This window comes from Zeus faber (assembly GCF_960531495.2).
Source record: "Zeus faber genome assembly, chromosome: 4".
Lineage (NCBI taxonomy): Eukaryota > Metazoa > Chordata > Actinopteri > Zeiformes > Zeidae > Zeus > Zeus faber.
Window position 1 is genome coordinate 35828856 of NC_137191.1, and position 288358 is coordinate 36117213.

A 288358-nucleotide genomic window follows, 5' to 3' on the forward strand; every position below is an offset into this window, starting at 1 on the left:
AAGCTTATTTGATTTTCGCTGAAAAAACATTGCAGTTTCAACCGGGAGTCCTAGGAGGTACGCCAATTTATTTAAGTGTCGAAATTTGATGTGCGAAGAATTAAAAATATATATTTTCGACAAAAAAATTGGACTGAGTAGAGTGCCGATTCGCAGCTTCTGACATTATGGCGCGTCCAAAACCCTCCGGTTTCTCAGTGAAGTTCATAAACCTCTGAATTTTCAGTGACGTTGTGTCTCTGATGGACACAGCTGGTGTCATGGCTGAACTTCCATAAAAAAGTGGCAAATGGTTTGAATTATTGTATTGATGTTACACAGCACGTAAAACCCAAATTCAGATTTGTCAAAACAGAAAAGGGGGGATTTCGCGGCTTGAACCCTGACCTACACAAAATATATATGTCATAAATCGATTCGTCAAAATTGGTGTGGGATCCCACCCAATCCACAATTGGAATATAGAAGAAAACAGAAGGGAATTCACTCTTATATAAATTGGCAATAGCACATCTTTAAAATTCTCAGGCCCTGTCACAGCCTTGGGAGCTTGGCTCATGTGTCCCTGCATCGTGGTTAGTCCTGCTCATGCCGCTGTGGAAGCTACGTAACGCTGGATTTGGTGACAACACGGGCGCAGAGCGACGCTTACCAGAGTGGATGAACATGTGCTTGCTGTAGTTTTTCCGAGAACGCAGCGACTTCCCGCAGTGCGTGCAGTCGAAGGAGGTCTCGGATCCCTGGGAGGAAGGGGAGGGGCCGGCGGAGCACGACGACGTGGAGGGGGGCGGGGCCGGGGTCATGGGCGCCGGGGGCGGAGCCTGTTGACCGGGCTCGGACCCTGCCATGCTGTCCATCCCGCCCATGGGCCCGCCCACAAAATATGGCGTTGGCTGCGATTGGCTCACCGGGTACTGGAAAAGAAGCTGCGGGAAGAGACGCAGCGTTGAAATTTAATGTTGTGTTTTAAAAAAATCTGCATAATTCAGATGTGCTGTCTCCATAGCAACTGTAAGGTCTCTTTAATGCCATTTTAACTTAATTCAAAGACAATTTTGGTTCAGAAAAAAAAACCATAAGAACCAATCCATCAATCCACCCATTGAATATTAACAGGCAGATAGAGAGACTGACAGACAGGCAGAGAAACAGACAGACAGATGGTGGCACTGACCTGGTTGTTGATGGACTGGGTGGTTGGTGGCGGGGTCAGGGGCTTGTTGACTCTCCCTCTGGGGTTAAAGGTCATCGGCTGGGCCGGCTCGCTCTGAGGCCAGAAGCTCTCGGAGAACACGCCCTGCTCGTCGTAGAAATCCTGGAAAGCAAAACCCCAACAACAACGGGAGGGTGAGGAGGCGACCGGCAACAGCTGAAGCTGAAGGAACCGGTTGACAACAGTCCAGGTTGAAGATGTTTGCTCATCTGCTCTCTGGTATTTCCTATCCTCCGTCCCGCGCTCTCCAACCTGTCTGGTGACATGTCTGAGCTGCACGTTCGTACAGGCCTACAAGCACACGACCAACCCTGCGCTAACCTACGCTCAGCGGCTGGAAAGTATCAAACAGACAGACAGATAGACAGACAGATAGACAGATAGAGATATGATAGATGGATGATAGATAAATAGATAGGCAGGCAGGCAGACAGACAGACAAACATAAATCTGTCCCTCCAGGATTTCACGCCGTTTTTTTGTGATTCCTGGTGACCCAAAATGCCAGATTTTGCGTCAGCTTTCCTGAAATTCTGCGAAACATTTTGAATTTGCTCTTCGTGTTGGTTTCATATAAAGCGACTTAAAAGTCACCTGCTTGGGTTTTGAGGACGATTTTAAGCAGAATACAAAATACAATAACAATTCAAAGTGCTCAATTTTGTTTATTTTCCTGAACAAACAGCTCTTTTTCTGACCAAAAAAGAGGAGGGCGCGTAATGAAATGCCTGCCCGTAGAACCCGCAGAGTCTAAAACAACTTCCCCTCACTTTCTTGTCAAACCTTTGTAAGTTGTTTCACACGGCCTTTCGTTGTTTGCAATAAGATTGATTTCTGTTCATCGTTACTGCTTGTCAGCCATCAACAATTCGCCATCATCATCATCATCTTCTTCTTCTTGGCACGTGAACACGCAGACGGTCGCGATGTGTCGGCTCCTTCTAGTGAACGATGAGAAGGACGTCTTTCTGTCCGTCCCCCTTTCTTTGTTTTTTTTTTGTAAATGAACACAAAGACAGAATAATAGGACGATCCTATAACTTATTTTTTAGATATGGCAGAGGAACATCTCACATTGGTAATACCAACCACCAAACATAATAACTAAGGTATTCTGGAAATCAAAAGGTTTAGTTTAATTACGTTGAATAATTTCAGTGATATAGTGTATGTGCAAACATACCAATCATAGGTCAGAACATTGCTAAATTTGGCTGAACTATTAAAGACAGAAGTGGTACTACATGAAGAGCTGTTTGGGAGCCGAAAGAGACGTCTGAGCCAAACGACCTGACTCACTAAAAAAAAAGAGCCGGCATTCCCATCATGAGCCGGCAAGACATGGGAAAAAACATTTGTTGGCGTGTGGTCGGATGGGGCCCTTTTCCATGGTAACAGTGCAGTAATTGGTCAAAATTGCGAAGCCGCTTTTGATTGGAGCATAAAAGTGCAGGGATTGGTCAAAACTGCGAGCGTTCGCGTAATATGCGCTCGTTTATTTTGCATTGAGTTATGCGACCGCAGAAGACATAAGATAGAAATACATATAGTACGACGGTCCGACCGGTTCCTCACGACCCGACGTCTAGATCTGTGTCGGAATGTTTGGGGGAAGATAATTAAGAAGGCGTAACTCCAACTGAAGCTCGGGCGTTCAGGTGCCAGCAAACTCAGCTACTCGCTTATAAACTAAAACACAACAGATATATACACTCGAGTTCCTTCAGTTTTGACAGAAAGCCAAAGCAAAGGGATAAATACAACTGCTGATACTGATTAGGGCAACATCCTTGTAAAATACTACCTGAACACCAACTGTACTCGTTTGTGTTGTTTCCTCAATCGTAATCAGAATCCGCGTGAGCAATGCAGTCGTACTTGTGTCGTGTTATATCGAGTACTCCTACTTTTAACACTTGAAGTACATTTAAGCAGGTGCTTGTATACATTCACTTCTTTCAAGTTCATTTCTGCGTTTTCCCTCCTTTACAGGCTGTTATTCTATTTGTCTGTTCTTTGCACACAGGCCTTGTTGTTTTTAAATGTGCTCTAAAAATTTACTTGACACAACCTTGTTTATCACAGGTTAATTATATATTGACAACTTCTCAATGTCCATTGTTTATTGTTTTGTTTTTTTTAGGTCTACGATATATATTCAAATGTTTTCTATCTCCCAGTTAAATTGTAGATTGATGGTATACTGCCATTTTTTTTTTTTTTTTCTTATTACTACATTATTGTTGAATGTATTTGTATGCGAGCCGCTGCAACACTGCAATTTCCCTCTGGGGAAGAACAATCAATCCATCCAACCATCCAACCATCCACCGTGTATCCAAGTAGAAAAGCTGTTGTGGTGTGGGTGTGGTGTGGTTGAAGCAGCCACATCTGTCTTGGGTCTAGATAATCGGACCAGTGTTTCATCGAGACCCAAGGTGGCTGTACACCTGTTGCTCGTCACAGCAATCAACGAGCAACAGGTAAATCACCCATCCCCACACACACACACACACACACACACACACACACACACACACACACAGACACACACTGGGGTGTGGCAGGCGGGACCGCCACAGTTGTATGTAATTTTGTGTCCAGGTATTTGTGCTCCTAGTACTCGTACTCCTCCTAGTACTCCTTCCACCTCTGCTGTAGCGTCCTCTATTGATACTGTTTTATGCTCATGTTGAGAGCGACACATTTCAGCGATGCTGCTTTTTTGTGCCAGATGTTTCTATTATGGTCTGGCAGCGGCCGGAGGCTGCGGCAGAAACCCCCCCCCCCCCCGGTTGTTTTCTCTCCACCGACGTTGGGCTCCCGGCCTCTCGGCAGAACGCAGGCCTTAGCAACATAAATCCAACTGAGCGATGACAGAATTGTTTCCAACAGTTAAAGGCTTTCTAGAACCAGCAGCCGTTACTCTACCTATCCAAATCATTACCGTGTTGCACGTAACGGCTCAGACTTTTTAAATCTCCTATTCAAACTCAATAATAGTTCGAGCTGATCATTGTTTGCAACACGGGGTGTATTATATTGTTGTAACCGCTCTTAAAAGTATTGATGGAGTACGATTTCTATCACAGACACCCAATTGTGTTTGACATAGCAATTTTTGTTTCATTTTTGAAATAAAATCCCTCCACTCATAATTTCACCCTGGATTATTAGAACCGTCACAATTATTATGTATTGCCCTGATCTAATTGGAGATAACGGCGATCGTTTGGGCAAAATTGTTGGGCTCCATAACCAACGAGGTTTTTAATCCACATTTCAGGGGAATTTCAAGGCACGTCGCAACAAATATAAATCAAATGAAGCCTGATTCCATCAGTTGGTTAAAGGAAAGGATGGATGGATGGGTGGGTGGATGGATAGATGGATGGATGGATGGGTGGGTGGATGGATGGATGGATGGGTGGGTGGATGGATGGATGGGTGGGTGGGTGGATGGATGGATGGGTGGGTGGGTGGGTGGATGGATGGATGGATGGATGGGTGGATGGATGGGTGGGTGGATGGATGGATGGATGGATGGATGGATGGATGGATGGGTGGATGGATGGGTGGGTGGGTGGGTGGGTGGATGGATGGATGGGTGGATGGATGGATGGGTGGATGTTTTGCTGTTCTTGAATGTTAACGAGGCTCTCCTTCATAAGGTGGATGTGTGTGTGGTGTTACACAGCTATCAGCTCAGACTGTGGCAGCGGCAGAATAAAAAAACAGGAGAAACACAAACGTTTGGGGCGGTTTCACGGACCCAGATTTGGCCGAATCCTCGGATCGCACTTTTAATCCGGATGAGCTGGAATGGCCTTTCTGAGTCAGGGCTTAAAATAGTCATAGACGTGTCCTGGTCTTGGTTTAGAAAATATGATTTCCAGAAGGAAGACTGGAGCTGATCTCGGGTCTCAGCCAAGTCCTAAATTCAATCCTTGGATGATGGCGGCCGCACCGGGCATCAGGCGCTGACCCGTCTCAGAAAGGCATTTTTAAATTCGGGATTCATTCCAGTGCGATCATCTCGGTGCCGATTCCGATTAAACCCCGTCTGCGAAACCGCCCCTTAAATCATTAGAAGGTCATGGTCCCAGGGGGCCCACCTGTCCGAAGCCGGCCATGGGCTCCTGGGGGGCGTCCTGCTCGGCGTCCTGCCTCCCGTCCTGCAGCGAGTACACCCCGCCGTCCGCCTCCTGGACGCCCTCGTCCTTCACCACCACGCCCTCCGCCCCCAGCACCTGGAGGGAGCCAAACGCCAACAAACTTAGCGCTGTTTACGCCGCGTGGGTTTCCCACCGTCCCCGGGGGCCCGGCACCAAGACTCAACTTTAAGAAGACTTTGGTTCTTAGACTGATTTTGAGACTGGCGGTTTTACGGGTGACGCTCGATAATTCGTAATAATAGACTTTACTTCCCTGACGTGGTGATGGATGTAGTACAGTACGTTCGGCTCACGCTGCTCCTTCCGGTTTCTGACTCAAATCTAAATTCTTTGGTGGTTTATGACAAAGTAAATCAGTGTCTCAGGATAACTAGTTTCCTGAGCATCAGGAACGCCGCGTTTCCCCTCATTAACATATGAAAAGGGGCCCGGGGCAACAATCTGGTCGCCCGGGGCAACTGGGCAACCGTCGTCGTTGAGCCGACGCCCACACACGCCCCCGCCTCGACGGCGCGTTGGACGAGCCGGCCGCCTGAAGCGCCCAACTTCCTGTCGGGAGGCGGGTTTTAAAACGCAAAAGAAAACTTGGCAGACAGAAGGGAGACAAGCGGCTGAGGTTCAAACGCTGATTTCTATTTGCAGACCCATCGTTTTGGGTTCTTAAGTTTGAAAAAAGGGAAAAAGTTTTCTGAGTGTGACACAGCCCCCGGTGGACACGCATCGCAGTGCACTGAATCCATACGAGTCTGAGAGTAAACAGCCACGCCCGCACCGCAGACGGCCACGCCCGCACCGCGCACGTTGACTACGAGCGTACGGGGAATGAGAGGATCCATCCTGCAGCGACGGACGCGGGGGGGGAAAAAAGCACAAACAGGGACACAGTGAAAGCTGTAACCATGGCAACACCTCACCTGCAGCCGAAGGGGTTGCCGCTGCTTGCGGCTGTGCCCCGTCCCCCGGTCGCGCTCGTTGTCCCTCCCCCGGTCGCGGCCGTCCAGCTCCTCCTCCTCCTCCTCCTCGCCGTAGCGCTCGATGGCTGCCAGCTCATCTGATAGGTCGGTGGCGTTGCCACGGAGACACTCCCTGCCGATGGCGTCGGCGCCGCCCGCTGCACCTCCGGCGCCGTTGGCCGTCTGCGCCAGCAGGTCACGCAGCTTATAGCGCACGTCCTGCGCACAGCCGGGCTTCAGCAGCCCCTCCCCCCCGCACAGGGCCCCAGGGCCCATGTCGCCCAGCGCCAGCAGCCCCACGCCGCCGGCATCCAGCCCCGCTCCCGCGCCGCCCTCACCAGACCCGAGGGCTCCGCCCCCGCCCCCCAGGCTGCCGGCACCGCACTCGGCCATGAAGCTGGAGAAGTTGGGGTAGCCGCCCACGGCCGCGGCCCCGCCAGCCCCGGCCCCGGCCCCGCCGCTCACGGAGCATCCGCCGCCGCCGCCGGCGCTCTCCCTCCCCTTCCCGCCGCCGCCGCGCTCCTCCTGCTTGGGCAGCACGCCGCCCAGCAGCACCCCCCCGGCGGCGGCGGCAGCGGCGGCCTTGCGCTGCGAGATGATCTGCGTGCACTCATCGATCACCGTCTTGATCTGCAGGATGCTGGCAGCCGTCAGGATGCGCAGCGCCTGCGACTGCAGCACCACCAGCGAGCCGCTGTACATGAAGTCCACCAGCTGCTTCACCGTCTCGGCGGGGACCAGCGGCGGCACCGAGATCTCAGAGTGTCCCAGCAGCAGCTTGTCCTGGAAGAAGGGGCTCCCCGCCGCCAGCACGCAGGCGTGCGCGCGCAGCGACGCGTCGTGGATGCGCACGGTGACGTCGCAGAACAGGCCCTGGCGGCGCTGCGAGCGCAGGGCCTCCAGCACCGACTGGCTGGAGTTGTGCAGGTGGATGTAGTGCACGGTCTCGGTGCCGGGCGCCATGGCGGGCGGAGGGGGCGGGGTCGGGTGGGGGTGGGGGGTGGCCAGGTGTCTCGGGTTCTGCGTCAGCTTGAGGGATGGCGAGGGCCGGCCGGGGAACGGGCGCAGACCATGGGCCGCGGTGGGGGGGGGGCGGGTGCGGCCGCCCTTCAAACGGCCATGTGTCCGACCGAGGCTTCGCTACGTCTTGGGCAACCTGCTGGAGGATTGTGGGTGATCTCTGCTCCGCCTTCAGTTCAGCTCTGAAACAGCAGTTAGCACAGACAGTTCAGTTCACCCTCACAGGAGCTAGGCTAGCTGATCCCCTCCGCGGCCATGCACTGGGCTAACGCAGTTAGCATGCAGCCGTTCTCTCCTTCTGCTCTGAATCTCGGCGCAAAGGGAAAATTCCCGCAAAAAAAACGAAACTTTCCCCGAAACCCAAACGTTCGACGACGCGTCGCACGCGCCACCTGCGCGGACAGGTGACAGCACGTGCCCGCGCCCGCGCGCCCGCGGGCTGCGCGGCCAGGCGCGTGCGTGCGAGGCCGTCACTCGCTCTGACGACGCCGCGAGTGACGCGCTAAGCTAACGTTAGCTCGCAGGCTAGCAGGGCGGCCGCTCCCCTCGGACGCCACGACGCCCAACGCCGCGATTCGCGCGTCAGATCCCCCGTCGCGCCCGACGCGTCCGCCGCCTTCCACGGAAGGAGGCGGACGCGTCGCGAAGCTTCCAGCCGCCACGAGAGAGACGTTGAGCCGCGACGCTAAGCTAGGCTAGCCCGGATAGCCGGGGAGCTAACGGTTAGCCTGGCGAGCGAACGCCTTTCCTCCGGCAAACAGCGCCTTCCGCCCGGGCCGCCCCGGCCGGACCCCCGCGCCTCACCTCGGGGCACCGGGCTCCGTCGCGGTGTCGGTGTCGGTTCGGCCGTCGGTGCGGGAGAGGAGCGCGCGTGCATTGTAAACAAAGAGTGACAGCACGAGCGGCGATGCGGGAGGAACCTCCCCGTGCACGCGGCGTGCACGCGCAACGCCGCATCTGGAGCGTGCGCGCGCGCGCACTCACGCACGTGAACTCCCTGAACGAACAAAACATGTTTGAAAATGATACAAATACTTCAAATATCTACCGTGTACTACGTCCGACTTAAAATATCCACCGTGTACTACGTCCGACTTCAAATATCCACCGTGTACTACGTCCAACTTCGAATTTCCACCGTGTACTACGCCCGACTTCAAATATCCACCGTGTACTACGCCCGACTTAAAATATCCACCGTGTACTACGCCCGACTTCAAATATCTACCGTGTACTACGTCCGACTTCGAATTTCCACCGTGTACTACGCCCGACTTCAAATATCCACCGTGTACTACGCCGACTTCAAATTTCCACCGTGTACTACGTCCGACTTCAAATTTCCACCGTGTACTACGTCCGACTTAAAATATCCACCGTGTACTACGCCCGACTTCAAATATCTACCGTGTACTACGTCCGACTTCGAATTTCCACCGTGTACTACGCCCGACTTCAAATATCCACCGTGTACTACGCCGACTTCAAATTTCCACCGTGTACTACGTCCGACTTCAAATTTCCACCGTGTACTACGCCCGACTTCAAATATCCACCGTGTACTACGCCGACTTCAAATTTCCACCGTGTACTACGTCCGACTTCAAATTTCCACCGTGTACTACGTCCGACTTAAAATATCCACCGTGTACTACGCCCGACTTCAAATATCTACCGTGTACTACGTCCGACTTCGAATTTCCACCGTGTACTACGCCCGACTTCAAATATCCACCGTGTACTACGCCGACTTCAAATTTCCACCGTGTACTACGTCCGACTTCAAATTTCCACCGTGTACTACGTCCGACTTAAAATATCCACCGTGTACTACGCCCGACTTCAAATATCTACCGTGTACTACGTCCGACTTCGAATTTCCACCGTGTACTACGCCCGACTTCAAATATCCACCGTGTACTACGCCGACTTCAAATTTCCACCGTGTACTACGTCCGACTTCAAATTTCCACCGTGTACTACGTCCGACTTAAAATATCCACCGTGTACTACGCCCGACTTCAAATATCTACCGTGTACTACGTCCGACTTCGAATTTCCACCGTGTACTACGCCCGACTTCAAATATCCACCGTGTACTACGCCGACTTCAAATTTCCACCGTGTACTACGTCCGACTTAAAATATCCACCGTGTACTACACCCGACTTCAAATATCCACCGTGTACTACGTCCCACTTCAAATATCCACCGTGTACTACGTCCCACTTCAAATATCCACGGTGTACTACGTCCCACTTCAAATTTCCACCGTGTACTACGTCCGACTTCAAATTTCCACCGTGTACTACGTCCGACTTCAAATTTCCACCGTGTACTACGTCCGACTTCGAATTTCCACCGTGTACTACGTCCGACTTCGAATTTCCAACGTGTACTACGCCCGCCTTCGAATATCCACCGTGTACTACATCCCACTTCAAATATCCACCGTGTACTACGTCCGACTTCGAATTTCCACCGTGTACTACGTCCGACTTCGAATTTCCACCGTGTACTACGCCCTACTTCAAATATCCACCGTGTACTACGTCCCACTTCAAATATCCACCGTGTACTACGTCCCACTTCAAATATCCACGGTGTACTACGTCCCACTTCAAATTTCCACCGTGTACTACGTCCGACTTCAAATTTCCACCGTGTACTACGTCCGACTTCAAATTTCCACCGTGTACTACGTCCGACTTCGAATTTCCACCGTGTACTACGTCCGACTTCGAATTTCCAACGTGTACTACGCCCGCCTTCGAATATCCACCGTGTACTACATCCCACTTCAAATATCCACCGTGTACTACGTCCGACTTCGAATTTCCACCGTGTACTACGTCCGACTTCGAATTTCCACCGTGTACTACGCCCGACTTCAAATATCCACCGTGTACTACGCCCGACTTAAAATATCCACCGTGTACTACGCCCGACTTCAAATATCTACCGTGTACTACGTCCGACTTCGAATTTCCACCGTGTACTACGCCCGACTTCAAATATCCACCGTGTACTACGCCGACTTCAAATTTCCACCGTGTACTACGTCCGACTTCAAATTTCCACCGTGTACTACGTCCGACTTAAAATATCCACCGTGTACTACGCCCGACTTCAAATATCTACCGTGTACTACGTCCGACTTCGAATTTCCACCGTGTACTACGCCCGACTTCAAATATCCACCGTGTACTACGCCGACTTCAAATTTCCACCGTGTACTACGTCCGACTTCAAATTTCCACCGTGTACTACGTCCGACTTAAAATATCCACCGTGTACTACGCCCGACTTCAAATATCTACCGTGTACTACGTCCGACTTCGAATTTCCACCGTGTACTACGCCCGACTTCAAATATCCACCGTGTACTACGCCGACTTCAAATTTCCACCGTGTACTACGTCCGACTTCAAATTTCCACCGTGTACTACGCCCGACTTCAAATATCCACCGTGTACTACGCCGACTTCAAATTTCCACCGTGTACTACGTCCGACTTCAAATTTCCACCGTGTACTACGTCCGACTTAAAATATCCACCGTGTACTACGCCCGACTTCAAATATCTACCGTGTACTACGTCCGACTTCGAATTTCCACCGTGTACTACGCCCGACTTCAAATATCCACCGTGTACTACGCCGACTTCAAATTTCCACCGTGTACTACGTCCGACTTCAAATTTCCACCGTGTACTACGTCCGACTTAAAATATCCACCGTGTACTACACCCGACTTCAAATATCCACCGTGTACTACGTCCCACTTCAAATATCCACCGTGTACTACGTCCCACTTCAAATATCCACGGTGTACTACGTCCCACTTCAAATTTCCACCGTGTACTACGTCCGACTTCAAATTTCCACCGTGTACTACGTCCGACTTCAAATTTCCACCGTGTACTACGTCCGACTTCGAATTTCCACCGTGTACTACGTCCGACTTCGAATTTCCAACGTGTACTACGCCCGCCTTCGAATATCCACCGTGTACTACATCCCACTTCAAATATCCACCGTGTACTACGTCCGACTTCGAATTTCCACCGTGTACTACGTCCGACTTCGAATTTCCACCGTGTACTACGCCCTACTTCAAATATCCACCGTGTACTACGTCCCACTTCAAATATCCACCGTGTACTACGTCCCACTTCAAATATCCACGGTGTACTACGTCCCACTTCAAATTTCCACCGTGTACTACGTCCGACTTCAAATTTCCACCGTGTACTACGTCCGACTTCAAATTTCCACCGTGTACTACGTCCGACTTCGAATTTCCACCGTGTACTACGTCCGACTTCGAATTTCCAACGTGTACTACGCCCGCCTTCGAATATCCACCGTGTACTACATCCCACTTCAAATATCCACCGTGTACTACGTCCGACTTCGAATTTCCACCGTGTACTACGTCCGACTTCGAATTTCCACCGTGTACTACGCCCTACTTCAAATATCCACCGTGTACTACGTCCGACTTCAAATATCCACCGTGTACTACTTCCGACTTCAAATATCCACCGTGTACTACGCCCGACTTCAAATATCCACCGTGTACTACGTCCGACTTCGAATATCCACCGTGTACTACGTCCGACTTCGAATTTCCACCGTGTACTACGCCCGACTTCAAATATCCACCATGTACTACGCCCGACTTCGAATATCCACCGTGTACTACGCCCGACTTCGAATTTCCACCGTGTACTACGTCCGACTTTGAATATCCACCGTGTACTACGCCCGACTTCAAATATCCACCGTGTACTACTTCCGACTTCAAATATCCACCGTGTTCTACGCCCGACTTCAAATATCCACCGTGTACTACTTCCGACTTCAAATATCCACCGTGTACTATGCCCGACTTCAAATATCCACCGTGTACTACGCCCAAATTCAAATATCCACCGTGTACTACGTCCCACTTCAAATTTCCACCGTGTACTACGTCCGACTTCGAATTTCCACCGTGTACTACGTCCGACTTCGAATTTCCAACGTGTACTACGCCCGCCTTCGAATATCCACCGTGTACTACGTCCGACTTCAAATATCCACCGTGTACTACGCCCGACTTCGAATATCCACCGTGTACTACGTCCGACTTCGAATTTCCACCGTGTACTAAGCCTGACTTCAAATATCCACCGTGTACTACGTCCGACTTCGAATTTCCACCGTGTACTACGTCCCACTTCAAATATCCACCGTGTACTACGTCCCACTTCAAATTTCCACCGTGTACTACGTCCGACTTCAAATTTCCACCGTGTACTACGTCCGACTTCAAATTTCCACCGTGTACTACGTCCGACTTCGAATTTCCACCGTGTACTACGTCCGACTTCGAATTTCCAACGTGTACTACGCCCGCCTTCGAATATCCACCGTGTACTACATCCCACTTCAAATATCCACCGTGTACTACGTCCGACTTCGGATTTCCACCGTGTACTACGTCCGACTTCGAATTTCCACCGTGTACTACGCCCTACTTCAAATATCCACCGTGTACTACGTCCGACTTCAAATATCCACCGTGTACTACTTCCGACTTCAAATATCCACCGTGTACTACGCCCGACTTCAAATATCCACCGTGTACTACGTCCGACTTCGAATATCCACCGTGTACTACGTCCGACTTCGAATTTCCACCGTGTACTACGCCCGACTTCAAATATCCACCATGTACTACGCCCGACTTCGAATATCCACCGTGTACTACGCCCGACTTCGAATTTCCACCGTGTACTACGTCCGACTTTGAATATCCACCGTGTACTACGCCCGACTTCAAATATCCACCGTGTACTACTTCCGACTTCAAATATCCACCGTGTTCTACGCCCGACTTCAAATATCCACCGTGTACTACTTCCGACTTCAAATATCCACCGTGTACTATGCCCGACTTCAAATATCCACCGTGTACTACGCCCAAATTCAAATATCCACCGTGTACTACGTCCCACTTCAAATTTCCACCGTGTACTACGTCCGACTTCGAATTTCCACCGTGTACTACGTCCGACTTCGAATTTCCAACGTGTACTACGCCCGCCTTCGAATATCCACCGTGTACTACGTCCGACTTCAAATATCCACCGTGTACTACGCCCGACTTCGAATATCCACCGTGTACTACGTCCGACTTCGAATTTCCACCGTGTACTAAGCCTGACTTCAAATATCCACCGTGTACTACGTCCGACTTCGAATTTCCACCGTGTACTACGTCCCACTTCAAATATCCACCGTGTACTACGTCCCACTTCAAATATCCACCGTGTACTACGTCCCACTTCAAATTTCCACCGTGTACTACGTCCGACTTCAAATTTCCACCGTGTACTACGTCCGACTTCAAATTTCCACCGTGTACTACGTCCGACTTCGAATTTCCACCGTGTACTACGTCCGACTTCGAATTTCCAGCGTGTACTACGCCCGCCTTCGAATATCCACCGTGTACTACATCCCACTTCAAATATCCACCGTGTACTACGTCCGACTTCGAATTTCCACCGTGTACTACGTCCGACTTCGAATTTCCACCGTGTACTACGCCCTACTTCAAATATCCACCGTGTACTACGTCCGACTTCAAATATCCACCGTGTACTACTTCCGACTTCAAATATCCACCGTGTACTACGCCCGACTTCAAATATCCACCGTGTACTACGTCCGACTTCGAATATCCACCGTGTACTACGTCCGACTTCGAATTTCCACCGTGTACTACGCCCGACTTCAAATATCCACCATGTACTACGCCCGACTTCGAATATCCACCGTGTACTACGCCCGACTTCGAATTTCCACCGTGTACTACGTCCGACTTTGAATATCCACCGTGTACTACGCCCGACTTCAAATATCCACCGTGTACTACTTCCGACTTCAAATATCCACCGTGTTCTACGCCCGACTTCAAATATCCACCGTGTACTACTTCCGACTTCAAATATCCACCGTGTACTATGCCCGACTTCAAATATCCACCGTGTACTACGCCCAAATTCAAATATCCACCGTGTACTACGTCCCACTTCAAATTTCCACCGTGTACTACGTCCGACTTCGAATTTCCACCGTGTACTACGTCCGACTTCGAATTTCCAACGTGTACTACGCCCGCCTTCGAATATCCACCGTGTACTACGTCCGACTTCAAATATCCACCGTGTACTACGCCCGACTTCGAATATCCACCGTGTACTACGTCCGACTTCGAATTTCCACCGTGTACTAAGCCTGACTTCAAATATCCACCGTGTACCACGTCCGACTTCGAATTTCCACCGTGTACTACGTCCCACTTCAAATATCCACCGTGTACTACGTCCCACTTCAAATATCCACCGTGTACTACGTCCCACTTCAAATTTCCACCGTGTACTACGTCCGACTTCAAATTTCCACCGTGTACTACGTCCGACTTCAAATTTCCACCGTGTACTACGTCCGACTTCGAATTTCCACCGTGTACTACGTCCGACTTCGAATTTCCAACGTGTACTACGCCCGCCTTCGAATATCCACCGTGTACTACATCCCACTTCAAATATCCACCGTGTACTACGTCCGACTTCGGATTTCCACCGTGTACTACGTCCGACTTCGAATTTCCACCGTGTACTACTCCCTACTTCAAATATCCACCGTGTACTACGTCCGACTTCAAATATCCACCGTGTACTACTTCCGACTTCAAATATCCACCGTGTACTACGCCCGACTTCAAATATCCACCGTGTACTACGTCCGACTTCGAATATCCACCGTGTACTACGTCCGACTTCGAATTTCCACCGTGTACTACGCCCGACTTCAAATATCCACCATGTACTACGCCCGACTTCGAATATCCACCGTGTTCTACGCCCGACTTCAAATATCCACCGTGTACTACTTCCGACTTCAAATATCCACCGTGTACTACGCCCGACTTAGAATATCCACCGTGTACTACGTCCGACTTCGAATTTCCACCGTGTACTAAGCCTGACTTCAAATATCCACCGTGTACTACGTCCGACTTCGAATTTCCACCGTGTACTACGTCCCACTTCAAATATCCACCGTGTACTACGTCCCACTTCAAATATCCACCGTGTACTACGTCTCACTTCAAATTTCCACCGTGTACTACGTCCGACTTCAAATTTCCACCGTGTACTACGTCCGACTTCGAATTTCCACCGTGTACTACGTCCGACTTCGAATTTCCAACGTGTACTACGCCCGCCTTCGAATATCCACCGTGTACTACATCCCACTTCAAATATCCACCGTGTACTACGTCCGACTTCGGATTTCCACCGTGTACTACGTCCGACTTCGAATTTCCACCGTGTACTACGCCCTACTTCAAATATCCACCGTGTACTACGTCCGACTTCAAATATCCACCGTGTACTACTTCCGACTTCAAATATCCACCGTGTACTACGCCCGACTTCAAATATCCACCGTGTACTACGTCCGACTTCGAATATCCACCGTGTACTACGTCCGACTTCGAATTTCCACCGTGTACTACGCCCGACTTCAAATTTCCACCATGTACTACGCCCGACTTCGAATATCCACCGTGTACTACGCCCGACTTCGAATTTCCACCGTGTACTACGTCCGACTTTGAATATCCACCGTGTACTACGCCCGACTTCAAATATCCACCGTGTACTACTTCCGACTTCAAATATCCACCGTGTTCTACGCCCGACTTCAAATATCCACCGTGTACTACTTCCGACTTCAAATATCCACCGTGTACTATGCCCGACTTCAAATATCCACCGTGTACTACGCCCAAATTCAAATATCCACCGTGTACTACGTCCCACTTCAAATTTCCACCGTGTACTACGTCCGACTTCGAATTTCCACCGTGTACTACGTCCGACTTCGAATTTCCAACGTGTACTACGCCCGCCTTCGAATATCCACCGTGTACTACGTCCGACTTCAAATATCCACCGTGTACTACGCCCGACTTCGAATATCCACCGTGTACTACGTCCGACTTCGAATTTCCACCGTGTACTAAGCCTGACTTCAAATATCCACCGTGTACTACGTCCGACTTCGAATTTCCACCGTGTACTACGCCCGACTTCAAATATCCACCGTGTACTACGCCGACTTCAAATATCCACCGTGTACTACGCCCGACTTCAAATATCCACCGTGTACTACTTCCGACTTCAAATATCCACCGTGTACCACGCCCGACTTCAAATATCCACCGTGTACTACATCCCACTTCAAATATCCACCGTGTACTACGTCCGACTTCGAATTTCCACCGTGTACTACGTCCGACTTCGAATTTCCACCGTGTACTACGCCCTACTTCAAATATCCACCGTGTACTACGTCCGACTTCAAATATCCACCGTGTACTACTTCCGACTTCAAATATCCACCGTGTACTACGCCCGACTTCAAATATCCACCGTGTACTACGTCCGACTTCGAATATCCACCGTGTACTACTTCCGACTTCAAATATCCACCGTGTACTACGTCCGACTTCGAATTTCCACCGTGTACTACGCCCGACTTCAAATATCCACCGTGTACTACGCCGACTTCAAATATCCACCGTGTACTACGCCCGACTTCAAATATCCACCGTGTACTACGTCCGACTACGAATATCCACCGTGTACTACGTCCGACTTCGAATTTCCACCGTGTACTACGCCCTACTTCAAATATCCACCGTGTACTACGTCCGACTTCAAATATCCACCGTGTACTACTTCCGACTTCAAATATCCACCGTGTTCTACGTCCGACTTCAAATTTCCACTGTGTACTACTTCCGACTTCAAATATTCACCGTATACTACGTCCGACTTCAAATTTCCACCGTGTACTACGTCCGACTTAAAATATCCACCGTGTACTACGCCCGACTTCAAATATCTACCGTGTACTACGTCCGACTTCGAATTTCCACCGTGTACTACGCCCGACTTCAAATATCCACCGTGTACTACGCCGACTTCAAATTTCCACCGTGTACTACGTCCGACTTCAAATTTCCACCGTGTACTACGTCCGACTTAAAATATCCACCGTGTACTACGCCCGACTTCAAATATCTACCGTGTACTACGTCCGACTTCGAATTTCCACCGTGTACTACGCCCGACTTCAAATATCCACCGTGTACTACGCCGACTTCAAATTTCCACCGTGTACTACGTCCGACTTAAAATATCCACCGTGTACTACACCCGACTTCAAATATCCACCGTGTACTACGTCCCACTTCAAATATCCACCGTGTACTACGTCCCACTTCAAATATCCACGGTGTACTACGTCCCACTTCAAATTTCCACCGTGTACTACGTCCGACTTCGAATTTCCACCGTGTACTAAGCCTGACTTCAAATATCCACCGTGTACTACGTCCGACTTCGAATTTCCACCGTGTACTACGTCCCACTTCAAATATCCACCGTGTACTACGTCCCACTTCAAATATCCACCGTGTACTACGTCCCACTTCAAATTTCCACCGTGTACTACGTCCGACTTCAAATTTCCACCGTGTACTACGTCCGACTTCAAATTTCCACCGTGTACTACGTCCGACTTCGAATTTCCACCGTGTACTACGTCCGACTTCGAATTTCCAACGTGTACTACGCCCGCCTTCGAATATCCACCGTGTACTACATCCCACTTCAAATATCCACCGTGTACTACGTCCGACTTCGGATTTCCACCGTGTACTACGTCCGACTTCGAATTTCCACCGTGTACTACGCCCTACTTCAAATATCCACCGTGTACTACTCCGACTTCAAATATCCACCGTGTACTATGCCCGACTTCAAATATCCACCGTGTACTACGCCCAAATTCAAATATCCACCGTGTACTACGTCCCACTTCAAATTTCCACCGTGTACTACGTCCGACTTCGAATTTCCACCGTGTACTACGTCCGACTTCGAATTTCCAACGTGTACTACGCCCGCCTTCGAATATCCACCGTGTACTACGTCCGACTTCAAATATCCACCGTGTACTACGCCCGACTTCGAATATCCACCGTGTACTACGTCCGACTTCGAATTTCCACCGTGTACTAAGCCTGACTTCAAATATCCACCGTGTACTACGTCCGACTTCGAATTTCCACCGTGTACTACGCCCGACTTCAAATATCCACCGTGTACTACGCCGACTTCAAATATCCACCGTGTACTACGCCCGACTTCAAATATCCACCGTGTACTACTTCCGACTTCAAATATCCACCGTGTACCACGCCCGACTTCAAATATCCACCGTGTACTACATCCCACTTCAAATATCCACCGTGTACTACGTCCGACTTCGAATTTCCACCGTGTACTACGTCCGACTTCGAATTTCCACCGTGTACTACGCCCGACTTCGAATTTCCACCGTGTACTACGCCCGACTTCAAATATCCACCGTGTACTACGTCCCACTTCAAATATCCACCGTGTACTACGTCCGACTTCGAATTTCCACCGTGTACTACGCCCGACCTCAAATATCCACCGTGTACTACGCCCGACTTCAAATATCCACCGTGTACTACGTCCGACTTCGAATTTCCACCGTGTACTACGCCCGACTTCAAATATCCACCGTGTACTACCCCCGACTTCAAATATCCACCGTGTACTACGTACGACTTCAAATATCCAACGTGTACTACGTACGACTTCAAATATCCACCGTGTACTACGTCCGACTTCGAATTTCCAACGTATACTACGCCCGACTTCAAATATCCACCGTGTACTACGTCCGACTTCAAATATCCACCGTGTACTACTTCCGACTTCAAATATCCACCGTGTACTACGTCCGACTTCAAATATCCACCGTGTACTACGTCCCACTTCGAATTTCCACCGTGTACTACGCCCGACTTCAAATATCCACCGTGTACTACGCCCGACTTCAAATATCCACCGTGTACTACGTCCGACTTCGAATTTCCACCGTGTACTACGTCCGACTTCGAATTTCCAACGTGTACTACGCCCGCCTTCGAATATCCACCGTGTACTACGTCCGACTTCAAATATCCACCGTGTACTACGCCCGACTTCGAATATCCACCGTGTACTACGTCCGACTTCGAATTTCCACCGTGTACTAAGCCTGACTTCAAATATCCACCGTGTACTACGTCCGACTTCGAATTTCCACCGTGTACTACGCCCGACTTCAAATATCCACCGTGTACTACGCCGACTTCAAATATCCACCGTGTACTACGCCCGACTTCAAATATCCACCGTGTACTACTTCCGACTTCAAATATCCACCGTGTACCACGCCCGACTTCAAATATCCACCGTGTACTACATCCCACTTCAAATATCCACCGTGTACTACGTCCGACTTCGAATTTCCACCGTGTACTACGTCCGACTTCGAATTTCCACCGTGTACTACGCCCTACTTCAAATATCCACCGTGTACTACGTCCGACTTCAAATATCCACCGTGTACTACTTCCGACTTCAAATATCCACCGTGTACTACGCCCGACTTCAAATATCCACCGTGTACTACGTCCGACTTCGAATATCCACCGTGTACTACTTCCGACTTCAAATATCCACCGTGTACTACGTCCGACTTCGAATTTCCACCGTGTACTACGCCCGACTTCAAATATCCACCGTGTACTACGCCGACTTCAAATATCCACCGTGTACTACGCCCGACTTCAAATATCCACCGTGTACTACGTCCGACTTCGAATATCCACCGTGTACTACGTCCGACTTCGAATTTCCACCGTGTACTACGCCCTACTTCAAATATCCACCGTGTACTACGTCCGACTTCAAATATCCACCGTGTACTACTTCCGACTTCAAATATCCACCGTGTTCTACGTCCGACTTCAAATTTCCACTGTGTACTACTTCCGACTTCAAATATTCACCGTATACTACGTCCGACTTCAAATATCCACCGTGTACTACGTCCGACTTCAAATATCCACCGTGTACTACGTCCAACTTCAAATTTTCACTGTGTACTACGTCCGACTTCAAATTTCCACTGTGTACTACGTCCAACTTCAAATACCTACCGTGTACTACGCCCGACTTCAAATATCCACCGTGTACTACGCCCGACTTCGAATTTCCACCGTGTACTACGCCCGACTTCGAATTTCCACCGTGTACTACGCCCGACTTCAAATATCCACCGTGTACTACGTCCCACTTCAAATATCCACCGTGTACTACGTCCGACTTCGAATTTCCACCGTGTACTACGCCCGACTTCAAATATCCACCGTGTACTACGCCCGACTTCAAATATCCACCGTGTACTACGTCCGACTTCGAATTTCCACCGTGTACTACGCCCGACTTCAAATATCCACCGTGTACTACCCCCGACTTCAAATATCCACCGTGTACTACGTACGACTTCAAATATCCAACGTGTACTACGTACGACTTCAAATATCCACCGTGTACTACGTCCGACTTCGAATTTCCAACGTATACTACGCCCGACTTCAAATATCCACCGTGTACTACGTCCGACTTCAAATATCCACCGTGTACTACTTCCGACTTCAAATATCCACCGTGTACTACGTCCGACTTCAAATATCCACCGTGTACTACGTCCCACTTCGAATTTCCACCGTGTACTACGCCCGACTTCAAATATCCACCGTGTACTACGCCCGACTTCAAATATCCACCGTGTACTAAGCCCGACTTCAAATATCCACCGTGTACTACGTCCGACTTCGAATTTCCACCGTGTACTACGCCCTACTTCAAATATCCACCGTGTACTACGTCCAACTTCAAATATCCACCGTGTACTACTTCCGACTTCAAATATCCACCGTGTTCTACGTCCGACTTCAAATTTCCACCGTGTACTACGTCCGACTTCGAATATCCACCGTGTACTACGTCCGACTTTGAATTTCCACCGTGTACTACGCCCTACTTCAAATATCCACCGTGTACTACGTCCAACTTCAAATATCCACCGTGTACTACGTCCGACTTCAAATATCCACCGTGTTCTACGTCCGACTTCAAATTTCCACCGTGTACTACTTCCGACTTCAAATATCCACCGTGTACTACGTCCGACTTCAAATATCCACCGTGTACTACGTCCGACTTTGAATATCCACCGTGTACTACGCCCGACTTCAAATATCCACCGTGTACTACTTCCGACTTCAAATATCCACCGTGTTCTACGCCCGACTTCAAATATCCACCGTGTACTACTTCCGACTTCAAATATCCACCGTGTACTATGCCCGACTTCAAATATCCACCGTGTACTACGCCCAAATTCAAATATCCACCGTGTACTACGTCCCACTTCAAATTTCCACAGTGTACTACGTCCGACTTCGAATTTCCACCGTGTACTACGTCCGACTTCGAATTTCCAACGTGTACTACGCCCGCCTTCGAATATCCACCGTGTACTACGTCCGACTTCAAATATCCACCGTGTACTACGCCCGACTTCGAATATCCACCGTGTACTACGTCCGACTTCGAATTTCCACCGTGTACTAAGCCTGACTTCAAATATCCACCGTGTACTACGTCCGACTTCGAATTTCCACCGTGTACTACGCCCGACTTCAAATATCCACCGTGTACTACGCCGACTTCAAATATCCACCGTGTACTACGCCCGACTTCAAATATCCACCGTGTACTACTTCCGACTTCAAATATCCACCGTGTACCACGCCCGACTTCAAATATCCACCGTGTACTACATCCCACTTCAAATATCCACCGTGTACTACGTCCGACTTCGAATTTCCACCGTGTACTACGTCCGACTTCGAATTTCCACCGTGTACTACGCCCTACTTCAAATATCCACCGTGTACTACGTCCGACTTCAAATATCCACCGTGTACTACTTCCGACTTCAAATATCCACCGTGTACTACGCCCGACTTCAAATATCCACCGTGTACTACGTCCGACTTCGAATATCCACCGTGTACTACTTCCGACTTCAAATATCCACCGTGTACTACGTCCGACTTCGAATTTCCACCGTGTGCTACGCCCTACTTCAAATATCCACCGTGTACTACGTCCGACTTCAAATATCCACCGTGTACTACTTCCGACTTCAAATATCCACCGTGTTCTACGTCCGACTTCAAATTTCCACTGTGTACTACTTCCGACTTCAAATATTCACCGTATACTACGTCCGACTTCAAATATCCACCGTGTACTACGTCCGACTTCAAATATCCACCGTGTACTACGTCCAACTTCAAATTTTCACTGTGTACTACGTCCGACTTCAAATTTCCACTGTGTACTACGTCCAACTTCAAATACCTACCGTGTACTACGCCCGACTTCAAATATCCACCGTGTACTACGCCCGACTATGAATTTCCACCGTGTACTACGCCCGACTTCAAATATCCACCGTGTACTACCCCCGACTTCAAATATCCACCGTGTACTACGTACGACTTCAAATATCCAACGTGTACTACGTACGACTTCAAATATCCACCGTGTACTACGTCCGACTTCGAATTTCCAACGTATACTACGCCCGACTTCAAATATCCACCGTGTACTACGTCCGACTTCAAATATCCACCGTGTACTACTTCCGACTTCAAATATCCACCGTGTACTACGTCCGACTTCAAATATCCACCGTGTACTACGTCCCACTTCGAATTTCCACCGTGTACTACGCCCGACTTCAAATATCCACCGTGTACTACGCCCGACTTCAAATATCCACCGTGTACTAAGCCCGACTTCAAATATCCACCGTGTACTACGTCCGACTTCGAATTTCCACCGTGTACTACGCCCTACTTCAAATATCCACCGTGTACTACGTCCAACTTCAAATATCCACCGTGTACTACTTCCGACTTCAAATATCCACCGTGTTCTACGTCCGACTTCAAATTTCCACCGTGTACTACGTCCGACTTCGAATATCCACCGTGTACTACGTCCGACTTTGAATTTCCACCGTGTACTACGCCCTACTTCAAATATCCACCGTGTACTACGTCCAACTTCAAATATCCACCGTGTACTACGTCCGACTTCAAATATCCACCGTGTTCTACGTCCGACTTCAAATTTCCACCGTGTACTACTTCCGACTTCAAATATCCACCGTGTACTACGTCCGACTTCAAATATCCACCGTGTACTACTTCCGACTTCAAATATCCACCGTGTACTACGGCCGACTTCAAATATCCACCGTGTACTACTTCCGACTTCAAATATCCACCGTGTACTACGCCCGACTTCAAATATCCACCGTGTACTACGCCCGACTTCAAATTTCGACCGTGTACTACGTCCGACTTCAAATATCCACCGTGTACTTCGCCCGACTTCAAAAATCCACCGTGTACTACTTCCGACTTCAAATATCCACCGTGTACTACGCCCGACTTCAAATATCCACCGTGTACTACGCCCGACTTCAAATATCCACCGCGTACTACTTCCGACTTCAAATATCCACTGCGTACTACTTCCGACTTCAAATATCCACCGTGTACTACGTCCGACTTCGATTATCCACCGTGTACTACGTCCGACTTAAAATATCTACCGTATACTACGTCCGACTTCGAATTTCCACCGTGTACTACGCCCGACTTCAAATATCCACCGTGTACTACGCCCGACTTCGAATATCCACCGTGTACTACGCCCGACTTCGAATTTCCACCGTGTACTACGCCCGACTTCAAATATCCACTGTGTACTACGTCCAACTTCAAATACCTACCGTGTACTACGCCCGACTTCAAATATCCACCGTGTACTACGTCCGACTTCGAATTTCCACCGTGTACTACGTCCCACTTCAAATATCCACCGTGTACTACGTCCCACTTCAAATATCCACCGTGTACTACGTCCCACTTCAAATTTCCACCGTGTACTACGTCCGACTTCAAATTTCCACCGTGTACTACGTCCGACTTCGAATTTCCACCGTGTACTACGTCCGACTTCGAATTTCCAACGTGTACTACGCCCGCCTTCGAATATCCACCGTGTACTACATCCCACTTCAAATATCCACCGTGTACTACGTCCGACTTCGAATTTCCACCGTGTACTACGTCCGACTTCGAATTTCCACCGTGTACTACGCCCTAGTTCAAATATCCACCGTGTACTACGTCCGACTTCAAATATCCACCGTGTACTACTTCCGACTTCAAATATCCACCGTGTACTACGCCCGACTTCAAATATCCACCGTGTACTACGTCCGACTTCGAATATCCACCGTGTACTACGTCCGACTTCGAATTTCCACCGTGTACTACGCCCGACTTCAAATATCCACCATGTACTACGCCCGACTTCGAATATCCACCGTGTACTACGCCCGACTTCGAATTTCCACCGTGTACTACGTCCGACTTTGAATATCCACCGTGTACTACGCCCGACTTCAAATATCCACCGTGTACTACTTCCGACTTCAAATATCCACCGTGTTCTACGCCCGACTTCAAATATCCACCGTGTACTACTTCCGACTTCAAATATCCACCGTGTACTATGCCCGACTTCAAATATCCACCGTGTACTACGCCCAAATTCAAATATCCACCGTGTACTACGTCCCACTTCAAATTTCCACCGTGTACTACGTCCGACTTCGAATTTCCACCGTGTACTACGTCCGACTTCGAATTTCCAACGTGTACTACGCCCGCCTTCGAATATCCACCGTGTACTACGTCCGACTTCAAATATCCACCGTGTACTACGCCCGACTTCGAATATCCACCGTGTACTACGTCCGACTTCGAATTTCCACCGTGTACTAAGCCTGACTTCAAATATCCACCGTGTACTACGTCCGACTTCGAATTTCCACCGTGTACTACGTCCCACTTCAAATATCCACCGTGTACTACGTCCCACTTCAAATATCCACCGTGTACTACGTCCCACTTCAAATTTCCACCGTGTACTACGTCCGACTTCAAATTTCCACCGTGTACTACGTCCGACTTCAAATTTCCACCGTGTACTACGTCCGACTTCGAATTTCCACCGTGTACTACGTCCGACTTCGAATTTCCAACGTGTACTACGCCCGCCTTCGAATATCCACCGTGTACTACATCCCACTTCAAATATCCACCGTGTACTACGTCCGACTTCGGATTTCCACCGTGTACTACGTCCGACTTCGAATTTCCACCGTGTACTACGCCCTACTTCAAATATCCACCGTGTACTACTTCCGACTTCAAATATCCACCGTGTACTATGCCCGACTTCAAATATCCACCGTGTACTACGCCCAAATTCAAATATCCACCGTGTACTACGTCCCACTTCAAATTTCCACCGTGTACTACGTCCGACTTCGAATTTCCACCGTGTACTACGTCCGACTTCGAATTTCCAACGTGTACTACGCCCGCCTTCGAATATCCACCGTGTACTACGTCCGACTTCAAATATCCACCGTGTACTACGCCCGACTTCGAATATCCACCGTGTACTACGTCCGACTTCGAATTTCCACCGTGTACTAAGCCTGACTTCAAATATCCACCGTGTACTACGCCCGACTTCAAATATCCACCGTGTACTAAGCCTGACTTCAAATATCCACCGTGTACTACGTCCGACTTCGAATTTCCACCGTGTACTACGCCCGACTTCAAATATCCACCGTGTACTACGCCGACTTCAAATATCCACCGTGTACTACGCCCGACTTCAAATATCCACCGTGTACTACTTCCGACTTCAAATATCCACCGTGTACCACGCCCGACTTCAAATATCCACCGTGTACTACATCCCACTTCAAATATCCACCGTGTACTACGTCCGACTTCGAATTTCCACCGTGTACTACGTCCGACTTCGAATTTCCACCGTGTACTACGCCCTACTTCAAATATCCACCGTGTACTACGTCCGACTTCAAATATCCACCGTGTACTACTTCCGACTTCAAATATCCACCGTGTACTACGCCCGACTTCAAATATCCACCGTGTACTACGTCCGACTTCGAATATCCACCGTGTACTACTTCCGACTTCAAATATCCACCGTGTACTACGTCCGACTTCGAATTTCCACCGTGTACTACGCCCGACTTCAAATATCCACCGTGTACTACGCCGACTTCAAATATCCACCGTGTACTACGCCCGACTTCAAATATCCACCGTGTACTACGTCCGACTACGAATATCCACCGTGTACTACGTCCGACTTCGAATTTCCACCGTGTACTACGCCCTACTTCAAATATCCACCGTGTACTACGTCCGACTTCAAATATCCACCGTGTACTACTTCCGACTTCAAATATCCACCGTGTTCTACGTCCGACTTCAAATTTCCACTGTGTACTACTTCCGACTTCAAATATTCACCGTATACTACGTCCGACTTCAAATATCCACCGTGTACTACGTCCGACTTCAAATATCCACCGTGTACTACGTCCAACTTCAAATTTTCACTGTGTACTACGTCCGACTTCAAATTTCCACTGTGTACTACGTCCAACTTCAAATACCTACCGTGTACTACGCCCGACTTCAAATATCCACCGTGTACTACGCCCGACTTCGAATTTCCACCGTGTACTACGCCCGACTTCGAATTTCCACCGTGTACTACGCCCGACTTCAAATATCCACCGTGTACTACGTCCCACTTCAAATATCCACCGTGTACTACGTCCGACTTCGAATTTCCACCGTGTACTACGCCCGACTTCAAATATCCACCGTGTACTACGCCCGACTTCAAATATCCACCGTGTACTACGTCCGACTTCGAATTTCCACCGTGTACTACGCCCGACTTCAAATATCCACCGTGTACTACCCCCGACTTCAAATATCCACCGTGTACTACGTACGACTTCAAATATCCAACGTGTACTACGTACGACTTCAAATATCCACCGTGTACTACGTCCGACTTCGAATTTCCAACGTATACTACGCCCGACTTCAAATATCCACCGTGTACTACGTCCGACTTCAAATATCCACCGTGTACTACTTCCGACTTCAAATATCCACCGTGTACTACGTCCGACTTCAAATATCCACCGTGTACTACGTCCCACTTCGAATTTCCACCGTGTACTACGCCCGACTTCAAATATCCACCGTGTACTACGCCCGACTTCAAATATCCACCGTGTACTAAGCCCGACTTCAAATATCCACCGTGTACTACGTCCGACTTCGAATTTCCACCGTGTACTACGCCCTACTTCAAATATCCACCGTGTACTACGTCCAACTTCAAATATCCACCGTGTACTACTTCCGACTTCAAATATCCACCGTGTTCTACGTCCCACTTCAAATTTCCACCGTGTACTACGTCCGACTTCGTATATCCACCGTGTACTACGTCCGACTTTGAATTTCCACCGTGTACTACGCCCTACTTCAAATATCCACCGTGTACTACGTCCAACTTCAAATATCCACCGTGTTCTACGTCCGACTTCAAATTTCCACCGTGTACTACTTCCGACTTCAAATATCCACCGTGTACTACGTCCGACTTCAAATATCCACCGTGTACTACGTCCGACTTTGAATATCCACCGTGTACTACGCCCGACTTCAAATATCCACCGTGTACTACTTCCGACTTCAAATATCCACCGTGTTCTACGCCCGACTTCAAATATCCACCGTGTACTACTTCCGACTTCAAATATCCACCGTGTACTATGCCCGACTTCAAATATCCACCGTGTACTACGCCCAAATTCAAATATCCACCGTGTACTAAGTCCCACTTCAAATTTCCACCGTGTACTACGTCCGACTTCGAATTTCCACCGTGTACTACGTCCGACTTCGAATTTCCAACGTGTACTACGCCCGCCTTCGAATATCCACCGTGTACTACGTCCGACTTCAAATATCCACCGTGTACTACGCCCGACTTCGAATATCCACCGTGTACTACGTCCGACTTCGAATTTCCACCGTGTACTAAGCCTGACTTCAAATATCCACCGTGTACTACGTCCGACTTCGAATTTCCACCGTGTACTACGCCCGACTTCAAATATCCACCGTGTACTACTTCCGACTTCAAATATCCACCGTGTACCACGCCCGATTTCAAATATCCACCGTGTACTACATCCCACTTCAAATATCCACCGTGTACTACGTCCGACTTCGAATTTCCACCGTGTACTACGTCCGACTTCGAATTTCCACCGTGTACTACGCCCTACTTCAAATATCCACCGTGTACTACGTCCGACTTCAAATATCCACCGTGTACTACTTCCGACTTCAAATATCCACCGTGTACTACGCCCGACTTCAAATATCCACCGTGTACTACGTCCGACTTCGAATATCCACCGTGTACTACTTCCGACTTCAAATATCCACCGTGTACTACGTCCGACTTCGAATTTCCACCGTGTACTACGCCCGACTTCAAATATCCACCGTGTACTACGCCGACTTCAAATATCCACCGTGTACTACGCCCGACTTCAAATATCCACCGTGTACTACGTCCGACTTCGAATATCCACCGTGTACTACGTCCGACTTCGAATTTCCACCGTGTACTACGCCCTACTTCAAATATCCACCGTGTACTACGTCCGACTTCAAATATCCACCGTGTACTACTTCCGACTTCAAATATCCACCGTGTACTACGTCCGACTTCAAATATCCACCGTGTACTACGTCCGACTTCAAATATCCACCGTGTACTACGTCCAACTTCAAATTTTCACTGTGTACTACGTCCGACTTCAAATTTCCACTGTGTACTACGTCCAACTTCAAATACCTACCGTGTACTACGCCCGACTTCAAATATCCACCGTGTACTACGCCCGACTTCGAATTTCCACCGTGTACTACGCCCGACTTCGAATTTCCACCGTGTACTACGCCCGACTTCAAATATCCACCCTGTACTACGTCCCACTTCAAATATCCACCGTGTACTACGTCCGACTTCGAATTTCCACCGTGTACTACGCCCGACTTCAAATATCCACCGTGTACTACGCCCGACTTCAAATATCCACCGTGTACTACGTCCGACTTCGAATTTCCACCGTGTACTACGCCCGACTTCAAATATCCACCGTGTACTACCCCCGACTTCAAATATCCACCGTGTACTACGTACGACTTCAAATATCCAACGTGTACTACGTACGACTTCAAATATCCACCGTGTACTACGTCCGACTTCGAATTTCCAACGTATACTACGCCCGACTTCAAATATCCACCGTGTACTACGTCCGACTTCAAATATCCACCGTGTACTACTTCCGACTTCAAATATCCACCGTGTACTACGTCCGACTTCAAATATCCACCGTGTACTACGTCCCACTTCGAATTTCCACCGTGTACTACGCCCGACTTCAAATATCCACCGTGTACTACGCCCGACTTCAAATATCCACCGTGTACTAAGCCCGACTTCAAATATCCACCGTGTACTACGTCCGACTTCGAATTTCCACCGTGTACTACGCCCTACTTCAAATATCCACCGTGTACTACGTCCAACTTCAAATATCCACCGTGTACTACTTCCGACTTCAAATATCCACCGTGTTCTACGTCCGACTTCAAATTTCCACCGTGTACTACGTCCGACTTCGAATATCCACCGTGTACTACGTCCGACTTTGAATTTCCACCGTGTACTACGCCCTACTTCAAATATCCACCGTGTACTACGTCCAACTTCAAATATCCACCGTGTACTACGTCCGACTTCAAATATCCACCGTGTTCTACGTCCGACTTCAAATTTCCACCGTGTACTACTTCCGACTTCAAATATCCACCGTGTACTACGTCCGACTTCAAATATCCACCGTGTACTACGTCCGACTTTGAATATCCACCATGTACTACGCCCGACTTCAAATATCCACCGTGTACTACTTCCGACTTCAAATATCCACCGTGTTCTACGCCCGACTTCAAATATCCACCGTGTACTACTTCCGACTTCAAATATCCACCGTGTACTATGCCCGACTTCAAATATCCACCGTGTACTACGCCCAAATTCAAATATCCACCGTGTACTACGTCCCACTTCAAATTTCCACCGTGTACTACGTCCGACTTCGAATTTCCACCGTGTACTACGTCCGACTTCGAATTTCCAACGTGTACTACGCCCGCCTTCGAATATCCACCGTGTACTACGTCCGACTTCAAATATCCACCGTGTACTACGCCCGACTTCGAATATCCACCGTGTACTACGTCCGACTTCGAATTTCCACCGTGTACTAAGCCTGACTTCAAATATCCACCGTGTACTACGTCCGACTTCGAATTTCCACCGTGTACTACGCCCGACTTCAAATATCCACCGTGTACTACGCCGACTTCAAATATCCACCGTGTACTACGCCCGACTTCAAATATCCACCGTGTACTACTTCCGACTTCAAATATCCACCGTGTACCACGCCCGACTTCAAATATCCACCGTGTACTACATCCCACTTCAAATATCCACCGTGTACTACGTCCGACTTCGAATTTCCACCGTGTACTACGTCCGACTTCGAATTTCCACCGTGTACTACGCCCTACTTCAAATATCCACCGTGTACTACGTCCGACTTCAAATATCCACCGTGTACTACTTCCGACTTCAAATATCCACCGTGTACTACGCCCGACTTCAAATATCCACCGTGTACTACGTCCGACTTCGAATATCCACCGTGTACTACTTCCGACTTCAAATATCCACCGTGTACTACGTCCGACTTCGAATTTCCACCGTGTACTACGCCCTACTTCAAATATCCACCGTGTACTACGTCCGACTTCAAATATCCACCGTGTACTACTTCCGACTTCAAATATCCACCGTGTTCTACGTCCGACTTCAAATTTCCACTGTGTACTACTTCCGACTTCAAATATTCACCGTATACTACGTCCGACTTCAAATATCCACCGTGTACTACGTCCGACTTCAAATATCCACCGTGTACTACGTCCAACTTCAAATTTTCACTGTGTACTACGTCCGACTTCAAATTTCCACTGTGTACTACGTCCAACTTCAAATACCTACCGTGTACTACGCCCGACTTCAAATATCCACCGTGTACTACGCCCGACTATGAATTTCCACCGTGTACTACGCCCGACTTCAAATATCCACCGTGTACTACCCCCGACTTCAAATATCCACCGTGTACTACGTACGACTTCAAATATCCAACGTGTACTACGTACGACTTCAAATATCCACCGTGTACTACGTCCGACTTCGAATTTCCAACGTATACTACGCCCGACTTCAAATATCCACCGTGTACTACGTCCGACTTCAAATATCCACCGTGTACTACTTCCGACTTCAAATATCCACCGTGTACTACGTCCGACTTCAAATATCCACCGTGTACTACGTCCCACTTCGAATTTCCACCGTGTACTACGCCCGACTTCAAATATCCACCGTGTACTACGCCCGACTTCAAATATCCACCGTGTACTAAGCCCGACTTCAAATATCCACCGTGTACTACGTCCGACTTCGAATTTCCACCGTGTACTACGCCCTACTTCAAATATCCACCGTGTACTACGTCCAACTTCAAATATCCACCGTGTACTACTTCCGACTTCAAATATCCACCGTGTTCTACGTCCGACTTCAAATTTCCACCGTGTACTACGTCCGACTTCGAATATCCACCGTGTACTACGTCCGACTTTGAATTTCCACCGTGTACTACGCCCTACTTCAAATATCCACCGTGTACTACGTCCAACTTCAAATATCCACCGTGTACTACGTCCGACTTCAAATATCCACCGTGTTCTACGTCCGACTTCAAATTTCCACCGTGTACTACTTCCGACTTCAAATATCCACCGTGTACTACGTCCGACTTCAAATATCCACCGTGTACTACTTCCGACTTCAAATATCCACCGTGTACTACGGCCGACTTCATATATCCACCGTGTACTACTTCCGACTTCAAATATCCACCGTGTACTACGCCCGACTTCAAATATCCACCGTGTACTACGCCCGACTTCAAATTTCGACCGTGTACTACGTCCGACTTCAAATATCCACCGTGTACTTCGCCCGACTTCAAATATCCACCGTGTACTACTTCCGACTTCAAATATCCACCGTGTACTACGCCCGACTTCAAATATCCACCGTGTACTACGCCCGACTTCAAATATCCACCGCGTACTACTTCCGACTTCAAATATCCACTGCGTACTACTTCCGACTTCAAATATCCACCGTGTACTACGTCCGACTTCGATTATCCACCGTGTACTACGTCCGACTTAAAATATCTACCGTATACTACGTCCGACTTCGAATTTCCACCGTGTACTACGCCCGACTTCAAATATCCACCGTGTACTACGCCCGACTTCGAATATCCACCGTGTACTACGCCCGACTTCGAATTTCCACCGTGTACTACGCCCGACTTCAAATATCCACTGTGTACTACGTCCAACTTCAAATACCTACCGTGTACTACGCCCGACTTCAAATATCCACCGTGTACTACGTCCGACTTCGAATTTCCACCGTGTACTACGTCCCACTTCAAATATCCACCGTGTACTACGTCCCACTTCAAATATCCACCGTGTACTACGTCCCACTTCAAATATCCACCGTGTACTACGTCCCACTTCAAATTTCCACCGTGTACTACGTCCGACTTCAAATTTCCACCGTGTACTACGTCCGACTTCAAATTTCCACCGTGTACTACGTCCGACTTCGAATTTCCACCGTGTACTACGTCCGACTTCGAATTTCCAACGTGTACTACGCCCGCCTTCGAATATCCACCGTGTACTACATCCCACTTCAAATATCCACCGTGTACTACGTCCGACTTCGAATTTCCACCGTGTACTACGTCCGACTTCGAATTTCCACCGTGTACTACGCCCTAGTTCAAATATCCACCGTGTACTACGTCCGACTTCAAATATCCACCGTGTACTACTTCCGACTTCAAATATCCACCGTGTACTACGGCCGACTTCAAATATCCACCGTGTACTACTTCCGACTTCAAATATCCACCGTGTACTACGCCCGACTTCAAATATCCACCGTGTACTACGCCCGACTTCAAATTTCGACCGTGTACTACGTCCGACTTCAAATATCCACCGTGTACTTCGCCCGACTTCAAATATCCACCGTGTACTACTTCCGACTTCAAATATCCACCGTGTACTACGCCCGACTTCAAATATCCACCGTGTACTACGCCCGACTTCAAATATCCACCGCGTACTACTTCCGACTTCAAATATCCACTGCGTACTACTTCCGACTTCAAATATCCACCGTGTACTACGTCCGACTTCGATTATCCACCGTGTACTACGTCCGACTTAAAATATCCACCGTGTACTACGCCCGACTTCGAATATCCACCGTGTACTACGCCCGACTTCGAATTTCCACCGTGTACTACGCCCGACTTCAAATATCCACTGTGTACTACGTCCAACTTCAAATACCTACCGTGTACTACGCCCGACTTCAAATATCCACCGTGTACTACGTCCGACTTCGAATTTCCACCGTGTACTACGTCCCACTTCAAATATCCACCGTGTACTACGTCCCACTTCAAATATCCACCGTGTACTACGTCCCACTTCAAATTTCCACCGTGTACTACGTCCGACTTCAAATTTCCACCGTGTACTACGTCCGACTTCAAATTTCCACCGTGTACTACGTCCGACTTCGAATTTCCACCGTGTACTACGTCCGACTTCGAATTTCCAACGTGTACTACGCCCGCCTTCGAATATCCACCGTGTACTACATCCCACTTCAAATATCCACCGTGTACTACGTCCGACTTCGAATTTCCACCGTGTACTACGTCCGACTTCGAATTTCCACCGTGTACTACGCCCTAGTTCAAATATCCACCGTGTACTACGTCCGACTTCAAATATCCACCGTGTACTACTTCCGACTTCAAATATCCACCGTGTACTACGCCCGACTTCAAATATCCACCGTGTACTACGTCCGACTTCGAATATCCACCGTGTACTACGTCCGACTTCGAATTTCCACCGTGTACTACGCCCGACTTCAAATATCCACCATGTACTACGCCCGACTTCGAATATCCACCGTGTACTACGCCCGACTTCGAATTTCCACCGTGTACTACGTCCGACTTTGAATATCCACCGTGTACTACGCCCGACTTCAAATATCCACCGTGTACTACTTCCGACTTCAAATATCCACCGTGTTCTACGCCCGACTTCAAATATCCACCGTGTACTACTTCCGACTTCAAATATCCACCGTGTACTATGCCCGACTTCAAAAATCCACCGTGTACTACGCCCAAATTCAAATATCCACCGTGTACTACGTCCCACTTCAAATTTCCACCGTGTACTACGTCCGACTTCGAATTTCCACCGTGTACTACGTCCGACTTCGAATTTCCAACGTGTACTACGCCCGCCTTCGAATATCCACCGTGTACTACGTCCGACTTCAAATATCCACCGTGTACTACGCCCGACTTCGAATATCCACCGTGTACTACGTCCGACTTCGAATTTCCACCGTGTACTAAGCCTGACTTCAAATATCCACCGTGTACTACGTCCGACTTCGAATTTCCACCGTGTACTACGTCCCACTTCAAATATCCACCGTGTACTACGTCCCACTTCAAATATCCACCGTGTACTACGTCCCACTTCAAATTTCCACCGTGTACTACGTCCGACTTCAAATTTCCACCGTGTACTACGTCCGACTTCAAATTTCCACCGTGTACTACGTCCGACTTCGAATTTCCACCGTGTACTACGTCCGACTTCGAATTTCCAACGTGTACTACGCCCGCCTTCGAATATCCACCGTGTACTACATCCCACTTCAAATATCCACCGTGTACTACGTCCGACTTCGGATTTCCACCGTGTACTACGTCCGACTTCGAATTTCCACCGTGTACTACGCCCTACTTCAAATATCCACCGTGTACTACGTCCGACTTCAAATATCCACTGTGTACTACTTCCGACTTCAAATATCCACCGTGTACTACGCCCGACTTCAAATATCCACCGTGTACTACGTCCGACTTCGAATATCCACCGTGTACTACGTCCGACTTCGAATTTCCACCGTGTACTACGCCCGACTTCAAATATCCACCATGTACTACGTCCAACTTCAAATATCCACCGTGTACTACGCCCGACTTCAAATATCCACCGTGTACTACGCCCGACTTCGAATATCCACCGTGTACTACGCCCGACTTCGAATTTCCACCGTGTACTACGTCCGACTTTGAATATCCACCGTGTACTACGCCCGACTTCAAATATCCACCGTGTACTACTTCCGACTTCAAATATCCACCGTGTTCTACGCCCGACTTCAAATATCCACCGTGTACTACTTCCGACTTCAAATATCCACCGTGTACTATGCCCGACTTCAAATATCCACCGTGTACTACGCCCAAATTCAAATATCCACCGTGTACTACGTCCCACTTCAAATTTCCACCGTGTACTACGTCCGACTTCGAATTTCCACCGTGTACTACGTCCGACTTCGAATTTCCAACGTGTACTACGCCCGCCTTCGAATATCCACCGTGTACTACGTCCGACTTCAAATATCCACCGTGTACTACGCCCGACTTCGAATATCCACCGTGTACTACGTCCGACTTCGAATTTCCACCGTGTACTAAGCCTGACTTCAAATATCCACCGTGTACTACGTCCGACTTCGAATTTCCACCGTGTACTACGCCCGACTTCAAATATCCACCGTGTACTACGCCGACTTCAAATATCCACCGTGTACTACGCCCGACTTCAAATATCCACCGTGTACTACTTCCGACTTCAAATATCCACCGTGTACCACGCCCGACTTCAAATATCCACCGTGTACTACATCCCACTTCAAATATCCACCGTGTACTACGTCCGACTTCGAATTTCCACCGTGTACTACGTCCGACTTCGAATTTCCACCGTGTACTACGCCCTACTTCAAATATCCACCGTGTACTACGTCCGACTTCAAATATCCACCGTGTACTACTTCCGACTTCAAATATCCACCGTGTACTACGCCCGACTTCAAATATCCACCGTGTACTACGTCCGACTTCGAATATCCACCGTGTACTACTTCCGACTTCAAATATCCACCGTGTACTACGTCCGACTTCGAATTTCCACCGTGTACTACGCCCGACTTCAAATATCCACCGTGTACTACGCCGACTTCAAATATCCACCGTGTACTACGCCCGACTTCAAATATCCACCGTGTACTACGTCCGACTTCAAATATCCACCGTGTACTACTTCCGACTTCAAATATCCACCGTGTTCTACGTCCGACTTCAAATTTCCACTGTGTACTACTTCCGACTTCAAATATTCACCGTATACTACGTCCGACTTCAAATATCCACCGTGTACTACGTCCGACTTCAAATATCCACCGTGTACTACGTCCAACTTCAAATTTTCACTGTGTACTACGTCCGACTTCAAATTTCCACTGTGTACTACGTCCAACTTCAAATACCTACCGTGTACTACGCCCGACTTCAAATATCCACCGTGTACTACGCCCGACTTCGAATTTCCACCGTGTACTACGCCCGACTTCGAATTTCCACCGTGTACTACGCCCGACTTCAAATATCCACCGTGTACTACGTCCGACTTCAAATATCCACCGTGTACTACGTCCGACTTCGAATTTCCACCGTGTACTACGCCCGACTTCAAATATCCACCGTGTACTACGTCCGACTTCAAATATCCACCGTGTACTACGTCCGACTTCGAATTTCCACCGTGTACTACGCCCGACTTCAAATATCCACCGTGTACTACGCCCGACTTCAAATATCCACCGTGTACTACGTCCGACTTCGAATTTCCACCGTGTACTACGCCCGACTTCAAATATCCACCGTGTACTACCCCCGACTTCAAATATCCACCGTGTACTACGTACGACTTCAAATATCCAACGTGTACTACGTACGACTTCAAATATCCACCGTGTACTACGTCCGACTTCGAATTTCCAACGTATACTACGCCCGACTTCAAATATCCACCGTGTACTACGTCCGACTTCAAATATCCACCGTGTACTACTTCCGACTTCAAATATCCACCGTGTACTACGTCCGACTTCAAATATCCACCGTGTACTACGTCCCACTTCGAATTTCCACCGTGTACTACGCCCGACTTCAAATATCCACCGTGTACTACGCCCGACTTCAAATATCCACCGTGTACTAAGCCCGACTTCAAATATCCACCGTGTACTACGTCCGACTTCGAATTTCCACCGTGTACTACGCCCTACTTCAAATATCCACCGTGTACTACTTCCGACTTCAAATATCCACCGTGTTCTACGTCCGACTTCAAATTTCCACCGTGTACTACGTCCGACTTCGAATATCCACCGTGTACTACGTCCGACTTTGAATTTCCACCGTGTACTACGCCCTACTTCAAATATCCACCGTGTACTACGTCCAACTTCAAATATCCACCGTGTACTACGTCCGACTTCAAATATCCACCGTGTTCTACGTCCGACTTCAAATTTCCACCGTGTACTACTTCCGACTTCAAATATCCACCGTGTACTACGTCCGACTTCAAATATCCACCGTGTACTACGTCCGACTTTGAATATCCACCGTGTACTACGCCCGACTTCAAATATCCACCGTGTACTACTTCCGACTTCAAATATCCACCGTGTTCTACGCCCGACTTCAAATATCCACCGTGTACTACTTCCGACTTCAAATATCCACCGTGTACTATGCCCGACTTCAAATATCCACCGTGTACTACGCCCAAATTCAAATATCCACCGTGTACTACGTCCCACTTCAAATTTCCACCGTGTACTACGTCCGACTTCGAATTTCCACCGTGTACTACGTCCGACTTCGAATTTCCAACGTGTACTACGCCCGCCTTCGAATATCCACCGTGTACTACGTCCGACTTCAAATATCCACCGTGTACTACGCCCGACTTCGAATATCCACCGTGTACTACGTCCGACTTCGAATTTCCACCGTGTACTAAGCCTGACTTCAAATATCCACCGTGTACTACGTCCGACTTCGAATTTCCACCGTGTACTACGCCCGACTTCAAATATCCACCGTGTACTACGCCGACTTCAAATATCCACCGTGTACTACGCCCGACTTCAAATATCCACCTTGTACTACTTCCGACTTCAAATATCCACCGTGTACCACGCCCGACTTCAAATATCCACCGTGTACTACATCCCACTTCAAATATCCACCGTGTACTACGTCCGACTTCGAATTTCCACCGTGTACTACGTCCGACTTCGAATTTCCACCGTGTACTACGCCCTACTTCAAATATCCACCGTGTACTACGTCCGACTTCAAATATCCACCGTGTACTACTTCCGACTTCAAATATCCACCGTGTACTACGCCCGACTTCAAATATCCACCGTGTACTACGTCCGACTTCGAATATCCACCGTGTACTACTTCCGACTTCAAATATCCACCGTGTACTACGTCCGACTTCGAATTTCCACCGTGTACTACGCCCTACTTCAAATATCCACCGTGTACTACGTCCGACTTCAAATATCCACCGTGTACTACTTCCGACTTCGAATTTCCACCTTGTACTACGCCCTACTTCAAATATCCACCGTGTACTACGTCCGACTTCAAATATCCACCGTGTACTACTTCCGACTTCAAATATCCACCGTGTTCTACGTCCGACTTCAAATTTCCACTGTGTACTACTTCCGACTTCAAATATTCACCGTATACTACGTCCGACTTCAAATATCCACCGTGTACTACTTCCGACTTCAAATATTCACCGTATACTACGTCCGACTTCAAATATCCACCGTGTACTACGTCCGACTTCAAATATCCACCGTGTACTACGTCCAACTTCAAATTTTCACTGTGTACTACGTCCGACTTCAAATTTCCACCGTGTACTACGTCCGACTTCGAATATCCACCGTGTACTACGTCCGACTTTGAATTTCCACCGTGTACTACGCCCTACTTCAAATATCCACCGTGTACTACGTCCAACTTCAAATATCCACCGTGTACTACGTCCGACTTCAAATATCCACCGTGTTCTACGTCCGACTTCAAATTTCCACCGTGTACTACTTCCGACTTCAAATATCCACCGTGTACTACGTCCGACTTCAAATATCCACCGTGTACTACTTCCGACTTCAAATATCCACCGTGTACTACGGCCGACTTCAAATATCCACCGTGTACTACTTCCGACTTCAAATATCCACCGTGTACTACGCCCGACTTCAAATATCCACCGTGTACTACGTCCGACTTCAAATATCCACCGTGTACTTCGCCCGACTTCAAATATCCACCGTGTACTACTTCCGACTTCAAATATCCACCGTGTACTACGCCCGACTTCAAATATCCACCGTGTACTACTTCCGACTTCAAATATCCACCGTGTACTACGCCCGACTTCAAATATCCACCGTGTACTACGCCCGACTTCAAATATCCACCGCGTACTACTTCCGACTTCAAATACCTACCGTGTACTACGCCCGACTTCAAATATCCACCGTGTACTACGCCCGACTTCGAATTTCCACCGTGTACTACGCCCGACTTCGAATTTCCACCGTGTACTACGCCCGACTTCAAATATCCACCGTGTACTACGTCCCACTTCAAATATCCACCGTGTACTACGTCCGACTTCGAATTTCCACCGTGTACTACGCCCGACTTCAAATATCCACCGTGTACTACGCCCGACTTCAAATATCCACCGTGTACTACGTCCGACTTCGAATTTCCACCGTGTACTACGCCCGACTTCAAATATCCACCGTGTACTACCCCCGACTTCAAATATCCACCGTGTACTACGTACGACTTCAAATATCCAACGTGTACTACGTACGACTTCAAATATCCACCGTGTACTACGTCCGACTTCGAATTTCCAACGTATACTACGCCCGACTTCAAATATCCACCGTGTACTACGTCCGACTTCAAATATCCACCGTGTACTACTTCCGACTTCAAATATCCACCGTGTACTACGTCCGACTTCAAATATCCACCGTGTACTACGTCCCACTTCGAATTTCCACCGTGTACTACGCCCGACTTCAAATATCCACCGTGTACTACGCCCGACTTCAAATATCCACCGTGTACTAAGCCCGACTTCAAATATCCACCGTGTACTACGTCCAACTTCAAATATCCACCGTGTACTACGTCCGACTTCAAATATCCACCGTGTTCTACGTCCGACTTCAAATTTCCACCGTGTACTACTTCCGACATCAAATATCCACCGTGTACTACGTCCGACTTCAAATATCCACCGTGTACTACTTCCGACTTCAAATATCCACCGTGTACTACGGCCGACTTCAAATATCCACCGTGTACTACTTCCGACTTCAAATATCCACCGTGTACTACGCCCGACTTCAAATATCCACCGTGTACTACGCCCGACTTCAAATTTCGACCGTGTACTACGTCCGACTTCAAATATCCACCGTGTACTTCGCCCGACTTCAAATATCCACCGTGTACTACTTCCGACTTCAAATATCCACCGTGTACTACGCCCGACTTCAAATATCCACCGTGTACTACGCCCGACTTCAAATATCCACCGCGTACTACTTCCGACTTCAAATATCCACTGCGTACTACTTCCGACTTCAAATATCCACCGTGTACTACGTCCGACTTCGATTATCCACCGTGTACTACGTCCGACTTAAAATATCTACCGTATACTACGTCCGACTTCGAATTTCCACCGTGTACTACGCCCGACTTCAAATATCCACCGTGTACTACGCCCGACTTCGAATATCCACCGTGTACTACGCCCGACTTCGAATTTCCACCGTGTACTACGCCCGACTTCAAATAACCACTGTGTACTACGTCCAACTTCAAATACCTACCGTGTACTACGCCCGACTTCAAATATCCACCGTGTACTACGCCCGACTTCGAATTTCCACCGTGTACTACGCCCGACTTCGAATTTCCACCGTGTACTACGCCCGACTTCAAATATCCACCGTGTACTACGTCCCACTTCAAATATCCACCGTGTACTACGTCCGACTTCGAATTTCCACCGTGTACTACGCCCGACTTCAAATATCCACCGTGTACTACGCCCGACTTCAAATATCCACCGTGTACTACGTCCGACTTCGAATTTCCACCGTGTACTACGCCCGACTTCAAATATCCACCGTGTACTACCCCCGACTTCAAATATCCACCGTGTACTACGTACGACTTCAAATATCCAACGTGTACTACGTACGACTTCAAATATCCACCGTGTACTACGTCCGACTTCGAATTTCCAACGTATACTACGCCCGACTTCAAATATCCACCGTGTACTACGTCCGACTTCAAATATCCACCGTGTACTACTTCCGACTTCAAATATCCACCGTGTACTACGTCCGACTTCAAATATCCACCGTGTACTACGTCCCACTTCGAATTTCCACCGTGTACTACGCCCGACTTCAAATATCCACCGTGTACTACGCCCGACTTCAAATATCCACCGTGTACTAAGCCCGACTTCAAATATCCACCGTGTACTACGTCCGACTTCGAATTTCCACCGTGTACTACGCCCTACTTCAAATATCCACCGTGTACTACGTCCAACTTCAAATATCCACCGTGTACTACTTCCGACTTCAAATATCCACCGTGTTCTACGTCCGACTTCAAATTTCCACCGTGTACTACGTCCGACTTCGAATATCCACCGTGTACTACGTCCGACTTTGAATTTCCACCGTGTACTACGCCCTACTTCAAATATCCACCGTGTACTACGTCCAACTTCAAATATCCACCGTGTACTACGTCCGACTTCAAATATCCACCGTGTTCTACGTCCGACTTCAAATTTCCACCGTGTACTACTTCCGACTTCAAATATCCACCGTGTACTACTTCCGACTTCAAATATCCACCGTGTACTACGTCCGACTTCAAATATCCACCGTGTACTACTTCCGACTTCAAATATCCACCGTGTACTACGGCCGACTTCAAATATCCACCGTGTACTACTTCCGACTTCAAATATCCACCGTGTACTACGCCCGACTTTAAATATCCACCGTGTACTACGCCCGACTTCAAATTTCGACCGTGTACTACGTCCAACTTCAAATATCCACCGTGTACTACGCCCGACTTCGAATTTCCACCGTGTACTACGTCCGACTTCGAATTTCCAACATGTACTACGCCCGACTTCAAATATCCACCGTGTACTACGTCCAACTTCAAATATCCACCGTGTACTACTTCCGACTTCAAATATCCACCGTGTTCTACGTCCGACTTCAAATTTCCACCGTGTACTACGTCCGACTTCGAATTTCCACCGTGTACTACGCCCTACTTCAAATATCCACCGTGTACTACGTCCAACTTCAAATATCCACCGTGTACTTCGTCCGACTTCAAATATCCACCGTGTTCTACGTCCGACTTCAAATTTCCACCGTGTACTACTTCCGACTTCAAATATCCACCGTGTACTACGTCCGACTTCAAATATCCACCGTGTACTACTTCCGACTTCGAATTTCCACCGTGTACTACGCCCGACTTCAAATATCCACCGTGTACTACGTCCCACTTCAAATATCCAACGTGTACTACGTACGACTTCAAATATCCACCGTGTACTACGCCCGACTTCAAATATCCACCGTGTACTACGCCCGACTTCAAATATCCACCGTGTACTACGCCCGACTTCAAATATCCACCGTGTACTACGTCCGACTTCAAATAACCACCGTGTACTACGCCCGACTTCAAATATCCACCGTGTACTACGCCCGACTTCAAATAACCACCGTGTACTACGCCCGACTTCAAATATCCACCGTGTACTTCGCCCGACTTCAAATATCCACCGTGTACTACGTCCAACTTCAAATATCCACCGTGTACTACGTCCGACTTCAAATATCCACCGTGTTCTACGTCCGACTTCAAATTTCCACCGTGTACTACTTCCGACTTCAAATATCCACCGTGTACTACGTCCGACTTCAAATATCCACCGTGTACTACTTCCGACTTCAAATATCCACCGTGTAGTACGGCCGACTTCAAATATCCACCGTGTACTACTTCCGACTTCAAATATCCACCGTGTACTACGCCCGACTTCAAATATCCACCGTGTACTACGCCCGACTTCGAATTTCCACCGTGTACTACTTCCGACTTCAAATATCCACCGTGTTCTACGTCCGACTTCAAATTTCCACCGTGTACTACATCCCACTTCAAATATCCACCGTGTACTAAGCCTGACTTCAAATATCCACCGTGTACTACGTCCGACTTCGAATTTCCACCGTGTACTACGCCCGACTTCAAATATCCACCGTGTACTACGCCGACTTCAAATATCCACCGTGTACCATGCCCGACTTCAAATATCCACCGTGTACTACTTCCGACTTCAAATATCCACCGTGTACCACGCCCGACTTCAAATATCCACCGTGTACTACATCCCACTTCAAATATCCACCGTGTACTACGTCCGACTTCGAATTTCCACCGTGTACTACATCCAACTTCGAATTTCCACCGTGTACTACGCCCTACTTCAAATATCCACCGTGTACTACGTCCGACTTCAAATATCCACCGTGTACTACTTCCGACTTCAAATATCCACCGTGTACTACGCCCGACTTCAAATATCCACCGTGTACTACATCCGACTTCGAATTTCCACCGTGTACTACGCCCGACTTCAAATATCCACCGTGTATTACGCCGACTTCAAATATCCACCGTGTACTACGCCCGACTTCAAATATGCACCGTGTACTACGTCCGACTTCGAATATCCACCGTGTACTACGTCCGACTTCGAATTTCCACCGTGTACTACGCCCTACTTCAAATATCCACCGTGTACTACGTCCGACTTCGAATATCCACCGTGTACTACTTCCGACTTCAAATATCCACCGTGTACTACGCCCTACTTCAAATATCCACCGTGTACTACGTCCGACTTCGAATATCCACCGTGTACTACTTCCGACTTCAAATATCCACCGTATACTATGTCCGACTTCAAATTTCCACCGTGTACTACTTCCGACTGCAAATATTCACCGTATACTACGTCCGACTTCAAATATCCACCGTGTACTACGTCCGACTTCAAATATCCACCGTATACTACGTCCAACTTCAAATTTTCACTGTGTACTACGCCCGACTTCAAATATCCACCGTGTACTACGTCCGACTTCAAATTTCCACTGTGTACTACGTCCAACTTCAAATACCTACCGTGTACTACGCCCGACTTCAAATATCCACCATGTACTACGCCCGACTTCGAATTTCCACCGTGTACTACGTCCGACTTCGAATTTCCACCGTGTACTACGCCCGACTTAAAATATCCACCGTGTACTACGCCCGACTTCAAATTTCCACCGTGTACTACGCCCGACTTCGAATTTCCACCGTGTACTACGCCCGACTTCAAATATCCACCGTGTACTACGTCCCACTTCAAATATCCACCGTGTACTACGTCCGACTTCGAATTTCCACCGTGTACTACGCCCGACTTCAAATATCCACAGTGTTCTACGCCCGACTTCAAATATCCACCGTGTACTACGTCCGACTTCAAATATCCACCGTATACTACGTCCAACTTCAAATTTTCACTGTGTACTACGCCCGACTTCAAATATCCACCGTGTACTACGTCCGACTTCAAATTTCCACTGTGTACTACGTCCAACTTCAAATACCTACCGTGTACTACGCCCGACTTCAAATATCCACCATGTACTACCCCCGACTTCGAATTTCCACCGTGTACTACGCCCGACCTGAATTTCCACCGTGTACTACGCCCGACTTCAAATATCCACCGTGTACTACGTCCCACTTCAAATATCCACCGTGTACTACGTCCAACTTCGAATTTCCACCGTGTACTACGCCCGACTTCAAATATCCACCGTGTACTACGCCCGACTTCAAATATCCACCGTGTACTACGTCCGACTTCGAATTTCCACCGTGTACTACGCCCGACTTCAAATATCCACCGTGTACTACCCCCGACTTCAAATATCCACCGTGTACTACGTACGACTTCAAATATCCAACGTGTACTACGTCAGCTTCAAATATCCACCGTGTACTACGTCCGACTTCGAATTTCCAACGTGTACTACGCCCGACTTCAAATATCCACCGTGTACTACGTCCGACTTCGAATATCCACCGTGTACTACTTCCGACTTCAAATATCCACCGTGTACTACTTCCGACTTCAAATATCCACCGTGTACTACGTCCGACTTCAAATATCCACCGTGTACTACTTCCGACTTCAAATATCCACTGTGTACTACGTCCGACTTCAAATATCCACCGTGTACTACTTCCGACTTCAAATATCCACCGTGTACTACGTCCGACTTCAAATATCCACCGTATACTACGTCCAACCTCGAATTTCCACCGTGTACTACGCCCGACTTCAAATATCCACCGTGTACTACGCCCGACTTCGAATATCCACCGTGTACTACTTCCGACTTCAAATATCCACCGTGTACTACGTCCCACTTCAAATATCCACCGTGTACTACGTCCCACTTCGAATTTCCACCGTGTACTACGCCCGACTTCAAATATCCACCGTGTACTACGCCCGACTTCAAATATCCACCGTGTACTACGCCCGACTTCAAATATCCACCGTGTACTACGTCCGACTTCGAATATCCACCGTGTACTACGTCCGACTTCGAATTTCCACCGTGTACTACGTCCGACTTCGAATTTCCAACGTGTACTACGCCCGACTTCAAATATCCACCGTGTACTACGCCCGACTTCGAATATCCACCGTGTACTACTTCCGACTTCAAATATCCACCGTGTACTACGTCCCACTTCAAATATCCACCGTGTACTACGTCCCACTTCGAATTTCCACCGTGTACTACGCCCGACTTCAAATATCCACCGTGTACTACGCCCGACTTCAAATATCCACCGTGTACTACGCCCGACTTCAAATATCCACCGTGTACTACGTCCGACTTCGAATATCCACCGTGTACTACGTCCGACTTCGAATTTCCACCGTGTACTACGCCCTACTTCAAATATCCACCGTGTACTACGTCCGACTTCGAATTTCCAACGTGTACTACGCCCGACTTCAAATATCCACCGTGTACTACGTCCGACTTCAAATATCCACCGTGTACTACTTCCGACTTCAAATATCCACCGTGTACTACTTCCGACTTCAAATATCCACCGTGTACTACGTCCGACTTCAAATATCCACCGTGTACTACTTCCGACTTCAAATATCCACCGTGTACTACGTCCGACTTCAAATATCCACCGTGTACTACGTCCGACTTCAAATATCCACCGTATACTACGTCCAACCTCGAATTTCCACCGTGTACTACGCCCGACTTCAAATATCCACCGTGTACTACGTCCGACTTCGAATATCCACCGTGTACTACGCCCGACTTCAAATATCCACCGTGTACTACGTCCCACTTCAAATATCCACCGTGTACTACGTCCCACTTCGAATTTCCACCGTGTACTACGCCCGACTTCAAATATCCACCGTGTACTACGCCCGACTTCAAATATCCACCGTGTACTACGTCCAACTTCAAATATCCACCGTGTACTACTTCCGACTTCAAATATCCACCGTGTTCTACGTCCGACTTCAAATTTCCACCGTGTACTACTTCCGACTTCAAATATCCACTGTATACTACGTCCGACTTCAAATATCCACCGTGTACTACGTCCGACTTCAAATATCCACCGTGTACTACGTCCAACTTCAAATTTCCACCGTGTACTACGCCCGACTTCAAATATCCACCGTGTACTACGCCCGACTTCAAATATCCACCGTGTACTACGTCCGACTTCGAATTTCCACCGTGTACTACGTCAGACTTCAAATATCCACCGTGTACTACTTCCGACTTCAAATATCCACCGTGTTCTACGTCCGACTTCAAATTTCCACCGTGTACTACGCCCGACTTCAAATATCCACCGTATACTACGTCCGACTTCAAATATCCACCGTGTACTACGTCCGACTTCAAATATCCACCGTGTACTACGTCCAACTTCAAATTTCCACTGTGTACTACGCCCGACTTCAAATATCCACTGTGTACTACGTCCGATTTCAAATTTCCACTGTGTACTACGCCCGACTTCAAATATCCACTGTGTACTACGTCCAACTTCAAATACCTACTGTGTACTACATCCGTTCTTGTGTAAAGACTTGCAGATCTACCTGTGCAAGGCAAACCGGTCGTGTGTGTAACTACCACATTTCTGTCATTGCAACCTGGGTCACCTCAGGTCACCTCAGGTCACCTCAGGTCACCTCAGGTCACGTCAGGTCACGTCAGGTCACCTCAGGTCACCTCAGGTCACGTCAGGTCACCTCAGGTCACCTCAGGTCACGTCAGGTCACGTCAGGTCACGTCAGGTCACCTCAGGTCACCTCAGGTCACGTCAGGTCACGTCAGGTCACCTCAGGTCACCTCAGGTCACGTCAGGTCACCTCAGGTCACCTCAGGTCACCTCAGGTCACCTCAGGTCACCTCAGGTCACGTCAGGTCACCTCAGGTCACCTCAGGTCACCTCAGGTCACGTCAGGTCACCTCAGGTCACCTCAGGTCACCTCAGGTCACGTCAGGTCACCTCAGGTCACCTCAGGTCACCTCAGGTCACCTCAGGTCACCTCAGGTCACCTCAGGTCACGTCAGGTCACCTCAGGTCACCTCAGGTCACCTCAGGTCACGTCAGGTCACGTCAGGTCACCTCAGGTCACGTCAGGTCACGTCAGGTCACGTCAGGTCACCTCAGGTCACCTCAGGTCACGTCAGGTCACCTCAGGTCACCTCAGGTCACGTCAGGTCACCTCAGGTCACCTCAGGTCACGTCAGGTCACGTCAGGTCACGTCAGGTCACCTCAGGTCACCTCAGGTCACGTCAGGTCACCTCAGGTCACGTCAGGTCACCTCAGGTCACGTCAGGTCACGTCAGGTCACGTCAGGTCACGTCAGGTCACCTCAGGTCACCTCAGGTCACGTCAGGTCACGTCAGGTCACCTCAGGTCACCTCAGGTCACGTCAGGTCACCTCAGGTCGCCTCAGGTCACGTCAGGTCACCTCAGGTCGCCTCAGGTCGCCTCAGGTCACCTCAGGTCACGTCAGGTCACGTCAGGTCACCTCAGGTCACCTCAGGTCACCTCAGGTCACGTCAGGTCACCTCAGGTCACCTCAGGTCACCTCAGGTCACGTCAGGTCACCTCAGGTCACCTCAGGTCACGTCAGGTCACCTCAGGTCACGTCAGGTCACCTCAGGTCACCTCAGGTCACCTCAGTTCACGTCAGGTCACCTCAGGTCACCTCAGGTCACGTCAGGTCACCTCAGGTCACGTCAGGTCACCTCAGGTCACGTCAGGTCACCTCAGGTCATCTCAGGTCACCTCAGGTCACCTCAGGTCACCTCAGGTCACGTCAGGTCACCTCAGGTCACCTCAGGTCACGTCAGGTCACGTCAGGTCACGTCAGGTCACCTCAGGTCACCTCAGGTCACGTCAGGTCACCTCAGGTCACCTCAGGTCACCTCAGGTCACCTCAGGTCACGTCAGGTCACCTCAGGTCACGTCAGGTCACCTCAGGTCACGTCAGGTCACCTCAGGTCATCTCAGGTCACCTCAGGTCACCTCAGGTCACCTCAGGTCACGTCAGGTCACCTCAGGTCACCTCAGGTCACGTCAGGTCACGTCAGGTCACGTCAGGTCACCTCAGGTCACCTCAGGTCACCTCAGGTCACGTCAGGTCACCTCAGGTCACGTCAGGTCACCTCAGGTCACGTCAGGTCACCTCAGGTCACCTCAGGTCACCTCAGGTCATGTCAGGTCACCTCAGGTCACCTCAGGTCACCTCAGATCACCTCAGGTCCCTGCATCAAACATCTTGTGCAAAGAGCTTCTTCTCTGTTGTCTTGAACTGTTGATCTGCAGTTAACAAGGCTTCATTTCTGGTGATGCCGACCACGTCTCCTTGGAGCTCCTTGCTCTCACTGAGACGTGGATTAAACCTGAAGATAGATCAACCCCGGCTGCACTCTCCACTATCTACTCATTCTCCCACACGTCCAGACCATCTGGCCGTGGTTGTGGGACTCGCCTGCTAATTTCCAACACATGGAAATTTAATCCACTGCTGCCTTTAAACCACTTTGCCTCCTTTGAATATCACGCCGTCTTGGTGACTGCTCCGGTGAAAGCCTATGTGGTCGTCATCTACCGTCCACCAGGACAACTAGGTGACTTCCTACATGAGCTTGACATCCTGCTGTCATCATGAGTGTCCCACGCTCGTCCTCGGAGACATGAACATCCACTTGGACGGTGCGAGCTCGGTTGACTTCCTGTCTTTGGTTCGCTCGTTCGACCTGAGACAGGTCCCGACTCCACCGACTCACAAGGCTGGCAAAGAGATGGATCCTTGAAAACTGCTGGAGCTGCTGCCAAATCCTCGGTTCTCATTCTGCTAGACTTATCAGCTGCTTTTGACACTGTCAATCATTGCATACTCCTGTCCATACTCTCAAGCATGGGCATAACGGGCAGTGCACTTTCCTGGTTCGAGTCTTACCTCACTGGGCGCTCGTTCAGTGTGACATGGCGAGGCCAGCTGTCTGTGCCTCACAACCTCACCACAGGGGGGCCCCAAGGCTCGGTGCTAGGACCCCTCCTCTTTGCCATATACACCACCTCACTGGGCCCGATCATCCGCTCACATGGCTTTTCATATCACTGCTATGCGGATGATACTCAACTCTATCTGTCCTTCCCGCCCGATGACCCTACTGTCTCGACGCGGATCTCGGATTGTCTCGCTGACATATCCACATGGATGAAGGATTATCATCTTCAACTTAATCTGGCGAAAACGGAACTGCTGGTCTTCCCGGCCAAACAAGGTATTTATCACAACGTTGATATTAAAATTGACTCTCTATCTCTTGTTCCTACCAAGGCTGCAAGGAATCTTGGTGTCATTATTGATGACCAACTGACATTCTCGGACCATGTTGCCGCCGTCTCCCGGTCCTGCCGCTTCGCACTACTCAACATCCGAAAAGTCAGGCCGTACCTGAGCCAATATGCCACTCAACTGCTGCTACAAACCTTGGTGATGTCCCGTCTCGCTACTGCAACGCCCTCTTAACAGGCTTGAGGCGCAACTGGTGCTCAACCAGCCAAAGAGGGCACATGTCACTCCGCTGCTCATCCAGCTCCACTGGTTACCTGTAGCCGCTTGGTTACCTGTAACCGCTTGGTTACCTGTAGCCGCTTGGTTACCTGTAGCCGCTTGGTTACCTGTAACCGCTTGGTTACCTGTAGCCGCTTGGTTACCTGTAGCCGCTTGGTTACCTGTAGCCGCTCGCATCAAGTTCAAGTCTCTGATGCTGGCCTACAGAGTGATTGCTGGGAATGCTCCATCTACTTAAATGCTCTTGTAAAAGCACATGTTACCCCCCGGATGCTGCGCTCGTCAAATGAGCGTGGCCTGGCTCTGCCGGCCGTACAGCCACGGCAATCCAGGCTATTCTCATTGGTAGTTCCACGTTGGTGGAACGAGCTGCCAAAAACGACCAGAGCGGGGACCTCCCTCTCTGTCTTTAAGAAGCACTTGAAGACCCAGCTCTTCAGTGAGTACCTCCTGTCCTAATCTACAAGTACTTAGCACCACCTTGCAGTATTTATTGTTACACCAATGTCTCTGTTGCATTGTAGCTTGAATGTTATTCTCCCTTGTAAGTCGCTTTGGATAAAAGCGTCTGATAAATGACTAAATGTAAATGTAAATGTACTACATTCAAGTTCAAATATCTACTGTGTACTACATTCAAGTTCAAATATCTACTGTGTACTACATTAAAGTTCAAATATTTCAGTGATCCCTCAGATTCCACCTGTTGCACTTTAATTGAACGCAGCATCAGTTTGTGCTGTGGCTCCTCTTTACATCAGCATTACGTCTAAAACAAGCTACAATTTTCCGGGATTTCCCTTAAACGCAGCATCGGCTGATGTAACGACACAGTGAGTCCTGGTGACACAGCTCAGGTCCCTGTCTACTTCCTGTCAGGTCCCTGTTAACTTCCTGTCAGCTCCCTGTCTGCTTCCTGTCAGCTCCCTGTCTACCTCCTGTCAGGTCCCTATCTACTTCCTGTCAGGTCCCTGTTTACTTCCTGTCAGCTCCCTGTCTGCTTCCCGTCAGCTCCCTGTTTACTTCCTGCCAGGTCCCTGTCTACATCCTGTCAGGTCCCTGTCTACTTCCTGTCAGGTCCCTGTCTACTTCCTGTCAGGTTCCCGTCTGCTTCCTGCCAGGTCCCTGTTTACTTCCTGTCAGCTCCCTGTCTACTTCCTGTCAGCTCCCTGTCTACTTCCTGACAGCTCAGGTCCCTGTCTACTTCCTGTCAGGTCCCTGTCTACTTCCTGTCAGCTCCCTGTCTACTTCCTGTCAGCTCAGGTCCCGGTCTACTTCCTGTCAGGTCCCTGTTTACTTCCTGTCAGCTCCCTGTCTGCTTCCTGTCAGCTCCCTGTCTACTTCCTGTCAGCTCAGGTCCCTGTCTACTTCCTGTCAGCTCCCTGTCTACTTCCTGTCAGCTCAGGTCCCTGTCTACTTCCTGTCAGCTCCCTCCCACGCTGCACGTCCCTCACACACGTTTCATTCACTTGTTTAACGTTTGGGACTAAAATAAAAGGGACACAATTGGGGCCGTTGCTCTGGAGGGACACGACACCAGGTTCAATGGAGCGAAACGACTTTATGTTTACAAACAGGGAGAAAGAATCAAACATCCAACCAAACGGCCACGTGGAGCATGTAAGACGATGTCACAAAGCGTCTTACTCCACAAACTCATCGCGCTGCACCACCCGAACGGAAACGGCTCCACCTTGGCGTGTGGGTGACGCACGGACGTTCGGCTTCTTCCCGTCAAACTTCAATTTGGATGAACTTGAGCCACAAGGGATGAAGTCCCGTGTCGGCAGCTGCAGGCGTCGACACTTGTCACCCCAGAAGAGTCGATGAGAAGAAAAAGAACACACATCCAACAACAACAACAATATTGTTGTTGTTGTTGTTGTTGCCCCCCCAATAATAACAGGCAGTACTTTTATTTTAGCAGAAATGTCACCGTGGTTATTTCATGTTTTTCCTGAGTTGTACACGTTACTGTTTGTATTTTTACTTCAGTGAAATGAAAGTTGTTTCTTTTACGAAATGTACAAAATGCGTCTCCTTTGTATTTCTCCAAAGAAGAGACCAAAAGGTTTTTACAGCACGAAAAAATATAGTTTTAATTTTAATGAGCACCAATTGATCAGTTTGATCACAGATTGATCAGGTTGATCAGGTTGATCGCAGATTGATCAGTTTGATCAGGTTGATCACAAATTTATGGGATGTAGAGAAGGCTTCATGCAACACACTCTGCGGCCAAGAAACATTTATTGATTATTGATTACTCTCCATACAATGTGTAGCGGGGGTTCAACACTGAAACACCTAAAATACACGAGCCCCCCCCAACTATGTGAGTTACACATTAGGGTTAGTAGCCTAGCGTAGCTTAGCCTAGCTTAGCCTAGCATAGCGTAGCCTAGCATAGCATGGTGCGCACGTGGAACAACACGACACGAGGAGGAAAAAAAGCACTGAACAGCCATGAAGCTGCAGAGAGCCCTTAGGGGAACCAGCATGGACCAGATCCTGGACCACCGTCCTTCTGGAACCAGCGTGGACCAGATCCTGGACCAGAGTCCTTCTGGACCAGGATCCATTCAAAGTGACCTCTGCTGTATAAACACAGTTATATATTCTCCTCCATATAAAAATAAAATGGGCAATACACAAAAACCTGCGACACCTAAAGCTCAGATTGACATTATGGACGACAAGCTATCAAGGAAAATGGACAAACACTGAAATAATAATAATAATAATAATAATAATAATAATAATAATAATAATAATAATTCCTATGGTGCAATATAAATAAATCTATATCAGAACTCTACGGGTGTTTCGGTGGAGGGTTGGTGTGGAGTGTGGAGGTGACGGTGAAGCAGCGTTTCATTCAGTTGTGCGCTTCCTGCTGGCGCTGGCGGCATCCCACCGCCGTGATCAGGGCCGCGCCCTTTCCGCTGCCGTCCTCCGACAGCAGGAAGTTGACGCTGCAGCGCGGGGCCAGGTCCTTCACCGTCTGGTGGAAGATCCTGGAGAAGCTGCAGAGGACAACACACAGCTTAATGGGGAGGGGGGAAGACCCCTATCCTGGACCCCACCCTGTAACCTCACCCCGGACCCTATCCTGGACCCTATCCTGGATCACATCCTGGACCCCATCCTGACCCACCATCCTGGACCCCTATCCTTGATCCAATCCTGAACCCCCATCCCGGACCCCATCTTGGACCATAACCTGGACCCCATCATGGACCCCATCATGGACCCCACTATCCTGGACCCCTATCCTGGACCCCATTCTGGATCACCATCCTGAACCCCACTATCCTTGGACCCCTATCCTGGACCCCACTATCCTGGACCCCTATCCTGGACCCCATTCTGGATCACCATCCTGGACCCCACTATCCTGGACCCCTATCCTGGACCCCACTATCCTGGACCCCTATCCTGGACCCCACTATCCTGGACCCCTATCCTGGACCCCATTCTGGATCACCATCCTGGACCCCACTATCCTGGACCCCATCCTGGACCCCACTATCCTGGATCCCTATCCTAGACCCCACTATCCTGGACCACTATCCTGGACCCCATCCTGAACTCCTATCCTGGACCCTATCCTGGAGCCCATCCTGGACCCCCATCTTTGACCCCTATCCTTGACCAAATCCTGGATCCCCATCCCGGACCCCATCTTGGACCCAAACCTGGACCCCATCGTGGTCCCCATCATGGACCCCATCCTGGAACACCATCCTGGACCCCACCATCCTGGACCCCACTATCCTGGACCCCATCCTGGACCCTCATCCTGGACCCCACTATCCTGGACCCGTATCCCGGACCCCACTATCCTGGACCACTATGCTGGACTCCATCCATGACCCCATTCTGGACCCCCATCCTGGACCCCATCATGGACCCTCGTCCTGGACACCATCCTGGACCGTATCCTGGACCCTATCCTGGACCCCCCTATCCTGGACCCCCATCCTGGACCCACCATCTCCCAAAACAGGATGCTACCAGTTAGCATAAGGCTAGTCCATGTTGACTTGTGTAATAGATCCATACAGACGTACATGTGTGTAATTTCTCATTTTAACACGCCTGAAATAGTAAAGAGAGTATTTTATTATCTTTTCTTATCTCTACTCTTCTTTTCTTTTATTAACACAACAGTAAATAGAATTTTGCAAGAGGCACCAGCACCAGCACCAGCACCAGCACCAGCACCAGCACCAGCACCGCCCCGTTGCTGTGTTTTATATCAGTGTCCTTACTGCGGGTGGAGCTTGTAGAGTGTCCCGTCCACCCCCACGGTGACGTCCAGGTGATCCAGTCCGCGGTTCTCTCGGATCTTGTCCACCACTGCGGCCATGCCGGCGCCGCAGATCTGCGCGGCGCGGCGTGACACCGTGCCGCACACCTCCTTCACGATGATGCTGTCGTCGCACGTGCTGTCCAGCCCCAGGCCCTGCAGGATGGCACGCACCTGCAGCAGGGCCAGCCGGTCGCTGGGGGTCAGAGGTCAGGGGTCAGACAGGGGTGACTGGATCCCCGGCGGCCCCCCGGGGGCCGGGCAGGCTCGAGCCTGCTTCACACCAAATCCCACAAACGACGGGAGCAAACCGGGAGTCCATTCGTTTCTATGGAACGTCGGGGCTCACGCGACACGCTTCGCAGCCGACACGTCGACAGGATGTGATGTCTGTCAAGAACAGAGCTTCAAACGAATCACGCATATAAAATAATGACGTTAATGTTAATTATTATTGATATTGTATGTCACCGCATTCACTGTCAACAAATCTCTCTTCAGTGAATTGTGCGTATCTTTTATTATTTTTGCTCTTGTTCTGGAAAATTCCCGATCTCCCGCAAAACTCAAGCTGCAGTTCACCCGACGACCACCAGGGGGAGGGTCCGACGTGTGGCGTAAAGCAGGCTTTGGAGCCACAAAACCCGCTTGCGATCAGGATCAAAAGAGACACATTTTTGAGAAGAACCCTCTGTTTGGATCTGGATACGATTCCATTTTCATAAATTTACATTTTATTCTGCCCGGTCGCCTGCTGCAGCAGCTCCTCGCTTTCTTATTTTATTGTTATTATAACTGTTAGTTTGTTGTCATGTTCTCAGATCTCTTTCCTGGTTTGCTTTGTTTTAAGTTTGCTAAGTTGAGTTGGTTTATTGTTTAAATTTAATTTGCGGTACTTTAATAAAGTCTTATCTTATCTTACAATGACAATTACTCCCAACTTTGACCATCCGACGTGAATTACAAAAAACATATCACGGACAAATATCTAGTCCAAAACTTAAAAAAAATGACTTTGATACATTTTTTCTTTAAAATCTGTAAAATAAAATATAAATTTTATTTTTTATTTTATAATTTTTTATTTTTCATACATCTATCCAAAATATAGAACTGAAGTACAATACAAATTGTGTTTAAAGAAGTGCTTTTTTATTTGAGTATTTTGAAATATTAAAATAACTGAAATTAATAATTATGCCCGTAGCTGAGTATTTCATTGAAGTGTTCGATGGCTGCATTACTTCCAAATAAAGTGTTGATATTAGAATTCTCCAATCGATCGAGGAACTGACTTGAGTCGCCTCGTTTTGAAGCCTTTCGGCTCCTCGGTGGAACCTTTCACCGTCATAGAAGCCAAATTGGCTCCAGCTCCTGAACCCGCACACACCTCTCGATCTGGGACAGGAACTTGGTCTCGAAGATGCCGCGGGTCTTGAGCGTCTCGGAGATCTGGCCCCGGAACAGGAAGCCGCGCTTGGTCAGGTCGATCAGGATGTTGCGCACGATCTCGCCCAGGTACATCCCGCTGCACATCTTCTCGTACCTGGAGACGGGAGCGCAGACAAGGGCTTTGAAAACACGCCGTGCCGTGGATCTGCGGGGAAAAACACTGCAATCTGATTGGTCGGTGGCGGTTCTCGATGTTTAGCTGATGTTTCTGTAGGTGATGCGAGATTCACGGACAAACCTTTTCAATGAATCTGGAGCCACTCGTGTGACTGATTTACTCTTTGCGTTCCACCAAAGTGAATCATTTTGAAAAAAACCAAAGGGATGTTGTGAGGATTCCATCCCCGACTCAGGGACGAACCCACGCTTCCTCCTCCCGTCGAGGACCGACTCCTTTCCTCACGACTCATAGTTGTGACTTTCAGAGTGTGACACTGAAACTGCTGTTCCGCTGGAACTGATGAGTTAGCGCAGCCTTGCAGTTTAGATCTTGCAACACAAGAGTGACTCGTGTCCATTCTTTCATGTTTTTAAGTGGAATTTAAAAGATGTTCACGGCGCCACCTGTTCTCTCATCCCACAGCTGTTATAAAACACCGAAGGAAGACCCCAGGTCAGGTGACATAAGGTGACATAAGGTGAGATGAGGTGACATAAGGTGACATAAGGTGAGATGAGGTGACATAAGGTGACATAAGGTGACATAAGGTGAGATGAGGTGACATAAGGTGACATAAGTGACCATAAGGTGACATAAGGTGAGATCAGGTGACATAACGTGAGATACGATGATATAAGGTGAGATAAGGTCCAGGTGAGATAAGGTGACATAAGATGAGATCAGGTGATATAAGGTGAGATAAGGTGATATAAGGTAATATGAGGTGAGATCAGGTGATATAAGGTGATATAAGGTGATATAAGGTAATATGAGGTGAGATCAGGTGATATAAGGTGAGATCAGGTGATATACGGTGAGATCAGGTGATATAAGGTGAGATAAGGTGATATAAGGTAATATGAGGTGAGATCAGTTGATATAAGGTGATATAAGGTGATATAAGGTGAGATCAGGTGAGGTAAGGTGATATAAGGTGATATAAAGTGAGATGAGGTGATATAAGGTGATATAAGGTAAGATCAGGTGATATAAGGTGATATAAGGTAAGATCAGGTGATATAAGGTGATATAAGGTGAGATAAGGTCCAGGTGATATACGGTAATATACGGTGATATAAGGTGAGATAAGGTGAGATCAGGTGATATAAGGTGATATAAGGTAAGATCAGGTGATATAAGGTGAGATAAGGTGAGATAAGGTCCAGGTGATATAAGGTGATATAAGGTGAGATCAGGTGATATACGGTGATATAAGGTGAGATAAGGTGAGATCAGGTGATATAAGGTGATATAAGGTGAGGTAAGGAGATACAAGGTGAAATAACATGAGATCAGGTGAGATCAGGTGATATAAGGTGAGATAAGGTGAGATCAGGTGATATAAGGTGATATAAGGTGATATAAGGTGATATAAGGTGATATAAGGTGATATAACATGAGATCAGGTGATATAAGGTGAGATAAGGTGAGATCAGGTGATATAAGGTAAGATCAGGTGATATAAGGTGAGATAAGGTCCAGGTGATATAAGGTGATATAAGGTGAGATCAGGTGATATACGGTGATATAAGGTAAGATCAGGTGATATAAGGTGAGATAAGGTGAGATAAGGTCCAGGTGATATAAGGTGAGATCAGGTGATATACGGTGATATAAGGTGAGATAAGGTGAGATCAGGTGATATAAGGTGATATAAGGTGAGGTAAGGAGATATAAGGTGATATAACATGAGATCAGGTGATATAAGGTGAGATCAGGTGATATAAGGTGATATAAGGTGAGGTAAGGAGATATAAGGTGATATAACATGAGATCAGGTGAGATCAGGTGATATAAGGTGATATAACATGAGATCAGGTGAGATCAGGTGATATAAGGTGAGATAAGGTGATATAAGGTCCAGTTGATATAAGGTAATATAAGGTGATATAAGGTGATATAAGGTGAGACCAGGTGATGTAAGGTGAGATAAGGTTGATATAAGGTGATATAAGTTGATATACGGTGATATAAGGTGATATAATGTGATATAAGGGGAGATCAGGTGATATAAGGTGATATAAGGTGAGATAAGGTGAGATCAGGTGATATACGGTGATATAAGGTGAGATCAGGTGATATAAGGTGATATAAGGTAAGATCAGGTGAGATAAGGTGAGATAAGGTCCAGGTGATATAAGGTAATATAAGGTGATATAAGGTGAGATCAGGTGATATACGGTGATATAAGGTGAGATAAGGTGAGATCAGGTGATATAAGGTGATATAAGGTGAGATCAGGTGATATAAGGTGATATAAGGTAAGATCAGGTGATATAAGGTGAGATAAGGTGAGATAAGGTCCAGGTGATATAAGGTAATATAAGGTGATATTTACATTTACATTACATTTACATTTACATTTAGTCATTGATCAGACGCTTTTATCCAAAGCGACTTACAATTGTTCAAACACTGACGGACGCAGCCATCAGGAGCAATGAGGGGTTAATTGTCTTGCTCAAGGACACTACAGCATGCTAGCAGGAGGAGCCTGGGATCCAACCAGCAACCTTTAGATCACTAGACCACCAGCTCTACCGCCTGAGCCACCATCCCCAGATATAAGGTGAGATCAGGTGATATACAGTGATATAAGGTGAGATAAGGTGAGATCAGGTGATATAAGGTGATATAAGGTGAGATCAGGTGATATAAGGTGATATAAGGTAAGACCAGGTGATATAAGGTGAGATAAGGTGAGATCAGGTGATATAAGGTGATATAAGGTGAGATCAGGTGATATAAGGTGATATAAGGTAAGATCAGGTGATATAAGGTAATATAAGGTGATATAAGGTGAGATCAGGTGATATACGGTGATATAAGGTGATATAAGGTAATATAAGGTGATATAAGGTGAGATCAGGTGATATAAGGCGATATAAGGTGAGATCAGGTGATATACGGTGATATAAGGTGATATAAGGTGAGATAAGGTGAGATCAGTTGATATAAGGTGATATAAGGTGAGATAAGGTGAGATCAGTTGATATAAGGTGATATAAGGTGAGGTAAGGAGATATAAGGTGATATAACATGAGATCAGGTGAGATCAGGTGATATAAGGGGAGATCAGGTGATATAAGGTGATATAACATGAGATCAGGTGAGATCAGGTGATATAAGGTGATATAAGGTCCAGTTGATATAAGGTAATATAAGGTGATATAAGGTGATATAAGGTGAGATCAGGTGATGTAAGGTGATAAAAGGTGATATAAGTTGATATACGGTGATATAATGTGATATAAGGTGAGATCAGGTGATATAAGGTGATATAAGGTGAGATCAGGTGATATACGGTGATATAAGGTGAGATAAGGTGATATAAGGTGAGCTAAGGTCCAGGTGATATAAGCTAATATAAGGTGATAAAAGGTGATATAAGTTTATATACGGTGATATAAGGTGATATAATGTGATATAAGGTGATATAAGGTGAGATCAGTTGATATACGGTGATATAAGGTGAGATAAGGTCCAGGTGATATAAGGTAATATAAGGTGATATACGGTGATATAAGGTGATATAATGTGATATAAGGTGAGATCAGGTGATATAAGGTGATATAAGGTGAGATCAGTTGATATACGGTGATATAAGGTGAGATCAGGTGATATAAGGTGAGATCAGGTGATATAAGGTGAGATCAGGTGATATAAGGTGAGATCAGGTGATATAAGGTGATATAAGGTGAGATCAGGTGATATAAGGTGATATAAGGTGGGATAAGGTACAGGTGCGATGAGCTACGTCCAGACCTCTGTTTTCCCTCGTTCAGGGAGTTCTCGTCCACGCTGCGGTCGTACTGCGTGCGGATGTCATCCAAGCAGCCGTCGTCCCCAAATGCGCCCCACTCCATGTTGACGCACATGCGGCCGGCGTCGCCCTCCACCGTCTGGATGTTCCTCATCTCCTCCATGTAGCAGGCGTTGCTGCCCGTCCCTGGGGGCATGTGCACGTCAGGACACTCACTTCAATGTACACGGCCCCGTATCACACTAGCTAATGGAGCCACCTGGTGACGCTACGTAGAAACTACAACGGAAGAGATGGAACATTGACATCGTTTATAGATACAACACTGACATCGTTTATAGATAGATCCATGCTCACCTGCGATGAGCCCCACCTCGCAGCTGGGCTCCTCGTACGCGCACGTCATCATGGTTCCCACCGTGTCGTTCACGATGGCGACCACGTCCAGGTCAAACTCCTGCACAGTAACAGGAAGTGCTGTGAGTTTGGGATTGGTTGCCGTGGCAGCGGTCGTTAGGTCGACAACGTTAAACTCCCCTCCGTCAGAACCGTGCGTTCAATTCGGGAACAAATCCAGGAGTGGATCCGGCGTTTGAGGAAGGCGTACTTTGTTATATTATTAGAATGTTGCCATATTAGCTGGTAAATATTTAGAACTGCAGTACTTAGTCATTACGTTTTCGGTTAATTCTGGGATATTAAGTTAATGAGTTAAGACATTCAACATGAGGAAGAGTGCTGTGACTAAAATACCACAACGCTTCGGTGAAAGTGCAGAAACAAAGACAGGAAGCACAACATCTGAAAGCAAGGCCATGTGTCAGGCTGTGGTCGTTGGTTATGGTTTATATTCTCTTTTATTCACGTCCTTCATATCACTCCACCTCCATGCTAATGCTAACACCAGCCAGTGGCGCCATCTGGTGACGCTTCATAAAAACTACAATGGAAGACGTGAAGAGATGGATGTGGACGTCAACATTAAAATCCTCAACATCACAGTCAGTGTTTGAGATTCATGTAAATAGATTATGAATATGGAGAATAGTTTGCTTTGTTGCATTGGTAACAAGACCACTAGTTATAAAATGACGCATACTAGTTATTAAACTACACATACTAGTTATTAAGTAGATATAGTACTTATTAAATGAGACATACTAGTTATGAAACTAGACATTATTAAACGAGACATACTAGTTATTAAACTCAACATTATTAAGCTAGACATACTAGTTATTAAACTAGACATTATTAAACTAGACATACTAGTTATTAAACTAGACACTATTAATCTAGACATACTAGTTATTAAACTAGCCATACTAGTTGTTAAACTAGACATTATTAAACTAGACATACTAGTTATTAAACTAGACATTATTAAACTAGACATTATTAAACTAGACATACTAGCTATTAAACTAGACACTATTAATCTAGACATACTAGTTATTAAACTAGCCATACTAGTTGTTAAACTAGACATTATTCAACTAGACATACTAGTTATTAAACTAGACATTATTAAACTAGACATTATTAAACTAGACATACTAGTTGTTAAACTAGACAGTATTAAACTAGACATACTAGTTGTTAAACTAGACATTATTAAACTAGACATACTAGTTGTTAAACTAGACATTATTAAACTAGAGATACTAGTTATTAAACTAGACATTATTAAACTAGACATTATTAAACTAGACATACTAGTTATTAAACTAGACATACTAGTTGTTAAACTCAACATTATTAAGCTAGACATACTAGTTATTAAACTAGACATTATTAAACTAGACATACTAGTTATTGAACTAGACATTATTAAACTAGACATACTAGTTATTAAACTAGACATTATTAAACTAGACATTATTAAACTAGACATACTAGTTATTAAACTAGACACTATTAATCTAGACATACTAGTTATTAAACTAGCCATACTAGTTGTTAAACTAGACAGTATTAAACTAGACATACTAGTTATTAAACTAGACATTATTAAACTAGACATAATTAAACTAGACATACTAGTTATTAAACTAGACAATATTAAACTAGACATACTAGTTATTAAACTAGACAAAATAAACTAGACATTATTAAACTAGACATACTAGTTCTTAAACTAGACATTTTTAAACTAGACATACTAGTTATTAAACTAGACATTATTAATCTAGACATTATTAAACTAGACTTACTAGTTATTAAACTAGACATTATTAAACTAGACATTATTGAACTAGACTTACTAGTTATTAAACTAGACATTATTAAACTAGACATTATTAAACTAGACATACTAGTTATTAAACTAGACATTATTAAACTAGACATTATTAAACTAGACAAACTAGTTATTAAACTAGACAATATTAAACTCGACATTATTAAACTAGAGATACTAGTTATTAAACTAGACATTATTAAACTAGACATACTATTTATTAAACTAGACAAAATAAACTAGACATTATTAAACTAGACATACTAGTTATTAAACTAGACATTATTAAACTAGACATTATCAAACCAGACATACTAGTAATTAAACTAGACAATATTAAACTAGACATTATTAAACTAGACATACTAGTTATATAAACAATACATTATTAAACTAGGCATACTAGTTATTAAACTAGACATTATTAAACTAGACATACTAGTTGTTAAACTAGACATTATTAAACTAGAGATACTAGTTATTAAACTAGACATTATTAAACTAGACATTATTAAACTAGACATACTAGTTATGAAACTAGACATACTAGTTGTTAAACTAGACATTATTAAACTAGACATTATTAAACTAGACAGTATTAAACTAGACAATATTAAACTCGACATTATTAAACTAGAGATACTAGTTATTGAACTAGACATTATTAAACTAGACATCATTAAACAAGACATACTAGTTATTAAACTAGACATTATTAAACTAGACATTATTAAACTAGACATACTAGTTATTGAACTAGACATTATTAAACTAGACATCATTAAACAAGACATACTAGTTATTAAACTAGACATTATTAAACTAGACATTATTAAACTAGACATACTAGTTATTAAACTAGACATTATAAAACTAGACATACTAGTTATTAAACAATACATTATTGAACTAGGCATACTAGTTATTAAACTACACATTATTAAACTAGACATTATTAAAATAGACATTATTAGACTAGACATAGTAATTATTAAACTAGACATACTAGTTTTTAAACTAGACATTATTAAACTAGACATTATTAAACTAGACACGCTAGTTATTAAACTAGACATTATTAAACTAGACATTATTAAACTAGACATTATTAAACTAGACATTATTAGACTAGACAAAGTAATTATTAAACTAGACATTATTAAACTAGACATTATTAAACTAGACATACTAGTTATTAAACTAGACATTATTAAACTAGACATTATTAGACTAGACATTATTAGACTAGACATAGTAATTATTAAACTAGACATTATTAAACTAGACATTATTAAACTAGACATTATTAAACTAGACATTATTAGACTAGACATTATTAGACTAGACATAGTAATTATTAAACTAGACATTATTAAACTAGACATACTAGTTCCTTCTCAGTAGTATTGTTTACAGTACACAGTGTGTAATCAGCAGGATCATGTGCAGCCAGACGGTCGTTATCACTGAATAACCTCCTTCAGAGCCATACAAAGCTGCTCCTCCTGTGGTGCTTATCCTGGTGATGATGAGCGGCTGGCTGCACGTCATCACCTTTTTATTGATTTTGCAAAGTGTCCCTGAACGGTCCATAACTGATGAAATGAATCCAGTGGAAAGTTATTGGTTATTGGTGTCACGCCGAGCACAATGCAGTTCATCTCCTTACACATGCACCAAACAGCGAACAAATCACAGAGAATCAGTTTCATAATATCCACCAGAATATTATAATATCATATCGTATAAAATATCTCTTTAGCTCCCAGTGCAGACACAACAATCCCACTCCTCCAAATAACAATTCAATCCAATTTGTTTTTGTTCACGTGCATCTACAAACATGTGTTCAGCCCTGAGCTGAGCTTTACCTGCAGATCATTAAATCACATTCACTTAATACTCACAGGGTCCTCCATCTAAAAAGGTGAAATAAATAATAAGAAACTGGCAAATGATTCATTATGAATGGGGGAACTCTGCTTTATTCACACCTCGACTATAAACTGTGTAAGGACCATAAGCCTCATTTCCAACCTGGGCTGCAGGGCTCGTGTGAGGGCCCATCACCACACTGCTTTACTTTGTTGATCAAAAACGCTTCAATTCGGTTCAATATGACGGAAATAAAATGTTATCACCGACGGCAAAGTGAGAAGCGTTAAAAGGTTTGTTTCCTTGCCTCACATTTGCTTGGCGTGAAGCCGTTACAAGCTTTTTGGAGAGGTTTGGTGGGAATCTCTCACCTCCTTCCTCTTGATTCCCTCCCTCAGGAGCTCCACCACGTCCTCGCCCTCGCAGTCCGTCGCCTTGAAGCCCTTCGTCCAGGTCACCAGGATGCCCTGCACAGACACTCAGCATCACTATACTGTATATACATACATACATATGTATACATACATATGTATATATACATATGTATGTATGTATACATACATACATACATACATACGTAAATAAATAAATAAATATATATATATATATTTACATTTACAGATATATTAAACTATATGTATATATATATATGTATATATTATACATATGTATATAAATATAAATACATATATATATATATTTACATACACATATATATAAATACATACATATATAAATACATACATATAAATATATATATATATATATATATATATATATATATATATATATATATATATATATATATATATGGGGGGATGGTAGCTCAGGAGGTAGAGCTGGTGGTCTAGTCATCTAAAGGTTGCTGGTTGGATCCCAGGCTCCTCCTGCTAGCATGCTGTAGTGTCCTTGAGCAAGACACTTAACCCCTAATTGCTCCTGATGGCTGCGTCCGTCGGTGTTTGAACAATTGTAAGTCGCTTTGGATAAAAGCGTCTGATCAATGACTAAATGTAAATGTAAATGTAATATATACATACATATGTATATATACATACAAACATATATATAGGTACATACATACATATGTGTGTATATATATATATACACACATATACATATATACATACATATATTTATATACACATACATATGTATATTAATATAAATACATATATATATATACATACATACATACATATGTATATATATATACATATATACTGTATGTATATAAATCCATACATACAGTATATAGGTAGATACATACAAATGTATATATACTGTATATATACAGTATATAAATATATAGTATATAATATATAATATATATAATATCTATAATATATAGAATATACATTGTATATAGGTACATACAGTATTCTATTCATACAGTAGCAGCAGTATTTTAAACTATATTCTAAGTCAGTGTTTCCAACCTTTTTTCTGCCACAACCCACTTTTTACCATGAAATGATGCCACAGCACCATCCTGTCAAGCACCTACACAAGCACCCCAACATGTAAAGCTGTGTTGATTATCGTGGCCTGCTAGTAGTGAGTGATCAAAGACTGGTAAACCATTCATTTGTATTGAACAAATATTTAAATGATCCATTTGGCATAACTCATATTTGTGGTGGACCAAGGGGCGTGGTTCCTTCCCGTGGCCGCACGGCTGTCCCCGATCGGCCGACCTAGCGCCGCTCGGGCGCCGATCGTCCGAGTGGGGACAGGGAGCTCTCTTAATGTTTGTCTGTCTTGCTGAGGGGGGTCGGCGCACGGGGCCTGTCAGCCAACCCGCAGCGAGGGAGGCGTCGCTCCGCCTGCGCCGGACTGATTGTCCTCGTTATTATTTACAATTGATTGTTTTGCCGGCGAGCCTTGTTGTCCAGCTTTATTAATAAACTCTGGCCACGTGGGCTCCCAGCGCCAGAAAGACTCCGTCTCACTCCCTAAAGCTGCACGAGTGGGATCACTCAACATGGAATGTGACGGATGTGCTCTTTGCATTCCACCAAAACAAAATCATTTTGACAGAATTAAATTATAAAAATCGGCGCAGAAGTGAATTTTGAAAGAACAAATTAAACGAACAAAGAGTCAACAAATCAAACAACATTTTACTGAGCGAGGAGCCTTGTTCTGAGCACAGAGCTCTCCTATTCTAGGTAGTATTCCAGGTAGTATTCTAGGTAGTATTCCAGTAGTACTGTGAGTAAAGTGTGCTCACAGCGTCCAGGCTGGTCTGGTGGCAGGGGAAGGAGAAGGTGAATCCCAGCGGCAGCCGAGCACTCTTCATACCCATGTAGTCCAGGAAGTCAGAGATGCAGTGAACGATGTGGTCAAAGAGCTGGAGGAGAGGAAGAGGAGGAGAAGAGGAGGAAGACAAGAGGAGAGGAAGAGGAGGAAGACAAGAGGAGAGGAAGACAAGAGGAGAGGAAGAGGAGAGGAAGAGGAGGAAGATGAGAGGAGAGGAAGAGGAGGAAGACGAGAGGAGAGGAAGACAAGAGGAGAGGAAGAGGAGGAGAAGAGGAGGAAGACAAGAGGAGAGGAAGAGGAGGAGAAGAAAAGAAAAGGAATTAAGAAAATAAACTTTTCTCCGGTGGAAAGTTTCTGTGTTTTATTGTGAGATTTAGTCGGTGGACTTTCTCCCTCTATCTCTACGACCTCTACCCTACTCTACCTCTACTTTACTTTACCTCTACTCTTTCTCTACTTTACCTCAACTCTACTCTGCCTCTACTCTACCTCTGTTCTACTCTACCTCTACTTTACTTTACCTCTACTCTACCTCGAGTTTACCTCTACTCTACCTCTACTTTACTTTACCTCTACTCTACCTCGAGTTTACCTCTACTCTACCTCTACTTTACTTTACCTCTACTCTACCTCTACTCTACCTCTACCTCTACTCTACCTCTACTTTACTCTACCTCCACTTTACTCTACCTCTACTCTACTCTACCTCTACTCTACCTCTGTTCTACTCTACCTCTACTTTACTTTACCTCTACTCTACTCTACCTCTGTTCAACTCTACCTCTGCCCCCTACTCTACCTCTACTCTACCTCCACCTCTACTCAAACCATACTCTAATGCTAGGGTGACAGTGCCGGTGACGAGGGCCGCAGCATCTTGCCAAGCAGTGCTCCTCTCGCCGCCGGGTCTGTGCACCCGGTGCTGGCGGGCGTGGCGGCTCAACTGGGGGTTGTGGCCAAACATTCCAAACCTCTCTCCCTTTCCATATTTGATGACACGACGGAGCACAAACAGTGAAACATTTTGTCCGTTATCTGAAGTTTCACTGTTTGTCCCCACAGACTGCGGCTGTTTGGGCGGAGCGCGTGCGGCGGCGCATGGCGGGAGGCTCGCGGCGCCGGCCCTACCTCGTCGCCGGTGCCTTGCATGACCTCGATGGGGATGGCGTAGATCTTGTTGTGCATCTCCACCGTTCTCCTCTTCCCGCTGCGGATCTTCACCAGCAGGACCCGGAAGTTGGTTCCGCCGAGGTCCAGGGCCAGGAAGTCGCCGTTTTCTGCAACGACAGAAACACGACCTTTGGTACGACCTTTGAACGGGCCCGTGCTGCAACACCGCAACTGCAAGGCGGCACAGATGCATCGGTTCCAGTTTGACTCTGAAAGTGGGAACTACTAGAGGTGATGAAAGGTTCGATCCCTTTTTGAGGTTTGGTTTCCGACGAACCCCTGGGTAAGAGGAGCGGTGCGGTGCGGCGCTGCGGTTGCGTTTGTTGTAACGCACGCTGAGCGGGGGAGGAATTCCTGAACCGTCAACCAGAGTCTTGGATGGAATTCCCAAAAGAACAATTGAATTCTGTCAAAATGATTTGTTTTGCTGGAATGCAACGTGTGAATCAGTCATACTTGATATGAACTGTGCCAGGCGCCTTCGGGGCAATTTTTCGCCTTGGACTTTAATTTAGCTGGGTGATAACTTTCGGTTGGTGAGTCGAACATTCACTCAATTTCCAGACTCAGAGTCATTTAAAAGATTTTGGTTGCTGCGAAAGTAAAAAAAAAAAATCATTGAAAGCTGCATCACTATTAGTAGACAATAATAATAATAATAATAATAATAATAAGAAGAAGAAGAAGAAGAAGAAGAAGAAGAAGAAGAAGAAGAAGAAGTACAGTTATACTGATTTCTTATATTTTTTGTGGTAAACAAGAAAGTGGTGATGGTGGAATCATTTCAGTGTAAAAAGTGTAAAAAAAACCCCAAAACTCTTGAGTTGAGACGGATTGATTTAAAATTTTGACTCTTTGTATATTCTGTATATTTTCATATATTGGCTCATTTCTGTTCTGCGTTTTCGGCTATTTCCATCTGTTTCTGTACTTTTCATTTCATTTGATTTTGTTATTTCGTCTTTCCGACCGTTCAGGCGTCTCTGCGTTTCAGATGCAGGTTTTCCTAAACCCATGGATGTAAACACGGGAGCCACGTTCTTCCGCACAACGCGGGGAATTTGACCTCAATTTGTTGTCGAGTGAAATTGATAAAGTCCGTCAATCCTGCACCTGTTCCGTCGGGCGTGCTCCTGACGAAGGTGGGCAGCATCTTCACCGTGGCCTCCTGGTGGGACTCCTTCTTCAGGCCCCTCTCCATCTCCACCCTCATCCTCTTCTTCACCTCCATCAGCTGGGCGGTGGTGAGGCAGAACTCGGCCAGCGTCTGCTGGATCTGCCGCGCCTGCTCCGCCAGCCGCGACGCCACCGCCGTCACCATGGCCGCCCCCTTGGCGCTGCCGCTCTCCGACAGCAGGAAGCGGACGTCTGAGTCTGGGACCAGACGCCGCACGGTCTTATGGAGCCGCCGGGCGTACCTGGACGGACGGACGGATAGACAGACAGACAGACAGACAGACACAGACAGACAGGCAGAAAAGGTTTGTCCTTCGTCTTTGCAGTATTTTCAAATTGAACTAGATGTGCAAATCTAATATTAATGTGTAAATCCAATGTTCTTGTTATTATCATGCCTGGCCTGACTGCGGTGTGTGTGTGTGTGTGTGTGCGCGCGCGCACGCCTCTCACTGCGGGTGCATCTTGTACAGCGACCCATCGATGCCCACGGTGGTCCTGAGGCGGGCCACGCCCTTGGAGTCCCGCAGGCGGGCGAGCACGGCTCCCAGCGTGGCCGCCACCAGGTTGGCCGAGCGGAACGACACGATGGTGCAGACGTGCTGCACCGCCAGGGCGTCCTCCTGGGAGGGCTCCACGCCCAGCCGGGTCAGCACCTCCAGGCACCTCCTCAGGCCCTCCTTGCTTCTGCAGGGGGACACAAACACGACGGCGGTTACACTCCGGGACCTCCAGGCACCTCCTGGAGCCCTCACTGCTCCTGCAGAAGGAGGCGAGCATGGCATACTCCATGACCTGAAAGTTGAGCTTGCTGTGGTGAACACAGAGCCGCTGTTCTGCCGGAACCCACCGGTCGGTGCAGCCTTGCAATTTTGATCTGGCAACACAAGCGCTCGTTGCCATTCTTTTATTTCTTCCATGGAACTTCAAAACATGGCCCCACCCGGTGGGCTCTGACGGCGCGTTGCCAGTGGTGAACTCACTTCTCGATGGCGGAGACGTGCTTGGTCTCGATCTTGCCTTTGGTCAGCAGCTCGGGCGTGATGCGGCCCTCGAACAGGAGCCCCTCCTTCGCCATCTTGACCAGGATGAGCCGCACCAGCTCCCCCATGTACATCCCACTGGCCATCTTCTCAAAGCTGCAGCAGCCAGGTCGCAGGACACGAGGCAGGAGAATAGAAATATAATATAATACATAGTCAGCAAACAGGCAGTAGCACTATGCTCACCACTGACACCAGCGGGTGGCGCTACACTGAAGTAGAAAGGTAGATAAACAGACAGACAGACAGACAGATAGACAGACAGACAGACAGACAGACAGATGGATAGATATCGAAGAATCAAACCCAGTCAACAAATAGACAAAACGAATAAAGTAATAGAATAAAAATAGAAAAAGGAAATGGCGTCACATAGAAAGAACCGAATCACAACCATGAAGTAGAATAATAATAATTATAATAATAATACTAATAATAATAAATACATAACAACAGAATAAAGCACTGGGCACAGCGTGGGGTGGTCAGCAGGTTCTCACAGCTGCTTCCCGGGGTTGATGGAGCCGCGGTCGATCTCGCGGTCGAACTCGGTGCGCAGGTCCTCCAGCGAGCCGTCGTCCCCGAACGCCCCCCACTCCGTGTTGATGCACATGCGGCCCTCGTCGCCCTCCACCAGGTCGATGTGCCGCAGCTCCTCCATGTAGCAGGCGTTGGTGCCCGTGCCTCAGGGGAACCACAACAACAACAACGACAACAACAACAACAACAACAACAACTCAGTCCTTCAACGTCCAAATCCAAGGGCCAGAACTGAAAATACGCTTTAATATTTACTTATTTTTATTCAATGTATCTTTCTTTGTAATAATAGTAATAATAATAATAATAATAATAATAATAATAATATTATCATTATTATTATTACTATTATTATCATTATTATTATTATTATTATAACTATTATTATTACTATTATTATTATTATTATTATTATTATTATTATTACTCCTATCTATTTAGTTTAGTTTAGTCCAGTTGGTACCGATGATGATTCCCACTTCACAGCGCTGGTCGTCGAAGCCGCATGTCATCATGGTTCCCACTGTGTCGTTCACCACGGCCATGATGTCTGCCTCGTAGTCCTGGAAACACACAATACTACACAGGTTATACTACACTATACTATAAGATACCACACAGATTATACTACACTATACTATACTATACTATACTATACTACAGTTCACCACACTATATGATACCATACTTCACCACACTGTACTATACTATACTTCACAAAGCTATGCTATATTATACTATACTATACTACACTTCACCACACTATACTATACTTCACCATGCTGTACTATACTTTTCCATACTACACTTCACCACACTACTTCACCATGCTATACTATACTATACTACACTCTACCACACTATACTATACTTCACCTTACTGTACTATACTATACTTCCCCACACCATACTATACTTTACCACACTATATTATATTACTGTTGCAGGCCAGGGGGGCGGGGTCAAGCCGCTGCTGCAGACAGGCGGTGCAGGCTCCATCCCAGAGCCGCTCAGCTGCTGCAGATTCGCCCGATACCAGTTCAGGAAGTGATACAGGGTTTGTTGTCCCCGCAGGGAAGGAGGGCGTGACTGCAGGACATGGTGCTTGCAGGACATGGTGCTTGCAGGACATGGTGCTTGCAGGACATGCTGCTTGCAGGACATGGTGCTTGCAGGACATGGTGCTTGCAGGACATGCTGCTTGCAGGACATGCTGCTTGCAGGACATGCTGCTTGCAGGACATGGTGCTTGCAGGACATTCTGCTTGCAGGACATGCTGCTTGCAGGACATGGTGCTTGCAGGACATGCTGCTTGCAGGACATGCTGCTTGCAGGACATGCTGCTTGCAGGACATGCTGCTTGCAGGACATGCTGCTTGCAGGACATGGTGCTGACCGGGCAAGACGAGCGCTCTACCCAACGCACCGGACACGTCAGGGGGGAGCGCATCTAAGCGCCGATTGAGCAATTTCATTATTTTGTGCGAGCGTATAAGTTGTCCTTCAGGCAGTTGTGGAGGTGTGTTCTGGCCCAGGGCCAGGGAATGAGAAAGAGGAGGCAGGCAAAGGCAAAACAGCGCCGGTAGGGGTGTATTTATTGATAGTTTTTTTTTTCCCTCGCACGCATATAATTACATCACATTACATTACATTGATCAGACGCTTTATCCAAAGCGACTTACAATTATTCAAACCCTGACGGACGCAGCCATCAGGAGCAATTAGGGGTTAAGTGTCTTGCTCAAGGACACTACAGCATGCTAGCAGGAGGAGCCTGGGATCCAACCAGCAACCTTTAGATCACTAGACCACCAGCTCTACCTCCTGAGCTACTGTCCCCTATAATGAAATTGCTCAATCGGCGCTTAGATGCGCTCCCCCCTGACGTGTCCGGTGCGTTGGGTAGAGCGCTCGTCTTGCCCGGTCAGCACCATGTCCTGCAAGCAGCATGTCCTGCAAGCAGCATGTCCTGCAAGCACCATGTCCTGCAAGCACCATGTCCTGCAAGCAGCATGTCCTGCAAGCACCATGTCCTGCAAGCACCATGTCCTGCAAGCACCATGTCCTGCAAGCACCATGTCCTGCAAGCACCATGTCCTGCAGTCACGCCCTCCTTCCCTGCGGGGACAACAAACCCTGTATCACTTCCTGAACTGGTATCGGGCGAATCCACAGCAGCTGAGCGGCTCTGGGATGGAGCCTGCACCGCCTGTCTGCAGCAGCGGCTTGACCCCGCCCCCCTGGCCTGCAACAGTGTACTATCCTATTCTTCACAAAGCTATGCTATACCATACTATACTACACCACACTGTAGGATACTATACTTCATTATACTATTCTATACTCAACATACTATACTATACTTCACCATACTATACCATACTTCACTATACTTCAACATACTATACTATCCTTCACCATGCTATACTATGCTTCATAATACTATATTATGCCATAATATACTAAACTATACTTAACCGTACTGTGTTATACTTCACCATATCATACTATACAATAATTCACCACACTGTACTATACGTTACTTCACCATACTATACTTCACCATACAATACAATATTTCACCATACTAAACTATACTTGACGACACTGTACTATATAACTCTTCACCACACTTTACTATACTATACTTCCTCCCACTATACTATACTGCACTTCACCACACTATGCTATACTATACTTCACCCCACTATACTATACTACACTTCACCACACTGTACTATACTATACTTCACCACACTATACTATACCATACTATACTAAACTTCACCATGCTATAATATACTATACCATACTATACTATACTTTAGCACACTATACTAAACTATACTACTGTATACTATACTAAAGTTTACTGGAATTAATCCATTGATCTGATCGGAGTAAGGTCTCATCTCCTTCCTGTCTCACACCCCCCCAGAGTCGTCTCACCCCTCGTTTCTTGATGGCCTTGTTGAGCAGCTTCACCACGTCAGCTCCTTCCACACCGCTCGCCTTGAACTTCTTAGTCCAGGTCACCAGGACGGCCTGCGAGAAAGAGGGAGCGAGGGAGGGAGGGTGGAGAGAAGGAAGGAAGGAAGGAAGGGAGGAAGGAAGGGAGGAAGGAAGGGAGGAAGGGAGGGAGGGAGGAAGGGAGGAAGGGAGGAGAGAAGGAAGGGAGGAAGGAAGGAAGAAAGGTAGGAAGGGAGGAAGGTAGGAAGGGAGGAAGGGAGGCAGGAAGGAAGGAAGGAAGGAAGGAAGGTAGGAAGGTAGGAAGGGAGGAAGGGAGGAAGGAAGGAATGAAGGAAGGAAGGAAGGAAGGAAGGAAGGAAGGAAGGAAGGAAGGGAGAAAGAAAGGAAGGGAAGAAGGAAGAAAGGAAGGAAGGTAGGAAGGGAAGAAGGAAAGAAGGAAGGAAAGAAGGAAGGAAGGAAGGATGGAAGGAAGGGAGAAAGAAAGGAAGGAAAGAAGGAAGGAAGGAAGGAAGGAAGGAAGGAAGGGAAGAAGGAAAGAAGGAAGGAAAGAAGGAAGGAAGGAAGGATGGAAGGAAGGAAGGAAGGAAGGAAGGAAGGAAGGAAGGAAGGGAAGAAGGAAAGAAGGAAGGAAAGAAGGAAGGAAGGAAGGATGGAAGGAAAGAAGGAAGGAAGGAAGGAAGGATGGAAGGAAGGAAGGAAGGAAGGAAGGATTGAAAATAATTTCAACAAGACAGATGACGACACCTTCTGTTGCCGTCTGCGCTCACATCCTGTTCATCTGCTTCCTGCTGCTGTTGAGTGGCTCAGCTTCATCAAAACACAGAGAGGAAGTGAATATTATTGGATGGCGTGCTGCGTGAGCCCACCTCGTTGAGCTTGCTCTGGGCGCAGGGGAAGGAGAAGGTGAAGCCCACCGGGAGGTTCTTCTCCTTGATCTTCTGCTTCTCCATGAAGTCTCCAAGACAGTCAGCCACGTGGTCGAAGAGCTGCACACACACACACACACACACACACACACACACACACACACAGAACGCACACACACACACACACAGAACGCGCACACACACACACACACACACACACACACACACACACAGAACGCGCACACACACACACACACACACACAGACACACACACACACACACACACACACACACACACACACACACAGAACGCACACACACACACACACACACACCCACACACACACACACACACACAGAACGCACACACACACACACACACACACACACACACACACACACACACTATTGTTATATATAAGCAGTAGTACACGAAGCCACAGGTCCACCAGAGGAACCCAGAGGAACCCAGAGGAACCCAGGGCTTCCAGGACCTGGATCTGTGTGTGGAATGAACCTGAGGATAACTGAACGGGGGTCAGGGGTCAGGGGTCAGGGGTCGGGCGGACCCGCTGTTTGCCTACCTGCGTCCCGCTGCCGTGGATGATGTCGTCGGGCGTGTCGTAGACCTGGCTCTCCATCTGGACCGGCTGCTTCTTGTCCCGCGTCACCTTGACCCGCAGGATCCGGAAGTTGGAGCCCCCCAGGTCCAGCGCGAGGAAGTCGCCCTTCTCTGCGTCCGGACGCAGGGACAACAAGGACACAGACACACGGTGAATTCACCCCGCAGCACAGAACCCACACAACAGATAATACGTAGTGGGTAGAAACACGAGTCGCACTTGACTTCCCTGTTTAAAGGAAGAAGGCACCAGGCCCGTGGGCAAACGTTCCGTTAAGTGTTTTACAGAATAAAGCAAAAGTTACATCCGCCTCGCTCTCTTTTTTATTTTTATTTTGCCGATCTGAAATATGATCCGATCCGTGACTCAACGCCGTGACGAGTTCCCGAGCCGTGAGCGTGGTGATGCGTTTGCGTCCCTCGTCCCGATCCACAGAATATCAAACAATACCACATCATTGATCCTGTCCCATCGCTGCAGGAACGTAGATCTGTGAAAGTTGCCTCCGGTGGGGAGCTCATGTCAATTACATTCAATTTCTACTGAGCGCCGGAAACCCCTCGTGATAAGCCCCGCCTCTCTGCGACAAACCCCACCCCTCTGTGATAAGCCCCGCCCCTCTGCAATAAGCCCCGCCCTTCAGCGAGGCAAAGATTGCTGTATCAGACCAAGGATTCTTGGCCTGGATTCTCATGGTCTGCATTTGGATTCTCTGACGGGGGCGACTGTTGCTACATATGAGGGGTTAGATACTGGAACTGGGCTTAAACAAAGTAAATAAGTAACAAATAAAAACAATACTTATTCACGCTAATGTTGGGTGTCACCACATTCAACATCAATAAATGTCTTTTTATATGAATTAATGTTCTTCATGAATCATCATTTAATTCCTAATCATTCATTCATGGTTAAATATTATTAAATGTGTGCATTTTGTTTTCATTTGTGCACTATTTGTAAGATGATTTTCAACTATTTTCAACTCTCATTTATTCATAAAGGTGAAAAAAAAAACCCAAAAAAAACACTTCTTTCATTAAAATTGTAAATGTGCAGTTGAGATAACGACTCAAAAGTTGCCGACGACCAAGCGCTTCCCCTGACAAATTTTGGGACATGAAATCCAGATATAGGAGCACTACCTGCAATGGCCACCAGGGGGCAGCGAGTCCAACGGTCAGACCGGGAAACGTTGGGTGTGAAGGCCAACGATGTTGTTTGGTGCGACAGCACGTCAGGCTTTGTGGAAGTTTCATTCATTTGGTGAATGTTGGAAGTTCCCAGTGTTGGACAGACGTCTAAGCGCCCAGACGTCTGGACGCCCAGACGTCTGAGTGTCCAGACGTCTGAGTGTCCAGAGGTCATGGTGTCCAGACGTCTAAGCGTCCAGACGTCTGAGTGTCTAGAGGTCATGGTGTCCAGACGTCTGGACGCCCAGACGTCTGAGTGTCCAGAGGTCATGGTGTCCAGACGTCTAAGCGTCCAGACGTCTGAGTGTCTAGAGGTCATGGTGTCCAGAAGTCTGAGCGTCCAGACTTCTGGACACTCAGACGTCTGGACACCCAGAAGTCTGAGTGTTGTGAGACGTCCATCTTGGGTCCACCCTGAGACAATGTCCTCATTCAGCTCTCGGCGGCACAGTGGCCTCCATTCAGCAGCTCCTGGTCGTGCTGGCTGCACTAAGACGACCTCTTCTCTTGACCGCTGTGGAATGAAGATGTGACGTGGGGGGCTCTGTTTGGCCGCAGAGCGCACGGCCACGTCCACTGGAGAGCGTGTCGCGGATATTTTTAGGACGGGGCCAGAATGTTAACAAGCTGAGGGGCCTCTGGCTCCTTCCCCCGCACGGGACCTGAGCTCAGGACGAAGCAGAAACATCCGTGTGGTCGACAGGGAACCAAAAAGGTCATGAAGTGCGCTGTGCAGCCATGTTGGATCCTGAGCCATTAAAATGCCTCCACCATCTTCCTGCGTTGTGCTACAGGACACATTTTCCGTGGCTCTTACACGCATCCAAAGTTGTTTTCTCAGCCAAATCCTAACTCAGTCCGTGATTTGTAAACCAGGAGGGGCCGGACGGGCCCCTCCCTTTTTTGTTTCATTCAGTTGGTAAACGGGAATTAAAATATACATTCTAATACAAAACACACTATTTGTATTTGTTTTGTTTGGAGAAGAAGATATGTAGTGATGCGTCGGTACCGAACGAGTCGGTTCCGGCAGCTCCTTTTAGTGAGCGATGGGAGACGCCTCCCGTCAGAGAGGAGAGACGTCTCCCGCCAGAGAGGGGAGATGCCTCCCGTCCGGGGGGAGAGACACCTCCCACCAGAGAGGGGAGACGCCTCCCGCCAGAGAGAGAGAGACGCCTCCCGTCCGGGGGAAGATACGCCTCCCGTCAGAGAGAGAGACGCCTCCCGCCAGAGAGGGGAGACGCCCCCGTCCGGGGGGAGAGACGCCTCCCACCAGAGAGGGGAGACCCCTCCCGTCAGACAGAGAGACGCCTCCCGCCAGAGAGGGGAGACGCCTCCCATCCGGGGAGAGAGACACCTCCCGTCAGACAGAGAGACGCCTCCCGCCAGAGAGGGGAGACACCTCCCGTCAGAGAGAGAGAAGCCTCCCGCCAGAGAGGGGAGATGCCTCCCATCCGGGGTTAGAGACACCTCCCGTCAGACAGAGAGACGCCTCCCGCCAGAGAGGGGAGACGCCTCCCGCCAGAGAGGGGAGACGCCCCCGTCCGGGGGGAGAGACGCCTCCCACCAGAGAGGGGAGACACCTCCCGTCAGACAGAGAGACGCCTCCCGCCAGAGAGGGGAGACGCCTCCCATCCGGGGAGAGAGACACCTCCCGTCAGACAGAGAGACGCCTCCCGCCAGAGAGGGGAGACGCCTCCCGCCAGAGAGGGGAGACACCTCCCGCCAGAGAGGGGAGACGCCTCCCGCCAGAGAGAGAGAGACACCTCCCGCCAGAGAGAGAGAGACGCCTCCCGCCAGAGAGGGGAGACGCCTCCCGTCCGGGGGAAGAGACGCCTCCCATCAGAGAGAGAGACGCCTCCCGCCAGAGAGGGGAGATGCCTCCCATCCGGGGAGAGAGACACCTCCCATCAGAGAGAGAGACGCCTCCCGCCAGAGAGGGGAGACGCCTCCCGCCAGAGAGGGGAGACGCCCCCGTCCGGGGGGAGAGACGCCTCCCACCAGAGAGGGGAGACGCCTCCCGTCAGAGAGGGAAGACGCCTCCCGTCAGAGAGGGGAGACGCCTCCTGCCAGAGAGGGGATACGCCTCCTGCCAGAGAGAGAGACGCCTCCCGCCAGAGAGACGCCTCCCGCCAGAGAGGGGAGACGCCCCCGTCCGGGGGAAGAGACGCCTCCCGCCAGAGAGGGAGACGCCTCCCGCCAGAGAGGGGAGACGCCTCCCGCCAGAGAGGGGAGACGCCTCCCGTCAGAGAGGGAGACGCTTCCCGCCAGAGAGGGGAGACGCCTCCCGTCAGAGAGGGCAGACGCCTCCCGTCAGAGAGGGAGAGACACCTACCGCCAGAGAGGGGAGACGCCTCCCGTCAGAGAGGGGAGACGCCTCCCGTCAGAGAGAGAGAGACACCTCCCGCCAGAGAGAGAGAGACGCCTCCCGCCAGAGAGGGGAGACGCCTCCCGTCCGGGGGAAGAGACGCCTCCCGTCAGACAGAGAGACGCCTCCCGCCAGAGAGGGGAGACACCTCCCGTCAGAGAGAGAGAAGCCTCCCGCCAGAGAGGGGAGATGCCTCCCATCCGGGGTTAGAGACACCTCCCGTCAGACAGAGAGACGCCTCCCGCCAGAGAGGGGAGACGCCTCCCGCCAGAGAGGGGAGACGCCCCCGTCCGGGGGGAGAGACGCCTCCCACCAGAGAGGGGAGACACCTCCCGTCAGACAGAGAGACGCCTCCCGCCAGAGAGGGGAGACGCCTCCCATCCGGGGAGAGAGACACCTCCCGTCAGACAGAGAGACGCCTCCCGCCAGAGAGGGGAGACGCCTCCCGCCAGAGAGGGGAGACACCTCCCGCCAGAGAGGGGAGACGCCTCCCGCCAGAGAGAGAGAGACACCTCCCGCCAGAGAGAGAGAGACGCCTCCCGCCAGAGAGGGGAGACGCCTCCCGTCCGGGGGAAGAGACGCCTCCCATCAGAGAGAGAGACGCCTCCCGCCAGAGAGGGGAGATGCCTCCCATCCGGGGAGAGAGACACCTCCCATCAGAGAGAGAGACGCCTCCCGCCAGAGAGGGGAGACGCCTCCCGCCAGAGAGGGGAGACGCCCCCGTCCGGGGGGAGAGACGCCTCCCACCAGAGAGGGGAGACGCCTCCCGTCAGAGAGGGAAGACGCCTCCCGTCAGAGAGGGGAGACGCCTCCTGCCAGAGAGGGGATACGCCTCCCGCCAGAGAGAGAGACGCCTCCCGCCAGAGAGACGCCTCCCGCCAGAGAGGGGAGACGCCCCCGTCCGGGGGAAGAGACGCCTCCCGCCAGAGAGGGAGACGCCTCCCGCCAGAGAGGGGAGACGCCTCCCGCCAGAGAGGGGAGACGCCTCCCGTCAGAGAGGGAGACGCTTCCCGCCAGAGAGGGGAGACGCCTCCCGTCAGAGAGGGCAGACGCCTCCCGTCAGAGAGGGAGAGACACCTACCGCCAGAGAGGGGAGACGCCTCCCGTCAGAGAGGGGAGACGCCTCCCGTCAGAGAGAGAGAGACACCTCCCGCCAGAGAGAGAGAGACGCCTCCCGCCAGAGAGGGGAGACGCCTCCCGTCCGGGGGAAGAGACGCCTCCCGTCAGAGAGAGAGACGCCTCCCGCCAGAGAGGGGAGATGCCTCCCATCCGGGGAGAGAGACACCTCCCATCAGAGAGGGGAGACGCCTCCCGCCAGAGAGGGGAGACGCCCCCGTCCGGGGGGAGAGACGCCTCCCGCCAGAGAGACGCCTCCCGCCAGAGAGGGGAGACGCCCCCGTCCGGGGGAAGAGACGCCTCCCGCCAGAGAGGGAGACGCCTCCCGCCAGAGAGGGGAGACGCCTCCCGTCAGAGAGGGAGACGCTTCCCGCCAGAGAGGGGAGACGCCTCCCGTCAGAGAGGGGAGACGCCTCCCGTCAGAGAGGGAGAGACACCTACCGCCAGAGAGGGGAGACGCCTCCCGTCAGAGAGGGAGAGACACCTACCGCCAGAGAGGGGAGACGCCTCCCGTCAGAGAGGGGAGACGCCTCCCGTCCGTGGGGAGAGACACCTCCCGCCAGAGAGGGGAGACGCCTCCCGTCAGAGAGGGAGACGCTTCCCGCCAGAGAGGGGAGACGCCTCCCGTCCGTGGGGAGAGACACTTCCCGCCAGAGAGGGGAGACGCCTCCCGTCAGAGAGGGAGACGCTTCCCGCCAGAGAGGGGAGACGCCTCCCGTCAGAGAGGGGAGACGCCTCCCGTCAGAGAGGGAGAGACACCTACCGCCAGAGAGGGGAGACGCCTCCCGTCAGAGAGGGGAGACGCCTCCCGTCAGAGAGGGGAGACGCCTCCCGTCCGTGGGGAGGGACACCTCCCGCCAGAGAGGGGAGACGCCTCCCGTGGTGCCGGTCGCCCCCTCGGAGCGCAAATCTAAATCGCAGAAAAATGTCTTTTACGGAAGGCGGAGCTGGCAGCTGGAGCTGGAGCCTCTCTTTGTTTTTTAATCAGATTGAAAATGCCTCTGAAAAATGCAAACAAGCGATTCACAGGTAACTTTAATGGGAAACAACATTAAATATTACACAAAATGTATTTACAGATTTTAATAGTGACATCAAACTACGGTATATCGCACCTTCCTTAGAGACACACCCATAAACTAATCATAGAAAACCGTTGGTAGGGTCTTTTAGGTTTTCTTACCTTGTAGGGCGACTTTTTTTTTTAAATAGGGAAATTAGTTTGTTATTCTGTTCAGTCATTTGCAAAATAGTCTTAAAAACCACCATGAAAAGAAATTGTGATATGATGGTCCACCCCCCGCTTCACATTTTCACTTCTTTAACTCCTCTGGACACAAGTCTTTTCTCTCGCAGCTCGACTCTAAACCTAGACACCCTCCCACCAACCGGACTTGAGCCGAGCCGGACGGGCGGCCATGACGGGCCGTGACTCAAACCGGGGGGGGCGCTGCCGCTCCTCCAGACCGGTGCCAACGTTCCCCCCCTGAAGCCCCCTCTGCCCTTTGTGTCCGACCCCTCCTCCCACCCCGGGCGGCTATTTATAACCCCGCCGCAGCAGAAAGGAACCTGCCGTACCCATGCACGGGTCGTGTTGGGTCCAGGGGGGTAACAAACCCGTGAGCGTCACTTTCGGAAATAGAACGTTCTATCACGAGTCAACGGAGGCTCCTTCAGAGCCCCCGACAACGACCTTCAAGCGGCGTAATGATACCTTCATGGCTAACGTGCTTTGGTGTCAGGTTCGCTCTGGGGCCACGGAGACGCAGCGCTCACCAAAAAGCACGAGAAGACACCGACCCCCACGGAGCGGTGCGGGGTCGCGACCCAGCCGCCGGGAACCTCTGGACGACTTTGTCCTCTACTGTGACTGAGTGACCTTCGACATATCAACTCGCTTCCCGCCGGGGAGACCCTGCGCGTGGCTCCTGTGCCATCTGTGACCAGCAGCCGGTCATTGGGACGAGTCACCGTCCACATCCAGGCTGCAAACGCCTCGCCCGTCGCCCGGCAGCGCCTGCGACGATGGAAGTGCGCGGTAAATGCCGCGGCTGAAGTTGGGAGCCGGGGCCAAACTGTTGTGCTGTTTGCAGGGGACAATAGTTGTTTCCAGCCACAAAAAGCTCGGCTCGCAGAGCGGCCGTTGCGGCGTCTCAGCACATTTTTGCGTCGCCGCTCCCAAGCGCTTACAGTAGAAACAACACGCGGCGTTGACGGCGAGGGCTGCAGTGATTAGTCGATTAATCGATTAGTTGCCAACTGTTCAATTAATCGGCAGCTCCTTTGATAATCGATTGGTGGTTTTGAGTCATTTTTTAAGTTTCTGATTCCAGCTTGTTAAGTGTGAATGTTTTCTCATTTCTTTCGTCCCGTGTCACAGCCAACTGAATATTTTTGGGTTGTGGACAAAAGCAGACGTTTGAGGACGTCACCTCGGACGTCGGGAAACAGTGATGGACATTTGTCAGCATTTTATGAACAAAACAACTCATCAAGTAATCAGAGAAAATATAATCAGACAGATTGATCGATGATGAAAATAATCGTTCGTTGCAGCTACCAACCATTACAGGTACTGATACAGGTACTGATACAGGTACTGTTACAGGTACCGATACAGGTACCGATACAGGTACCGATACAGGCACCGATACAGTTACCGATACAGGTACTGTTACAGGTACGGTTACAGGTACTGATACAGGTACTGTTACAGGTACTAATACAGGTACTGATACAGTTACTGATACAGGTACTGTTACAGGTACTGATACAGGTACTGATGCAGGTACTGATACAGGTACTGATACAGATACTCCTCATTTAACAACTTAGTTCCGTTTCTAGGACCAGGTCGTTAAGCCAATTGGTTGATAAGCGAGGACCCGTGTTATTTCACGGTAAAGGGGCGTGGCTGGTTTATAAAGTGTATATAGTATATATATATATAGTATATATAGTATATAGAGTGTATATAGTGTAATTTCAAGGTAAGGGGCCGTGGCCATTGCGAACGCTAGTGTAGTGAATACTGACAAGACTGCGTGAACGAGACTGAGAACGGTGATGAGATGTATACAGTGTATATAGTATAAAGTATATGTAATATATACAGTGTATATAGTGTATATAGTAAATATAATATATACAGTGTATATAGTCTATAGTGTATATATAGTATATATATTGTATATAGTATATATAGTATATAAAGGGTGATGAGATGCTTGGTATATATAATGTATATAGTATATACAGTGTATATAGTATATATAGTGTGTATAGTATATATAGTGTATATAGTTTATACAGTGTATATAGTATATACAGTGTAAATAGTGCATATAGTATATTTAGTATATATAGTATATACACTGTATATAGTGTATACAGTATAAACAGTGTAAATAGCATATATAATATATACAGTGTAAATAGTGTATATGGTATAGTGTATATAGTGAATATAGTATATATAGTGTATATAGTATATATAGTGTATGTAGTATATACAGCTTATATAGTGTATAGTGCATATATAGTATATATATTGTATATAGTATATATAGTATATAAAGGGTGATGAGATGAGATGCTTGGTATATATAGTGTATATAGTATATACAGTATATAGTGTATATAGTATACAGTGTATATAGTGAGTATAGTGTATATAGCATATATACTGAATATATAGTGTATATAGTATATATAGTGTATATAGTATATATAGTGTGCATAGTATATATAGTGTACATAGTGTATATAATATATAAAGTGTATATTGTGTGTATAGTATAGCTAGTGTATATAGTGTGTATAGTATAGATAGTGTATATAGTGTGTATAGTATATATAGTATATATAGTGCATATAGTATTCTGAATGCTCATTAAACAGGTAGGTCGCTAAGTGAGGAGTACCTGTATTTAATATGTGAAGAGACCCATCCAGCTTTAAAAATAACCTTTATTAGTACATAGCACCTTTCATGCGACTAAACGTCAACTCTGATCTTTTATGAATGGATTTTGTTTGTTGATTTTTTTTTTAGGTGACAAAAGATCCAAAAAAGTGTAAATAAAGATTTTGGTGCTATTTTCAAACACTGTACAACGCTTTATTAGCACTCTTCATTCAGTAAACATTGTGGAAATCCCACTGTACGATGTGAAAACCCACTTCATGATCTGTGAATACTATGAGTCGTGGTTCTTCGCTCCAGACCAGTGGTTCTTCGCTCCGGTACAGTGGTTCTTCACTCCGGTACAGTGGTTCTTCACTCCGGAACGATGGTTCTTCACTCTGGTACAGTGGTTCTTCACTCCGTAACAGTGGTTCTTCCCTCTGGTACAGTGGTTCTTCACTCTGGTACAGTGGTTCTTCACTCCGTAACAGTGGTTCTTCCCTCTGGTACAGTGGTTCTTCACTCTGGTACAGTGGTTCTTCACTCCGTAACAGTGGTTCTTCCCTCTGGTACAGTGGTTCTTAGCTCTGGTACAGTGGTTCTTCACTCCGTAACAGTGGTTCTTCCCTCTGGTACAGTGGTTCTTAGCTCTGGTCCAATGGACCCAGTATTACTGGTTTCCCACCCTAGAATCCCAGGTCTAAACCAACCTAAAGTGAAGACGTACTCGGGGCTCTCGGTACCTGATCCGTCGGGGATGGACCTGACGAAGGTGGGCAGCATCTTGACGGTGGCGGTGGGGCTGGTGTCGCGGCCCAATCCGTTCGCCATCTCCCGCCGGAACCGCGCCATGATGTCGTTCAGGGTCTCGTCCGAGAACCGCATGGAGTACAGGTACTTATCGATCTGTGGGACAGAAGGGGAGGCCGTGAGGTTCTGCCGGGGGCCGACTCGCTCGCCTTCCTTTTCACACCTCATTCAACCTCTGCCACTTGTTCATGCCCGAAAAAGTGGAGCATGCGCGGGGGAAAAAAAACACATAAATAAATGCAAAGTATTTATCTTGAAGAGAGAGGACCACAGCCAAATTCACAGATCATCACACGCTTCCCCGTGTTGCGCGTGACGCTTCCAGGCGGTGGATCATCAGCACCTCATCTGGAACTGTTGATTTTAGAGCAGGAAGCGTCGTTCGGTCGGTTTGATTTTGAAAACCCGACACGCTGCCGCCTCATTCCGATGGCGGCTGCGTCTCCAGGCAAACGGGACATTTCTACGGTTGTGTCATTTGGTTTCCTTGGCTCGGAGACGCTCAACCCGCTCCCTGCCGGGGACCCTCGCTTTGATTGGGTTCGATGCGATCTGAGTTCCGCGTTTGAACCGCTCGACCCGATTGGGCGTCTCGACTCCCGGTTCGGGGGGGGGGGGGGGGGGGGGGGACGAGGACCGGGGGACCGGGGACGAGGATCCAAACCGTCTTCGCCGGACGCTACGTTGACGTGGCGACGCCTGGGAAGCCCGGTCGCGGTGACGTCGGACCGTTACCGACCGCTTCGCCGGGACCCCTGGGGGATCCCTGGACCCCGCGTTGAGAACCACTGCGCCAGCCGACCCGACCGGTGGCATGTGCTTGAGCTGCGCGGTGATCACATTGGACTCAATCTCCCATCGGCCACCACCCCCCCCCACACACACACACACAGTGCGTTTGGCCCCAGGGCCCCATTGCCATAGCAACCACCTCCCCCAGCTTGCTGGATCAGACCAGCGGGGAGCCCTGCAAGACGCCAGGTTAGCCGTTAGCTCAGTGCGTGGCTGCAGAGGGGATCAGCTAGCCCAGCTGCCGTGACACCAGGGGAAGCGTCTCAGCAGCTTTCAACGTGACGTCATCTTCATGACGAGGGAAAATAAAAATAAAAATAAAAAAACGTCAAAAGCTCAGTAGTTCAAGAGCTCGGTGTGAGTGCTGTGCGAGGAGAAGCGACGTTGACGTTGTGCACTACGTCACAGATAAACACAGAAAGTAAAAAGCAGCTTTTAAAACGAACATTTTACTGCAAGCAGCGCGCGCCACGCGAGCCGCCTGGTGACGTCACGGTTACACGGTACGGCGTGAGAAGACGGTGGAGGCTGGATGACGTATGACGGAGGAGGAGGAGGAGGAGGAGGAAGCGGGGCCGGCAGATTGGGAGGAGGACCCGGGTCCAGGACCTGGGTCCCTGGTTCCACGACCGGGGAGGCGGCGGAAGAGTGGAGGACCAGAGGACAGCAACACGGCAGGACGCGAGCCGCCATGAAAACACAAGAAGAAGAAGAAGAAGAAGAAGAAGGAGAAGAAGAAGAAGGAGGAGGAGGAGGAGGAGACACCGAGTCACGACTTTCCCTGGAGCTGCTCAGGGCCCAGGGACCTGGACCTGGCCAAGGACCCTGGCTAAGCTGCTCCTGAGCCGTTGGTCCTCCACCGGGAACAGGGATCATCATGGCCTCTGCACCGTCCCCCATCCCCCCCTTCCCTCCATCCCTCCATCCCTCCATCCACCCCGGCATCCTCCCTCCCTCAGCCGGGCTCCGGCGTTACACAACCGGGCGGGACCGTCCCCTCGGCCCGCCGGCGTGACGGCGGACCTCACCACCTCCACGCACCTTTTTGAGCTGGTCATCCTTCAGCTCGGTGAAGTAGTAGGCCAGGAGCTGAGCCGCGATCATCTTGCTGCGGGTCCTGCGGGTCCTGCGGGTGGGTCCTGCGGGTCCTGCGGGAGGCTGCGGCTCGCACCGGGGCTGGGAGCCGCTGGAGAGGAGGCGGAGGAAGGTCACGTCCCCCCGCCGGTGGTCGGTCGGTCGCTCCGCCCCCCGGGCCGGTGTCTGCTGGGCCCCCGGTTACCGGGAAAACACACGGAGAGCCGAGCGGGAGGGAGAGCCGCTGCACCGGGACCCGCACGTCACGCAACACACACGCACGCACGCACGTCACGCGCACTGAGGATGTCCGCGCGCGTCAGGTTCGCGCGCCGTTAGCCCCCCTGCTAGGACAAGCCCCGCCCTCCACGCGTCCTGATTGGCTGAGACGGGGGCTTCCGGGGGGGAGGGAGGAGAGGGAGCCCCGCCCCCTCATCCGTCACGTCTCACACGTTCCAGCGGCAGCGTCATGTGTGACGTCATCTTCCCCCTGCAGCATCATGTACACTCAAGACACACCACACACAGTACATTACACAGTACACAGAACACACAGTACACCACACACAGTACATTACACAGTACACAGAACACACAGTACACCACACACAGTACATTACACAGTACACAGAACACACAGTACACCACACACAACACACAGTACACCACACACAGTACATTACACAGTACACAGAACACACAGTACACCACACACAGTACATTACACAGTACACAGAACACACAGTACACCACACACAGTACATTACACAGTACACAGAACACACAGTACACCACACACAGTACATTACACAGTACACAGAACACACAGTACACCACACACAGTACATTACACAGTACACAGAACACACAGTACACCACACACAGTACATTACACAGTACACCACACACAGTACACCACACACAGTACATTACACAGTACACAGAACACACAGTACACCACACACAGTACATTACACAGTACACAGAACACACAGTACACCACACACAGTACATTACACAGTACACAGAACACACAGTACACCACACACAGTACATTACACAGTACACAGAACACACAGTACACCACACACAGTACATTACACAGTACACAAAACACACAGTACACCACAAACAGTACATTACACACAGTACATTACACAGTACACAAAACACACAGTACACCACACACAGTACATTACACAGTACACAGAACACACAGTACACCACACACAGTACATTACACAGTACACAGAACACACAGTACACCACACACAGTACACAGAACACACAGTACACAGAACACACAGTACATTACACAGTACACAGTACATTACACAGTACACAGAACACACAGTACACTACACACAGTTCATTACACAGTACACACAGTACATTACACTGTACACTAAACAGTACACTACACAGTACAGTACACAGTAGAATACACTGTTTGGGTGACTTCCTGTTTGACGCATGAGGTTCTGCTGAACAGTGGATGAACCTGGGGAAGCGGAGGGTCCATCTTCCAGGGCGTGGTCATCATTACACACCTGCACCGGACTCTATTCAATAATACTGTAGTATTATTATATAATAGTATTATGCTACTACTATTATGCTATGTAATACTACTATACTACATACTGTTATATAATACTACTATACTACACACTGTTTAATATAATACTTGTTGTGATCCCTGAGGTCAGTCCTCGGTACTTCCGATCAGTTTCTGGGTGAACCTCGCCGTCACGCGCAGCCCGGCAGATTGGATATTGCAACGCAAAATCACAATTCAATGGGATGAGATCTCAGACATTCTTCACCAAATCCTTGGGTTGTGTGCTCCCTTGGCTCGGGCTCTCTCTCTCTCTCTCGCGGGACTTGGATCTTTCCTCGTTTTTCTCCAGGTGAGCTGGAGATGAGGAGACGGACACGCCCGGCGTCAGCGGGGCGGGGCCGGGCCTGCAGCGCCCCCTGTGGCTCCGGTGGTTCAGTGCGAGCGTCTCTGGTCCACAAAGGGTTAAACGCCTCCGCCCTCCCCCGTATCGCTCCTCCGTCCGCTCATCTGTGGCGCTCGCAAGTACCCCCTCCACCCTCCTTCCCTACTCCACCCTCCCTCCCTCCCTCTGTCCTTTCTTTCACAGGCTCCAACTCCACACGCATGAATGCAGTGCATGAATGAGGCGCTGCTCCTCCACACACTCACTCTGTCATGGCCGCTGCAAGGTGACCTCTGCTTGTTGTGAGCTGAGAAACCGCTTTGAACACAGTTCATCATGTTTCAGTTTGATCAATAAACTGAAGAAACCTAAAAATATATAGAAGTTTGACCTGATTTAGTTTCAGTTGGTGGCAACACAACAGACTGTGTGTGTGTGTGTGTGTGTGTGTGTGTGTGTGTTATATATTGTAGAGGTGTTTCAATGTAAACAATTTAATGTAAACAAACTTTTATTTCTTCAAATCATGTTTTTCATTCCACTACAAACTGTTTAAAAATATTAATATTTTATATATAATATAAATATTTAACACATTAATGTTATATGTAAATATTTAATATGAAATACATATTTTATACATGAATATTTAATATGCAAATATATAATATTAAACTTATCAATATTTAATATGTAAATATTTAAATTATAAATTATTGATTTTCCTCTTTGTTAAAATCTCAGACAGAGATACACAGACAGACAGAAACATGTTGATTGTTTGTTTGTTCTAACGCCTCTAATAGAAAGTGACAGCGTAGTCAGATGGAAAGTGAAGTCGTTGACACCGCCTTAATGAGATCAGTCTCATAGGGGTCTGCTTGGATAGACTGATAGGATCTGCGATACCACCTCACGAAAGTGCACTTCTAGGGGGCCTGATAGATAGATAACATTATCTACTGACAGACAGACAGATATAGACAGATAGATTCTGAAACATGATTGTTTGATTTTATACTTGAATAATAACCAAGTGGGTGGCGCTATGCACCTGGGGCAGACGCTCACCAACACAACAAGTAGTTGGTGTCAGTCATGGAGTGTGAAGGGCGGGGCCACAGAGACCTGAGATGGGATTGGAACGCACACCCACGAGGCCACCGCGCCCCGCCCCCAGACACTGTTCCATGTCTGCCTTCCGTCACCGACAGGTTTTGGAGAAGTGTTTCACTGCGTCCTCGTGTGCCCTTGAGCAAGATAACAGCGGTGTATGACCCCCTGCCCCGCCCCATGGTGTCCTTAAAGGGATACTCCACATCCTGTCCATCCCACCCTCATTCAGAGCAAAAGGTCAATACCACTTTTCTCCCTGTGCATCCAGTACAGAGCTAGCAATGGTTGTCTTAGCTCAATGCATGGCTGCAGATGGGATCAGCTAGCGTAGCACATGTGAAATTAGGGAAGTTTACTTCCCAGCATCTCATGCTAACTGCGTTAGCTCAATGCATGGCTGCAGATGGCGTCAGCTAGCGTAGCTCATGTGAAATTAGGGAAACAGCACTTCTAGCATTCCAAAAGCCGAGTTGTTCAAGAGATACATCTTTCAAACCATAACAAGATGATGTTTGACATGCAGCTTCATTCTGAAGCGGTTGGTTCCACCGACTGAGCGGTGTGATTTGAAGACAGCGACAGGCAAGATACAGAAATATGATGTTTATTGAAGAAAAACAGGTTATTCTCTCCACCAACAGGAGAAAGGAGCAGAAAGAAAGGTTGCTGCACCTCACATCTGGACCTGCAGGTAATGCTCATAGTTTGCCCGTAAAACAAACTCAAAGTAGGGTTTGGATCCGAGAGCGGAGAGCTCCTCCAGCTCCAGCAGGTCCTTGACCTCCGGGAGGTAGGACTGCAGGGACACACCTGCAGCACAGGGAGAGGGACTTCATATCACACACATGTCGACATGTCATCTACATGTCACACACGTACTACATGTCATCTACACGTCATCTTCATGTCACACATGTACTACATGTCATCTACATATCACATACGCACACGTCACCTACACGTCACCTACACGTCACCTACACGTCATCTTCATGTCACCTTTGTTATCTACGTCATCTACATGTTATTAATAACAGGTTATGGTTATTTTTACATGTTATTGTTATTTTTACAGGTTATGGTTATTTTATGGTTGTTTTTTTTATAGGGTATGGTTATTTTTTCACAGCTTATGGTTATTTTTACAGGTTATGGTTATTTTTTTTACAGGATATTGTTATTTTTAAAGGTTATGGTTATTTTATGGTTATTTTTACTGGTTATGTTTTTTGTTTTTTTTTACAGCCTGTGGTTATTTTGCATCTTATGGTTATTTTTACATTTTATGGTTATTTTTACAGGTTGTTATTTTACAGATCATGGTTATTTTTTTCAGCTTATGGATATGTTACAGATCATGGTTATTTTTTTCAGCTTATGGTTATTTTTACAGGTTATGGTTATTTTTACAGGTTATGGTTATTTGATGGATTATGGTTATTTGAACAATGTTTTGGTATTGGCTCATTTCAATGCACACCTTCCTCGATGAGCTTGAGCAGGATCCTGACCAACACGCTGTCCTTCGCTGCCTCCAGAGGGTCGTCGCTGCCGTCCGTGGAACACCAGCTGCTCAGAGGAGACACAGCGTCAAACTACAGATGCTTTCAACAAACGACCACTTTGAGTACAGCCCCAGCGACCGTGTCATCACCACGGCAACCGGCTCATCACTCCGCTCCGTTCGTTCTGCCGATGAAGCAAGGACCAAAACAAAGATAGATCACGAGCGTTACAGGAAAAGTCCTTTCGACTTAAACCCAGCAGCGTGATATGTTAATTATTTATCATATTTATACGTCAATCTAACAGTGAATACATTTAAAGGTGCAGCGTGTAGAGTCTAGTGGCATCTAGTGGTGAGGTGGCACTTTGCAACCGACTCAACATGGCCACCTCCATGAAGCGTACTATGTTGATAAAAACGGATCACTCTAAGGTAACGAAAACACGATTCTTTTTTTCCATGGGATTCTATGCTAGTTAAAACATACTTCTGATTATTATATTCCATTTCTGCCAAGTCCGTTGCTTAAATACTGCACCTTTAAAATATTAATTCTGACTCTCAATGAACAAGAAATAAGGTTTAGGTAAAAGAAAACAGCAACAACCTCCTCACAGCTGCATTAGTAAAATGGGGAAATAAATAGTTCAAAGTATTGATCAGCCCCGCCCCAGGTGAGGTCTTACTCGTCTTTCTTCAGCGCCTTGGCGAAGATCTCACATTTCAGCGCCTTGATGTCGACGGCGTCGTCCTGTGGAGAGACGCAGCCATTCAAACAAACTCACACCTAAACAATATTGATCATTTAAAGTGCGACAGGTAGTGACCTCATGGATGTACTCCAGCAGATCCAGAGCCTTTTTGAAGTCGTACTCGTTGGCGCGGCGGTTGTCGTCACTGATGTACAACTGTTAAAAAAGAGAGAGAAACCTGCACTACACCGAGGAATTATGATGATGCATCTACTGTGATGAGGTTTGCGGGCCCCGAGGAGAGACCCTGTCAGTGTTGTCTTACTTTAATCATTTACATTACATTTCGTCATTTATCAGACGCTTTTATCCAAAGCGAATTACAAGGGAGAATAACCTTCAAGCTACATTGCGACAGACATTAGTGTAACAATAAATACTGCTAGGTGGTGCTAAGTAATTGTAGGTTAGAACAGGAGGTACTGACTGAAGAGCTGGGTCTTCAGGTGCTTCTTAAAGACAGAGGGAGGTCCCTGCTCTGGTCGTTTTTGGCAGCTCGTTCCACCAACGTGGAACTACAAATGAGAATAGCCTGGATTGCCTTGGTTGTATGGCCGGCAGAGCCAGGCCACGCTCATTTGACGAGCGCAGCATCCGGGGGGTAACATGTGCTTTTACAAGAGCATTTAAGTAGATGGAGCATTCCCAGCAATCACTCTGTAGGCCAGCATCAGAGACTTGAACTTGATGCGGGCGGCTACAGGTAACCAAGCGACTACAGGTAACCAAGCGGCTACAGGTAACCAGTGGAGCTGGATGGTCAGCGGAGTGACATGTGCCCTCTTTGGCTGGTTGAACACCAGTCACGCCGCCGTATTCTGTATCATCTGTAGTGGCTTCACCGCACAGGCCTCAAGCCTGTTAAGAGGGCGTTGCAGTAGTCGAGACGGGACATCACCAAGGTTTGTACCAGCAGTTGAGTGGCATATTGGGTCAGGTACGGCCTGACTTTTCGGATGTTGAGTAGTGCGAAGCGGCAGGACCGGGAGACGGCGGCAATGAGGTTGCGGGCCCCGAGGAGAGGCCCGGTCAGTGTTGTTTTACTTTAATGAGGTTGCGGGCCCCGAGGAGAGGCCCGGTCAGTGTTGTCTTACTTGAATGAGGTTGTGGGCTCCCAGGGGAGGCATGGTGTCTGGGTTGAGCTGCTTCTCCTCCAGCAGCTGCTTGGGCAGAGTCTCTTGGTGCAGCAGGAAACGCTCCTGTTCCACAATGTCTGGAACAACACACCAGAGGTCAGAGGTCAAAGTTCATCCAAACAGAGGTCAGTTCCCATTAAAACAAACTAAAGGTCAAATTTGTCTGTTAATACTTCAGGCTAATTCCTGATGAGGTTTCATATTCAAACCCAAACTGGGATTCAGATCAGGACCAGGTTCCAGACCGGGATGAGGTCCTACCGTCCAGCTCCTTGTTGAGCTCCACCTCCTCCATGTCGGAGGCCAGCGCCGTCAGCTTGCTGAGCGCCAGCAGCGTCTTCTTCTTCCCGAAGTAGCGCGTTTCTGCGTTGGCCTGGCTGGACAGCGTCCTGTGGGCCTGGGGGTCAGAGGTCATCGGGTCAATTATAACCACCTTAATCACCGCCCCGGCCACCGGCGGGGGGGGAGCTGCGTTTCTCCAAAAATAAAAACAAAAATGAGATTAGACCTCAAACTCTAATCCAAGACTAGTGCAGGACACTGAAGGCGTTTTATTCATAGGACTTTAAGGACCTGCCGACACCCTGGTGGTGTGTGTGTGTGTGTGTGTGTGTGTGTGTGTGTGTGTGTGTGTGTGTGTGTGTGCCCCACCCCCTGGTAGTCGTGGACGTGGATGTGGTGCAGCCAGCTGAGGTGGGTGTGTGCGTTGAGGAAGCTGGCCAGCTGCTGGTGCTGTGCTGCCGGCTGCGACAGCAGCTTCCCGCGCTTCCCCTTCTCCATGTACCAGCGGAACACAAAGTCTGCAAAGTCCTGCAGGTAGGGGGTCAGGGTCACTACAAGGCTACTGCCATACTACTACTATACTACAACTATACTACTACAATATAACTACCATATGACTACAATACTACCACTACTACTACAATACAACTACAATATTACTACAATACCACAACTATACTACTACAATACTACGACTACAATACAACTACAATATTAATACAATACAGTACAACACTACTACACTACAACACTATAACAATACTACATTACAACACAACTACAAAATACTACACAATATTCCCATACCATTGAATTCTGTTGGTTCAATTGTCAATGTCAAAACTTTGTTTGGAACTTGTGAAAGGATCTTCCACTCAAATTTAATACTGCAGTGTCCAATGAATTGAAATATTTTGTTTCTGTCTGAGACTGACTTTGGCTTTGCTCCAGAGCAGCCATGCACTTTTGTGTGTTTTCTTTGTAAAAGATAAGGAGCAAGATAAGAATGACACCTACACATCCCTCAGTATTATTCGTGTACCACCAGCAGTAGTACTGGTACAGCAGCAGTCGTACCTGAGCAGCAAACTGCCTCATGTAGCGCTGCAGGCGGCTCTGATTGTCTGTCTGCTCACACATCTGCACCAGGACGTCGAAGTCGCAGAACTTCTCTGCAAGAGCAGCGAGCCACTGGTACTGACCCAGCTCCACTGCAGAACACACACACACACACACACACACACACACACACACACACACACACACACACACACACACACACACACACACACACACACACACACACACACACACACACACACACACACACACACACACGTTAAAGAACAGAACTCAGACTGTGTTGGTAGTGGGGCCCCGGCGCTGGGACCCGGCGCTGGGCCCCGGCGCTGCGTTTTAAAGTAGCATCATAACATTCCTGTGTTTGTTTTTTTTATTCCACGCTGAACTCATTCAGCTCAAACGGCTGAAAACGTTGCAGCTTCTCGTGGAGCTCCGGGACCAACCCAAGTCTGACGAGTCCCTCGACGGTGTCTATCTGATGGTGTCAGCTCATCTCTCCATTCGGTCAACTCCACCTCAACCTCGGAAGCAGGAAGCCCACACCTGCGCTGGAGGGTGACGTCCGCCCCTTTACATTTCATCTCAGTTTCTGAGCTACTCACGCAGCGGGGCCAGCAGCTCCGAGCGCCGCTGGCTGTACTCCATCTCCAGGCTATCGTAGCGCTCCGTCTGGGCCCCCGGGGCCCCCGCGGACCCCGGGGGCCGGGACCGCTGCAGGGAGGTGAGCTGGGCCACGTAGCCGCCCAGGTAGAGGTCCAGCAGCGCCGCCAGCTGCTCGCACAGCGTGCCGCGCAGCTCCGAGTCGGCCTGCGGGTACACCGAGCGGAGGACCAGCTCGTGCTGCCGGGAGATGATGCCGCGAACGCCACCCGCTCCGCCCGAGGCTGGAGGCGGAGGGAGCGAGGGAGGGGGAGGCGGGGAGAGGGACGGAGGGTTGGAGAAAGGAGGAGGGGGACGGAGGGAGAGAGGAGAGGGAGAGTGGGGTGGACGGAGGGAGAGAGACGGAGGAAGGGAGTGAAAGGGATGGAGGAAGGGAAGGGAGGAGCATAAAGGAAGAGAGGGGTGAAGAGAGAAAAGGGATGGAGGGAGGAGGAGAGGGAGATAGAGAGGAAGAGGAAAGGGATGGAAGGAGAAGGAGGAGGAGGAAGAGAGAGATGGAGGGGTTATAATAAATAATGTTTGTATTATTTCTGTTCGTTAACAATTTGTTTTCTTTCTTTCTCTTGTTGTTGTTTCAGTGCTAATACCCCTTCATGCTTCACCTTTTTTCGGGTGGATTTATAAAGTAAAGTCTCCTCTTTAGAAGGAGATGCTGGTCCAGCTCGTCTCAAGGACTGTGAACTGCATTATTCTACTAATAATCACATGGTTATTGTTATTATTATCATCATCGTCATCAAACTGTTTGGTGTTTATCTAATTTAACAGCTTTCCAGTCTCAAAGCGGCCATGCTACTATCAAATATACCACACACACACACACACACACACACACACACACACACACACACACACACACACACACACACACACACACACACACACACACACACACACACACACACACACACACACACACACACACACACACACACACAACACGCTGGTCCCCAGGTCATCACTTCTATACGGTAATGGAATAATTAATAATACAAGGACCAGTGGAAACCAGATGATCAGCCATCCATCAGTGATCAGATCATTGATCACCCCCTGGAGACAGATCCAGGTTGATAGAACTGCAGACAACGTCTCAGACAAAAATGATTGAAATACGCCTTCAGATTTTTTTTTTTTTTTTTAATTTGATTTTAAATAACACTTTAAGAACCTCAACTAGTCATAAGAGAGCCGCATGTTTTAGATAGTGTAACATAAAAAATACTATTTTAAAAACTGAAAAAAAAAAAATATATATATAGATATTTATTTTAATCAAAGCTGCTGCGATTTGAAAATTGCGTTCTATTAAATTGCGATGTCAGTGAATTCCATCAATAATGTGTACAATGAAAACATCAGTATAATGAAAACATGTGTACAATGAAAACATCAGTATAATGAAAACATGTGTACAATGAAAACATCAGTGTGTGTAATGTTTGTGGTACAAGGATGTGCACGCGTGCACTTTTATTTATTTATGTATTTTTACTTGTTTATTCTGTATAGGTCATTAACCCTCAGGGTACTTCCCCCTTCCTGGTATCTGACCGATGCAGAAGCGGGGAGCTGCCACGCCCGGCCCTCTCCTAAAATACAACCAGGCATAGGGCGGCGCAGCCGACAAGCTGCGATTGGTCGCTTGCTCTGTGTCCGTACACATTTCCACGACGTCCTTTCCTCTTTGACTCAGTTTGCGAAATTACAAAGTTTAACTTAAAAATAAATAAAAATAACATTACAGAACGTGATTATAGCACATCCACCGGGATGGAAAAGGTCCTTTTATGGTTTTTGGGGGTTTTGTGTGTGTGGCTCGAGGTCTGGGCCGAGCTGCAAAATTTGGGTGAAACGGTACGAGGCACTTGGGGTAAGAGGGCGGGGCGTCTGCAGTCGGCACAGAACTATGAGTTAAGGCTGAAGCGGGAGGTGGAGGATTTGACAGTTATTTCGGGTGGTACCTGTCCAGGGGACGTACTCCGGGTCGGGCGCCGAGCCCTCAGCTGCCCGGTACATGGACGCCTTGGTCTCCCTGTACTGCCCTGCCGCCTGGAGCATGTCCTGCACACACACACACACACACGGTCAAAACATGCCCCCTTCTGCCACAGGGCGGCCATGTTGGATTGTTCCCGCTGTACCTTGATGATGGTGTTGACCAGCAGCACAGTCTCCGCCCACTGGACTGAGTCTACGGGGTTCTCACTCAGACTCCGCTCCTCCTCCTCCACCAGGCACTCAAACACACAGGAGATCTGGGACACCTGAGGGGCACGCGCACACACACTTTTATTTTGGGTATTTTTAACTTGTTTGAGGTTTAACATTAAAACTTTATGGCCACATCACCGTGGTGGACAGGAAGGAGATGACAAACACCGCCCAGCTGCAGAAATAATAGTAATAATTAAACTGACATTTCTGAGACGTGTTACACATTGATATACATTTGACATATTTTAGCTATTTCTGTTCTTCTGTATTTTTTTTTGGCTATTTCTGTATATTTTTTATATGTTAAGCTTTTCTATGCAAATTGTCTGTATAGAAACACATGGGGGAAACATATAAATAAAATAAATTTAAAATATATATATATATTTACATGCAGGTACTCCTCACTTAACTACCTGTATAACGAGCGTTAGGACTTGGGACCAGCTCTCTGACCAGTCTGTATTGTACACTGTACACAGTACCAAGCATCTCATCACCCTTTATATTCTACATACACTATATGTACAATATACATCCATACACACACACACACACACACACACACACACACATATATATAGACACTATATACACTGTATACCTCTCATCACGTTCTCAGTCTCGTTCCCTCAGTATGTCAGTATTCACTACACTAGCGTTTTCAATGACCATGCCCCCTAACCGTGAAACAACACATATATATTCACACACACCATATATACCTTATATAGTATATATATACTTTATATACATCCACGCCCCCTTACCGTGAAACAACACACACACACACTATTTTCATGGGCAAAAACAAACAAATTAAAAAATTTTTTTACATTTTTTCCTTCCAATTATTGCCCAATCCAGAGCGAGGTGCGTTGGGATGGTGGTGATAAAAGCTGTGATTACTGTTTGACTTCCTGACATTCAGAGCAGCAACAAACACTCCATTGCAGAGTGAAAAACGAAAACACCTCCGAAGGAGGTACCAACGACCCCTTTTGGGCATAAGTCACATCAATATCATGCTACTCAGTGAGCAACATGGCCGCCCACCTCCCGGAAGAAGACGTCCGCGGGCGTGAGGCTGGGCGGCACGGCGGCCCCGCGGCGCTGCAGCGTGGCGGCGATGCTGCGGTTCAGCAGCTCGGGGTGCTTGGAGTGGTGGCTCTTCAGCACCATGGCCGCCTGCAGCTTCTCGGCGTGCTCGCACAGCAGGAGGCGCGTCGCCATGGGAACCGAGCGCACCGTCACCCGGGACAGCCGGTCCAGCAGCCCCACCTGGTGGACAGGGAGGGGACACTGCTCAACGCGAGTCTGACGGTTCCACTTTCCCCAATCCACCTGAACAGTGTGATGTCATGGGTTTCGACTTCGGTCAAACACCAACGCGACGACGAATTAAGATCAGTCGAGGCGGAATCTGCTCTGTGAAATATGTTTGGAATATGTATGTTTGGAATGTACCTCAGACGTGAACTGAAAACGTGGCTGTAATTCTCCTCACGTTTAAAAAAACATCGACGTAGAATCGAGATTGAATTGAACGGTGACCCCGCCTAGTGGACGCCAGGGGGATTACACTGTAACACCACCGACCACCTGAGAGTGTGTGTGTGTGTGTGTGTGTGTGTGTGTGTGGTGCCATCTTCAAAAGCACATACTACACGTGTTGTACTATTGTCCAGTGAACTTCAGAACGCGAGTCATCCCACAGAGAGACTGAAACAGAGTTTTTTTCCCCGCAAGACATAAGAAGTGTCAACGCTGACCTCACCAGGGGTCCTCACTGAGACACACACATAGGCTCCACTACCTTACTACCATACTACTGTATGTAGCATACTGTACCGCATACTGTGTCACTGTTCATGGTTTTTGGTGTTACCGTATTGCTGCGCCGTACTGTTGTATACTGTGCTGTATATCTCACAAACACTACCTCACTTTATTCACATAACACTTTAATGCACATATCTGTATTTACATAAATCGTCTATCCCATATACATAAGCCTATTCCCTCTATCTATTCTATAGTATTCATCTTACTGCATTACGTTTGAGGAATCAGTTTGTTCGTCTAGTAGAAATTCTTAGGTAGCTACTGTGTTCAGTCTAGAACATATTGTGTGTAATCACCGGGTGCGTTGCATTGACATTTCACTGCATGTATGTATGAAAGTATTTATATGTATGAAAGTACGTATATGTATGAAAGTATTTATATGTATGAAAGTACGTATATGTATGTGATGAATAAACCTCTTGAATCAAATCGACGTCTTCTCAGACGCGACAAAACATTCACCGTACGAGGGCGCTTCCCGGGATGGCGTGCGTGCGGTGCTGTTTGGTGGGGGGGGGGACACCAACCTGCAGCAGGAAGTCCATGAAGCAGACGTGGGCCTTCATCTTGTCCTCCAGCTGACGGAGGATGATGAGGGAGGTGAGCGGGAAGCCGACGCTCTCTGCACGCAAACAGACACACGGGGGGGCTCAGCGAGGGCGACGGGGGCGGCGGCCATCTTGTGAGATCAAAGACCCCCCTCCTCTGAGGGCGACCCACACCCCGACCCGAGGCCAAGCTTTACGGAGGCCGGGACGTCGCTGCTGAGCCACACAGGCAACCTGCAGGAGCTTTGTCAGACCAGTGTACCCGGCAAATACTTTCAGCTTTGGGTCTAAGGTCGATGTTGATGTCGAGGTTTGAGTTCAGCCGTCCCCTGGATGGTTCTGAGCCCAAAAAGAATTCAAACTCTGAAAATATCTTACAGCTTTTCCTCTTTAAACTCTTCAATCTTTCACGTCAATCTTTTGATATCTTCAAAGTATTTATTTACTTATTTTAATAATTGAATTAAATATCTTTTTATTATTTACTTTGACTCTACCTGAACTGATTTTATGTTTGTTTGGCCTTCATAAAGCGGAAGCTTCAAACTTTCATACATTCTCATTTTACCGGAAGTGAAGGGTTAATAAATGGTTTCTCAGACTATTACTTCATCTGAACTGATTGTAGAGCCTACGGTTGCAGTATTACAACCGTCACATCTTATTTGATGTTACTTCCCCATTTACATTGTCAATGGGTCTCAATTGTTGGTCCTCGCAGCCGCATTGGACGGATGAGGAGCTCATACATCTGGGAACTTGGTCCTGAATTAACATTTTTACAACTTTCCTCTGAGCTCACTTACTTTAATTGGGTTTTACAGGGTTAGTCTTCGTCTAAATCCCTCGGTTCCCGCCTCCCTCCATCCATCGGACCCCATCCCCCCGCCCCTCCGCCCCCCCCTTACCGTCGGGCACCGCCTCCGCCCAGCGGGGGTCTGAGGCGGGGTAGTCATCCACCAGGTCCAGGTCGATGGAGGTGACCAGGGCGTCGAGCTCGGCGTCGTCCTCCCCGTCCCCGGGGGGGAAGAGCTCGTCCGTCACCGTCTGCGCCCCAACTAGGTCGTTACTGGGGGGACATGCACGTTGTCAGGGTTTTCAGGGTTTCCGGCAACACTCTTTTGGCCACACGCTAATGCTAACATAAGAGACGGGAAACGAGAAGTTGGCAACCTGCCGGAGACGCTGGCTTTACCGGAGCGAGGACAAAAAGTCGTTTTAAATAAAATGTGTTATTACCGTTCCAAAATAACACTGAGGCACATGTGACTATGATGTCAGTTCACGAAAAGGACGCTTAATATTTATTTTACATTCTTCTATTTATCTAAAAAAATATCACAATTTGAAATGATTTAATTTATTAAAAATAAATGTAAGCGTAAGCAGTGAGAAGCGGCAGCAGGCTGTGCCATCAACAGTCTTAAATGACGGAAGCAACCTTTCAACAAGTACTGGGTTGAAAAACAGCCAAGCTGCCTCGACGCCGATGATCACAGCATTACAACCGTTTCATCATGTTCGGCAGAGAAAGCCCCTTCAGCGCCAGCGGAGCCCGTTGGGAGCGTCACTACGGTAAATGCAGTAGGCGGCGAGTGGACGTACCGACAGAACTGCAGGAACGCCGCTTTCAGAACCTTGGTTTTGTCCTCCTGGGCCACGGGCTCCAGCCGACTCGGCGTCTCCATGAGGGAGACCTGAAGGAGGGAGAGGCAAAGCGGAGGGATTCAGGCCGGTTGTGCGTCCCCCCCGACTGAGACGTCAGCCTCAGACATCGCGGTTGGATTTGAAAGATTCACAAGCGGGTGGATAGGAGTTTCCCAACGCAGACGACGGCGGCGGCGCATGGGTGAAAATCCCCCTGATGTCCACCAGGCGGCGCTGGGTGCTGGCAGGGATCTCACCATATAGTGACATAATATGAGCAGCTTTTCAGTGGATCATCTGAGGTGCTTAAAAAATATACTGACACAGAAATTAAATATTTAAATGTATTTCTGAGAATGATGGTATCTCCGCTTTGTATGTGTGTGTGTGTGTGGGGCGGGGGGTTAAAGGGGGCGTGGCTCGTACCTCGAGGGCAGCCGCCAGCGACGAGCACAGCGAGTCCTCCATGGTCTCCGGGAGGAGGGAGGCGCTCTCATGCGCTACCACGGCAACGAGGCCGCTGTTCTGAGAGAAGAAGACGGGCAGGTTGGCACAGCAACCACCACCCCGCACACTGTCTCCTGGAGGGGGGAGAGGAAGGCAGAGCGAGTGGGATAGACAGAAAAACGGACAGAGTAGTAAGAAATCATTAGTAGCTGTAAGTTCATACATATTGCAAAAATATATATGTAAAAAAACGTATATACAGTACATAAAAAATATATATATTAGACATTTTATTATAATCAAAAATAAAAAATTATAAATATAACTAATGAAAAATCTTTTTATTTGTAATAAGTAGTGATCATTAGTGAGGGTGAATTGATATATTTTGCTAGATATATATTAAAAATAATATATTTGTCATTTTCAGATAAAACATTTAAGTAGAAAAAATCATAAATAAAATAAAATAAGAACATTGGAACATGGAACATTTTTTTGTGGCATGCCTGCACTTCCTTCCCCGCCCACCAGGGGGCAGCATGGACCCCCAGGTCTCTCACCGGGGGAGGTGAAGGGGATCTTCTCCTCGGGCGGCCCCACCCGCCCGGTGCCCGTGGAGCAGGCGAACACCATCTCCTGGGTGTAGAGGAAGGCGGAGGAGCTGGAGGGGGACGGGAGGAGGAGGCAGGTGGAGCGCAGCGCCTCCTCACTCTGTGGGACGTAAACACTGAGGTTATATAGTTTATATAGTACGTAGTTTATATATTACACAGTATATAGTAAATTACTGATGCAGTATATAGATAATATACTGTATAGTATATATACAGCAGTTTATATAGTACATAGTTTATACGGTGTGTAGTTTATATAGTGTATAGTTTACATAATATGCATCTATAGTGGATATAGTATATATAATTTACATAGTATATAGTTCTATAGTATATACTTTGCTGTTTGAGCACATAGATGCTACATTAAGGCTAAAATAGGGTCAGAAAGGTACAAATCCATTCATTTTATAATAAAGGAACAAAGACACATTTTGGTAAAGTTCAAAAGGAACAAGTTTGACATTTTGACGACGTGCACATCGTTCAAACTCCGTTTGCCCAATAAATCTACTGTTTGATTGGCTGCGTCAACCAGCCTGTCCCACACGCGGGTCATGGAACAGCTCTTCAAGGGGGGGCTTGGGAGGCACCTGGAAGGGGGGGTTGTACTTGGTGACCTCCACGGTGAAGTGTTCCGCCACGCTGGAGCCGCAGTCCTGCAGGCTGAGCAGGCAGCAGTAGGCCAGGCAGGGCGTGTCGGCGGGGTGCCAGGCGGCGGCCAGGACCACCAGGCCCGAACTGGGGGGACATTATTCAACAAGTCGGACTAAATGTTTTTTTGGGGGTTTTTTTTAATGCAAACTGAATAGGAGGCTTGAATAGTATGAGGGATTCTATTGTTTCTAACCTCGACCCAATCTGATACCACACCCACATCAAACTCAATCAACTGGACTTCAATATTCTATTTAATATATGAAAACAAACTATTCACTCATTGTCCACACACACACACACACACACACACACACACACACACACACACACACACACACACACACACACACACACACACACACACACACACACACACACACACACACACACACACACACACTACTGACGTGCTGGGCTTCATGTCCAGGAATGCGATGTTGACGCCCTCCTTCATCTCCTCGTAGTTGCTCTCTGACCCCTGGAATCGGGGAGACGAACAGACGGGTGTGAGCGGCTCGTGAGATTTTCCCAAATTTGACTTTGTCTGAGAAATGTTGCAACCAGTGAAATGTGAATTTGGGGAGTTCCCGCCCATTTGGTTGAGGCAAATTAACTGCCTAAGCTGGAATTTTGCAATGCTCAACATCTTTTCATCAAGAGGTGGATGTGTGTGATTTAATGTGTATGTACAAGTATTTGTATATTTACAAAAAAAAATAATAATAATTCTACCTACTTCTCCTCATTGTAATACTGCTATCATACTGAACGTTTCATCTCAAATCTCACTTTTCTTAAAATTTTGTCTTTCGAAATGTCTTTTATTCTCAAAACTGTTGTTTATTTATTATATATTTTCCCAAAAATATGACTTATGTCAACATTTTGACTTTAATCTGGTAAATTTGATTCTATTCTTGAAATACAATAAATCTTTAAATGTGGAGCGAAATGTTGGAGCAAGAAGAGGCTCCTGCTCGCACCCAGATGGCGTCGGTGATGCTCTCCGTCAGGGCGCGGCCGGCGTCCCAGCTGAGCAGCTGCTGTTCCGAGGCGGCCTCCACCTCCCACTTGCACAGGGTGGAGCTGCAGAGGGTGTAGAGGGAGCTGCGTTGCTCCACCCACAGCATGCTGTGTAGCTGCAGGGACACAGGGGAAGTCGGCGTCAGCACCGTCACTCTGACGCTGAGGAGTCAAAAACGCCTCCACTTTCTTTTACAGTTAAGATGTGGGAATACAGCAAAAATTAAAAAAAAAAAAATGTTTTGTTTTCATCAGATCTGATCACCTTCTATGATAATACACATCCTTTTATCCCCTCGACATAAAGAACCATGGGCTTCAAGCTACAAAAAAATAAAAAATAAAATACTGCTTCTGTTCGGGTTCCAGTTTTGAGTCTGTTTCATAAACTTTCAATTCCCAATAAGTAAAGCGCCAAAGCTGCCGCTGCAAGTTTCCTCTCTGTTGATTTGGACATTTAAGTTTCACTAAAGACTTTCACTACGTACATAACAAACAGAAAAAGTAAAAAAAAAAAAAAAAAAAGCTAAATTTAAGGAAAATATTTACTTTAAATCATGCACATAAAAAGGAAATAAAAAAAATACATTTAAAATGGGCAACGGGTAAGAAGTATATGCGTGGAGGAAAAGTAATTATTGTGATTGCAATTCAAAAAATTATTTTCAGAATATTCATCAGGGAAACGCTTATCAACCTCCAGACAGGAGGGTGGGTGGAGGATGGTGCTGCCACCATGCTCAAAAGAAAACCTCAAACAAACCCTAAATGCCGATGTTATGGCATACATAAAGCTTGAAAAACCGAAATATTCACCCGGGGACAGATCAGAGATTGCACAAGGTGTGGCAGCCATTTTGGATTTTGAGACCTGGAACCGCAGTCAACAAACTGAGTAAATGAAGCAAAAATCCATGTAATAACCTTTAGTTTCTTCCTTCTCCCTTTTTCGTTTGTCTTTTTCGTCGTGCGTATATGTACGCATCGACAAAAAAACCCCAAAGAAAACATCCTCAGCACCCCTGGGGCCCGCAGCACTGGGCTCTGAAACCCACCGTGTCGGCGGCAGGCGGCGACAGGATCCCGAAGAGGCTGGAGACGCGGCGGCCGATGCCGGACAGCACGCCCTGGCCCTGCTGCAGCGGGCGCAGCTGCAGCTTCCCCGCCCCGTCAGCACCCACCCGCAGCAGCTGGTTCCTGGAGGAGGAGAGGACGAAGCTGCCGCCCTGACGGAGAAGGGCGGAGGGAGGGGAAGACCTGGTCGGCGAGGCGCAGGATTTCAAGGTGGAGAGAGCTGTCTACACGTGCACACTTTCTTTTTTTAAGCTACTTCATGCAATAATTCTAAAATACATATATCGATGGTATTAACCAGTACGCTGAGTGATGCTGTTGTTGATTCTTTGAGTTCAGTTGAAAGTTAAAGAGTTTTGTCACTGGTATTTGCCGCCAAGGAGGTTTTATTTAGTGGCTTTATATCCTGAGACCGGACGGTACATCGGCACAGGTATTTATACCGACACCGTTTGGAAAATACAAACATGCACTAAACGCACCTGCACCTGTAAATATTTAGCAGTTGTCTTCAAAGGTGTGACAGGTTGGGCGCTAGTGTTAGCCTGTCTATGAACCTTTTCATTATATATTAGCATCAAGCTAATCAAACTTATGTTCTACTTTCTAGTGGGCTCCTGAGTTGTTGTAAATGCATATTAATGATTGTAGGCTAATTCCCACATTTATTTCATATATATATATTTTTTTTTTCATGTCAGTTTGCCAGTACTCCCCTTTGGATGAATCAACAGCCCGCTCAGTATCACTACACTCGACGGCCGTGTTTAGGGGGAGCACCGTGGAGCCGGAGGACGTTCGGCGCCACACTCACTTTCACGGCGACCACAAAGTTGCAGAGCTCTGCCACGTCCACGTCCGTCTCCGTGTAGTTCCCCTCGTGAGCGAGACTGGCCCAGAAGCGCACCACTCCCTCCGGTGACGCCGCCATGACGGAGATGGACTGGAGCGAACAGCGGTCCAGGGGGGCGGAGGAGCCCAGGGCCACCAGGTCGGCCGTGTAGGCGTAGTCGCTGCTGGGGAGCTGCAGGTCCTTGCACACAGACAGCTGAGGAAGCCAACATTTAAAACCACAAACCAGCTGATGTCACGAATAGGGATGTTAGCAATTAACCGTAACAGCGTTAACCCACAATAAGAATTGACCAAAAAAATACTAACAGAAAGTTGTTTTTTTTTTTAAAGTAGAAATTAAGTATTATGTTTGTTGCGTGGTTTAAGAAATACACTTTACAATCGATCTCTAAAATAAAACTCACGGGGGCGACACGCTCGACCTCACGTGCCTTTCATTTCAGGCACGTAAGAGGACAGCTTACACAGGTCGGGTCCTTTCCCCAAACCCCGATAGAAATGCTAAATTTATAATCAACTGTTTACAATGAATTATGGGTGTGTGACTTCCCCCCCCCCAAACCTCGTTGTGTGCACCCTCCGGTAAGAACATAAAAATGTGAATACTCACATACAAGTTGAACGAATACTGACGTCCAAATCGAGTACTCACGCCCATCCCCAACGTCGTCAACAAGTCTGAATATTGGCATTATCACAATGCGATTTTTTTTTTTTTTTTTAATTAAGTTCCAAACTGTACCGGTATTCCAGCGAACAATGTGATCCGGCACACCCCTCGTCACGGACAGCGTCCATTCCAAAAAGTATTAACCCTGTCCGATAACGGTAACTGATCTGTCAAGGAGGGTCGGGTTCTACTGAGCAACCCCTGTCACGAAACAACAGAATTCTTCAGTATTTGGGTCAGAAAAGCAGTGTGGCGCTCACGCTCGTGCGCCGAAGTGCATTTCTGCTCTCTTCCATTGAGCTCTGCGCTGGGATTAGCAGCATGGTGCCTTCTCGAGCGGCTGAACGTGTATATTTATGAATTTAGTGGATGTTCTGACTCTGTACTCGGTGTTCCCCACTGAGCGGCTGCAACGGCGGCGTTTCCGCCGGAGCCTCAAACAGCCTACATGTATAGATTCTACACATTCCTAGAGGCAGACGGGTGTTCTGCAGCGTAGCACACGCCAAAAACCGAAACGCACCTTGGCCACGGCCGTCTGGCAAATCTTCCAGATGATTAATCGCTCTCCACAAACCATCCAGGCCCAGCCGCTCTCGTCCACCTTCACTGAGATCTGGTCGTCCGCTGTAGGGCACACGCACGCACACACACACACACACACACACACACACACACACACACACAGAGAGAGAGAGAGAGAGAGAAGCGATGTATCAAGTTTGGCGAAACGTGTTTTACAATGACGAGCAACATTTTTAGTTTTACCTGTAACACTGTATTTATTTTTTTTCTTACCCGTCATGAGAAATGACTCGACAAAACGGCTTGTTGATAGTTTCATTTCAAATGTTACGAGTAAAAGTAAACACGTCGGTAGTAACAGCAAGAAAAGGCACTCGTCACTAACGAATAAGTACGAGTACTCAATTAATAGCGACCAGTAGGGATGCACCTATTTATCGGCCAATACTTGCCTCGCCGCCTGGTCTGCCATCGGCAAATAAGACGACATTCACCGGTGGCAGTGGCTGATGTTTATCCGGTGTTTCCCACACATGCTTTACATGGGCGGGGCCGTCACCACCTGCGATGCATTCTAGCTTTTTTTTGTTGTTTTTAATCCGTCAGAGAACGTCACCGGATTTTATAAGACGCCGACACCGCTCTCTGCAGCGCCACCAGCAGGAAGCGATGCTGCGTTCATGTGACCCCGGAAAACTGAAAGTGATGCTGCGTTCAGGGGAATTCGGAAAATATCAGTATAGGCCATCAGATAAATTGTTATTTTAAACATCGGTATCAGCCCGGAATTTCACAATTGGTGCAGCCCTTGTGACTAGTAACGTTTGAAATAAATACTAGTAACAAAGAGAATAGATACTAGTCTGACGCCAATATTTGATATGTTAAACACGGAGCCACATAGAATTCAATGACAAAATTGTCCAAATTGTTACCAGAAACATTTCGATAGTTACTAGTAACAATTGGAATAGTTACAAGTATCTAATAAATAAGTACGAGTACTGAAGAGGCTTCATTAAAGTTTAGGTTCAAGTTCACGTTATTATTTAAATGTGTTTGGGTTTGTTTTTACATCATACGAAATGTGTAAGCAATCGATTATTAGACATGAAACAATTATTTGATATGAGATGTAGTTTTACACTCTCTCTGCCTCCCTGCTACAGACACATGAGGTAATGTTATGTAATGTTATGTAATATTTAAATCTGCCATCCAAATGAGGTAAAGAGCAGGATCTCAGTCCATCCAACGTATGAAGGACTGGATGCCCAAGAGCGATGCAGAGATGAGACACAAAAGGAACGTAAAGGAAACTCCAATTCGTCCTCTGTGCCTTCTTCCACTCTGTTGCATCCGTTCTATCGTTGCTTTAACTCTTTGAATAAATACTTTTTACGACTCTGAAAAAGTTGTTTGTCCTTTGTATGATTTTGAAGAATTATAGTTCAGTACTATTGGAACAAAACTGCTGTATTATCTTATCTTTGGAAGACCCAACCCACCAAAGAACCCGTTCAGTAATTTAAAGGCTTTTTCCTCCACAGTAACCAATATATTTTCACTAGTAAAACCGAGACAGTTACTAGTGACCATTGGAATATTTACGAGTGTAGACAGGGCTGGCTGAGTCAGCGACTTCTTTTAAATCACTTCTCAAAACCCATTTTTATACTTCTTTGACGTGCTGTTGCCCCCTTTCTTTATCTTTTATTTTGACTTAGCCATTTATTAATTTTCTCCTTTTTATTTCTATTTCTTATTATCACATGGTATCCACTAATTTATTTTTATTGTCTCCTTATCCGCTCTTACAATTTAATGAATGTATTTAATTCCTGTTTACTAATGTTCCTTCGCCTTTTACTTTCATGATCTGAACATCTGAGCTTTTATCTCATCTGTCAAAGCCCTGTGTAGTAAACAGTGTTTTTATAGGCGCCATACAAATAAATCTATTATCATCATCATCATTAATATAATTAGCAGTAGTATTCAATAAATGAGAATTAGAAAAGCAAGTAAAATATAAGTATTAGGAAGTTGTAGAAACAGGCGGTTCGTCCTATGGATGAAACGATCAAATCATAATGTCATATGGACACAAGGTCAAGCCCCGGACGCACTAGTGGGTGGATGGATGGGTGGATGGGTGGATGGATGGGTGGATGGATGGGTTGGTGGGCGGGTTCATGGATGGATGGATGGGGAACGGGACGTGATGAACCTAAAGACTCTAAATGTCAAAGAAGGTAAAGGTGCAAAGCACGGCGCAGCGTCCCACCCTCAGCCAGGGCCAGAGCCTCCATCACCCGGACGGGCAGAGAAGAACCGAAGCCCTGGACGTCGAAGTGGACCGACTCCGCCGCGAGGCTCTGGGTGCGGGTCTGCGCTGACCTGGGCCACAACACATGGATTCATCGGGTTATTATCGTCGATATAAGGGCGCAGGCCCGAGCAACGCGGCTGGCGGACACGTCGTGCTGTCAGCTCACCTGGCCACGGCGCCTCTCCTCGGGGAGAACAGGAGCCCGCTCGGCGTCCCGGCCAGACTCTTCCTACCGGCCGCTCTGGGGGGCTGCCTGCGGCCCGAGCTGGGGGTGGCCCGCGGGGTGAACATGGCTCCTGACGCTCACAAAACGCTGCGGGGTCAAGTCGGTGGCTCCGCGGCGCCGCCTCGACGACAAAAACAAACTGCGCGCTTCAACGCCGCACGCGGGTCGCAGCAAATACACGTCACCACTCGGAAGCGGAAGCTCCACCCCTCCAGCCAATCGCGTGGCGTTTATGTATCATAGTGTTTTATTGAATATAATGTTTTTTTATGAGATTATCGAATTTTATTTAGTTTTTATTTTCATATATTTGTATTTTATTTTATATTTTTTATTATATGTATATGTATATATATATATATATATATATATATATATATATATATATATATATATATATATATATATATATATTTTAATTATATTTTAGTTTGTTAAATGTTTTATTTTACATTTACATTACATTTAGTCATTTATCAGACGCTTTTATCCAAAGCGACTTACAAGGGAGAATAACCTTCAAGCTACATTGCGACAGAGATTAGTGTAACAACAGCATTCGTGTAACAATAAATACTGCAATTTATTATTATTATATTTTATTTTGTTTGATTTCATTGAAATTATTTTCTATTTTTTAATCTTTAAATGTTTGTATTTATTCTATTCATATATATTACTTAAAAATGTTTTAATATATCTTATTTTATTTTTTTATTATATTTATATAATAATATATAATATAATAATATAATATAATAATAATAATATATATATATATATATATATATATATATATATATATATATATAATTTTAAATAATATATATATATAATTCTATAACAAGAGCCCTAATCTATGGAACAATACATTGATCAGACGCTTTCATCCAAAGCCACTTACAATTATTCAAACACCGACAGACGCAGCCATCAGGAGCAATGAGGGGTTAAGTGTCTTGCTCAAGGACACTACAGCATGCTAGCAGGAGGAGCCTGGGATCCAACCAGCAACCTTTACATCACTAGACCACCAGCTCTACCTCCTGAGATACACAAATGACTTCATTCTGTTGAATGAAAAGCAAAGTCTAATTTCTAATAAATATGGAATGAACCATGACAGATGCCAATTACTTTTGTGAGTTTCAAGTTATTTCAGAGAAAATTATTGCTTCTTTTTTCGTCGAAGGGTACCAACAGATTTGTGTGTGTATATGGGTGGGTGTGTGTGTATATACATGTATATGTGTGTGTGTGTGTGTATATATACACACAGAGATATCACAGATATCAGCCACAACATTAAACCAGCGACAGGTGAAATAAATAAGATTGATCATCTGGTTCCAATGCCACCTGTCAAGGGGTGGGATATATTATTATATACTGTATATACTTGCAGTTTATATTATTATAATATATAAACTGTTATATATTATATATATGCTGTTAGATATTATATATATACTGTTATCTAGCATCATTACATATATACTGTTGTATATTATCATTTGTATATACTGATATATATTATATATACAGTGTTCTATATTATTATAATAGTGTTTTATATATTCTCATATGTATACTTTTATATATTATACATATGTTATATATTATTATACATATACTGTTATACATTATATATATACTGTTATATATTATTATTATATTATATATATAGTGTTATATATTATCATTAAATGAGGCAGCAAGTGAACAGTCAGTTGTTGAAGTTGATGTGTTGACCACATTGTGATGCTGGACAACTGGGTCAGAGCATCTCCACAAGCACAGGTCTTTGCAGTGGTTACTACCAAAAGTGCTCCCAGGAAGGACGACCGGTGAACCGGCGACAGGGTCATGGGGCCCAAGGCTCATTGACGCAGGTGTGGAGTGAGGTCGGGCTCGTCCGGTTCGATCCCACAGTAGAACTGTGTCAGGACACAGTGCATGGCAGCTTGCTGCGTATGGGAGCTCACAGTGTCCACGCTGACCCCTGTCCACCCCTGAAAGCACCTACAATGGACACTTGAGCGTCACAACTGGACCATGGAGCCATGGAAGGTGGAGGTCTGATGAATCACCTTTTCTTCTACATCATGTGGATGGGTGGGGTTAGGGTCCGATCCCATGGAGCATCCGTGGGATGTGCTGGAACAACAAGCCCGATCCATGGGGGCCCCACCTCCACCTTCCAGGACTTAGGATCTGCTTCTGACGTCTTGGTGCCAGATACCACAGGACACCTTCAGAGTCTGGTGGAGTCACTGCCTCCACCTCACAGCTGTTTTAGCTGCACGAGGTGGAGCTGCACAGTATTAGTGTTATTAGTGGTGCTTTTAATGACACCAAAGGGTGACAGTACAAAAAAAAAAATGTTCAACACAAAGCCACAAAGGATTTATTTTAAATATTTTAATGAACATAAACAATGGATTTCTATTGTCTCCAGAAAACACACAACGCCGAACGTCTTTGTGAACCTGGAGACGGAGTTGTGTGTGTGTGTGTGTGTTTTAAGTCTCTGCAGTGCTGCAGCCTCAGCAGAGCTTCAGCCCCTGCACGCTGCTCCTCAGGTTCAGGATCTGCTTCTCCTGTCGGACCTTCTCCTGCTTGAACGCCTGCTTGTTGGCCTTCTTCTCCTGCCGCCGCTCCTGTCGCCACGGAAACACAGAGTTTAGCCCAGTAGCTGCACGACGTCACAACTACCATAAAAACCGCCCGAGCAGAGCGATCATTTGGTCAAATATTTCGGCTCCACAATTGTGTTTCAATCCAAATTTAAGGGGAATTTCGAAGCAAGTGTAGAAATGCTGCAATAAATAAAATGGTGGAGGTGGTCTGGTGGCATGTGGCCAAATTATTTTATCAGCGTCGTATCAAAGTCTGGTGGGGAAACGGAGAAAATCTCTCCATTAGAGAAGTGCAGGAAGTATTATGTACAAGTAAAGTATTTACACAAAAACATCCAGTTTTTACTAAGTCCCAAAGCAACAGGGAGACGTGCGCGATGCGGCACGGGACGCGGTACGGGACACAAATGTTTTTTTTACCTTTGTTCAATTAGCAAACGGAGGAAAATAAATACATCTGAAATAAAAACACGCTTTGTTTTTATTCGTTTTGTTCCGGGACGCGGGGGAACGGGGACGGCGGTGGACCGGAGGTGGCTCCCTTTCCACCGCCCCCGTCCACTCCGCTGTTTAAAAATGTTGTTTCACACGAGCAGGAAAGAAAACTAAAATAAATACATGTGAAATAAAAACGCAGGAAATGCGGCGCGGTGTGTACGGCAACGCTGCCTCGAGGTCTGGATGAGGTCTAGTTTAGATTAGATCGTCTAGAATTCTCTTGAGTTACGTTCCCATAACTCTGCTGCGTACAGCACACACACGGCACCAACATTTAACTCCTCTGTATTTTGGTCTTTGCAAAGGGAACCGATGGACCTGTTTATTTGCATGCAGGGCGGGGAAGTGAGACCCGATCGCACGGTGTCACCGAGACAGGCGTGAGGGGACGTACTCAGAGCCGTCCACTTGTGATCGGATCACCCGAGACACCGATCCCATCCCAGGCCTTTGATTAAAATGTTGGACCATTGAGCTGTTGAAACTTACCACTCTGCCACAGCTTCTCACCGAGCTTCAAATGCAACGATGGAGACACAAAAAACATCCCACGACTCTTCTAGCATTTTTTTTTTTTTAATAAAACGGATACCGCATTTGATTTAAAACTACTTTTTGGGCGCAAGTTTTTGGGTTGCCAGCAGAAAGCGACGCAACTGCCTGTTTTTATTCTGTCACTTCCTGTTTCCTGTCTCCCCGTTTACCGCCCCTTTCCAATGCAGATGGAGCCAAAAGAGTTGATTTGTCAAAGTGCAGCAGAGTCAATTAAAACCCCGAAAAGCCTGGTGAAACGGAAGTGACGCAGCATCCCGTTTCTAGTCTCTTCCTTTCTGTTTCTAGTCTCTGACATTAGCAGAGATTGAACCAAAAGAGCTGAATTGTGAAAGTGCAGAAGAGTCAATAAAACCGTGAAAAATAAAGTGCAGGTTATTCAGCCTTTGTCTTCCCCAGCACAACCAAGACCCTTCACGTTGTGTCTTTCCTGTCTCCTCAAAGTACATTTTACAGGTTTTTCTCAGCGTTTTCCCCATCGCACTGCATTCACACACAGTAAGAAGCTGCAGAGAGCAGCACGGAAACCTTCCTTTCAGTGTGTTGCCGTGGCGACGCACCTTGCGCTCCTCCCTGATCACCGTCTTCCGGGCCCTCCGCTCCTCCCCGCTCTCCTCCTTGTTGCGGGGCTGCGTGCAGACGCGCGGCAGGTCCGAGTCGTTGATGCGCTCCATGCGCTCGGCCTGTCGTGCCGTGGGGCCGCGGGGCGGCAGCACGCCCAGCGGGACGCCCGACCGCGCCGACACCCGGATTGTCTTTGGCTGGGGGGAGGGGGGACTGAATCAAAACGCTGAAGCCGAACATTCGGCTTCCTGAGCCATTTAACTCCACGCGCAGACGGAAGACGATGGGAATTCTGAGAGTCTCTGGTAATAATAACAATAATAATAATAATAATAATAATAATAATTATTATTATTATTATTATTATTATTATTATTATTATTATTATCATCATCATTATTATATATACACATATATTTATATCTAAATAATAATAATAATAATAATAATAATAATAATAATTATTATTATTATTATATATACACATATATTTATATCTAAATAATAATAATAATAATAATAATAATAATAATAATAATAATAATAAGTCCCTAGTCATCATGGCACAGTGCTACTGCATGTTAACTTGTGTAGATAGCAGGGTTCATTCTGGGTTTTACAAAATGAAATTCAAGCACTTTCAAGTTCTTTTTAAGCAATTTTTTTTTCTTTTTTCCAGGACTTCACGCAAAACCAATATAAGCCATTTTCAATGTGATCTTTATTAATTTAAATATAATATGATCTTAGTCTTTTTTCTATTTATATAATATCTATCTATTTATATAATAGTATATACATTATATATTTATTATTCATCTCATTGTCATCTACTATTATCCCTGCTATTTCCAAAAAGGTTCTGGAGTAAATTGATCAGCATCATCTACGTCCTATATTCTAGAAAAGTTTTATTATGTTACGATTTGAATACAAAACCAGGGAGAATATTACAGGATCGCAAGGATCATGTTTCTTTCAAGGAATTTCCAGGCATTCAGCACCAAAGGGCCCATTTAAGACATTCCAGATCTTACATTTCAGAGGATAAAATTCAAGCACCCCAAGCACCTCAAGGCTCTGTAAGAACCCAAAGATAGTGTACATACGTGTCATTCCTTATCTCAATTTGTATCGTTTTCTGCTGCTGCAACGCCTGAACTTCCCTCCAGGGATAAATAAAAGTCCTGCTTTATCTCACTGAATCAAATGGTATTTGATGTTGAACCTCAGCAGTCATGGAGGGAAGCGTGGACGGACACGCCCTCCCACACTCGTCACGGTCAGCGAAGTAATAAAATCTTACTGAACCCTCCTTGAATGGACCCAAGAGCGCTGTGACGACGTACCTTTGGTAGATCCTGGATGACTTTGGGTCTGTTGTAGATGTTTGAATAAGTACCTGGAGGGAACAAATTTCATTCGATTATATTTAGACGAGGATAATAAAGCGAAATATGCAAATTAATTCATCACGTCCCCTTAGAAAACAACACAAATACATTCCACCGTACACGTCTCATGAAACTCAAACTGGACTCACTGATGATCGTCTCGCAGTCCCACTTCTCCGCCGGCGTCTCGACAACCAGCGTCTCCATCTCCTGCTCCTCCTCTTGCTCCTGCTCCTCCTTCAGGGAGGGGAGCGCCCGGGGGCCCAGCTCGTCGGGCCTCTGGTACCTGAGTCGGAGAGCGGGGTTCCATTTTGGTTCACCAAGGTCACAGAATTACAAGCTAAATAATTATCCCATTGTGCTCTGAGGGACACATTGCAAATAACACAACTAACAAAAATAACCAGAATAAGAAAAATAACCTGAATAAGAAAAATAACAAGAATTAGAAAAATAACAAGAATAAGAAAAATAACCAGAATGAGGTGAACAACCAGAATAAGGTGAACAACCAGAATAAGTGGATATTTTGAGTAAGGTATTCTCTCACTCACTCCTTCTCCTTCTGTCTGAAGTAGTCGTTGATCACCTCCTGCAGTCGAGCGCTGTCGGGTTCGATGAAACCCTCCAGCTCCGTGTTGTCCAGCGCGCCGATCTCATCGTCGTCAAACTGCTCAAAAAACTAAAAAATATATAAAAAAATGGGAAGAGAGCAACACGGAGATCCAAATGTCAAGGTGATTTTAAGGCGCCGTTAAAAAGGTGAGTTAGCTACGACCTGAACTGAAATGTTCCAATGTTCAACGTCAGTAAATGTCTCTCGGTTTATGCTGCTGTTGTATTACTGTTGTATTACTACAACAGCGGAATAAAATGAACAAAAACAAAATAATCACAGTAAAAGTATTCAAGCAGGGCCCAACACTAACCCACTAAACACACTAAAATGGAAAATTATTCATAAACAAATCGACTTTTTTTTATATTTAACATGTTTTTGGACAGTTTGTCTTGTTTTCAGGTTAAACGATGCAACCGTCAACATCTCTTCACAGTTTGAACTGTTGTTTTTTTTTTACTCTTAATATGTTTATCGAAGATAATTTGTCTGATTATTATATCTTCAGAGTCACAGCGGTCACTGACAACGGGGCAACCAGAGCACACGCCGTGGTCGACAACGACAACGTAAATGAACAGAATCAGGTTCAGCGGCACCTTCTCGAAGCGCTCGTCCAGCAGCGACAGCTGCTCGTTCCTCCTCATCACCGACGACGTCAGAGAGTATTCTGTGAAGCGGCTCTTCGTCTCCTCGTCCATGAAGAGGAATTCGCGTCTGCCGCGCCCCTCACCCTCCTCTTCGTCACCAGAGACGCCGCCATCAGAGTCAAAGTCGTCTTCCTCGTCCGTGTCCTCCCACTCGTCATCGTCACTGAAACGGTTCAAGACAGTTTCAGTGTGAGATCGTAGTGAAAGATTCAAGAGGTTTATTTAGCGAAAGAATGAAAGAGGAAGAAGTGAAAGAATGAAAGAGGAAGAAGTGAAAGAATGAAAGAGTAAAAGAGTGAAAGAATGAAAAAAGGGAAAGAATGAACGAAAAGGTGAAAGAATGAAAAGAATGAAAGGATGAAAGGATGAAAAAGTGAAAGAAAGAGTGAAAGAATGAAAGAGTGAAAGAGTGAAAGGAAGAGTGAAAGAATGAAAGTAAAAGAAAGAGTGAAAGAATGAAAAAGTGAAAGGATGAAAGAGTGAAAGAATGAAAGTAAAATAAAGAGTGAAAGAGTGAAAGAACAAAAGAGTGAAAGGATGAAAGAAAAGGTGAAAGAATGAAAGAGTGAAAGAATGACAGAAAGAATAAAAGAGTGAGAGGATGAAAGAATGACAGAAAGAGTGAAGGAGTGAAAGAGTGAAAGCGTGCAAGTGTAAAACGGCGCTGGAGCCCACAGGGCTCCCTCTCACTGGGCGGCAGCGGGGGCCTCGTTGGCCCTCAGGATGAAGTCGTCCTCCAGGAGGTTTTCCGGATCCTCGAAGTCGAAGTCCTCGTCCAGAGCGGCGACGATGTCCGGGTCCATGTCCAGACGAGGCCCTGCGGCGCACACGGCATCATGTCAAGGTTCCACAAGGTTTGTCAAGCACGGAGCTGCTCATGTGCGAGGAGCACGGAGGGCCCGACACGCACCGGAGACGGGAGCGGCCTTGTTGAGGAGCCCGACCTCTTCCTCAAACTCTGAGGCGAACACCGAGGACGGCAGGTTGATGCTGGCCACCTGCAACACAGTGTGGGGGTTTCCATGGTTACAGCATCCCAAGGAGCAAAAGACGACCGCACAGTGTGATGTTCACGGAGCAACGACGTCACCCGTGCTCACGTCAGCCGCTTATGGAGCTCCACCTGACGGTGCTTCCAGGCTGCGGCTTGGAGTCCCTGCAGAAGGATGGATTCACTGCAGCGTCACAGGAAACCACTCCTCGAAAGGTGTTGACCAACGTTACTTTTACCCGGACCGAGCGCAGCTTCCTGTTTACTCCTGTTTGTCTACAGCCCCGCCCCTTCCAACATGGCGGCGGCGACGAGGATCCCGAGCTCAACGCGGCGTCTGTGTTTCTATGTCTATGGCTGTTCCACCAAAATAAATACAATTCTACTAAAAGGGAGACAAGTTGGGTGGAGCTCTTCAGTCAACACGCTTCCTCCTTCTCTTATCCCCAAAGTGGGTTGATGGTTTCCACCGAGCCATCTGAGCGATCGTAAAGCCATCTGGTTGTCTAAGTTGTCTATTGCTCCTCTAAGAATTTGGATTAATGATGTAAAAAACTGGTACTTTTCACAATCGCATGTCTCCATCCAAATTGAATGGGAATTTAGAAACGCTCATTAAACAAAATGTGAATGAGGTGAGTTTCCAGTTTGGTTGAGGGTGGGGTTGTCCAGGTCATCAAGTTGTTGTAGATGACATTTTTCTATTTAATGAAATTGAGTCTTGCAGTATTTCTACTATCTGCTCCACATTTCCCGTAAATTTATATGCAAACATTTGACATGGAATCCGACGACCTGACAACGCGGTTTGTTCTATTTTATGCCACTATCACACGGTGCCATCAAATGAACAAAAGACAGTTCAATTATTAATCCTCATTATTTCTATTAACAACAACAATTAGTTGTTATTATTTTAAGTTGATGATGATAATGATGATGGTCCTTCTGACTCACAGGGGCGGCCTGGTCCCTTTTGTCCTCTTCCTCATCTTCGTCCCTCGGGAGGTGGACGGGTCGCCTGTGCGCCGGTCCGGCGGCGGCCACCAGCTCGGCGGGCGTGGCCGCCTCCTTCAGGTGCTGCAGGTAGTCGTAGTCATCGTCGAAGAAGACGCCGAACTCCCGCTGCTGCGCTCGCTGCTTCTCCACCGCCGCCTGCGGAGCAGGAAGCGCAGACCCGACGGAGGAAAGTTTTTAACAGACGGATGACAATAACCATGGAAATAAACGATGAAACAGTGAAGCAGAAACTAAAGATAACAAGAAATCGGTAAAGTACAGCATAAGGCTCCCCCCGACTAAATTTCCCTAGTCGACTATTAACCGTCAGTTCAAGCCATTAGTTGACTAATCATCGCACATTTATGATATTCATTTATTAATTTCTTTCGGAGAGCGACTGGATTAGAGAGGGAGCGATTGGAGCGCATTTTGTGAGCCGGCCTCCCTCTCCGACGGTACTGACTGTGTGCGCTAGTGATGGGGTGCCTGCGATCGGCGCCAAAACGGTTTTATTTTATTTTACGTCTCCTTGTGGAAGGGAACCCTGCGGAACGGGGCCAATTTCTCCGTGACTCTCTCCCCCGATCACCCCCCACTCTCCGCCCCGCCCCCACACTGTTATCGATCGGGGAGCACGGAGAACTGTTCCATTCATGATTCCCCTAATTTATAATTCATCATTGAGATGCTATCCCTGTGTATTTTGTAAGATGCTATCTGTTTTATCCTCTTATTGTAATGAACACTGACAGTGGGGAAAAAAAACACTGCTCGACTTGACAGGGTTTCTGGCTTATGATTCCACTTTCTAGGGCAGCCCTACATGAGATGTTGAAGTTTGAGCTTGTTATCGGCTCCTTCAGTACAAGGTGTAGGAGCTGAGCGTGGCCTCCGCCCGTGGCCTCCGCCCGTGGCCTCCGCCCGTGGCCTCCGCCCGTGGCCTCCGCCCGTGGCCTCCGCCCGTGGCCTCCGCCAAGTGGCCTCCGCCAAGTGGCCTCCGCCCGTGGCCTCACCGAGCTGGCGGGCAGCAGGACGTGCTGAGGAGCCTTCTCATCTGCAGCCAGAGGATCCTTCTGGCTCCTGTGCACCAGGTGGAAGGTCACGGCATTCTTCTTCTGGATGAACGACTTCTTCTTCCTGTACGGCTGCAAGAGGCAGGAAACAGGAAACATCAGCATCATCGGGTGTTTGCTGTCAACCTTTTGGTTTATAGGCTTATTGCCAACAATTTGTTATCATATTTAGTGGCAGGTTTACTCTACATCACCATTTCTATCTCAAGTTAATCATCCGCTTTGCGGAAGTTACAAGTTCACAAGTTATTGTATAGGATCGTATATTTACTTTTGGCCATGACCTTTTATTTTTAATCTTTTATTTTCTATTGTTTTTCCTGTTCTTTTATAACGTTATAATCATTGTTTATTGTGAGGTTTGGTGTATATTAAATACTGTCCACTTTTTCCATTTTCTGGTTTATATTTATATTGTGTTGTTTTGTTATTATAACGTAAATCACTGCACTTTGCTTTGGGTGGTGAGAACTATAACTTCTATTTCCAGCTGATTGTGATGTAAACAGAACAGATAGTAAACAGAATATAAAATGATGTACATACAATTATAACAGTGTGATATTTCCAGAACTTCACCCAAGGGATTATTCAAGTGTTGTCTTATGATATCATTTTAAAAAAAACACGTTAGCAAGGATATTTCACCATTTTATTACCTTAATATACTTAACATTCCTCTACTTTATTGTGTGATCGTACTGTTTGATCCAGTTTCAGCTCCTGTTGTTGTTTGTTAGTTGTTGTTTGTTAGCTGTTAGCTGTTAGCTGAGTGAGCATCGTGACACAAAGCGTCGCTTACCATCGTTCAGCAGAAAGTCCGATGGTTTCATTCGATTATTCAGCACAAAAAACGTTGAATTTAAAAGAATACTTTCATATAAAAGTTCCTGTTTGTCGTGACACAAGGTGTAAAAACCCCTAAAGTCGCAGTTTGTTGACGCACGTTGCTCCGTTCACCACGCCGCCATGCGTGGAAGGAACCACTGCAGCCACAGCGGGGGAGTGGGAGCCACCAAGAGGTCGTTTGGTGGGATGTGAACGTGATTATACGACGGGATACGCGACATGAGATCCGTGTTGACATTCTGGAAAATATAAAAATTCATAAACAAGTTCCCAAAATACGGAATGATATTCCTGTTTACAATGGCAGGCAATACCGCGACCCCCCTTTGTTATAGTTGGCATAATCTACAAGACGGCGGTAATCGACTGTCGATAGAGTCGATAAAATAAAATAAAAAATAAAATGTAATTAAATATAAAAAATATAATATAAAAATACAATTAAATACGAAATGAAAATATGATATCATATAATATAAAAATAGACTGGAATAAAATAAAATAAAACACATTGTAAAAATAAAATAACAAAAAATTGAATAAAATAGAAACAGAAGAAGAAGAAACAGTTTTTATTAATCACACAACACACCACACTACAACACATGCTTGCACACACACACATGCTTGATGGTGGCCGGTGAAATGGATTCTCTGCATTGAACCATCCTGGCTTGTCCTTCCTCCGGGGGCACAGCCAGGAGCAGTGGGCAGCGTACGTGGACGCGCCCGGGGACCAGGTGATAAGTGTCCATCGCTGGTCAGACCATGATGGGTGCATGTTTTTGGTGGGGGTCCTTACTGACGTGAGGTGGAGGAAACCCCATGTGAGCACGGGGAGAACATGCAAACTCCACACAGAAAGGCTCCAATTTGGAGATAACCCACCGGAGCACAGTGCCAACAGCCAACCAGGCGGGAATCGAACCCAGGACCTTCTTGCTGTGAGGCAGCAGTGCAATGCACTGCGCCAAATATGAAAATAAAATAAATGGACTCCATGTACGAATGGACGATGTGAGCTTGGCTCTGTGGGAGTTGGATCTACAGGGGAAGGTAACCCTACAGGTGAGGGTTATCCTACAGGTGAGGATTACCCTACAGGTGAGGATTACCCTACAGGTGAGGTAACCCTACAGGTGAGGGTTATCCTACAGGTGAGGATTACCCTACAGGTGAGGTAACCCTACAGGTGAGGGTTATCCTACAGGTGAGGGTTATCCTACTGGTGAGGGTTATCCTACGGGTAAAGTTACCCTACAGGTGAGTGTTATCCTACAGGTGAGGGTTACCCTACAGGTGAGGGTTATCCTACGGGTAAAGTTACCCTACAGGTGAGTGTTATCCTACAGGTGAGTGTTACCCTACAGGTGAGGGTTATCCTACAGGCGAGGGTTACCCTACAGGTGAGGGTTATCCTACTTGTGAGGTAACCCTACAGGTAAAGTTACCCTACAGGTGAGGGTTACCCTACAGGTGAGGGTTATCCTACAGGTGAGGGTTACCCTACGGGTAAGGTTATCCTACAGGTGAGGGTTACCCTACAGGTGAGTGTTACCCTACAGGTGAGGTAACCCTACAGGTGAGGGTTATCCTACAGGTGAGGGTTATCCTACTGGTGAGGTAACCCTACAGGTGAGGGTTAGCCTACAGGTAAGGGTTATCCTACGGGTAAAGTTACCCTACAGGTGAGGGTTATCCTACAGGTGAGGGTTATCCTACGGGTAAAGTTACCCTACAGGTGAGGGTTATCCTACTGGTGAGGTAACCCTTCAGGTGAGGGTTATCCTACTGGTGAGGGTTATCCTACAGGTGAGGGTTATCCTACGGGTAAAGTTACCCTACAGGTGAGTGTTATCCTACAGGTGAGGGTTACCCTACAGGTGAGGGTTATCCTACTGGTGAGGGTTATCCTACAGGTGAGGGTTATCCTACGGGTAAAGTTACCCTACAGGTGAGGGTTACCCTACAGGTGAGGGTTATCCTACTGGGGAGGTAACCCTTCAGGTGAGGGTTATCCTACAGGTGAGGGTTATCCTACAGGTGAGTGTTATCCTACAGGTGAGGGTTATCCTACTGGTGAGGGTTATCCTACGGGTAAAGTTACCCTACAGGTGAGGGTTATCCTACAGGTGAGGGTTATCCTACTGGTGAGGTAACCCTTCAGGTGAGGGTTATCCTACAGGTGAGGGTTATCCTACAGGTGAGTGTTATCCTACAGGTGAGGGTTATCCTACGGCTAAAGTTACCCTACAGGTGAGGGTTATCCTACAGGTGAGGGTTATCCTACTGGTGAGGTAACCCTACAGGTGAGGGTTATCCTACAGGTGAGTGTTACCCTACAGGTGAGGGTTATCCTACAGGCGAGGGTTACCCTACAGGTGAGGGTTATCCTACTTGTGAGGTAACCCTACAGGTGAGGGTTATCCTACTGGTGAGGGTTACCCTACAGGTGAGGGTTACGCTACAGGTGAGGGTTATCCTACGGCTAAGGTTATCCTACAGGTGAGGGTTACCCTACAGGTGAGGGTTACCCTACAGGTGAGGGCTACCCTACAGGTAAGGGTTATCCTAAAGGTGAGGGTTATCCTACTGGTGAGGTAACCCTACAGGTGAGGGGTATCCTACTGGTGAGGGTTATCCTACAGGTGAGGGTTATCCTACTGGTGAGGTAACCCTTCAGGTGAGGGTTATCCTACAGGTGAGGGTTATCCTACAGGTGAGTGTAACCCTACAGGTGAGGGTTATCCTACAGGCGAGGGTTACCCTACAGGTGAGGGTTATCCTACAGGTGAGGGTTATCCTACAGGTGAGGTAACCCTTCAGGTGAGGGTTATCCTACAGGTGAGGGTTATCCTACAGGTGAGTGTTATCTTACAGGTGAGGGTTATCCTACGGGTAAAGTTACCCTACAGGTGAGGGTTATCCTACAGGTTAGGGTTATCCTACTGGTGAGGTAACCCTTCAGGTGAGGGTTATCCTACTGGTGAGGGTTACCCTACAGGTGAGGGTTATCCTACAGGCGAGGGTTATCCTACAGGTGAGGGTTACCCTACGGCTAAGGTTACCCTACAGGTGAGGGTTATCCTACTGGTGAGGGTTACCCTACAGGTGAGGGTTATCCTACAGGCGAGGGTTATCCTACGGATGAGGGTTATCCTACGGGTAAAGTTACCCTACAGGTGAGGGTTATCCTACTGGCCAGGGTTACCCTACAGGTGAGGGGTACCCTACAGGTGAGGGTTATCCTACAGGTGAGGGTTACCCTACAGGTGAGGGTTATCCTACAGGTGAGGGTTACCCTACAGGTGAGGGCTACCCTACAGGTAAGGGTTATCCTACAGGTGAGGGTTATCCTACTGGTGAGGTAACCCTACAGGTGAGGGTTATCCTACAGGTGAGGGTTATCCTACTGGTGAGGGTTATCCTACAGGCGAGGGTTATCCTACGGATGAGGGTTATCCTACGGGTAAAGTTACCCTACAGGTGAGGGTTATCCTACTGGCCAGGGTTACCCTACAGGTGAGGGGTACCCTACAGGTGAGGGTTATCCTACAGGTGAGGGTTACCCTACAGGTGAGGGTTACCCTACAGGTGAGGGCTACCCTACAGGTAAGGGTTATCCTACAGGTGAGGGTTATCCTACTGGTGAGGTAACCCTACAGGTGAGGGTTATCCTACAGGTGAGGGTTATCCTACTGGTGAGGGTTATCCTACAGGCGAGGGTTATCCTACGGATGAGGGTTATCCTACGGGTAAAGTTACCCTACAGGTGAGGGTTATCCTACTGGCCAGGGTTATCCTACGGGTAAAGTTACCCTACAGGTGAGGGTTATCCTACTGGCCAGGGTTACCCTACAAGTGAGGGTTACCCTACAGGTGAGGGTTACCCTACAGGTTTAGGGTTATCCTACAGGCGAGGGTTATCCTACGGGTGAGTACAGTCAGTGCAGGTGAGTATGTTATCGTCCTACCGTACGTCCTACGTTCTTTTGAGTGTTTGGGAAAAGGGCAGGTTGGGGTGTACGTTTTAGAGAGGTGTTAGTTGTAAGGGCAGGAGGGGATAAGAATAGGGGGCTCAGGTTGGTGGGAATTCAAATTCTTCATAACAGAATACTTGCATCCCTCAACTCACCCAGTTGCTCCCAATATCCCTGCTTATAATAACGCAAACCTGTTCTCATGCATAAATGCAGACGCTCTCGTGGAGCTCGGTTTGATTCCATCGCAAATCACAAACGTCAAATGTGACGTCGGTTTCTGGGCCTTTTCTTGAGTCTCTATTTAGGGAAAATAAGGTCATTTCCTGTGTCAGTTTTTCAGCCGTCGCATGGCGAGTCCTCCTCCGTTCTTTGCTCTGACTTGCTGCTACCCGTCTCCAGTAAAGTGTCGCCAGCCAATTTCCATCTTCCGGGCTTTTTCTTAGGGCAAATAAAATAAAATAAAAGATAAAATAACGTAAGATAAGATTAAATATTTAGGAATGTAATAGCTGTTTTTAAAACTCTAAATTAAGAAGAGTGACAGCTTGATAGTTTTTTTTGTTGTATGTGTATGTGAATATCCACTGATGTGTGTTATTAAATAATAACCAGCGTTAACCTAATATATCTAATTTATCTATAGAAATCTAAATATTTTTATGGTTTACTTTGACAATTCGATGGAACAGCATTTCAAATTGTAAAAAAATAGTCAAATAAAGAAAAACAAGTGACAAACCAGTGATGACATTATTCGTTTTTTATTTATTATAAATAAGAAAAATATTTATTATTTTTCTTGCTTTATTTATTAGATAATTCTCGGTAAAAAGCAAAGATAGTGGTTTCCAGCAGGATCCATGAAACCCAAACATTTAAGGATGTAAATGATCGGTTAAACACCAAAAAAAGGTCTAAAAAGTGAGAGATACACCAAAGGCTTGAATGGAATAAAACAGTAAATATTTGTTTCTTATATTTGTACTTTTCTAACACACATTGCACTCCAAGGCCTTTTTTCTGTTACATTTATTTTTTTGTTCTTCTGGCGGCTCCCGTTGGGTTTCCTTTCTCCTCAGACGTTCATGGACATCATCAGGAACTGAGGGATGGAAGACACACAAAAAGTGCTCGTATCTTATATCTATATTCATATCTATGCTCATGTCTATCAGGGTTACACACGGGTGCACTTTACCCATTTATCCACTGTATTTATCCATAAAATGCTGCTTCTGGTACAACATTCATTCTGACAAAACAGTGTGTTCTGAAGCCTTTAAACACCCTCTCAGGGGCTAAAAACTCAATAATATATAATAGTAATATATAATAATACAAATATATAATAATATATAATAATAATATATAATAACAAAAATCAATAATAATAAATAATAATAAAATATAACAATACAAATATATAATAATATATAACAATAATTATAATAATAATAATAATAATAATTCTGAGTTAAAGCTCCTTGTTCTTTAGCTTCTTGCCAATGGACAGAGCCTCAGAAAGTAAACAAATCCAGTATTTTGATTCAACCGTTTCCTTCCTGGACCTACACGGGTTCAACCCTTTGGAGGCTGCGGGTTCCTGCCTGTACAGAGCTACTCTGTAGACTTTACTTTTTCCACGTTTCATTCTGTTTTTTGGGGCGTTACGTGGGTCGGTGTGGTCGAAACGCCATTTACCTGCATGATGTTCATGTTGACCCTCCCCGTCTTGCGTTTGTCCAGCGCTTGGAAGACGCCTGGTTGAGAGACGCACACATAGAGCACAGGTGAAGGGTCCAGGTTGGGGTTTGTAAATACTCACACTTGTCATGTCATCGCTGTTGTCATCACGGGTGGGGCTGCGGAGCGTTTGAAATGAACCACGACACTGATCCTTAAGCCTTGACCTTGTCTACTGACTTGGAGAACCATTCTCCACTAATCCTCTAAAAAGAGAAAAATGATGATGGTTCTAAAAGGTCAGACACCACATCGAAATTTAAACCGGCCTTTGTTTTACTCTGTAATCTGCACCGTATCTGTTTCCTAACTACTTTTATATGTACTGTATATATATTTTTATGTTGGGTAGGTTATGTTATACAGTAGGTGCTGTATAAATGAACATCAACAGAGCTTTGGTTCTATTTTCTACTTAAATGTAACATCTGCTGCAGAACTCCAGATCACTTTTGGTAACGTTTGAAAAATACACTTCATTAATCCCTCAGAGGGACATCAGTGGTCAGCGTTTCACACGTCCTAGTATCTGACGGGTGTTGGAGCAGTGGGATGCCACGTAGCGGCGCCCGGGGGCCGACTCCGGATCCGGACCGATGCCTTGCTCAGGGGCATCGGCAGGAGAGTCCAGCCCTGACACGCGTGCCCTCGAGCTCCCTGAGGAAAACCCATGGGGACACCAGACGCCAGACGCCAGACCGGCCGGGTTCGAACACTGTGGGATCGGAACCCGGAGCCTCGGGAGACACCGGGCCACCGCCGCCCCGACCACGCCCCACCCGCCCTGACCACGCCCCACCCGCCCCTGACCACGCCCCCACGTACGGAACATGTTCTCCAGGCGCACGATGCAGGTCAGGTAGTCGTCGAAGTCGATGTCGTAGTTTGTGTCGGCGAATCTCAAACCCAGAAGCTGCAGCAGCTGGTTGTTCAGCTGCATGCCTGCAGGGGGAGCACAGCGTTCACACTGTCACACGGCGTTCAGCCTGTCACACGGCGTTCAGCCTGTCACACGGCGTTCAGCCTGTCACACGGCGTTCAGCCTGTCACACGGCGTTCAGCCTGTCACACGGCGTTCACACTGTCACACGGCGTTCACCCTGTCACACGGCGTTCACCCTGTCACACGGCGTTCAGCCTGTCACACGGCGTTCAGCCTGTCACACGGCGTTCAGCCTGTCACACGGCGTTCACACTGTCACACGGCGTTCACACTGTCACACGGCGTTCACCCTGTCACACGGCGTTCAGCCTGTCACACGGCGTTCAGCCTGTCACACGGCGTTCAGCCTGTCACACGGCGTTCAGCCTGTCACACGGCGTTCACCCTGTCACACGGCGTTCACACTGTCACACGGCGTTCAGCCTGTCACACGGCGTTCAGCCTGTCACACGGCGTTCAGCCTGTCACACGGCGTTCAGCCTGTCACACGGCGTTCAGCCTGTCACACGGCGTTCAGCCTGTCACACGGCGTTCACACTGTCACACGGCGTTCACACTGTCACACGGCATTCACCCTGTCACACGGCGTTCAGCCTGTCACACGGCGTTCAGCCTGTCACACGGCGTTCAGCCTGTCACACGGCGTTCAGCCTGTCACACGGCGTTCACCCTGTCACACGGCGTTCACCCTGTCACACGGCGTTCACACTGTCGTACGGCGTTCAGCCTGTCACACGGCGTTCAGCCTGTCACACGGCGTTCAGCCTGTCACACGGCGTTCAGCCTGTCACACGGCGTTCACACTGTCACACGGCGTTCACACTGTCACACGGCATTCACCCTGTCACACGGCGTTCACCCTGTCACACGGCGTTCACCCTGTCACACGGCGTTCAGCCTGTCACACGGCGTTCAGCCTGTCACACGGCGTTCAGCCTGTCACACGGCGTTCACCCTGTCACACGGCGTTCACCCTGTCACAAGGCGTTCACCCTGTCACACGGCGTTCACCCTGTCGCACGGCGTTCAGCCTGTCACACGGCGTTCAGCCTGTCACACGGCGTTCAGCCTGTCACACGGCGTTCAGCCTGTCACACGGCGTTCAGCCTGTCACACGGCGTTCACCCTGTCACAAGGCGTTCACACTGTCACACGGCGTTCAGCCTGTCGTACGGCGTTCAGCCTGTCACACGGCGTTCAGCCTGTCACACGGCGTTCAGCCTGTCACACGGCGTTCAGCCTGTCACACGGCGTTCACCCTGTCACACGGCGTTCACCCTGTCGTACGGCGTTCAGCCTGTCACACGGCGTTCAGCCTGTCACACGGCGTTCAGCCTGTCACACGGCGTTCAGCCTGTCACACGGCGTTCAGCCTGTCACACGGCGTTCAGCCTGTCACACGGCGTTCACCCTGTCACACGGCGTTCACCCTGTCACAAGGCGTTCACACTGTCACACGGCGTTCACCCTGTCGTACGGCGTTCAGCCTGTCGTACGGCGTTCAGCCTGTCACACGGCGTTCAGCCTGTCACACGCCGTTCAGCCTGTCACACGGCGTTCAGCCTGTCACACGGCGTTCACCCTGTCACACGGCGTTCACCCTGTCGTACGGCGTTCAGCCTGTCACACGGCGTTCAGCCTGTCACACGGCGTTCAGCCTGTCACACAGCGTTCACCCTGTCACACGGCGTTCACCCTGTCACATGGCGTTCACCCTGTCACACGGCGTTCACCCTGTCACACGGCGTTCACCCTGTCACAAGGCGTTCACCCTGTCACACGGCGTTCACCCTGTCGTACGGCGTTCACCCTGTCGTACGGCGTTCAGCCTGTCACACGGCGTTCAGCCTGTCACACGGCGTTCAGCCTGTCACACGGCGTTCACCCTGTCACACGGCGTTCAGCCTGTCACACGGCGTTCAGCCTGTCACACGGCGTTCAGCCTGTCACACGGCGTTCACCCTGTCACACGGCGTTCACACTGTCACACGGCGTTCACCCTGTCACACGGCGTTCAGCCTGTCACACGGCGTTCAGCCTGTCACACGGCGTTCAGCCTGTCACACGGCGTTCACCCTGTCACACGGCGTTCACCCTGTCACAAGGCGTTCACACTGTCACACGGCGTTCACCCTGTCGTACGGCGTTCAGCCTGTCACACGGCGTTCAGCCTGTCACACGGCGTTCAGCCTGTCACACGGCGTTCAGCCTGTCACACGGCGTTCACCCTGTCACACGGCGTTCACCCTGTCACACGGCGTTCACCCTGTCACAAGGCGTTCACACTGTCACACGGCGTTCACCCTGTCGTACGGCGTTCAGCCTGTCACACGGCGTTCAGCCTGTCACACGGCGTTCAGCCTGTCACACGGCGTTCAGCCTGTCACACGGCGTTCACCCTGTCACACGGCGTTCACCCTATCGTACGGCGTTCAGCCTGTCACACGGCGTTCAGCCTGTCACACGGCGTTCAGCCTGTCACACGGCGTTCAGCCTGTCACACGGCGTTCAGCCTGTCACACGGCGTTCACCCTGTCACACGGCGTTCACCCTGTCACACGGCGTTCACCCTGTCACACGGCGTTCACCCTGTCACAAGGCGTTCACACTGTCACACGGCGTTCACCCTGTCGTACGGCGTTCAGCCTGTCACACGGCGTTCAGCCTGTCACACGGCGTTCAGCCTGTCACACGGCGTTCAGCCTGTCACACGGCGTTCAGCCTGTCACACGGCGTTCAGCCTGTCACATGGCGTTCACCCTGTCACACGGCGTTCACCCTGTCGTACGCCGTTCAGCCTGTCACACGGCGTTCACCCTGTCACACGGCGTTCACCCTGTCACACGGCGTTCACCCTGTCACACGGCGTTCACCCTGTCACACGGCGTTCACCCTGTCACAAGGCGTTCACACTGTCACACGGCGTTCACCCTGTCGTACGGCGTTCACCCTGTCGTACGGCGTTCAGCCTGTCACACGGCGTTCAGCCTGTCACATGGCGTTCACCCTGTCACACGGCGTTCACCCTGTCGTACGGCGTTCAGCCTGTCACACGGCGTTCAGCCTGTCACACGGCGTTCAGCCTGTCACACGGCGTTCAGCCTGTCACACGGCGTTCAGCCTGTCACATGGCGTTCAGCCTGTCACATGGCGTTCACCCTGTCACACGGCGTTCACCCTGTCGTACGCCGTTCAGCCTGTCACACGGCGTTCACCCTGTCACACGGCGTTCACCCTGTCACACGGCGTTCACCCTGTCACACGGCGTTCACCCTGTCACACGGCGTTCACCCTGTCACAAGGCGTTCACACTGTCACACGGCGTTCACCCTGTCGTACGGCGTTCACCCTGTCGTACGGCGTTCAGCCTGTCACACGGCGTTCAGCCTGTCACACGGCGTTCAGCCTGTCACATGGCGTTCACCCTGTCACACGGCGTTCACCCTGTCACACGGCGTTCACCCTGTCACACGGCGTTCACCCTGTCACAAGGCGTTCACACTGTCACACGGCGTTCACCCTGTCGTACGGCGTTCACCCTGTCGTACGGCGTTCAGCCTGTCACACGGCGTTCAGCCTGTCACACGGCGTTCAGCCTGTCACATGGCGTTCACCCTGTCACACGGCGTTCACCCTGTCGTACGGCGTTCAGCCTGTCACACAGCGTTCACCCCGTCACAGTGTTCACCCTCTCAAGCATCATTCATCCTTTCACCCACGCTCCCTCCACCCATGGTGTTTGAAACAGGGATGAGCTCAGACCTGCAGCTTTGAGGGCGATGCGCAGCTCGTAGGAAGACATCTTCCCTGAGCGGTCGGTGTCGAACGACAGGAAGAGCATCTGCAACGAAACACCGTCAGATGGAGACACCTCCACCCAAACTGCCACCTCCATCACCTCAACCTCCTCCACCTCAACCCCCACCACAACCACCTCAAACCCAAGCGCCAGCACAACCGCCACCTGCACCACCTCAAGCTCCGCCTCCACCCCAACCTCGACCTCCAAGTCAAGCCCCACCCCCACCACCTGAACCACCTCAACAACCTGCGCCACCTCCGCCCCAACCTCCACCACCACCTCCAATAAAACCTCTGAGGCAGCGGTCACGAAGCAACACCTCTACCGCAGGGTGGAGGCGGTGGTGGTGGAGTGGATACGTACGATCCACTTCTTCATCTTTTCCCAGAAAACCTTGAACTCCTGGAACTCCAGCTTCCCGGTGTTGTCCACCTGGTTCGCTCCGTTAAGGAGGGAAAAAAACAAAAACACAAAAACACCGACGGAGCCGCGGCCTTCGAGCTCAACGTGAAACCCTGTTCTCCAACGCTAAGACCTCCATCCCTGCTCCGCCCCTCGGGTCGCTGTGGGAAACGGACGGCGGGGGCGCCGAAAGGATACGTCCATCAGGTTGATGATGCTGTGGCAGGTGCTGAGGCTCAGGCCGTCAAATTTGATCTCCCTCCCTGGAAGAGAGAGAGAGAGGGAAGGTAAACATCTCAGAACAAAGGAGCCTCCACCCGCACGGCTGCAGCCTCCAGCCGACGCCCATCGAGGTCCATCGACTTCAGAACGAGAAAGGCGACGGAGCGGGGACGGCGCGCTCACTTACTTCTGCTCAGCACTCCGTTCAGCATCTGCTGGAGCTCCCTGGCGGAGATGGCTTCATCCTGGAGACAAGGAGAACCGGAGGTCAAGGGACGCTCACCCGACTGACTCTCCACCCTCCTGCCACGGGGAGCGGTGGGAGGTCAGGAAGCCTTAACTTGAGGTTCTGAGTCTTACTGATCCTGCCAGCTGCTCAAACAGCCTCCTCAGTCCCTTCTCCTCTGGACTCTCCTCCTCCGGGGTGCTGGGCATCGGGGGCTGAGGGGAGAGAGAGAGAGAGAGAGAGAGACAGGTCAACATGCTCCGTCCGCCGAAGGACTCACAGACAGACAGCGGGGCAGAGAGACAGTTCCTCAGGGATTTACTCACATCCGGTAGGTCGGCGTCCACATTGGTCCCCATCTCCCTGCGAAATAAAAGAGGTTTTTGTTTTTGTTTCCTTATTGATAAAAAGGGGAACGCGTCGAGCGCAGAATCTCAACGCTCACTTTCCCCCCCGTGTGGGTTCTCCGGCGGGTGCCCCCCATCGTCCCGACGGCGCCATTCATCTGAGACCCCAGCGGTCCAAAAAAAAAAAAAGTGGGGCTGGAGACGGTGCAGTTTGGGTGTAAGCTGAAGAGAAGGTGGGGGTTAGGGTGTCGTCCATGTCCAATGGGACCCTTTAGGGACTGTTGGGATTCCAGAATAACCGGGTGTTGGAACGACGGCGTGTCACCGCGCACACACGGTGCTGGGAACTAGACGACAGTGAAGCACAGGGGTTTGTAACCACGACAACGCCTGCTTCCTGGGGCCGGTTTTGGGCGAAAGCCTCAAAAATGCCGAACGACGTGATGCGATGGAATGAACTGTCAATGCACAGAGGACAAGTACTGAGGCCAGGAAATGCATTTCACATCCGCGTAACTGACGTAGCTCCGAGCAGTGGCTGCATGTAGCCACGCCCGGGGTGCGGTTGGGGGGCTTCAGTGTCTTGCTCAAGGACACATCGGCACGCTACCTGGAGGAGCCGGGGATCGAACCGTCTCCATCTGCAGCGCATCTCAACAAAGTTGGTTTCAGGCGTCGTTGCTTTTTGAAATGTGTCATAAGACATAACATAAGACACGCTGCAGGGGCGTGGACCCCAGGGGCCGCTGTCGCAGAGGCAAAAGGAAACTATCGGAGGGCCTCCCGAATATCATATCCCTTATGTGTTTATTCATATTTTCATCTATTGATTGTATCCCTTACATTACTGTCTTTATTCTCTTGTTGCTCAGCAGGCGACATGTTTGGTTTTGTTGTGGACGTCGTCCTACGAATTGGATCAGGTTTGTCCTCTACTGCCCCCTGGTGGAGGTCGGCTTTCCTCACCTCCACAGGAACACTGCAAGCCTTCCAGGTGTTTTCGGCATTTTAGGCATTATCAGCCACAAACTTTGGACTTTCCTCCTTCCTTCACTCAACGGACGGGGCTGCACTCACTCTGATCCAACCTTCTTCTCGGAGAAGATGCGGATGAGGAAGTCGGCCTCGTGGTGCGGCTGGAAGGTGGTGGGCACCAGCAGGTAGCTGCCGGGGGGCAGCGTGAAGCGCTCCGACACCTCCCGCATGTTGACGTAGGTGCGGCTGCGGGCCTTGGACGGGTGGTAGCGGAAGAAGTCCTTCCCCACGTGGTCCGCCTCATCTGGGGCCTGGGGAGGGAGGGGGGTCAGTGGAGCGGGTTGGTGGACGACAGACAGACAGACAGACAGACAGACAGACCTCGTACACAGCAAACCCGGTGGTTGTTAAGTCCAGACCGACCGACAGACAGACAGACAGAGAGAGAGAGAGAGAGAGACAGACAGACAGACAGACCTCGTACACAGCGAACCCGATGGTCTCCAGGTCCAGTCCTTCCTTCCTCATTTTGCGTCGGTTCTTCTGCATCAGAGCGACGACGACGCTGCAGACGTCGTCTTCGTCGTCTGCGTCCTCCAGCTGCAGCTTGAACTGCGGGTTGGTCCAGAAGGTGTCTGTTACACAGGGGTTACAAAAGGGTTACACAGGGGTTACACATTTGTGTATTAGTCTATTGGTTACTTTACTAATCTGGTGAAAAGTAAGAAAAGGTGGCAGCAGAAAGGATGCTTGACATTTTCTTCACTCATTCACAAATCCATATTGTTTCAACATCTCACGCTGAAAGCTGAAATGGTTCAAGCAGGAGAAGCTGTGAGAAAACAGCTTCTCCTGCTTGAACCCCCGACGTTAAGTCGGCTCCATGTTATATCCCTGCACAGTTTGCTCCTTCACCGATGTAGTTCCTGCAGCCTCCAGCGGTGGAGCCACGGATCCAGTTGCCCTCGAACAGGCTGACCTCCCAGTGGCGGCGGGTGGAGTCGCTCAGAGCGTCGGGCGTCAGGTTGCAGATCTCCACCTTGTTGTAGTTCGCCTTGAAGTCCTCAAACTCCATCCTGCCGGAACAGGCGTTTGCATTGAAAAGATGAGAGAAGCGACGGGGGAACGCACTGAGCACCCAGAGGGAAACGCCGGTTCCGCATGCTGTGTTAGCTCAGTACATGGCTGCGGATGGGATCAGCTAGCCTAGCTCCTGTGAAACTCCTGGCAAATACACCTTCCAGGATCACAAAGCTGAGCTATATAAGAGATACATCTTAGGTCTTTATGAGGCGTAAAAAGTAAAACATTAAACAAGATCTTAGTTTAAAATGCAGCTGCAGAGCCGGCCCCTCCATTAGGCAATATATGCAACCGCCTCGGGCCCTGGAATGGTGAGGGGCCTCCGTGGCCACCAGAGGGCCCCGAAGAGCACTTGAAAGGTTTTTTGTTTTTTTTAAAGGAGAGGGAGCGATCTCCACTACGTGTCCCGGTTCCCCGTCACTCCAAACAAAACAAATAAAAACAGTGTGTTTTTATTCTAGACGTACTGATTTCCCCCCGTTTTCTAATTGAACAAAGTGGGAAAAAATGGCCCAGTGCGTCCCCATGAAGGCTCGGGGCAGCCCCGTCTGGAACTATTTAAAAAGGTGACTTTCACCCGAAAAAAACCTGGAGTATCCCCGTGAGGAGAAGAATAAAGTCAACTTTACGAACCTCATCAGAGAGTAGCATTTGTAGGCTGAATGCAACATCCCAGTGTGATACGGTACCAACCTTCTACGCCAAGAGAGAGGAAAAAAAGAAAAAAGAAAAGCACATTTTGAACGGTTTTTGCGTCGGGAGAACTCACCAGAACTCGCCGTCGTCGGTGGAATTCTGCAGGATTCGTTTTTTCTCCAATCGATCGACCAGGTCCCACTCGCTGGAGCTACAGAGAAAAGAGGTGAAAGTCACGACGGTGCACGGGACACGGAGATGCCCTCGACGCGCCCGGCCGGGGCTGCCCCGGAGCAACACTGTTTGCAGGGGAGGGCTGTGCCGCCGGACGGTTGACGGAGCGGGAGGTGCGTGCGTTCGGACCTGTCGCTCCAGGGCCCGTTCCACTCCACCTGGCCCCAGGGATTCCTGATGCGGACCAGACGCACCTTCCTTCCCCGGTAATTCACCTGCGGGAGGAGTAACTCGTCAGAACCGCACGCTCTGCTCGGCTCTACTCCACCGCCCTAACCCCGAGCGGATCTCTGTGCCCCCCCGCCCTCTCACCTCCTCCAGCCCGGTGATGGAGTAGGCGTGGCCCTTCACCAGGCCGCTGGGCGTCTTGGCCTCGGATTCAGCAGAGCTGGTGATCTGGGTGGAGGAATGACCCATGGTGTTATTAACATGCTATGAACATGCTATTCATTTGTTATTAACGTGGGATGAGGACACGGGGGAGGATGAAGGTGAGGATGAGTGCGGGGCTGAAGGTGAAGGCGAGGACGAAGATGAGGGTGAGATGAGGATGACAGCGAGGGTGGGGGCAGCGATGAGGGGGAAAGTGAGGATGTGGAGTGTGAGGAGGGAGGGGGTCCCTCACGTCGATGGAGCACCCCAGCATGGAGCCCCTGTCGTGGGCCTTCTTCATGATGGTGAAGAGCTCGTCCGGTGCCGTCTTGGTGTCGAAGGTCTCGCCCACGCCGCCGGTGAAGTCCTCCATGGCCTCCATGGTGCTGCCGCCCTTCAGGGACTCGTAGCTGCCGTGGAGCCTGAGCGGAAGCCGACAAGATGGACGGTCATGGAAGGAACTACGGAAACGTCTCAAATGTAGACAGGGTTCAGATGAAAATGGATGACTGACCCTCCCCCAGAAAAACTAAATAATAATAATAATTCTATCGCAGAATAAACACTTGCAATGGAAACATCCATGACACCTTGTTTTTGGTTTTTTTTGGCAGGGATGAACCCTTAATGTGAAGCCCCTTTGGGGGCCTCCCCACACGTTATCAGGTTATCTAGCGCTGTAGTACTTGGCGTAGGCCTTCTCCAGCAGCGCGCTCCAGAACTCGTCATTGGAGGCCGAGTGCACCATCACCAGCTGGTTCCTGACGGATGGCAGCCGGTCGTCCACCACCACGTCCAGCCACTTGTTGTGCTGCCAGAACTGGAGGATTGAAAAACACCACCTGTTGAATCCCAGTCGATCGGAGGTTTTGTGGTGATTGATCGCCACACAACAAGTTGTCGGTTTAAAATGAAATCACATTGAAACGTCTGGCCCCCCGGAAGCACATCAGCTTGTTTTCAGTCGACTGAACGTACCTGGAAGTGGAAGATTCCGGCGTAGTTGTGGTCAAAGCTCTGGTCGTGGGGCACCACTCTGGCCAGCGTCTCCTTGTGGAGGGTCAGCGAGGCGATGGCCGCCAGGAGCCAGCAGTCCCCTGGGCGGAGCAAGCAGCTCTACTCACTTTCAGGTTCTAGTCACACATCACCACAACATCCCAACCACTCTGCAGAACCGTTGCAGAACATCAGAAATGTGACGTTGATGCAGAGCAACGAATGATTTTGACTGACATCAATATTTTGGTAAATATAACTAGAAAAATTCATATTTTAAGAAATAAAATTTTGCTTTTCAGGCCCAATACTCAACAGAATTGAAACATTTTGGGATACTTTGAGGACCTGCTCAGGAAAGTGAATATAATCTTATTTTTAATTTATACAGTAAATAAGAGTATATATATACACACACACATATATATATATATATATATATATATATACACACATATATATACACACACACAGTATAGTGTATACAGTATACTGTATATACATTATATATATATACCCAGTTATATATATATACACTGTATGTGTGTTTGTATATATGTATGTACAGTATGCATGTACAGTATGTATATATGTTTGCATACATGTTTGTGTGTGTATATATATATATATATATATATATATACACTGTATATGTTTGACATGGTTCCTATTATTTTACCGAGTTGTCCTTGGCAGATGTCCGTCCTGTTGGCGTCTCCCACGATGAATTTGGGGTTATCACAGAGCTCCTGGGGGAGGGAGGAATTCAATTGACATTGGTGCTGGTTTAGGTGTGTTCACATTCCAGGACTGACAGTCACTGGAACGAACACACACACACACACACACACACACACACACACACACACACACACACACACACACACACACACTAGAGCAGTAGTAGACTTGGGTCTGTTCCTCATCAGGGTTGAATGTTGACTCAGCAGGACGGGTTCTACCACTCTCACGCTGCAGGGGCCGGGGATGGTCTCACAAGGCGGGGATGCCACAAGTCATAAGTCTGATTACTTGTATGTCAAAATGTACTTGTGCAAAATGAACAGATTTTGAGCGTGAAAACTTAGTTCATGCGTCTTTACTTTTATTATAAGATAACGCAAATACAAATGAATGGTCCAGAAATTCATGTCAAACTGGGCAGTTTGTGATATCCCAGGTTCTAATATCATTTTTATATTATTATATTGTATTATATTATAGATTATTTTACATAATATTATTATTATTATTATTATTATATTATGATATGATTTTATATTATGATTATATTATATTGTATTATATTATGATATTATTATTATTATTATTATTATATTATATTGTATTATTATTATATTACATTAAAGGGACCTCCCCACTGTACTTCTTTAACCGTTTTGTCAAGTTAAGCTCAGGTTAAGTTAAGGTTTGGTTTATCTTCGGTTAAGGAAAGGTGAGCTCCACCCGACTCGCCCACGCCACATATTTGTGCTTCCAGGACCGGACCAGCGGCAGCAGAACATTCTGCACATTCCTCTCACGCCTTGAGGTGTCAGGGTCCCTCCTCAGATAAGAGATTTGGCAGTTCCTGCGCTGGGAGCTCTGCAGAGCCCTGAAAACCCTCACGCACGGCAAATTAAAGAAAAACTGAACAAAGGCAGATCTGCTCTGGGCTCCATCTTGATTCTCCGGCAGAACCAGTTTGTCGACGGGAGCCGGATTAACAGGGCATTTAATGGCGGACGCCGTCAGTATCTGGAAGATTAAACCGAAGCTACTGAGGAGTCATAAAAGGAGTTTGATGACGCGCCCGGGATGGAGGAGGGTGGAGGAAACCTTCAACCGCCCTGAGAGGCTGCGCTCCCTTTTATAAACCCGTATACCACAGAGAAACCTGACTTCTCCAACTAAAAAGTCCCATTTGGAATTTAACGTTTCTTTCTCCTCTACGATCACCGTCACGCTGTCGGTGTTTAGTGGGTGCCGGTTCGAGTCCCGCCGCGTTTCACGGTGCAGGCCTGTTTCAAGCCGCACTTCAACATCTTTTTACGGGTTTTATTTCTTCTTTCCTTTTATATTATGTATGAAATGTGCTGTACTAATACACTCGTAAAGTATCTGCTGCTCAGCAGTTATTTTTTATTTATTTTTTAAGCAGTTATTTTTAATATATTTTGTATATTTCATTTCCAGAAAGATTCTTTTTCATTTTACTATGTGTACAGATGCACTCTATAAGTACAGTTGACAGTTTACTTTGAAGTACACATGAACTATAGTACACATAGTATTTGTGCAAGCCGTTTTGAAGTATGCTTAAAATATATTGTATACATTTATGATGTATACTAGTTTTTTGACTGTAAGACACAAACTTTAAGTTTACTTGGAACTTGGAAGAATACTATAATATAGTCCCAAGGAAACAAGTGTCTGAGTGTAAATCCACACAGTCTACTGCACTGAGTCCTAATTTAGACTTTTTTTTTTCGGTTTTATTTGACATTTTTGTCGACACACCCACCTTCGGACGAGGGAGATGGAGGCCTGGTGCCTCCGTCAACACGCGGCAAGTTCTCTCTCAATCCCAAACTGTGTTTCCTGCGTCGCCAGATTTAAAAAGCACCACGTTAAAGCACCCAACGCTCCCCAAAAGCTACGGCACCACTTCTCGTTCCACTCCACCGGGTGAGGTCCGGCTGAGCCAACGTCCTCACATCTCACGAGCCCTGGCTGAGACGGCGGCGATATAGCGCTGCTGAGGTTTGTACGTTAAGTGCACTTTAAAAGTTAAATATGAAGAACCCTTTAGGGTGGAGCGGTACGTACCCCCGGCCTCTTCCACTCAAACTGCACGGGGACGCTCTGGCTGTAGAACAGCGAGGAGTCCTCGGCGGGGAAGTCGGGGTCCTCGAACAGGGCCCTCCTCCGGAGACAGTCCTGCCTCAGCTGCTCGAAGGAGCGGCCGTCGCCCTGCGTGTCCAGGGCCCGGGCCCCGCCGCCCGCCAGCGTGGAGTGCAGTGGCATCCTGGTTCCTTCCAACCTGCGCGGAGTGCCTGAGCGGTGTGCGCGGCGCGTCGGGTGGAGGACAGGTACACACCCCGCGGACACAAACTGGTTTGTCCTCCCTGGGAGGGTGCAGCTCGCCCCACCGGCTGCCTCGCTCCTCTCCCCCTCCCTCGCTCTATCAACAGACTTGGCTCAAAGGCACAAGGAAAGAATTCATTCCTGAGGGTTTGGCCTGAATGGAACCAAAATGTGTAGAACTGACGTCTCTCATCGGGCTGCTGCGCTGAAAACAGGTTCCCAGAGGTGGAGCAGGAAGTACTCTGAAGTATTCTGACCTTTAACCCTAGTAAAGGTACTCATACCGCGACACAAAATGAGTCTCAGTAAAAGCAATCCTCCAAGTTCTCGTCCTTCTAAATCCTAGTCCTTCTGTCTCTAGTCCTCAAAGTCCTTTGAAGCTCAAGTCCTCGTCTAGTCCTAAATCCTAGTCCTTCTAAATCATAGTCCTTCTAGTTCTAGTCCTCCGAGTGCTAGTCCTTTGAGTTCTAGTCCTAGTCCTTCTGGTTCTAGTCCTCTAAGTCCTTTGAAGCTCTAGTCCTTCTAGTTCTAAATCGTAGTTTTTCTAAATCCTAGTCCTAGTCCTCTGAGTTCTAGTCCTAGCCCTTCTTATCCTTGTCCTTCTGGTTCTAGTCCTGAGTCCTTTGAAGCTCTAGTCCTTTTAATCATAGTGCTTCTAGTTCTAGTCCCCACGCCCTACAGTACAGAGCGAACCTTCACATTTGTTTCAAGGGCCGTTCAGGCATGATACACAACATGTTATATGAATACCAGTCCTTCGTTTTTAGTCTGTAGTTTCACATACAGTATGTTTTTGAGATTCCATTTAAAAGTCTTGGTTCTAACCCTTTAAAAGTAGATCACAGCCCGTTTACGGACCTAAATGGAGGAAAGGAACATATAGGCAAGTGAAAACAGCAAATGTGTTCAAATAGATTCTATTATTTATTTCATTTTCTTGGTCGACGAGGGGGAATTCAAGGTTTGCAGAAAGCAGGAGCCAAAGTAAAGTTTACATGAAGTACGACCTGCAGGCCTCTAAAGATCTATCAACTCCACAACTGGAGCATAAGCAACCAAAAGCCAAACGCTGTGGACCCTCCTGCAACAGGGAAATCACCCGAAACGGTAACAAAGATATTACAAAAATATATTTACACTATTTTAGCATTGTACACATGCCACTGGAGCAACTGAGTGAAAAACACCCACGTCTCCGTATTTAAACCCAAACACTGAAATCGTCCAAATGACAAAACACTGTTTGTTACTGATGTCAGGAAATGAAACGGGGGGGAAAAAACGGATGAAATTCTGCGATTTTGTCATTTGAACTCAATTCCATTTTTACCCCAATTCATATATATTTTTAAACATGCTCCGGTTCCTCTCAAACGGTGCGCACCGAACCACAGCCACCACCCAGGGGAGCCCCCTCTGGAGCGGGTGGAGGAGGCCCCTCAAACCAGCTTCTTGGTGCGGGAGGTGCAGAGAGAGTTCTGTTGAACGGTGTGACTGGCTCGTTAGCGCGCTGCTTCCTTTCCCGCGTTGAGAGTAAGAACCTTTCGTCCATCTCCTGGCTGTCGTGTCCTGGAAACTTCCTGTCTCGTTTCACGGATCTTCACCAAAAACCACTTTAAACGGCACCACGCCAAGGTCTCCAACTGATTCTGGGAAAAAGTATAAGGTCTGTTCACGGTTCCAAGGTACATGGACCGTTGGCCAAACAGAGAGATGTATTGTGGGTCTAGGTCTCTTCACAGACTGGTTACACTATGAACACTATGAAGCTACTTCCTCCTCATCCTTTCAAACCATCCATTGCCAGAATCAACTGGAACTAGAAAACATTTTGAGCAGCATCTGGAGAGGTCTCATTTCTGAACAGTTGTGGTTCCACGACCCTTTGGACGTCCAATCACAGCTCAGAGGGAAAACGCAGCCCGTCTGAGCTGCGGGCCAGTGAAATTAAAGGACACCTCTGGCAATTTCTCCGTCTAAGCCTTGTTTTCCCAATCAGAATCTTATAAGTGATCCAGATTTGGGATCATCTGTTTGACTCCACATGATGGGAAAACAAGTCTTGGCTTTAAAAACACCAGAGGATTCCTTTAAGAATGAGCCGGCTGGAGACGAGGCGCTCGTCCTCCAAACAAGAAGAACCGAGCTCAGAAACAAAACCCCCCCCCCCCCAAAAAAACACAAAAAAAAAGGCAGCCGTCAGGATTCCGCCTTCTCCTGCGCGGTGCCTGTTACCAGCAGCAGGTTGCAGGCCATGAACTGCACGCTGAGCACGCTGCTGGTGCTCCCCGCGTACAGACCCACCAGCTCGGCCGAGGAGCCGTCCGCCGCCGCGCCGCCGTGCGCGCCGCCGTGCGCGCCGCCGTGCGCGCCGCACACGTCCCAGACCCGCACCGAGTTGTCCATGGAGGCGGAGGCCACCAGGCTGCTGTCGGGGCTGAAGGACAGGCCGCTCACGCTGTCCGTGTGTCCCCGCAGGTCCTTCACCAGCGTCCCCGAGGCCAGGTCCCACAGCTTGACCCGCTGGTCCTCGCCGGCCGACGCCAGGTACTTCCCGCTGGGGGAAAAGGCCAGCGCCAGCACGGGGCCACGGTGGCCGGTGAAGAGGCGCACCGACGCCCCCTGCTGGGTGCTCCACAGCCGCACCGTCTTGTCGGTGGAGCCGGTGGCCAGGTAGTTGGAGTTGGGGTGGAACTTCACGCAGTCGACGTCGGCGAGGTGTCCGGCGTAGATCCGCAGGGGGTAGGTGCGGGAGAAGGTCCAGAGGCGGGCCGTGCGGTCGTGGGAGCCGCTGGCAAAGTAGAGGCCCCCGGGGCCCACGTCTAGGTCCCACACCGGGTAGGCGTGGCCCCTGTACAGCGCCGTGTTGGCGAAGCTGCCCAGGTCCCAGTAGCGGATCGATGCGTCCTCGGAGCAGGACAGCAAGCCCGAGCTGTCCGTCAGAAAGGCGGTGCGGAACACGGGGCCGCTGTGGCCCCGCAGGGTCTTGATCTCGCTGCCGGAGCCGTCCTCCTCCTGCGCCTGAGCACAAGCAAAGGAAGGTTCAGAGTGGGAACGGGGGACGAGGAATTTTACGAGGATTTTACACTATTTCTATGTGCACACATCAGGATTAGGCCCGTCGCGATTATTACTATATCGACTTATCGTACGATATATGGACATGACCTTGATCATTTTTCTGACCTCGATAATTGCCCATTTTGTTTACATGCGTGTTTGTTTACCTGAGAATGTCACCAACATGAACCTACAATTATAACACTTTAAGGCGCCATTTTGTCCCCGAGCACAGGGAATGACGCCGCTACTCCAAGTATCAACGTAACACAACCTCAACAGTACATCAGCAACAGAAGAATTCTCCCAAGATCCCGATCTCCTCATCGTCTTTTGGAGTTTTCAAGGTGACCACGGTCGTGGTCCCTGGCTGAGTTTTCTGGAGGCTAGAATCCACGGTGGACTCTCTGCTGCCGTTACTCCTACAGATGCTGCGTTCAAGTCACGTGGGAATTTATCATCAAAACAACTTGCTGCTTTCTGCTGCTCGTAACTTCAATCTGTTTTTATATCCACAACTACTCTACTGATATTTGGACTTATGGAAAAATATATTTGGAAATGGCATTGAACAAAAGTTCTAGCTAATCTTTGTTGTACGTTTCAAAGATAATAAAAACAACGTATGAAATGTGTGCTTATTCACATAGCTGTGATTTTAAAGGCATATACTGTATATGTGATCACATGTGAACGTCTCATCCCATAAGTCATATTTCTTTTTGTGTTGTATTTTTAGAAATGCAATTGCTTGATTTGGTCACAAGAGAGCTCAAGTGCAATTTTTGTTAATAGCCATTTTATTCATTGTTTTGTTTGCGTGGTTTTATTTTATTTATATTTTATTAAGGATATTAAAAAAAAATGTTCACATGACAATGTCTGAATATTCTTAAGAATTAAAGGTTCATTGCTATTTGGAAGGGTGTACTTTCATTATCATGTTATTATATTGTCATATCAGTGGAAAGAAATGGCCTTAAAATGACAATATCGTTTAGCACTATTATTTCTGGGACAATATATCGTCCAACAAAAGTAGTAATCGTGACAGGTCTAATCACAATATCTGTTTATGAATTCAGAACAGAATTTTTTTAAAGTGTTTATACATATAAATAACGTTTATTATTGTTGTAGGGCTGAGTGATATCATTATAATGTCGATAGTGAGACTAGATATCGTCTGGGATTCTGGTGACATGGTGATATGGTTAAAGTGATACTCCTAAAAGCTTGTTCTCCATGTTCTTATCTCCACATTACCACTGACTGCCTCTCAGATATTTCTTGTGTGTTAATATCTGATGAATGCACCAATAGCTACTCCCATAGTATTAATATTGAGGTCCTAGTCATTTGATGTAAAGAGCATTGCCCCGCCCTATCATAGTTCATGTAATGAACGCTGGACTCACGTCCTCCTCCAGCAGGTCGCAGGCCAGCCGGATGTGCGACACGTCCGCCTCGTGCGCTCTGGCCTTCAGCTTCCGTGCGCGCAGGCTCCAGAGCTTCACGGCCGAGCTGTCGAACCCGGCGGCGAGCAGCCGGCTGTCGGGCGACACCTCAGCGGTGTTGAGCAGCGCCTCCGTGTGGTGGAAGGCATAGCAGCAGACAGTGGTGAGCGAGGGAGGCCCCTCGCGCACCTTCCGGATGCAGTCCTGCAGCGTCTCCAGCGCCGCCTCGTTCTGCGGGATCCCGGCTGGAAGCTCCACCCCCTCCCCGCCCTCCACACCCCCATCCCCCCCGGGGGCTGCCGCTCCGGCGCCCCCTCCATACAGTTGGTAGTCTGTGCGGTGTGCGGCCGTCACCTCCAGCTGCAGGTGGGTGCTGATCGCCCTGCAGAGGGCGCTGTTGTCCTCGCTCTGCAGGAAGCGCAGCAGGTATCCGTGCGCGCGCTCCGTCAGGTGCACCACATACTTGTGCTGCAGAAAGGCGTTCAGGGTGGGGTTGGCCGCCACGTCCTGTGCTGTCAGCACGTGGCGGAGCTGCTCCACCGTGGCGCGCTGCTCGCCGTCCTGCAGGAAGGCGCCGTGGAAGCGGCTGTAGAAGCCGTCCACCGCCCCCTTCAGGCCGCAGCGCACCATGTCCAGGTGGAGGTAGACAAAGAGCGGGAAGAGCACCCTGCTCACCTCCTGGGCCCAGGGAACCTCCGTCTCTGAACAGGGGAGAGATAGAAATATGTTCGGTCAGGGCCTGACAATAATGGTTGTCCAGTTTCCCCGAGCAACCAGATCGGGGCCACCGTCTAATTTCTGATCCACAACACACGTCTTCGTCCGACGCCGCGTTCGGTTCAGAAGCTCGGCACATCGACGCCGTCGACCCGCGGTGAATGAAGAGCAAGGCGGCGGGAAGGCGGTGACGGGTACCTGTGAGGAAGCAGCGCAGCCTGGAGAACTGCAGCTCGTACTGCTGCGGGTCCGACTGGCACGGAGCGGCCGACACGATGTTGGAGCAGCTGGACTCCGTCTGCACTGCTCCCAGAGAAACAAACAACCAGACATGAGGAGGAATCCACGCTGGATCCGTCCCCCGTGCGGAGGTCAACACAGTCAATCAGGGACGACACCACACAGAGCCCTCAGGTCTACGACACATCCAGCGGATCGCAATTATTTGCGCGGGACGCAACCTTTTAGGGAAATTGTCCCACGCTGATATGTTGCCTCCGACTTGAGGAGGATTGTTAGAAATGTTACAAGTGTGATTTCTGTGACTTTCCTTCAGTCGGGTTGGTCTTGGATGCTTAGTAACGGCTCTTCTGCGGCAGGTAGACATGTATCACATTACGGGTTTTATTTTATGCCACTTTTATATTACGAGCATAAAAAGTCATATTGAAATTAATATGATCTGATGGTCGACTAAAAGTCAATGACCGTGGTCTAAGCACCAACAGCATTTCTCAGAGTCTGTCTCCCGTGTCCTTGTGAATCCAGAGGACACAACAGCAGGAACCAGTAACGATCGTGGTTCTTAAAACGCCGTTTAGGGGACTTCTTACCGGGGCTCTTACCGGGGCTCCTACCGACTTACGTTGGTCGAACACATGAGCCGATGCGGCACTGGCGAGCGGCGTATTCACAAACCAGCGTGAAGCCGTCTTTATTCACACACTATTTATTTGCAAAACATGCGTAGAAACACGACTCGCTGCCTTTCCCGTCCCCCTCCCTCACCCAGAGTCCACCTGGTCCAGCGGCATCGCTCTGGACCAGCCCACGTACACTCAGCGCCAAAAAAAGAAAACAAAAACAATAAAAATATTTAAAAAACAACAAAAACAATAATTTATTGTAGATTGTATTTATTTTGTTTGTTTTATTTTGCGACTTTAATCGATTTAAACTAAAATTCCCCATCTGGGGAACCTAGAGGTCAACCTGGAGGTCCGACCGGGGAACCTAGAGGTCAACCTGGAGGTCCGCCTGGAGAACCTAGAGGTCAACCTGGAGGTCCAACCAGGGAACCTAGAGGTCAACCTGGAGAACCTAGAGGTCAACCTGGAGGTCCAACCAGGGAACCTAGAGGTCAACCTGGAGAACCTAGAGGTCAACCTGGAAGTCCAACCAGGGAACCTAGAGGTCAACCTGGAGGTCCAACCAGGGAACCTAGAGGTCAACCTGGAGAACCTAGAGGTCAACCTGGAGGTCCAACTGGGGAACCTAGAGGTCAACCTGGAGGTCCGACCGGGGAACCTAGAGGTCAACCTGGAGGTCCGACCGGGGAACCTAGAGGTCAACCTGGAGGTCCGACCGGGGAACCTAGAGGTCAACCTGGAGGTCCAACCAGGGAACCTAGAGGTCAACCTGGAGGTCCAACCAGGGAACCTAGAGGTCAACCTGGAGAACCTAGAGGTCAACCTGGAGGTCCAACCAGGGAACCTAGAGGTCAACCTGGAGGTCCAACCAGGGAACCTAGAGGTCAACCTGGAGAACCTAGAGGTCAACCTGGAGGTCCAACCAGGGAACCTAGAGGTCAACCTGGAGAACCTAGAGGTCAACCTGGAAGTCCAACCAGGGAACCTAGAGGTCAACCTGGAGGTCCAACCAGGGAACCTAGAGGTCAACCTGGAGAACCTAGAGGTCAACCTGGAGGTCAACCTGGAGAACCTAGAGGTCAACCTGGAGGTCCAACCGGGGAACCTAGAGGTCAACCTGGAGGTCCAACCGGGGAACCTAGAGGTCAACCTGGAGGTCCGACCAGGGAACCTAGAGGTCAACCTGGAGGTCCGCCTGGAGAACCTAGAGGTCAACCTGGAGGTCCGCCTGGAGAACCTAGAGGTCAACCTGGAGGACCAACCAGGGAACCTAGAGGTCCGCCTGGAGAACCTAGAGGTCAACCTGGAGGTCCGCCTGGAGAACCTAGAGGTCAACCTGGAGGTCCAACCGGGGAACCTAGAGGCGCGACTGGTGTTCAACCAGCCAAAGAGGGCACATGTCACTCTGCTGCTCATCGAGCTCCACTGGTTACCTGTAGCCGCCCGCATCAAGTTCAAGTCTCTGATGCTGGCCTACAGAGTGATTGCTGGGAATGCTCCCGCCTACTTAAATGCTCTTGTAAGAGCACATGTTGCCCCCCGGATGCTGCGCTCGTCAAATGAGCGTCGCCTGGCTCTGCCGGCCATACAGCCACGGCAATCCAGGCTATTCTCATTTGTAGTTCCACGTTGGTGGAACGAGCTGCCAAAAACGACCAGAGCAGGGACCTCCCTCTCTGTCTTTAAGAAGCACTTGAAGACCCAGCTCTTCAGTGAGTACCTCCTGTCCTAATCTACAATTACTTAGCACCACCTTGCAGTATTTATTGTTATACCAATGTTGTTATTACACTAATCTCTGTCGCAATGTAGCTGAATGTTATTCTCCCTTGTAAGTCGCTTTGGATAAAAGCGTCTGCTAAATGACTAAATGTAATGTAATGTAATGTCAACCTGGAGGTCCAACCTGGAGAACCTAGAGGTCAACCTGGAGGTCCGCCTGGAGAACCTAGAGGTCAACCTGGAGGTCCGACCAGGGAATCTAGGGGTCAACCTGGAGGTCCAACCAGGGAACCTAGAGGTCCGCCTGGAGAACCTAGAGGTCAACCTGGAGGTCCGCCTGGAGAACCTAGAGGTCAACCTGGAGGTCCGACCAGGGAATCTAGGGGTCAACCTGGAGGTCCAACCAGGGAACCTAGAGGTCCGCCTGGAGAACCTAGAGGTCAACCTGGAGGTCCGCCTGGAGAACCTAGAGGTCAACCTGGAGGTCCGACCAGGGAACCTAGAGGTCCGACCGTGGAACCCAGAGGTCAACCGGGAGGTCCACCTGGGGGACCCAGAGGTCAACCTGGAGGTCCGCCCGGGGAACCAGATGTCTTGTGCGGTTGTTACCCAGAGGCCGACCCACCCACCACCTCAGGGTCCGCCCCGCCTCACCCGTCAGGTTGGCGGCCATCTCCTCGGGCGTGTTCAGCAGCTTGGCTCCTTTCAGGGAAGCCTCCGTGTCCACGTACTGCCTCCTCTTGAGGTACTGGGCCACGGCATACTGGACCTGCTCGGCCCGGACCCGCTTCATGTCCTGGGGAGGGGGGTCACAGTCTGCTTTTAGGGACCACGCCCCGCGGCTCTCAGTGGCTCGTTCGTTCAGAATGTCAGGGATATGTTAAGACACACACACGGAGCGGGGTCAGTTCATTTAGCACTTTCAAAAAGACCTTTTTGGGTTTTCTAACACGAGCAATGATGCAGAACGACCGGGCTCAGTTTGACAACAATACATATAGAGAAATAAAACCAGACAGGATGTTGAAATGAGGGCCGAAAACTTAGAAATCACATCCAAGGCCCGAAATTTGTGTGATAACCGATCGAATACACAAATGAAGACATTTTAAGAGGTTTAAAGGACCGTGGTTTGGGAAACTCCACGTCCTGCTGTAAACGAAGTGTCCAGCGCGGTTCCACTTGGCTCGTTATGGTCGTTGTATCTGAATTCACCCGATTCTCGTGTTTATTTCTTTCTTTCCTTTTCTTTCCTGCAAGTTCAACGTCGGTGCGACGCTGCTGTGCGGAGCACGAAGCAGCTAATGCTAATGCTAACGCTAATGCTAATGAGGATGCTAATGAGGATGCTAATGAGGATGCTGAGCAGTTAGCCTGCTGAGAGCTGCTCCGTATGGGGCATCGGGGGGAACGTGTTCCCACTGTAGGACGCACCGTGATGTTGTGCGGTTCTGTGGGTTGGTGGCGGAGTCTCCTCCGGGTTCTTACTTTATTCGGAAGGACGCTAGCTGGAGAGGCTAGGCGTTACCATGGCGGTGGGCCCGGCTCACCCGAAGCCTTCAGCGGGGTCACAGGAACCTGCCTCCCGGGAAACCCAGAGTCGAACCGGGAGGGCACTCCGCTGCAGGCGGTGTTCGCGTCCTGGCAGCGGAACCAGCAGCTCCGCCTCGAACAGCTTGGCTACGCTCGTCAGCCGCGCTCAACTGATCGGGGATCTACTGCTTGAGCCTGGGTCGCCCTTCGCCCGATCGTTTGCGCGCCGCACACGTCAATGCCGCCGCCATATTGGGGCGGTGTTGATTCTCCTCACCGCACGCTGATCCAGATCATGTTCCAGTTTTATTTCTTTATGTTTTATCGGTTTCTTTTAATTATTGTATTTGCTTTGCCTTTATTTCTGCTATTTTATTGCCTTCTTTAGCGCGAAGTACTTTGAGTTGCATGTTGTATAAAAGTGCTATACAAATAAAGGTTATTATTATTGTTAATAGAAACAGAAGAAGAAACAGTCTTTTAATCGTCACACGACACTCCACAACACATGCTTGCACACACACACACATGCTTTGATGGTGCTGGTGAAATGGCTCCTCTGCTTTTGACCCATCCTGTCTTGTCCTTCCTCCGGGGGCACAGCCAGGAGCAGTGGGCAGCGTACGTGGACGCGCCCGGGGACCAGGTGATAAGTGTCCATCGCTGGTCACACCATGATGGGTGCATGTTTTTGAGGGGGGTCCTTACTGACGTGAGGTGGAGGAAACCCCATGTGGGCACGGGGAGAACATGCAAACTCCACACAGAAAGGCTCCTGTTTGGGAGATAACCCACCGGAGCACGGTGCCAACAGCGCCCCAGGCGGGAATCAAACCCAGGACCTTCTTGCTGTGAGGCAGCAGTGCAATGCACTGCGCCACCGTGCCACACACATATTATGAGTATTGGTATTATAAGGTGCCACATGAGGGTGCACAAATCAACGGGTGAGAGAATACATACAACTGAAAAAAGATGTCATGTGTATAAAAGTTATACGCAGTTCTATTATTTGGGGTCCAGCCCTGAAGGTCATAGCGCAGCGTATTAAACGCATAAAAACCTCATAACATCCCTGTCAGAATTTATAGACATTCCAGAGATATCAATGTAAACAAACCTCCTTAATTATAATTACTGGTAAAAATAACCATAAGGAATTACGTAATACAATGAACATGTACTTATTGTGCATGCCCACTACACACAATTCATGTCATTATATATCCTCTACAACTCAAGTCACTTAAACCACTTACCTTAGTTTACTTATTTATAGGTTTATAAAATACATTTATGTTGTGAAGGCAGTTTTGTTGATTTACAAAATGCTATGAACAAATTATTTTCTCCAAAATGAATTCGTAATATTGATAAATAATCGTGATCACAATACTGAGTAAAATAATGGTGACGATCATTTCAGCAGTAATGATGCGGCCCTACTTCAGAATGATAACCACCGTTGGTTCCAACGTAGGAAAGCCACCCACAGCCACAAACACCATCCCATAATAGAATTACACTGTAACCAGGCGGAAGGAACAAACTTCACAAAACACACGCAACAGAGAGACAAAGCACAACCCAACATGGAACGTTGATGAAGGGCCGACAACCCTGGAGCCTGCATTGCTGCCTGCAGCTAGGTTGATTATAATAATAATAATTATTATTATTATATGTATTATCATTATTATTTTTATGGTGTCGAGCAATGAATGCGCGTACAGCCTATTATTATTTTTTGTTTGTTTTATTATTAGGGCATCGAGCAGCGAAGCGATTATTCTGCGATGGATCCCTGTCGCCTCAGTATTTGAACATCTCTTCACTGTTTCGCTGCACGCTCGTAACTGTTGCTTTCAACCCTGGAAAACAGATTGTAACTGTTGTTTTTGGGGGAGGTGACTGGGAAAGTGTCCCTGTTAGCCACGGCGCTTTTTCTGGCCCGCTCAATAAGGACATCCCAACACATCTCAACTAAAAACACTGCTTTTCTTTCGTTTTTTTTTTCGATCGCTCCCTCTCCACGCCTCCATGCGGTCGCTTTCTGACGCGAGGCCCCGCCCCGCCCCGCTGGAGGTGTGGCCCCGCCCCGGAGGCTGTGGCCCTAAACCGCCGCATGGTTTTAATGCCAGGGGCCGGCCCTGTTTGTGAAGGACAGCGGAACAAGCTTTAAATGCAACGACAAACATTACAACAAAAATGACGATCAAGTATTTTTCTTTGGTTCTAGTTCCACATCGCTACCAACATATTTGTCGTACTTGTCAACAATATATGTAATACATTGTTATAAGGGTAAATTAAAAAACAAATAATTAGCCGTTCTGCTTCTAAACATGTTTTGGAAGACGTACAATGGAAACAATGAGTACAACATTTAAAAAATCAAGACAAAAGGCATGAAGGTAATTTAGGATGGTGAATTACTGTAATGAGGATATATTATTTAGAAATAATTTCCCCACACATTGGGTCGACCAACTCCACTCCTAGGAAAATGTGGTTTGTTGGTGTTTTGGCAAAAATCAAAAGCAGTGCTGAAATAGCAATATGGCTGGTTTTAGGAGCTTTAAAACCGCTGTGAATGAAACAAAAATCACATTGGTTTTTAATTGCCTTTAATAAAAATACATTCACTGCAATTACTGCGTCTCGAATGAGAGCGACTTCCGCATGAAAGTTCCAGATGCGCCTTAAACTTTACCCAAACCCAACATCTCAAAAAGGCGACGCCCATCCGGGACCCGCCGCTGGGAAGCAGAAGGTAAATGGTTTGATATGAACTGAGCCGCGAGGTGGAACTCCTGCAGATCCGGTCCGGCCGAGCGGGGGCAGAACTGTTTGAAGGTAAAAGAGGGCCACGCCGCGTCCTGGAAATAAAAATACCTGAGTCACGAGTGTGAGGCGGGCAAGTCAGAATTAAAATGCTCGTTCTGAGCGGCGAGTCCGGTCCGGTCCGGTCCGTCGATTGCGGAATCCCAGAAAATTCAAATAACAGTGTGAGTCGCCGTCCCTGTGTCCTCAGACGGGACCGTAGCACCTCACCACGTCCCCGTCGCCCATGTCCACCTGGTGGACGTGGGGGCAGTCGTACGGCGACTGCATCTCCTCCTCCTCCTCCTCCTCCTCCGTTTCCATGGAAACGCAGTCCGTTTCCAGCGAGTCCTCTGCACAGGAAGCCCCCGACCTGCAGCCCTGCGGTACCGGTTCTCCACTTCCTGTTTCCCTGCCGTCGTTCTCTGAGAGGGCTCTTCCTTTGTACGACGGAGCGACCGCAACCGAAGGAGGGGCGGCGGCGGACCGAGGACCTTCCTCCTCTTCCTCCTCTTCCTCCTCTTCCTCCTCTTCCTCCTCTTCCTCCTGGTGGGTGAGGGGGAGGATGACGTTGTTGTTGGAGGTCGTGACCGGAGAGATGCTGTCGCCTCCCGGGTTCATGATGGTCCTTTTGGAGTTCAGCAGAGGGTCCCGACCAATCCGCTGGAGGGAGAAAAGTGAGCTTTACGGTTGGAGACCATCTCCGTTTCCTGTGCAACGTGAAACGGTCTCATTCTTTCCTCCGAAGCGAAACGCTCCATCTCTCCGCCAGAGTCAATGCAAGTAATGAGGGACAAATCCAAAATCTGTGCCCAGTGCAAAAACTCACTCACGTTTGAGGAAAAACGAACATAATTCCACATCGTCTTACTTTGCAAACTCCAGGAGTTTGTTTTGATTGGTTTAATTCCCTGTTTGCTGGCCCAAATCGTCCCGTCACCAGGGTAAAATTTGGGTCTAACACCGGTGACAACACTTCCCCCCAAACGGCAAGTTTAGCAATAAATCAATAAAGACGTATGAAAATAAATGACTCAGAGAATTTGCCCTGACGATGTGGCTTTGCCCGAAGGAAAGAGAGTTTTTGCTCCGACCAGTTTGTGTATTTGTCCACCATCACTTGCACTGAAACTCCTGACGGAGGGAGACGTCCAGTCCGGAGAAAAAAGAATGAAACCTTCATACGTGACACGAGGGGGGGGGGCCAAGAAACCAAGGACAAAGAAATCAACTAAAAGTTAAAGCAGAAGTGGGAGCTTTTTGGGGTGGCCTCACCAGGGCGATGGGCAGAGAGGGCGACCGGGTCACGCAGGCCTTGGACCTCCAGAGCATCAGGCCGAGCACCAGGACGACCAGGAAGAAGAGCGACAGCATCACGGCCAGCGTGGTGCCGTGGGGATCTGGACCGGGAGAACGGAGGGGCAGGAGGCTGTTTTCATTTGGGTTTAAAAGAGGTTGATGTGAAAGGTGATGACGTGCAGCCAGCCGCTCATCACCAGGATAAGCACCACAGGAGGAGCAGCTTTGTATGGCTCTGAAGGAGGTTTTTCAGTGATAGATATTATTAAACTAGACTAGACATAATGTCTAGTTTAATAATGTCTAGTTTAATAACTAGTATGTCTAGTTTAATAATGTCTAGTTTAATAATGTCTAGTTTAATAACTAGTATGTCTAGTTTAATAATGTCTAGTTTAATAATGTCTAGTTTAATAACTAGTATGTCTAGTTTAATAATGTCTAGTTTAATAACTAGTATGTCTAGTTTAATAATGTCTAGTTTAATAACTAGTATGTCTAGTTTAATAATGTCTAGTTTAATAATGTCTAGTTTAATAACTAGTATGTCTAGTTTAATAATGTCTAGTTTAATAACTAGTATGTCTAGTTTAATAATGTCTAGTTTAATAACTAGTATGTCTAGTTTAATAATGTCTAGTTTAATAACTAGTATGTCTAGTTTAATAATGTCTAGTTTAATAACTAATATGTCTAGTTTAATAATGTCTAGTTTAATAACTAGTATGTCTAGTTTAATAATGTCTAGTTTAATAACTAATATGTCTAGTTTAATAATGTCTAGTTTAATAACTAGTATGTCTAGTTTAATAATGTCTAGTTTAATAACTAGTATGTCTAGTTTAATAATGTCTAGTTTAATAACTAGTATGTCTAGTTTAATAATGTCTAGTTTAATAACTAGTATGTCTAGTTTAATAATGTCTAGTTTAATAACTAGTATGTCTAGTTTAATAATGTCTAGTTTAATAACTAGTATGTCCAGTTTTACAACTAGTATGTCTAGTTGTATAACTACTATGTCTATTTGTTTAACTACTATGTCTAGTTGTATAACTATTATGTCCTGGTTTATAACTGGAGTGTCTCCTTTTATAACTAATATGTTTAGTTTTATAACTACAATGTCTGGTTTTTAAACTATTATGTCAAGTTGTATCTTGAATCTTGAATCTTGTATAAGTAGTATGTCTTGTTCTGTAAGTAGTTTGTCCAGTATCATAACTAGTATCTAACTAGTATCTCTAGTTTTAACTACTACTGTATGTCTAGTTGTATAACTTGTTTTGTCCAGTATCATAACTACTAGTTTTGGTCTAGTTTTGGAACTACTGTCGAGTTTTTTTAATAGTACCTCTAGTTTTATAACTACTATGTATATTTTTTAAATACCATGTCTACTTTTATAACGAGTTTGTCCAGTTGTATCAATTCTATGTCTAGTTTTATAACTATTATGTGTAGTTTGATAATGTCTAGTTGTATAACTAGTATGTATTGTACTATAACTACAATGTCTAGCTTTCTAACTAGTATCTCTAGTTTTATAACTACCATGTCTTGTTTTATAACTACTACTGTATGTCTCAAATGTTTAACTACTATGTCTAGTTGTACCATAACTACTGTCTAGTTGTACCATAACTACTATGTCTAGTTGTACCATAACTACTGTCTAGTTGTACCATAACTACTATGTCTAGTTGTACCATAACTACTATGTCTAGTTGTACCATAACTACTATGTCTAGTTGTACCATAACTACTATGTCTAGTTGTACCATAACTACTGTCTAGTTGTACCATAACTACTATGTCTAGTTGTACCATAACTACTATCTAGTTGTACCATAACTACTATCTAGTTGTACCATAACTACTATGTCTAGTTGTACCATAACTACTATGTCTAGTTGTACCATAACTACTATGTCTAGTTGTACCATAACTACTATGTCTAGTTGTACCATAACTACTATGTCTAGTTGTACCATAACTACTATGTCTAGTTGTACCATAACTACTATGTCTAGTTGTACCATAACTACTATGTCTAGTTGTACCATAACTACTATGTCTAGTTGTACCATAACTACTATGTCTAGTTGTACCATAACTACTATGTCTAGTTGTACCATAACTACTATGTCTAGTTGTAGTCCCCCATGGGGATGGTAGCTCAGGAGGTAGAGCTGGTGGTCTAGTGATGTAAAGGTTGCTGGTTGGATCCCAGGCTCCTCCTGCTAGCATGCTGTAGTGTCCTTGAGCAAGACACTTAACCCCTCATTGCTCCTGATGGCTGCGTCCGTCGCTGTTTGAACAATTGTAAGTCGCTTTGGATAAAAGCGTCTGATCAATGAAATGAAATGTACCATAACTACTATGTCTACCTGACCTGAAGCTTTCTGAGCTCGGACTAACTACTCTTGTTTCTGCAGAGGTCGACGCCTTAAGTTGTTGTACTGACAGTTCACTCACAACATATGAGGGAGTATATATATATAACATATAACGGGAGTACTTATATTCCATTAACTCATAGTATAACTCACAACAATATAAACTCATATAACTCATATTGTGACACTTTGGACAGAAGGGTGTGATCATTGAATAAAGGTAGATGTTAATGGAGCATGACCCATTTTAAAACATCCAGCTGAAGAGCTTCCACTAACAGCAACGTCATCAGCTCTTCTGCTACATATTCAAACTATTTTTGATAATAATAAACCATTGACTGTTATTAATGTTAAACTGGACGTGAGTCTTCCATTGTAGTTTCTATGTAGCACCACCAGATGGCGCCACCAACCAGCATCAGCGTGTAGCAGAGTGATGGAGGGATGCAAAAGAAGAGAAGTGGTTGCCTGCGGCAACGCTCAGAATCAACCGATCAGCAGCCATCATTCAGAAATAGAGTTTCTATCTATATGGATGGATAGAAATCCATCCCTCCACCCCGTCCATCCCCTGCTACCTGTCTGGGGGGCGGTGCAGACGGGCCGGGTCTCCCGGAGCGCCAGGCTGAAGGTGGAGCCGAGGATGCGTCCCCTGAGTCGCACGCAGAGCTGGGCCCCAGGACGCAGGACGCTGAAGGCGTGTCTGCACATGGAGGCCCCCGCCGCGCACGAGGCCTCGTACTCCTGCTGCGGAAACAGGAACAGGAAGTCACGGCCCCGCCTGCCCTAGTGTCAGGGGTCAATGTCTAGGAGACAAGTGTCCTCAGAAGTGTCCTGGTTCCACCTCATATTGTCCATATCCTACACTTTTTTAAACTAGAATAACTCAGCAAATGCTTATAATAATTTATATATATATGGTATACACACACACACACACACACACACACACACACACACACACACACACACACACACACACACACACACACACACACACACACACACACACACACACACACACACACACACACACACACACACACACATATATATATATTTTTAGACACATTTGACTATTTCTGTTTTGTACTTTTGGGATATTTGTGCATATTTGGGCACTTTTAAGTTTTTATTCTATTTTTTGATTTTATTATATTTTTCCGACTGTTAAGCTGCTTTTTTCTTTCTTTGAAATACACCTGGTGGAATAAACTAAGTTGGATTCTATATATATATATATATATATATATATATATATATTCAAGATTCAAGATTTTTATTTGTCACATACATATACATACTTCCATACATATATGCAGTGAAATGTAATAATATATATATATATATATATATATATATATATATATATACACACACACACACACACATACATACATACATACATACATACATATACACACATATACATACACACACACACACACACTGTATATTCATAATTCATTTACATATTTTTTGCATGTTTCTTGTTTGTACCGTATTTTAATTAACATTTTAAAAATAATATTTCATGATTTATGACAGACTGCGTCCTGGTCCTCTATATTGACTCACCCACTGTATATATCCATTAATTTAGTATTTATTCATCGATCAATACTTTTTGCACATTCTACCCCCATGCAGTTGCTGCTCGCCCACTGCACACATTACAAATATTGTTTATTACTGTTTATTCACATCCTAACTAGTGTTTGATGTACATCTTTTTCCTGCTCTTCTTACCTGAGCCTTGTGATATGTTTTTCTGTTTGTTCTACACAAACATTCCTTGTATGTGTCATGGAAAGCCTGATCCTGTTTTATTTGTTCTACAGCATTGCGGCTCCATGCAGGGGAATTTCATCTCCCGTGTTGTTTTGTTCTGATCATTGACAATAAAAACCTTGAACCTTGATTTGGCAGAATTTCAAGCGGCTGCCTTCTCCATCAGAGTCACATTTCCAGTCCGTGTGGTATGCATTGACTTATGGAGAAAACATTATATCAAAGATGTGGTCGTTGATAAGGTACACTTCTCCCCCAGGCACAGGGAGAATGCGAGTCAGGATTTGTAATTATGGATTCTAATTTTGTAGGATAAAAATCCGGCAACCACCTTGTCAAGGCTGGCAACTTGGCAACCGCCTCTCCAGCCCGTCGAGGAGTAGCCGCTTCAATGCCGGTGGGTTCTGTCGCACCAGAGCACGTGGGCTTGAACAGCGTTACTGTGGCAACAGGAAGAGCTTGGGCTTTCTGCTGCCACCTCGTTACGCAACATGGAGCAGGAAGTTGATGACGAGCGCGGCCGGGCCGTCACCAACGAGTCCCGACACGGATCTCCCACGTTTGTGGGATTTTCTGACAAAAGTTCTGATCATTTCCTCTTAAATGTCCCATCACTGAATGTATCTTTAAGTAGTGTGTTATCAGACCCCAGATCAACACACACAAGAGTATTTACTACACTGAGTACAAGCAAAGTGTTAAATAGATGAATAGAAGTTTTTATCATGTATATTATATATTTTATTATATTATTATATTATTATTATGATGACAGAAAGATAAAAAGAAAACGACAACAAAGCAATAAATTCAGTCTAACCTGTCAGCAAGTGTGTGTGTGTGTATGTGTGTGTCTGTGTGTGTCTGTATGTCCTCCACTAGTGCCATTGAAATAAGCAGTTTTTTAGTAATAGTTATTTGAGGTTTTTTCCAACGTGGAAAAAAACTAACAAGAAAACAAGAAAAACCAACACAGGATCAATCAAAATCAATAAACCAATCTGTTTAACCAATACACCAAAGCATTTCTAATTTATTGTTAACTTTATTTTTGTTGTTCATTTTTATTATTAATTATTAGGTTTATTGTATATTGCCATTTTAATTGTAATTCTTATTATTTTTGCCTCTTTTTTGCCCAAAATGTCCTTTCCAAAGCCACACGGTGAGACCAGTTCTAAACAGAAATAACTGAACTTGAAAATAATAGAGATAATTATCTTCAATATCCAAATCCATCTACCATTACCCTCTCAAATGGTCCCGGGGTCGTGCTCCTCGCGGCCACATCTGGCCCCCGAGCCCCAAGTTGGTCCACCTCCTGGCTTGGAGGCCAATCTTATTGATCTTTATTCAGATTCTCTGATATTTTCAACTCACCTTCTCCACCAGGACGCTGAAGCTGAGCGGGGGTCCCTCGCGCCATCCCTCCGGCCCCAGGTACGGGTTGGTCCTCCGTGGGTTCTTGAACGCCACCGTGGCTTCAAGGGCGGCGACGTGGAGCTCCACGGGCGGGAAGTCCAGCTGACCTGCCGCCCCAAAAAGACGCTGCGTCACATTGGTCTTAAAACCTACATTTATTTTCCCCAAATCTCTCCACAATATGTTTCCATGCAAGCTAATGGGGAACTCTAAACAGGACTTTTATAAATATCGCAATAAATCAAATGTGAATGAGGAACCATCATTCCAACATTTAAGGAAAATGAACGGTCGACCCAAATTTCTGTTCGAAATCACCGCCAACCTTGCACAAAGAACATTTATTTATTCTATTTATTTATCATACAAAAAGATTCTGCAGGCCCCCTGAAATTCCTCTATGGATCCCGAGAGGGGCCACGGGCCGCAGTTTGGGAACCCCTGGCTTGGACACATTCCATGCCCAGTCTCTTAAAGGGACATTCCGCCGCTTCTCCAGGCTGCACACTGACACCTAGTTTCCGTTCCAAATTTAGGGTGAATTTTAAACCAATTTTTAAACCCAAGCTGTTAAATCCCAAATCTGCGATAAACGGCTCTTTTGCAACAGGTAGATGTGGATTATTTACAAGCTTTATTTTCTGGCATTATTACGGTGGCATGAAATGAACCAAAAATAAATCAAAGATAATTCAATTGTTAATCGCAGTTATTTGTATGACAATTTATTGACAAGTAAAACTTCAAGATATCTGCTCTGGTGACAGGCATGCCATAGTAATGTACAGTTATATCACTATATAAACAGTTATACATCTAAGTGTGTTTTTAGTTTGTGGATGTTCCTCACATTGCACATCGGCCGTCTTCAGGTCGTTATAGGTGAAGGTCTGGGGCGACGTCAGGTTCGATTCCCGCTCTCCCTGCACGGCAGAGACTTGGACGTAGTGGAAGCCAGCCAGGTGCTGGGTCGACGCCCACACGAAGCCGCCAAGGTCCAGCTGACGGGCCTCCGTCTCGAAGCGCCTGGGAAGACGGAGAAGAGGACAAAATACACATCAACATTTCAACGACCACAATCCAACTCTTTTATCTACACCATAAAAAAACAAAAGCTAAATCTGGACGAACCGCAGATAAAAACAAACAAACAAACAAACAAACAAACAAAAGCTTAATATGGACGAACCGTAGATAAACTCTACAACGGTTGTTTCTGTGTAGGTGCTGCTTTATAAAATCTTTGAAGCTATTTGTGATAACAGTTACCACACACACACACACACACACACACACACACACACACACACACACACACACACACACACACACACACACACACACACACACACACACACACACACACACACACACAGTTCAACATTAAACTCAAACCCAGAAGACATCAAATCGACCAAATCCCCAACATCATGAAAACGTACCCAAACACATTTATTTATCATATTATGTTATTAATCTGCGGCGGGCCCTGCATGTCCTTCAAGGACCCCGAGGGGGCCAGGGACCACAGTTTGAAACAAAAAATAAAAATACAAACAAAAAGAAAAGTTGATATTTCGCCTTTGGCTCCGTCTCAGTCGTCAGGTTTTTGGGCCGGGAGCCGTCCGCTCCACCCTGGGACTTTGACTCACTTTATCTGCATCTTATCATTTATTGAGTGGAAACACCGTCACCACGGCGACGAGAGCTGCACGCAGTCTCTGTTCTTTCTGTTCGTGCTGTTCTTTCATTTCTCTCATTTCTCGCTAATAAAATAACGTACGGCTCGGACTTGAAACGGAACCTGAGGAGGCTGTACGTTATCTTGTTGAGTGGGAACTCTCTAGGCAGGTTTAGCTGCTTCTCCATTTCACTGGGTTTATTTTCAACGTATTGCACGACATCGGCACCATCGAATATAAAATATTGACGTGGTATTTGACGCCGAATCTCACCGCCTAAGCGGTTTCTCTCATGTCAGGTTCCTATTTCCCGCTTCACACCGAATGTGGAATCGCATCCGCCGGCTGGATCCTCCGGTGAACTGCGTCTGTGTTTGGCGCTCCCATAATATGTCGTAAATGTGGAAAACGGGAGAGCTGGTTCGTTCCAGAACAACAGCGAGTAGTCTGCTCAGCAGGACATTCATGCCTATATACAGAGTTTGCAAAGTGCAAAAGTGAAATTAACTTTCATTCATAAAAAAGGAGATTTAATGACAGTGACGCGAACATCGATGACGTCTTTATTTTTCATACGTTCTGAGACCCGTTCCAAAAAAGAACTCCACTGATGCTGAAAGATTTGTTTGGTACCAGTCGGCGTTCCCCTTATCCCGTGGTTTTGACCGGGAAAATCTGTTGAAGTCCGACATATTTAAATATCTCCGGTTATAATGTCCGGTGAAAATAATTCCCTCTAACCACAATTTCAATAAGTGCTTTTTTCCCCCTCTGTTTAAAAATAAAATAGAGTTAATTATTAGATTAAAAAAAAAATAATAATCTGTTAATTTTTCCGCGTTCGGCAAATTGCAACGGAAAGCCAATCAGTTTGGACGATGTAAAGCCGACCTTTCACCTCTTACCAATCACGTTTGTCGACACATAAATAAGCCCCGCCCCCTCCCTCGTGGACAGGCTGTGCTTGTAAACACGGAGCGCACCACGACTGAGGAGAAACACAACGATGATGTATCGTTATGACACAAACATCCATAGTTTGGTGTTTTTTTCTGACCCAAAGCCGGGATCCCTCCCGTTTTTCCCGGACGTTGAAACCTCCCGGGACACGTTGAGCGGCACCAGTTTGTTCCAGTTGAAACTCTGGTACCAGTACATTTCTGATGAAATTGCATTTTTAGTTTTTTGCTGAAGCGGCAGGACCTAAAAGCACTTTTACGATGAGGAAAACGACCCCGCCGCGTCCCCGTAACGGGCCCCCTCTCACCCCGCGGAGCCGCTGACGTTCAGCCGGAAGCTGGTGGGGACACGCCCGCTGTGGGTCCAGCGGACCAGCGTCCGGAAGCCGTCGCACATCACGGAGACGTTCTCTGGAGGCGGGACTGGAGGAGGGGAAGCTGGGAGAACAAGAAACACCTTCAAATACCACTCACCACGCCAACGACAGTATTCACACTCCATCCATAGCATATATATATATATATATATATATATATATATATATATATATATATATATATATATATATATATATATATATATATATATATATATACACACACACACACACACACACACATACACATACACATACACACACACAGAGAGAGAAGAATTGTCCACAGAACAGTAAATGAGGGTGGTTCAATCGGCCATCACACATTATCACCATGGCAACCGGTGATAAACAAAGCAGATTCCCACCAGTGCTAATTCAGCTCTTTAGGAGTGACTCGTTAAGATCTGTCCGAGTCGCAGCTCGGCCCGTGTGTCGCCGCGGGCGCCGAGCTGCGAACACGCCGCTCTTTGGCCGGAGGCTCTCAAGACTCACCACTCGTTTAAAAAGATTTGTTGGCTACGAACGACGGGGGCGGGGCCTCTGAGCGGGCGGGGCAGCACCCACCAGGTGTGTGAAGCCCGATGAGGAACTTGGCGGCAACACAGCGACGGTGTCGCTGGCCCTGCAGCATTCCGCAGCACCGCCTCGCTGCACAGCAGCACCACAGGGGGCCCGGCAGTTTTATTCCCTCCCTCTGTTTCCTGTTCACATTCTTTAGGTTGATCTATTGATTGTTTTTTTTGTCTTTACTTTGTCTTCACAGCCCGCAGGACTTAAAAAAATAATAATTATAATAATAATAATAATTAAATAATAATTTCGGGCTAAAAGTATCTGAAGCACGACAACGGCAGTACGCACAGACGTGATGAGGTCTCCTTGTGAAAATTTGTCGTCATTTCATTAGTGTCAGGAGCGGGCCGCTTCGTGACATCATCCTCCAAAGTTATCGTTAGAAGTCCAAGCTCCGTCTTTCAGAACTCATTCCCTCCAGCCACTTGCAGGCACGATTTCTAGACCGCTTGAGCCGGAGCTGCGTTTAAAGGAAACTCGGAAAACTGTGACTCGTGCTGCATTTTACAAAAACCTAAATAAACCGGTCCCAGAGGGCGTCTCGGCACCGCAGGAGGCTCCAAGAACCTCGGGAGGAACCGTCCCTTTCTTCTGTGTTCGCACCGCGCGAGGCAGGGACGACCGTCTTTGCTAAAACGCCGTCCATGAAGGAGACCGGAACGGAGCGACACAAGAGGAGCGCCCAGCGACCAAAGTCCACGGTGATTGGTCCAACACGGGAGCATGAGACAAAAACACATGGAAATAAAAGATATTCATTTACTGTAAACACGTCATTACTTATGCACAATCTATTTCCACAACATGAAATGTGAATGTACTTAAAGGCTAATCACGGCATTACGGAAACTCTGAAGATTGTACCCGTGTACTGCTGCCTGCAGCTATACTTACTATATATTATTTTTGCCTATTTTCTTATGTGTGTGAGTATCCAGCCGTCCAACTATCTGTATCTAACTTGTGAGGTTTAAAAGTAGTATTCTGTAAGATTATTCAAACAAATAAATAAATAAAAACTATTTGTCACTATAAGAAAACACTCAAAGTATTAGAGTTCTGCATGTGCTCCTCTACTGCGGAGGCTGTTTCCAGCGCTTGTGGCGGGGTCCGCCACACGCACAGGTGTGCGAGAAAGACAGCCGTGGTGAATTAGCCCGAGCAGCATCGCTCGTCGGGGTTGGCAAACTGTGGATGAATAGAATGTGGTTTGAAAATATTCAAACCACCTCAAGTAGAGAAGGAAAAACAAATCAACGCATTGGAAGAAGGAAAAGTCTGGAGAAGAGAAAGGGAGGAGGAGTGAAGGAGGAAATGTAGTGAAGTCCACTGCAGACCACCTGCTGCAACCACACTCCAAATCAACTCCAACATATTTGAAATGATAAACTATAAAGGGATTTGCTTTGAAATGGAAAGGAGAGAAGGTAGAAGTCCCTCCACGCTGCGTTCAGACCTTCCAGCCCTGAAGTATGTGTATGATGTGACGTTCTAAAGATGAATAATTCAAAGCCAAAGTGCGAACAAACAAATGAAGGGAACAAGGGAAGGGAGTGATGACGCTCTGAATGTCTTGGTGTCCAGGCTGAAACTCAAAGTTCAGCACCGCACCCTGAATATAAAAACCAGGCAGAGCCACGTGCCGCGCTCACTCACATGAGAACTCAGTGACCCGTACGTGTCACATGTACTGCAATCGAAGTACTACTAGTAGAAGTACTACTAGTACTACTAGTAGTACTACTACTCAAAGTGGAGGCTCTAGCTGCACCAGAGGCCAACAACCTCAGGGAGAAGGATAGAGAAGTGATGACAGATGATACTGTTTTGATTCTGATATGGGACGGATGGCGTCCCATTCGACGCCAGCGGTAGTAAGTTCTCTCAGGCTCGCTCCACCTTGAATGCGGACAGGTGTGGCGAACCCTAGAGGGTTGAACAAGCTGTTGACAGTTGAAGGCACACCGCCTCGTGTGAAAGGTCTTTTGTTGGCTGCTACACGGAAGGTGAAGCTGTCGGTGGACAGCCGCATGGGGGGCGTCCTCATCGAAGTCGAGGTCTTGTAAGCCCTTAGCGAATGAATTCAACCCGTCGTCGTCGTCAAAGTGCCGTACCACGCATTGGCCTGCTTTGGTCCCGTACTCCCCTCTCTCCTTCTATGGCAGTCCTCTGCGGTCCATAGATGGCCACAGCTGGGAAAGGGTGGTCGAGAAACCACAGGAGGCGAAGGTTGTCACGACAATCCCTCCCTGACCAGGAAGCTATATAACATCTGCTGGATATCAACTATGATCGCAACTGGCTCAGTCCCGAAGCAAACCAGGACCCCAAGGTAGACATGGTATACTCCAAAGCTTGGTAGTGCTCCCCGCCATCTTTCAGCATGGGCGCCGGTGCAGCATGTCCACGGCGAAAGATCTTCTTCACAAAGTCCACACAGTGGTCCTTCATCTTTGGCTTTCTCGTTAGAGTCCAGCGGAGTGACATGAGGCAGTTGAGGGCCTGGTCCCTGTTGTTGGGAGGATGCTGATGACCTCCGACCTCTCCGCTGCCCAGGCCGGGAGATCGGCATGAAGAGCTTCTAAGTGGTGATCGCTGCCACACTCGGTGCAGTGGACGACGGCTGAGGGTACCGCTTCATCCACAGTGGGTCTGCCGGGGCCGAGTAGGTCCTTGTCAACATAAGGAGGGGGAGTCCTCCATGATGAAGGCCTCTGGGGGGTGGTAAGGAGCAGCCCGCCTCCTGGGGGCCTCAGTACTGCCGAGCTCTGGGTAGTGGTATAAGCGATGGTACGGCGAAGCAGACGTCCTGGGGGCCTCTGTACTGCCGGCTCTGGGAGCTGGCAGGGGGTGGTAGGTGGGGGGGGGGGGTTGATTCGGCGCTGCGAGCATCGCCGCGTTGGTCCCCGAAATGAGTGAATGCGCTCCATCGCTCCCCGAGCCGGTGTGAGGAGGCGTCCGGGCGTCCTGGAGAGGGCTCCGAAAACCTCTGCTGCCGCCATCGCAGCCTCTGCTTCCGCTTCCTTCTTAGGAGCCCTGAGTGTGGCCTCAGTGTGTGCCGCCTTCGCCTTTTCTTCAGCCACAAAGCGAGCTCTCTCCACGCACCCCTCCATTACGGCCCCTGCCTTTTCTAATTCCATATCCATTTGGGGCGTTGCGTACACGACCTCCCTACGTGCAGCTGTCGCTCTTGCGCCAGCCTCTGCCATTGCACTATAATATGATGCTGACATGATGCTGAGGTAACAGGATTCATTTGATTGGGCAGAAAACCAGGAAACCCACTGCGGCTGGTTTGAGCGTCAGGAAGGTTCAGGTGATTAAATGAATAAGGAAATATCAAATAATAATACGATATCTTTGGATATTTTCTTTTCCAAGACATCATGTCATCTTGAGCTCGTGAGAGACACACATTTCTATATATTCTTCTATATCCATAGACACGGTGTATCAAGTCTACTCTAACCTCTTGTCCCCTGTGTGTTCATACAGGTTCGATTTATAACCCAATTAAACACTGATTTAACTCTGGCTTTAGGGGTTTACAACAGTGTTTCTCAAAAATTTTAAAGAATGTGTTCAAATTTATTGGTGGTATTGAATGTTTAAAAAAAACAAAAAAAACCACACACAGTACATGGTTTATGTTTATTTTCTCCTCATACGGTGAAGGTGCTCAGCTGAACCAAGATGTTGGAGGGGTACACTCCTAAAAACAGTTTGCTCTTCAACATGAATGTTGACCCGGGGCGGAAAAACTTGGGAGTTTGGACAAATGGAAATATGTGGATGAATTAAAAAAAAACAAAAAAAAAACAGATGAACAGTTATATCTTACCGAAATTAAAAAAACACAAAAACTGGTGAATTCAATTCAAATGTAAGAACCTGTTTCAAGGCGGTTACATCCACTGGACACATATCAAGAGGCATGACTGAGTCTGATGAGTCCGATTGAACGACACAGCCCAAATCACAGCCGGTCCCACGGATATTTGAATAATTCATCAGGTTTGATCAACTCACCGAGGAGCGCCCCGCAGGCGAGGAGCAGCAGCTGAACGGAGATCACAGCTGGAAGCCCCGACGCGGCGCCTGTCAAAGCTGCCATCCCATAGCCCCGTGTTCCCTTCACGCCCGTGTTCCCTTTATTCCTTTTACTGCGTTTCTTCCTTTAACTTCCTCTCGTTCCGCGCGTGTCCAGGGCACCTGAGCCTTGTTCGGCCCCGCCCACCGAGTGACGTCATACCGACCAGTCCAGGTAAAGGGGGAGGAGCCAATGTCTGGAAACTCCAAAAGCTTGTACCGCATGAGGAGGCTGTACTTACAGTTTTAATGGGTAATTCCACCCAAATACTTATAGTTTTAAAGGTTTATTCCACCCAAATACTTATTGTTTTAAAGGTTTATTCCACCCAAATACTTATAGTTTTAAAGGTTTATCCCAGCCAAATACTACTCTATTCTATCTAACTACTTTTTAGTTATGAGGTTACAGCAGAAGTTGACAGAACAGTGCAAGTGAAAAGAGATGGTTAATGGCTTAAGGTTAAAATAATAATAATAATAATAATAATAATAATAATAATAATAATAATGATAATAATAACAATAACAATAAAAATGGAAGTAGAATTCATGGTAGTTCAATTAATAATAGATATTTATATGGGAGTGAGAATAAGTGGGAGCAAAGAGGACCCGGAGGAGGGTTAGAAAAGAAGTCTGTGTAATATGGATGTGGACAAAAGTTTCCCAATTTTTTATTTTTTATTCAAAATATTCTGGATGGAAATTGATGATAAAGAATGACCCGAACAAAAGGACATTGGGGGGATATACAACTAAAATAAAATATTTCATATTTCTTGCACGAAGGTTTTATGATAGAACAGTAGGCAGCGCTAGTGCTCCGCTCGGAAGCAACTCACCATGAAAAATAAATGATTATTATTATAATTATTATTGAATTCATGATATTATTTTATTAGTCATTATAATTACCTTTGCTTAATGAAATATATTATTATCATATATTTTTTTTTAAGATTTTTTTAATAAGATGGAACTTCTGGTCACATGTTTTGTATTATTTTGTATTTCTTTTACAATGAACAAAGTTTGGTTATCACCTTTATTTTTGTTTAATTGTTGATGAAAGTCAAATTAAAGCTTTTCGAAAGGCCTGTGTCGCCGCCTACAGGTGAGATTTAAAATAACACTCCATCTCAGTGAGTGGGCTCCTGTATCTTATGGGTGTTTTACAGGGAAGGAAACACCCATTTTAATTGGTGATTACAAGTTTGAATGGTGAAAAAATGTGTTTACTTATTTGAAAAAAAAAACGTGTCATATGTATCACATGTGTCATGTGTATCATATGTATCATATGTGTCAATGTATCATATGTATCACATGTGTCATATGTATCATATGTATCATATGTGTCATATGTATCATATGTATCATATGTATCATATGTATCATATGTATCATATGTGTCATATGTATCATATGTATCATATGTATCATTTGTATCATATGTGTCATATGTATCATATGTGTCATATGTATCATATGTATCATATGTGTCATATGTGTCATATGTGTCATATGTATCATATGTGTCATATGTGTCATATGTATCATATGTGTCATATGTGTCATATGTGTCATATGTATCATATGTATCATATGTGTCATATGTGTCATATGTATCATATGTGTCATATGTGTCATATGTGTGATATGTATCATATGTATCATATGTGTCATATGTATCATATGTGTCATATGTGTCATATGTATCATATGTATCATATGTGTCATATGTATCATATGTGTCATATGTATCATATGTGTCACATGTATCATATGTGTCATATGTATCATATGTGTCATATGTGTCATATGTATCATATGTGTCATGTGTGTCATATGTATCATATGTGTCATATGTATCATATGTGTCATATGTATCATATGTGTCATATGTGTCATATGTATCATATGTGTCACATGTGTCATATGTGTCATATGTGTCATATGTATCATATGTATCATATGTGTCATATGTATCATATGTATCATATGTGTCACATGTGTCATATGTATCATATGTGTCACGTGTGTCATATGTGTCACGTGTGTCATGTGTGTCATATGTATCATATGTGTCATATGTGTCATATGTATCATATGTGTCACGTGTATTATATGTATCATGTGTGTCATATGTGTCATATGTGTCATATGTATCATATGTGTCATATGTATCATATGTGTCATATGTGTCATATGTGTCATATGTATCATATGTGTCATATGTGTCATATGTATCATATGTGTCATATGTATCATATGTGTCATATGTGTCACATGTGTCATATGTATCATATGTGTCATATGTGTCATATGTATCATATGTGTCACATGTGTCATATGTGTCATATGTGTCACATGTGTCATATGTATCATATGTATCATATGTATCATATGTATCATGTGTCATATGTATCATATGTATCATATGTATCATGTGTCATATGTATCATATGTATCATATGTATCATATGTACCATATGTGTCATATGTGTCATATGTGTGATATGTGTCATATGTGTCATATGTATCATATGTTTCATATGTACCATATGTACCATATGTGTCATATGTATCATATGTGTCATATGTATCATATGTGTGATATGTATCATATGTATCAAATGTATCATGTATCATATGTATCATATGTGTCATATGTATCATATGTATCATATGTGTCATATGTATCATATGTATCATATGTGTCATATGTATCATATGTGTCACATGTGTCATATGTATCATATGTATCATATGTGTCATATGTATCATATGTGTCATATGTGTCATATGTATCATATGTATCATATGTATCATGTATCATATGTGTCATATGTATCATGTGTCATATGTGTCATATGTGTCATATGTATCATATGTGTCACATGTGTCATACGTGCAATGTGCGGTGAGGTGAGGAGGTGAACTTTGACCTTACGCAGTGTGGATTATTATTCTTTTATTAGCAATGGCAGATACAGTTCAAAACATTTAAAAGTGCCTGTGTCCTTCAACACACACACACACACACACACACACACACACACACACACACACACACACACACACACACACACACACACACACACACACACACACACACACACACCGATCAGCCACAACATTAAAACCACCCACATGCCACCCAAGTACTACAGTATATTGTATAGAGCATATACAGTACGTACTACAGTATATAGTATATAGTATATACAGTATGTACTACAGTATATAGTATATACAGTATGTACTACAGTATATAGTATATACAGTACATACTAATGTGTATACAGTAAATACAGTACATTCTACAGTATATAGTATATACAGTACATAGTCTACATAGTATGTACTCCAGTATATAGTATATAGTATATACAGTACATACTGTCCTATGGTATATAGTATATACAGTACAAACTATAGTATATAGTATACAGTATTTGCTAGAGTATATAGTATATAGTACACCACTCCCCTGTACCTTCAGGAACAGTGTGCTGAGTGTTATTAGTCAGCGTTTCATCTATAGATAGATCTATGTCTGTCTGTCTGTCTGATTGTCTGTCTATCTATCTAAAAAATCCATACACAATATTTCCTGGGTTGTAAATCAGCTTAAACAACAACAGAAACAACCACAACAACAACAACAACAACAGAAACAACAACAACAACAACAACAACAACAACAGAAACAACAACAACAGAAACAACAACAACAACAACAGCCAAAGCAGTGGTGTAGTTTGCTCCATGTGTCCTTGGAATCCCAGCGACACGTGAGCAGTATTCACAGTCTGCATGCCCCCAGAAATAATCCCCCCCCCACACACGCACAACTAGGATCAAATCCTGATCACCCCCCCCGCGCCCCCCCACCCCCGCGGGGGGTGGCAGGGTCCGCCGCCGGACAGATGTTGGAGCTGACAGCAGCTGGGCTCATGAGACTCATCACGGCACCGAGGCGTTTCGTAATTAACAGCGAGACAGGATGGAGGGAGGAGGACGTCCTCGCAGCCTCCTCCCCAGTGAGAGCAGTGGGAGCAGTGGGAGCAGTGAGAGCAGTGGAAGCAGTGGGAGCAGTGGGAGCAGTGGAAGCAGTGGGAGCAGTGAGAGCAGTGGAAGCAGTGGGAGCAGTGGGAGCAGTGGAAGCAGTGGGAGCAGTGGGAGCAGTGAGAGCAGTGAGAGCAGTGGAAGCAGTGGGAGCAGTGGGAGCAGTTGGCTCAGTGGGAGCAGTGGGAGCAGTGGGAGCAGTGGGGGCAGGAGGAGGCCACCGCCCTCCCTCTGCTGCCACCTGCTTCCCTCAGACGCGTTCACGCCGCCTGGAAATACTCGCTTTGGTTTCGACGAGGGGCTGTACTCCTAACCTCTACTCTACGACCTCCTACTGTACTCTCCCTCTACTCCACCTTTACCTACCTCTCTTCTACCTCAATCAGCTCTACCTCTACGCAACCTCTTCTCGACTTGTACTCTCCCTCTACTCCAACCTTTACCTCTCTCTACTCTACCTCTACACTATTTCTAATCTACCTCCCACTGCTCCATTCCTACTCTACCTCTACTGTATTCCACTTCTACTCAACTGAACCTCTCAATCAAACTCCCTCTATTCTGGCTCTACTCTCCCTCTACTCTACAGGGAGCCCAATCCGCTGTTTTTCTCACAGTCGGCAACATGTGGCTCGTCCATACTGAGGCAGATTTGAGCCCCAGCTGAGGGAGCGTCTGATAGATTCTTAACGCCCTCAAATCCAGATTTCCACCCTCAGTGCTAAGTGAGGGCAAACAGAGAAGCCGTTGGTCGGGTCAAATGGCGGAACGAGGGGAAATTGCTCTATTTCAGAATCCCTGTTTCTTTCCCCAAATGTACTCTGAGTCTGTGGCACATCCAACGGCAGATGGGAGTGAATCTGAGTGCTGAGCCGTAATGTCTTCAACAAGTGGGAATGCAGCGGAGACAAAGAGCCGTGGAGGAGAAAGTAATCACGATCTATAGTTTGGTAGAAACCAACAATCCATTTTCAATAAGTATCAAATACTACATGCAGACCAAAATACATACATCACCTATTTTCCAGTCAATTTCACTTTCCTTCAACTCACATTAAGGCTCACTTGGGCCCCTGGTGGTCCTGTGATGCAGCACATCATGTGGCCCTGGTCAGACACCTTTTTGGAAGAAACTATTGTTGTTGTTGTTGTTGTTGTTGTTGCTGTTGCTGTTGATGTTGTTGTTGCTGCTGCTGCTGTTGTTATTGCTGTTGTTGTTATTCCTGTTGTAGCTGCTTTTGTTGTTATTGTTGTTGTTTGTTGCTGTTGTTGTTGCTGCTGTTGTTGTTCTTGCTGTTGTTTGTTGTTTTTGCTGTCCTTGTTGCTGTTGTTGTTTCTGTTGTTGTTATTGTTGTTGTTTGTTGCTGTTGCTGTTATTGCTGCTGTTTGTTGATGTTTGTTGTTGTTGTAATTGCTGTTGTTTGCTGTTGTTGCTGATATTTTTGTTGATTGTTGTAGCTGCGGTTGTTGTTATTGCTGTTGTTTATTGCTGTTGTTGTTGCTGTTGTTTGTTGTTGTTGTTATTGCTGTTGTTTTTTGCTGTTCTCGCTGTTGTTTGTTGTTGTTGCTGTTGTTATTTCTGTTGTTTGTTGCTGTTGTTGTTGTTGCTATTGCTGTTACTATTGTTGTTATTATTGTGGTTGTTGTTGTTTTAGCTGCTGTTGTTGCTGTTGTTCTTTCACCAAAATTACTGATATATCAATATATATTAGGGTGATGATCAGCCTCTTTAGCGCTGATTGGTTGGACCCAGCTGGGGGAGTGTCTTTTCAGAGGGGATCGCGCTGGTGCAGGACACGCAAACGCCTGCGGAGCACGTGTGACCGGGAGAAACACATTGATTATTCCCTTTTTTTTATTTTCCTGTTTTGCCAGGGAGTTTTTTTGTTATGATTATGAATACAACCCTCGCCATGTCAGCGCCCCACTGGCTATAAGACCCTCTCTAAACCCGTACATGTTGGTAGAGCCTCCCACATTGTTGTTCTTGGTTTCTCATGCAGCAAACCCCGTGCAACTCCGGCAATAATCCATTTATCGCAGTGATTCTCACTAAAATAGGCTGTGTCCCAAATCATCCTGTAAGCCAATATAGTCCAAGATGACACGAGCCGTCCCGATACCATGTGAGCCTTTGCCCTGTGTTTGTTATAGTTTATTCCAGGGGTGGCCAACCAGTCAGAGACTAAGAGCCACTTTTTTTACTGTGTTACTGCAAAGAGCCACGTCATACACATGGGCACACATGAACATCACCCCATCCCTTCCTCACACACACACACACACAGACCTCTGCTCAGCCAGATTTATTGTAAATGTCACACACCAACATGATAATGACAGAAATTGACTCCTAGTCCCCGCGACCCGACTAAGGATAATCGGTTGAAGATGGATGGATGGATGGAGTACTAAGACCACAGGCCAGTTATTTTCAACAATTAACATTGTGTGCACTGTCTCACACACACAAACTCTCAGTTCAACCAAGTCCACAAACAAAAATATAACATTGTGTGCACTGTCTCGCACACACAAACTCTCAGTTCAAAAAGTACTGTTGTTTATTTATTCATAGAGGGAGGAATTGGACTTCGGGTTTAATGACAAGGATGTATTTTTTTCATGTTGGGTCAATTTATTCAATAGTGTCCCTTAAACCCTAGCCTTTAAGAATCAGCTTTGGCTCTTGCCTACCATACACGATCCGATGCTTTGGCCATCCACATATACCTGGGACTAGGTGTTCCGGAGCCCTGGCCACATTTTTGAAAATGTGTGGTTACGAGGATCGAACCCGCTATCGGATCTCGAGTTCAAAGCCGCTACCATTAAGCCAGGACTCCTAAATGAAAGTACTGCGTTTCCGCGGTATACCTCTCAGTTCAACCAAGTCCACAAACAAAAATATAATAATTAACAATAGCGTTTTTCTCTTACTATGCATGTTGCTTAGTGGGACTTCTGGCATTCCTTGTCTTGAACAATCCTCTTCAAATGTGGCTTGAATTCCGTTGTTGCCACTCGAAGCAATTCTTTCACATGGGTGTCAGTCAGAACAGATCGATGCTTTGGTTTCACATGTTTTTGGGTAGAAAACACAGACTCGCAGACGTATGTTGACCCAAACATTGACAGTATCTTAAGCGCAGCCCGTTTGACATTGGGGCATTTTTCCATTGGCACACTTTTCCAGAACTCAATGGTCCCTTCCCTTAAAGCAGCTTTCAGTCGGTCCTCCTCCTGCAGCTCGCGAGTCGTGACACACACACACACACACACACACACACACACACACACACACACACACACCCCTCCAGCCTTCACAGTTCTCCATCGGAGATGTCCGATACGCAACGCAATTCGCCGGCCGATCCATCTTATATGTTGACGACTAACCATGTCAATAGTGTTGAAAATAAACTTCCAAAGCTTTTCGAATCTTATTTGGTGTTTTATTAGTCCTAATGCCGCGTTAGACGCGTTCCAGGCGACTGGAACGCGTCTATACGTTGACTTTGTATGGAGGCGCGCCGCCCCGGCGCTTTTGGTGTAAACGCGGCATTAGGACTAATAAAACAGGCGTTAATGGGACATGACTCCTGCTGCTGTCCGCTTTGAGTAAATGAGGAGGTGATCCGCGGTGGAAAACGAGTGATATATCATAGCGATTTTATAATCATAATAGGGAATGAATGGCTGCGCTTTTTTTTTTTCTGAGTTTTTGACGCTTGTCATGTGAAAGCCCCTTAAGAGCCGCATGAAACCAGCCAAAGAGCCGCATGAGGCTCGCGAGCCGCGGGTTGGCCAGGCCTGGTTTATTCTGTTCCTCGTGGTTATCCTTCTTTCCCAAGTGTATGTAGTCTTGTGTTCGGCCTGTCCTGGTTCCTCCTTGTGTTCGCCTTCGCCCTCTCTCTCTCTCTCTCTCTCTCTCTCTCTCTCTCTCTCTCTCTCTCCATTCCCTCCAGGTGCTGTGCTCCCTTGTATGTCCTGCAGGTGTCCCCTTTGGTTTTTCCCCCTCAGCTGTGTCTCCTCTCATCGTTACCTTGGTGCCTTTCGTTTGTCTTCCCCAGTCAGTCCTTGTCCACCATAAAATTCCCTGCGTGTTCTGATCCCTGTGTGCCCTGCAATGTTTTTAAGGGTCTTTCATAAAGATACCTTTTGTTGAGTCTCCGTGTGTCCTGCATTTGGGTTCACCACACAGCATAGCGACGGGGCCAAGCTGAGCCAAAGGCGGGTCACAGCCGTGGACTGCGGAAAGAAAGTGGACGAGCCACGTTGGTTTTACGCCAGGATGTCCTAGTTTGGGCAGCAGAACAGAGTATTGGTGTGCTGAGGTGAATAGTTAAGCCACCAGTCAAAGGAAGAAAGAGACACGCCCGCTTTGCTCGAAAGCGAATGAGAGACCTGTCAATCAAGGCCACTACGCCCACAAATATATTTCTCTTTAAGCCTCAATATCTTCGATATGGAATAATAGTCTTCAAAAACACAATCAAGAAACTCATGAGACACAATAAACTTAAAGTCTTGTAGAAAACATAGTGACTGATAATTCTAGCAAGAACGTTCTTCTTTTTCCATTGACTTCCAATGGCCATTAGCTGAACTGCAGTTTAAGGCGCTCAAAACTCATACGAGCCTGCAAATAGTAATCGGCACTAATGTGTATTTATCTGCTGTAAAGTATCTGCTTTAGTGGTTTGTCTGAAAACGTCAGCTGGAAGTTCAGCAAAAGACAAATAGGTTTGAGAAGGCATTGGACCTTCATATGTCCAGGGTTTCTGTTAACATCACAAAGACACGCTTCAGTGGAAAATCACGGAGTTTGGTTGACATTCAAGTTTGCATGAAAGGGTTCGGCGGGGTGGGCTCGCCATGGTGCTGAGACGCAAAATGAAACGCTTCTGATGCGACGCGCGATCAGCTGCTTCAGGAGCTGCCGAACGGCCGGCGGCAGAAGGGCGTGTCCCCCCAGTTCTCTGGATAAAAAGAGGTTTTTTTTACGCCAGCAGCACTGGCTGAACGTCCCCGGCAGCACGGCTGTCAATTGCGGAGACAAAGACAAAGAGAGGAGCGAGAGACCCTCGCAAACAGCGTGGAGAGGGAGCTCAAATCCCAATCCCACAGACAGTATGTGAAATCTAGCTCCAGCCTGGATCAATATTCGATAGTGTAATTGTGTGTGTGTGTGTGTGTGTGTGTGTGTGTGTGTGTGTGTGTGTGTGCGCGCCCAGTGACAGTATGCCACGGTTGCACTCGTTTCTGCGTGAACACATCAACAGCCCGGCTTGACGGCTCCTTTAATCCCCTGGACGGAATGCGTGTCGGGGATTTGGAGCAGGGGCGAGGAGCGTTCCCGCTGAGTTGCAAATCCGGGTGAAATCCGCTCCGGTCCGGCTCCCCCCGGGGACTCCGATGGCCTTCGTTCTGTCAGGAAGCTCCCTGCAAGAAGCTGGGATTGGATCGGAAGGGCTGGTTTATCACATCGGGGGGGGCTTTGCAGCGAAGTGGAATGCAGGCCGTGTCTTTAGCGTCCTCGCCCGTCTCGGTCACGTCTTCTGCATCGCACAGAACAGGCAAATGAGCTCCGGTGAAACTGCGAGTGCACAGGACGCAGAATTAAAGTTGGTGCAGAGAGACCGAGACAGAGTTTCTACATCAAGACATAAGAAGTGTCAACGCTGACCTCACCAGGGGTCCTCACTGAGACACACACATAGGCTCCACTACCTTACTACCATACTACTGTATGTAGCATACGGTATCGCATACTGTGTCACTGTTCATGTTTTTGGCGTTACCGTATTGCTGCACCGTACTGTTGTATACTGTGCTGTATATCTCACAAACACTACCTCACTTTATTCACATGCCACTTTAATGCACATATCTGTATTTACATAAATCGTCTATCCCATATACATAAGTCTAACCCATATACATAAAAAGTCTATCCCATATACATAAGCCTATTACCTTTATCTATTCTATTTTATTTTATTTTATTTTATTTTATTTTATTTTATTTTATTTTATTTTATTCTATAGTATTCCACTTACTGCATTACGTTTTAGGAATCAGTTTGTTCGTCAAGTAGAAGTTTGGTAGCTACTGTGTTCAGTCTCGAACATATTGTGTGTAATCACCGGGTGCCTTGCATTGACATTTCACTGCATGTATGTATGAAAGTATGTACATGTATGAAAGTATGTATATGTATGAAAGTATGTATATGTATGTATATGTATATATATGTATGAAAGTATGTATATGTATGTATATGTATGTATATAAATGAAAGTATGTATATGTATGAAAGTATGTATATGTATGTGATGAATAAACCTCTTGAATCTTGAATTTTAAATATGGCGTCAACCATTGTCTTTGACCTGCAGAGGTTCATCGTGCTTCTCCCGCCGGCGTCTGAGGGCGACCTGTCCTTCTTGACAGGTCGCCGCAGCGGCCTAAACGTACGGAAACCATGCGTTGAGATGAATCCCATTGGTTTTAATCCTTCCGATGGGACATTTAATCCAAAAAAACCCCCCAAAAAACAAAACGTTTTAAGGCCTTTTCTCCCTGATGTAATAATTCAACGGGGATTATTTGAAGGGTCGCACAGTTCCCCCCTGTAGAGCGGCCGAGAAGGGAACATGAACGCCGGCGAGACACCGGCCAGATGTTTGGCACGCAGGAGATTCCTGAAAGGACGCGTGCACACACACACACACACACACACACACACACACACACACACACACACACACACACACACACACACACACACAGATCCAGAGATTTTTTGGGGAGGTTTGGTGTGTATGGTATGGTATGTACAGTGCAGTGTTGTAAATGAGCTTCTACACAGAAGAATGAAACAAAGAATTCCAAACATACAAAGGAATCGGTTCCTTGATGAACCTTTGAAGAACCGCGGTTAGAAACGTTAAAGAACTTTTGAAATGACCTTGAAAACATCCTGGCGGGAATCTTCAGCAGCCTTTCACGAACCTTGGCAAGAACTTTCCAGGAACCGTTGAAGAACCTTGACTAGAACCGTTACTGTGGAACCACAAATGCGTCTCCTTTGGCATCAGTCTGAGGAAGCCTTTAGGGTTCCCGCCCATACAGTACAGCACACACACACACACACACACACACACACACACACACACACACACACACACACACACACACACACACACACACACACACACACACACACACACACTCTCTCTCTCTGGTTGCTCACACACATTTTCATCAGGCCATCTGTGTTTCTGCAAATCCCCACTCGGCTCTTCCACCGTCGCCTGCTTCCTGCTGTGCGGCGGCGTGTGCCTCCATGTGAGCAGCCGTTCAGCGTGTAGCCCCGCCCCCAGGGCCCGCCCCCGCAGGCCCCGCAGGCCCCGCCCACAGCTCTACTCCAGCTGTGCTCAGCATTTACTCCTCTCAGACGGGCAGCGTGCAGCCGCAACCCACATCCCAGCGGTGTCCGCCACCTTCCTGCCCACCCGCTCTCCACAGGTCCGGGTCCAGAGAATCCAGGTCCAGGAAGCCAGGTCCAGGGATCCAGGTCCAGGAAGCCAGGTCCAGGGGTCCAGGGATCCAGGTCCAGGGATCCAGGTCCATCATGAGGAAGCTCCTGGAGAGCAGCTGGATGAAGTTCGGACCGGCCGGGAGGGGAAGCTACGACTGGGTGACAGGCTCTCCAACACTGCCCCCCATGGAACAGCAGCTGCAGGTGGGACACAGAGTCTTATCTTATCTTATTTTATCTTATATTATTTAATCTTATATTATCTTATATTATTTTATCTTATCTTATTTTATCTTACATTATCTTAAATTATTTTATCTTATCTTATTTTGTCTTATCTTATTTTATCTTATATTATCTTAAATTATTTTATCTTATATTCTTTTTTCTTATATTATTTTATCTCATATTATCTTATATTATTTTATCTTATCTTATTTTATCTTATATTATTTTATCTTATATTATTTTAAATTATTTTATCTTATCTTATCTTAACTTATCTTATTCTATTTGATCTTATTTTATCTTCCATTTCAAAATGATGGAGGTCTCTGCTTTCTATCTTTATCACCAGTTTTCTCTGAATCTGACTCATTTTCTCTGTGTTAAAGCAGAGCTGAAGGGGCATTAAAGGATGGCTTCAGTATTTTTCAACCCAGGACATTTATTACTGTTCACATCACAACAAAGACTTTAAAAGAAATGGAATCTCCTTTTAAAAACAGCCAACTCACCTTACATTCCCCGCTGGTGTCTCAGTCTATTTTCTGAACATGTTTTGAACAAAGGTGAAATGACATTTTGTTTAAAAACTGCTTTTTGTAATCGCTGCGGTGCATCCAGAGCGCAACGTTGGCAACGGCAGGTCGCCGCTGGGAAGCAACGCAACTTCCTGTTTTAGTGTCTAGTCTTATGTCAGCAGGGATGTAGTCAGAAAACTGCTGAAATGTGGTTTGCGACAGTTATTTCTGTGTCTAATATGTAATATTGCAAGTTTCCCATTTTCAAGAAGAGATTGAGTGTGTTTTTTTTAAGTTTTATCCGTTGGCCCCGTTGGACTGCACGAGAGCCTGCTGAGGATCTGCAGCAGAGCGCTACGTTCCTCAGCAGGTTGTGTCTGAACAGTTAGAAGTGATGGAGCCAACATTTCAACGGTCGCCAACCCGTCTTACCGTCCCGCCTGTTTTCCCTCCTCAGGGCTACGACTGGAGCGGCGTGGCGCCCGGCGACCAGCGGCGCCCCCAGCTGGTCCTGTACGTGGGGCTGCCGGTGCTGGCGGCCACGCTGCTGGTCCTGCTGGGCGTGCTGCTCCACCGCCGCCGCGCCCGCAGCAAGCTCACCCTGGCCAACGTCATCGCCCTGGACCTGCAGGACGCCGAGGGCGGGGCCGACTTCCTGTCCTCGCTCACGGGTCGAGGCGAACGCCACGCCAGCACTAGCTCCGACGCCTCGGACGGGGTCTTCCTCATGGTCTACCTGCCCCCGCCCTACGAGGAGACGCTCACCAGGATCACCAGGGCCGCCAGCATCACCAGCTCCAGGGACGCCGACTCCATTAAGATAGAAGACCTGGAGGCCAAGCTGTGCCCGGAGATCAGGTCCAGCGGCCGCTACATGTGAAGGAATCCCAGAACAAACACTCAGGAACGGGGCCGGCCGCTGGCATAAACACTACATGCAGTTGTTAAGGGCCACAACTGCTATTGGGGGCCAGTGGGGGGGGGGGGGGCGAACCCTCTCAAATAAAAACAGTGTTTTTATTTCAGATGTATTTAATTCCTGATTGAACAAAACTTCCCACGGCAGGTTACAAATGTGTGTAGTTCATAACTCCCCTCGCCACTGCACACTACTTACTTTGCATTATGGGATGAGTCCCCACAGCCGAAATCATTCGGGACTTTTGAGGTGCATTGTGGGTAATAAGCTTCACATTTTGGAATGAGATTCAGAAGATTCTGCAAAACGGTCGACGCCCCTGTGAGTGCAGTGTGATGGATTTGGAGCCCAAAGTACTACCGTCAATTTGGCAAATTTTAAAATTGTAATATATATATATTCATATAAAATCTAAATACAAATAGTAATTCATTCTAATGGCAAATATATTTGCAGTTTTCAAACGTTACTCAACTAAACAAGTAGAGGAACAATGGCTCACTATAAACACACTCATTTCAATATGTAAATTAGTTTTATTGGATACTGTGTACAATTTACATTGAAAACTGTTTCACTTTCAAACCCTCTGATGTGAAATCAACTGTTTTTTTTGTCCGTTTCACAGTTTTGTTCCAGTGCATGTTGTCTTCATTTTGGATGTCAAGCCCTCATGTTCTGGAGAACTGGCTGTGCTGTCACCCTCCCCGTTGTGGATTATTGTTTGGTTCATTTTTATTCCCCTGTGACTTCATCCAACATTTTACTTTTTGTTTCACAGTATCTGCCCCCTCCCCCACCGTGTACTATCCAGTACACACCGATAACTACAGGTCCACACAGGTCAAAGGTCAGGTCAAAAACCAGAACACTGACCAGAACACTGAACCGAACACATCACATAGGTCCGGTGGTGCTGTGTTGGCTTGCGGTGGAATATAAAGGGTGGTGATGATGACCGTTGGGGAGGTAGAGTGGATGGATGAGATGCTCAGCTGCTCCAGATTCAGCGAGCAGGAGGGGAGCTGGTCCTCTTCCAGTTCACATTTGGAAGGATATTCCTGAACCGAACCCTTTCAAGAACCATACTTTACGGGCCCAGATCTGAATTACATTTATTTTAAATCTCTATCCCTTTGCCTTTTGGTTTTTATTTTAGTGGTTTTAAATGCAATATGTACGTATTGTGTTTTTCTATTTTATTTTGAAAAAAAAAAGTTTTATCTTTGAATTTGAATTTATTTTAATTTTTTTTCTATTTTTTGTTTTTTTTTGGGGTTAGTAACTATACTGCAGTGTGGGGATGGTGTTGTGTGAGCAGCCACACCTGTCCTGGGCCCAGGATCAGTGTGGCTGTATGCCTTTTGCTCATTGGTTGGTTTAACAAGAAACTAACACTCAGGAGAGGAGCCAATGTCATGACACGTGTCCATCTGCTCCCGGGCTAATTCCACCTAGCCCACGCTCTACCATAAACTGTGTCTGAAACCCTGTCCTCTGTGTCTCTGTGCCGGAGGTCCCTGAAAAAGCAACTTGGGTGTCGTGTGGTAGGCGAAACTGCGACATGTCCCTAAGGAGTCAACATGACGTAGAAGTACCTGTGCCTGTGCCATTTTTAAAAACTCTTTTAGATTATATAGAATGTTTAATTTCCCCTAACCCTAACCCTGACTTCTGTTCTAACTGTGAAGAGACCAAAACATCAGAACATTACAGCCTCTCATGACATCACACCCTCTCTGAATTGTACAGTGAATTTGAACGTTTTTTTAAATACATACTTGGTTACTTCTTATTCATGGTTACAGTATGTGGCGGACAAAGGGGCGTGGTCAAGCACGCGCACAGCGCTGATTGGGCCGATTAGAGGCAGTTTTGTGGCCGCGGGAAAAGGGAACCGTGCAGTCGTTTGCAGCAGGTGCTTGACCACGCCCCTTTCTGCGCCCCAAAGTATTTACCTGCAGGTTTCCTCCACAGTGACGCTGGTCCCAGCAATAACACTGATCTTTAAATGACATTGCGGCAGCAGGAGCTGAAACCAAAGGAGCTTAAGGGTTTAAGTTTTCATTTTTTTCTCATCATTATGAAGAACCGTGGTTATGAGCGAGCTGACCAGTGGGGCTCCTCCTGCAGCCTTGAGGTGCCAGTATGGTGCAATGCGAGGGGCGGTCATTGTTCAGGTAGGATGCAAAGCTCACAATGCAAAGCCTGGATCGTTCGCACACAAAGGCCAAACAACGCTCAGCTCAGCATGTTTCATACAACAGGAAGTACGGAAACACTTCTTAGTTTGATCCAATGAAAAGTGATCAAAAACCTGGTAGTAGCTCATAATTCATTGCTTTCCTCATCAGTCACCATTTAATCAAATTATTCAGTGATGGGGGTGTCCTGGTGTCTGAACCAGGAAGTGCTTGTAACATGGAGGCCACACGGCTTGTAGTGAGGTTGCAGGTCCCAATCCAGTTCCTGCGCATCTCTACCCCAATATTCCCTGTATAAATCATAATCAATTCTCAAGGCAAAAATAGCCCCAGAAAAAAATACATCATACAACTACTTCATATTTTACATTTGTGGTCACCATAAAAGTTTCAACTAATATAATGTATATCCAAAGGTTCAAGAATAAGATTGTTTTTAAATATGATACTTTGCATTTAATGTGGCTCTTTGCAGATAAATGACATCTTTTTTTACGTATTATATTTTAAGATAGTGAAACACATGTTTCAGACGCCTTGTCCCTGCGTGTACTGTCCTTATTGTAATTTCTCACAATGTTTCACTCTAAATGTTTTTTGTGTGAAAGCACAACTGTTTGGTGCTTTTATCGGAAATAGGTCCCACAGCTTCAATTCTATTCATGAATAGTGCATCACTTTTCAAACACATTTTTAATGCTAAATTAGATTTATTGGGAAAACGCGATACAGGCTTCATAATGCAAGTGGTGGTGGAGGCATAATGTGATACCTCTCACATGATCAACAATCAGCAGAGGCAAAAGCCTCTTCTCTATGGTGATGAGTAGCAAAATGCAAAGTGATTGGTGATTAGTACGATTAGTACGATTATTCATTAATCATATTTGAATTTATATTCAAATATGATTTATATTTATAATCATATTTGAACATACTTGAATTTATTTCCCCACACATTTAAGAGAATGGTCTGCTGCAGTTTGTTGATCTCCTTCTGCAGCGTTGGTCCTCATCACTCACTCTCCACATTGGGAAAGGGAATATCTGGTTTCCTGGTCATACCCACACCATGTATAGAAATTCCATCTGTCCAAAAATATTCAGTTATTAGAATCAGATTTATAGTTATTTTTTCTGCGCTGCATCACTATCTTGGTCCGCCTCACATGTTGAAAATTCTGAGATCAACCATCAACACAATTTCAGCGACTGCATTAAACTGCTATAAAGTTAATTGAACTGCATTAAACATTACTTTCAGATACTTACCTCCATGACTCAGCCATTACAAAGCAATTGATGTCATCTGTGATGTCATCATTTGCAAAGTCTTGAGGAGGGAAATAAAATCAATGCAAAACAGAATAAAGTTAATGTGTAGAAGTGGATGTTTATCTAAGAATGTTGTGATCCTCCTGTGATCCTCCCATAAACAAAGTAGTGGAGTAGAGTAGGGGTATCACAGAGGGAGCTACAGTAGAGGGAGAGTAGAGTTGGGGTAGAGATTTGGTACAGTAGAGGTAGAACAGAGTAGTGGTAGAATAAAGTAGCGGGAACTAGAACTAGACATAGAGTTAGAGTAGAGTAGAGGTAGAGTAGAGTTAGAGTAGCGGTAGAGTAGAGGTAGAGTAGGTCCACTCACCGCTGCAGTCTTTCTGGCAGTAGTTCCTGGAGGTGCGGAAGCCGGACTGGCAGTGGAAGTTGTCTCGCAGTTGTAAGGCGCCGTGGAGACCAAAATACATGTGGGGTCTCTCATCGTCATTGTCATCCTCATCTTCGCTGTAGTCATCCTCTTCATTCTCACTCTCTTGGCCGAAGAATCTCACGAGGCTGGTGTTCAAAGCACTTTCCCTCTCCAAGGTGCAGATCACTGCAGAGGGAGGGAGGAGAACAGTGTCTCTCTGATGTAACGAAAGACAAAATCCATGTAGTCTTTATTTCGGGTGAGGTTTCTGGACGGTATAACCGCTTTTTCTGGATTTACTGGGGTAGGTATAAGTTTTGGCGTGTCCGTCACCTTGACAACACGTCACACGCGTCACTTCATAGCAAACAGTGACATCACAGCGGGAAAAGTATAAGTAGTAAAAACTCCAGACGTTGGACAATGGGGGAAGCTGTGTATCTTATGTCTGTGTGGAATGATCTAACACATCACTGGTGTTGTTCCAGACTGAGCAGGTTTTCAGGGCAGGAATAATGTCTCTGGTAGTCAGGGACAATCAGCGACATGGACGTTCTGGACGGGATCCAAGCAGCGACGGCTCTGGAATAGTTCAAATGACAGGACCATGTGATGCTGCTTTAAACCTGAAATGAGCAGATTTCCTCAGCTCCCTGATCAAGAAGGCCCAGCAGAGGATGTAGTTCCTGCGGCAGATGAAGATATTCAGCCTGCCACACTCAATGATGATGCACTTCTACACACTGCAGCGGATTATTGGTTCTGCAGAGAAGGTGATGGGCTGCAACCTTCCTTCCCTCCAGGACCTTGAGGGAAGACTGCGGCTGACACTCCCCACCTGGACACCACCTTTCTGGCCTGTGCTCCATCAGGACTGAAACCTTGCGCCACAAGAACAGTTTCCACCCCATGGCAGTGGGGCTCACCAACAGGTTCGCTGCCCATCCTGCCCTCCACTGACTGTCTCTCTCTCTCTCAGACACTGCTGTGGTACGCTGGCACTGCTGCCTCACAGCAACAAGGTCCTGGGTTAGATTGGACCCGCCTGAGGCGCTGTTGGCACGGCGCTCCGGTGGGTTATCACCCGATGAGGGGCCTTTTCTGTGTGTGTGTGTGTGTGTGTGTGTGTGTGATTAATAAAGAATCTTCTTCTACTGCTCACCCACTGTCTCTCTCTCTCAAACACACATAACATTTGAAATAATGTACATGCAATAACATTGGTGTTACACTGTACATACTGTTATAGTATGGTAAGCACTTAGTTAAAATTCATACTAGAATTCATCATGTTCTACCATTAGACACGACATCACAGTAATTTATCCTGTGTAAATAGTATAGTATCACATTGAATTTTCATATTTAAAAATAAAAATTTCAGACTTTTCTGTTTTGTATCTTTGGCTACTTGTATATATCTGACATTACATTTTTATTGTATTTCATTTTTCATCCCATTTCATTTCATTTTAGTCCTCATTTTAACTGTTAAGCTTTTTATTTTTAATGCTTATGGTCTGTGCTGAAGTGCCCAAACCTCTAGAGAAGAAATTCCTTGTAAATGTAAATGTACCTGGGGAAATAAAACTCATTTTAATTGTGATTGTGATTCGATTCTGAAATGTGTTTTTCTAAATCAGGCTGATTTAATTTCATTCTGCTGGGGACAGATTTTCGACTCGTTGCCAGTTCAAGGTTCCTACAAAGCAACATGATTCTTGTTTTGTGTGCCAACTTCTAAAACAATGAAAAAGAAAATGTACAAATACCAAAAATGTCCATATTTATTCTCTCATTTTGCTTTGCGGGATTTTTGAGGTTCTGAAAAATGTCGTGCTCTTCCTGTCTCACCTTTGGCCAGGATGTAGTCCTTATGCCACCCAGAAATGTACAGCTTGATGGCGTCGTCCAAGGCCTTCTTCAGTTCACATCTCCCCACTGTACGTCCGTCTGCTGGGCCGGGAGCCAGGACCAGAACCAGGACCGCCAGCGCTGCCAACTAACTGTATATATAAACATCACTGTGTGAAAAAGCTGAGATCATAAGCAAACTAATAGAAAATATAATAATTTCTTACAATAAAAATATTAACAATACAATAATGGATATTTTATAGATAAAAGTCTATAGAAAAATAGACTGAACTAGGATCTATACATTTAGCTGGATCTATAAGAAACTTGTAATTTTACTCTAGGGATGAATGAAATATCTATCTATCTATCTATCTATCTATCTATCTATCTATCTATCTATCTATCTATCTATCTATCTATCTATCTATCTATCTATCTATCTATCTATCTATCTATCTATCTATCTATCTATCTATCTATCTATCTATCTATCTATCAGTTGATTATTAGTAGTGATCCTAACTCCAGAACAGTAAAATAAAGATTGTTTCTCACACTTTGTAGGCTGTAGACTTGCTGTAGGCTTGTAGAGTGTTGCGTGGATCCCTGCTGACAGTGGCGGCCTCGCAGCTCAGCATCTTCAATACTGCTACACAAACTGGTTTATTTTGTGGTTTGTTGGTTCTGATCTTCATATCCTCTTGTACAGGAAGGAATAATTTATCTTCTGACAGAGCAATGGCAATTATCTTCTGACCGGTTCAGTAAAGAAAGCATTGTAACAGTATATCTAAATCCATGTAATCACATAAACATATATGCACACACATAATATGGAACACAACTTCATGTAGCTTCTAGTCACACACTTTTATTTCAGCACACAGGGTTAATTATTTCACAAACCTTTCAGATTGTGTCCTCCCCTGGGGTCCTGCCAGAAAGTTTGCCCCATTCTCAAAGCTTTCCTTATCTTATATTACCTGACCAATTATTTTCTGCACCTGTGAGGTCAAGCTGACTGTATATTCTCTGTATCTGTGACGTTGAACTGACCATATATTCAATGTGAGCTCTGAGTGAGTCGTTAAAATCCTGGGGACTGCATCAATCAGGATGATCGTGGAAAAATCTTTGAATAAGCTTAGAGACTGCATCAGTCAGGTAAGCTGATCCCCCCCTCAGACAGACATGTCGCTATCTATGTGCTGCAAAGGTTAGGAAGGGAAGTGGAAATATTGGTGGAGAGGACCATGGATAGAGTGGCCAAATTTGCATCGATCAAGATGATTGTGGTTTTTGTTTGTTTGTATTGTTTTCTTCCCCTTCTTTTAATTTTAATATTAATGAATTATATAGTTGACATAATTATGGTTAAATTACAGTCAGATATTATTGAGTGCCCTAGAGAACCAGAATCATTTAGATTAGTTGTGATTTAACTGTGACATTCTACTAAATTTACCAAATGTTGAAGCAATGTTCAGAAGTTGAGTTAATGATTACTGTATTATCACTCAGAGACACTGTTGTCAGAGAACCCTGAAGTGATTATCTTTAGACTGCCTGTTACTGTGGTAGACTTCTCTTTTCATTCTTCTGACAATGTCTGCAACAAACACATTAAGCACCCCAGGGCTTCACCATGACCAGATGGACATTCCTATCTGCCTGGTATCCTGGTGAGAGACACTCTACTCTTGCAGGGCTGAGAAGGTCTACAAAGACCTTGTATACGGAGATCCAGTTTGGCCAACTTCAGGCTGAATAACTTGGGACATTTTCTGGACAACAAACAAAGTTCTTTTCTGTTAAATGAAATGCAAGCATTGACTTCTGCTGCTCCTCCCCTCCTCCAACAAACTTGAAGTATTTTGGCCTCCAGATACCGCAAATGCACAATTGAGGAAGATGGTGTGCACAGTTGAGAACCCTAACCAATTATGCTCCTCTGTTTTCCCATTCAGTGATGTCCCTGCATCAGACAAAACATCAAACTGAATGACTGCAATCAGAACATTTTTCTGCCTCAAGTCCCGCTGGAATGACTGGGAAACACAGTTCACTTACCAAGATGCTGAACAGCGCTGAACAACGCCGATCCATCGTTTCCTTTATGGCGACCGTCCAAGTGAAGATAATTCCTCCATATTCCATGTGATGTGAAGTCACAATTTGAAACCGTTTTGATAGAATTCAACCTTTAAATCTTACGTGTTTTATACACACACAGAGACATCCTTGTGGAGGGGGCGTGTCACTGACGTCACAGTCATTGTTATTGATTACGAGAGGCGGGTGGAGGAAGATCTAAATCACATCTTGGACCTAAATCTGACCAGTGTGATAGATCCAAGTCAGTGTAAGCAGCGTGCACTGGACTTCATTTTCCGCGATGATAGTAAGTTCTCCGACTGCAACGCTGAATTTGATATTACTCCGCACTTGGAGAACATATCAAACAGTGGATTTCAACCATTTACCACCAATATTTTCAAGAACCACCGCAGGAGACTGACGATACGCGCGTTTCTTGTTACAACGGAACATTTACATTTACATTTAGTCATTTAGCAGACGCTTTTATCCAAAGCGACTTACAATTGTTCAAACACCGACGGACGCAGCCATCAGGAGCAATTAGGGGTTAAGTGTCTTGCTCAAGGACACTACAGCATGCTAGCAGGAGGAGCCTGGGATCGAACCAGCAACCTTTAGATCACTAGACCACCAGCTCTACCGCCTGAGCTACCATCCCCAGGAAGAAGTTAATGACGTGATGAAGTCCGTAAAGGTTGGTGATTTAAAATCAAATAAAATAATTTCACTTTTATAAAACATGTATATTCTTACTGTTAAATAAAAGCTTTTTTCAAAACAAAAATATGTTCAACATTCAATGAAGACGAGTCTTGGCGAAACTTTCCAGGTGATTATCTCAGAAACACGGTTTGCCACACCCTTGTAATTAACAAGTGATAGCTTTAAAAATAATTTCTTATTTTGCACAAGTGACACCTTGTTTGAAAGCTCTGATATTCAACTTTCAAATGATGTAAAAAAAAGTGGAAAGCCGCCAAATGACCCTAAAATGATTAAGCAGAAACAGAATTAGAGACAATTTTCTAAAAAAATGCTTGCTTCTTTGATTGTGTTTACTTGTTAACAATAGACCTTCTAGGTTTGAGATCGTCTCAATTTTAAAACTGGCTATTTTGCTGTATTTTTTATTTTAAAGTAAAGGTGTTAACTTGATTGGAATTGCCAAATAATCTATCAGTTTCTCTTAACAGACTGCAGATTGATGTGACTAATCGTTGAATACTCCCTGGCCAAATGGTAAGACTTGCAGTTCAAAGAAAAACACATAATCCTTGTAATTTATTCATGGTGAGGTAACACAGATTGACCAAGAGAAAATGGATAGTTGATCACAAAATGTTATTGATCAACACCAGTCAGTCTTTGTTAGCTTGACGATTGCTGAAATCTCAGGCTTATTGTTTGCAGTTATTTATTGTACCTTTAAAGGTGGAAGTAAAAATGACATAAACAAATTAGGAATATTGTATTGAACACTAAACTGTATTGAACACTAAAAATGTTTTTGTATGTGAATCACATTTTTTCTTCCCCTCTGTAGTTGCTTAATTTATTGTAAAAGTTATGTGGAGCCTCCGACAGTATCTTCTGCTCCATTAAGGACATTTATTTTTTAGCAGATTTTAAGATTTTTAATGGCAGCATATTAATCCAAATGTTGATGATTTATTGATCTCCTTGTGGCACTGATACACAGATCTCCTACAATACTTAGATCAAGTTGTTCATTAAGTTTTTTTATAACATTTATTTTGGCCTTTTTAGGCTCTTGTGGTTATTGCTGTTTTTGGATCGTGGAATGAGGCAATGCTTGCCCAATGAATCATGGGAAGGGTTATTCATCATCAGATGAGTTGATTGGACGCCTAAGGTCGAAGAAAGTTTGGCTGTTTTCAAACAAGCTTTTGCACCTGCTCCAAGTTGGGTTTGCTGGATTAATCGAACTGTGGATGAGGGAGATGGGTTCATGTAGGCTGTGTTGTTGCAATATTTTGGAGATGGTTTATGTCTTGCTCTAGACTATGCTCAGAAACTTGGTGCCGTGGTTAGTGGGTTGATTACATGCTGTAGCCTTTATCTTGCCACGGGGCAAATCGGCTCATTTCTCTCCCGCAACACCTCTCCATCATCAACATGTGCAACTTTCACTTTCAACTTTCGCTCACGTCACTTTGGAGTGGAGCACCACTTCTACTCCAACTATTCTTCTTCCCTCCGTGATGGAGATTCACATGACTGCTTGACAGCAATAGCCATTGTGGCTTTGCCCTGCCCAGATCTTGTTACTGAAGCTCTTGAAAAGTTAATCTACGATGATTTAAACTCATGAGTACAACTTTTAGGAGGGTTTTCATTTTGTTTGTTTGTCTGTCGTCTGTTTTTTAAACAGTGTTTTCTCTTTTGAACAACCGGTTGTATTGTTTCTCTTTCTGTTTTAAACAGTCTTTTGTTGATTTTGATTGCATGAATATGTACGGGGCAATGTAATACGGTGTAGTGTAGCTGATTAATGATATGTACAGAACATCCATGCCAAGTCATTTTTTGATGTCATAACCCTCCCATTCTGATCTCCCTATTTGTGTCGCTTACACTGATAAACTTAACCCCATCTCGATAGGAAATGTAGGAGCCAATGCAGCCAACAAAGCTGTTGTACCTAATATTTCTGTTGTCTAATAATGGTTGTCTCCTCCACAGATGGGGACACAGAATGAGGTCACTAACCTCGCTTTTCCTCTCCACATAACTATTTTTGAGGTAAGCCAAAGTTTGAAGTGGCAAGGTCATTTTCACCTGTATGATCTGCAGGGGGAGCCATATCTCCCCCCCGCTAGTTTTTCATTGCTTTGCTTGTTTGACATCTGGTAAGTACTATTTGGTTAGGGTTAGAGGATTAAGTAAACATTACGATTTGTGCTTGGAACAATGGAGGAAGAGACGTTTCTACTGCCAGTTTCTGCATTCTATTCCAAGTGCTCCTTCCAAACACCTCGTGATGGATCATCAAGCTGAAACTGCTCACGGTTAAAATATTGTTTGATGATAATTTACAAGTTTTTCTGTATGGAACACCCGGGGAAGGCAAGCTCGATTGAGTTTCATTCCGACCAATAGTAATGATGGGAAGGCAAGATGATCACATGGTGTGACCAGACTGTCCCCGCATGAAGTTCTGACCGGGAGACCAATGTGATTGGGTCTGCTCTTCTTCCGACAAAGCCACGCATGAATTACATCACGTAAACCAGTGGTTATCAGATTGTCCAATTAGCATTTATCATTTTTAGATTTTACTTAATTAATGGATTGTGTAGACAGGATTATGTACAGGCGACATTCGATAAATGCAATGTTGGAAAATTTGTAAAAAGCGTAAACCCTGATTATTAATTTGATACACAAGGGTGCATGCATTCATTTTGGCACTGAGACAGAAATCTGCTATTCAGCATGTGTTTGGGAATCCCAGAATTATTCCACATACCCCACTTTTACAATTCCGGACCTAGACTAAACAATGTTGTCATAATGGGTGTCTCTCACACAAGTATTTTATTCTATGTGCCCAGGTCAAAACAAGCCTATCAGTCCCCCTTCAAGGACCATTACATGACCTCTGACAATTTGAGTTGTGACTCTGGGTTGTGAGTCGTAAGTTTTGTAGAAAAAGCTGGAACTCTGCCAGATTCCTGGGACCGTTCCAGATCGCACTCTTCCACTTCAAGGACCACTACACGACCTCTGACCAGGTGACTGGGTAGTGATTCGCAACTTCTGGAAAAAAAGCTGGAACTCCCAATACTTACCCCAAGTGTAAGTATTCACTACACTAGCGTTCGCAATCGCCACACCCCCTTACCGTGAAATAACGATAACGGATCGACCAATTCTCATAACCACCTGCTTGTGGGAACGGAACACGGTCATTAAGTGAGGAGTACCTGTATTTATTGTCATTGATTATTAAAAATATGTATGTATCATTCTTGTAGAGAGTGTTCTAAAATGGGGTTTACAAATATTTAGCAGAATCCAAATCAGACAATGATGGCTTCTGTCCTGGACCAAGAAGTTTCGGTCCTTGGCCTCTGAAAAAAAAAAGAGCCTGGATCACTGCACAACACTTTTATCTGACTCAAACTTTCAAAACTTGTACAAAAACACTTGAACAAAAAAAAATCTGATGCATCAAGTTTATTATGTAACGGAAAAAACAAACACAACAACAAACTCATTGTACTCATTGTACTTGTACTCATTACTTTATAGTTGTGGTGAGGCTTTTGCTCTTTTACATATCTCACCTCTTTTTGTGTCATAAAATCATCAAAATCTCATTTTGACACAATCGCAGTTGGTATCCTTTGTTTACCCGTCTTCTGATATCACTTCCCAGTCAGCCAATTGCGGCCTTCATAGTTGAACACCCTCCCCTCTCTTGGGAGAGGGCATCGTTGTAACTTCCTGTTGCAGCTGCTTGTTGGAAAAAAACAAAAAAACTGACTCTGTAGTCTCGGCTGTCGCTTGTGTGACCTTGGTCGATAATATTTAAATCCGTCTTCATTGTGGACTTTGGCATCCTCTGCTGTTCATAGGATGTACTAGACTTTGGCTCCCTCTATTTGCTTCAGGGTGTATTTGATTTTGGCTCCATCTGCTGGCCTTATGATGGATATCATTTTTAAAAGTAATTTTCAAATCTTTTTTTATACACTCAATTTGGCTTTAATCGCATCAAATTTTGTATAACATGAAGTCGGTTTTTCATGTGGGGTAGATAATTTAACCAAACAGGTTACTAATCAACCACAACACTTTACTGTCTGCAACAACTCTGTCCTGTGGATGTCCTGTAGAATGACAAGAGCACAGTTTTGGTGATAGTGAACCACCACCAACCCCCATCTTTGGAGAGCTATTTATTATGATTGGGGTAAAAACAACTGATCCAAGAGGGAGAATCACCACAGTGAGACAAATAAACATAGAGCCAAACAACATTTACCAAAAACATAAACATTGGACGACAACATGTATTGAAAAACTGAATTAGGTCCAGGAAAACTGGAACTAAAACTGGTCACGTGGCCGCTGCCTGTCCTCGATGCAATGGAACAAATACTCTGTGTGGTATGTCCAGCATGCTGACAGCACAGGTTAAAAATAAAAATAAATTAATAATAAAAAAGATGGATAAATTATTTTTACATTTTCCTCTTTATGACCAATTATTAGGATTACGTACATTTTGTTTCATAAGAAAGTCAATTTTCAGAGTGTTTTTTAACTGCAGTGGTGCCTTTCTGTCTCACATACACACACACACACACACACACACACACACATACACACACACAAACAAACACACACACACACACACACACAGACACACACACACACACACACATAAACACACACACACACATACACACACACACACACACACCCACGACATGTACACACACTCACTTGCACTCTTATATTCACTGTAATGTAAAGTAAATATTCAAGACTTGAGACCTGCACCTCAACCACTTCTCTGAAAGTGACTGTAATGAAATATTATATAAACTGTATGAAATATTATAATTATAATTCTATTCCAGTGATAATGTCATTATAGTTCTATTGAAAGGAATAATTGAACTCAAGATTCAAGATTCAAGAGGTTTATTCGTCACATACATATACATACTTTCATACATATATGCAGTGAAATGTAATGCAACGAACCTGGTGATTACACATGATATGTCCTAGACTGAACACAGTAGCTACCTAAGAAAATTTCTTTCTACTAGACCAACTAACTGATTCCTAAAACGTAATACAGTAAATCAAATACGTATAGAATAAAATATAAATATATAGAATAAAATAAAAAAAAAAAAAAATAAGATAGAATAGATAAAGGGAATAGGCTTATGTATATGGGAAAGACTTATGTATATGGGAAATGCAATTATGTATATACAGATATGTGCATTAAAGTGGCATGTGAATAAAGTGAGGTAGTGTTTGTGGGATATGGAGCACAGTATACAACAGTACGGCGCAGCAATACGGTAACACCGAACAACCCAGAACAGTGACACAGTATGCGGTACAGTATGCTACATACAGTACAGTAGGTAATGGAGCCTATGTGTGTGGCTCAGTGAGGACCCCTGGTGAGGTCAGCATTGCTAGTTCTTATGGCTTGCGGAAAAAAACTCTGTCTCAGTCTCTGTTCTCGCTGTGTGACTGCGGAGGCGCTTGCCTGATCGCAGCAGCTGGAACAATCCATTGTTGGGGTGGTGAGGATCCTTCACGACCCTGCGCACTCTGCTACTACACCTCCTGGTGTATACGTCCTGCAGGGAGGGGAGGGTAGTTCCAGTGGTATGTTCAGCTGAAGACACCACCCTCTGCAGGGCCCTCCTGTCCTGAGCAGTACAGTTCCCAAACCAGGAAGTGATGTTGCCTGTCAGGATGCTCTCCACTGCTCCACAGTAGAAGGACTTGAGGATCCTCACCAAGACCCTGAGTTTCCTCAGCTGCCTGAGGTGGAAGAGACTCTGCCTCGCCTTTCTCACCAGAGTGTCTGTTTGTAAAGTCCATGTTAAATCCTCTGTGATGTGGACTCCCAGGTACTTGAAGCTGCTCACCCTGTTGACAGAAGTCCCATTAATCACCAAGGGTGAGTGCGTCCTCGTCCAGCTCCTTAGTTTTGCTGACGTTCAGGTGGAGGCTGTTGTCCTGGTACCAGAGTGACAGGTCAGCCACCTCCTCACGGTAGGCCTTCTCATCGCAGTCGGTGATCAGGCCCCGACAGCGGTGTCGTCAGCAAACTTGATGATTGTGTTGGAGCTGGACCTGGCCACACAGTCATGCGTGTACAGGGAGCACAGTAGGCGACTGAGGACGCAGCCCTGGGGGGGATCCTGAGTTCAGAGTGAGGGAGCTGGACATGTGCTTCCCCACCCTGACCACCTGGGGCCTGGCTGAGAGGAAGTCCAGGATTCAGGCAAACAGCGGAGTATTCAGTCCGAGCTCCTTCAGCTTGACAGCCAGTCTGGTGGGGACAATGGTATTGAAAGCTGAACTGTAATCGATGAACAGCATGCCCAGGAGAGGGCCACCGGACGGTAGTCATTCAGGCTGGCAGGAGAGGTGATCTTTGGGACAGGAACGATGGTGGACCTCTTGAAGCAGGACGGGACCACTGATTCAGCCAGGGAGATTTTGAATATTATAGTGAACACCGGAGCTAGCTGGTTAGCTCAGGTCTTCAGTACTCGCCCAGATATGCCATCTGGGCCTGCAGCTTTCCTGGTGTTCACCCGCATCAGAGCCCTCCTGACCTCGTGCACGGACACTGAGAGTGCGCGCTCGTCCCCAGCGGTGTAACCCCAATTTAGGGGGGAGCTAGCGGTGTTGCTGCCAGACTCAAACTGCGCATAAAAGGAGTTCAGTTTGTTGGCTAGGAAGGCGTCCACACTCGGGGCTGGGAAAGAGATGCTCTTGTAGTTTGTTATATTCCGCAGCCCATCCCACAAGCTTCTGGTGTCGGGCTGCTCCATCTGTAGCTCCACAGTCTCTCTGTACGTCCGTTTAGCGTCCTTCACCGCCCTCCGCAGATTGTTCGACGCCGCTTTGTAATTGTCCATATTTCCGGATACAAGACCGTCGTTGTAAGTGGCCGTGCGAGCATTCAGAGTGCAGCGGATGGAATTTTTTCAAGGTTCGCCCTGTTAAGTCCCCAGTCACCACCACAGCCACCTTGGAATGTTTGTTTTTAAATCCACACAACACATCGTACAGGTCCGACAGTGCTGTGTCGGTGTCCGCTTGCGGTGGCTGAGTTCCCGGGGGAGATAAAATGGACGGCATCAGATTGTCAGCTGTTCCAGATTTGGCGAGCAGGAGTGGGAGAGAGACTTGGTGTTGTTAGGGTTACACCAGCGGTTGTTAATTATGAGGCAGATGCCTCCACCTTTGGATTTCCCCGACTCCCCCGATCTGTCGCCGCGGAACATGGAGAAGGACTCGGCTGGGTGGATGGCTTTATCCGGCACCAGTGGGTTCAACCATGTCTCCATCAGGCAGAGGACGCAACAGTTCCTCGTGTCTCATTGGAATTTAATCCTCGCTTGTGGAACAGCGGCTCCACTTTTCTTGTTGTTGTTGAGTGTGTTCGCATGTAGAATTTCAGTCGGCCACTCTCCTTCCACAGATAAAAGTCCCAAAGTTGTTTGTAGGGAAGTTTTTATATCCACGAGTGCGTCGGGGCCGTAAGAGATAACTGCCAATGCTTTTATGGCGGACATTATGATAATAAAACGGAAAAAAATACTAAAATGTGCAAAAGTCGACCGGAGCACCGGCGCAGGCAACCGCAAGGGGCGGCGCCACTATCGCCACTCAAACAACAATCAACACGTGGACACCAGTTGAAACGTGCTGATATTTATTGGGATGAGATGAGGATGAACTTACTGTATGTTTCAGCTCTGGCACTCTGCAAAGTACTGAGAGGGATCCAGGGAGGAGCAGTCCTCCTGCAGCAGCATCTGGAACCTGCACAAAGATGCTTTCATTTCAAATCTCAAATCTTCTTTATCTCTAACTCCACATTCTGGAATCCCATTATGTGTGTGCTCAAGACATTGCTCAATGGGTATTGTATGATATGGTAATACATTGTGATAAATTGATATAAATACATATCCATGAATGTATAAGGTATATAAATACCGAATTTGAATTGGCCTTTCATATGTATATACAGTATACGGTGTATGTATATATACTGTACTGCATACATAAGGTCAGACCATATAACTCTTCCAATTGAAACCCTGAAAAAAAAGGTGATGAAAAGCGAAGCCTTATTCAGAGTTTTCATATTTCAAAATGTGAATATATAGAAATGTCTTTCAACACATTTAAATGTTTAAAGGCATCAAAACACATTTTTCTGGCTCTAATTTGCATATCAAGGTGATGACAGGTCCACTCACCGCTTCTTTCTGACGCTCTCCAGACATTCCAGGTCGTCCGTGATGTTGTCATCGATGAAATCTGCAAAGAAAAGTCAAAGTTGTTTCAGTGAGTGACAGGAAGTTGGCACAGCGTCTCAATCCAGGCTCCTCCTCTTCCTGTTTCATGTACATTTGACAAAACGTGACCTTTAATGAAAAGCAACGAGAATAAAAGCCCCAAAAGCCAGCGCACCGGAGCACGGCGCCCCACAGAGGTTTGGAGACGCTGGGTTCTGGGCGGAGACGCAGGTGATCTGGTCGCTGAGCTGGAACAGGCTGAGAGGGCCCCCAAGGGCGGAGGAGGGGGTCCGGAGAGGGTGGGGTCCCGGGTGAAGGGTGGGGTCCGGAGCGAGACCGGGGTCCAGAGCCAGTGGGGATCCTCGGTGGAGGGCGGGGTCCAGAGCCAGGCGAGCGCCCAGAGCCAGGGGGGGATCCAGACCCTCCATCATGGCCTCCATCCATGCCTCCATCCGGGCATCCACCCAGGCCCCCCTGGCCTCCTCCTTGGCCTCCATTCAGGCCTCCATCAGGGCCTCCATTCAGGCCTCCATCAGGGCCTCCATTCAGGCCCGGGTGCAGCAGGGTGACAGTGCTGGTGTTGAAACCTGTCGTCTTCTCCACCCGACACACAGCTGGAGGGGAAAGCATGGAAACATGGATCCATCAGTTTATATGATGAGGCTGCAAATAATATTAATATCATATATAAATTAATATCATTTATATAATAATAATTTAATAATAGTAGGAATAGTGAGGAAGTTTAGTTGATGGAGTTAGTTCTATGATTCACTTAATTTGTGACATTTACACCTGAGAAAAATCCTTGGAAATGAATTGGGTCAGATACATTTTATTCCGGAATTATTTTAAAATATTTAGGGATTATTTAAACAAACCTCCATTATTGCTTGAATTAAACTTTTAAATGTGATTTTCTTTGATGAAAACATATAGATTGTATAGACCATAGATCATAGAATTACAGAAGAGAAATTACAAATGTATGGATAGATCACAGATGTACACCAACCTGGAATAAAGTTTTGGAGGAGGCTTTTTTCCAGGTCTTAAGTGAAATCATTGTCAAATATCTGAAACTTATTTTAAAGTCAGTTCTCCCGTCGGTCTGGGCTTCAATCACATTTTCTTTCCAAATTTCTTGTTTTTGTTTGATTGTTTTTTTTCCAGCTATTTCTTTTTTCTAATGCTTTTATGTTCAATACTAAATATATTTATAATACAGTATTATTTTTTATTGAGTTTTCACAAGTGAATTTACCATCATGAGCATTGGAGCAGTTTCTTCAAACAAAAGGTCCCAGCAGCCATGTTCCCGAGGTCCACTGGGACAGGACAGGTGTTTTTAGGTGGCGGGCGTCCTCTCTCCCAGTGTTTCCAAAGGGAAGCCTCCACCCGTGACTCACTTGTGACCACGTAGTCCGGCTCAGCCCCGGTCAGAGCTCCACCAGACAGCTGGAGCTCGGCCTCCACCCGAACCTTCCTCAGGTCACACTTGGAGATCCTCCGCCCGTGGGTGGTCCTGCAGCTCAGGGCCACCGCCACGAGCAGCAGCACCTTCACCTTCGTCTTCATCACCTCTGTCCTCCGTCTGGGCTACAGCCTGGTACATAGACTGTACATATAGCACCCGCAGCCGCTTGGACCAATCAGGAGGCGAGGTCCTCCATCTGTAGGAGCCATGAATTGGTTTGCTATTAATTGATTTATTATGTTTTTATTATGAATTTATTATGAATTCTTATGATTATGTTTTGGGTTATATTTGGTCAATGAATGAATTTACTATCACGGGTGTGGGATGAATGATTGACAGGCATATGGGCGTCACTTTAAAAGGCACCAGCAGATCTCCTTCTGAGAATCAGAGTGAGAGGGGCTCAGCGGCTTATTTTGTTTGTTTTGGAGTCGCATACAAATTGTCAACGAAAATGTACGGTATTATCGACGGCATCAAGGCAACATCAGCAGAAGAAATCAAACACGGATCAAGCGAACAGGAATGAACGAAAGCCGGGCGGCGATACAGACAGAGGAACAGCTGACAACAAACTTTCGTGAGCCCACGGTCAAAGTCATCCTTGAAAGTCAGGTACAATTGTAAGCTGTTTAATGGAAGGAACACTGCATATATAGTCCATTGGGGAAGAAGTGAATACCTGATCAAGGGTTGAGTTGACGCTCAGAGAGTTAAAGTTGGCTAAGATACTCTGCTGCAGCTATAACAAAGGAATCTCCGCTTGTCTCTTTATCTCTGCTGCTGAGCTGATGTGTGAATACCGAAAATGATGATGATTTCTGAATAAGTGTCCTTTCTCTGTGGAATGTGGATGTGTTGTTTAATGACACAAATAGCCTAAACAGGAAAGGAAAAACGAGTGCACAGTTGGAACCTGAAAGTGTGAATGAACAGGCCAGGCCCGCATCAGTGGCATCAATAATCATAATGCATGATGATAATGACATTCAAGATGATGTGCACCCAATGGACAGTGTGTCAAATGTCAGGAGAAAATCTACTGCCTCTAAAGTTTCATCTGTCTCAAAAGTTTCATCTGCATGTTTAAAGGCTCAAGCTGACTTGGCAGCATTACAGATCAAACAGAAACTGTTAAAGGACAAACATGCGCTGGAAGCCGAGGAGGAAATGTTGCGAAAAAGGAAAGAGCAACAGCAACTGGATGAGGAGATGGATGTGCAGTAAAAATGGCCAAATTAAATGTGTTGAAAACGGAAAGTGTCATTAGTGGAAAATCTTCTAAAGCAAAGCATGGGATTGGAATGACTTCTTATGTGGAAAAGGCACAAGGAAAACCACAAACTCTCAGTGCCATTGCAAATCCATTCACACCAAAAATGTCACAAAATCATGCAAACACAGGAACAAAGCCTAAAGACTCTCAGCTCATTCATTCAAAATCACAGCCTCTGACAGCTATGCGCTCGGATCCTAAGTCACGCCCACTTCAGCAAAGCTCTCATGAATATGCACCAATGCAATGTGTGTCAAATACAGCAATGCAATACGTTTCCAATGCACCACTGCAATATGTTTCAACTGCCAATACTTACCATGCAAATGTTGATTCTGAATATGCAAATGAGTACCAAAATGACATGCTGGGCATTATGCGGAAACAAAATGAAATCACAACCCTATTGATACAGCAACAATGCATGTCATCATTGCCTAAAAGGGAGGTACCCATCTTTGATGGAGATCCATTAAAATACCATGCTTTTATGAAGGCTTTCGAAAACGGAGTGGAAAACAATACCAAGAATTTCACTGATCGTTTATATTACCTGGAGCAGCACACAAAAGGTCTTCCTATGGAACTGGTAAGGAGCTGCCAGCAACTGGACCCTGCAAGAGGGTATGCAAAAGCAAAAGCTCTATTCAGAGAACAATTTGGAAATGAGCAAAAAATTGCATCAGCGTACATGGACAAGGCCCTGTCATGACCGCCTATTAAGAATGAAGATGTGAAGCTCTTCAAGAGTACAGCCTTTTCCTTTAGGGCTGCTTTAACGCCATGGAAGAGGTGGAGTATTTGCATGAGCTGGAAATGGCTGCAAACATGCTGATCATCATCAGGAAACTGCCATACAAATACCGCGACAAATGGAGGAACGTAGCATGCGAGTTACAGGAAAAACAAAAGCGCAGAGCTACATTTATGGATATCACAAGTTTTATTGGGAAACAAGTGAAGATCTTGACCGACCCAATCTTTGGAAACATACAGGATGCTCCACCACTAATCATAACTAAAAGTGGGAGCAAATATACACCACCACCACGAACGGGAATGAAAGGAACTAGCTTTGCCACTACTGTGAGCCCTGTGAAGTCCACAACTCAGTTTGAAACTAAAGAGGAGGAACATGTTTCAGTAAGGAAAGAATGTCTTTGCTGTGGAGAACGACATGTATTGGATTCGTGCCCCCAGTTGGGTAAAAGACCTCATAAAGAGAAGATTGGCTTCTTGAGAGAAAAGGGGGTATTTTTCGGCTGTTTATGTATTGGACATTTAAGCAAACATTGCCGTAAACGTATTGCCTGTGGAACATGTGGTCTAAGACATCCTACCGTGCTTCACATCACTCCGAGAGAGAAGGACAAAGACTCTGACCAATCTGAGAGAAAACCAGGGATATCAGTGGACAGTACGCTAGTATCAAGTGGCCTTACTGGGGCTGGTGACGATTGTTAACTCCCTATTGTACCAGTGCATGTGAAATCCAAGAAGGGCAGTAAAATTGTCACCACATATGCTTTCATGGACCCAGGAAGCTCCGCTGTGTTCTGTACCGAAGCTTTAATGCACAAACTTAACCCTACAGGAAGGAAGGTACATATTCTCCTGCGGACAATGGGCCAAGAGAAAGTTGTTCCTAGCCACAGTGTGCCAGGACTGGAAGTGGCCGGATTGAATGAGGAGCATTTCTGTGAACTTCCCAAGGCTTACACACAGACGTGTATGCCTGTTTACAAGGGAATTATCCCGAGACAGAAGGATCTTCAGAGATGGCCTCACTTGAGACATGTTCACCTGCCGGAGATTGACGCTGACATTGGGCTATTGATAGGCACAAACGTTCCAGCAGCATTAGAGCCATTGCAAGTGATTTCGCAGTGTCAATAATGGTCCTTATGCAATCAGGACAATGCTGGGCTGGACCGTCAATGGACCGGTGAAAGGAGACAGCGATGATGCAATTGATTGTCAGCAGGCAGAGGTATGTGTGAACAGGGTGTCTGTCGTGAACCTGGAGAAACTTTGGCAGCAGCAGTTTAAGACAGATTTCCCGGAATGCAGCACGGAGGAACAAACTGCCATGTCAAGGGAGGATCATACATTCATGGAGCTGGTCACAAACTCAGCAAGATTGGTGAATGGCCATTATGAGATCGGCCTGCCATTGAGGAAAAAGGACGTCAGCATGCCTAACAACAAGAGAATTGTGGAGCAGCGTGCTATACACCTGAAGAAGAGGCTTCAGAAGGATTCCTCGTTCCATGCTGAGTATACAGCCTTCATGAATGACCTTGTTGTAAACGGTTATGCTGAAAAGGTGGCTGAAGAGGATCTGGAGCGTAGTGATGGTAAGATCTTGTACATCCCACACCATGGTGTTTACCATCCTACCAAAGGGAAACTCAGAGTTGTGTTCGATTGTGGAGCAAGTTTCCAGGGAACATCTCTCAATACTGAACTCCTACAAGGACCAGATCTTACAAGTTCACTAATTGGAGTAGTCACCAGATTCCGGAACGAACCGGTGGTAATCATGGCGGACATTGAAGCCATGTTTCACCAGGCAAGAGTGCCAGCAGAAGATGCTGATCTGTTGAGGTTCGTATGGTGGCCTGACGGCGATTTAAATCAAGACCCTGTCGACTTCAGGATGATGGTGCATCTCTTCGGGGCAACATCTTCCCCCAGTTGTGCCAACTTTGCCCTCAGGAAATCTGCGGAGGACAATAAGGAACAGTTCAGCCAGGAGGCAGTGGATACGGTCCTTTATTGCTTCTATGTTGACGACTGTCTTGCAGCTGTGGCCTCGGAAGCAGAAGCCGTTTCACTCTATCACGAACTTGTCGCCATATGTGCTAAGGGTGGATTTAAGCTTACGAAATGGATAAGCAACCGGCACAATGTCATGGCTGCAATACCTGAAAGCCACAGAGCTAAGAACATGAAGAGGTTGGACATTGACCAAGACTCACTATTTGTGGAGAGAGTACTTGGTGTGGAATGGTGTATTCAGTCTGATACTTTCAAGTTCAAAATCTTGATGAAAGACAGACCGCTCACCAGAAGAGGAATTCTCTCAACAGTCCATTCTGTTAACGATCCTCTGGGCATCTTAAGTCCTGTCGTACTGTCTGCAAAGAAGATCATGAGGGATCTGTGCAGAAGAGCACTTGGATGGGATGATGTGGTCCCTGAGACAGTAGCCCAGAAGTGGACAAGTTGGCTTGATGAACTTCACCAATTGGAGAAATGTAACATCACAAGATGTCTGAAACCCTTGGATTTTGGAGAAGTAGTCACAGCAAAGCTACATCATTTCTGTGATGCAAGTGAGGAAGGCTATGGAGTAGTGACTTACCTCGTCTCCAAAAATGCACTCTCTCAAGTACACAGTGCCTTTGTAATGGGAAGAGCTCGGGTAGCTCCATTAAAGGTCGTCACCATCCCACGAATGGAGCTCATTGCTGCCACCATGGCAAGTCGCATGGATGTCCTGTGGAGGAAAGAGCTGCACATGGATCTCGACGCTTCTGTATTCTGGACAGACAGCGCTTCAGTGCTCAAATACATCCGAAACGAGACTTCCAGATTCAAAGTCTTCGTTGCCAACAGAGTTTCTGAAATCCTCAAGTCTTCACAACCATCTCAATGGAGATACGTGGAAACTGCAAGCAACCCAGCTGATATTGCCTCCAGGGGTGCAAAAGTGGACGCATTCCTGAAGTATGCAGCATGGTTGTCAGGACCTCACTTTCTTTTGCAACCTGAGAGTGAGTGGCCTGTCAATCCTGACGATTCTCATCAACTTCCATCAGATGACCCGGAGGTCAAGAGAGCGGTTTCCATCAATGCTATACAGGCTGAAGATGGATTACAATTACAATTCTTTGGATTACAAATGCTTGGGGTTTGACTTTTGACCGTTTGACCTTTTTTGACTTTTCATGACTTTGCGACGAGAGTGTTTATTCTGCAAATGACTTTGCGCGGGAACCTCTGGATTACGAACACTCGTTACGAACACTCGTTCTTCGCGACTCAAGAAAGAAGATTTGCATGTTTATGTAAATGTGAAAAAAAAGAAAAAAAAAAGGGAACTTTTGTACATTATTTCATGTGCTCCTATGATGTAATTATTATGTAATAACCTAATAATTAGGGGCTGGCGTGGAGGAGCCATGAATTGGTTTGCTATTAATTGATTTATTAGTATCAGGTTTATTTTATATGAATTTATTATGAATTCTTATGATTATGTTTTGGGTTATATTTGGTCAATGAATGAATTTACTATCACGGGTGTGGGATGAATGATTGACAGGCATATGGGCTTCACTTTAAAAGGCACCAGCTGATCTCCTGCTGAGACTCAGAGTGAGGGGGGTTTTTGGGGAACCCACACTTTCGGTGATCGCTTTAAGTTTGATTTCGTTTATTTGTTTTGATCGCTGTATTATGAGTTCAAGGCACCGTTTAGTTAAGTTTCCTTATGTTGATTTAATAAACACCCTTCAACGCATTCATTGGATTCAGCGCATCAACATTTGTTTGTTTAGAAGCGCGTCGGACAATAGGCCCCTTATCATCGCCTCTCAGCGGCTTATTTTGTTTGTTTTGGAGTCGCATACACCATCCCTTGTTCCTCCAGAGGTTCCCGGCGGGCGTGGCAGGGCCTTTAGCTCAGGGTTGGGTTTCAGATTCCTGAAAACTGGTCTGATGGAGGGCAGGTCTCGCCACAAGCGCTGCCATCCCATAATTAACGCAAGATTCCCATGCAATAGGCACAAACTCGTCACCGGTGAAGGATCCAACGTCCTGTGCCGAGGCGGAGGAAGGAGTAAAGGTACAAATACTCTGACACTGAATGACTCTAGTGAAAGGAGAAAGTACCACATTGATATTTCTGCTGAAGTTAAGGTACATAAACATATATTGTATATATTGCTTTTAAATGTACTTAAAATATTAATGGAAAAGTACTCATATGCGAGCCCTATATATAATCATATATAAGAAATTATGACTGAATGAAATAAAACTGGTGGAGAAACAGTTATTTACAAATATGAACAAATATAGTAGTTTTTAATTAGATCTTGAGTTATTAGTCATAAAAGTTGTTTTTTTAAGGCAAAGTAGCAGAATAAAAAGTACAGATAATTGTTCTCAAATGAAGCGGAGCATGAATCAAAAGTCTCCAAAACTGAAAATAAAAAAACTAAAAAATGTACTTAAGTACGGTGACAAAGTACTAATTCATCCAGGCGTTTCACTGTCTTTAATAATTAATTTTAAAGTAATATCGAAGGTGAAAGTGGAATGGTGGAGTCACCTGTGGAATGTTCCAAACAGGTGTTTTTTGAGCATTCCTCAACTTTCCCAGTCTTTTGTTGCCCTGTCCCAGCTGTTTTGGACCGTGTTGCAGGCATCAAATTCAAAATTTGTGAATATTTGCAAAATAACAATAAAGTTTATCAGTTTGAAAATTAAATATCTTGTCTTTGTATTGAATTCAATTGAATATAGGTTGAAAAGGATTTGCAAATCATTGAATTCTGTTTTTATTTATGTTTTCCATAACATCCCAACTTCATTGGAATTGGGGTTTGTAGAATAAAATGTTATTTTGTTTTTATTATATTTGTGTATATTTTAATTTAAAAATGTTTATATATATTTATTCATATTCATTTGAATTTTTTTGTATTTTCTTTTTGTTGTTTTTATCTAAACCTAAGGAGTAAACATTACCTTGAAGTATCTGTGTCTGTGCCATTTTTAAAAAACCTTCAGAAATTTTAGGATGTTTAATTTCCTCTAACCCTGAACCTAGAAACTGTTCTTACTGTGAACAGACCAAAACATCAGAACATCACGGCCTCTCTGACTCATCCAGTGAGTTTGAACTGCTTTATTAATACATACTTGGCTACTGCGTATTCATAGTCACAGTATTTACCTGCAGAGGTTTAGTTTCCTCTGGAATCACACAGGTTTGCTCTCAGCAATTACACTGCTCCTTAAATGACATCACGGCGGCAGGAGCTGAAACCAAAGGAGCTTAACGGCTTAAGTTTTCATTTTTTTCTCATCATAATATAGAACCGTGGTTATGAGCGAGCTGGCCAGTGGGGCTCCTCCTGCAGCCTTGAGGTGCCAGTATGGTGCAATGCGAGGGGCGGTCGTTGTTCTGGTAGAATGCAAAGCTCACAATGCAAAGCCTGGATCGTTCGCACACAAACGCCAAACAACGCTCAGCTCAGCATGTTTCATGCAACAGGAAGTACGGGAACACTTCTTAGTTTGATCCAATGAAAAGTGATCAAAGACCTGGTAGTAGCTCATAATTCATTGCTTCCTTATAAGTCACCATTTAATCAAATTATTCAGTGATGGGGGTGTCCTGGTGTCTGAACCAGGAAGTGCTTCTAACATGGAGGCCACACGGCTTGTAGTGAGGTTGCAGGTTCCAATCCAGTTGCTGTGCATCTCTACCACAATATTCCCTGTATAAATCGCAATCAATTCTAAAGGCAAAAACTTCATATTTTACATTTGTGGTCACCATAAAAGTTACAACTTATATAATGTACATCCTAAGGTTCAAGAATAAGATTGTTTTTAAATATGATACTTTGCATATGATGTGGCTCTTTGCAGATAAATGACATCTTTTTTTACATATTATATTTTAAGATAGTGAAACACATGGTTCAGACGCCTTGTCCCTGCGTGTACTGTCCTTATTCTAATTTCTCACAATCTTTCACTCTAAATGTTTTTTGTGTGAAAGCACAACTGTTTGGTGCTTTTATCGGAAATAGGTCCCACAGCTTTAATTCTATTCATGAATAGTGCATCACTTTTCAAACACAATTTTCAATGCTAAATTAGATTTATTGGGAAAACGCGATACAGGCTTCATGAATATGAAAAGTTCTGCCCAATTTCCACCAACACATCACGTGTGCCACCAGGGGAGATAGAACTTTGGACCATTGTTACACACCGTACAAGAACGGATACAAGACCGTCTCGCTCCCTGCTTTCGAAAATCAGATCACGCCACGATCTTGCTGGTTCCTGTTTACAGGCCTCTGATCGCGCGAGAACTGGTGGTGACGAGGGAAGTGAAGCGGTGGACGGACCAATCAGAGGCTGCGCTTCAGGACGCACTTGCTGACGTAGACTGGGACATGTTCCAATCAAGTTCAAGTGACGTCAGCGAGTTTACGGAGATTGTAGTAAGTTTTGTAACTACGCTAGCGGATAATATCGTTCCCACTGTGAAAGTTTGGATATTTCCAAACCAGAAACCATGGGTTGATAAATCTATCCACTGCGCTCTGAATGCGCGCACGGCCGCTTACAACGACGGTCTTGTATCTGGAAATATGGACAATTACAAAACAGCGTCGTACAATCTGCGGAGGGCGGTGAGGGATGCTAAACGGACGTACAGGGAGACTGTGGAGCTACAAATGGAGTGGGGGGACACAAGACGCTTGTGGGAGGGGCTGCGAACAATAACAAACTACAAGAGCAGCTCCTCCCCAGCCACGAGTGTGGACGCCTCCCTGGTCAACCAACTGAACTCCTTTTATGCGCAGTTTGAGTCTGGCAGCAACACCGCTAGCTCCCCCCTAAATTGGGGTTACACCGCTGGGGACGAGCGCGCACTCTCAGTGTCCGTGCACGAGGTCAGGAGGGCTCTGATGCGGGTGAACACCAGGAAAGCTGTGGGCCCAGACGGCATATCTGGACGAGTACTGAAGACCTGTGCTAACCAGCTAGCTCCGGTGTTCACTACAATATTCAATATCTCCCTGGCTGAATCAGTGGTCCCGTCCTGCTTCAAGAGGTCCACCGTCGTTCCTGTCCCGAAGATCGCCTCTCCTGCCTGCCTGAATGACTACCGTCTGGTGGCCCTCACCTCGGTGGTCATGAAGTGTTTCGAGAGGCTGATTAAGGATTGTATCTGCGCCTCCCTCCCCTTGGACCTTGGACCTGTTACAGTTCGCGTACCGGCAAAACAGATCCACGGATGACGCGGTCTCCCAGGTACTGCACACCACCCTCACGTACCTGGATGGCCAGAAGGGGGCCTATGTGAGAATGCTGTTCATTGATTACAGTTCAGCTTTCAACACCATAGTCCACACCAGACTGGCTGTCAAGCTGAAGGAGCTCGGACTGAATGCTCCACTGTGTGCCTGGATCCTGGACTTTCTCACAGCCCGCCCCCAGGTGGTCAGGGTGGGGAAGCACATGTCAAGCTCCCTCACCCTGAATACAGGATCCCCCCAGGGCTGCGTCCTCAGCCCCCTTCTGTACTCCCTGTACACACATGACTTTGTGGCCAGGTCCAGCTCCAACACCATCATAAAGTTTGCTGACGTCACCCTGGTCGTGGGCCTGATCACAGACTGCGACGAGAAGGCCTACCGCGAGGAGGTGGCTGACCTGTCACTCTGGTGCCAGGACAACAGCCTCCACCTGAACGTCAGCAAAACCAAGGAGCTGATTGTGGACTTTAGGCGAGGATCACAATCGAGGACGCACGCGCCCTTGGTGATTAATGGGACTTCTATCGACAGGTTGAGCAGCTTCAAATACCTGGGAGTCCACATCACAGAGGACTTAACATGGACTGTACACCCAGACACTCTGGTGAGAAAGGCGAGGCAGCGTCTTTACCACCTCAGGCAGCTGAGGAAATTCCGGGTCTCGGTGAGGATCCTCAAGTCCTTCTACTCTGGAGCAGTGGAGAGCATCCTGACAGGCAACATTACTGCCTGGTTTGGCAGCTGTACTGATCAGGACAGGCGGGCCCTGCAGAGGGTGGTGCGTTCAGCTGAACTTACCACTGGAACTACCCTCCCGCCCCTTGCAGGACTTATACACCAGGAGGTGTAGTAGCAGAGCTGCAGGATCAAGAAGGATCCTCATCACCCCAACAAAGGAATGTTCCGGCTGCTGCGGGGGAGCAAGAGCCTCCGCAGTCACACAGCGAGAACAGAGAGACTGAGACAGAGTTTTTTCCCACAAGCCATCAGAACTGTCAATGCCTACCTCACCAGGGGTCCTAACTGAGCCATACACATAGGCTACACTACCTACTGTACTGTATGTAGCATACTGTACCGCATACTGTGTCACTGTTCAGAGTTGTTTGTGATGCCGTATTGCTGCGCTGTACTGTTGTATACTGTGCTGTATTATCCCAAACACTACCTCACTTTATTCACATGCCACTTTAATGCACATATCTGTATATACATAATTGCCTATTCCATATACATAAGCATATTCCCTCTATCTATCCCATTTTATTTCATTTTATTTTTATTGTATTTTTTTTTATTCTATATATTTTTATTTTATTCTATAAGTATTCGACTTACTGTATTACGTTTTAGGAGTCAGTTAGTTGGGCTATTAGAAATTTTTCCTAGGACATCTTGTGTGTTATCACGGGGTGCGTTGCATTACATTTCACTGCATATATGTATGAAAGTATGTATATGTAAGTGACAAATAAACCTCTTGAATCTTGAATCTTGAATAATGCAAGTGGTGGTGGAGGCATAATGTGATACCTCTCACATGATCAACATTTAGCAGAGGCAAAAGCCTCTTCTCAATGGTGATCAGTAGCAAAGTGCAAAGTGATTAGTGATTATTAAGATGATTAAAATGAGCAAGATTAGTAAGATTATTCATTAATCATATTTTAAAGGCATCTTGAATTTATTTCCCCACACATTTAAGAGAATGGTCTGCTGCAGTTTGTTGATCTCCTTCTGCAGCGTTGGTCCTTTGGAACGGAGGCTCATCAGTCACTCTCCACATTGAGGAAGGGAATGTAGGGTTTCCTGGTCATACCCACACCTTGTGTAGAAATTCCATCTGTCCATAAATATTCAGTTATTAGAACCAGATTTATAGTTATTTTTACTGCGCTGCATCACTTCTATCTTGGTCTGTCTCGCACCAACCTTGTAAACATAATTTCAGCGACTGCATTAAACTGCTATAAAGTTAATTGAACTGCATTAAACATTACTTTCAGATACTTACCTCCATGCCTCAGACCTTATGTAGCAATTGATGTCATCTGTGATGTCATCATTTGCAAAGTCTTGAGGAGGGAAATAAAATCAACGCAAAACAGAATAAAAGTTAATGTGCAAAAGTGGATGTTTATCTAAAAATGTTATAAACAAAGTAGTGGAGTAGAGTAGGGGTATCACAGAGGGAGCTACAGTAGAGGGAGAGTAGAGTTAGGGGAGTATTGGTACAGTAGAGGTAGAACAGAGTAGTGGTAGATTAGAATAACGGGAACTAGAACTCGACGTAGAGGTAGAGCTAGGGTAGAATAGAGGTAGAGTAGAGGGAGAGTAGAAGTAGAGTAGAGTGGAGGTAGAGTAGAGGTAGAGTAGAGTAGAGTTAGAGTAAAGTAGAGGTAGAGTAGAGGAAGAGTAGATTAGAGGTAGGTCTACTCACCGCTGCAGTCTTTCTGGCAGTAGTTCCTGGAGGTGCGGAAGCCGGATTGGCAGTGGAAGTCGTCTCGCAGTTGGAAGACGACGTAGAGGCGCAAATACATGTGGGGTCTCTCATCATCATTGTCATCATCATCTTCGCTGTAGTCATCCTCTTCATTCTCGCTCTCTTGGCCGAAGACTCTCACGAGGCTGGTGTTCAAAGCACTTTCCCTCTCCAAGGAGCAGATCACTGCAGAGGGAGGGAGGAGAACAGTGTCTCTCTGATGATTATTATGTATTTTGGCTTCAGATGTAACGAAAGACAAAATGAATGTAGTCTTTATTTCGGGTGAGGTTTCTGGACGGTATAACACCTTCTTCTGGATTTACTGGGGTAGGTATAAGTTTTGGCGTGTCCGTCACTTTGACAACACGTCACACGCGTCACTTCTTAGCAAACAGTGACATCAAAGCGGGAAAAGTATAAGTAGTAAAAACTCCAGACGTTGGACAATGGGGGAAGCTGTGTATCTTATGTCTGTGTGTAATGATCTAACACATCTGTCAGGGTTCGCCCGGGTCCTACCAGCATCAGCCACTAGATGCCGCCAGTACTGCCTTTTCAAGGTTGCTCTGCTTCACCTATTTCTGTTCCTGATTACCCTGCCTCATTAGATGATATGTTTCACCTGTGTCTCGTTTGGTCGTCCCTATGTTGACCCTGTCGTTTGTGTCCTCGGGCGCTCAGTCTCTAGTTTGTCTAACCTCATGACAACGCTCTTGTTCCAAGCTCCCGAGACTTCTTATTTGTTTTTGCCCAGTTTTTGCCCAGTTTTTGTACTTGTTTTGAGTAAACCTCTATTTTTGCCACCTCGCCTCTGCCTTGTTCTCTGCACCTGGGTTCACTCAGCATACCTCCTAACAGCAAGACTGAGCCTCAACATGGACCCAGCAGAGAGCCAGCCTCCAGAGGTGGAGAGCCTGCGGGTGGCCTTGACGAACCAAGGGGCTGCGATTGGCCGACACGAGCGGGTTCTCCAACAAGTCCTGGACAACCTGCAGTCGCTCGCCCAGGCCGTCCAGCAGAGCCAGGCACAGGCTCCACCTATGACCCCTGCGCCAGCGCTGCCTCCCATGGACCCGCGTCCTCCAGAGCACCGCGAACCACGACTGCCGGCGCCAGAGAGGTACGACGGTAACCCAGGGGGCTGTCGTGGCTTTCTGACACAATGCTCCCTGGCTTTCGAGCTCCAGCCGTCACAGTTCCCCACCCAGCGCTCACAGGTGGCATACGTGGTCACGCTACTCACCGGCAAAGCACTCTCCTGGGCCACAGCCATCTGGAATCGGCAAACCCCGGCCTGCTCCAGCTACCAGGCTTTTGCTGGGGAGATGCGCCGAGTGTTCGACCACTCAGTCAGTGGGAGGGAGGCGTCGACATGGCTACTCCGGCTCCGCCAGGGGGGACAGAGCGTGGCGGACTACGCCATCGCATTCCGCACCCTCGCAGTGGCGTCTGGATGGAACAGCGAGGCACTCATCGCGACCTTCCAGGAGGGCCTCAATGAGGGGGTCAAGGACGAGCTGGCGTCCCGGGAGGCACAGGAGGACCTGGACACGCTCATCGATGCAGCGATTCGGGTGGACAACCGCCTCCGGGAGAGACAAGGGGAACGCGTTTTCCCCGCTTCACCAATACCAGCGCGCAGAGCGGCTCTGGGGACGAGGCCTCCCGAGCATCTCCTGGCTATCCCGAGCTCGCCTCCAGCATCAAGGGAGGAGCCGATGCAAGTAGGCAGCACACGGCTCTCTCGGTCCGAACGTGACCGGCGGATGAGAGAGCGCTGCTGCTTGTACTGTGGGATCCCGGGGCATTTCCGTTCTTCCTGCCCTGAGCTCTCGGGAAAAGCCAACTCTCGTCCAGGGTAGGGAGAACTGCGACGAGGCCAACCTTCTCTCCCGAGCTCGAGGCGACCAGGGCCCTGCTGGCTGCCTCCCTCGCCTGGGGAGATCAACATCACTCCCTCCAAGCTATGGTGGATTCCGGCGCGGCAGGTAGCTTCCTGGATGTAGGGCTAGCAAAGGCCCTAAAGCTCCCTCTGGCACCTCTAGAGCACCCTCTCACGGTGACAGCCCTGGATGGAAGATTCAAGATTCAAGATTCAAGATTTTTTATTTGTCACGTACATATACATACTTCCATACATATATGCAGTGAAATGTAATGCAACGCACCCGGTGATAGCACACAATAAGTCCTAGGAAAAAGTACAAAAATAAAATTAAAATAAAAAGTAGAAAATTCCTTTCTAAAAGACCGACTAACTGACTCCTAAAACGTAATACAGTAAGTGGAATACTTATAGAATAAGATAAAAAATATATAGAATAAAATACAATAAAAAATAAATTGAAATAAAATGGAATAGGTTGAAGGAATATGGCTATGTATATACAGATATGTGCATTTAAAGTGGCATGTGAATGTGAATAGTGTGAGGTAGTGTTTGGGATAATACAGCACAGTATACAACAGTACGGCGCAGCAATACGGCATCACGAACAACCCTGAACAGTGATACAGTATGCGGTACAGTATGCTACATACAGTACAGTAGGTATGGAGCCTAGTGCATGGCTCAGTTAGGACCCCTGGTGAGGTCAGCGTTGACAGTTCTGATGGCTTGAGGGAAGAAACTCCGTCTCAGTCTCTCTGTTCTCGCTGCCTGACTGCGGAGGCGCTTGCCTGACCGCAGCAGCTGAAACAGTCCGTTGTTGGGGTGATGAGGATCCTTCATGATCCTACAGCTCTGCTACTACACCTCCTGGTGTATAACTCCTGCAAGGGGGGGAGGGTAGTTCCAGTGGTACGTTCAGCTGAACGCACCACCCTCTGCAGGGCCCGCCTGTCCTGGGCAGTACAGTTCCCAAACCAGGCAGTGATGTTGCCTGTCAGGATGCTCTCCACTGCTCCAGAGTAGAAGGACTTGAGGATCCTCACCCAGACCCGGAATTTCCCCAGCTGCCTGAGGTGGTAGAGACGCTGCCTCGCCTTTCTCACCAGAGTGTCTGTGTGAACAGTCCATGTTAAGTCCTCTGTGATGTGGACTCCCAGATATCTGAAGCTGCTCACCCTATCGACAGAAGTCCCATTAATCCACAAGGGCGCGTGCGTCCTCGATTGTGATCCACGCCTAAAGTCCACAATCAGCTCCTTGGTTTTGCTGACGTTCAGGTGTAGGCTGTTGTCCTGGCGACAGAGTGACAGGTCAGCCACCTCCTCGCGGTAGGCCTTCTCATCGCAGTCGGTGATCAGGCCCACGACCACGGTGTCGTCAGCAAACTTGATGATGGTGTTGGAGCTGGACCTGGCCACACAGTCATGTGTGTACAGGGAGTACAGTAGGGGGCTGAGGACGCAACCCTGGGGGGATCCTGTATTCAGGGTGAGGGAGCTTGACATGTACTTCCCCACCTTGACCACCTGGGGGCGGCCTGTGAGGTAGTCCAGGATCCAGGTGCACAGCGGAGCATTCAATCCTAGCTCCGTCAGCTTGACAGCCAGTCTGGTGGGGACTATGGTGTTGAAAGCTGAACTATAATCAATGAACAGCATTCTCACATAGGCCCCCTTCTGGCCATCCAGGTGCGTGAGCGTGGTGTGCAGTACCTGGGAGACCGCGTCATCCGTGGATCTGTTCTGCCGGTACGCGAACTGCAACGGGTCCAAGGTGCGGGGGAGGGAGGCGCAGATGTAATCCTTAATCAGCCTCTCGAAACACTTCATGACCACCGAGGTGAGGGCCACCGGACGGTAGTCATTCAGGCAGGTTGGAGAGGCGATCTTCGGGACAGGAACGACGGTGGACCTCTTGAAACAGGATGGGACCACTGATTCAGCCAGGGAGATGTTGAATATTGTGGTGAACACCGGAGCTAGCTGGTTAGCACAGGTCTTCAGTACTCGTCCAGATTTGCCATCTGGGCCCGCAGCTTTCCTGGTGTTCACCCGCATCAAAGCCCTCCTGACCTCGTGCACGGACACTGAGAGTGCGCGCTCGTCCCCAGCGGTGTAACTCCAATTAGCCGGCGAGCTAGCGGTGCTGCTGCCAGACTCGAACCGCGCATAAAAGGAGTTCAGTTGGTTGGCCAGGGAGGCGTCCACACTCGTGGCTGGGGAGGAGCTGCTCTTGTAGTTTGTTATTGTTCGCAGCCCCTCCCACAAGCGTCTTGTGTCCCCCCGCTCCATCTGCAGCTCCACGGTGTCTCTGTACGTCCGTTTAGCGTCCCTCACTGCCCTCCGCAGATTGTACGACGCCGCTTTGTAGTTGTCCATGTTACCAGATACAAGTCCGTCGTTGTAAGCGGCCGTGCGCGCATTCAGAGCGCAGCGGATGGATTTATCAACCCATGGTTTCTGGTTTGGAAATATCCGAACTTTCACCGTAGGAACGATTTCATCCGCGAGCGTAGCCACAAAACTCACTACAACCTCCGTAAACTCGCTGACGTCACTTGAACTTGTTTGGAACATGTCCCAGTCTACGTCAGTCAGAGCGTCCTGAAGCGCAGCCTCTGATTGGTCCGTCCACCGCTTCACTTCCCTCGTCATCACCAGATCCCGCGCGATCAGAGGCCTGTAAACAGGAAGCAGCGAGATCGCGGCGTGATCTGATTTCCCGAAAGCAGGGAGCGAGACGGGCTGGTATCCGTTCTTGTAACGTGTGTAACAATGGTCCAGAGTTCTGTCTCCCCTGGTGGCACACATGATGTGTTGGTGGAAATTCGGCAGAACTTTTTTCAGGTTGGCCCTGTTAAAGTCCCCAGTCACCACCACAGCCGCGTCGGGATGTCTGTTCTGAAATCCGCACAACACATCGTGCAGAACCGACAGAGCTGCGTCGGTGTCCGCTTGCGGTGGGATATAAACGGCTGTAATGATGACCGTGCTGAATTCCCGGGGGAGATAAAATGGACGGCATAGTATGGTCAGCTGTTCCAGGTTCGGCGAGCAGGAGTGGGAGAGGAATTTGGTGTTGTTGGCGTTACACCAGCGGTTGTTTACCATTAGGCAGACGCCTCCACCTTTGGATTTCCCCGACTCTCCCGTTCTGTCGCCGCGGAACACGGAGAAGGCCTCGGCTGGACGTATGGCTTCATCCGGCACCAGTGGGATCAGCCATGTTTACGTCAGGCAGAGGACGCAACAGTTCCTCGTGTCTCGCTGGAATTGAATCCTCGCTCGAAGTTCATCCATCTTGTTCTCCAGGGACTGGACGTTAGCAAGAAGGATGCTTGGCAGAGGTGGACGGTAAGGTTGCGTCCTCATTCTGACCCGAATGCCGCCTCGTTTACCTCGGTGCTTCCTCCGTGGGCCGGCTCGTGGAACAGCGACTCCATTTTTGTTGTTGTTGCGAGTGTTCCCGCGTAGGATTTCCGCCGGCCACTCTGCTCTCACGGATAAAAAGTCCCAAAGTTGTTCGTTTAGGGAATTTTTTATATCCATGAGTGCATCGCGGCCGTATGAGTTAATTGTTGATGTTTTTCTGGCGAACATTGTGATAAAAAAAGGAAAAAAATACTAAAGAGTAAGAAAGTAACCGGAGCGCCGGCGCAGGCGACCGCTAGGGGCGGCGCCACTATCGCCACTCGAAAGACCACTGGGTTCCGGTAGCGTGTGCCATCTCACCGCCCCCCTTTGGCTGTCACTGGAGGGAAAACATTCAGAGGTAATCCAGCTCCACCTTATCCACTCTCCTGAGTTTCCACTGGTCCTGGGCTACCCATGGCTAGCCCGTCACAACCCACATCTGGACTGGGCCTCCGGGCGTCTCACCGAATGGGGCCCTGCCTGCCACACCGCCTGTCTTGGTTCTAGTCCGTCTTCTCACCCTCTCGAGTCTCCAGTCCGTGTCCAAGCTCGGGCCCCTTCCCAAGCCCCTGCCCACTCCGGAGTTCCTGTCCGTGTCCTGGCTCCAGTCCGTATTCAAGGTCCCATCCATCCCGAGTTTTCACGAGTGCCCCACGAGTATGCCGATCTGAGGGAGGTCTTCAGCAAGAGACGGGCCACCACGCTTCCTCCCCATCGGTCCTATGACTGCGCCATCGACCTTCTGCCTGGCACCTGCCCTCCTCGAGGACGTCTCTTCTCTCTCTCTGCCCCTGAGACTACAGCCATGGAGGAGTACATCCGGGGGGCGCTCACCTCAGGGTTCATCCGCCCTTCTACCTCCCCGGCGGGCGCAGGGTTTTTCTTCGTGGGTAAGAAGGATGGCGGCCTGCGTCCCTGCATTGATTACCGTGGTCTGAACAAGATCACGGTCAAGAATCGCTACCCCCTTCCTCTCATGTCCACATCTTTCGAGCAACTGCAAGGCGCCACCATCTTCACCAAACTCGATCTTCAAAAAGCATACAATCTCGTCCGCGTCCACGAGGGGGATGAGTGGAAGACTGCCTTCAACACACCTACCGGCCATTATGAATACCTGGTCATGCCTTTTGGATTGGCCAATGCTCCCGCTGTCTTCCAGGCCTTTGTAAACGACGTCCTCCGTGAGTTTCTCAACCGCTCCGTGTTCGTCTACATCGATGACATCCTCATCTTCTCCAGGACAATTCCCGAACACATACAGCATGTGAGACAGGTCCTTCACCGCCTGCTCGCCAATGGCCTCTTTGTGAAGCTGGAGAAGAGTGAGTTCCACGCCACCACCGTTCAGTTCCTGGGGTTCGTCATCACCGAGGGTCACGTCCAGATGGATCCTGCCAAGACCGAGGCCGTCCGGGACTGGCCACCACCCACCTCGGTCAAACAGGTGCAGCGCTTCCTCGGGTTTGCCAATTTTTACAGGCGATTCATTCGGGGTTTTAGCACGGTGGCAGCTCCCCTCACCGCCCTCACTAGGACATCCACAGCCCGCTTCGCCTGGACTGCGGAGGCTGAGGGGGCGTTCAGGGCTCTCAAGATGCGGTTCACCGCTGCCCCTGTCCTGGCCACACCAGAGCCTACCCTACCCTTCGTGGTGGAGGTGGATGCTTCCGGGAGTGGGGGCCGTTTTGTCCCAAAGGACTCACGACAGGAAGCTCCATCCATGTGCTTTCTTCTCCCGTCGCCTCACCCCAGCGGAACGGAACTATGACATAGGGAACCGGGAGCTACTGGCAGTCAAACTGGCGTTGGAGGAGTGGCGGCACTGGCTGGAGGGGGCCCAACACCCATTTGTCGTCTGGACCGACCACAAGAACCTGACATACATTCAGGAGGCCAAACGCCTCAACTCCCGTCAAGCCCGATGGGCCTTGTTTTTCAATCGGTTCAACTTCATCCTGTCGTATCGTCCCGGGTCCAAGAACCTCAAGCCCGACGCTCTCTCCAGACAGTTTGACCCTCCTGAGCTGGTTGAACTCCCCGAGCCCATTCTCCAGAGCTCCTGCATCTTGGCTCCGGTCCGCTGGGGAATCGAGACGCAGGTCCGGCAGGCCCAAAGGAGGGAGGCGGATCCCGGCAACGGGCCCCCGGGTCACCTGTTTGTCCCGAAGGCTGTTCGATCACAAGTCCTGCGATGGGGGCATTCATCCCGCCTCACTGGCCACCCGGGGATCTCCAGCACCCTCGAGTTCCTCCGCAGGCGTTTCTGGTGGCCTACCATGGAGCAGGACGTCCGGTCCTTCGTCGCTGCCTGCACCATCTGCACCCAGAACAAGAACCCCCGGTCACGTCCCATGGGGCTGCTGCATCCCCTTCCCATCCCCAGTCGGCCCTGGTCACACCTCTCAGTGGACTTCATCACCGGCCTTCCACCGTCTCGGGGCCACACTGTCATCTTTGTCGTTGTAGACCGGTTCTCCAAGGCTTGCCGTTTTATTCCTCTGCCCAAGCTCCCCTCAGCTCTGGAGACTGCTGAGCTCATGGTGCAGCACGTTTTCAGGGTGTTCGGCCTGCCCCTGGACGTGGTGTCAGACCGCGGTCCGCAGTTTGCATCCCGGTTCTGGAAAGCATTCCACCAGCTCCTCGGCGCCTCCGTCAGCCTGTCCTCCGGTTTCCACCCGCAATCCAATGGCCAGACGGAGCGGGTCAACCAGGACCTGGAGACAACACTGAGGTGCCTCGTGTCCTCCAACCCTGCCTCCTGGAGCGACCATCTAGTGTGGGCGGAATACGCTCACAACACTCTGCGCTGCTCTTCCACTGGCATGTCCCCGTTTGAGTGCCAGTTCGGGTACATACCTCCTCTGTTTCAGGAGCAGGAGGCGGAGGTGGGAGTGCCGTCTGCCCAGCGGTTCCTCCAGCGGTACGGCGGACCTGACAGAGGGCTCGTCAGGCCCTGCTGAGGACATCCCGGCGGAAGCAGGGATCCAGGCCAGCCGACGGCGCAGACCAGCGCCTATGCTCCGTCCGGGCCAGAGGGTCTGGCTGTCCACCAGGGACCTTCCATTACGGGTGGAATCACGCAAGCTTGCGCCACGGTATGTTGGGCCCTTCAAGATCGTGCGGCGGGTCAATCCTGCCGCATACCGTCTTCTGCTCCCCAGGTCCATGAGGATAAACCTCACCTTCCACGTGTCGCGGCTCCGACCGGTGGTCACCAGCACCTTGGCGCCCACCACGAGGCCTCCTCCGGCGCCTCGCATCATCGACGGTCAGCCCGCCTACACGGTCCGCCGGCTCCTGGACTCCCGCCGGGTCCGCGGGGCCCTGCAATACCTGGTGGACTGGGAGGGTTACGGGCCGGAGGAGCGCTCCTGGGTTCCGGCCCGGGATATCCTGGACCCCTCTCTGATCCAGGATTTCCGCCGTCGCCACCCGACACTCCTTGGAGGAACGTCGGGAGCCGTTCCTAGATGGGGGGGTCCTGTCAGGGTTCGCCCGGGTCCTACCAGCATCATCCACTAGATGCCGCCAGTACTGCCTTTTCAAGGTTGCTCTGCTTCACCTATTTCTGTTCCTGATTACCCTGCCTCATTAGATGATATGTTTCACCTGTGTCTCGTTTGGTCGTCCCTATTTAGACCCTGTCGTTTGTGTCCTCGGGCGCTCAGTCTTGAGTTTGTCTAACCTCATGACAACGCTCTTGTTCCAAGCTCCCGAGACTTCTTATTTGTTTTTGCCCAGTTTTTGCCCAGTTTTTGTACTTGTTTTGAGTAAACCTCTATTTTTGCCACCTCGCCTCTGCCTTGTTCTCTGCACCTGGGTTCACTCAGCATACCTCCTAACAACATCACTGGTGTTGTTCCAGACTGAGCAGGTTTTCAGGGCAGGAAAAATGTCTCTGGTAGTCAGGGACAATCAGCGAACTGGATGTTCTGGACGGGATCCAAGCAGCGACGGCTTTGGAATAGTTCAAATGACAGGACCATGTGATGCTGCTTTAAACCTGAAATGAGCAGATTTCCTCAGCTCCCTGATCAAGAAGGCCCAGCAGAGGATGTAGTTCCTGCAGCAGATGAAGATATTCAGCCTGCCACACTCAATGATGATGCACTTCTACACACTGCAGCGGATCATTGGTTCTGCAGAGAAGGTGATCGGCTGCAAACTTCCCTCCCTCCAGGACCTTGTGGGAAGACTGCGGCCCACCCTCCCCACCCTGGACACCACCTTTCTGGGCTGCGCTCCATCAGGACCGAAACCTTGCGCCACAAGAACAGGTTCCACCCCATGGCAGTGGGGCTCACCAACAGGTTCCCTGCCCATCCTGCCCCCCACTGACTGTCTCTCTCTCTCTCTCACATACACTACTGCTCACCCCACTGTCTGTCTCTCTCTCCCCACACACTGCTGTGGTACGCTGGCACTGCTACCTCACAGCACAAGGTCCTGGGTTAGATTCGACCCACCTGGGGCGCTGTTGGCACATTTTTAAATATTGTACATGCAATAACATTGGTGTTACACTGTACATACTGTTATAGGATGGTAAGCACATTGTAAAAATTCATACTAGAATTTATCATTCAGAATTTATGTTCTACCATTATACTGTCACAGTAATTTATCCTGTGTAAATAGTATAGTATCGCATTGAGTTTTTATATTTAAAAATAAACATTTCGAACTGTTTTGTTTCTTTGGCTACTTGTATATATCTAACATTACATTTTAATTGTATTTCTTTTTTCATCCTATTTTATTTCATTTTAGTCCTCATTTTAACTGTTAAGCTTTTTATTTTTTAATGCTTATGGTCTCTGCTGAAGTGCCCAAACCTTACCAGAAAAACTCCTTGTAAAGTAAATGTACCTGGAGATATAAAACCCATTTTAATTGTGATTGTGATTCGATTCTGAAGTGTGTTTTTCTATATCAGGCTGATTCAATTACATTCTGCTGGGGACAGATTTTCGACTCGTTGCCAGTTCAAGGTTCCGACAAACGAACGTGATTCTTTTTTGTGTGCCTACTTCTAAAACAATGAAAAAGTACAATGTACAAAGTACAAAGTACAAAAATGTACAAATACCAAAAATGTTCTTATTTATTCTCTCATTCTGCATTGTGGGTTTTTTGAGGTTCGGGAAAATGTTGTGCTCTTCCTGTCTCACCTCTGTCCAGGAGGTAGTCCTTATGCCAGGTTGAAAAGCGCAGCTTGATGGCATCACCCAAGGCCTTCTTCAGTTCACATCTCCCCACTGTACGTCCATCTGCTAGGCCGGGAGCCAGGACCAGAAGGACCTCACCCCAGCAATACCCTGAGCAAAGACTAACTGTATATATAAACATCACTGTGTGGAAAAAGCTGAGATCATAAGCAAACAAATAGAAAAAAATTATAAATTTGGTGATCATACATTTATTACAATATAAATAATAACAATACAATAATGCATATTTTATAGACGTTTAAAAACAGACTGAACTAGGATCTATACATTCAGCTGGATCTATTAACAACTTGACATTGACAACTTGAATAAAATATCTATTCATATGGTTGTCTGTCCGTCTGTTTTTCTGTCCTTCTGTCTTTCTGTCTTTCTGTCTGTCTGTCTGTCTGTCTGTCTGTCTGTCTGTCTGTCTATCTATCTATCTATCTATCTATCTATCAGTTGATTATAAGTAGTGATCTTAACTCCAGAACAGTAAAATAAAGATTAGTTCTCACAGTTTTTAGGCTGTAGACTTGCTGTAGGCTTGTAGAGTGTTGTGTGGATCCCTGCTGACAATGGCCGCCTCGCAGCTCAAAAGCTTAAATATGATTGGGCCACTGCACAAACTGGTTTATTTTGTGGTTTGTTGGTTCTGATCTTCATATCTTTCTCTTACAGGAAGGAATTATTTATCTTCTGACAGAGCAATGGCAATTATCTTCTCTGAATCCATGTAATCAGATAAACATATATGCACACACAACATGAAGAACACAAATTCATGTCGCTTCCAGTCACACACTTTTATTTCAGCACACAGGGTTAATTCTTTCACAAACCTTTCAGATTGTGTCCTCCCTTGGGTTCCTGCCAGAAAGCTTGCCCCATCCTCAACGCCTGCCTTATCTTGGCCTGACCAATTATTTTCTGCACCTGTGAGGTCAAGCTGATTGTATATTCTCTGTATCTGTGATGTCGAACTGACCATATATTCTCTGACTCCCTGAAAATAAACTGTTCGAATCAGAGAGCTGCTCCTTAGCACATCTCTGATCCGACCCATGTTCAAGTAAAATCAATGTCTGTTTGCCACTTTATTTAAGACCATCGATTGACAAACTGCAGTTTAAAGTGACCCTTTAATTTCTGTAACAGCATGTGGTCTAGTTTTTGTAAGGTATTATCTTTAGGAACAGCGCCTCTTCAATTTGAGCTCTGAGTGAGTCGTTAAAAACCGAGGACAATGTTTTTTAAAGCTATGTAAGATACAAGAAAGACATATCATTCAAAGCATTGATCATCTGCATTTTCTGTCACACTCCCTCCTATCGTGCCTCATGGAAAAATACCTCAAGTAAAATGCAATAATGATAAGATTTTCATATAATTGAGAAATACCATGCAATTTTAAATCAAAGACAAATCAATAGAGCCCTGTTGGGCAGAAACAAGGGCTGATATAATGCATAACAACAGCAGAAATCCATTGTTTTTGGTAATTATATTTTTATGTTTTTTTTGTTTTTTTTAAGTTCTTAATTCTTTGTAATTGTGTCAAAGTGATCTGCTGGTTAAGATAAGATAATCCTTTCTCTATCCCACAGTGGCGAAATTTGCAGTGTTACAGTAACACCATGTTGGCACAATAGCATTTCGTATTAGTAAATTGGTAACGCTAAATTAAAGGATATGATAAATAAGTAAACAGCATAGATTAAACATTATACATTAAATAGTAATATTGCATGAGTTGATTGCCAGTTTTGGTGTGATATATTGTCGCGTTTGTGTGTTCACATCCCTACCAGTTACTTTTTCGTTAAGGCTGGTAATTGTTTAAGTATAATCAAACAGCATTTTTTTTCACTCTAGAAGTAATCTTAACTTGACATTGAATAAGGTAGCTATTAATATACAAAATTAAAAAATCGCAAATTGGTTAGCAAAGAGGGATAATTGTTTAGTTTTTGTGCACTACAGAGGTAATGAAATATGGGTACGTTCGCTTAAAAATTTAAACACGAAAATAAATGTGAAATACATTGGCCGTTTAATAAACGTATAATCAAACAGCATTTTTTTTCACTGTAGAAGTAATCTTAACTTGACATTGAATAAGGTAGCTATTAATATACAAAATAAAAACTTAGCAAATTTGTAGCAAAGAGGGATAATTGTTCCGTTTTTGTGCACTACAGAGGTAATGTAATATGTTCATTTACTAAACATTGAAACACGAAAATAAATGTGAAATACATCGGCCGTTTCAATGGCTTTTAACTTGGGCATGTCAAAATTAAGGTTTTAATTTGAAAATATCTATTTCTGAATAAATTATTATTGTAATTGTGTATTGACAGATATAACCAACCCATCTATTCAGTGTTTTATTTCCGCACCTTTGAGCATTTGAACAGGAATCCACTGGGCTGCAGTCTGACCTTTGACCAGTGCTGATGTGACTGCGTCTGATTGGGAAGAACTGAAGGACTGACAATGGAATTGTTCATAGAGAATTGCTCTACAACTGACTAGGGTCATAACATGTCCAGCCTGCAAAGGTCCTTGTCAATTATTGGTATTATTGCTATTTGTATTTTACTGATTTGCAAATACAATTATTTTATAGGCTAAATAGGAATTATTGTCAGATGAAATGCATGCAAGCACATTAATGGAAAGACCTTGATTAAATTGAGATACATCATGTTGAGTTCCATGGTTAAATTACAGTCAGATATTATTGAGTGCCCTAGAGAACCAGAATCATTTAGATCAGTTGTGATTTAACTGTGACATTCTTCTAAATTTACCAAATGTTGAAGCAATGTTCAGAGGTTGAGTTAATGATTACTGTATTATCACTCAGAGACACTGTTGTCAGAGAACCCTGAAGTGATCATCTTTATGAGACTGTGACTGTGGTAGACTTCTCTTTTTATTCTTCTGACAATGTCTGCAACAAACACATTAAGCACCCCAGGGCTTCACCAAGGCCGTATGGACATTCCTATCTGCCTCGTATGCTGCTGAGAGACACTCTACTCTTGCAGGGCCGAGAAGGTCTGCAAAGACCTTCTCGGCCCTTGTATACTGAGATCCAGTTTGGCCAACTTCAAGCTGAATAAATTGGGACATTTTCTGGACAACGAACAAAGTTATTTTGTGTGGAATGAAATGCAAGCATTGAATTCTGCTGCTCCTCCCCTCCATCAACAAACATGCAGTGTTTTGGCCTCCAAGTCCCGCAATTCAGGAAGATGTTGTGAACAGTTGAGAACCCTAACCAACTATTCTCCTCTAGATCCCCATTTGGTGATGTCACTGCATCAGACAAAACATCAAACTGAATGACTGCAATCAGAACATTTTCTGCTCCAACTGCGAGCTGTGGGATGATTGTCCCTGCGTGTAATGTCCTTTTTCTTCTTTCTCACAATGTCTCACTCTAAATGTTTTTTGTGTGAAAGCACAACTGTTTGGTGCTTTTATTGAAAATAGTTCCCACACCTTTAATTCTATTCATGAATAGTGCATCACTTTTCAAACACATTTTTAAATGCAAAATTAGATTTATTGGGAAATGCGATACAGGCTTCATAATGCAAGCGGTGGTGGAGGCATAATGTGATACCTCTCACAATATCAACAATGGTGACTGATAGAAAAGTGCAAAGTGATTAGAAAGATTAGTAAGATTGTGAAGATGAGCAAGATGAGTAAGTTTATTCATCAATCATATTTTAAAGGCATCTTGAATTTATTTCCCCACACATTGAAGAGAATGGTCTGCTGCAGTTTGTTGATCTCCTTCTGCAGCGTTGGTCCTTTGGAACGGAGGCTCATCACTCACTCTCCACATTGGGAAAAGAAATATCGTAATGACAGGTGATACCCACACTGCCGGAACAAATTTGTCCTGTCCAAAAAGATTCAGGTATTACATCCAGATTTATATTTATTTTCAATTGTTGATCAAGAATTTAGTCTGCGACTGCACAACTTAAGACTTGCTCTGCCTCACATGTTGAAAATAATAAGATTGAGCTTTTAAACACAATTGAAATGACTGGATTAAACATGATGAACTAAATTAAACTCCGCTAAACATTACTTTCAGGTACTTACATATACGCCTGAACCCTTACAAAACAACTGATGTCATCTGTGATTTCATCATTGGCAAAGTCTTGGGGAGGGACATAAAACCAATGCAAAACATTAAAGTCAATGTGTAAAAGTGGATATTTATCAAAAAATGTTATGAAACGCCCATAAACCATGTGGGGGGGGGTGGGGGGGGGGTAGAGTATTGGTCCAGTAGAGATAGAATAGAGTAGTGGTAGGATAGAGTAGAGGTAGGTCCACTCACCGCTGCAGCGTTTCTGGCAGAGGTTTCTGGAATTGCGGAAATCGGACTGGCAGTGGATGTCGTCTCGCAGCTGGAAGACGCCGTAGAGACCCAAAGACCAGTGATGTCTCCTGTGACGTCTCCTGTTGGATACGAAGGCACTGCGCTTCTTCCTGCCTCCTCCTTCACTGGACACCATGCTCTCATTGTCATCTTCATCCTTTGTCGCCTCCTCGCCGTCATCCTCTTCGCTACCGTCCTCCTCTTCATTCTCGCTCTCCTCCTCGTCTCTCAGAGGCAGCAGGGCTTCCTCCACCTCCCTCTCCTTGCTCTCATCCCGGACGGTTGACGCAGCTTGTCTCCTCCGCCTGCCGTTGGATCCGGTCGGGTTCTGGACCGGCATTGGTGACGCGGTCACAGCTGTGGGGGTTGCCTGGCTGGGTGCGGGTGCCTTCGGCCGGACCATCACAGTCTCTGTCGTCTGACTCACTGTAGTCAGAGGAATGCGTTTGCCAAAGACTGTCACGAGGCTGGTGTTCAAACGACTTATCTCCTCCAAGGAGCAGATCACTGCAGAGGGAGAGAGGACAACAGTGTCTCTCTGATGATTTGTATGGCAAAATGAATGTGATTTTTATTTCACGTTAGGTTTCTGGGTAGGTATAAGTTTGGGCGTGTCCGTCACTTTGACAACACATCATGCATCACTTTTTTGGCCAACAGTGACATCAAAAGGGAAACAAGTGAAAACTCCAGACGTTGGACAATGTGGGAAGCTGTGTATCTTATGTCTGTGTAATGATCTAACACATCACTGGTGTTGTTCCAGACTGAGCAGGTTTTCAGGGCAGGAATAATGTCTCTGGTAGTCAGGGACAATCAGCGACATGGACGTTCTGGACGGGATCCAAGCAGCGACGGCTCTGGAATAGTTCAAATGACAGGACCATGTGATGCTGCTTTAAACCTGAAATGAGCAGATTTCATCAGCTCCCTGATCAAGAAGGCCCAGCAGAGGATGTAGTTCCAGCGGCAGATGAAGAAATTCAACTTGCCACACTCAATGATGATGCACTTTTACTCCACCATCATGGAATCCATCCTCAGCTCCTCCATCACCGTCTGGTTTGCTGCTGCCACTGCCAAGGACAAGGGCAGGCTGCAGCGGATCATTGGTTCTGCAGAGAAGGTGATCAGCTGCAACCTTCCATCCCTCCGGGACCTTGAGGGAAGACTGCGGCCCACCCTCCCCACCCTGGACACCACCTTTCTGGGCTGTGCTCCATCAGGACCCAAACCTTGCGCCACAAGAACAGTTTCCACCCCATGGCAGTGGGGCTCACCAACAGGTTCCCTGCCCATCCTGCCCTCCACTGACTGTCTCTCTCTCTCTCAGACACTGCTGTGGTACGCTGGCACTGCTGCCTCACAGCAACAAGGTCCTGGGTTAGATTGGACCCGCCTGAGGCGCTGTTGGCACGGCGCTCCGGTGGGTTATCACCCGATGAGGGGCCTTTTCTGTGTGTGTGTGTGTGTGTGTGTGTGTGTGTGTGATTAATAAAGAATCTTCTTCTACTGCTCACCCACTGTCTCTCTCTCTCACACACACATAACATTTGAAGTAATGTACATGTAATAACATTGGTGTTACACTCTACATACTGTTATAGGATGGTTAGCGCATTCGAAAAATCCATACTAGAATTTATCATGTTCTACCATTACACCATCGCATACTTTTTATTTTTAATGCTTATGGTCTCTGCTGAACCTTACCAAAAGAAATTCCTTGTATACGTAAATGTACCTGGAGAAATAAAACCCATTTTAATTGTGATTGTGATTCGATTCTGAAATGTGTTTTTCTATATTAGGCTGATTCAATTTCATTCTGCTGGGGACAGATTTTTGACTCGTTGCCAGTTCAAGGTTCCTACAAAGCAACATGATTCTTGTTTGTGTGCCAACTTCTAAAACAATGAAAATGAAAATGTGCAAATATCAAAAATGTTCATATTTATTCTCTCATTTTGCATTGGGGGTTTTCTGAGGTTCTGAAAAATGTCGTGCTCTTCCTGTCTCACCGTTGGCCAGAAGGTAGTCCTTATACCACGGCGAAACGTGTAGCTTGATGGCGTCACCCAAGGCCTTCTTCAGTTCACATCTCCCCACTGTTCGTCCGTCCACCGAGCCAGGAGCCAGGACCAGAACCAGGACCGCCAGCGCCGCCAGCAGCAACGCTCCCAACCTCATCCTCACCCCAGCAATACTCTGAGCAAAGACTAACTGTATATATAAACATCACTGTGTGAAAAAGCTGAGATCATAAGCAAACTAATAGAAACAATAATAAAAGTGGTGATAATACATTTATTACAATAAAAATAATAACAATACAATAATGCATATTTTCAATATGTTTAAAAACAGACTGAACTAGGATCAATACATTTAGCTGGATCTATAATAAACATGTAATTTCCCTCTTGGGATGAATGAAATATCTATACAGCTGTCTGTCTGTCCGTCTGTTTTTCTGTCTTTCTGTCTGTCTGTCTATCTGTCTGTCTGTCTGTCTGTCTGTCTATCTATCAGTTGATTATAAGTAGTGATCTTAACTCCAGAACAGTAAAATAAAGATTGTTTCTCACACTTTGTAGGCTGTAGACTTGCTATAGGCTTGTAGAGTGTTGCGTGGATCCCTGCTGACAGTGGTGGCCTCTCAGCTCAGCAGCTTAAATACGACTTGGCCGCTGCACAAACTGGTTTATTTGGTGGTTTGTTGGTTCTGCCCTTCATATCCTCTCCTACGGGAAGGAATTATTTATCTTCTGACAGAGCAATAGCAATTATCTTCTGAGCAGTTCAGTAAAAAAAAGCATTGTAACAATATATAATAATAAAAATCTATCTATCTAAAGAACACAACTTCATGTAGCTTCCAGTCACACACTTTAATATCAGCACACAGGGTTAATTCTTTCACAAACCTTTCAGATTGTGTCCTCCCTTGGGTTCCTGCCAAAAAGCTTGCCCCATCCTCAACGCCTGCCTTATCTTGGTCTGACCAATTATTTTCTGCACCTGTGAGGTCAAGCTAATTGTATATTTTCTGTATCTGTGATGTCGAACTGACCATATATTCTCGGACTCCCTGATATTAAACTGTTCGAATCAGAGAGCTGCTCCTTAGCACATCTCTGATCCGACCCATGTACAAGTAAAACCAACGTCTGTCTGCCACATTATTTAAGACCACCGATTGACAAACTGCAGTTTAAAGTGACCCTTTAATTTCTGTAACAGCATGTGGTCTAGTTTTTGTAAGGTATTATCTTTAAGAACAGCGCCTCCTCAATGTGAGCTCTGAGTGAGTCATTAAAAAAAACAAAGACAATGTTTTTTAAAGCTATGTAAGATACAAAAACGGTGATTGTCCTAAATAAGACATATTAAACATGATTCAAAGCATTAGTCTTCTGCATTTTCTATCACACTCCCTCCTAGTGTGCCTCAAGGAGATATACCTCAAGTAAAATGCAATAATGATACGATTTTCATATAATTGAGAAATACCATGCAATTTTAAATCAAATCAAATACAAATCAATAGAGCCCTGTTGAGCAGAAACAAGGGCAGAATGGACAGCATCAATGTTTTTAAAGTGCATCTGTTCATTTTTCTTTATTCTGCAGAATACATATCTTTAAAACACTCAGTTTGTTTCCTGTAGCGAAACAGGTTTACCTCATCGACCACGCAGCGAGAATTCTCTGACCATTTTGGTGTCTTGGATGAGACTCTCTGCTTAGCTCTGTTGGACCTCTTCATATCCAGGTTGCATGCACAATGGCAGTCAGGGACCAACCATAAGACATCTGACAAGGAGTTGTCTGGACGTGACAGAAGATCCAGAAAATACACCACAAGATCCCGAATAAATTAAAAGGTGAGGACTTACTGAGATATTGTATTGATCAAGATGATCATGGAAAAAGCTTTGAGTAAGCTTAGGGACTGCATCAATCAGGATGATCGTGGAGATAGACATGTCGCAAGCTACGTGCTGCACAGGTTAGGAAGAGACGTGGAAATATCGGTCTAGAGGACCATGGATAAAGTGGCCAAATTTGCATCGATCAAGATGATCATGGTTTTGGTTTGTTTGTTTTGTTTTCTTCCCCTTCTTTTTATTTTATATTAATGAATTATATAGTTGACATAATTGAATACATAATTATTAAACTATAGATATATAGATGACTCTTGCTCCCTCTGTAACAAATTGATCTCTCTCTCTCTCTCTCTCTCTGTCTCTCTCTCTCTCTCTCTCTGTAAGTAAATAAGGTGTCTAACATCCTGTTTTCAGATAACAGCTACAGGCTGTGTGTGTGAGAGGTAATTATTTGGAGAGGAAGAGTGAACAGGGAGTTTTAAAATATATTAAAATAGGTTGGAAAAATTCTAACAAGGTGAGAGAGAGCTGAAAAGCAAGTTGATGGACTGAAAGAATTATGGAAGTTGATGAGAAAGAAACAATGAGGAGGAAGAAGAACAATGAAAGTGGAAAAGTTAGCACATGATACATTTGGGATTCTATGTATAGGAAGGAACTTGAGGCAAAGGGTTGAAAATGTCACTTTAGTAAGATATTGGTTCAGCAGAGGAAGCTGCAGGACTGAGGGATTTAACTAATAGTCGTGCTAATGGTGTTCCGTGTGATTATGGTGGTGGTGGTGTTTCACAGAATAAATGAAAGTTGAATTGAATTTAATATTTAACTGCTTGAACTGTTGGATTGTGTTCAGAGAGATGATTGTGATAGTGATGAAAAAAGTGTCTGTTGGTTCATTGATGCAAATTCGATAAAGACGAGGAGTATGATGAGTGTTTGTTTTCAGAACTGTAGTTTGTGCTTTGATAATAGATTTTATCGCAAAGCATTTAAAATTGATAAAACAAAATGTATCAATATCAATTGGGATAAAATGCTTAGGAAAATATTTTTGTGATGTCGCAGAGAGCAGATATGATTTATAACAACAGCAGAAATCCATTACTTACGGTTAACATATTCTGAGGTTTTTGTTTTTTCTTTTTGGGATCTTCGTTTTTTGTTCCTGTGTCAAAGTGATCTGCTGATTAAGATAAGATAATCCTTTATCTATCCCACGGTGTGGAAATTTGCAGTGTTACAGTCGCACCATGTTGGCACAATAGTAAATTGGTAATGATAAATTAAACGATATAATAAATCAGTGAACAGCATAGATTAGACATTATAATTTAAATAGTAATATTGCATGACGGACTGTCAGTTTTGGTGTGATATACAGTACCGTTTGTGTGTTCAAATCCCTACCAGTTACTTTTTCGTTAAGGCTGGAAATTGTTTACGTATAATCAAACAGCATTTTTTTTCACTCTAGAAGTAACCTTGACTTGACATTGAATAATGTAGCTATTAATATACAAAATTAAAACTTGGTTAGCAAAGAGGGATAATTGTTCAGTTTTTGTGCACTACAGAGGTAATGTAATATGTTCATTTACTAAAAATTGAAACACTAAAATAAATGTGAAATACATCGGCCGTTTCAATGGCTTTTAACTTGGGCATGCCAAATTTAAGGTTTTAATTTGACAATATCTATTTCTGAATCAATTATTATTGTAATTGTGTATTGACAGATATAACCAACCCATCTATTCAATGTTTTATTTCCGCAGCCTTTGAGCATTTGAACAGGAATCCACTGGGCTGCAGTCTGACCTTAGACCAGTGTTGATGTGACTGCGTCTGATTGGGAAGAACTGAAGGACTGACAATGGAATTGTTCATAGAGAATTGCTCCACAATTGACTAGGGCCATAACATGTCCAGCATTCGAAGGTCCTTGTCAATTATTGGTATTATTGCTCATTGTATTTTACTGATCTGCAAATACAATTATTTAATAGGCTAAATAGGAATTATTGTCAGATGAAATGCATGCTAGCATATTAATGGAAAGACCTTGATTAAATTGAGATACATCATGTTGAGTTCCATTGTCAAATTACAGTCAGATATTAGTGAGTGCCCTAGAGAACCAGAATAATTTAGATTAGTTGTGATTTAACTGTGACATTCTTCTAAATTTACCAAATGTTGAAGCAATGTTCAGAAGTTGAGTTAATGATTACTGTATTATCACTCAGAGACACTGTTGTCAAAGAACCCTGAAGTGATTATCTTTAGACTGCCTGTTACTGTGGTAGACTTCTCTTTTCATTCTTCTGACAATGTCTGCAACAAACACATTAAGCACCCCGGGGCTTCACCAAGACCAGATGGACATATCTGGTCTTGGTGAAGCAAAGACCTTGTATACGGAGATCCAGTTTGGCCAACTTCAGGCTGAATAACTTGGGACAACGAACAAAGTTATTTTGTGTGAAATGAAATGCAAGCATTGACTTCTGCTGCTCCTCCCCTCCACCAACAAACGCACAATTGAAGAAGATGGTGTGCACAGTTGAGAACCCTAACCAATTATGCTCCTCTGTTTCCCCATTCAGTGATGTCCCTGCATCAGACAAAACATCAAACTGAATCACTGCAATCAGAACATTTTTCTGCCTCAAGTCCCGCTGGAATAACTGGGAAACACAGTTCACTTACCAAGATGCTGAACAGCGCTGAACAACGCCGATCCATCGTTTCCTTTAAGGCGACGGTCCAAGTGAAGATAATTCCTCCATATTCCATGTGATGTGAAGTCACAATTTGTAACCGTTTTGATAGAATTCAACCTTTAAATCGTACGTGTTTTATACACACACAGAGACATCCTTGTGGAGGGGGCGTGTCACTGACGTCACAGTCACTTCCGTAAACAAAACGAGGATCCGGTTTCAATTCTCTGTGAAAACGTTCATTTCCCTGTGTTGTTATTGATTACGAGAGGCGGGTGGAGGAAGATCTAAATCACATCTTGGACCTTAATCTGACCAGTGCGATAGATCCAAGTCAGTGTAAGCAGCGCGCACTGGACTTCATTTTCCGGGATGATAGTAAGTTCTCCGACAGCAACACTGAATCTGATATTACTCCGGACTTGGAGAACATATCAAACAGTGGATTTCAACCATTTACCACCAATATTTTCAAGAACCACCGGAGGAGACTGACGATACGCGCGTAATGAAGTCCGTTAAGGTTGGTGATTTAAAATCAAATAAAATAATTTCACTTTTATAAAACATGTATATTCTTAATGTTAAATAAAAGCTTTTTCAAAACAAAAATATGTTCAACGTTCAATGAAGATGAGTCTTGGCGAAACTTTCCAGGTGATTATCTCAGAAACACGGTTTGCCACAGCCTTGTCATTAACAAGTCATAGCTTTAAAAATAATTTCTTGATTTGCACAAGTGACACCTTGTTTGAAAGCTCTGATTTTCAACTTTCAAATGATGTAAAAAAAAGTCGAAACCCTCCAAATGACCCTGAAATGATTAAGCAGAAACAGAATTAGAGACAATTTTCTAAAAAAGCGATTGCTTCTTTGATTGTGTTTACTTTGTTAACAATAGACCTTCTAGGTTTGAGATCTTCTCAATTTTAATACTGGCTATTTTGCTGTAATTTTTTATTTTAAAGTAAAAGTGTTACCTTGATTGGAATTGCCAAATAATCTATCAGTTTCTCTTAACAGACTGCAGATTGATGTGACTAATCGTTGAATACTCCCTGGCCAAATGGTAAGACTTGCAGTTCAAAGAAAAACACATAATCCTTGTAATTTATTCATGGTGAGGTAACACAGATTGACCAAGAGAAAATGGATAGTTCATCACAAAATGTTATTGATCAACACCAGTCAGTCTTTGTTAGCTTGACGATTGCTGAAATCTCAGGCTTATTGTTTGCAGTTATTTATTGTACCTTTAAAGGTGGAAGTAAAAATGACATAAACAAATTAGGAATATTGTATAGAACACTAAACTGTATTGAACACTAAAAATGTTTTTGTATGTGAATCGCATTTTTTCTTCCCCTCTCGAGTTGCTTCATTTATTGTAAAAGTTATGTGGAGCCTCCGACAGTATCTTCTGCTCCATTAAGGAGATTTGTTTTTTAGCAGATTTTAAGATTTTTAATGGCAGTATATTAATCCAAATGTTGATGATTTATTGATCTCCTTGTGGCACTGATACACAGATCTCCTACAATACTTCGATCAAGTTGTTCATAAAGTTTTTTTTTAACATTTATTTTTAATATTTTTCATTTCTCTTCAGGGTCACACCCTGACATGGCCTTTTGAGGCTCTTGTGGTTATTGCTGTTTTCGGATCGTGGAATGAGGCAATGCTTGCCCAGCAATTACTCCCAATGAATCATGGGAAGGGTTATTCATCATCAGATGAGTTGATTGGACGCCTAAGGTGGAAGAGAGTTTGGCTGTTTTCAAACAAGCTTTTGCACCTGCTCCAAGTTGGGTTTGCTGGATTAATCGAACTGTGGATGAGGGAGATGGGTTCATGTAGGCTGTGTTGTTGCAATATTTTGGAGATGGATTATGTCTTGCTCTAGACTATGCTCAGAAACTTGGTGCCGTGGTTAGTGGGTTGATTACATGCTGTAGCCTTTATCTTGCCACGGGGCAAATCGGCTCATTTCTCTCCAGCAACACCTCTCCATCATCAACATGTGCAACTTTCACTTTGCTCACGTCACTTTGGAGTGGAGCACCACTTCTACTCCAATTCTTCTTCTTCCCTCCATGATGGAGATTCACATGACTGCTTGGCAGCAATAGCCATCGTGGCTTTGCCCTGCCCAGATCTTGCTACTGAAGCTCTTATAAGTTAATCTACGATGATTTAAACTCATGAGTACAACTTTTAGGAGGGTTTTCATTTTGTCTGTTTGTCTGTCGTCTGTTTTTTAAACAGTGTTTGTCTATTTTGCACAACCGGTTGCATTGTGTTTCTTTCTGTTTTAAACAGTCTTTTGTTGATTTTGATTGCATGAATATGTACGGGCAATGTAATACGGTGTAGTGTAGCTGATTAATGATATGTACAGAACATCAATGCCAAGTAATTTTTTGATGTCATAACCCTCCCATTCTGATCTCCCTATTTGTGTTGCTTACAATGATAAACTTAACCTGATCTCTCTAGGAAATGTTGGAGCCAATGCAGCCAACAAAGCTGTTGTACCTAATGTTTCTGTTGTCTAATAATGGTTGTCTACTCCACAGATGGGGACACAGAATGAGGTCACTAACCTCGCTTTTCCCCTACACATAACTATTTTGTGGTAAGCCAAAGTTTGTAGTGGCAAGGTCATTTTCACCTGTATGATCTGCAGGGGGAGCCATATCTCCCCCCGCTAGTTTTCCATTGCTTTGCTTGTTTGACATATGGTAAGTACTATTTGGTTAGGGTTAGAGGATTAAGTAAACATTACGATTTGTGCTTAGAACAATGGAGGAAGAGACGTTTCTTCTGCCAGTTTCTGCATTCTATTCCAAGTGCTCCTTCCAAACATCTCGTGATGGATCATCAAGCTGACACCTTGTCACAGTTATAATATTGTTTTATTGATAATTTACAAGGTTTTGGGAATCCCAGAATTATTCCACATACCCCACTTTTACAATCCCGGACCTAGACTAAACAATGTTGTCATAATGGGTGTCTCTCACACAAGTAATTTATTCTATGTGCCCAGGTCAAAACAAGCCTATCAGTCCCCCTTCAAGGACCACTACATGACCTCTGACAATTTGACTGGGTTGTGAGTCGTAAGTTTTGTAGAAAAAGCTGGAACTCTGCCAGATTCCTGGGACTGTTCCAGATCGCACTCTTCCACTTCAAGGACCACTACACGACCTCTGACCAGATGACTGGGTAGTGATTTGCAACTTCTGGAAAAAAAGCTGGAACTCCCAATACTTACCCCAAGTGTAAGTATTCACTACACTAGCGTTCGCAATCGCCACACCCCCGTACCGTGAAATAACATGGATCGACCAATTCTCATAACCACCTGCTTGTAGGAACGGAACACCGTCATTAAGTGAGGAGTACCTGTATTTATTGTCATTGATTTTTAAAAATATGTATGTATCATTCTTGTAGAGAGTGTTCTAAAATGGGGACTACAAATATTTAGCAGAATCCAAATCAGACAATGATGGCTTCTGTCCTGGACCAAGAAGTTTCGGAGCTTGGCCTCTGAAAAAAAAAACAGCCTGGATCACTGCACAACACTTTTATCTGACTCAAACTTTCAAAACTTGTACAAAAACACTTGAACAAAAAAAAATCTGATGCATCAAGTTTATTATGTAACGGAAAAAACAAACACAACAACAAACTCGGGGTAGGCTTCGTGAAACCGTTTGCCTTATCTCCGCTTGTACTCATCACTTTATAGTTGTGGTCAGGCTTTTGCTCTTTTACATATCTCACCTCTTTTTGTGTCATAAAATCATCAAAATCCCATTTTGACACAATCGCAGTTGGTATCCTTTGTTTACCCGTCTTCTGATATCACTTCCCAGTCAGCCAATTGCGGCCTTCATAGTTGAACACCCTCCCCTCTCTTGGGAGAGGGCATCGTTGTAACTTCCTGTTGCAGCTGCTTGTTGGAAAAAACAAAAAAACTGACTCTGTAGTCTCGGCTGTTGCTTGTGTGACCTTGGTCGATAATATTTAAATCTTTCTTTATTGTGGAAGGCTTTGGCATCCTCTGCTGTTCATAGGATGTACTAGACTTTGGCTCCCTCTATTTGCTTCAAGGTGTATTTGATTTTGGCACCATCTGCTGGCCTTATGATGGATATCATTTTTAAAAGTAATTTTCAAATGTTTCTTTATACACTCAATTTGGTTTTTATCGCATCAAATTTTGTATAACATGAAGTCGGTTTTTCATGTGGGGTAGATAATTTAACCAAACAGGTTACTAATCAACCACAACACTTTACTGTCTGCAACAACTCTGTCCTGTGGATTTCCTGTAGAATGACAAGAGCACACTTTTGGTTATAGAGAACCACCACCAACCCCCCTCTTTGGAGAACTATTTATTATGATTGGGGTAAAAACATAAACATTGGACGACAACATGTATTGAAAAACTGAATTAGGTCCAGGAAAACTGGAACTAAAACTAGTCACGTGGCCTCTGCCTGTCCTCGATGCAATGGAACAAATACTCTGTGTGGTATGTCCAGCATGCTGACAGCATAGATTAAAAATAATAAATAAATTTATAATAAAAAAATAGATGGATAAATTATTTTTACATTTTCCTCTTTATGACCAATTTATAGGATTAGGTACATTTTGTTTCATAATAAAGTCAATTTTCAGAGTGTTTTTTAACTGCAGTGGTGCCTTTCTGTCTCACACACACACACACACACGCAAACAAACAAACACACACACACACACACACACACACACACAAACAAACACACACACACGCACACACACACACACACACGCAAACAAACAAACACACACAGACACACACACACACACACAAACAAACACACACACACACACACACACACACACACACGCAAACAAACAAACACACACAGACACACACACACACACACACAAACAAACACACACACACGCACACACACACACACACACACACACACACACCCACGACATGTACACACACTCACTTGCACTCTTATATTCACTGTAATGTAAAGTAAATATTAAAGACTTGAGACCTGCACCTCAACCACTTCTCTGAAAGTGACTGTAATGAAATATTATATAAACTGTATGAAATATTATAATTATAATTCTATTCCAGTGATAATGTCATTATAGTTCTATTGAAAGGAATAATTGAACTCAAGATTCAAGATTCAAGAGGTTTATTCGTCACATACATATACATACTTTCATACATATATGCAGTGAAATGTAATGCAACGAACCTGGTGATTACACATGATATGTCCTAGACTGAACACAGTAGCTACCTAAGAAAATTTCTTTCTGCTAGACCAACTAACTGATTCCTAAAACGTAATACAGTAAATCAAATACGTATGGAATAAAATATAAATATATAGAATAAAATAAAAAAATAAAAAATAAGATAGAATAGATAAAGGGAATAGGCTTACGTATATGGGAAATGCAATTATGTAAATACAGATATGTGCATTAAAGTGGCATGTGAATAAAGTGAGGTAGTTTTTGTGGGATATCGATCACAGTATACAACAGTACGGCGCAGCAATACGGTAACACCGAACAACCCAGAACAGTGACACTGTTAGGCCCACGGCCTCCCAGCGCCACTAGAGGCCGCCCTTGCCCCATCTGCAGCTCCCTACTCAAGCCCAATTGCACACACGTGGGATCAATTACCTGCACAGTATTTAGCCCCAGCTTCCCAGTCATTCCTTGCCAGACCGTCAACTAGCTTTCCCCGAGTTGTATCGCTATTGGCTCCCTTCCTAGTTCCTAGTTTGTCTTGTTGTCTCGCCTTCCCCTTTCCTGCTTGTCTCCTCACGTCGACCCAGTCTGTCTCTCCAAGTCCAGCCAGCCCGGTTTACCTGCCTGTCTCCGCTCGTCGACCAAGGCCCTCCGTCCATCTCCATCCAGCCTGGTTCCCCGTCTCTCCACCCGGATCCTGGACCCCATCTCCTGGTCATCATCATCCCTGCCCTGCCCTGCTCCATCCCCACCCGACCGGGTCCCCCCGGCCAGCTCCACCGTCCCGGCTAATAAACATCCCTTGCCTGCCTCCCGTCTCCCTGTGTCGTGCGTTTGGGTCCCTCCCAGTTCTGGTCGTGACAGACACAGTATGCGGTACAGTATGCTACATACAGTACAGTGAGGTAATGGAGCCTATGTGTGTGGCTCAGTCAGGACCTCTGGTGAGGTCAGCATTGACAGTTCTTACGGCTTGCGGGAAAAAACTCAGTCTCTCTGTTCTCGCTGTGTGACTGCTGAGGCGCTTGCCTGACCGCAGCAGCTGGAACAGTCCGTTGTTGGGGTGGTGAGGATCCTTCACGATCCTGCGCACTCTGCTACTACACCTCCTGGTGTAGAAGTCCTGCAGGGAGGGGAGGGTACTTCCAGTGGTACGTTCAGCTGAAGGCACCACCCTCTGCAGGGCACGCCTGTCCTGAGCAGTACAGTTCCCAAACCAGGATGTGATGTTGCCTGTCAGGATGCTCTCCACTGCTCCACAGTAGAAGGACTTGAGGATCCTCACTGAGACCCGAAATTTCCTCAGCTGCCTGAGGTGGAAGAGTCTCTGCCTCGCCTTTCTCACCAGAGTTTGTAAAGTCCATGTTAAATCCTCTGTGATGTGGACTCCCAGGTACTTGAAGCTGCTCACCCTGTTGTCAGAAGTCCCATTAATCACCAAGGGTGAGTGCGTCCTCGTCCAGCTTCTTAGTTTTGCTGATGTTCAGGTGGAGGCTGTTGTCCTGGCACCAGAGTAACAGGTCCGCCACCTCCTCACGGTAGGCCTTCTCATCGCAGTCGGTGATCAGGCCCACGTCAGCGGTGTCGTCAGCAAACTTGATGATGGTGTTGGAGCTGGACCTGGCCACACAGTCATGCATGTACAGGGAGCACAGTAGGCGACTGAGGACGCAGCCCTGGGGGGGATCCTGAGCTCAGAGTGAGGGAGCTGGACATGTGCTTCCCCACCCTGACCACCTGGGGCCTGGCTGAGAGGAAGTCCAGGATTCAGGCAAACAGCGGAGTATTCAGTCCGAGCTCCTTCAACTTGACAGCCAGTCTGTTGCCAGACTCAAACTGCGCATAAAAGGATTTCAGTTTGTTGGCTAGGAAGGCGTCCACACTCGGGGCTGGGAAAGAGATGCTCTTGTAGTTTGCTATATTCCGCAGCCCCTCCCACAAGCTTCTGGTGTCCGGCTGCTCCATCTGTAGCTCCACGGTCTCTCTGTATGTCCGTTTAGCGTCCTTCACCGCCCTCCGCAGATTGTTCGACGCCGCTTTGTAATTGTCCATATTTCCGGATACAAGACCGTCGTTGTAAGTGGCCGTGCGAGGATTCAGAGCGCAGCGGATGGAATTTTTTTTAAGGTTCTCCCTGTTAAAGTCCCCAGTCACCACCACAGCCACCTTGGAATGTTTGTTTTGAATTCCGCACAACACGTCGTACAGGTCGGACAGTGCTGTGTCGGTGTCCGCTTGCGGTGGGATATAAATGGCTGTAATGCTTAGTTCCCGGGGGAGATAAAATGTACGGCATAAGATTGTCAGCTGTTCCAGGTTCGGCAAACAGGAGCGGGAGAAAGACTTGGTGTTGTTAGGGTTACACCAGCGGTTGTTTACCATGAGGCAGATGCCTCCACCTTTGGATTTCCCCGACTCCCCCGATCTGTCGCCGCGGAACACGGAGAAGGACTCGGCTGGACGGATGGCTTTATCCGGCACCAGTGGGTTCAACCATGTCTCTGCAGGCAGAGGACGCAACAGTTCCTCGTGTCTCATTGGAATTTAATCCTCGCTTGTGGAACAGCGGCTCCACTTTTCTTGTTGTTGTTGAGTGTGTTCGCATGTAGAATTTCAGTCGGCCACTCTACTTCCACGGATAAAAGTCCCAAAGTTGTTTTTAGGGAAGTTTTTATATCCACGAGTGCATCGCGGCCGTATGAGATAACTGCCGATGCTTTTATGGCGGACATTATGATAATAAAACTGAAAAAAATACTAAAATGTGCAAAAGTCGACCGGAGCACCGGCGCAGGCAACCGCAAGGGGCGGCGCCACTATCGCCACTCAAACAACAATCAACACGTGGACACCAGTTGAAACGTGCTGATATTTATTGGGATGAGATGAGGATGAACATACTGTATGTTTCAGCTCTGGCACTCTGCAAAGTACTGAGAGGGATCCAGGGAGGAGCAGTCCTCCTGCAGCAGCATCTGGAACCTGCACAAAGACGCTTTCATTTCAAATCTAAAATCTTCTTTATTTCTAACTCCACATTCTGGAATCCCATTATGTGTGTGCTCAAGACATTGCTCAATGGGTATTGTATGATATGGTAATACATTGTGATAAATTGATATAAATACATATACATGAATGTATAAGGTATATAAATACCGACAGTGAATTGGCCTTTCATATGTATATACAGTATACGGTGTATGTATATATACTGTACTGCATACATCAAGGTCAGACCATATAACTCTTCCAATTGAAACCCTGAAAAAAAAGGTGATGAAAAGCCTTATTCAGAGTTTTCATATTTCAAAATGTGAATATATTGAAATGTCTTTCAACATATTTAAATGTTTAAAGGCATCAAAACACATTTTTCTGGCTCTAATTTGCATATCAAGGTGATGACAGGTCCACTCACCGCTTCTTTCTGACGCTCTCCAGACATTCCAGGTCGTCCGTGATGTCGTCGTCGATGAAATCTGCAAAGAAAAGTCAAAGTTGTTTCAGTGAGTGACAGGAAGTTGGCACAGCGTCTCAATCCAGGCTCCTCCTCTTCCTGTTTCATGTACATTTGACAAAACGTGACCTTTAATGAAAAGCAACGAGAATAAAAGCCCCAAAAGCCAGCGCGCCGGAGCACGGCGCCCCACAGAGGTTTGGAGACGCTGGGTTCTGGGCGGAGACGCAGGTGATCTGGTCACTGAGCTGGAACAGGCTGAGAGGGCCCCCAAGGGCGGAGGAGGGGGTCCGGAGAGGGTGGGGCCCCGGGTGAAGGGTGGGGTCCGGAGCGAGACCGGGGTCCAGAGCCAGTGGGGATCCTCGGTGGAGGGCGGGGTCCAGAGCCAGGCGAGCTCCCAGAGCCAGGGGGGGATCCAGACCCTCCATCATGGCCTCCATCCATGCCTCCCTCCGGGCATCCACCCAGGCCCCCCTGGCCTCCTCCTTGGCCTCCATTCAGGCCTCCACCCGAGCCTCCATCCAGGCCTATGTCAGGGCCTCCTGCCAGTCCTCTATCGGGGCCTCCATTCAGGCCTCCATCAGGGCCTCCATTCAGGCCTCTGTCAGGGCCTCCATTCAGGCCCGGGTGCAGCAGGGTGACGGTGCTGGTGTTGAAACCTGTCGTCTTCTCCACCCGACACACAGCTGGAGGGGAAAGCATGGAAACATGGATCCATCAGTTTATATGATGAGGCTGCAAATAATATTAATATCATATATAAATTAATATCATTTATATAATAATAATTTAATAATAGTAGGAATAGTGAGGAAGTTTAGTTGATGGAGTTAGTTCTATGATTCACTTAATTTGTTTCATTTTACACCTGAGAAAAATCCTTGGAAATGAATTGGGTCAGATACATTTTATTCCACAATTATTTAAAAATATTTAGGGATTATTTAAACAAACCTACATTATTGCTTGAATTAAACTTTTAAATGTGATTTTCTTTGATGAAAACATATAGATTGTACAGACCATAGATCATGGAATTACAGAAGAGAAATTACAAATGTATGGATGGATCACAGATGTACACCAACCTGGAATAAAGTTTTGGAGGAGGCTTTTTTCCAGGTCTTAAGTGAAATCATTGTCAAATATCTGAAACGTATTTTAAAGTCAGTTCTCCCGTCGGTCTGGGCTTCAATCACATTTTCTTTCCAAATTTCTTGTTTTTGTTTGTTTGTTTTTTTTCCAGCTATTTCTTTTTTCTAATGCTTTTATGTTCAATACTAAATATATTTAGAATACAGTATTATTTTTTATTGAGTTTTCACAAGTGAATTTACCATCATGAGCATTGGAGCAGTTTCTTCAAACAAAAGGTCCCAGCAGCCATGTTCCCGAGGTCCACTGGGACAGGACGGGTGTTTTTAGGTGGCGGGCGTCCTCTCTCCCAGTGTTTCCAAAAGGGAAGCCTCCACCCATGACTCACTTGTGACCACCTAGTCTGGCTCAGCCCCGGTCGGATCTCCACCAGACAGCTGGAGCTCAGCCTCCACCCGAACCTTCCTCAGGTCACACTTGGAGATCCTCCACCCGTGGGTGGTCCTGCAGCTCAGGGCCACCGCCACGAGCAGCAGCACCTTCACCTTCGTCTTCATCACCTCTCTCCTCCGTCAGGCCTCCATCAGGGCCTCCATTCAGGCCCGGTTGCAGCAGGGTGACGGTGCTGGTGTTGAAACCAGTCGTTGAGCTGGGTGACTCCGTACAGGGTGCTGGTATGGCAGGACGACACAGTCCTGCCTCTGGGCTTCCCCTTGGTGCCCGGACCAGTGCTGGGGCCTGGACTGGAACCAGGGCCAGGGCTGAGACCAGGGCTATGAGCAGGACTGGAGTCACGGTTAGGGCTGGGGCTGGGGCCAGGAATCGGACAGGGCTCAGATCAATGCTCAGACCAGGGCTGGATCCAGGGATGGAGCCAGGGACCAACTCGTACCAGGGTTAAAGCCAGGGCTAGGGGCCAGGGCTAGGAGCCAGGGCTAGGGGCCAGGGCTAGGAGCCAGGGCTAGGGGCCAGGGCTAGGAGCCAGGGCTAGGGGCCAGGGCTAGGAGTCAGGGCTAGGGATGGGACCAGAGATGGAGCTATGGTGGAAGCCAGAGCTAGGTTCAGGGTTAGGCCGAGACTGGGAGCAGGGCAAGGCTAGGGTGTCTGACTCTTCCTCCGCACACGTATCGTCATCTTCATCTGCCTCAGCCTCCAGGCCTGCAAGGGTGCTAACATTAGCCGCCACATAGTTCTTTCTAACTACATCATCATCATCATCACTGTCACCATCATCACCATCACCATCATTATCACCATCATCATCATCATCACCATCATCATCATCATCATCGTCATCATCATCATCATCATCATCATCATCTCCACCATCATCATCAGAGGTGGAAAGTAAGTAGGAGAACCATGACTTGCCATATACTGGAACAGTGTTGATGAGTGAAAAGTACTATGTTGAAAACACCTGTAATCCTACCATTTGCATAATTCATTGAATTATCTGCTTCAAAAATGAAAAAAAGGAAGTTGCACAAGTTGCAGATACTCTAATTCCTTTTCCCTTTTTCTTGTCATTTTTATTTTAGTGGTTTTATATCAAATAAAATGTTATGTTTTTATTAAATTTGTCTGTATTTTTATTAAAAATATGTTTTATATATATTTATTCATTTTAATTGTGATTTTTTTTTTATTTTCTTTGTCTTTTATTGGTGCTAGTATCTATACCTATGGTGGCAACATTACCTTAAAGTATCTGTGTCTGTGCCATTTTTAAAAAACCTTCAGACTTTTTAGGATGTTTCATTTCCTCTAACCCTGAACCTAAATACTGTTCTTACTGTGAACAGACCAAAACATTAGAACATCACGGCCTCTCTGACTCATCCAGTGAGTTTGAACTGCTTTATTAATACATACTTGGCTACTTCGTATTCATAGTCACAGTATTTACCTGCAGAGGTTTAGTTTCCTCTGGAATCAAACAGGTCTGCTCTCAGCAATTACACTGCTCCTTAAATTACATCACGGCGGCAGGAGTTGAAACCAAAGGAGCTTAACGGCTTAAGTTTTCATTTTTTTCTCATCATAATATAGAACCGTGGTTATGAGCGAGCTGGCCAGTGGGGCTCCTCCTGCAGCCTTGAGGTGCCAGTATGGTGCAATGCGGGGGTCGTTGTTCAGGTAGGAAGCAAAGCTCACAATGCAAAGCCTGGATCGTTCGCACACAAAGGCCAAACAACGCTCAGCTCAGCATGTTTCATACAACAGGAAGTACGGAAACACTTCTTAGTTTGATCCAATGAAAAGGGATCAAAAACCTGGTCGTAGTTCATAATTCATTGCTTCCTTATCAGTCACCATTTCATGTACAGTAATTACTCAGTGATGGGGGGTGTCCTGGTGTCGAAACATGGAGGCCACACGGCTTGTAGTGAGGTTGCAGGTTCCAATCCAGTTTCTGCACATCTCTACCCCAATATTCCCTGTCTAAATCCAAAGGTTCAAGAATAAGCTTGTTTTTAAATATGATACTTTGCATTTAATGTAGCTCTTTGCAGATAAATGACATCTTTTTTTACGTATTATATTTTAAGATAGTGAAACACATGGTTCAGACGCCTTGTCCCTGCGTGTACTGTCCTTATTCTATTTTCTCACAATGTTTCACTCAAAATGTTTTTTGTGTGAAAGCACAACTGTTTGGTGCTTTTATCGGAAATAGTTCCCACAGCTTTAATTTTATTCATGAATAGTGCATCACTTTTCAAACACATTTTTCAATGCAAAATTATTTTTATTGGGAAAACGCGATACAGACTTCATAATGCAAGTGGTGGTGGAGGCATAATGTGATACCTCTCACATGATCAACATTTAGCAGAAGCAAAAGCCTCTTCTCTATGGTGATGAGTAGCAAAATGCAAAGTGATTAGTGATTAGTACGATTAGTACGATTATTCATTAATCATATTTGAAAGGCATCTTGAATTTATTTCCCCACACATTTAAGAGAATGGTCTGCTGCAGTTTGTTGATCTCCTTCTGCAGCATTGGTCCCTTGGAACGGAGGCTCATCACTCACTCTCCACATTGGTAAAGGAAATATAGGGTTTCCTGGTCATACCCACACCTTGTGTAGAAATTCCATCTGTCCATAAATATTCAGTTATTAGAACCAGATTTATAATTCTTTTTACTGCGCTGCATCACTTCTATCTTGGTCCGTCTCACATGTTGAAAATTCTGAGATCAACCTTCTAAACACAATTTCAATGACTACATTAAACTGCTATAAAGTTAATTGAACTGCATTAAACATTACTTTCAGATACTTACCTCCATGACTCAGACATTACAAAGCAATTGATGTCATCTGTGATGTCATCATTTGCAAAGTCTTGAGGAGGGAAATAAAATCAATGCAAAACAGAATAAAAGTTAATGTGTAAAAGTGGATGTTTATCTAAATTGTTGGGATCCTCCCATAAACAAAGTAGTGGAGTAGAGTAGGGGTATCACAGAGGGAGCTACAGTAGAGGGAGAGTAGAGTTGGGGTAGAGTATTGGTACAGTAGAGGTAGAACAGAGTAGTGGTAGGATAGAGTAGTGGGAACTAGAACTAAACATAGAGGTTTGAGTAGAGGTAGAGTAGAGGCAGAGTTGAGTAGAGTAGGTCCACTCACCGCTGCAGTCTTTCTGGCAGTAGTTCCTGGAGGTGCGGAAGCCGGACTGGCAGTGGAAGTCGTCTCGCAGTTGTAAGGCGCCGTGGAGACCGAAATACATGTGGGGTCTCTCATGGTCATTGTCATCATCATCTTCGCTGTAGTCATCCTCTTCATTCTCACTCTCTTGGCCGAAGAATCTCACGAGGCTGGTGTTCAAAGCACTTTCCCTCTCCAAGGTGCAGATCACTGCAGAGGGAGGGAGGAGAACAGTGTCTCTCTGATGTAACGAAAGACAAAATCCATGTAGTCTTTATTTCGGGTGAGGTTTCTGGACGGTATAACAGCTTTTTCTGGATTTACTGGGGTAGGTATAAGTTTTGGCGTGTCCGTCACTTTGACAACACGTCACACGCGTCACTTCTTAGCAAACAGTGACATCACAGCGGGAAAAGTATAAGTAGTAAAAAGTCCAGACGTTGGACAATGGGGGAAGCTGTGTATCTTATGTCTGTGTGGAATGATCTAACACATCACTGGTGTTGTTCCAGACTGAGCAGGTTTTCAGGGCAGGAATAATGTCTTTGGTAGTCAGGGACAATCAGCGACATGGTGTCATGATCTCCGCCTTCTTCTACTTCCCCTCCCTCTCCCTACCTGTCCCATTAGCCCAAGTCTATTCACCTGTGCACACAGCTGTTCCAGATCTGAAATGTAACCACTATATAAGCCTCTCTCACCATTCATCCATTGCCAGATTGTCTTCGATGCTTGCACCAGACTCTCAGCGTTCTCCGGACTGATTCCCTGCTACCGACTCTGCCTCGCTCCGACCACGTACCCTGCCTGCCCCCCCGCCTGTCTTCTGTCTGCACTCCTCGTTATCGAACCTGCCTGTCCCCGACCACGTATCCTGCCTGCTCCCTGCCTGTCTTCCTTCTGCTCTACAAATAAAAGACATTACCAAACATCCCTGCCTGTCTTTGTGCTGCAATTGGGTCCTAACCACACCCGTTACACATGGACGTTCTGGACGGGATCCAAGCAGCGACGGCTCTGGAATAGTTCAAATGACAGGACCATGTGATGCTGCTTTAAACCTAAAATGAGCGGATTTCATCTGCTCCCTGATCAAGAAGGCCCAGCAGAGGATGTAGTTCAAGATTTTTATTCGTCACTTACATATACATACATATATGCAGTGAAATGTAATGCAACGCACCCGGCGAGGAAACATTTCTAATAGCCCAACTAACTGACTCCTAAAACGTAATACAGTAAGTTGAATACTTATAGAATAAAATAATAATATATAGAATAAAATACAATAAAAATGAAATAAAATGAAATAGAGGGAATATGCTTATGTATAGGGAATAGGCAATTATGTATATAATTGCCTTGTATATAATATATTATGTATATTCCTGCGGCAGATGAAGAAAATCAATGCCACACTCAATGATGGTGCACTTCTATACACTGCAGCGGATCATTGGTTCTGCAGAGAAGGTGATCGGCTGCAACCTTCCTTCCCTCCCTGGACACCACCTTTCTGGCCTGCGCTCCATCAGGACCGAAACCTTGCGCCACAAGAACAGTTCCCCCCCCATGGCAGTGGGGCTCACCAACAGGTTCCCTGCCCATCCTGCCCCCCACTGACTGTCTCTCTCTCTCTCTCACATACACTACTGCTCACCCCACTGTCTGTCTCTCTCTCCCCACACACTGCTGTGGTACGCTGGCACTGCTGCCTCACAGCAACAAGGTCCTGGGTTTGATTCGACCCACCTGGGGCGCTGTTGGCACATTTTAAATATTGTACATGCAATAACATTGGTGTTACACTGTACATACTGTTATAGGATGGTAAGCACATAGTAAAAATGTATACTAGAATTTATCAGGGTCTACCATTATACCATCACAGTCATTTATCCTGTGTAAACAGTATAGTATCGCATTGAGTTTTTATATTTAAAAATAAAAATTTCAGTCTGTTTTGTATCTATTTGTATATATCTGACATTACATTTAAATTGTATTTCATTTTTCATCCTATTTTATTTCATTTTAGTCCTCATTTTATGGTTTATGGTATTTTATCGCTTATGGTCTTTGCTGAAGTGCCCAAACCTTACCAGAAAAACCCCTTGTATACGTAAATGTACCTGGAGACATAAAACCCATTTTAATTATGATTGTGATTCGATTCTGAAATGTGTTTTTCTATATCAGGCTGATTCAATTACATTCTGCCGGGGACAGATTTCGACTTGTTGCCAGTTCAACGTTCCTACAAACCAACATGATTCTTTTTTGTGTGCCAACTTCTAAAACAATGAAAAATAAAATGTACAAACACAAAAATGTTCATATTTATTCTCTCATTTTGGGTTTTTTGAGGATCTGAAAAATGTTGTGCTCTTCCTGTCTCACCTCTGTCCAGGAGGTAGTCCTGATGCCAGGTTGAAATGTGCAGTTTGATTGCGTCACTCAAGGCCTTCTTCAGTTCACATGTTCCCACTGTACGTCCGTCTGCCGGGCCGGGAGCCAGGACCAGAACCAGGACCGCCAGCGCTGCCAGCAGCAACGCTCCCAACCTCATCCTCACCCCAGCAATACTCTGAGCAAAGACTAACTGTATATATAAACATCACTGTGTGAAAAAGCTGAGATCATAAGCAAACTAATAGAAAAAAATAATAAATTTGGTGATGATACATTTATTACAATAAAAATAATAACAATACAATAATGCATATTTTATAGATGTTTAAAAATAGACTGAACTAGAACCTATACATTTAGCTGGATCTATCTCTTGGGATGAATGAAATATCTATCCATCTGTCTGTCTGTTTTTCTGTCTTTCTATCTTTCTGTCTGCCTGTCTATCTATCTATCTATCTGTCAGTTGATTATTAGTAGTGATCTTAACTCCAGAACGGTAAAATAAAGATTGTTTCTCACAGTTTTTAGGCTGTAGACTTGCTGTAGGCTTGTAGAGTGTTGCGTGGATCCCTGCTGACAGTGGCCGCCTCGCAGCTCAGAAGCTTAAATATGATTGGGCCGCTGCACAAACTGGTTTATTTGGTGGTTTGTTGGTTCTGCTCTTCCTATCTTTCTCTTACAGGAAGGAATTATTTATCTTCTGACAGAGCATTGGCAATTATCTTCTGAGAGGTTCAGTAAAGAAAGCATTGGAACAATATCTCTGAATCCATGTCATCACATAAACATATATGCACACACAACATGAAGAACACAACTTCATGTCGCTTCCAGTCACACACTTTTATTTCAGCCCACAGGGTTAATTATTTCACAAACCTTTTAGATTGTGTCATCCCTTGGGTTCCAGCCAGAAAGCTTGCCCCATCCTCAACGCCTGCCTTATCTGGGCCTTACCAATTATTTTCTGCACCTGTGTGGTCAAGCTGACTGTATATTCTCTGTATCTGTGACGTTGAACTGACAATATATTTTCTGACTCCCTGAAAATAAACTGTTCGACTCGGAGAACTGCTCCTTAGCACATCTCTGATCCGACCCTTGTAAAAGTAAAACCAACGTCTGTCTGGCACTTTATTTAAGACCACCGATTGACAAACTACAGTTTAAAGTGACCCTTAAAAGGTCTCTCTCTAAAGTGAAGACATCGGTATTCTCAAATTTTCAATCGAGGTTCAGAAGAAACCTGGATATACATTGACGACTATGTTAATTTCTATTAAGACCATAAAGTACGTGAAATGAAATGTGGTTTCCACAGTTCTATTGAAGCCGTAAAGTACGTGAATAGAATGTGTCACATGTGTCCTGCTCGGCTCCTTTCCGAAGTTTTTTGAGATAAGCCAGGATTTAGAAATGTATATATGTCAGTTCGCCGGTAAACCCCTCCCTCTCAGTCCCCCTTTAACACACACACACTCACACACACACACACACACACACACACACACACACACACACACACACACACACACACACACTCACACTCACACTCACACACACTCACACACACACACACACAGGACAACCGAGGGTTGGGCGGCCTTCACTGATCTGAAATGTTCCCTTACCGTCGCACCCACACTCCGTTTCCCTGACTATAGACTCCCGTTTACTCAGTTTGTGGGTCGAGAGGGTGGATATGTGCTATCGTTGCTGTGTCAACCCCTTGGGTGAAAACTGTGCCCGGTGGCATATTTGTCTTCTAAATTAGAACTGATCCAACAAACTGGTAAACCAACACAAATGATTTTGACAGATTTTTGCGTTATCATGTGCGTGTGCTTGACATGCCAAACACAAAAATCCAACGCTGTTCCCCACTCAATCAAGCCACACTACTTGCCCCCACTGACATCACACAAAATAAAAGTTTGAACACATCACACCTGTTCTTACATCTCTACATTGGCTCCCTGTTAAAACTAGAATTGATTTAAAAATTCTGCTACTTGTAAATAAAGCGATAAATGGCCTCGCACCTCAGTATATAAAATAAATGCTGATTTACACGAACCAGCAAGAACTCTCAGGTCCACAGGCAGTGGTCTTTTAACTATGCCCTCGTTGTGCCAAAATAGTCAAATCTGTATATACATAGGCATATTCCCTCTATCTATTCCATTTTATTTCATTTTATTTTTATTGTATTTTATTCTATATATTTTTATTTTATTCTATAAGTATTGAACTTACTGTATTACGTTTTAGGAGTCAGTTAGTCGGCCTATTAGAAAGAATTTTTTTTTTTTTTTTTTTATCCTAGGACATATTGTGTTATCACCGGGTGCGTTGCATTACATTTCACTGCATATATGTATGAAAGTATGTATATGTATGTGACAAATAAAAATCTTGAAATCTTGAAATCTTGAAATAAGTTTGTGAGTCTTTGTGGCATGTGTCCAGGTCAGAGGAACACAAGACAATTTCATAGCTCTCTAGATATATTAATACAATTCCTAGAATTTAGTGAGTACAGGCTATGGTTTATTCTTTGTTCTTTTATTCCATTTTTATTCGTATTTTATTTAGCGCTAAATAATTCTGTATTCTGTATTGTCAAATCTATATTTCCCCTTTCTACCAAGAGTGCAGAGCCAACTGTTATCTGCTCACTAGCACCATTCACAGAGTTTGTTTTATCAACAATCTCCCAACAGCGGAATTGTCACCAAACCAAAAGCCCCCACCTTTTCAGTATCAGCCCAACATACAGTAAAAATGTAGATACAATGGCAATATCACTGTGCAGAGAATAGGATCTGTGTGTTGTATGTACAAGTGTTGTATGACTTATTGTTGTGTGTCGTGTGTAAACATAATCTGTGAGAGTATGGAGGTTTGTTGTATGGTCTGAACCGCGGATCATCGTCTGACCCACGATTCCGCCAGTCAACAGGGCCCATAGGAACTAAGGTGCGCAGAGCCATTTTGAAAATCTGAATTAGTGTTGACTGTCTGGGAAGTGGTAAGACTTTGGTAGTTGTAGAATGTCGTCCTCATGTGCACTGTATTTTGTGTTGCAGCATTATATCTGAAATGAATGTTGTTTGAGTGCTGTAGGGATAAAGATGACGGAAATATTATTGTATTGTGAGGGAAATAGAACAACAGGGAAAAGTGGATGAGAAATGGACTGTAAAAAGTCACAAACGGAGATAGGAGCAAGTGAGCGGTTAGAGGGTTGGAGCATAATGACAGAAGTTTCTGGAAGAGATTCCAACAGCATGCGCTTTGCTGATGACATGTGAATGTGTTTTAGTGACTAACCCCGCCCAGGATCCACAGCTTAGCCACCAGCAAAAATTAAAACACTAAGTTCCACCCACTCAAAGCGACACACATTTTGTATAGACAATAGTGCTGATTATTAACTAAAACACATATATAACCACGACTGAACCCAACTTACCCCAACGGAACCAATAGAACCAACTAAACCACCAGAACTGTCTCCCCCGCTCACCAACATCCCTGCCAACCTGTGGACAAAACGACACCAGCACCATCAGCGCTGCATCCAACGAGGAAGCCAACGCCACTGCCAAAGGCTAAATACTCACACCCAGTGATTACACCACGCAGAAACCGTGAGCCGGCAAAGCACCTTGAATCCATTTAACCCATTAAACCGACTCCGCAGGGTCAGAGGAACCCTAGTATTCATACTAATCACAACATTATTAATAGTACTCCCGATACTGTGGCATTATGCTCAACCGCTAAAAGAAAATGGGGTCTTCAAACCTACAACCCCACAACCAATGGAGAACACATGGCCACATCGCCATGCGTCTGGGACTGCATGATACACTGCACCCATGCCAACTGAAAAATAACACAATCTGTAAATGCCCCATATGTTTACATAGATGCCTTCGGAGTTCCAAGGGAGGTCCCCTCACAAATTTAAGGCACAAAACCAAATTTCAGGTGGATTTGCATCTATTCAATACTTAGTCCCTGGTGAACAATTGACAAAATGTCAATTGGGTGAATTACATCTATTATAATCAACAAGGCTTTGCCAATTACATGTTTCAATTGTTCAAGGCCCCCGGTGAGCAGCTAGACGCAACTTCAGTCGAATACTGCCTGGCTGGACAAAAATATTCGGCAAATGGGGAGTCCTACTATCCAAAGCCGGTGTTAAAATGCTTGTTATTTGTTTTATTGTGATGTTCATCAGATGTTGTGGGGTTTTGGGATGTGTTTTTCATTTTGTTATGCATTTCTGCATTTTGTTGTTATTCGTTTTATCCTGCGTTTCTTTGAAGCCTCTCTTATTCAGTATGTGGAGATTTGAGGATGTTCGATCTCCAAGGGGGAGTGATGGTGAGTCTGAGAATTGGTGAACAAAGAACTCCTTCACAGAGCTTGTTAAGAGCTTCGAACATTTGGACTCGGCAAAGATAAAATAAGGTCTTATCGTAAGGTGCTGCTCTGGCTATGCACATGTACAAACCTGCCCTGCAGAATATATGACCAGCTTGCTCTGATCATCTGTGCTAAGATTTTGAAGGTTGTGGGGATGTAGCAAAAGACATTTTTGGCGCAACCTGAATTTTCCTCTTTGTTTTCCACCATAGATACACACTCACCCCTGGCCGAGCTGGAAATGAAGATCTGGCTGTGGGCTGCGGTCCATGGTCCCTCTAGGAGACAGGTCCAGTGGAGAGTTAGATGTGGAGGTGGTGAATAACTCGACACCATGCTGGATGGCCCTTGGACCCCACGCCCCTCCAGTCCAATCCCCCTCTAGCCTGGCCACTCCCCACCTTGTTATATGGTCATCTTTTTCCTTCGCCCCTCCATCAAAGGAATTCCAGGGTTTCCCACTGGGTTTTACCAGACATCAAGGGCTAGGTTTTTTTCTGAGCTATATACAAACGTGTTATTTGTTGACATACCGTTTATTTCCTGTGTAACGGTCATTTATTTTATTAAATTTGTTCCCGCTTTATTCTTAGAATACATTTACCTGTACCTATTGAGGTTGGTTGTTGGTTTGTTTTCTGTTGTGATGTGCTTTACGTATATATTTTGTTCCCCGCTTGTGATTAATTTTTAACATTCTATTTTGATGTTTTCACATTTCATGTTTTAGTATTTACATTTACCATAGTTTTTTTTTCATTATCCTTATGTTTACATGATTAAAGGGGTGGAATGTAACAATATATCTAAATCCATGTAATCACATAAACATATATGCACACACATAATGAAAAACACAACTTCATGTAGCTTCCAGTTACACTCTTTTATTTCAGCACACAAGGTTAAGTCTTTCACAAAGCTTTCAGATTGTGTCGTCCCTTGGGTTCCTGCCAGAAAGCTTGCCCCATCCTCAACGCCTGCCTTATCTTGGCCTGACCAATTATTTTCTGCACCTGTGAGGTCAAGCTGACTAGATTCTCTGTATCTGTGATGTCGAACTGACCATATATTCTCTGACTCCCTGAAAATAAACAGTTCGAATCAGAGAGCTGCTCCTTAGCACATCTCTGATCCGATCCATTTACAAGTAAAATCAACGTCTGTCTGCCACTTTATTTAAGACCACCAATTGACAAACTGCAGTTAAAAGCGACCCTTTAATTTCTGTAACAGCATGTGGTCTGGTGTTTGTAAGGTATTATCTTTAAGAACAGCGTGAGCTCAATGCGAGCTCTGAGTGAGTCATTAAAAACCGAAGACAATGTTTTTTAAAGCAATGTAAGATACAAAGGAGGTTATTTTCTTGAATAAGACATGAAAAATCATTCAAAGCATTGATCATCTGCATTTTCTGTCCCACTCCCTCCTATTGTGCCTCATGGAAAAATACCTCAAGTAAAATGCAATAATGATAAGATTTTCATATAATTGAGAAAAACCATGCAATTTTAAACCAAATCAAATACAAATCAATAGAGCCTTGTTGAGCAGAAACAAGGGCATAATGGACAGCATCACTGTTTTAAAGTGCATCTGTACATTTTTCTTTATTCTGCAGAATACATATCCTTAATACACTCAGTTTGTTTCCTGTAGCGAAACAGGTTTATCTCACCGACCACGCAGGGAAAATTCTCTGACAATTTTGGCGACTTGGATGAAACTCTCTGCTTCGCTCTGTTGGACCGCTTCAAGTCCAGGGGTCAAGACTGGTACCTGCACGTGGTGGCCCTGCTACGGATTCCGACGACCCTGACGATCCTGTCATACTAGTACTACACAGATCCTACATCAACAGCCCTCCGTCCTCAACAGTACAGTACCCACTACGCGTCTGTCAAGACGAGCCTCATGGCTAACACCGAAGTGTGTCTACTGCAACTGAACGCAGGGGGCCTGACACGGTCGAAGCGTGATCTCATCCAGCACATTGCCATCCAACATCAGGCGAACATACTGCTGTTACAAGAGACCCACTGTGTCACTGAAGACAAGCTACTCATCGATGGTTTTGACCTCATCAGCTTCATAGGTCACAACAAACACGGCATTGCCTGCTACACTAAACAGGGAATAAATGCAAGAGCCCTCCAGCAATCTCCAGCTAACTCTGCCATTGAATGGTGCACCATGGAAGCTCTGGGCACCACCTTTTGCAACATCTACAAACCACCACTTGCTGAGTTGGATATATCCTTCCTCCCCACCATCCCTGGGAACTCTTTTGTCTGCGGTGATTTTAACTATAGGAACATCAAACGGGGATACTCAAACACTGACAGAAATGGCTCTGTTGCTAGCGACTGGGCAGAAAGTAACAACCTTCATCTGCTCTTCGACAACAAGGACCCCAGAACCTTTTACTCTGCCAGACACGGCACCTGGACATGCCCTGATCTGTCCTTTGTCTCTAACAACATCAGCAGACGCTGCAACAGAATGGTTCTACAGAAGTTCCCTAGATCTGGTCACTCGCCCATCATCATCTCCAGCGACATCAAGCTAGCCATCTCTAGCCTCAACAGAAGAAGATGGAATTTCAGGAAGGCTAACTGGCAAAAGTTTTCAGAATTCACCAGGAAATTAACAGCAAGCCTACCTGACCCATCATCCAATGTAAATGGAGCTTATAACGCCTTCTGCATCCTGCTCAACAAGGCTGCCAAGCTCTCCATCCCAAGAGGCCGCAGGGACCCACATGTACCTTGCTGGGATAAAGACTGCGAGAAACTGTACAAGGAGTTCCCGAATGCCACCGACAATGACCAACGCTCTCTCCGTGGTGGCCAACTGCTCGACCTTCTCGTGCAGAAGAGAAAGGTTAGATGGGAGGCGGAAGTAAACAACATCAACTTCACACATTCTAGTCGTAGGGCCTGGAATACGATCAACCGGCTAACTGGGCGAAGTTGCCCAGCTAGACCATGCTCCATAGCAGCGAATGCGATAGCCTCTGTACTCGCTGATTTACATTTACATTTACATTTAGTCATTTAGCAGACGCTTTCATCCAAAGCGACTTACAAGGGAGAATAACATTCAGCTACATTGCGACAGAGATTAGTGTAATAACAACATTGGTGTAACAATAAATACTGCAAGGTGGTGCTAAGTAATTGTAGATTAGGACAGGAGGTACTCACTGAAGAGCTGGGTCTTCAGGTGCTTCTTAAAGACAGAGAGGGAGGTCCCCGCTCTGGTCATTTTTGGCAGCTCGTTCCACCAACGTGGAACTACAAATGAGAATAGCCTGGATTGCCGTGGCTGTACGGCCGGCAGAGCCAGGCGACGCTCATTTGACGAGCGCAGCATCCGGGGGGCAACATGTGCTCTTACAAGAGCACTTAAGTAGGTGGGAGCATTCCCAGCAATCACTCTGTAGGCCAGCATCAGAGACTTGAACTTGATGCGGGCGGCTACAGGTAACCAGTGGAGCTCGATGAGCAGCGGAGTGACATGTGCCCTCTTTGGCTGGTTGAACACCAGTCGCGCCGCCGCATTCTGTATCATCAGAAGTGGCTTCACCGCACAGGCCGGCAAGCCTGTTAAGAGGGCGTTGCAGTAGTCGAGACGGGACATCACCAAGGTTTGTACCAGCAGTTGAGTGGCATATTGGGTCAGGTACGGCCTGACTTTTCGGATGTTGAGTAGTGCGAAGCGGCAGGACCGGGAGACGGCGGCAACATGGTCCGAGAATGTCAGTTGGTCATCAATAATGACACCAAGATTCCTTGCAGCCTTGGTAGGAACAAGAGATAGAGAGTCGATTTTAATATCAATGTTGTGATAAATACCTTGTTTGGCCGGGAAGACCAGCAGTTCCGTTTTCGCCAGATTTAGTTGAAGATGATAATCTTTCATCCATGTGGATATGTCAGCGAGACAATCCGAGATCCGCGTCGAGACAGTAGGGTCGTCGGGCGGGAAGGACAGATAGAGTTGAGTATCATCCGCATAGCAGTGATATGAAAAGCCATGGGAGCGGATGATCGGGCCCAGTGAGGTGGTGTATATGGCAAAGAGGAGGGGTCCTAGCACCGAGCCTTGGGGCACCCCTGTGGTGAGGTTGTGAGGCACAGACAGCTGGCCTCGCCATGTCACACTGAACGAGCGCCCAGTAAGGAAAGATTCGAACCAGGAAAGTGCACTGCCCGTTATGCCCATGCTTGAGAGTATGGACAGGAGTATGCAATGATTGACAGTGTCAAAAGCAGCTGATAAGTCTAGCAGAATGAGAACCGAGGATTTGGCAGCAGCTCTAGCAGTTTTTAAGGCCTCTGTCACAGACAACAGGGCTGTTTCGGTGGAGTGACCACTTTTGAAGCCAGATTGAAGTGTATCAAGAAGGTTGTTTCTTGACAGGTACTCTGTAACCTGTCTAGAGACCGCCCTCTCTAAGGTTTTGGAAAGGAATGGGAGGAGAGAGACCGGCCGATAGTTTCCTACTTGATTGGGATCGAGTGAGGGTTTTTTGAGCAGTGGTGCGACCCGAGCCGCTTTGAAAGCGGAAGGGAAAGTGCCGGAAGATAGGGAAGAATTAATCACATGTGTGATTGCCGGGGTGATAGACGGTCGCTTGAAGGAGGTTGGATGGGATCGGATCTAGCGGACAGGTAGTAGGACGGCTACATGTTAGTAGTTTAGATACCTCACTTTCAGCGAGGGGGGTGAAACCAGGGAACGATGAGCCTAGGGCTGGAGAAGACAGGTTGTGAGTAAGTTGTTTAGTGAATTGGCTGCTGATGGCTGCCACTTTGTTAGTAAAAAAGGAGGCAAGGCAGTCAGCAGTGAGGTTAGTAGCTGGGGGAGGTGGTGGAGGGTAAAGCAGAGACTTGAAGGTGGTGAATAACTTACGTGTGTCTGTGGCACCGTTGATCCTATCGTTGAAGAAGGCCTTCTTGGCAGCAGTGATGCTGGAAGAGAAGGAGGACAGCAGTGTCTGGTAGCTAGCAAGATCCTCAGTTGTTTTGGATTTGTGCCATTTCCTCTCGGCTGCTCTGAGGTCAGTGCGCGTTGTCCGGAGGGTGTCAGTCAGCCAAGGGTGCGACTGGGTTGAACGAGCAGGTCTGGTGGATAGTGGACACAGGATATCCAGACATGAGCTCAAGGTGGAGCAGAGGGAGTCAGTGGCATCATTAACCTGCAGAGAGGAGAAAGTGCCGTGGGGTGGAAGAGAAGAGGAGAGCACAGAGGAGAAGTGGGTGGGAGACAAGTTGCGGAGATTGCTGCGGATAGTAACCATGGGTGGGGAGGTGGGGGGTTGTTTTGGTAGCTGGACAAAGAAGTGCAGCAGGGACCTGAGGTTACCCGGATTGCATCGGCGTATGGTATAACGACGCTTTCTGGGTGACCTTGAAGTTGTAGGGATGCGGTAGTAGCACATTTTGTATGGAGTGAGAGAAAGAAGGCAGGTTTGCCTTGTTCGGTGTCCTTGCTTCGGTTGACGTGCAGAGGTAGACGTGCGTCTTCACACGAGAGCGACTACAAATGGGCCAACGCTTGAAGCTAACGCTTCAAGGGCAGGACCATAAATAGGTGATAGAATACAGCTGCTCGTGTGATTAGGGTTGCACCTGGCTAAGAGCACGCCCAAATAAGAGAGGACTTACCTGAATAGGGGGTGTGTCTGGAACACAAGCTTGTTGGCAGATCAGCAAATAGCAGTGAAATGTGCTGATAACGGCAGATGGAAAGACCGCTCATCTGAGGCAAAAGCCTTCACCAGAGAAGTAGTCGCAGACATCAGGAAACTCATCAGGACAGTTCCTCAATCCAGCCCCCTTTCCCAGCCCATTTCGTCAGAAGAAATCGTTGCAGCTCTGAAATCCCTCAAGGTAAATAAGGCTCCTGGAAACGATAACATCCACACTGAGTTCCTGAAGAACATGAGCCATGAGTCACTGACCTGGGTCCAGCTTTTCCTCTCCAACTGCCTAGAAAACCTGACCATACCATCCAAATGGAAGCAGGCTAAGGTGCTGGCCATACTCAAGCCAAATAAAACACCAGATGAACCAAAGAACTACCGCCCAATATCCCTCCTGTCACATCTTTACAAACTACTTGAGAGGGTCATTCTATCAAGAATAAACAACATCATTGAAGAGAGTCTTCCCCACACTCAAGCTGGTTTCTGTAAAGGTCGATCAACAACAGATCAAGTGACCCGGCTAGTTCATGACATCGAAAGCGCCTTCCAGAGGAAAGAAAAGTTTGGAATAGTCTCCATCGACCTCACTGCAGCGTATGACACAGTTTGGCACAGAGGCCTCTACCTCAAGCTCCTGAAGACTTTGCCTGATGTTAAGCTCGTGAAGTTCATCATGCTGCTTATACAGGACCGTACCTTTGTACTGGAGACCTCAAACGGCCAACGCAGCAAGAGAAGAAGACTGAGGAACGGGCTCCCCCAAGGCTCTGTTCTTGCCCCTACACTTATTAACATCTACACCGCTGAAATGCCTGTTGGAGAGTGCTCGCTATACACCTATGCCGACGACTCAGCCATTGGATTTGGTGACAAAGCCTTTAGTGTGGTTGAGAATGCCCTTGAGAAAGATCTCTTGCTACTGAGCAGGTACTTCCATAAATGGCATCTCAAGCTTAGCCTGCCCAAGACAGTTTGCTCAGTGTTCCATCTTGCCAATCGATGTGCGAATACCATGCTGAACATCACACTCGACGGCACCATCGTCAGGCATGACCCCAACCCTAAATAAACCTCCTGAAGAGACTGGCAGGCACTGGATGGGGTGCAAACTTCACCACCCTGCGCACCTCTACCCTTGCCCTTGCATACTCCACGGCTGAGTATGCCGCCCCTGCATGGAGTCACAGCAGCCATACAGCCTGTGTTGATGTTGTGCTTAACACCGCCATGAGGCTAAATAGTGGTGCCCTGCCATCAACCCCTGTCGAGTTCCTCCCCATACTGTCTGGCATTCCACCTCCAGAGCTCCGTCGTAACTTCCTGACCTTGAAGCTGGCCTGCAAGAGTGCAGATGAGCCAACAAGCCTGATCCCCCCGCCTGCTGAATATGGCAACCAGAGACTCAAACGCAGACACTTCTCCACCGAAGCTAGGAGACTCCATCGAGCCCTCCACACCCTGGATGGATCCTTGACTGCAGGAACAAGCAATGGTCCGAGTCAACCTCCACGTTGAGGAAGTTCATCAACTCCCCTTCAACCAATCCGTCTGGGTGTGACCTACCACGGAATGCCTGGGTCATCCTCAACAGACTTAGCTCTGGAGTAGCAAAGACCCAAACCTATCTGCATATGATTGGAGTGTCTGCCACAAATCTCTGTGAATGCGGAAAACCACAGACTGTTGAACACATCATTGATGAATGCCCAATCTTCAAATCACTACATGGAGTCAGCGGCCTCATTGAACTGGATGATGATACCACTTCTTGGCTAATGTCCCAATTGCCTGTGTAGCCCTACACGAACGAACGAACGAACGAACGAACGAACGAACCAACCAACGAACCAACGAACCAACGAACCAACGAACGAACCAACGAACGAACCAACGAACCAACGAACCAACGAACCAACGAAGTCCAGTTTGCGTGCACAATGGCAGCCAGGGACCAATCATAAGACATCTTCGAAGGAGTTGTCTGGACGTGACAGCAGATCCAGAAAAGACACCACAAGATCCCGAATAAATTAAAAGGTGAGGACTTACTGAGATATTATATTGATCAAGATGATCATGGAAAAAGCTTTGAGTAAGCTTAGGGACTGCATCAATCAGGATGATCGTGGAAAAATCTTGGAATAAGCTTAGAGACTGCATCAGTCAGGGTAGCTGAGATATCCCCCCCCTCAGACAGACATGTCGCCAGCTATGTGGTGCAAAGGTTAGGAAGGGAAGTGGAAATATCGGTCTAGAGGACCATGGATAAAGTGGCCAAATTTGCATTGATCAAGATGATCGTGGTTTTTGTTTGTTGGTATTGTTTTCTTCCCCTTCTTTTTATTTTATATTAATGAATTATATAGTTGACATCATTGAATACATAATTATTAAACTACAGATAAATAGTCACTCTCTCACTCTCTCTCTCTCTCTTTCACTCTGTCTCTCTCTCTCAGTCTCTCTCTGTAAGTAAATGAGGTGTCTAACATCCTGTTTTCAGATAACAGCTACAGGCTGTGTGTGTGACAGATAATTATTTGGAGAGGAAGAGTTAACAGGGAGTTTTAAAATATCTTAAAATAGGTTGGAAAAATTCTAACAGGTGAGAGAGAGCTGAAAAGCAAGTTGATGGACTGAAAGAATTATGGAAGTTGATGAGAAAGAAACAATGAGTAGGAAGAAGAACAATGAAAGTGGAAAAGTTAGCACATGATACATTTGGGATTCTATGTTTGGGAAGGAACTTGGGGCAACGAGTTGAAAATGTCATTTTAGTAAGATATTGGTTCAGCAGAGGAAGCTGCAGGGCTGAGTGATTTAACTAATAGTCATGCTAATGGTGTTCCATGGGATTATGGATAACTAGTGTTGTTTAGCAGACTAAAGTCGAATTGAATTTAAGTGCCAGTTAACAACAGGTGTCTGTGCTCAGGTAGTATGAACAGATATTGAACTGCTTGAACTGTTGGATTGTGTTCAGAGAGATGATTGTGATAGTGATCATGTGGTGAGTTGTAGCAGATTTAAAGTTGCTGAAAAAAGTGTCTGTTGGCTCATTAATGCAAATTTGATAAAGACGACAAGTTTGATGAGTGTTTGTTTTCAGAACAATAGTTTGTGGTATGATAATATATTTTATCACAAAGCATTTTAAATTGATTAAACAAAATTGATCAATATCAATTAGGGAAAAAATGTTTGGAAAATATTCTTGTGACGTTGCGGAGAGCAGATATGATGCATAACAACAGCAGAAATCCGTTCTTTTTGGTTAAAATATTTTTAGGGTTTTTTTTTTCTTTTTGAGTTCTTTGTTTTTTGTTATTGTGGCAAAGTGATCTGCTGGTTAAGATAAGATAATCCTTTATCTATCCCACTGTGGGGAAATTTGAAGTTACAGTAGCACCATGTTGGCATAATAGCATAAAGCATTAGTAAATTGGTAATGCTAAATTAAAGGATATGATAAATAAGTAAACACCATAGATTAGACATTATATATTAAATAGTAATATTGCATGAGTGGATTGTCAGTTATGGTGTGCTATATAGTCGCGTTTGTGTGTTCAAATCCCGACCAGTTACTTTTTCGTTAAGGCTGGTAATTGTTTAAGTATAATCAAACAGCATTTTTTTTCACTCTAGAAGTAATCTTAACTTGACATTGAATAAGGTAGCTATTAATATACAAAATTAAAAAATCGCAAATTGGTTAGCAAAGAGGGATAATTGTTTCGTTTTTGTCCACTACAGAGGTAATGAAATATGTGTACGTTCGCTTAAAAATTGAAACACGAAAATAAATGTGAAATACATTGGCCGTTTCAATGGCTTTTAACTTGGGCATGCCAAATTTAAGGTTTCAATTTGAAAATATCTATTTCTAAATCAATTATTATTGTGATTGTGTATTGACAGATATAACCAACCCGTCTATTCAGTGTTTTATTTCCGCAGCCTTTGAGCATTTGAACAGGAATCCACTGGGCTGCAGTCTGACCTTTGACCAGTGCTGATGTGACTGCGTCTGATTGGGAAGAACTGAAGGACTGACAATGGAATTGTTCATAGAGAATTGCTCTACAACTGACTAGGGCCATAACATGTCCAGCAATCGAAGGTCCTTGTCAATTATTGGTATTATTGCTATTTGTATTTTACTGATTTGCAAATACAATTATTTAATAGGCTAAATAGGAATTATTGTCAGATGAAATGCATGCAAGCATATTAATGGAAAGGCCTTGATTAAATTGAGATACATCATGTTGAGTTCCATGGTTAAATTACAGTCAGATATTATTGAGTGCCCTTGAGAACCAGAATAATTTAGATTAGTTGTGATTTAACTGTGACATTCTACAAAATTTACCAAATGTTGAAGCAATGTTCAGAAGTTGAGTTAATGATTACTGTATTATCACTCAGAGACACTGTTGTCAGAGAACCCTGAAGTGATTATCTTTAGACTGCCTGTTACTGTGGTAGACTTCTCTTTTCATTCGTCTGACAATGTTTGCAACAAACACATTAAGCACCCCAGGGCTTCACCAAGATCAGATGGAAATATCTGGTCTTGGTGAAGCAAAGACCTTGTATATGGAGATCCAGTTTGGCCAACTTCAGGCTGGATAACTTGGGACATTTTCTGGACAAAGAACAAAGTCCTTTTCTGTGAAATTAAATGTAAGCATTGACTTCTGCTGCTCCTCCCCTCCACCAACAAACTTGAAGTATTTTGGCCTCCAGGTACCACAAACGCACAATTGAGGAAGATGGTGTGCACAGTTGAGAACCCCAACCAATTATGCTCCTCTGTTTCCCCATTCGGTGATGTCCCTGCATCAGACAAAACATCAAACTGAATGACGGCAATCAGAACATTTTTCTGCCTCAAGTCCCGCTGGAATGACTGGGAAACACAGTTCACTTACCACGATGCTGAACAGCGCTGAACAACGCCGATCCATCGTTTCCTTTAAGGCGACCGTCCAAGTGAAGATAATTCCTCCATATTCCATGTGATGTGAAGTCACAATTTGAAACCGTTTTGATAGAATTCATCCTTTAAATCTTACGTGTTTTATACACACACAGAGACATCTTTGTGGAGGGGGCGTGTCACTGATGTCACAGTCACTTCCGTAAACAAAACGAGGATCCGGTTTCAATTGTCTGTGAAAACTTTCATTTCCCTGTGTTGTTATTGATTACAAGAGGCGGGTGGAGGAAGATCTAAATCACATCTTGGACCTTAATCTGACCAGTGCGATAGATCCAAGTCAGTGTAAGCAGCGCGCACTGGACTTCATTTTCCGCGATGATAGTAAGTTCTCCGACAGCAACGCTGAATCTGATATTACTCCGGACTTGGAGAACATATCAAACAGTGGATTTCAACCATTTACCACCAATATTTTCAAGAACCACCGGAGGAGACCGACGATATGCGCGTTGATGTGACAACGGAAGAAGTTAATGATGTGATGAAGTCCGTTAAAGTTGGTGATTTAAAATCAATTAAAATAATTGCACTTTTATAAAACGTGTATATTCTTACTGTTAAATAAAAACGTTTTTCAAAACAAAAATATGTTCAATGTTCAACGAAGACGAGTCGTGGCGAAACTTTCAAGGTGATTATCTCAGAAACCACCCTTGCCACACCCTTGTCATTAACAAGTCATAGCTTTAAAAATATTTTCTTGATTTGCACAAGTGACACCTTGTTTGGACGCTCTGATCTTCCACTTTCAAATGATGTAAAAAAAAGTTGAAAGCCTCCAAATGACCCTAAAATGATTAAAAAAGCGATTGCTTCTTTGATTGTGTTTACTTTGTTAACAATAGACCTTCGAGGGTTGAGACTGCTCAATTTTCATACTGGCTATTTTGCTGTAATTCTTTATTTTAAAGTAAAGGTGTTAACTTGATTGGAATTGCCAAATAATCTATCAGTTTCTCTTAACAGACTGCAGATTGATGTGACTAATCGTTGAATACTCCCTGGCCAAATGGTAAGACTTGCAGTTCAAAGAAAAACACATAATCCTTGTAATTTATTCATGGTGAGGTAACACAGATTGACCAAGAGAAAATGGATAGTTGATCACAATATGTTACTGATCAACACCAGTCAGTCTTTGTTAGCTTGACGATTGCTGAAATCTCAGGCTTATTGTTTGCAGTTATTTATTGTACCTTTAAAGGTGGAAGTAAAAATGACATAAACAAATTAGGAATATTGTTTTGAACACTAAAAATGTTTTTGTATGTGAATCGCATTTTTTCTTCCCCTCTCTAGTTGCTTCATTTATTGAAAAAGTTATGTGAAGCCTCCGGAAGTGTCTTCTGCTGCATTAAGGACATTTATTTTTTAGCTGATTTTAAGATTTCTAATGGCAGCATATTAATCCAAATGTTGATGATTTATTGATCTCCTGGTGGCACTGATACTCAGATCTCTTACAATACCTTGATCAAGTTGTTCATAAAGTTTTTTTATAACTTTATGAACAACTTTTTTTACAACAACACGGGGCAAATCGGCTCATTTCTCTCCAGCAACACCTCTCCATCATCAACATGTGCAACTTTCACTTTGCTCACGTCACTTTGGAGTGGAGCACCACTTCTACTCCAACTATTCTTCTTCCCTCTGAGATGGAGATTCACATGACTGCTTGGCAGCAATAGCCATTGTGGCTTTGCCCTGCCCAGATCTTGTTACTGAAGCTCTTGAAATGTTAATCTACGATGATTTAAACTCATGAGTACAACTTTTAGGAGGGTTTTCATTTTGTCTGTTTGTCTGTCGTCTGTTTTTTAAACAGTGTTTGTCTCTTTTGCACAACCGGTTGTATTGTGTTTCTTTCTGTTTTAAACAGTCTTTTGTTTGTTTTGATTGCATGAATATGTACGGGGCAATGTAATACGGTGTAGTGTAGCTGATTAATGATATGTACAGAACATCAATGCCAAGTCATTTTTTGATGTCATAACCCTCCCATTCTGATCTCCCTATTTGTGTTGCTTACAATGATAAACTTAACCCCATCTCTAGAGGAAATGTTGGAGCCGATGCAGCCAACAAAGCTGTTGTACCTAATATTTCTGCACGGTGGTGGCACGGTGGCGCAGTGCATTGCACTGCTGCCTCACAGCAAGAAGGTCCTGGGTTTGATTCCCGCCTGGGGCGCTGTTGGCACCGTGCTCCAGTGGGTTATCTCCCAAATAGGAGCCTTTCTGTGTGGAGTTTGCATGTTCTCCCCGTGCTCACATGGGGTTTCCTCCACCTCCCGTCAGTAAGGACCCCCCTCAAAAACATGCACCCATCATTGTCTGACCAGCAATGGACAATTACCACCTGGTCCCCGGGCGCGTCCACGTACGCTGCCCACTGCTCCTGGCTGTGCCCCCGGAGGAAGGACAAGCAAAATGGGTCAAAAGCAGAGAATCCATTTCACCGGCCACCATCAAAAGCATGTGTGTGTGTGTGTGTGTGTGCAAGCATGTGTTGTAGTGTGGTGTGTTGCGTGACTAATAAAGACTGTTTCTTCTTCTTCTTCTTCTCTTTCTGTTGTCTAATAATAGTTGTCTCCTCCACAGATGAGGACACAGAATGAGGTCACTAACCTTGCTTTTCCCCTACACATAACTATTTTGTGGTAAGCCAAAGTTTGTAGTGGCAAGGTCATTTTCACCTGGATGATCTGCAGGGGGAGCCATATATCCCCCCGCTAGTTTTTCATTGCTTTGCTTGTTTGACATATGGTAAGTACTATTTGGTTAGGGTTAGAGGATTAAGTAAACATTACGATTTGTGCTTAGAACAATGGAGGAAGAGACGTTTCTACTGCCATTTTCTGCATTCTATTCCAAGTGCTCCTTCCAAACACCTTGTGATGGATCATCAAGCTGACACCTTGTCACGGTTAAAAAATTGTTTGATGATAATTTACAAGTTTTTCTTAATGGAACACCAGGGGAAGGCAAGCTCGATTGAGTTTCATTCCGACCAATAGTAATTACATTACATTTAGCAGACGCTTTTATCCAAAGCGACTTACAATTGTTCAAACACCGACGGATGCAGCCATCAGGAGCAATTAGGGGTTAAGTGTCTTGCTCAAGGACACTACAGCATGCTAGCAGGAGGAGCCTGGGATCCAACCAGCAACCTTTAGATCACTAGACCACCAGCTCTACCGCCTGAGATCACTACTCCAAGAGGGAGAATCACCACAGTGAGACAAATAAACATAGAACCAAACAACAATTACACAAAAACATAAACATTGGACGACAACATGTATTGAAACACAGTGAATTAGGTCCAGAAAAACTGGAACTACAACTGGTCACGTGGCCTCTGCCTGTCCTCGATGCAATGGAACAAATACTCTGTGTGGTATGTCCAGCATGCTGACAGCATAGATTAATAATTAATAATAATAATAAATTGATTAATAAAAATAAAAATTAGAAATAAATAGATAGATAAATTATTTTCACATTTTCCTCTTTATGACCAATTTATAGAATTACATTTTTTATAAGTTTTATAATTAAGTCAATTTTCAAAGTGTTTTTTAACTGCAGTGGTGCCTTTCTGTCTCTCTCTCACACACACACACACACACACACACACACACACACACACACACACACACACACACACCCACGACATGTACATATGTACACATGCACACATGCAAACATTTACACATGTACACATGCACACTTATATTCACTGTAATGTAAGTAAGTAAGTAAATATTCAAGACTGGAGACCTGCAGCTCAACCACATCTCCGAAAGTGACTGTAATGAAATATTTTATATACTGTATCAAATATTATAATTATAATTCTATTCCAGTTATAACATCATTATAGTTCTATTGAAAGGAATAATTGAACTCGGACAACAATCAACACGTGGACACCAGTTGAAACGTGCTGATATTTATTGGGATGAGATGAGGATGAACTTACTGTATGTTTCAGCTCTGGCACTCTGCAAAGTACTGAGAGGGATCCAGGAAGGAGCAGTCCTCCTGCAGCAGCATCTGGAACCTGCACTAAGACGCTTTCATTTCAAATCTAAAATCTTCTTTATCTCTAACTCCACAGTCTCTCTCCAGAGATTGCTCAATGGGTATTGTATGATATGATAATACATTGTGATAAATTGTTATAAATACATATACATGAATGTATAAGTTATATAAATACCGACAGTGAATTGGCCTTTCATATGTATGTACAGTATACGGTGTATGTATATATACTTTATGCATACATAAGGTCAGACCATATAACTCTTTGATGGCGTCGTCGATGAAATCTGCAAAGAAAAGTCAAAGTTATTTCAGTGAGTGACAGGAAGTTGGCACAGCGTCTCAATCCAGGCTCCTCCTCTTCCTGTTTCATGTACATTTGACAAAACGTGACCTTTAATGAAAAACAACGAGAATAAAAGCCCCAAAAGCCAGCGCGCCGGAGCACGGCGCCCCACAGAGGTTGGAGATGCTGGGTTCTGGGCAGTTGATCTGGTCGCTGAGCTGGAACAGGCCGTAGAGGGCCGTAGAGGGCCCCCAAGGGCGGAGGAGGGGGTCCGGAGAGGGGTGGGGTCCCCGGGTGAAGGGTGGGGTCTGGAGCGAGGTGGGGAATCCGGAGCGAGACCAGGGTCCAGAGCCAGTGGGGATCCTCGGTGGAGGGCGGGCTCCAGAGCAAGGGCGGGGTCCAGAGCCAGTAGGGATCCTCGGTGGAAGGCGGGGTCCAGAGCCTGGCGAGCACCAGGCTTCCCTCCCACCCTCTACCCGAGCTTCCATCCAGGCCTCCATCATGGCCTCCATTCAGGCCTCCACCCGAGCCTCCATCCAGGCCTCCATCAGGGCCTCCATCCAGTCCTCCATCAGGGCCTCCATTCAGGCCTCTATCAGGGCCTCCATTCAGGCCCCGGTGCCGCAGGGTGACGGTGCTGGTGTTGAAACCTGTCGTCTTCTCCACCCGACACACAGCTGGAGGGGAAAGCATGGAAACATGGATCCATCAGCTTATATGATGAGGCTGCAAATAATATTAATATCATATATAAATTAATATCATTTATATAATAATAATTTAATAATAGTAGGAATAGTGAGGAAGTTTAGTTGATGGAGTTAGTTCTATGATTCACTTAATTTGTTTCATTTTACACCTGAGAAAAATCCTTGGAAATGAATTGGGTCAGATACATTTTATTACACAATTATTTAAAATATTTAGGGATTATTTAAACAACCCTACATTATTGCTTGAAATAAACTTTTAAATGTGATTTTCTTTTAGGAAAACATAAAGATTGTACAGATCATAGATCATGGAATTACAGAAGAGAAATTACAAATGTATGGATAGATCACAGATGTACACCAACCTGGAATAAAGTTTTGGAGGAGGCTTTTTTCCAGGTCTTACTGTATGTCACCAGAACCTTCCTCAGGTCACACTTGGAGATCCTCCGCCCGTGGGTGGTCCTGTAGCTCAGGGCCACCGCCACGAGCAGCAGCACCTTCACCTTCATCTTCATCATCTCTGTCCTCCGTCAGGCCTCCATCAGGGCCTCCATTCAGTCCCGGTTGCAGCAGGGTGACGGTACTGGTGTTGAAACCAGTCGTTGAGCTGGATGACTCCAAACAGGGTGCTGGTATGGCAGGACGACACAGTCCAGCCTCTGGGCTTCCCCTTGGTGCCCGGACCAGTGCTGGGGCCTGGACTGGAACCAGGGCCAGGGCTGGGACCACGGCTATGAGCAGGACTGGAGTCACGGTTAGGGCTGGGGCTGGGGCCAGGATTAGGACCAGGGCTCAGATCAATGCTCAGACCATGGCTGGATCCAGGGATGGAGCCAGGGACCAACTCGTACCAGGGTTAAAGCCAGGGCTAGGGGCCAGGGCTAGGAGCCAGGGCTAGGGGCCAAGGCTAGGGGCCAGGGCTAGGAGCCAGGGCTAGGGGCCAAGGCTAGGGATGGGACCAGAGATGGAGCTATGGCAGAAGCCAGAGCTAGGGTCAGGGTTAAGGCCGAGACAGGGACCAGGGCAAGGCTAGGGTGTCTGACTCTTCCTCCACACACATATCGTCATGTTCATCTGCCTCAGCCTCCAGGCCTGCAAGGGCGCTGCCATCATCATCATCGTCATCATCATCATCATCATCATCATCATCACCATCATCATCTCCACCATCATCATCAGAGGTGGAAAGTAAGTAGGAGAACCATGACTTGCCATATACTGGAACAGTGTTGATGACTAAAAAGTACTATGTTGAAAACACCTGTAATCCTACCATTGGCATAATTCATTGAATTATCTGCTTCAAAAATGAAAGAAAGGAAGTTGCACATTTATTCATTTTAATTGTGATTTTTTTCTGTTTTCTTTGTATTTTATTGGTGCTAGTATCTATACCTAAGGAGTCAACATTACCTTGAAGTATCTGTGTCTGTGCCATTTTTAAAAAACCTTCAGACTAAAACATCAGAACATCACGGCCTCTCTGACTCATCCAGTGAGTTTGAACTGCTTTATTAATACATACTTGGCTACTTCGTATTCATAGTCACAGTATTTACCTGCAGAGGTTTAGTTTCCTCTGGAATCACACAGGTCTGCTCTCAGCAATTACACTGCTCCTTAAATTACATCACGGCGGCAGGAGTTGAAACCAAAGGAGCTTAACGGCTTAAGTTTTCATTTTTTTCTCATCATAATATAGAACCGTGGTTATGAGCGAGCTGGCCAGTGGGGCTCCTCCTGCAGCCTTGAGGTGCCAGTGTGGTGCAATGCGAGGGGCGGTCGTTGTTCAGGTGGAATGCAAAGCTCACGATGCAAAGCCTGGATCGTTCGCACACAAAGGCTAAATAACGCTCAGCTCAGCATGTTTCATACAACAGGAAGTACGGAAACACTTCTTAGTTTGATCCAATGAAAAGGGATCAAAAACCTGGTCGTAGTTCATAATTCATTGCTTCCTTATCAGTCACCATTTCATGTACAGTAATTACTCAGTGATGGGGGGTGTCCTGGTGTCAAAACATGGAGGCCACACGGCTTGTAGTGAGGTTGCAGGTTCCAATCCAGTTCCTGCACATCTCTACCCCAATATTCCCTGTCTAAATCCAAAGGTTCAAGAATAAGCTTGTTTTTAAATATGATACTTTGCATATGATGTGGCTCTTTGCAGATAAATGACATCTTTTTTTACGTATTATATTTTAAGATAGTGAAACACATGGTTCAGACGCCTTGTCCCTGCGTGTACTGTCCTTATTCTATTTTCTCACAATGTTTCACTCAAAATGTTTTTTGTGTGAAAGCACAACTGTTTGGTGCTTTTATCGGAAATAGTTCCCACAGCTTTAATTTTATTCATGAATAGTGCATCACTTTTCAAACACATTTTTCAATGCAAAATTATTTTTATTGGGAAAACGCGATACAGACTTCATAATGCAAGTGGTGGTGGAGGCATAATGTGATACCTCTCACATGATCAACATTTAGCAGAAGCAAAAGCCTCTTCTCTATGGTGATGAGTAGCAAAATGCAAAGTGATTAGTGATTAGTATGATTAGTAAGATTATTCATTAATCATATTTGAAAGGCATCTTGAATTGATTTCCCCACACATTTAAGAGAATGGTCTGCTGCAGTTTGTTGATCTCCTTCTGCAGCGTTGGTCCTTTGGAACGGAGGCTCATCACTCACTCTCCACATTGGGAAAGGATATACTGGATTCCCTGTTCATACCCACAGCTTATGTAGAAAATCTGTCTGTCAAAAAATATTCAGTTATTAGAACCAGATTTATAGTTATTTTTACTGCGCTGCATCACTTCTATCTTGGTCTGTCTCACATGTTAACAATTCTGAGATCAACCTTCTAAACACAATTTCAGTGACTACTTTAAACTGCTATGAAGTTAATTGAACTGCATTAAACATTACTTTCAGATACTTACCTCCATGTCTCAGACCTTACGAAGCAAATGATGTCATCGGTGATGTCATCATTTGCAAAGTCTTGAAGAGGGAAATAAAATCAATGCAAAACAAAATAAAAGTTAATGTGTAAAAGTGGATGTTTATCTAAAAATGTTGTGATCCTCCCATAAACAAAGTAGTGGAGTAGAGTAGGGGTATCACAGAGGGAGCTACAGTAGAGGGAGAGTAGAGTTGGGGTAGAGTATTGGTACAGTAGAGGTAGAACAGAGTAGTGGTAGGATAGAGTAACAGGAACTAGAACTAGACATAGAGGTTGAGTAGAGGTAGAGTAGCGGTAGAGTACAGTTAGAGTAGAGGTAGAGTAGAGTTAGAGTAGAGTAGAGTTAGAGTAGAGGTAGAGTAGAGGTAGAGTAGAGTAGAGGTAGAGTAGAGGTAGAGTAGAGGAAGAGTAGAGTAGAGGTAGGTCCACTCACCGCTGCAGTCTTTCTGGCAGTAGTTCCTGGAGGTGCGGACGCCGGACTGGCAGTGGAAGTTGTCTCGCAGTTGGAAGACGCCGTGGAGACCAAAATACATGTGGGGTCTCTCATCGTCATCTTCGCTGTAGTCATCCTCTTCATTCTCGCTCTCTTGGCTGAAGACTCTCACGAGGCTGGTGTTCAAATGACTTATCCTCTCCAAGCAGCTGATTACTGCAGAGGGAGGGAGGAGAACAGTGTCTCTCTGATGATTATTATGTATTTTGGCTTCAGATGTAACAAAAGACAAAATCCATGTAGTCTTTATTTCGGGTGAGGTTTCTGGACGGTATAACCGCTTTTTCTGGATTTACTGGGGTAGGTATAAGTTTTGGCGTGTCCGTCACCTTGACAACACGTCACACGCGTCACTTCTTAGCAAACAGTGACATCACAGCGGGAAAAGTATAAGTAGTAAAAACTCCAGACGTTGGACAATGGGGGAAGCTGTGTATCTTATGTCTGTGTGGAATGATCTAACACATCACTGGTGTTGTTCCAGACTGAGCAGGTTTTCAGGGCAGGAATAATGTCTCTGGTAGTCAGGGACAATCAGCGACATGGACGTTCTGGACGGGATCCAAGCAGCGACGGCTCTGGAATAGTTCAAATGACAGGACCATGTGATGCTGCTTTAAACCTGAAATGAGCAGATTTCCTCAGCTCCCTGATCAAGAAGGCCCAGCAGAGGATGTAGTTCCTGCGGCAGATGAAGATATTCAGCCTGCCACACTCAATGATGATGCACTTCTACACACTGCAGCGGATTATTGGTTCTGCAGAGAAGGTGATCGGCTGCAACCTTCCTTCCCTCCAGGACCTTGAGGGAAGACTGCGGCCCACCCTCCCCACCCTGGACACCACCTTTCTGGGCTGCGCTCCATCAGGACCAAAACCTTGCGCCACAAGTACAGTTTCCACCCCATGGCAGTGGGGCTCACCAACAGGTTCCCTGCCCATCCTGCCCTCCACTGACTGTCTCTCTCTCTCTCAGACACTGCTGTGGTACGCTGGCACTGCTGCCTCACAGCAACAAGGTCCTGGGTTAGATTGGACCCGCCTGAGGCGCTGTTGGCACGGCGCTCCGGTGGGTTATCACCCGATGAGGGGCCTTTTCTGTGTGTGTGTGTGTGTGTGATAAATAAAGAATCTTCTTCTACTGCTCACCCACTGTTTCTCTCACTCACACACACACACATAACATTTGAAGTAATGTACATGCATTAACATTGGCGTTACACTGTACATACTGTTATAGTATGGTAAGCACTTAGTTAAAATTCATACTAGAATTTATCATGTTCAACCATTATTCCATCGCAGTAATTTATCCTGTGTAAATAGTATAGTATCGCATTGAATTTTTATATTTAAAAAGAAAAATTTCAGACTGTTTTGTATCTATTTGTATATATCTGACATTACATTTAAATTGAATTTCATTTTTCATCCAATTTTATTTCATTTTAGTCCTCATTTTAACTGTCAAGCTTTTTATTTTTAATGCCTATGGTCTGTGCTGAAGTGCCCAAACTTCACCAGAAGAAATTCCTTGTATATGTAAATGTACCTAGAGAAATAAAACCCATTTTAATTGTGATTGTGATTCGATTCTGTAAAGTGTTTTTCTATATCAGGGTGGTTCAATTACATTCTGCTGGGGCCAGATTTTTCGACTCGTTGCCAGTTCAAGGTTCCTACAAAGCAACATGATTCTTTTTTGTGTGCCAACTTCTAAAACAATGAAAAACAAAATGTACAAATACCAAAAATGTTCATATTTATTCTCTCATTTTGCATTGTGGGTTTTTTGAGGTTCGGAAAATTGTCATGCTCTTCCTGTCTCACCTTTGGCCAAGAGGTAGTCCTTAAACCGCGGTGAAACATACAGATGGAAGGCGTCACCTAAGGCCTTCTTCAGTTCACATCTCCCCACTGTACGTCCGTCTGCCGGGCCGGGAGCCAGGACCAGAACCAGGACCGCCAGCGCCGCCAGCAGCAACGCTCCCAACCTCATCCTCACCCCAGCAATACTCTGAGCAAAGACTAACTGTATATATAAACATCACTGTGTGAAAAAGCTGAGATCATAAGCAAACTAATAGAAAATATAATAAAAGTGGTGATAATACATTTATTACAATAAAAATAATAACAATACAATAATGCATATTTTATATATGTTTAAAAATAGACTGAACTAGGATCTATACATTTAGCTGAATCTATTAGCAACTTGTAATTTCCCTCTAGGGATGAATTAAATATCGATCCATCTGTCTGTCTGCCTGTCTGTTTTTCTGTCTTTCTGTCTTTCTGTCTGTCTGTCTCTCTGTCTATCTATCTATCTATCTATCTATCTATCTATCTATCTATCTATCTATCTATCAGTTGATTATAAGTAGTGATCTTAACTCCAGAACAGTAAAATAAAGATTGTTTCTCACACTTTGTAGGCTGTAGACTTGCTGTAGGCTTATAGAGTGTTGCGTGGATCCCTGCTGACAGTGGCGGCCTCTCAGCTCAGCAGCTTAAATACGATTTGGCCGACAAACAAACTGGTTTATTTGGTGGTTTGTTGGTTCTGCCCTTCATATCCTTCTCGTACGGGAAGGAATAATTTAACTTCTGACAGAGCAATGACAATTATATACTGAGATGTTGAGTAAAGAAAGCATTGTGACAATATATCTGAATCCATGTAATCACATAAACATATATGCACGCACAACATGAAGAACACCACTTCATGTAGCTTCCAGTCACACACTTTTATTTCAGCACACAGGGTTAATTCTTTAACAAACCTTTTTGATTTTGTCCTCCCTTGGCTTCCTGCCAGAAAGCTTGCCCCATCCTCAAAGGTTTCCTTATCTTGGCAAGCTGACTGTATGTTTTCTGTATCTGTGACCCGTGCTCTCCCCGTGCTCACATGGGGTTTCCTCCACGTCAGTAAGGACCCCTCGTCTGACCAGCGATGGACACTTATCACCTGGTCCCCGGGCGCGTCCACGTACGCTGCCCACTGCTCCTGGCTGTGCCCCCAGAGGAAGGACAAGCCAGGATGGTTCAATGCAGAGAATCCATTTCACCGGCACCATCAAAGCATGTGTGTGCAAGCATGTGTTGTAGTGTGGTGCTGTGATAAAATAAAGACTGTTTCTTTCTATTTTCTGACTCCCCGAAAATAAACTCTTTTCGACTCAGAGAACTGCTCCTTAGCACATCTCTGATACGACCCTTGTACAATAAAACCAATGTCCGTCTACCACTTTATTTAAGACCACCGACTGACAAACGGCAGATTAAAGCGACCATTTAATTTCTGTAACAATTTGTCATGAACAGGATCGAGCTACTTCTAGGGGGACCATCGGCGACGGACATGGCATAGACTAATATCGTCGTTTGGAGGACCGTTCTTCGGTGGGACTCTCGGGCGCCGCCTCCATCTACGTTCCTGATAGCGGGGTAAGACAGATGTTGAGTGTTTGAAAGAAGGTTTCTTATTCTAATATTAAAAATGTAAAAATTTAAAATCTTATTTAAAAACAGTATTTATTTTATGATACAGGTTTTTATTAGTTTTATTAAAAAAATAAAAAAGGTCTCTCTCTGAAGTGAAGACATCGGATATTTATTACATTTTCAATCAACGTTCAGAAGAAACCTGGGAATACAGTAAGGACTATGTTTACTTCTTTTAAGCCCGTAAAGTACGTGAAATGAAATGTCGTTTCCACAGTTCTATTGAGACCCTAAAGTACGTGAATAGAATGTGTCACATGTGTCCTGCTCGGCTCCTGTCTGAAGTTTTTTGAGATAAGCCGGGATTTAGAAATGTATATATGTCAGATCGCCGGCAACCCCCTCCCTCTCAGTCCCCCTTTAACACACACACACTCACACACATACACATACACACACACACACACACACACACACACACACACACACACACACACACACACACACACACACACACACACACACACACACACACAGACACAGAGGACACCCGAGGCTTGGGCGGCCTTCACTGATCTGAAACATTCCCTTATTGTCGCACCCACACTCGGTTTCTCTGACTATAGAGTCCTGTTCACTGTCAACCCCATTGGGGAAATTTCTGCCCAGTGGCATATTTCTCTTCTAAAATAGAACTGATCCAACAAACTGGTCAACCAACACAAATGACACCACAAAGGTTTTTGAGTTATCATGTGCGTCTGCTTGACATGCCAAACACAAAAATCCAACGCTGTTCCCTACTCAATCAAGCCACACTACTCACCCCCACTGAGAGTGGGGGCAAGTAGTGTGGGTCACAGAAAATAAAAGTTTGAACACATCACACCTGTTCTTACATCTCTACATTGGCTCCCTGTTAAAACTAGAATTGATTTTAAAATTCTGCTACTTGTAAATAAAGCGATAAATGGCCTCGCACCTCAGTATATAAAATAAATGCTGATTTACACGAACCAGCAAGAACTCTCAGGTCCACAGGCAGTGGTCTTTTAACTATGCCCTCGTTGTGCCAAAATAGTCAAATAAGTTTTTGTGGCATGTGTCCAGGTCAGAGGAACACAAGACAATTTCATAGCTCTCTAGATATAGTCATACAATTCCTAGAATTTAGTGAGTACAGGCTATGGTTTATTCTTTGTTCTTTTATTCCATTTTTATTCGTATTTTATTTAGCACGAAATAATTATGTATTCTGTATTATCAAATCTATATTTCTCCTTCCAACCAAGAGTGCAGAGCCAATTGTTATCTGCTCATTAGCACCATTCACAGAGTTTGTTTTATCAACAATCTCCCAGCAGCAGAATTGTCACAGAACCAAATGCCCCCACCTTTTCAGTATCAGCCAAGTCGTGGGTCAGACTGACTCCGCCAGTCAACAGGGCCCATAGGAACTAAGGTGCGCAGAGCCATTTTGAAAATCTGTATTAGTGTTGACTGTCTGGGATGTGGTAAGACTTTGGAAGTTGTAGAATGTCTGTTTCCTATTCGTGTGCACTGTATTTTGTGTTGCAGCATTATTTCTGAAATGAATGTTGTTTGAGTGCTGTTGGGATAAAGATGACGGAAATATTATTGTATTGTGAGGGAAATAGAACAACATGGAAAAGTGGATGAGAAATGGACTGTTAGAAGTCACAAACGGAGATAGGAGGAAGTGAGCGGTTAGAGGGTTGGAGCATAATGACAGAAGTTTCTGGAAGAGATTCCAACAGCATGCGCTTTGCTGATGACATGTGAATGTGTTTGTGTGACTAACCCCGCCCAGGATCCACAGCTTAGCCACCACACAGAAAAAATTATAACACTGAGTTCCACCCACTCAAAGTGACACACATTTAGCATAGACAATAGTGCTGATTATTAACTAAAACACATATATAACCACGACTGAACCCAACTTACCCCAACGGAACCAATAGAACCAACTAAACCACCAGAACTGTCTCCCCCGCTCACCAACATCCCTGCCAACCTGTGGACAAAACGACACCAGCGCCATCAGCGCTGCATCCAGTGCGTCCATACTCACACCCAGTGATTACACCCAGCCGTGTGATTACACTCAAGAAACCGTGAGCCATCAAGCACATTGAATGCATTTAACCCATTAAAATGGCTCCGCAGGGTCAGAGGGACCCTAGTATTCATACTAATCACAACATTATTAATAGTACTCCCAATACTGTGGCATTATGCTCAACCACATAAAGAAAATAGGGTCTTCAAACCTACAACCCCACAACCAATGGAGAACACATGGCCACATCGCCATGCGTCTGGGACTGCATGATACACTGCACCCATGCCAACTGAAAAATAACACAATCTGTAAACGCCCCCTATGTTTACATAGATGCCTTCAGTGTTCCAAGGAAGGTCCCCTCACAAATTGAAGGCACAAAACCAAATTTCAGGTGGATTCGCATCTATACAATACTAACAATTGACAAAATGTCAATTGGGTGAACTACATCTATTATAATCAACAAGGCTTTGCCAATTACATGTTTAAATTGTTCGAGGCCCTCGGTGAGCAGCTAGACGCAACTTCAGTCGAATACTGCCTGGCTGGACAAAAATATTCGGCAAATGGGGAGTCCTACTATCCAAAGCCAGTGTTATAATGTGGTTTTGGGATGTGTTTTTCATTTTGTTATGCATTTCTGTATTTAGCTGTTATTCATTTTAGTCTGCGTTTCTTTGAAGCCTCTTTTATTCAGTACGTGGAGATGTGAGGAGTGATGGTGAGTCTCAGAATGGTTGAACAAAGAACTCCTTCACAGAGCTTGTTAGGAGCTTCGAACATTTGGACTCGGCAAAGATAAAATAAGGTCTTATCGTAAGGTGCTCCTCTTGCTATGTACATGTACCTGCCCTGCCGAATATATGACCAGCTTGCTCCGATCTTGCAGCTTGGTATGATTTTGAAGGTTGTGTGGTGCAGCAAATGGCATTTTTAGCGCAACTTCAATTTTCCCCTTTTTTTTCCTCCTTAGATACACACTCACCCCTGGCCGAGCTGGAAATAAAGATCTGGCTGTGGGCTGCGGTCCATGGTCCCTCTACGAGACAGGTCCACTATAAGCATGGAGAGTTAGATGTGGAGGTGGTGAATAACTCGACACCATGCTGGATGGCCCTTGGACCCCACGCCCCTCCAGTCCAATCCCCCTCTAGCCTGGCCACTCCCCACCTTGTTATATGGTCATCTTTTTACTTCGCCCCTCCATCAAAAGGACTTCCTGGGTTTCCCACTGGGTTTTACCAGACATCAAGGGCTAGGTTTTTTCTGATAACCATATTTAAAGGTGTTATTTGTTGACATACCGTTTATTTCCTGTGTAACGATCATTTATTTTATTAAATGTGTTCCCGCTTTATTCTTAGTATACATGTACATGTACCTATTGAGGTTGGTTGTTGGTTTGTTTTCTGTTGTGATGTGCTTTACGTATATAATTTGTTCCCTGTGTGTGTTTAATTTTTAACTTTCTATTTTGATGTTTTTACATTTCCTGTTTTAGTATATACATTTTCTATAGTTTTTTTTTATTATCCTTATGATTATATGATTAAAAGGGTGGAATGTAACAATATATCTAAATCCATGTAATCACAAACATATATGCACACACATAATGAAGAACACCACTTCATGTATCTTCCAGTCACACACATTTGACGTCGAACTGACCATATATTTTCTGACTCCCTGAAAATAAACTGTTCAAATCAGAGAGCTGCTCCTTAGCACATCCCGATCCGACCCTTGTACAAGTAAAACCAACGTCTGTTTGCGACTTTATTTAAGACCACCGATTGACAAACTGCCGTTTAATGTGACCCTTTAATTTCTGTAACAGCATGTGGTCTGGTTTTTGTAAAGTATTATCTTTAAGAACAGCATCTTTTCAATGTGAGCTCTGAGTGAGTCGTTAAAAACCGAAGACAATGTTTTTTAAAAGCTATGTAGGATACAAAAGAGGTAAGCCATATGAAACATCATTTAAAGCATTGATCATCTGCATTTTCTGCCACACTCCCTCAAGTAAAATGCAATAATAATAAGATTTTCATATAATTGAGAAATACCATGCAATTTTAAATCAAATCAAATACAAATCAATAGAGCCCTGTTGAGCAGAAATCAGGGCATAATGGACAGCATCACTGGTTTAAAGTGCATCTGTACATTTTTCTTTATTCTGCAGAATACATATCTTTAATTCACTCAGTTTGTTTCCTGTAGCGAAACAGGTTTACCTCATCGACCACGCAGCGAGAATTCTCTGACCATTTTGGTGTCTTGGATGAGACTCTCTGCTTAGCTCTGTTGGACCTCTTCATGTCCAGGTTGTGTGCACAATGGCAGTCAGGGACCAACCATAGGACATCTGAGAAGGAGTTGTCAGGACGTGACAGCAGATCCAGAAAATACACCACAAGATCCCAAATAAATTAAAAGGTGAGGACTTACTGAGATATTGTATTGATCAAGATGATCATGGAAAAAGCTTTGAGTAAGCTTAGGGACTGCATCAATCAGGATGATCGTGGAAAAATCTTTGAATAAGCTTAGAGACTGCATCAGTCAGGGTAGCTGAGATATCCCCCCCCTCAGACAGACATGTCGCCATCTATGTGGCTGCAAAGGTGAGGAAGGGACGTGGAAATATCGGTCTAGAGGACCATGGATAAAGTGGTCAAATTTTCATCGATCAAGATGATCGTGGTTTTTGTTTGTTTGTTTTGTTTTCTTCCCCTTCTTTTTATTTTATATTAATGAATTATATAGTTGACATAATTGAATACATAATTATTAAACTACAGATAAATAGATGACTCTTGCTCCCTCTGTAGCAAAGTGATCTCTCTCCCTCACTCTCTCTGTCTCTCTCTCTCAGTCTCTCTCTGTAAGTAAATAAGGTGTCTAACATCCTGTTTTCAGATAACAGCTACAGGCTGTGTGTGTGAGAGGTAATTATTTGGAGAGGAACAGGGAGTTTTAAAATATCTTAAAATAGGTTGGAAAAATTCTAACAGGTGAGAGAGAGCTGAAAAGCAAGTTGATGGACGGAAAGAATTATGGAAGTTGATGAGAAAGAAACAATGAGTAGGAAGAAGAACAATGAAAGTGGAAAAGTTAGCACATGATGCATTTGGGATCCTATGTATAGGAAGGAACTTGGTGCAAAGAGTTGAAAATGTCATTTTAGTAAGATATTGGTTCAGCAGAGGAAGCTGCAGGACTGAGTGATTTAATTAATAGTCATGCTAATGGTGTTCCATGGGATTATGGATAACTAGTGTTGTTTAGCAGACAAAATGAAAGTCGAATTGAATTTAAGTGCCAGTTAACAACAGGTGTCTGTGCTAAGGTTGTATGAACAGATATTGAACTGCTTGAACTGCTGGATTGTGTTCAGAGAGATGATTATGATAGTGATCATGTGGTGAGTTGTAGCAGATTTGAAGTTGCTAATAAAAGTGTCTGTTTGCTCATTAATGCAAATTCGATGAAGACGAGGAGTATGATGAGTGTTTGTTTTCAGAACTGCAGTTTGCGCTTTGACAATAGATTTTATCGCAAAGTATTTTAAATTGATAAAACAGAATTGATCTATATCAATTGGGAAAAAATGCCTCGGAAAATATTTTTTTGACGTCGCGGAGAGCAGATATGATGCATAACAACGGCAGAAATCCATTACTTCTGGTAAATATATTTTGATGGTTATTTTTTTTTGAGTTCATTGTTTTTCTTGTGTCAAAGTGATCTGCTGGTTAAGATAACATAATCCTTTATCTATCCCACTGTGGGGAAATTTGCAGTGTTACAGTAGCACCATGTTGGCACAATAGCATGAAGCATTAGTAAATTGGTAATGGTAAAATAAACGATATGATAAATAAGTAAACAGCATAGATTAGACATTATACATTTAATAGAAGAAGAATCTTCAATTATCACGCAACACACCACACTACAACACACGCACACACACACACATGCTTTGGATGTGTGTGTGTGTGTGTGTGGACTCTGCATTTAACCATCCTGGCTTGTCCTTCCTTCGGGGAGGCAGCCAGGAGCAGTGGGCAGCATTCGTCGACACCGGGGACCTGGTAACGAGTGTCCATCGCTGGTCAGACGATGATGTGCATGTTTTTGGTGGGGGTCCTTACTGACGTTAGGTGGAGGAAACCCCATGTGAGCACATGGAGAACATGCAAACTCCACACAGAAAGGCTCCTATTTGGGACATAACCCGCCCGGAGCACGGTGCCAACAGCGCCTGTGAGGCAGCAGTGCAATGCACCGTGCCAAAATAGTAATATTGCATTAGTGGATTACTGTACCATTTGTGTGTTCAAATCCCTACCAGTTACTTTTTCGTTAAGGCTGGCAATTGTTTACTTATAATCAAAGCATTTTTTTTCCCTCTCAAAGTAATCTTAGCTTGACATTGAATAAGGTAGCTATTATTATACAAAATAAAAACTTTGCAAATTGGTTAGCAAAGAGGGATAATTGTTTAGTTTTTGTGCACAACAGAGGTAATGAAATATGTGTACGTTCGCTTACTAAATATTGACACACAAAAATAAATGTGAAATACAATGGCCGTTTCAATGGCTTTTAACTTGGGCATGCCAAATTTAAGGTTTTAATTTTAAAATATCTATTTCTGAATCAATTATTATTGTAATTGTGTATTGACAGATATATCCAACCCGTCTATTCAGTGTTTTATTTCCACAGCCTTTGAGCATTTAAACAGGAATCCACTGGGCTTCTGTTTGACATTTGACCAGTGTTGATGTGACTGCGTCTGATTGGGAAAAACTGAAGGACTGACAATGGAATTGTTCATAGAGAATTGCTCTACAACTGACTAGGGCCATAACATATCCAGCATTTGAAGGTCCTTGTCAATAATTGGTATTAGAGATACATCATGTTGAGTTCCATGGTTAAATTACAGTCAGCTAATATTGAGTGCCCTAGAGAACCAGAATCATTTAGATTAGTTCTGATTTAACTGTGACATTCTACTAAATTTACCAAATGTTGAAGCAATGTTCAGAAGTTGAGTTAATGATTACTGTATTATCACTCAGAGACACTGTTGTCAGAGAACCCTGAAGTAATTATCTTTGGACTGCCTGTTACTGTAGTAGACTTCTCTTTTCATTCTTCTGACAATGTCTGCAACAAACACATTAAGCACCCCAGGGCTTCACCAAGACCCGATGGACATTCCTATCTGCCTGGTATCCTGGTGAGAGACACTCTACTCTTGCAGGGCCGAGAAGGTCTGCAAAGACCTTGTATACGGAGATCCAGTTTGGCCAACTTCAGGCTGAATATCTTGGGACATTTTCTGGACAACAAACAAAGTTATTTTCTGTGAAATTAAATGCAAGCATTGACTTCTGCTGCTCCTCCCCTCCACCAACAAACTTGAAGTATTTTGGCAGAAGTATTATTACCGCAAACGCACAATTGAGGAAGATGGCGTGCACAGTTGGGAACCCTAACCAACTATGCTACTCTGTATCCCCATTCGGTGATGTCCCTGCATCAGACAAAACATTAAACTGAATGACTGCAATCAGATCATTTTTCTGCCTCAAGTCCTGTTGGAAATGACACCTGAGTGATTACCAAAAGGCTCTTTTTGTGTGTGTTTGCAGCAGTTGTTGCCTCATTCTGTCGATTAGAGTAATGGCAAATTTTAATTAAATAATATGTGACCCACCACAGCAAAAGCCGCCATCTCGCACATTTCTAAAATCGCCAGGAGCAGCCAAATAAGTTGAAAAAACCTTTCTTGAAGGAAAATTTGAGTATTCCTTTGTGTTTTTTCTATTTCTCAACATATTTTCAAAACCGGATTTGATTTATAAATAGTAGAAAAATGTTATACCGTGGAGTTAAATATTCCTGTTAGATGACAACTGGGAAACACAGTTCACTTACCGAGATGCTGAACAGCGCTGAACAACGCCAATCCATCGTTTCGTTGAAGGCGACCGTCCAAGTGAAGATAATTCCTCCATATTCCATGTGATGTGAAGTCACAATTTGAAATTGTTTTGATAGAATTCAACCTTTAAATCTTATGTGTTTTATACACACACAGAGACATCCTTGTGGAGGGGGCGTGTCACTGACGTCACAGTCACTTCCGTAAACAAAACGAGGATCCGGTTTCAATTGTCTGTGAAAACTTTCATTTCCCTGTGTTGTTATTGATTACGAGAGGCGGGTGGAGGAAGATCTAAATCACATCTTGGACCTTAATCTGACCAGTGCGATAGATCCAAGTCAGTGTAAGCAGCGCAACGGAGCGCTAGAACCACCAGAGGAGACCAACGTTCTCGTTAATGATGTGATGAAGTCCGTTAAGGTTAGTGATTTAAAATCAAATAAAATAATTTCACTTTTATAAAACATGTATATTCTTACTGTTAAATAAAAGCTTTTTTCAAAACAAAAATATGTTCTAAAAAAGCGATTGCTTCTTTGATTGTGTTCACTTTGTTAAAAATAGACCTTCTAGGTTTGAGATCATCTCAATTTTAATACTGGCTATTTTGCTGTAGTTCTTTATTTTAAAATAAAGGTGTTAACTTGATTGGAATTGCCAAATAATCTATCAGTTTCTCTTAACAGACTGCAGAATGATGTGACTTATAATTGAATACTCCCTGGCCAAATGGTAAGACTTGCAGTTTAAAGAAAAACACATAATCCTTGTGATTTATTCATGCTTAGGTAACACAGATTGACCAAGAGAAAATGGATAGTTCATCACAATTTGTTATTGATCAACACCAGTCAGTCTTCTGTTAGCTTGACGATTGCTGAAATCTTAGACTTATTGTTTGCAGTTATTTATTGTACCTTTAAAGGTGGAAGTAAAAATGACATAAACAAATTAGGAATATTGTATTGAACACTAAACTGTATTGAACACTAAAAATGTTTTTGTATGTAAATCGCATTTTTTCTTCCCCTCTGTAGTTGCTTCATTTATTATTAAAGTTATGTGGAGCCTCCGGCAGTGTCTTCTGCCGCATTAACGACATTTATTTTTTAGCTGATTTTGAAATTTCTAATGGCAGCATATTAATCCAAATGTGGATGATTTATTGATCTCCTTGTGGCACTGATACACAGATCTCCTACAATACTCAGATCAAGTTGTTCATAAAGTTTTTTATAACATTATAACATTTATTTTTATAATATTTTTCATTTCTCTTCAGGGTCACACCCTGACATGGCCTTTTGAGGCTCTTGTGGTTATTGCTGTTTTCGGATTGTGGAATGAGGCAATGCTTGCCCAGCAATTACTCCCAATGAATCATGGGAAGGGTTATTCATCATCAGATGAGTTGATTGGACGCCTAAGGTGGAAGAAAGTTTGGCTGTTTTCAAACAAGCTTTTGCACCTGCTCCAAGTTGGGTTTGCTGGATTAATCGAACTGTGGATGAGGGAGATGGGTTCATGTAGGCTGTGTTGTTGCAATATTTTGGAGATGGATTATGTCTTGCTTTAGACTATGCTCAGAAACTTGGTGCCGTGGTTAGTGGGTTGATTATATGCTGTAGCCTTTATCTTGCCACGGGGCAAATCGGCTCATTTCTCTCCAGCAACACCTCTCCATCATCAACATGTGCAACTTCCACTTTGCTCACGTCACTTTGGAGTGGAGCACCACTTCTACTCCAACTGTTCTTCTTCCCTCCGTGATGGAGATTCACATGACTGCTTGGCAGCAATAGCCATTGTGGCTTTGCCCTGCCCAGATCTTGCTACTGAAGCTCTTGAAAAGTTAATCTATGATGATCTAAACTCATGAGTACAACTTTGAGGAGGGTTTTCATTTTGTCTGTTTGTCTGTCGTCTGTTTTTTAAACAGTGTTTGTCTCTTTTGCACAACCGGTTGCATTGTGTTTCTTTCTGTTTTAAACAGTCTTTTGTTGATTTTGATTGCATGAATATGTACGGGCAATGTAATACGGTGTAGTGTAGCTGATTAATGATATGTACAGAACATCCATGCCAAGTCATTTTTTGATGTCATAACCCTCCCATTCTGATCTCCCTATTTGTGTTGCTTACATTGATAAACTTAACCCGATCTCTCTAGGAAATGTTGGAGCCAATGCAGCCAACAAAGCTGTTGTACCTAACATTTCTGTTGTCTAATAATGGTTGTCTACTCCACAGATGAGGACACAGAATGAGGTCACTAACCTCGCTTTTCCCTTACACATAACATTTTTTGTGGTAAGCCAAAGACAAGGTCATTTTCACCTGTATGATCTGCAGGGGGAGCCATATCTCCCCCTGCTAGTTTTTTATTGCTTTGCTTGTTTGACATATGGTAAGTACTATTTGGTTAGGGTTAGAGGATAAAGTAAACATTACGATTTGTGCTTAGAACAATGGAGGAAGAGACGTTTCTACTGCCAGTTTCTGCATTCTATTCCAAGTGCTCGGCGCTATTCAGCGATGGCGCTGGATAGGCCACACCCTGCGAAAGCCCACAAATTCCATCATAAGACAAGCCCTTAAATGGAACCCACAGGGAAAGCGGAAAAGGGGTCGCCCAAGAAACACCTGGCGCAGAGACCTGGAGGCAGACACCAAGACCATGAAGATGACCTGGACCCAACTGGAGAAGACAGCCCAAGATAGAGATGCCTGGAGATCGCTTGTTGACGGCCTATGCCCCAGAAGGGGTAGCAGCATGGCATGAAGAAGAAGAAGAATTCCAAGTGCTCCTTCCAAACACCTTGTGATGGATCATCAAGCTGACGTCTTGTCACGGTTAAAACATTGTTTGATGATAATTTACAAGTTTTTCTTAATGGAACACCCGGGGAAGGCAAGCTCGATGGAGTTTCATTCCGACCAATAGTAATGATGGGAAGGCAAGGTGATCACATGGTGTGACCAGACTGTCCCCGCATGAAGTTCTGACCAGGAGACCAATGTGATTGGGTCTGCTCTTCTTCCGACAAAGCCACGCATGCATTGCATCACGTAAACCAGTGGTGATCAGATTATCCAATTAGCATTTATCATTTTTAGATTTTACTTTATTAATGGATTGTGTAGACAGGATTATGTACAGGCGACATTCGATAAATGCAATGTTGGAAAATTTGAAAGCGTAAACCCTGATTATTAATTTGATACACAAGGTGGCATGCATTTATTTTGGCACTGAGACAGAAGTCTGCTATTCAGCATGTGTATGGGAATCCCAGAATTATTTCACGTACCCCACTTTTACAATCCTGGACCAAGACTAAACAATGTTGTCATAATGGGTGTCTCTCACGCAAGTATTTTTGTCTATGTGCCCAGGTCAAAACAAGCCTATCAGTCCCACTTCAAGGACCACTACACGACCTCTGACCAGTTGACTGGGTAGTGATTTGCAACTTCTGGAGAAAAAGCTGGAACTCCCAATACTTACCCCAAGTGTAAGTATTTACTACACTAGCGTTCGCAAACGCCACACCCCCTTTCGGTGAAATAACATGGATCCCCACTTATCGACCAATTCTCATAACGACCAGGTTGTAGGAACGGAACATGGTTGTTAAGTGAGGAGTACATGTATTTATTGTCATTGATTTTTTAAATATATGTATGTATCATTCTTGTAGAGAGTGTTCAAAAATGGGGTTTACAATGATTTAGTAGAATCCAAATCAGACAATGATGGCTTCTGTCCTGCACAAAGAAGTTTCAGACCTTGAAAAAAAATGCTTGAATCTCTGCACGACACTTTTATCTTACTCAAACTTTTTAAACTTGAAAAAAAACACTTGAACAAAACAAAATCTGATGCGTCAAGTTTATTATGTATCGGAAAAAACAAACACAACAACAAACTCGGAATAGGCTTCGAGAAACCGTTTGCCTTGTCTCCGGTTGTACTCATCACTTTATAGTTGTGGTCAGGCTTTTGCTCTTTTACATATCTCACCTCTTTTTGTGTCATAAAATCATCAAAATCCCATTTTGACACAATCGCAGTTGGTATCCTTTGTTTACCCGTCTTCTGATATCACTTCCCAGTCAGCCAATTGCAGCCTTCACAGTTGAACACCCTCCCCTCTCTTGGGAGAGGGCATCGTTGTAACTTCCTGTTGCAGCTGCTTGTTGAAAAAAACAAAAAAACTGACTCTGTAGTCTCGGCTGTTGCTTGTGTGACCTTGGTCGATAATATTTAAATCTTTCTTTATTGTGGAAGGCTTTGGCATCCTCTGCTGTTCATAGGATGTACTAGACTTTGGCTCCCTCTACTTGCTTCAAGGTGTATTCTATTTTGGCACCATCTGCTGGCCTTATGATGGATATCATTTTAAAGGTAATTTTCAAATGCTTTTTTATACACTCAATTTGGTTTTTATCGCATCAAATTTTGTATAACATGTAGTAGGTTTTTCATGTGGGGTCGATAATTTAACCAAACAGGTTACTAATCAACCACAACACTTTACTGTCTGCAACAACTCTGTCTTGTGGACGACCTGTAGAGTGACAAGAGCACACTTTTGGTTATAGAGAACCACCACCAACCCCCCTCTTTGGAGAACTATTTATTATGTTTGGGTTATAATCAACTGATCACTACTCCAAGAGGGAGAATCACCACAGTGAGACAAATAAACATAGAACCAAACAACATTTACCAAAAACATAAACATTGGACGACAACATGTATTGAAAAACAGTGAATTAGGTCCAGGAAAACTGGAACTAAAACTGGTCACGTGGCCTCTGCCTGTCCTCGATGCAATGGAACAAATACTCTGTGTGGTATGTCCAGCATGCTGACAGCATAGATTAAAAATAATAATAATAATTAACTAATTAATAAAAAATAAATAGATGGATAAATTATTTTTACATTTTCCTCTTTATGACCAATTTATAGAATTACATATTGTTTTATAATAAAGTCAATTTTCAAAGTGTTGTAACTGCAGTGGTGCCTTTCTGTCTCACACACACACACACACACAAACAAACACACACACACACACACACACACAAACACACACACTGACACACACACACACACACACCCACGACATGTACACACACTCACATGCACACTTATATTCTCTGTAATGTAAAGTAAATATTAAAGACTTGAGACCTGCACCTCAACCACTTCTCTGAAAGTGACTGTAATGAAATATTATATAAACTGTATGAAATATTATAATTATAATTCTATTCCAGTGATAATGTCATTATAGTTCTATTGAAAGGAATAATTGAACTCAAGATTCAAGATTCAAGAAGTTTATTCGTCACATACATATACATACTTTCATACATATATGGAGTGAAATGTAATGCAACGAACCTGGTGATTACACATGATATGTCCTAGACTGAACACAGTAGCGACCTAAGAAAATTTCTTTCTACAGGACCAAATAACTGATTCCTAAAACGTAATACAGTAAGTTGAATACTTATCGAATAAAATAAGAATATATAGAATGAAATAAAAAATAAAAAAATAAGATAGAATAGATAAAGGGA

At 45.8% G+C, this 288358-nt stretch overlaps 10 protein-coding genes across 11 annotated transcripts in view; 1 reads left to right on the forward strand and 9 right to left on the reverse strand.

Annotated features, from left to right (window-relative positions):
• zbtb45 (zinc finger and BTB domain containing 45) overlaps positions 1-7304 on the reverse strand; it is a gene marked incomplete at its 5' end in the record, with an annotated part of 8834 nt that extends 1530 nt beyond the window's left edge. The window contains 4 exons of the mRNA XM_079999705.1: positions 653-926; positions 1175-1315; positions 5329-5463; positions 6303-7304. Coding sequence (XP_079855831.1) covers positions 653-926; positions 1175-1315; positions 5329-5463; positions 6303-7304 — 1552 coding nt within the window. The remainder of the gene's footprint in view (positions 1-652; positions 927-1174; positions 1316-5328; positions 5464-6302) is intronic.
• Positions 7305-52592: 45288 nt separating this feature from the next.
• Positions 52593-87072, reverse strand: LOC307229244 (hexokinase-1). Of its 2 annotated transcripts, XM_079999190.1 has the most exons (19): positions 86732-87072; positions 84832-84994; positions 75466-75614; positions 74881-75000; positions 73994-74089; positions 71507-71606; positions 71004-71187; positions 70444-70599; positions 69914-70147; positions 69398-69702; positions 68243-68391; positions 67086-67205; positions 65224-65319; positions 64885-64896; positions 61096-61195; positions 60741-60924; positions 56754-56909; positions 55326-55559; positions 52593-54077 (listed from the first exon to the last, which is right to left on the reverse strand). In XM_079999190.1, the coding sequence occupies exons 1-19, from the start codon at positions 86792-86794 to the stop codon at positions 53930-53932; spliced, it is 2769 nt and encodes a 922-aa protein (XP_079855316.1). In that variant the 5' UTR covers positions 86795-87072; the 3' UTR covers positions 52593-53929. The 2 variants fall into 2 exon arrangements, with proteins under 2 accessions (XP_079855316.1, XP_079855317.1); XM_079999191.1 differs by lacking the exon at positions 64885-64896.
• A 3339-nt stretch (positions 87073-90411) lies between these two features.
• On the reverse strand, positions 90412-110062 carry nup133 (nucleoporin 133). The gene is made up of 25 exons (XM_079999169.1): positions 109873-110062; positions 109662-109774; positions 107373-107476; positions 106139-106372; positions 105306-105476; positions 104211-104366; positions 103635-103705; positions 103161-103308; positions 102514-102664; positions 101930-102084; positions 101462-101553; positions 100765-100925; positions 99836-99930; positions 98517-98741; positions 97388-97510; positions 97208-97307; positions 95186-95467; positions 94578-94711; positions 93870-94028; positions 93480-93615; positions 93177-93295; positions 92158-92238; positions 92017-92081; positions 91304-91392; positions 90412-90633 (listed from the first exon to the last, which is right to left on the reverse strand). Exons 1-25 carry the CDS (start codon positions 109995-109997, stop codon positions 90497-90499), a joined length of 3426 nt encoding a protein of 1141 aa, XP_079855295.1. The 5' UTR covers positions 109998-110062; the 3' UTR covers positions 90412-90496.
• Positions 110063-112344: 2282 nt separating this feature from the next.
• On the reverse strand, positions 112345-120870 carry ltv1 (LTV1 ribosome biogenesis factor). The gene is made up of 11 exons (XM_079999366.1): positions 120717-120870; positions 119855-119986; positions 118797-118994; positions 117759-117846; positions 117539-117665; positions 116798-117011; positions 116134-116261; positions 115729-115865; positions 115535-115587; positions 114182-114382; positions 112345-112592 (listed from the first exon to the last, which is right to left on the reverse strand). The coding sequence occupies exons 1-11, from the start codon at positions 120717-120719 to the stop codon at positions 112479-112481; spliced, it is 1395 nt and encodes a 464-aa protein (XP_079855492.1). The 5' UTR covers positions 120720-120870; the 3' UTR covers positions 112345-112478.
• A 4620-nt stretch (positions 120871-125490) lies between these two features.
• Positions 125491-139780, reverse strand: capn9 (calpain 9). The gene is made up of 20 exons (XM_079998495.1): positions 139560-139780; positions 137407-137476; positions 136710-136828; positions 136418-136551; positions 135985-136153; positions 135672-135755; positions 135489-135574; positions 135259-135336; positions 134322-134482; positions 133884-134041; positions 133509-133717; positions 132411-132447; positions 132219-132299; positions 132046-132103; positions 131835-131899; positions 131598-131666; positions 131195-131273; positions 127315-127431; positions 126448-126506; positions 125491-125848 (listed from the first exon to the last, which is right to left on the reverse strand). The coding sequence occupies exons 1-20, from the start codon at positions 139755-139757 to the stop codon at positions 125822-125824; spliced, it is 2058 nt and encodes a 685-aa protein (XP_079854621.1). The 5' UTR covers positions 139758-139780; the 3' UTR covers positions 125491-125821.
• Positions 139781-140751: 971 nt separating this feature from the next.
• taf5l (TAF5-like RNA polymerase II, p300/CBP-associated factor (PCAF)-associated factor) lies at positions 140752-149326 on the reverse strand. Its single transcript, XM_079999278.1, has 5 exons — positions 149131-149326; positions 148297-148438; positions 145250-145354; positions 144296-145035; positions 140752-142838 (listed from the first exon to the last, which is right to left on the reverse strand). The coding sequence occupies exons 2-5, from the start codon at positions 148433-148435 to the stop codon at positions 142017-142019; spliced, it is 1806 nt and encodes a 601-aa protein (XP_079855404.1). The 5' UTR covers positions 148436-148438; positions 149131-149326; the 3' UTR covers positions 140752-142016.
• A 28983-nt stretch (positions 149327-178309) lies between these two features.
• On the forward strand, positions 178310-179839 carry smim28 (small integral membrane protein 28; the record flags this gene model as incomplete). Its single annotated transcript, XM_079999582.1, has 2 exons — positions 178310-178420; positions 179417-179839. The coding sequence occupies 2 exons, from the start codon at positions 178310-178312 to the stop codon at positions 179837-179839; spliced, it is 534 nt and encodes a 177-aa protein (XP_079855708.1).
• A 44357-nt stretch (positions 179840-224196) lies between these two features.
• LOC307229333 (uncharacterized protein) lies at positions 224197-227671 on the reverse strand. The gene is made up of 5 exons (XM_079999312.1): positions 227618-227671; positions 227051-227252; positions 224988-225536; positions 224744-224804; positions 224197-224534 (listed from the first exon to the last, which is right to left on the reverse strand). Exons 2-5 carry the CDS (start codon positions 227217-227219, stop codon positions 224465-224467), a joined length of 849 nt encoding a protein of 282 aa, XP_079855438.1. The 5' UTR covers positions 227220-227252; positions 227618-227671; the 3' UTR covers positions 224197-224464.
• A 16568-nt stretch (positions 227672-244239) lies between these two features.
• On the reverse strand, positions 244240-248133 carry LOC307228897 (lysozyme c-1-like). The gene is made up of 5 exons (XM_079998741.1): positions 248088-248133; positions 247554-247755; positions 245136-245363; positions 244790-244850; positions 244240-244601 (listed from the first exon to the last, which is right to left on the reverse strand). The coding sequence occupies exons 2-5, from the start codon at positions 247720-247722 to the stop codon at positions 244532-244534; spliced, it is 528 nt and encodes a 175-aa protein (XP_079854867.1). The 5' UTR covers positions 247723-247755; positions 248088-248133; the 3' UTR covers positions 244240-244531.
• Positions 248134-270181: 22048 nt separating this feature from the next.
• On the reverse strand, positions 270182-273755 carry LOC307229774 (lysozyme C, milk isozyme-like). The gene is made up of 5 exons (XM_079999839.1): positions 273680-273755; positions 273081-273282; positions 271191-271406; positions 270735-270795; positions 270182-270546 (listed from the first exon to the last, which is right to left on the reverse strand). The coding sequence occupies exons 2-5, from the start codon at positions 273247-273249 to the stop codon at positions 270477-270479; spliced, it is 516 nt and encodes a 171-aa protein (XP_079855965.1). The 5' UTR covers positions 273250-273282; positions 273680-273755; the 3' UTR covers positions 270182-270476.
• Positions 273756-288358: the final 14603 nt, after the last annotated feature.

Excerpts from the sequence above, each read along its gene's own strand:
- capn9 (XM_079998495.1), bottom strand. The coding sequence starts at position 139,757 with ATGCCACTGCACTCCACGCTGGCGGGCGGCGGGGCCCGGGCCCTGGAC. Across the intron at positions 133,718-133,883 it reads TCGGGTTCGCTGTGTACGAG|GCCCCAGATGAGGCGGACCA; the intron begins GTCTGTCTGTCT and ends CTCCCTCCCCAG. Across the intron at positions 131,667-131,834 it reads GCATCATCAACCTGATGGAC|GTGGACAACACCGGGAAGCT; the intron begins GTATCCTTTCGG and ends GGAGCGAACCAG.
- LOC307229774 (XM_079999839.1), bottom strand. The coding sequence starts at position 273,249 with ATGAGGTTGGGAGCGTTGCTGCTGGCGGCGCTGGCGGTCCTGGTTCTG. Across the intron at positions 271,407-273,080 it reads GGACTACCTCTTGGCCAAAG|TAATCAGCTGCTTGGAGAGG; the intron begins GTGAGACAGGAA and ends CTCCCTCTGCAG. Across the intron at positions 270,796-271,190 it reads CTGCCAGAAAGACTGCAGCG|ACTTTGCAAATGATGACATC; the intron begins GTGAGTGGACCT and ends TCCCTCTTCAAG.
- LOC307229244 (XM_079999190.1), bottom strand. The coding sequence starts at position 86,794 with ATGATCGCGGCTCAGCTCCTGGCCTACTACTTCACCGAGCTGAAGGAT. Across the intron at positions 69,703-69,913 it reads CTGTACAAGATGCACCCGCA|GTACGCCCGGCGGCTCCATA; the intron begins GTGAGAGGCGTG and ends CCGTCCGTCCAG. Across the intron at positions 60,925-61,095 it reads CGAGGTGGGGCTCATCGCAG|GGACGGGCAGCAACGCCTGC; the intron begins GTGAGCATGGAT and ends ACATGCCCCCAG.
- LOC307229333 (XM_079999312.1), bottom strand. The coding sequence starts at position 227,219 with ATGAGGTTGGGAGCGTTGCTGCTGGCGGCGCTGGCGGTCCTGGTTCTG. Across the intron at positions 224,805-224,987 it reads CTGCCAGAAACGCTGCAGCG|ACTTTGCCAATGATGAAATC; the intron begins GTGAGTGGACCT and ends TCCCTCCCCAAG. Across the intron at positions 224,535-224,743 it reads GTAAGGGTTCAGGCGTATAT|GACAAATTTGTTCCGGCAGT; the intron begins GTAAGTACCTGA and ends CTTTTTGGACAG.
- LOC307228897 (XM_079998741.1), bottom strand. The coding sequence starts at position 247,722 with ATGAGGTTGGGAGCGTTGCTGCTGGCAGCGCTGGCGGTCCTGGTTCTG. Across the intron at positions 244,851-245,135 it reads CTGCCAGAAAGACTGCAGCG|ACTTTGCAAATGATGACATC; the intron begins GTGAGTGGACCT and ends TCCCTCCTCAAG. Across the intron at positions 244,602-244,789 it reads GTAATGTCTGAGTCATGGAG|ATGGAATTTCTACACAAGGT; the intron begins GTAAGTATCTGA and ends ATTTATGGACAG.
- nup133 (XM_079999169.1), bottom strand. The coding sequence starts at position 109,997 with ATGTTCACCCCGCGGGCCACCCCCAGCTCGGGCCGCAGGCAGCCCCCC. Across the intron at positions 106,373-107,372 it reads GCCAGACGGCCGTGGCCAAG|CTGTCTGTGTGCAAGGACCT; the intron begins GTGCGTTTCGGT and ends TGGCTTCCTCAG. Across the intron at positions 97,511-98,516 it reads CGGACGTCTTCTTCCGGGAG|GTGTCCCAGATCTCCTGTGT; the intron begins GTGGGCGGCCAT and ends CGTGCCCCTCAG.
- taf5l (XM_079999278.1), bottom strand. The coding sequence starts at position 148,435 with ATGAAGCGGGTCCGGGCCGAGCAGGTCCAGTATGCCGTGGCCCAGTAC. Across the intron at positions 145,036-145,249 it reads GCTGCGCTGCTTCCTCACAG|AGACGGAGGTTCCCTGGGCC; the intron begins GTACCCGTCACC and ends TCCCCTGTTCAG. Across the intron at positions 142,839-144,295 it reads GCGACCTGCTGGAGGAGGAC|GCGCAGGAGGAGGACGGCTC; the intron begins GTGAGTCCAGCG and ends GCTTGTGCTCAG.
- ltv1 (XM_079999366.1), bottom strand. Across the intron at positions 115,866-116,133 it reads TTCAGACAGAAGGAGAAGGA|GTACCAGAGGCCCGACGAGC; the intron begins GTGAGTGAGAGA and ends TCTCCGACTCAG. Across the intron at positions 112,593-114,181 it reads TGATCAGGGAGGAGCGCAAG|GAGCGGCGGCAGGAGAAGAA; the intron begins GTGCGTCGCCAC and ends CCGTGGCGACAG.